This window comes from Rhinichthys klamathensis, unplaced genomic scaffold (genome assembly GCF_029890125.1).
Source record: "Rhinichthys klamathensis goyatoka isolate OS25496 unplaced genomic scaffold, OSU_Roscu_1.1 h1tg000461l_1, whole genome shotgun sequence".
NCBI classification, from domain to species: domain Eukaryota; kingdom Metazoa; phylum Chordata; class Actinopteri; order Cypriniformes; family Leuciscidae; genus Rhinichthys; species Rhinichthys klamathensis.
The window spans coordinates 187,430-475,787 of NW_026606950.1; the positions used below are offsets into that span (position 1 = coordinate 187,430).

The 288,358-nt window shown below is 40.0% G+C and overlaps 5 protein-coding genes across 13 annotated transcripts; 1 reads left to right on the plus strand and 4 right to left on the minus strand.

Moving 5' to 3' along the window:
* Nucleotides 1–52,557: 52,557 nt before the first annotated feature.
* Nucleotides 52,558–77,804, minus strand: hipk1b (homeodomain interacting protein kinase 1b). 5 transcript variants are annotated; one of them, XM_056236650.1, is made up of 16 exons: nt 77,484–77,804; nt 70,769–71,408; nt 69,053–69,426; nt 68,767–68,890; nt 65,242–65,361; nt 65,033–65,119; nt 64,761–64,945; nt 64,325–64,662; nt 62,684–62,802; nt 62,285–62,419; nt 60,016–60,176; nt 58,286–58,438; nt 57,965–58,096; nt 57,100–57,311; nt 56,858–56,988; nt 52,558–53,502 (listed from the first exon to the last, which is right to left on the minus strand). In XM_056236650.1, exons 2-16 carry the CDS (start codon nt 71,384–71,386, stop codon nt 53,104–53,106), a joined length of 3,288 nt encoding a protein of 1,095 aa, XP_056092625.1. In that variant the 5' UTR covers nt 71,387–71,408; nt 77,484–77,804; the 3' UTR covers nt 52,558–53,103. The 5 variants fall into 5 exon arrangements, with proteins under 5 accessions (XP_056092625.1, XP_056092624.1, XP_056092623.1 ...); XM_056236649.1 differs by having other exon boundaries at nt 60,016–60,173; nt 70,769–71,457; XM_056236648.1 differs by having other exon boundaries at nt 70,769–71,457; nt 77,484–77,803.
* Nucleotides 77,805–83,267: 5,463 nt separating this feature from the next.
* Nucleotides 83,268–188,532, minus strand: acap3b (ArfGAP with coiled-coil, ankyrin repeat and PH domains 3b). 3 transcript variants are annotated; one of them, XM_056236654.1, is made up of 26 exons: nt 188,369–188,532; nt 140,889–140,946; nt 137,788–137,907; nt 137,623–137,676; nt 121,378–121,436; nt 121,085–121,268; nt 117,744–117,788; nt 117,559–117,654; nt 115,110–115,184; nt 113,979–113,990; nt 102,114–102,226; nt 101,980–102,031; nt 100,377–100,477; nt 100,186–100,297; nt 98,590–98,798; nt 96,589–96,658; nt 95,379–95,473; nt 93,960–94,174; nt 93,739–93,828; nt 91,902–92,009; nt 91,598–91,818; nt 90,349–90,458; nt 88,832–88,942; nt 88,586–88,647; nt 85,408–85,457; nt 83,268–83,358 (listed from the first exon to the last, which is right to left on the minus strand). In XM_056236654.1, the coding sequence occupies exons 1-26, from the start codon at nt 188,413–188,415 to the stop codon at nt 83,290–83,292; spliced, it is 2,538 nt and encodes an 845-aa protein (XP_056092629.1). In that variant the 5' UTR covers nt 188,416–188,532; the 3' UTR covers nt 83,268–83,289. The 3 variants fall into 3 exon arrangements, with proteins under 3 accessions (XP_056092629.1, XP_056092630.1, XP_056092631.1); XM_056236655.1 differs by having other exon boundaries at nt 91,902–91,994; nt 93,733–93,828; XM_056236656.1 differs by lacking the exons at nt 83,268–83,358; nt 85,408–85,457 and having other exon boundaries at nt 88,403–88,647; nt 91,902–91,994; nt 93,733–93,828.
* Nucleotides 188,533–191,830: 3,298 nt separating this feature from the next.
* pusl1 (pseudouridine synthase like 1) lies at nt 191,831–245,344 on the plus strand. The gene is made up of 8 exons (XM_056236660.1): nt 191,831–192,078; nt 192,174–192,231; nt 193,033–193,220; nt 228,464–228,613; nt 233,181–233,351; nt 242,628–242,682; nt 243,869–244,031; nt 245,283–245,344. The coding sequence occupies exons 1-8, from the start codon at nt 192,014–192,016 to the stop codon at nt 245,315–245,317; spliced, it is 885 nt and encodes a 294-aa protein (XP_056092635.1). The 5' UTR covers nt 191,831–192,013; the 3' UTR covers nt 245,318–245,344.
* Nucleotides 245,345–257,271: 11,927 nt separating this feature from the next.
* LOC130071783 (THAP domain-containing protein 1-like) lies at nt 257,272–259,106 on the minus strand. Its single transcript, XM_056236663.1, has 2 exons — nt 258,781–259,106; nt 257,272–257,880 (listed from the first exon to the last, which is right to left on the minus strand). Exons 1-2 carry the CDS (start codon nt 258,846–258,848, stop codon nt 257,334–257,336), a joined length of 615 nt encoding a protein of 204 aa, XP_056092638.1. The 5' UTR covers nt 258,849–259,106; the 3' UTR covers nt 257,272–257,333.
* A 2,708-nt stretch (nt 259,107–261,814) lies between these two features.
* Nucleotides 261,815–281,168, minus strand: ddx19b (DEAD-box helicase 19b). 3 transcript variants are annotated; one of them, XM_056236658.1, is made up of 13 exons: nt 280,923–281,167; nt 280,461–280,515; nt 280,306–280,336; nt 280,247–280,263; nt 279,975–280,110; nt 273,417–273,509; nt 273,236–273,338; nt 273,039–273,153; nt 270,987–271,164; nt 266,768–267,005; nt 263,925–264,087; nt 262,739–262,930; nt 261,815–262,062 (listed from the first exon to the last, which is right to left on the minus strand). In XM_056236658.1, exons 1-13 carry the CDS (start codon nt 280,977–280,979, stop codon nt 262,001–262,003), a joined length of 1,440 nt encoding a protein of 479 aa, XP_056092633.1. In that variant the 5' UTR covers nt 280,980–281,167; the 3' UTR covers nt 261,815–262,000. The 3 variants fall into 3 exon arrangements, with proteins under 3 accessions (XP_056092633.1, XP_056092632.1, XP_056092634.1); XM_056236657.1 differs by having other exon boundaries at nt 280,247–280,336; nt 280,923–281,168; XM_056236659.1 differs by lacking the exons at nt 273,039–273,153; nt 273,236–273,338; nt 273,417–273,509; ... (3 more) ...; nt 280,461–280,515; nt 280,923–281,167 and adding an exon at nt 272,967–273,038 and having other exon boundaries at nt 261,817–262,062.
* Nucleotides 281,169–288,358: the final 7,190 nt, after the last annotated feature.

Genomic DNA, 288,358 nt, shown 5'->3' on the forward strand with positions numbered 1-288,358 from the left:
TAATCTTAAAATTATATTCTTAGTCTTAACATGATCATGTTTCACGCTGACACTTTCATCAGAAGAAGTGAGCTAGCTTCTAAGCGAATTCTGAACGGACCGCCACTGCAGACCTCTTTGCGTGATCACGAAGGTAAGCTAATGGCTGAATCGGAATTTATAAGCAAAATCACAGGAATCAATAGCCTAATACAGCCCAGTTGTGCTAAAATAAATATCACGAGACGTACATTAACAGATGAATGATATGGAAAAGTTAAGTTAGAGCCGCTAAAGCCAGTGCTACCCCCCAATGCGAACATGAACACTAGCTTTTCCCTCCAGAAATATAGCCTAAAACTTATATTTCGTTGTCACCCTGCCTCTCTAAATGCAAAACTGACATTAACAAAATGCAATAACAGCTGAAAAAGTACTTGGGTGTGTGTTTATTTTACATTTACCGTTCAATAATGCAATCGCTGCTGTCTGTCCCTTAAAAGAACATGACAGCCAGCGTATGTTTTGGAACTATTGGGGCTTACATGAACCACGTGACAGCCATCGCGGCGACATCAAAGAGTGTCGCAACTCTTTCTCTCTATGGCTCTGACTCAAGTGAGATGTTTTGAATACAAATGTAGCAAACCAGTTTCAGATTGCTGGACTAGCTCACCTCTGGCATGGGAAGGGCCAAAGACAGGAGGAAGCTTGACAGACTGCGGTCGACTGGAGATCGTGGACTTTTCCCTCATAATAATTCTGTTCTGGCGAGCGAACTCCTGTTGATGATAAATCAGAAGAAGAAAACACCTTAATACTATGCCCAACATATGAATGCAGCCTTAATATTAATAGTAACCGATGATGGATGAAAAAACACATTCAATACCGTGATAGCCTTCTCAATGCCTTCTGGGTGTCTTTGAGGCGGTGGTCGTGGTGTCAGTCTAGGCCTGACTGAAGCACACACAGGTTGTGCAGTCTGAGCAGGACTGACGCATGTCAGGGGCCTGAGCTTGCGAAATGTATTGCCATACATTCTCTGATCTAAAATAGTATGCTGATCCAAAATCCTACAATCAAATAAAATTTGATGATCTGAAAGCATATACAGATCAGACCGCTGTAATGTGCAATGTACACAAGTTCTGGAAATGAACACAGAACACAAACGGTTATAAAACGGCACACTGAACAAAAAGCGTACACTGAATAAAAATGCAGATTCACTGTCAGATGCCGAATCGTACACTTAGCTGATTCAAAATTGCACAGTAATCAAAAGCTGAAGACTGATGCAAGAATCGTATAGCAACACTAAAACGCATAAAGCAAAGGGTCGAAAGTGAGTTTCAGTGAGAACAGCCTTTTAAGCCTTCAGTGCAGTGACGTGTGGAATAGAATGCATTCCGATGACGTCACGCAGCAGCGCTTCAGTGCCGCAGAATATGATTATTGTTTTGATTTAAAAATCTTAATGACGTGTGTGTTCTGTTTATATGGTTTCCACAAGAAGTCCATGAGAGGAATAAAGATTAGGTTACTTATAATAATGCCGGATAATAGGATATTTTGTGTCTAGGCTACACAAAAATAGCCTACAATACACAGGGTTCTTAATTTATTTGTAAATAAATAATCACCGGACCATAAACAGGAATCAAAAGACGCCGTGACCGACACTGACTCATTTAAGGTTTTTCCCGCAACATGCAATGCACAACTGCAGACAGTGGGCCAAGTCCGTCTATCTCGTTTAGTTTTTGATTTGATAGTTGCCCAGCAGCTGTCTGGCTCATTTTTTTAATTTGGCTGTATGAATAATTCACAAAAAGATTACCGATGGCTATTAGGTTTAGTGACAACATGTTACAATGTTTACATGGTACAAATATGTTTTCATTTTATTTGTATGGCTTGACACAAATTTCACGATTTCAATTCAATTCTTGTGATTTGATTCAATATTGACTCATTTGGATAAATATCAGGTACACAAAATAGGCGTTAATTTTTCTGAAGAAAAAAAAATCTCACCTAATGCCGTAAACATACAGAGGTTAAAAATAACTCAAATTAAATATAATGCATTTTTATTATAATAACAACTTTATTTAATGATACAAGTAAAAATATAATAAAAATATGTAATATAGTATTTTAAATATGTGTTATAGTATAACACATATTTAAAATATTCTCTATAGCTCTTTTTTCTAGACAACTAACGTGCTGTAGCCTATATTAATTGTATGGCTTTCCTGAAGTAAATTTTATGTGGCAAAATTGTTCTCCAGCTGTTTTATTGACATCTTTCCGCGGTTGAAAAACACTGATTGAACGATATTAGCCTATGTATGAGAAATATACATTTCAGTACAATTGATGCATATGTGCAAACCTGCTCTTATTTATCTATTTGTCATCTTATCTTATATTTTATTTAACAATTCATCAGCAAATGTTCAAGACAGACCTAAATAAAACACATGAGTAACTAAATAAATAAAAAATAAAGGGTATAATTTATGATTGTTTAACATATAACTGACACATTTTCCGGCTTATTTGATATTTACAAATTTCGTAGATTCAAAAAAGGGCTGTTTTTAAATTAGAAAAAAACTTGCGAATGTATTGATTGACTATAGAGCTAAACTACAATCTGAACAAATGATTGAATGCCAAATAATTTAATAACATCAAATAAATAAAATAAAGCACTACTGACAATAATCGGCATGTAAAATATGCTTTTATTCTGGAATTAGGAAATGCTGGGTTATAAACTGGTATCCAGCAATGTTTGTCAGTTGTCATCATGGACTATCGAACGAAGATTGTCATTATCACCCTACTTTACATGCGAAGCAGACGGCGCCATAGGTTCTGGGTACACCCTATACGCCAGTACCGCAGATCACACAGCGAGTAAATGGTAAATGGTAAATGGACTGCATTTATATAGCGCTTTCACAGACCCAAAGGCCACCAAAGCGCTTTACAATTTGCCTCACATTCACCCATTCACTCACTCATTCATACACCGACGGGCGAGTAGGTCTACTACCGTTTGGTACAGCAGCTTCGTTTTGACGATGTCTTGTTTCAGCGTTATTTCAGACTGAACAAGACCGAGTTTGATAAGCTGCTGTTCTGACACTGCGGTCACGCCATCTGTGCTTCAGAAAAGCACGGTCACGCCATCTACGCTTAAAAATATATTGCGCGTCTACACGAGGTTGTAGGCTCCTAATAAGAACCGGAACAGCAATTCGTATTTCCATTTTTGGCGTGCTATCAACACGCATAATCGCTTTTCAGCGTGTTTATCAACGCCTTTGACTTAACGTTATATTACTGTATTATGTTTAAATAAATATATGACCTACCCCAACCCCGTCCCTAAACCTACCCGTCACTGGGGTTAATACCATTTATGAGTGTTCTCCTACCATCCTAGGAAAAGAAATATCGCTCCACAGATGTAGATATAGATTTTGCTTCGTTTCGCTCGGACATTTAACGGCGTACACATACACGCGGAATCACTCGGACATTTAATGGCGTAGACATACACGCAAAAGATTTCGGCGTGGACATATACGTGGATAGTTCAAAATGCGTATAGATAACACGCCACTTGAATTGAAAGTGGCGTGTATGTTTATGCAAAGTCATGATGTCATGTTGCGAACAGATACAATAGGTGCCTCCGCACCTTCGGTGCTTGGCCCCTAATAATAAGAACCGGAACAGATACAATAGGTGCCTCAGCACCTTCGGTGCTTGGCCCCTAAATATAGCTGCAAGCAGCAATCACCGGGGCCAAGCGCAAAAGCAGACGACAAGACAAGCCAACATGGCTGGGAGTTTCAGACCAACTGCAGCAAGGAGCATAGATGAATTTTGGCAAAATGGCTGAAAAATCATATACATTAACTAAAAATATGATTTAATGGACTATCACTATCGACCAATAGGTGGCGCAGTTACGAAATGTATGTGGTCTGGTCAGAGTGAGGTGACAATGTTCATTTTCTAAATGTCAAGGTATTGCAGAGATAAAACCTGTGTTAAACAGAGCTTGACAAGATATCGGCTAAAGACAGAGAATAAACATGCTTCACACAGGTTGCAGTGAGAACACAGTCAATCGTTTATTGGTACAGGTGCAGTTTAAATAGAACATCACATGGCATGGACACATGACAAACACCTGAGAGGAATCCACAATAATTGGGAGCATACTCATTAACCAATCAATCAATTAACACCCCCACTTGCTCACACGTTATTCACAATCATTCACATTCAATCACAAAAAAAAAAAAAAAAAAAAAAAAAAAAAACATCATGAAAACCAACTGAATTACATCTTGGCTATAACCCAAACAGGAACGTGGAAAAGGTAAGTAGCTTTAATTTTGTAGCTGGTTTAGTCATTAGGTCAGCAACCATCTGATCTGTTGGGCAATACTCCAAAAACACTTCACCATTGTTTACAGTTGATCTCACAAAATGATATTTAATATCAATATGCTTACATCTCTGTCTGCTAACAGGATTCTTTGCCAATGCAATTGTACCTTGGTTGTCTTCATAGATCATAGGTACACCATACTGATAATCATCAAGATGTTCAAGCAATTGTGTCAAGTACAAACACTCTTGTATAGTGGCAGCCAATGCCATGTACTCAGCCTCACATGTTGATAATGCTACAGTTGGCTGCTTTTTGGTCTTCCAAGAAATCAGAGGGCCATTCTTACATAGGCTAACACAATAACCAGATGTACTACGTCGGTCATTTGCATCACCTGCCCAATCTGCATCACTGTAAGTCACCAACTTTAACCCTTCATCACATTTCCTGTAACAGAGCATCTTGTCATTTGTACCTTTCAGATATTTCAGTACATGCTTTACAGTTGTCCACTGCTCTTCTGTTGGCTCACTGAAATACTGGGACAATTTGCTAACAACATAACTCAGATCAGGTCTAGTGCATGAGGTTAGGTATATTAGGCTACCCACTGCCTCTCTGTATTTCCTGGGGTCACTCAGCTTTTCATCACCATCAGTGTAATTCAACTTTGGTTCACAAGGTGTCGACCTGGGTTTACAATCTTGCATGTCAAACCTTTCCAGCAGTTTGCCAACATAACTCTGCTGTGACATAGTCACACCCCCATCACACTGATCAAAAGTGATACCTAGAAAATTCTTCAGTCTTCCCAAATCTTTCATCTGGAATTTCCTAGTAAGTATCTCTTTGACAGTTTTTAAAGCTCTCTCATCACTGGCAGCAATAACCAAGTCATCAACCCATATCAATATTATCACTTTCTCATGTTCTGTTTCTCTCTTGTAAACCCAATGATCAGCTGGGTTTTGTACAAAGATGTTTTCACACAAATAGTCATGTAACATTTTGTTCCAGTTTCGACCTGATTGCTTTAGCCCATACAATGATTTCTCCAGTTTACACACCATTTTCTCATTTGTCTGAGATTCTACATCATACCCCTCTGGCTGTTCCATGTAAATTTCATAATCAATCGGTGCATGTAGGTAGGCAGTTTTAACATCCATCTGACAGAGGATCAGATTCTCCTGAGCAGCTTTCTGCATTAACACTCTCACACTGGTAAGGTTGGCAGTAGGAGAAAAGGTTTCTCCATAATCTACACCCATCTCCTGACTATAACCCCTGGCGACATAGCGGGCCTTATACTTGTCAGATCCATCAGCATGGGTTTTGATAGCATACACCCATCTACCCCCCACTGCTTTCTTGCCCTCAGGTAGGGTGGTCAAAGTAAATGTGGTGTTATCCCTCAGTGACTTCATCTCCTCATCCATTGCATCTACCCACTCTCTTGAGTTGGATGAAGTCACAGCTTCTCTGAAAGTCTGAGGTACATTGGAAACCATCTTATAGCAATAATCAATGCTGATCTGCACCTGATCACTCTCCACCCCATAGAAATCTGGCCTCCTTCTCTCTCTACCAGGATATCTCCTCTCTCTACTCAGGGTATCTGGAGAATACGATTCTGGCTTGACCTCAGCTGATTGTAGACTTATCTGGCTTGGGCCTAGCCTAGTCTCTGGAATGTCACACTGTTTGGGTTTGTCAAGGTCAGGTCTGGTTGTTCTATACCGCACACCAACGTCATCGTCATCAGACACGTCATCAGTCTCCTGTCCCTCAATATTGGACATAAACCTCACCAGTCTGTGTTTCATCACCTTTCTACTGTCAGGATAGTAGACCATATAAGCTGGGCTGTTCTTATCATACCCAACGAAAATGCCTTTGTCAGACCTTGAGTCTGGCTTCTTCCTGTCCTGTCTATAAGTATAACACACAGTACCAAACTTCTGCATCCTGGACATATTGGGTTTCCTTCCTGTTAGCATAAAGTAAGGTGTCTGTTTGGTGCGGTTGTTGAAACATCTATTTCTCACCACCGCTGCTGTCTGGACTGCATACGGCAATAGCTCGTGGGGTAACTGACTTTCTAAGAGCATACATCTAGCCATATCAAAAAGGGTTCTCCAGTTGCGCTCAGCAGTGCCATTCTGGTGTGGGGAGTATGGTGCTGATGTCTCATGTCTGATTCGGTTCTTGCGAAGTAGTACTTGATAACCCTGACCAGTAAACTCAGCACCATTATCAGACCTGATACATGTAACATTCCCATATGGGGCTGTGTCAGCTAGGAACCTCTCTGTGGCGTCCACTGTGTCACTTTTGTGCTTCAGAAAGTAAACAAACACTGCACTTGAGTGGTCATCAGTAAAGGAAAGTGCGTACCTATACCCTTCTCTGGACTTTGGGTCAATGGGGCCTGCCAAGTCAGTATGTATCAACTCTAGAGCTGACTTGGCTCTCACATCAGGCTTTCTGTTCCTACTCTGAGTAAATTTACCTTGGACACACACATCACATTGCATAGATTTGGGTACTTTACCCTTGATTGACATACCATCCACAACATTCTCTAACTTCTGAACATCATTAAAATTGCAGTGTCCCAAAATCTCATGCCACTTCTGAATATCATGGCAACTCATACATTGATCAACACAGTCATTGTTCACTGGCACAGTAGGCAAATAGAACAGCCTGTTATGTTCATGAATAAGAAAACGTGTACCGTCTTTATACTGCAGGATGTCTTCACCCTCCTTAAAGATCACTGTTGCCCCGCTGGAAGTTGCAGCTCTCACAGAGAAGATGTCTTGGGGATAGGAGGGGATGTACAGTGCCTGCTTCAGTGTGGCACTGAGGTGCCGCCCCCTGCTATCGACCAGACACACCTCTGCTTCTCCTCTACGCTCCGCGACCCCCTTGCACCTTGTGCCATCGGCCAGCTCCACGCAGTGCGTTTCGGCCTGGAATCGGTCGTCGAAGCTCTTAAACCTGGCCAGGTCGGTGATGATATGCGATGTCGCACCGGTGTCCACCATCAACCCCTTTCTGGTGACACCACTCCCTGGCTGACGATCACTGGTCACCAACTTGAAAGCAAAAGTGTTGTCTGTCTCCTCGTACACCCCATGTGCGTCGTCGGTCTCCTCGTACACCCGATGTGCGTTGTCTTGCCGTTGCTGTTTCCATCCTCCTCGCCATGTGATACGCTTACCCTGGCTGTACCACTGTTGATCACGCTGACACCGTCTTGCCTTGTGTCCTCTCTGGCCACAACGGAAACACTCAATGTCCCCGCTCTCAGTGCTCCGCACCCTTACACCTGCCGGGGCACTGGCCTTCCTTAAATGCGCCCGAGCTCCCATGACATTGTCTTCGGCCACAGCTGTGCGCATACCTTCGGTGCTCTCGTAACTCCGCAACTTTGTCTTAAAATCTGCAAAAGAGAGAGTCTCATCCCTTTGAGTGACAAAAATGGAAAAAGGCTTAAATGATTCTGGCAGCCCCTTCAAAACCATTGCAACCAATAGTCCATCACTCAATACTTCTCCAGCATTCCTCAGCGCTGTGATTGAGGTCTCGGCACGTATGACATAGTCAGTCACACTCTCACCACTCAGCTTTTGCAGGGAAGTCAATTCTGTGTAGAGACTCACAATGCGGGGCTTACCCTTTCCAGCATAATAGTCCCGCAAAATCTTGAGTGCTCCACGCCCGTCATCCGCAGCCTCTCGCATGACCAGGGACAAACTTTTGTCATCAAGGAATTGGATCAGTTCAGCATATGCTTCAGCATTCTTTGCTGCATCCTCAGCCAGTGTGTCTGCATCCGCACCTACGGCAGGCCCATTCAAAATTGTATCCTTCAATTTCTGCAACCGTAGATGACCCAAAAACTTTGTCTCCCACAGTTCATAGTTCTTTTCGTCTCCGTCAAACACAAGACGAGACCAACGTGAACTTATCCTTTCACTCATGGTGCTGGCACTCTACTCACGCCGTATCTGCACAAACATCAACGCATCTGGGCCCATAACCTGTTAAACAGAGCTTGACAAGATATCGGCTAAAGACAGAGAATAAACATGCTTCACACAGGTTGCAGTGAGAACACAGTCAATCGTTTATTGGTACAGGTGCAGTTTAAATAGAACATCACATGGCATGGACACATGACAAACACCTGAGAGGAATCCACAATAATTGGGAGCATACTCATTAACCAATCAATCAATTAACAGCCTGAATGGTCATTATGGCAGCATGCCTCAAATTTGATGCTGCACTTTACGAAAACGGTTTCGTCTATCGACACGAAATCCATAACTTTTAGTCAGCGCGGTCTGGAGATGATACGATTCGATTTTGGTGAAAATTGGACAAACGGCCTTGGAGGAGTTAGAAAAAGTAGGTATTCAATGAAAATCAAGATGGCGGATAGGAAGTTCGTCCAAATACATCAAACCTGGTATCTATGTTCTCGGTACAACCCAAGAAATATATTAAGACCAGTGTCATTAAAATAGGCAGATGTATTCAAAAGTTATTAGCATTTTTGGAAATGTAATTTTAACTTTTGACCAACAGGTGGCGCTGTCTCGAAATCTTTTGAGTACCTTCAAGGCAAGGTGCTTGTAACAAATTCTGAGTTTCGTAATGTTACAGCAATGTGTTCATTAAGTATAGCATTTCACATCACAAAACTGCATTGAAATCAATGGGATTTTCATGTTTTGTTCTATTATAGCGCCACCAAGAGGCTCAGTCCTACAATTTTTTTCATGTGTCCTCAGAGTGAATATATTGCGCGTCTACACGAGGTTGTATATTGAGGAATATATTGTGTGTGTCAATTTTGGTTGACATCTGTGTGTCAATTTTGGTGAAGATATCTCAATATACTTCAGAGTTATAGACATTTATGTGAAAAAACACGTAAAAAATGACTGACACGTGACTTTGATTGAATTTTACGACCCCTTACTATCAATATTTTGGCATTTGGGCATTGGTGTTTAGCTATCGACCTATGTTTCCAAACTTCTGACAGTGGTTTCGTCTCGATCGGACTAGCGGTTTCGAAGATATCGGCAAATGTTTTTTAAGCGCTAAATCACAACGCTACACAAACCGTAAGTCGAAACCTAGCATATTTGGTATCTGTGGACTCGGCAAGGATTCAGGACCTCAACGAGATGACTCCCGTGAAAATAAGTCAACCACAGCCAGAGTTATAAGCATTTGAAAAATAAATTTTACCTCTAGGTGGCGCTGTTTCGAAACTTCTCAGGCTCCTTCAGGGCATCGTACTGATGACCCATACCGAGTTTCGTAACAATTTGTTAATGCGTTAAAAAAATACAGCATCTTAACACATAATTCAAAATGGCCGACAGCCAAAATGGCCGATCTGGGAAAATTGGATATCAGTCGACTCGGCATGACGCCCTGAATCTAACGATACTAATGTTATGAATTTTGGACAAACCGTTCAGAAGTTATGAGTGAAAATAGCCATTTTTCATATCTCCGGACCAGTAGGTGGCGCTGCGCCGAAATGCAGCATGTAGCCTCAGGTCATGCTTGTGATGACATGTACCAAGTTTTTTAAGCGCTAAATCACAACGCTACACAAACCGTAAGTCGAAACCTAGCATGTTTGGTATTTGTGGACTCGGCAAGGATTCAGGACCTCAACGAGATGACTCCCGTGAAAATAAATCAACCACAGCCAGAGTTATAAGCATTTGAAAAATACATTTTACCACTAGGCGCTGTTTCGAAACTTCTCAGGCTCCTTCAGGGCATCGTACTGATGACCCATACCGAGTTTCGTAACAATTCGTTAATGCGTTAAAAAAATACAGCATTTTAGCACATAATTCAAAATGGCCGACAGCCAAAATGGCCGATCTGGAAAAAATTGGATATCTGTCGACTCGGGATGACGCCCTGAATCTAACGAGACCACTTTTATGATTTTTGGACAAACCGTTCAGAAGTTATGAGCGAAAATAGCCATTTTTCATATCTCCGGACCAGTAGGTGGCGCTGCGCCGAAACGCAGCATGTAGCCTCAGGTCATGCTTGTGATGACATGTACCAAGTTTGGTCTGAATACGATTAAGTGTTGCGGAGATACAGCCTTACGTCTGTTTTTGCAAGCGCTACGTAAAATTAATTTGCGCGGTATTAGAAAACGGTTAAGCGAATCAACTTGAATTCCATAAATTTTTGTCAGCACTGCCTGGAGATGATCTGGTTAAATTTTGGTGCAAATCGGACAAACTGTCTAGGACGAGTTCGCAAAAATAGGTTTTTTGGACAATTCAAAATGGCGGTCATATTTCCATGACGGAAAATGACGTCATAGGGTGCAATCGAATCGTCTTGAGCCAAGGTATCATCATAGACAGTATAAGAAATGGACAGAGCCATCTCATTGGAACTCAGTTGAGAGAGTTGAAGCCCATTTTTAGCTATTTTTGAGCACTTCCGTTCCTGACGCGCAGACTCAAACCGACTCAAACTAAGCTTGATGACGTGAGCAATCTGTCTGACAGACGTTAATCTTCTAGTAGCTGTGCCAAGAGGAATCTGAATCATTCCCTTCCGAAACTTGCAGAGCCGGAGATCGTGAGTATTAGCTGTCCATGAGCTCGCAGCAGGAGCAACTTTACAACTCTCTATGGGCTTCTCTCTTTACTTTATGCATCCACGTCCCCCCGATTGCGCGCGAGTTTCTCCTCCTGTCTATACGGTAATTTTCTCTAGTGTGCGCCAGAGAGTCGCGTGTTATAACGCAATCGTTAGCCTATTTTTAAAAAAACGGCTTCTACGGGGCCATAACGTAAGATCCAAAGCAATGGAGCCTTTTATACATTGTCGTGTTTCTTTAGAAATAAATAATGGACAAATGGAGTCTTTAAACGCCTCAGATGTAAAGTTATTCGCTGTCAAAGTGACGCCAAAATGAATGGGAGTCAATGGAAATGCTAACGCAAGTGAAGTTCTGCTACAAGATGGCGGCACCCGGCCGGCTTCAACTTCCGGTCGATGGATTACCCCCTTGGGTATCATAGGCAAAAAGATTTTTGTTTCTAACCCTTATGGTTCCAAAGTTATTAGCATAAACATAAGTGAAAGTTTGGACAGTTGGTGGCGCTAGTGGGAATGAGTTAGAGTCTCCAAATTTGCTATGGTGACTTTTCAGACTGTCCTCTATCTGTGTGCCAAATTTCATAACTTTCCCGGAAGCGGTTCTATGGGCTGCCATAGACTCCCAGTCGGAAGAAGAAGAATAATAAGAACGCTAACGATTACAATAGGTGCCTCCGCACCTTCAGTGCTTGGCCCCTAATAAGAACCGGAACAGATACAATAGGTGCCTCCGCACCGAAGGTGCTTGGCCCCTAACTAGGGAATCACTAAACCGAGAGAATGATTCTCATTTTATTACATTTATTGTAAGTTGCGATCGATTGTGGATAATAAATGTATTACTGACGGTGAGGTTGCGCTGTTGACGCTGTCGCGCAGCCTCTCGAGGAGAAATCTACACACATGAGCGCGCAGCACACACACACTCAGTTAACAACATACTGCCTATAAAAAATCTATGGGAGTTTCTATATTTTAACATATGTGTTAAGCAACCTCAATTATTTTTCCTGAATACCATATCACGATTGAAAATGTGACATTGATTTCCTACAACAGTTCAATAAACAGTTAAAATTAAGTCACTTACATTTTAGATGCAATATTGGCTGTTTTTGTTCTGTTTCAGCAGCGAAAATAGTTCCAAACAAAAATCACAGCAGAACCACGGCGCATCTCACAGGAACACTCATCCTGTTTTCATTACTGAATGATTCAGCATTTTGACCGAATCGGTTGAGTCAAAGATTCAATGACCCATTCATTAACATTTTTTTATTTTTTTTATTAAACATTACAAAGCATTAAAGCAATACATACAAACATGGAAAAAAATAAAACAAAAATGACAACAATATACACAGACACAAATAAGTTGCCGGGGTAAAAACAAGAATGCAGTGCATTCACCTTAAGAGGACATAAAGGATGAATATAGAGATACAGTTTTCATTGCTTTGGGATTAACAGAGCTTTGGATAGTTTCCATGTATCTGTCTAGATCATCTTAGAATAGAGAAAAGAGAGGTTTAGAGCCAGTAAATGTTTGCTTATGTATGTGAAATTTAGCTATAAAGGAAACACAAATTAATTATGTAATATTGTCCTGTTTTCTCTTTTGAGTAGTCAAACAAACCAAAGAAAACATCTTTAAAACAGAAAGAAAAGTCACTTACAAAATAGGATTGGATAAAAATAAACAAATCTGACCAAAATTTCTCTGTGTGGGGACATTGCCAAAACAAGTGAATGACGTCTTCCTCGGGAGAGAGACAGAAACAGCAGTTCACTTCAGTTTCGGACTTATATCTCCTAAGAAAGGCTTTGGTTGGGTAACATTTGTGAATTAATTTAAATGTTATTTCTTTAACTTTATTGGTAAGCAGATACTTATGAGACAAAGACCATACTTTTTCCCAAGGTAAATTCTCAACAATAGCTAGGCTATTACATAAGGAATTGTTATTATCTCTTTCTGGAAGAGAGCTCTAATTTTGTAATTATTTTTTTGTTGCTCTACAGAAAAGCACACATTTCCGATCATTGTGTCAGTTGGGCTCAAAGAGTGAGTACATGGCCATGGAAATGTAGAACCTTGCAACAGAGAAGACTCTCCAGAGGGAATTGCATTGAAAACAGTGGCATATTCATTAGCAGTTATAGGGATTTTATATTTCTGTAAAAAATCTAAATAGTTGTAAAGTCTGCCCCGTGAATTAAAAAGCTGTCTAACTAAAAGAAGGTTGTTTTTGAACCAGTTGTCAAAAAAAGTGATTTATTCTTGTAGAGAATATCCTTATTGTTCCATAAGTAATATCTGTGTGGGGAAAAGTTGTGTTATTAGGGACCATACCAAGAGCATCTGCTTATGAAAGTTAGAGAGTTTGACAGGGATCTTTGTAACATTATTACAAAGTAAGAGAAAATTCAGGCCACCTACTTTTGAAAAAATATAATTGGGGATAATATTCCAAAGTGAAGAGGGATTATTAAGGACATTTTTAAGCCAATTAATTTTAAAAGTGTTGTTTAAGGTAGTAAAATCTGAAAAATCCATTCCCCCCTTTTTTTAATGAATTCATCAGTACTGATTTTCTAATGAAGTGGGTTTTATTTTTCCAAACAAAATTATTTAACATGCTATCAACCTTTTATAATGTTCCTTTATCAACCTCCAAGGAGAGAGCGGCATACGTTAGTCTGGACAATCCTTCAGCTTTATGGAGCAGAACTCTTCCTCGTATCGACAAGTCTCTCTGCAGCCAGGAGTTCAGTTTCCTTTGGGTTTTCATTATTAGAGGATCGAAATTTAGTTTACATCTTGTTTTTTGGTCTTTATTAATTACAATTCCTAAGTATGTAACTTGATCTTTCACAGGGATATTGCATATAGAGGGAACATTACAGCTTTTTATTGACATTAACTCGCATTTGTTAATATTTAGATACAGACCCGAAGCTCTGGAAAAGGAATCAATCAATCTTAAAGCTAAAGGGATTTGAGAGGCATCATTCAAAAATAAAGTGGTGTCATCAGCCAGCTGGCTAATGATAATTTGTCTATCGTCAATTGTTATAGGCCTACCTTGTAAATTACTATTGGAAATATGCAGAGCTAAAAATTGTGAGGCAAGCAAGAATAAATATGGAGATATAGGACAGCCTTGTCTTACTCCACGGCAGGCACGTGCACACATAGACATCAAAAGGGGCTTGAGCACCTGCCCTTTTTATTCCTGGAGAGAAAGTGCCCTTTTTTCTGGGGTGCTTTTTATTTTATTTTTGAAAAATAATATATATTCCTGTTTGCGCACAGCTTCCCTGTCAAACAAATATATTTATTGAATGGTGTATCTAAATATCAGGTCAGGAGTTGAAGTTCTGAAGCGCTCCCTCTCTGAAGCGCCGATCAGAGTAAACGCGTCTGCTCTAGTGAGCTCGCGCTGCGCTGCCGTTTGGACTTTGAGCCGAGCGGATAAACAGCCCGTGAGGCGCGTGCGGTTCAAATGAGTTTCGTTCCGCTTTTGGCACATAAACATTATCGAGCATTTATCGAACTCGATATTGATATCGAGTATTGACGATATTGACTCGAACTTGATATCGTTTTATCGAGAAAAATTATATCGCGATAATGAATGAATGAGCATATCAATTTAAGACGTGGCTAAATGTAATTTATGACCTTGTATGGAAAATCCGGACGTTTTTATGACTTTTTATGGCCTAAAATTCTTATTATTAAAGTTAATGACTTACATACATCAAGAGTCTTTCCCCCTGAAATGTAGAAATCTAAACTGGTGAATTTAGAAAAAATCTACAGATGCAAACAGATGGAGGATAGTAGGTTTAAAACAAACTCCATCTAAATGTGGATTTTGAAGGTTTTATTTGATGATGATGATGATGATGATGATACAGTCCTCCCTCAAATGTGAAACTAAGTCCATGTCACCATCAGGTGTATCAAATATACTTGATTGAAACTAGTAGCATAGAAAACATGCACATTGTGGCATGGTTTCCTTTGCTGCTCTATAAACCTATGAATACTAAGGAGACCATGGTTTCTGTGTGAACTGATTATTTTGTAGACATCTTTTGAAAATGAAACAATTGCGTGAGTTTGAGGAAGATAAAATTAATTAACTTTTTTAATACATTTTTTAAAAAGTCAGAGTTGTGTTAATAATATATATATAGGCCTACTTTTTTGTAAAAAAAAAAAAAAACGTAATTATGAGAAGTGCCCTTTTTTTCACTTGAGCCCCTGCCCCTCAAAATGTCTGTGCACGTCCCTGCTCCACGGGACACCCATTCATTAGCATCTGTCTCATTCTTGAATGAATCAACCGTTTAAACGAATCGTTTGAATTAATGAATCAATGACTCACTCATTAATACGGCCGCCTGCCGCCACCTATTGGCAGTTTAGTGTTATGTTTATAAGTAGCCTAGTATACTTCTTTCCAATGTTTCTTATTTGTACATTTAAATCAATTTCATAACATTATTTTATGCAATTGTAATTTTTCAGTGTAAATGATTTAATTTGATCAGCCCTACCTTGGGTAACAGTAGGCTATGCTTCATCTTTCATTTTAAATTCCTAAATTTGATCAATAAATTCAATTATTTAGAATAATAAGACACTATAGGGCATTTAATAAGATTGGGGGAGGCGATGCCCTTCAAAGGTGCAGATATTACAATATGCCGATTTAAATATCAAAGCTGATTGAACACTGATGAGAATATTGCTTCAGAATAAATAAATAAATAAATAAAAATCCGGACAAGAGCTTTTTATTCGGACAAGTGAATGACAGATTTACTTGTTCGGAGGGCAAGCACATGAAAAGGCTTAAGGTCGAGCCCTGAATAATTTCCTACCTATCCCTTGCTGCCACTGAAAAAAAAAAAAAAAAAAAGACCTCAACTGACAACCAACCGGAACCAAACTTTTTTTTTATGCCTTATCATGAGGATTGTAATGTTTAAAGCAGATGTCTTAACAAATGTCAGTAGACCGGGAAGATTTTAAAACAAGCCGTTCATTCAAAAATAGACCTACGTAAGATCGCTGAGACTGGAGGACAAAAGACAACGAGCGCAGCGCTGAAAGGGGGCGGGGCTACATAAGGTCTATTAATGTAATGTTTGGCATTTTTGGAAAGTTTAAATCACGCCAGCAGAAACTTTGTTTGTCCGCACAGCTTGCAACGGAGTAAAGATGGATTTCGACAAAACGAAATTTGAAAAGGATTTAAAAAAACAAATGGAATTGTAAGTGTATTTCATACATTATGTAGATAACGTATTACAGCGTAAACCGTGTTTTTGTGGGAAGCAAGCATTAGTGCTAATGTGCCTTGTTTTATGGCCGCTGAGATTCGGTTTCAGAGATTAACGGGTGCGTTTCCCAAAAGCAATTTCCACTATAGGCAGCTATACTCTATTGGTAAACTGTCACTGGGACGGTAAACTTTAAAATTGTTCTAATATGTACCGTTTAGGCACCAAAATGTACCTACCTTTTGAGGTATATATGCACTCTTTAGGTACAAAGGTGTACCTTTTTAAAGGGAACCAACCCAGTGACAGCTTGTGTTTTGTAGCTACCTTTTTTTTCTGTGAGCGTGTCATTGTAAAAACCTTTAGCAATTATCATTCGAAAAAAATGTAAACTATCAAATGCCTATACAGTTTAAAGTATAGGACTATCAATAATTACTAAAAACAGTTTAATGCATATATATTTAAAAAAAAAAACCTTAGCCTACTATCCTTTCAGATGATGCAAACTCTGCACCAATGCTACATTTTCTAAATGTCAAAATCATTTGTTAACAAACAAGTATTCATTACTTCAATGAGCTCATTGTTTCTGCATTAAATTATTACATTGTTTAAATTAGGCTAATAAACATCTCGCTGACTGTGATTTTGTATATGTACATTTCTGAAATGCGTAACAGTTACCTCTGATAACAGATCACTCTAATTGTAATGTGGCATTTTCTGTAAAGCTGCTTTGAAACAATGTGTATTGTGAAAAGCGCTATACAAATAAATGTGAATTGAATTGAATACCATCCCCTTATTAAGCCAAAACACTGAAAAGTAAGCGTCAAGACCTCCGAGTGAATTGAGTGTAACTAGATTGTTCATATTTTCAGATATAGGGAGGATTCGAGTAAGGATCTGGCAGATGAGAGGACAAACGCAATGTGGCTTTCAGATGAATACGAGGACTCTGATAGTGAGACCAGGGCACTGGATGCTCTGGAAAAGGTGGTAGTATATATATATATATATATATATATATAAATAATCACATTTTGGCTGTTCCAGTTTAAATGAGTGTAAAGTTCCCCACCTTGTGTGTGCTGTTGTCAGGAGTTGGATATGAGGGAAGAACGTCTGAAAGAAAGAGAGAAGAAGGTAGAACAAGTAGAGGAAAACATAAAGAGAGCAAAGGCGGCGCATGCTAAGATGTTGCAAGTAAGGCAACATTCTGAAACAACTCCATAGATAATGAATGGATAAAGTGCAAACGGACTTCAGTGTCATCAGTAACCCCCTTTTTGTCTTTCTCTCCAGGAAAAGGAGGCCATGAACCGTGACTTAGAAGCAGCAGCGTCTGACCGAGCACAGACTGAAATTAATAAACAAAAAATCAAAAAGCTACAAGCAGAATATGATGCCCTCATGGAGAAGAAAAAAGAACGGGAGGAGAGAGTGGCAAAAAAGTCTGGAAAGGTAGTCGTATAATAATAATAATAATAGTCCCACCTTACAATTACAAGAGCCAATCACATCGCAAGTTTAATCTTGTGAAAATATCTGCATAAAGGTATTGAGTCATATTTTTTATGTTTAAAGACAAAACAGGTGCATTTCTTGGAATTGTACATTACCCCCCTGTTTTTATATCTGAAGTACTCTATAGTAATGTTACCATTTTTCTCTCTCTTTCCCCCTTATTAACTGCCATTTGAACTGAAGAAAAGTAGGCTTCAGGCACTGCAGTCTTTGCAGAAGAGAATGCGAGAAGAGCATGCAGTGATGAGGAAAGCGAAGGAGCAGGAAAAACAGAAAGTGATAGAGGAAACAAAGCAATTAGAACTCGAATACCAGCAGTCACAAAACCAACTGGCCCAGCAAAGGACATTGCTTACGAGCTTATGTGCCGAAACAGAAAAACTGGTAAATACACACAAACACACATGCATTTATACACAAAAAGACACACTGATGTCACGGTGGCACATCTGTCTTCTGTACAGTTCTGTCTCATGAGATTACTGACTATTCATGTGTTCTACAGAAATTACAACTGGACGAAAGGCAAGCCAGTGACGTTAGAGAGAAGATCAGGGATTCTCAGATTACGGCCGGGATCCAGAACATATTTGACAGGGTCACAGGTCAGGATGAGAGTGTGTCCAATATTACAAACCCCATCCAGCAGTTGGACATGGTAAATAATGCTCAAATACTTCTGGCAATCTTGAAGGAGTCTGTATTTGTTGCTGATATGATTTTTAAAATGAAAATGTGGTACAGTAAAGATTTAAAGATGGTTTTGGTCAATCATTTTCTTTTCTTTTGTAATTTTCCCTCCAGATTCGGGACTTTCATCGACTTTCATCGGCAGCTGCATTCCAACATTCTGACAATGCCGAGTCGAACCAAGACGAAGGCCAACAAGATTAAGAGCCAGATGTGCCTATGAAAAATACAATAAATAAAAATCATCATTGACCCGCTTTTGGATCGTGCACTGGGGTGTGAGGGACAGCAGGGATACTGTATGGACATTAGAAGATGATCAAACAAAAGTTTTACTGGGGGCGATTTTTATTCAAACTAACATGTTTTAAATATTTGTTATGAAGGGCATATTAAAACATTAGTCAGCCTGAAAGTGTTTCTCGAAGAATAAGAGTAAACACAAAAGTAGGGCTGGATATTAGTTCGAATTCCCTCACCAATCAAACGCCAGAGTTTTGCCCAGTGCTGAGACTTTATGTAGGCTAAATAAGATATTTATTGTACAGTCATAACTTTATGAGATCGCAATTAATTAAGATGAGTGACAGCTTAGTGTTAGGGGTGAGCTAAGTGAGCTGTAATGCATAGATTTAAATATTGGGGGGGTTATATCCCCCCCATCCCCCCCACAAATTACGCCCCTGGGTGTAACGATACACAAACCTGACGGTTCGGTTCGTCCCACGGTTTTGAGGTCTCGGTTCGGTTCATTTCTGTGGGGTGGGGGGGGTTTAGAAAGCTAAAATTGCTTTTATTTTTTATTAAACAGTGCTTTAATGAACAAATTGTGTCCTTGTCTTTAAATTAATTCAATTACAAGTGAACGTTTCTCAAGGATAACAAAATTATCTGCTAATGCTGTAAACTATATAGAAGCCCTTACTTGCACATTACTATAACATTAAAGCTTAACAACAGAGCCTAGACTTTTAGCCTAAATGATATAATAATAATCAACACTCAAATAACAAATTGTATGAAAACATGTAAACTGCACATAAGGCAATTTTTGCATTAACATGTTTTTACTCTAATTTGTTATTGTTATATAATAATTTACACAGTTGCTGTTATTTTCATGACAACTATTTTAAACATACATTAAATAATCAAGATATCATAAACAGGTTAAGTAAAATATAATAGCTAATATATAGCATTTATTTAGTGAAAGAGTTAGCAAACCAGCAAGCTGTGGACACTGAATGACTTGCCTGAGGTAAATATAAAGCTATGTGAAAAACTAATGGTGTGTTCACACCGAACGCGAATAGAGCGTCAAATATGCGTCTATCGCGTCTAGTTAGACGCTTTAACATTCGCTCGAGTTCAAATTTTTCAACTTGCGCGGAAGACATTCGCGGCAAACGCGTCGCCCAATTCGCGTCATTCGCAACGCCCGGCGCGAATGATGCGTCTATTCGCGTCTTTGCATTGACTTTGTATGTAATCCACTCGCGCAAATAATTAAATTCGCGTTTGGTGTGAACACGCCATAAGCGTTTTATTGACGTATTTCCGCTGTTGAAACACTGATTGAGTGTTTACACGAGTTATGATGCCTTTCAGTAAGTATACTGTATCTTTCAACATACCTTCGGGTGTCCATTCATGTTTATTCTGTAACTGAGGAAGAGATGATCGCGCTCCGCGCTGCCGCAAGCATACAGTGATATCTGTCACGCCACATCTAAGAGCGCCAAAACGGCATTTATTGTTTGCATTTCGTGATCAAATAGACATAATTTGAAAGATTACACCTTGCTTATTATCAAAAGTAACAAAACACTGAGCTTATTGCGATTATATGTGGTTAATGGTGGTTAGGCAACAGCCCTGTATTCGTTGTGTACACATAACACATGAGGTGCAATGAGCCGGGGCTGGGCGGGGCAGCAGGGGGCGGGGCGTGTTCGGTTCGCCATGAGAGTATCGCGATACGTATCGTGGGTGGTGTATCGCGGTTTTTCGGTTCGGTTCAAATATCGTTACACCCCTAATATATATATGTATATTATATATAAAAAAGCTGGTGGAGGTGATTACTAGGCTGTAGATAAATTAAATATTTTATGGCCAGCAGAAATGAGCTCGTCCTAAAAATAAAAATAAATTAAACAAGCTTCCTTCTCTCTATTTTTTCACCTCCATCACGGGGCCTTCCATTTTTTCCCGATCTGCACAGCGAGCTGTCTAGATCATGGAAAAAGCCTTACTCAGTTTTCTTGTCAGCCCCCAAATTCATATATATTCAGATATTAGGGGGTTAAGAGAGTATGGCATGGGGCAATACCCCGGGTAGAACAGACGCTTGCAGGCTTTCTGTCTCCCGGTTCAGCATCGTCTCTGAAGGCGTCGGCTTCTCTCACTAAACCATTAAAGAAAAATATTTTTTAATCTAGTGGGAAAAGCATATACGGCAGTGGGTCTAGCATGAGCCTGCTTGCACACTATAGCAGTGTTACAAGCATTTCAGGCTGACCTGCTGGGGTTTTTGGACAGAAGTGAGAGAGTTTGGCCCTATGGCAGTGGTCTCAAACTCGCGGCCCGCGTGTGGCCCCCTACTTGACATTAAAGTTTAATGTTAGTGCGGCCCGTCGTTGTGTGTGCCGCGTTTTAGAAAAAATATTTTTTTTTATCCCTTATGGGCTACCATAGATAGTCTCGTGACCGCTTACGGTGGGTTTGTTGTCAATAGTTGTCATAGACAACCGCGAAGTACAAACATACTGCGCCTGGAAAAAATGAGCGCGTCGCTTCAATTATGAGCGCGCTTGCCGCGCGCCTACATTTGAAATAACGAACTTGAGAGCGCAAAATATGTGAGCGCGATATGTCAACAGGCCCCTTGGCGAGCTACCACCAATCAGGCCACGGGCTACTGGTAGCTCGCAAGCGACGTGTTGGAGACCCCTGCTCTAAAACAATGTGAGAATAATCATTTTGAGCTTGTAATATGCGTCCAACAGGTTGATATGAAGGTTTGCTTTGATTTGTGCAAAGTCAGTAATTTGAAACACTATACATGTGTAGAAAGAATTCAATAAGATGGGCAGACATGACTGCAAATATTTGTATTTCAAAAGCAATAATTGTTTTTCTAAGTATAATAAAAGGAAATGTGGCTTCCAAAAAAAAAAAAAAACATTCAATATCATTAATGTGTTGTATAAAGAAAATAAAAAGGACATAAGCAAATAAATATCACAAATATGTGTTATAGGGAAAAGACAAAAAAAGTTTGTAAAATGAACTTCAACTGTCAGAAGGACAGCTCATGAAGAACCAATCATGAACAGAAAGTAATGTTCAAATTCAGAGGAACAGTTCAGAAGAAACGTTAATAATAAAGATTGAGAAGATTGGATCAGTTGTGCTCCTTTTTTGGAATACTTGAATACTATTTTTTGTGGAATACTTGATGCGGCCCAGCCTGACCCAGACTCTACCTCCAGCGGCCCCCAGTTAAGTTGAGTTTGAGACCCCTGCCCTATGGGGTTCGAGAACTTCGTCGGGCCACAGATTTATCTCTCAGGGATACTAAGGAGACCACCTGAGCAATTGGGCGGTTTATGGCAGCCCTCGTGGTCACTGAGAGACACCTCTGGCTCATCATATTACAGTCAGAGGCGGTTTAAAAAATCTCTCCCTCGCTATGTCCAACCCCCTGGGGCTGCTGGGCGTGAGCAGCTCCAGCCGTCTAGTTTCTCATACGCAACACAGTAGCCAAAGCCTTCAAAGCAGAAGCCGGATCCGAGGACCGTTCTTCACGCTGAGAAGGCTTCGGCTCAAAAGAAAAGGTCTTGACGCCACCGGCGTCAGACCAGTGAGGGCAGCCCCACTCGGGGTGGAACGGTGTACACCTCATTATACGGTGCCCGTTCCATCTCGGTGCCCTCAGGGGACCGTTCTGCCAACCCCGCCACCCTTGGTGCTTCGGGGCACAGCGGTCTCCAGCGAAGCGCTGGTGCAATGTTGCGGCACTGCATCAGTCTCGCGCCCTCTGAGGGGGTTTCAAGGACGGTCAGTTCAGGTAGCCCTGCCGGTATGTTTCAGGCTCCCGAACTGGCTGTCCCTATAACACCAGAGACCAGCCTCGAGAGGCTGGTTCCCTTAGTAGATTTTCTGGCAGCGTGGAAACTTCTGCCAAATATATCTCGTTGGGTCCTGCAGATAGTAGAAAGAGGATACAGAATCCAGTTTGGTTCTCGTCCTCCACGCTACAACGGGGTGTTGCTCACAGTAGTGCATCCCGAGCAGGCTCTGGTAATGGAGCAAGAGGTAAAGGCCCTGTTAGCGAAGGAAGCTATAGAACAGGTGTACTCACCCGACATTACGTCGGGTCTTTACAGTCGTTATCTCATTGTTCCAAAAAAGGATGGAGAGCTGCGTCACATACTAGATCTTCGTCTGTTGGAGTGTTTGGTGCTGGAACTCAAGTCCAAGATGCTGACACTCAAACAGATCATGACTTAAATCAGATCCGAGGACTGGTTTGTCACGATAGATCTGAAAGATGCATACTTCCATATCTCCATCCTCCTTCAGCACAGGAGGTTCCTGTGGTTTTCTTTCAGGGGCAAAGAACACCAGTATCAGGCACTTCCTTTCGGTCTAGCTATCACCCCGCACATTCACGAAGCGCATAGATGCAGCTCTAGCCCCGCCAGGCTGCAGTGCATACGCATTCTGAATTGCATAGACGACTGGCTGATTCTGCGGAATCAGAACAGTTAGCGGTTCGGCATTGAGATGTCGTCCTCGCTCATATGCGAAGGTTGGGGTTGAGGCTCAATACCAAGAAGAGTGTGCTTTCTCCAGTACAGAGGACCACTTTTCTTGGAGTGGTTTGGGATTCAGTCACGATGCGAGCCGTTCTGTCGCCCGCTCGTGTAGCTGTTATCCTTACTGCCACAAAAGAGCTAAGGCTAGGCCAGCCACGCACTGTGAAACAGTCCGAGAGACTGTTAGGCCTCAGGGCAGCAGCGTCCAATGTGATACCCTTTGGCCTGCTGTACGTGAGACCTTTGCAGTGGTGGCTCAGGACCAGAGGGTTCTCCCCAAGGGGAAACCCACTCCGTATGATCAAGATCACGCGGCATTATCCCCACGCCTTGGTTATATGGAGGAAACACTGGTTCTTGTCCCAGGTTCCGGTTTTGGGAGCTCTTTGCCATCGAGTTGCTATCTCGACAGATGCTTCCCTCACCGGCTGGGGAGCGGTATTGGAAGGCCGCTCAGCTCAGGGCTTGTGGAGGAGTCATCATCTCTCTTGACATATGAATTGCCAAGAGATGATGGTCGTCTTCAATGCGTTGAGACATCTCCTCCCAGACCTGAGGGGCCATCATGTGTTGCTCTGAACAGACAACACGCTGGTGGCCTCTTATTTTTGGTCCCTCAGGAAAATACGCTCTCTGAGGGCAGTGTATATTCCAGTGGGCCAGAATATGGGAGCAGACACCCTGTCGAGGCAGGGGCTGAGGCCAGGGGACTGGAGACTCCACCCCGAGTGTGGAGCGGTGGAGCAAATATGGGAGATTTATTACCAGGCACAAGTGGATCGGTTTGCGTCTCAGTACATGACGCGCTGTCCACTTTGGTTCTCCCTCACTCAACCAGCCTGCTATGGTGCAGACGTGGCCGAGGCTGCGTCTGTACGCAATTTCCCCTGTTGCTCTGCTCCCAGGAGTTCTGGAGTTAATCCGCCAGGATGGAATAAGCCTACTGTTAGTAGCACCATGCTGGCCGAGCTGAATTTGGTTTGCGGACCTAATTCTTCTCCTCGACGGCCCTCCCTTGGAGATCCTGATCAGGAGAGACATTCCATCTCAGGCAGGGGGCACAATATCGCACCCCCGGCAGGGGATTTGGAAGCTGTGGGTTTGGTCCCTGAGGGGGCCCAACTCATAGAGAGTGGTCTCTCAACCGAGGTTGTTGAGACCATTCTAAGCTCCAGAGCTCCCACTACGAGGAAACTTTATGGACTAAAACGGAGAGTTTTCACTTCTTGGTGTCACCAGCGTCAGTGGGATCCAGTTAACTGTTCAGTGAACACAGTACTTGGGTTTCTGCAAGAGCGCTTTACGTCAGGTTTATGTCCATCCACGCTCAAGGTCTACGTGGCGGCCATAGCGGCTTTCCACGCCCTGGTGGGTGGTACATCGTTGGGTCGAGACCCCTGATCACTAATTTCCTTCGTGGCGCATTGAGGCTGAGGCCTGCAACTCGCACTAGGGTGCCGGCTTGGGACTTTGCAATAGTTTTAGAGGGCCTGTCTAGGGCTCCATTCGAGCCCTTAGATTCGGTTTCAGAGAAATGTCTTACTTTTAAGACCATGGGCCCTATTTTAACGATCTGAAACGCAAGTGTCAAAGCGCAAAGCGCAAGTAACTTTGTGGGCGGATCCCGGCGCTGTTGCTATTTTCCCGGCGGGATAAATGCCTCTTGCGCCTGCCGCAAATCTAAAAGGGGTTGGTCTGAAGTAGCTTCATTATTCATAGGTGTGGTTTGGGCGTAACGTGAAATAAACCAATCAGAGCGTCGTCCAACATACCCTTTAAGAGCAGGTGCGCATGTTGCATGGCGGATTGCTATTATAACGGCGGATTTACCAAGCGCGCGCCAGGAGCGGTTCACAGCCGAGGAGACCGACGTTCTTGTCAGGATCGTGAAAGACAGAGAAGTGACGTTGTATGGGGATGGGCGAAACCCACCCAAATCAGCGTCGCTTAAACAGGCGTGGGAGGAAAAAACTACATTTCTTTACATCTTCATGGACACCACAAGGATTTCCCTCATGGGTTAATATTTTTCCTTGTTATAATGTATGATTTGCAAAAATAAAAACTGCTGCATCTGTGTTGTTGAGAGAATCAAAATGTATGCGCGTTGTGCACCCGCTACATTATGGCCAAGCATGCGCGCTTAAAATAGCATTATGAACAACGCGCAACGCGCCACTGACTTTAGACTAGGTTTTTTCTGGTCAGTGGCGGAATTGTTTTCTGGAACTGCAAAATAGCACCAGGGAATGTTTGCGCCGAAACACGCCTCCTTTTTGCGCTGAACTGCCCAGGGAGCGCAAGTTCATTCCCTAGTTTGCCGGCGTGCGTCTATGGAGGGAAAAGTCCGCTTTGCGCGGGTGCAAAATACGAATTATACATGCGTCGGTGCACAAAGTCAATTGCGCTGAGTGCAAGATAGGGCCCCATATTTCTGCTAGCTATTTCGTCCCTCAAAAGAGTCGGAGACCTTCAGGCCCTTTCGGTTTCCCCCAATTGCCTTGAGTTTGCACCGGGGATGGTCAAGGCATTTTTATATCCAAAACAGGGTTACGTCCCTAAGGTGCCGACCATGATTCCGAGGCCTATTGTGCTGCAGGCTTTCTGTCCTCCTCCTTTTACCTCTTCGGACCAGGAAAAGCTGAACCTCTTGTGTCCAGTGCGAGCACTAGACACTTATGTTCATCGGACTTCTTCGTGGAGAAAATCCGACCAGCTATTTGTTTGCTTTGGATGACCCAAGAAGGGGCTGCGTTCCAAACCGCATACTTCCCTACTATTTAGTATGGGAAAAAGAGTAGGCGAGCAAAAAAGTATGTATGAATCCAAAAGAGTAGGCGAGAATTACCTGGGTGACGTACTAATTATCGCGAGATTCGGACTTAAGTGCGTTCGAATATGCCTACTTTCCTACTATAAAGTAGGCGAAAACAGTACATAATGTGACAAGATGGCGCCGAGTATGGCTGCTGCGTTGCGAGCTCCGTTACAACATTGTAGTTTTTTGTTTGTTCTGTTTACAGTCCTTTTGTTTTTTGTCTTGGATGTTGTCTGTCTTATTGAGTACGACATACAAACACTTTTGGACATTGGTTCGGCAATCGAATACCGAAAACCGGACTTTCATTTCTTCAATGATGCCCCGTTGTTTACAAACAAGACGGAGCCCTTTGTCTGGGCAGCTCGGCCGCGGAAACGCAGCCGGAGAAGGGGAAGAAGAGCCGGCGTTCTCGTTAGAGTAAGACGGCGTGCAAATCGACCCCCGCTTCCCAGTATCCTGCTAGCAAACGTTCAGTCTCTAGACAACAAGCTCTGTGAGCTGAGAGCGCGGATCTCTTACCAACGGGAGACGAGGGACTGCTGCATTATCTGCCTTACAGAAACTTGGATGTCTGCTGAGATTCCAGATTCGGCCATCGAAACCGCGGGGTTCTCCGTGCATCGAGCGGACAGAGCTAAAGACCTCTCAGGCAAAAGTAGAGGCGGGGGTGTATGTTTTATGATCAACAAATCCTGGTGTGATCAGAGGAACGTACATTCTATCAAGACTTTCTGCTCTCCTGATCTGGAATTTCTCATGCTTCTGTGTCGACCATTCTGGCTACCGAGGGAATTCACAGCGGTCATTATCGCTGCTGTGTACATCCCCCCACAAGCCGACACAGACCGGGCACTAAAGGAACTGTATGGGGTAATAAGCGAGCAGGAAACCGCGCACCCTGAGGCCGCGTTTATTGTGTCCGGGGACTTTAACAAAGCCAACTTCAAGAAAATAGCACCAAAATACCACCAACACATAAACTTTAACACACGAGGAGACCGGGTTCTGGATCATTGCTACTCCCCTTTCCGGGATGGCTACAAATCCCTCCCCCGCCCACCTTTTGGCAAATCGGATCACTCCTCCGTTCTCCTTCTGCCCGCCTACAGGCAGAAACTGAAACAGGAAACACCCGCCCTCAGAACGATCCAATGCTGGTCGGACCAATCAGACTCTATGCTACAGGACTGTTTTGATCACGCGGACTGGGAGATGTTCCGGTCGGCCTCTGACGAAGACATCGAGGCTTACGCTGATAGCGTAACATGTTTCATCAGGAAGTGCGTAGAAGACGTTGTTCCGACCAAAACAATACGGATTTACCCGAACCAGAAACCATGGATTAATAGCGATGTTCGTGCAGCTCTCAGGGTGCGGACCTCCGCTTTTAATTCCGGGTGTGCAGAGGGGCAAAAACAAGCAAGTTATGCCCTTCGAAAAACTATCAGAGCAGCAAAACGCCAGTACAGGGAAAAGATTGAAGGACAGTTCAACACCACCGACTCTAGAAGCATGTGGAAGGGAATTAACATCATTACGGACTACAAAGGAAACACAAACTCCATAGTGAACAACGCTGCCTCTCTCCCAGATAAGCTAAACACTTTTTATGCTCGTTTTGAGGGAACTAACACGCCCCTCGCGGAGAGAGCTCTCACGGCGGAAGCTACAGAGATTAGTTCACTCTCCGTCTCTGTAGCGGATGTAACCCGATCTTTCCGACGGGTGAACATCCGTAAAGCCGCGGGTCCAGACGGCATTCCGGGCCGCGTCATCAGAAAATGCGCGAATCAACTTGCTGGTGTTTTTACGGACATTTTCAATCGGTCCCTCTCCTTGTCTATAGTCCCCACTTGCTTCAAAACGTCCATCCTAGTACCTGTACCAAAGCAAACCAATATCACCTGCTTAAATGACTGGCGTCCTGTTGCTCTGACCCCCATCATCAGTAAATGCTTTGAGAGACTAGTCAGAGATTACATCTGCTCTGTTCTACCTCCCTCACTGGACCCACTGCAGTTTGCATACCGCAATAACCGATCCACTGATGATGCTATTGCATCTACAATACACACTGCTCTCTCCCACCTGGAAAAGAGGAACACATATGTGAGAATGCTGTTTGTAGACTACAGCTCAGCATTCAACACCATAGTGCCCTCCGTGCTTGATGTGAAACTCCGGGCTCTGGGCTTAAACAGCTTGCTGTGCAGCTGGATCCTGGATTTCCTGTCAAACAGACGCCAGGTGGTTAGAATTGGCAGCAACATCTCCTCATCACTGACCCTCAACACTGGAGCCCCACAGGGCTGTGTTCTCAGCCCACTCTTGTACTCCTTGTACACAAATGACTGCGTGGCAACTCACAGCTCCAATACCATCATTAAGTTTGCTGATGACACGACGGTGGTAGGTCTGATCACCGACAATGATGAAACGGCCTACAGAGAGGAGGTGCTCACTCTGACACACTGGTGCCAGGAGAACAACCTCTCCCTCAACATCAGCAAAACAAAGGAGCTAGTGGTCGACTTCAGGAGGAACGACAGATATCACAGCCCCATCACCATAAATGGAGCTCCGGTGGAGAGAGTCAGCAGTTTTAAGTTCCTCGGTGTCCACATCACAGAGGAACTCACATGGTCCGTCCACACTGAGGCCGTCGTGAAGAAGGCTCATCAGCGCCTCTTCTTCCTGAGACGGCTGAGGAAGTTTGGAATGAACCGCCACATCCTCACACAGTTCTACACCAGCACTGTCGAGAGTATCCTGACTGGCTGCATCACTGCCTGGTATGGCAGTACTACCAGCCGTAACCGCAAAGCCCTGCAAAGGGTGGTGCACACTGCCAGCCGTATCGTCGGAGGTGAGCTTCCCTCCCTCCAGGATATTTATGCCAGGCGGTGTGTGAAAAAAGCTCGGAAGATCATCAGAGACTCTAGCCACCCGAGCCATGGGCTGCTCTCACTGCTACCATCAGGCAGGCGGTTCCGTAGCATCAGGACACACACCAGCCGACTCCATGACAGCTTCTTCCCACAAGCAATTAGATTCCTAAACTCTTGATCCCTCATGATCAAAAACCATAAACAGTCTAACTGTCAACACAGCACAACATAACCTACCGCACATTACATATTCACTCACCGGCCACTTTATTAGGTACACCTGTCCAACTGCTCGTTAACACTTAATTTCTAAGCAGCCAATCACATGGCGGCAACTCAGTGCATTTAGGCATGTAGACATGGTCAAGACAATCTCCTGCAGTTCAAACCGAGCATCAGTATGGGGAAGAAAGGTGATTTGAGTGACTTTGAACGTGGCATGGTTGTTGGTGCCAGAAGGGCTGGTCTGAGTATTTCAGAAACTGCTAATCTACTGGGATTTTCACGTACAACCATCTCTAGGGTTTACAGAGAATGGTCCGAAAAAGAAAAAACATCCAGTGAGCGGCAGTTCTGTGGGCGGAAATGCCTTGTTGATGCCAGAGGTCAGAGGAGAATGGCCAGACTGGTTCGAGCTGATAGAAGGGCAACAGTGACTCAAATAACCACCCGTTACAACCAAGGTGGGCAGAAGAGCATCTCTGAACGCACAGTACGTCGAACTTTGAGGCAGATGGGCTACAGCAGCAGAAGACCCCACCGGGTGCCACTCCTTTCAGCTAAGAACAGGAAACTGAGGCTACAATTTGCACAAGCTCATCGAAATTGGACAATAGAAGATTGGAAAAACGTTGCCTGGTCTGATGAGTCTCGATTTCTGCTGCGACATTCGGATGGTAGGGTCAGAATTTGGCGTCTACAACATGAAAGCATGGATCCATCCTGCCTTGTATCAACGGTTAAGGCTGGTGGTGGTGGTGTCATGGTGTGGGGAATATTTTCTTGGCACTCTTTGGGCCCCTTGGTACCAATTGAGCATCGTTGCAACGCCACAGCCTACCTGAGTATTGTTGCTGACCATGTCCATCCCTTTATGACCACAATGTACCCAACTTCTGATGGCTACTTTCAGCAGGATAATGCGCCATGTCATAAAGCTGGAATCATCTCAGACTGGTTTCTTGAACATGACAATGAGTTCGCTGTACTCAAATGGCCTCCACAGTCACCAGATCTCAATCCAATAGAGCATCTTTGGGATGTGGTGGAACGGGAGATTCGCATCATGGATGTGCAGCCGACAAATCTGCGGCAACTGTGTGATGCCATCATGTCAATATGGACCAAACTCCCTGAGGAATGCTTCCAGCACCTTGTTGAATCTATGCCACGAAGAATTGAGGCAGTTCTGAAGGCAAAAGGGGGTCCAACCCGTTACTAGCATGGGGTACCTAATAAAGTGGCCGGTGAGTGTATATATATATATATATATATATATATATATATATTTCCACCTTACAGGTATCTATTGTATGTATAAATACCTCCCTTTGGATATTGTATATTGTTGTATATTGTACATTGTATATTATTGATTGTTTTGTTAGTGTATATGATACTGTGAGTAATTGTGCGCACATTAGATGTGTAATCTATGTAAATCTGATTGTTTGCTGTAATTGTTATACATCACATCGTGTCATGACTGCTATGTTGCTCGGAATTGCACCTAAGAATTTCACCACTGATGCTCTTGTGTATATGGTTGTGTGACAATAAAGGGATTTGATTTGATTTTGATTTGATACATGAAGGAAGGAGTACGTTCGAAACATCAGTATTCATAAAAGAGTAGAGGAGAAGTTCCCGGATGGCTTACTGCTTCCGGCCCGATTTTTGAGTGCTCAACCGACGGATACTCTTCTATCCCAGGAGGCCACGCGAGAGCATACGTCATTATCAAACATCACGGAGATCAGCGACGCCGGGGGTTTTCAAATGTGAGTAAACACGGGTCCTTGTGTGTTAAACTACTATAGAGTAAACGTTTTAACTGTTGAAGGTGTAAAGTAGTTAGACAGTATAGTATAGTTGTGATTTTGCTGTAAAAACATGTTTTGTATAGCTAGCTAACAGGGGAGCTTGCACGTGTAACGTCTCTAAAGTGGATTTACATAACCATATACATCTTAAACACGCTTATTTAAAATGTCTATTTACATCTGAAAGGAAAATATTGTAAGTATTGACATATTGCTGAAGAGCACATCACAACATGAAAAAGACATCTGAGTGATGTATGTGTGGCATTATTATAGGATAACGTTAATTCACTGTTGTCAACACTGTTGACATTAGACAAATGTGCTGTAAATAAGGTAAATAAACAAATCTATAAAGTAACTAAACATGTTTTTATTCAGACTGGTGTGAGCACTGAGGATGAGGAGCCCAGAGCTGAATCCTGGAAACGGTGCCATGGATGAGACGCTCCATCTCTCCATCTGCCCTTATCGCCTCAGATTGTGAAGCGCAGCGCAGCAACAAGATCCGACACGAAGGCACGGTCACCTCTGGTGAATTCATCAGAATAAAGCTGCAGAATGGGAACCGCTGTGTTGAGATGGCAGTAGGATGTGGGGTTCAGCGCCTGTAAATACATGCTTGTAGTTTGAATAAAGATTTGTTTCATGTGTTGTTGAATTGTATATGCATTTGTTTATTGTGATGGTTACTTTTATTTGTTCTTTTACTCATTTATTCATGTTTCTTATTGTTGTTGTCAGTATATAAAATATAATTATTTAATGTATGCATTAATTCATTGCTTGACTGACAATTGAGATGTTCACGTGTATTCATGCATAACTCATATGACAAAAAAAAATTACAACTTATAAACTTATTACATAAAGATCATGGAAAGATACCATAGTTGTATCTAGAACAATCATAATGACAAAACAGAAAACATAAAGATCATTGGAACCCGGGTCTTTCACACCAAAGGCATGTGTCTTATCCACTGCGCCATCCACTGCGCCATCACCACCCTCGAGTTCTTCATAATACATTAAAAATTGTTTTGTTGGACTTCCGGTTATGGCGTGGAGATAGGCGGTAACGTTATCTTGCGTCGCTTCCAGTTTCATCTAATTTCATCAATAATTGCTCTTGCATTACTAATAGAAAGTATTTACTGATATTTCATATATTCCTAACAAAAATGGCACCTAAATTGTCGAAAAACAAGGGAGGGAAAACGTCTAAATCAGATTCCGAAGACCACGAGGAGGCGAAGATAGTGGGTGTCACACAAAGTTCGGAGGCCGAGTTTTCAGACGCAGAGACATCGAAGGAAAGTAAGCCCGCAAACTTGGATAATATTCTTCAAGCAATCATCTCATTAAAGTCCGAATTTTCGGCAAAATTCGAATCGGTGTTAACCATTTTGACAAACGTTAAGAATCAAATAGTTGACTGCTCCGCTAGACTGACAGAAGCTGAGGAGAGAATATCTCAGACCGAGGACACTGTTAACAAACTGCAATCTACAGCTAAAATGTTGGAAGACAAAATAAAGTCGCTGTCTGCTAAAACAGAAGATCTGGAAAATCGCAGTCGGCGTTCCAACGTACGGCTAGTGGGGCTTCCGGAGAAAGCTGAAGGCAGAGACGCGTGTGGTTTTCTGGAAAATTGGCTTCCTGACGCACTGGGGATGGAACCTCTTCGCTTTCCGCTGATCAACGAACGAGCTCACAGAATCGCAAGTGTCAGATCAGACGACAAAGCACCGCCGAGGGCATTAATAATGAAGTTCCTCAATTACTAAGACAAAGTTCGGGTATTGAATGCGACCAGAGAAAAAAAAGAGATTCTGTACAAAGGCAAGCGAGTGATGCTCTTTCCTGATTTTTCAGCCGAGGTCAGCAAGAAACGCCAGCGCTACAATGAGGTCAAGAAAAAGCTTAGAGTAAAAGGTTTGGATTACAGATTCTTCTTCCCCTCACGGCTACAGGTGTCTTTCAATGGAACTTTATATACTTTCGAGAACCCTGGAGAAGTTGAAGCCTTTTTGGACAATCCACCAGAGTAGACGCATCCAATAGAAATAGGGTGAGTCACTGATGTAATGAACTGGATTTAAAATATAATGCCAGAGACTTTAGACTTTGATAATGCCCACTTTATACACTTGTTTTGATCTTTTTTATTATTAGGCTACTATTAGTCAATCATTCATTTATTTATTTTTTGCATGGGGTTGCGTCTGAAAGACTATAATCAGTTGGACAAAGTATGTTCATCTGTGTGGGGAAATTTATATTTTGCACTCCCCCCTCCATTTAAAAAAAAAAAAATTTATTTTTATTTTATTTTTACTGGTATATTTTCGCATAAACTATCAGTGTAAATAGTTTGCTACATACAAGAGCTTAAGTACGGAAGTGATGGCGTGAGTTGACATAAAGAGAACGGTTCCTCAGGGAGAGAGAGTCGGTGGACCCGTGTTGTTTCTAGTGAAGTTAAATTCAGGGAATAAGGGTGGTCGAAGAGACCTGGGAAATTTGTTTATTTAGTTGAATTTGTATTTTTAATTTTATTTTTATGTCTAATTGTTCAACTAGGGGCTGTTTTTCATTTTTGTTCTATAATTTCGCAAATATGTTCATTCTGGTGTATTTTGGAGACATTCAAGTGTTTAATAGAGAAAAAGGGTGCATTGCATATAATTAATAACAATGTCTAGAGAAGTAAAGCTTAAAAATACATCCTGGAACTGTAGGGGACTTAAAGGGCATATTGCAGGTTAGAGGACCCAACGAGTCAATGTATAGAAAAACAATGTAGTAATTAGATTTTCGTTAAAATATACTTATAAATACGTTACATTGGCTTCTGGAGTCGTTTTTGTGAGAGAATTTTACTTCCGCATCTGAAAATGGGCGTGACGGTCGTGACGTAACGGGCGGGAGAGCGGTCGATTCAAACCATTCAAACAACAGGAAAACAATGGATCGCAATGACATTTCGGACTTACTCGTATGACAGACCACGGACGACAGCCTTACAATTATGAGCCTGCTATGCTGCTGAGAGAGCAGGGACAGGCCAGGATTAATGTTAGACAGAACAACGGTCAGAGGAGACACACATTATTGCAAAAGTATTATTATTAAAAAATCTTGTGTGGAGTGAGTGTGCGCAGCCGCAGTTTATTGCATCACTTAATCGCGCGTATTTTTGATTAGCCTAGCTGTCAGATACTGAGTAAACATTAAAAGAACAGGCCTATTCAATCTTCCCTGGATGTTTTTTTAACGAAGAAATTAAATAATAGCAATCAGGAGAATGGAAGCAGCAATAAAAAAATGAGGACTGTAGTGCTGTCGGCAAAACATTATACCACTGCAATAAAAACTGCACTGCAACAAAAAGGTAAGGCATATGTGTTTTTATATTTAATGCTGTTCACTGTGAGTTTTAATTAATAGTGTAATAGAGTTAATAGTGCATCGTTCATTCTGTTTGGTAAAATGTGAGGTGTATATCGATTATTACCATCGTATATCAGTTAATAGCAAAGCTATTATTGTCCATCTAGGAGTATTGGAATTTACCAATAACAGAATAAACTATAAGCTTTGATCAGGCGCGTATGTCATGCTCATTATATCCGTCCAGACACGTTACGTGATATAACTTAGCGGTTTCTCATCGAGAGACAGATAGATATTTTTATTCCTGATATACACGTTTTTGTTCCTCCGATCTGGTGTAGCCTACGCTACACACGATCGCGTTTTTCGAAGCCGATGCGGAAGAGAAATCCTGTCTCTACAGCTGCACAAACCGCACACAGGCACGAAAGATATACAGCACCGTCCCTGGTTAGGAAACCTGTGGACTCGATGTCCTGACAGGCCGGAGTTTTTGCAACCTCCTCCACAAACACAATAATTTACCATGATGACGATGATAAATTAAAATACAAAAACTACCGAAAACACTGATTCACGACCGCTCTTACTGACTTTTTTTAAAATTCGATGCCACACGAACAAGAGGTAGCCTACATATTCACAATATCACATTAACATTAGCTGCCAGGAAATAAAAAAATACAAAAAAAGTTTTGAATAAAATCCAGTGCTTTCAAAGCATTACATGTTTTCATTGTTTTTTTGTTTTTGTTTGTTCCAAAAGATGTACATATAATGTGAAGTCATTTATAAAACGTGAAAAAAGCCCAATTCTTTTTATGTATATGGTATTTTCCTAATAAAACAAATAACTGTATAATATGTTGTTCTTTACATTCCAAATTGTCATTCTGAGTATAAAAAAGCTAATTTACCCGCCTGTACTGAATACAAACCTATCTGCGCTGCTGATGCTCCCTCCCTCTGGTGACATAAAATGACGCGATGTTGAAAAAAAACCGGTTTTTACGAGCAGTCAAAGAAACGCTCACTTTATCTACTAAATTTGTGCCCTTATGTCGTTTTAAAACATTTTAAATCCTGCATTACCTTTTCATATGGTATTTTCATACAAGGTTATATATTAATTTAGATTTTTTTTTAACCTGCAATATGCTCTTTAACAGTATAACAAAACTCAAGCAGGTTATGCTCCGACTCAAACAATTGCAGTGCAAGATTGTGTTCCTTCAAGAAACACATCTACGATCTGAAGATATAATAAGGGTTAGAAGGAGATGGCCTGGACAAGTTTTTTCTGCATCTTATAGTAGCCAAGCACGAGGGGTAATTATCTTGATTCACAAATCTATACTATTTCAGATGTCTGAGGTAAAATACGATACTATGGGGAGGTATGTCATTATAAAGGGAACCCTTTCATCAGAAACACTGAACTTAATTAACGTATACGGTCCCAATACAGATAATGCTGCATTCTTTACTAACCTATTCTTAACTGTTTCCTCACTTCATGGTCACTATATAATGGGAGGTGGTTTTAATTGCACCCTAGATCCGGGTAAAGATCGATCTTCTGGAGTCGATCAATCACATAATCAAACAAGAAAAGTGCTAAAATCTTTTATAAATGACTTAGATTTAATTGATGTATGGAGAAACCAAAAGCCCACAGATATTCAATTCTCCATGTTACTCAAGTACGCACAAGACTCACTCAAGAATTGACTATTTTCTCATATCAGCACCTCTCCTGTCAAAAATTCAGGACTGTTGGTATGATAGTATGGTACTATCAGATCATGCTTCCATATCTCTGATATACATGGATGCCAATTTAAGAAGTGACCCACCAAAATGGAGATTACATCCAAAGTGGCTAGGAAATTCAAAGTTTATTGAATATATGGAACAACAGATTGACCTATATTTCGATATGAATACTTCAGAAACATCAGCTAGTACTAGGTGGGAAGCATTTAAAGCCTTTATTAGAGGCCAGATAATTAGCTACACTAAAACACAATCAAAATTATGTAATCAAAAATTAAATCTTCTGGATTCTAAATTGAAAGACCTAGAAAAAAGACAATTTCAAAATCAAATTAATGATACTAAAATTGATCAAATTGGTCAGGAAATTTTATTTCTTAGAGCCCAGTATGAAGAGATGTCCGCCTCTAGAGTTGCAAGCAGTATGATGAAACTGAAACAAAGCTATTATGATCAAGGAGAAAAGCAGGGAAACTTTTAGCATGGAGAATCAAACAGTTGCAGTCCGAAAGCGCTATTAATTCTATTCAAGAAGAGGGGGGAGACATTACGACGGATCCTGTCAAAATAAATAATGCGTTTAAAGATTTGTTTAGCTCTTTATACAGCTCAGAATACACAGAAGATAGGAAACAACAAGAAACTTTTTTAAATGAGGTTAAAATTCCTAAGATCTCTAATGAGGTAAAATACAATCTTGAAGAAGATTTATCAGAAGAAGAAATTTTAAGTGCTATTGAGAATCTGAGAGGTGGTCGAACTCCTGGACCAGACGAAATTCCTATAGATTTTTATAAGAAGTTTAAGAAAAAATTAGCCTCTCCTATCTTAAATATGATTAAAGAGTCATACCAACAAGGTGTACTTCCACCATCTTTAAGAGGTGTACGGATTATGCTCCTTCTTAAACCCAACAAATTAAAAACAAAGTGTGAATCCTATCGTCCAATTTCATTACAAAACTCTGATACAAAGATACTTAGTAAGATATTGGCAAAAAGACTAGAAAATGTCTTACCAAATATAGTGGACCGTGATCAGAATGGATTTGTGAAAGGCCGTCAGGGATTTCACAATGTACGGATGTTGTTTCATATTTTACATCATAAAAAGGGTTCTCCAGATACAGCAATTTTATCTTTAGACGCAGAGAAGGCCTTTGATAGGGTGGAGTGGCCTTTCCTCTGGGAGGTTCTACAAAGGTTTGGTTTTGGGGAAGTATTTTGCTCATGGATTAAGTTATTGTATACACACCCTACAGCAGAGGTCCTGACCAATGGAATAATTTCAAGGCCTTTCAAAGTAAATAGAGGCACCCGGCAGGGATGTCCTCTGTCACCACTTTTGTTTCTCTTGGTAATCGAACCACTTGCTATTGCAGCACGAGATGAAAGCAACATTAGTGGAATTAGGATTGGCTCAATAACACACTGCATATCCCTATATGCAGATGATGTTTTATTATTTCTTACAGAGCTCAGCCAATCTATTCCAGCTTTACTCAACCTCATAAAAAGGTTTGGGAAATTTTCTGGCTATAAGATAAATCAGTCTAAATCCTCTATTTTATTTCTTAATCAAGAGGAAAAGTCAAAATTATCATACTTAACTTCCAGCCTTAACGTTACAGATTCATTTACATACTTAAGACTCCAGATTGTGGCAGATATAGAAAAAATAACCTCATTGAACTACAATGCCCTAACAAATTCAATTACTAAGTCTGTAGATAGATGGTCAGGTTTACCAATCTCATTAATTGGTCGCATTAATATATTAAAGATGAATACACTACCCAAAATAATTTATTATTTCCAAAATATCCCTTTGCCCCCCACTACCTCATTTTTCACCATTCTACGAAGAATTTTTATCCAGTTCATTTGGAATAATAAACACCCAAGAGTCCGGACATCTTTGCTTTACCTACCATACGATAGGGGAGGATTGAAGCTCCCAAATATTCAATCCTACTATTGGGCATCCCAGTTAAGAGCGATAATGTTTCATTTTTCTGCAAGTGCTCCTCCTAAATGGCTAGAAATAGAAAATTTATTTGTGAAATCGAAGATTCCTTTTAACTTGTATCTTTATTCAGCCAATATAAAAATATTACAGAAAAATCTTAGTGGAATATCATTTAATCCAATAGTACTGAACATGATTAATGTCTGGGGGAAAGTACGAATTCATCTAAAGGAAAAAGAGTCTTTATCTGTGTTTAGCCCAATATGGGGAAATGATAATTTTATACCTGGTCGAAGGGATTTAGGCTTTCGACTCTGGGCTCAGAATGGTTTGAGGAAAGTTAAGGATCTATACAAAGAGGGCGTTCTAATGTCATTTACTGATATTACTGACAAGTTCAAAATCCCTAAAAAACATTATTATAAATATTTGCAAATTAGGAATTTTATACGTACTGCCCGGGGGCAAGGACTTGCTGAGCCAGAGCTAACTAATCTGGAGAAATGTGTATCTAAACCAAGCCTTGGTGGAGGACACATATCTTGTTTATACAACATGTTATTGTTAGGTTCTCAGGAGTCATCTACATCCAGACTTGCCATGTGGGAACAAGACCTTGGATTGAAGATAGATAAGGAAAAATGGGAGCAAACATGTGCAAAATCCCAAATACAGACAATTAACAGCAGACTAAAACTGTTACAGTACAATTGGCTTATGCGTACCTATATAACTCCGGTGAAACTAAACAAAATTTATAGCAACATACCAGATACCTGTTTTAAATGTAACAGTGCAAAAGGCACATTAATTCATTGTATGTGGGAATGTGATAAAATAAAAGCTTTTTGGAAAGAAATTAATAATATGATTTGGCATATAGTCTCAGTAAGATTGCCACTGGATCCGGGGCTTTTCATTATTGGTATTCATCCTGATAACTGGAAAATTAATAAGGACACTCAAGTATTGATTGACATGTGTATTCTACATGCCAAACGGCTCATCGCCATTTATTGGAAAAAGATAGAAAGGCCTACTATAACTCGATGGTTAAGAGAAATATCTTCATGCATTGCAGTGGAAAAGATAACATATATTCTTAAGGGTAAAGAAGACCAATTTAAGAGGATTTGGAGTCCCCTTTTATTATTTATTGAGCATGGGGATATGAACAATATAATAGAGGAGGAACAAAATGCTTGATTAGGTATTATATCCATTTGAAAATATATTTTAATTTGCACTAACCCTATTTTATTTTATTTCTCTTATCTGTGACTATTATTGATTGCAGTGTATTGTTTACTCTGACTTCCAAAGTACATACTTTATTATCCAATGTTGGTTTGTGCTATTGCACTTTTCATGTAATATGAGCCCTGGTGTTTGTTTGTTTTTGTTTTTTTTGTTTGTTCTTTTGTTTTTGTACATTATATGTGATGTTACAGACATGTGATGTACACTGTTGTGTAAGTGTTTAAGAAAATGCAATAAAAACAGTATTACAAAAAAAAAAAAAATTGTTTTGTTGTTATAAGTCTGAGGGATGAAACGAGAGGTAAATTCATCAAGAAAAGAGGAAAACTTTTTGGGTATAAAATAAAGAAATTAACAACATATTCAAGAGATGACGATTTTGGGGTTTCTTAAAAAATATATATCGTTATAAGGATAAAACTGTGGGTCACATTAGTAGGGTTTAAAATATAACTTAAATCAACCCTAAATGTATTCACAAAATAAATTGGCAGCTGTTTCTTCAACAATACCACAAAATGAGCAAGTTTCATCAATATCAAGAAATTTACAGATAGATGAAATAAACGTGTCGTTCATCTTTTAAGTTGTTGCGCTTGTGATAACGCGTCGTAGGTCACATGATAAAGTCAACATGGCGGATGATGTCCGGATCGCATTCATACTCAACGAGATTTGGCTATAAAGTACCTACTCTTTTAGCGCTCGTTAAGTACTCATTGAAATTAAGTACCTACTCATTGAGTATGCGGTTTGGAACGCAGCCAAGGTCTTCCTGCTTCTAAGCAGACGGTCAGTAAGTGGATATGTCACGGGTGACAAAAACGCTCGGTGAGCGGAACCTTCTCTCGAGTGCCGAGTTCCTGGAGGGAAGCAATTGTGTGCGACACCTTCCATTCCGGTTCCGGGTGTGACAGAAACATGGTCCGAACTGATTAGCGCTAATACACTGCAGGTGCGAGAGAGAGAGGAGCAGCGCTCACACAGGCTTCCTGCTTCACAAGCCAAACATAAAAGGGTCGTTCAAACGTGGTTCAAGGTGTTCAAAGTAGGGTGTTCAAAGTAGGGCGTTCAAAGAGGTTCGTGGGTTAAAGCTGGTGGTCTCAGAGCAGTGTTGGACACAAGCTTCCTCGGGAAAATTGTCTGGGTGTGGAAGCCGCCCATTGAAGTTGCTGGATCAGAGTGATCGTCTGTGGGAAATCTACTGGACTGAGTTATCGATTGAACCTGCACTGTGAAGAGAGAGAGAGAGAGATAAGTGAATTGATTTCATCTTACGAACATTCAAACAGCTTGAAGAGGATGCAATGAGTGTGGATCTGACTGTTGGAGAAGCTATGTGTTTCAGAGTGTGTTGAGCAGGAACTGAAGATTTAATATCCCCCACGTGAGTGTAACAAAGGGATCGAGGCCTCTGAACAGCCTTATCGTGTGAGTGAATTGCAGTGCTTTTGCCTTATTGATACACATTGATTCATGGCTGTGGAATTGAAGTGAACATGAGTGTGGTGTGCTTTTGCTGTGAAGTGGCCCCAACCCATGCTTACACGTTTGTGGAAAAAGTTGTTACTATATCTGCTCTCCATCAGAAGCCTAGAGTACTTTGTACTGTGAAGATCCTTACCTGTTCTACTTACTGTCTGAGTCTGGAAGTATGCAGCATTGCTGGTGAAGTAAGCTTTTAAACCACTGTCTCACTATTGTGAACCGAAGAGAGTACTTTGTACTGTGAAGAATCCTTACCTGTTCTACTTACTGTCTGAGTCTGGAAGTATGCAGCATTGCTGGTGAAGTAAGCTTTTAAACCACTGTCTCACTATTGTGAACCGAAGAGAGTACTTTGTACTGTGAAGAATCCTTACCTGTTCCACTTACTGTCTGAGTCTGGAAGTATGCAGCATTGCTGGTGAAGTAAGCTTTTAAACCACCGTCTCACTATCGTGAACCGAAGAGAGTACTTTGTACTGTGAAGAATCCTTACCTGTTCCACTTACTGTCTGAGTCTGGAAGTATGCAGCATTGCTGGTGAAGTAAGCTTTTAAACCACTGTCTCACTATCGTGAACCGAAGAAAGTACTTTGTACTGTGAAGAATCCTTACCTGTTCCACTTACTGTCCGAGTCTGGAAGTGAAGAATCCTTACCTGTTCCACTTACTGTCCGAGTCTGGAAGTATGTAGCATCACTGGTGACGTAAGCTTTTAAACCACTGTCTCACTAACATGAACCGAAGAAAGTACTTTGTTCTGTGAAGAATCCTTACCTGTTTACTTACCTTCTGAGCCCCGAAGTGCGCAGCTATCGCTGGAAGAAGAGTGCTTACCTGTCTACTTACCTTCTGAGTTCCGAAGTGTGCAGTTATCGCTGGAAGAAGAGTGCTTACCTGTCTATCTACCTTCGGGGCCGTGGAGTGTGTAACATCCCGGGGAAGGAGTCCTCGATCTGCCAAGCTGCTCCGGGGAGAAGGCCCAGCGACCGTTACCATCCTGTTCTTTACTTCCATAAATACAGTGCTTAATAAAGATTGTTATTCCTTGAAATTTACCTTTGCCTCGGTCTGGTCCATTCCGTTGCGTACCTGTGGTGTCGGCTCCTCGCGGTGGTGCCTGGAGTCAGGGGCGGCTGGTCATACGAGTCCGCCCCGGCCTGCACCAGTGACAGATAGTCGAGGCTATTTCACTTGCGTATGAATACTCTGACCAGCCGTGTCCTTTGGCGGTCAGAGCTCATTCTACGAGGAGTATGGCGGCCTCTAAAGCCTTATTATTTGGGGTTTCTCTCCAAGACGTTTGTGATGCGGCGGGCTGGTCTTCACCGCTCACGTTCGTGAGGTTTTACAGCTTGGACCTGGATGCTGGTCCCAGGTGCTTAGTGTTTAGTTGACAACAGGCTGACACTCAGGTACTTGAAAGTTTGGCGTTTTGGGTATTCTCATTCCCAAAGCGTCATCGACGCATCGCGAGTTCCCTCGAAAGGGAACGTCTCAGGTTACGACTGTAATCATAGTTCCCTGAGATAGGGAACGAGACGATGTATCGCCCTGCCATACTTCCTGCATCCCTGCGATCGACTTGCTTCGGCAATTTTCGAAGCTAATGCCGGTTTGCACCGGATGCGCTTTATCTCTTCCTGGTCATGACGTCACCCGCCCGTGACGCTCATTCTTTCCATTGGACTAGTTGACATAGATGCTTCAGACGCATTCACGCTGGAGACGTTCCCAAAGCGTCATCGACGCATCGTCTCGTTCCCTATCTCAGGGAACTATGGTTACAGTCGTAACCTGAGACGTTCGCCTCAAAGTTTTTTATTTGTGTATTTATGGTATGTGGTATGTATTTCTTCCCCAAGCTCATAAAATAAATTTGGGTCGCACATAAATTGACAGGGTCGGTCGGAAACCGGAACCAAACTATTATTTTTTATGCCTAATGTCCGTTTACTTTACAACAAGTAAATCCACTTCACCAGCTAATTACTTAAAAATAAATTTCATAATTTCAAAATAAATTTCAAAATAAATCACATCAACAGCGCCATGATGGAGCAGGTCAAGGTCACGGAGTTGCTATAGTATCCACATCACAGAGATGACCCATCTTGATCTATCGACACCACCAACACAGAATCTGGCCAAGAAAAAAACTTCTGCACTTCCTCCCACAGTCGAGGAAGGCTCATCATCTCCCAAAATCCATCCTCTCAACTTTCTATAGGGGAATCATAGAGAGCCTCTTCCTTCCACCCCCACCCTCCAATTATTGCACAAATACACTGTTAGTTTACACTCTCATGCTGTTACACTTTTTTTTTCTTTTATTCTTAAATTTGCTGTGAACATTTGACTCCACTTACACACATATTGCACTGCCTTTTGCTACTTGTGCCCTTGTTTATTTATATTATGTCTAGTAATGTCATCCACTTGCACTGATATTCTACAGTGCTGTCTGTAATGTCGATGAATAACTGCTCGCCTACACTTCTCCATTGCAGTGTGCTGTAATGTATGTTTCTGAGACAATGAAGCACTTGCTCTATTTGACATGATGCATGAGATGCATAATGCACCAATACACACAGAGACTGAGTGTTGTGATCTATATGAAGAGCCTCTCTAGTGATAGAAATATCAATCCAGAACTGGTTGTGTTCAGATAGTGGAATGGAAGTAGTTGTACAACCTTTTCAATTGCACTGGTGTCACCGTTGTAATTAATGGGATCACCAGCTGAAGAATTCAGTTGATAGCTCGTGTGCACATGCTCAAAAGCAATCCCTCAGAATGGCACTCATGCATCAGAATGAAATGGGATAACTCCTACTAGATGACATTTGGGAATAGCCAAGTCCAGGGTTAGCCAGACCATAAGCCAAATTGGGGTAGAAACCTTAATTCTGATTGGCTGGAAACCTTAATTCTGGAGGCGTTTCTGGTGCAGCCAGGGGTATAAATTACAGAGAACAGCCACCGCTTGCTCAGATTTCATCGGGTTTCCAGCTGGACAACTACTAGTGAAAACTTCTAAAAAAAACAAATACTAAAAACAAAAGACTATACAAATAACAACAGTAACTACATTAAAAATGTAGAGATTAGTACAATAATCTCTATGGTTTGCAGGCTCACCCATTAGTGTGTACATTGCACAAACTTTGCCCAAACTTGTCTGGGAAAAGGGGGTTACAGGGCTTTTTACACTTGAAGCTAAGTGGATACAACACCTCTTTTTTACCTCAGTAGCACGAGCCGTTTGATACTTATAAGATGTATTGCATACATATTGTGTTGATGGGTTGGAATAGAAAGACAAAACGCTACATCTCACCACTGAAATTGAGGCTAGCCCATCGTAATCTGCTTTACAAGAGCAAGTTTTTCTGTACAAAATCTTAATATGCACTACATTTGTAATGATTATGGCAAAGTTTAATTCTCAAGAAGGCAGCTTCCTGATCACCGACAAAGATTTCTTTGGCTCCGCTCTAGAATCTTTGGTCATCATTTACTTTGGTTGTCAAGGAAACGGGAGGTTTTATAACGTTATGATTAGTAATCCTGTTTATTTGCCGGTTTAAAAAAGTAAGAGTTTGTAAGGACATTTTGCCTCCAATGTGCATACAACAAAGTTGGAAACAAACAATGTCTGTAGTAAATACGATTTGTTTTACATGACCTCAGCAAAAAAAAAAAGCGCACACAGCGGTGAGGTAAGTATTAACCCCTTCCTAATTTCGAGGTCCGGCCCACCGCCTACTGTAAGAGCATTGTTACAACTGTCTAGGGGTCAGCCGTAACAGGAAAAAGGAAGAGAGTCACACTACCAGAGAGATAACATAAGAAGAGCTTTATTTACCATGAAGGGTTTAGCGTCAGGGGTAGACAAGGCCAAAATAACAAACAAAACAATCTTCTTTTTAGAAACTAAATAACCTCAAACAAAATAAAGAAAACAAAAATACAGTTTCACTTACCTAACTCACTTAAACATAAACAAGGGGAAAAAGAGATACAAATAAATTGCCGTCAAACCCCCTACATCCCTTAGTCTGGTAAAAAAGTATATACAGGAATATTTACAGTTATTAACAAAATCTCAGGTCGACAAGTTAGACGAAACGAACAAAGGTCACAATGAGAAGCACAATCAAATAGAGACTACAAACGCGAAGCACAATGGCATAAAGCACAAAGTCAACGAGGCTCAAGGGCGTCCATTGAGTGTTTGGGGCGGTCCTTATATCCGGGTCAGGTGTATAGCGGGACCAATCACAGTCTTCCACAGGTTAAAAGGGTTAACGCCCATCTGAAACACAAACATGTCTACACAGAGAGATAGAGATATAGAGAGAGAATATACTCAAGGACAGTTGATATGAACACAAAATATCTCAGGGTCCTAACAGCATCGTTCTCAAGTTTCTGCACGGTCATAGGCGGAGGGCGAACCATAGCGTAAGGCTAGATGCGATTCCTCCTTAAAAACACATTTTTAGAATAGAATATCATGAAATAGTTACAAGTCGCCTATCAACAACCTACACTTCCCGACATAAACGCTCTTGTTATTAAAGTGGTTATGTTCACAAACCACAGGCAAGCATAGGCTATGATTTGTTCGAATAATAAATATGCTATAAGTTCGAATAATGAATATGCCTTAGCCTTACCTGATGCAGCAAAACACACGTTTTCTCCAAATTCCAAATGGATTATCGCATAGAAAGGGAGCATAAAAGCTCACCCCTAGCACTAAGCTGTCACTCATCTTAATTAATTGCAATCTCATAAAGTTATGACTGTACAATAAATATCTTATTTAGCCTACATAAAGTCTCAGCACTGGGCAAAACTCTGGCGTTTGAGTGGTGAGGGAATTCTAACTAATATCCAGCCCTACTTTTGTGTTTACTCTTATTCTTCGAGAAACACTTTCAGGCTAACTAATGTTTTAATATGCCCTTTATAACAAATATTTAAAACATGTTAGTTTTAATAAAAATCGCCCCCAGTAAAACTTTTGTTTGATCATCTTCTAATGTCCATACAGTATCCCTGCTGTCCCTCACACCCCAGTGCACGATCCAAAAGCGGGTCAATGATGATTTTTAATTATTGTATTTTTCATAGGCACATCTGGCTCTTAATCTTGTTGGCCTTCGTCTTGGTTCGACTCGGCATTGTCAGAATGTTGGAATGCAGCTGCCGATGAAAGTCGATGAAAGTCCCGAATCTGGAGGGAAAATTACAAAAGAAAAGAAAATGATTGACCAAAACCATCTTTAAATCTTTACTGTACCACATTTTCATTTTAAAAAATCATATCAGCAACAAATACAGATTCCTTCAAGATTGCCAGAAGTATTTGAGCATTATTTACCATGTCCAACTGCTGGATGGGATTTGTAATATTGGACACACTCTCATCCTGACCTGTGACCCTGTCAAATATGTTCTGGATCCCGGCCGTAATCTGAGAATCCCTGATCTTCTCTCTTACGTCACTGGCTTGCCTTTCGTCCAGTTGTAATTTCTGTAGAACACATGAATAGTCAGTAATCTCATGAGACAGAACTGTACAGAAGACAGATGTGCCACAGTGACATCATCAGTGTGTCTTTTTGTGTATAAATGCATGTGTGTTTGTGTGCATTTACCAGTTTTTCTGTTTCGGCACATAAGCTCGTAAGCAATGTCCTTTGCTGGGCCAGTTGGTTTTGTGACTGCTGGTATTCGAGTTCTAATTGCTTTGTTTCCTCTATCACTTTCTGTTTTTCCTGCTCCTTCGCTTTCCTCATCACTGCATGCTCTTCTCGCATTCTCTTCTGCAAAGACTGCAGTGCCTGAAGCCTACTTTTCTTCAGTTCAAATGGCATTAAATAAGAGGGAAAGAGAGAGAAAAATGGTAACATTACTATAGAGTACTTCAGATATAAAAACAGGGGGGTAATGTACAATTCCAAGAAATGCACCTGTTTTGTCTTTAAACATAAAAAATATGACTCAATACCTTTATGCAGATATTTTCTGCCTAATCATTCAGAAAACTGAAAATTGAACCACATCAAATAAGACCAAGCCAAACTTGCGATGTGATTGGCTCTTTTGATTGTAAGGTGGGACTATTATTATTATTATTATTATACGACTACCTTTCCAGACTTTTTTGCCACTCTCTCCTCCCGTTCTTTTTTCTTCTCCATGAGGGCATCATATTCTGCTTGTAGCTTTTTGATTTTTTGTTTATTAATTTCAGTCTGTGCTCGGTCAGACGCTGCTGCTTCTAAGTCACGGTTCATGGCCTCCTTTTCCTGGAGAGAAAGACAAAAAGGGGGTTACTGATGACACTGAAGTCCGTTTGCACTTTATCCATTCATTATCTATGGAGTTGTTTCAGAATGTTGCCTTACTTGCAACATCTTAGCATGCGCCGCCTTTGCTCTCTTTATGTTTTCCTCTACTTGTTCTACCTTCTTCTCTCTTTCTTTCAGACGTTCTTCCCTCATATCCAACTCCTGACAACAGCACACACAAGGTGGGGAACTTTACACTCATTTAAACTGGAACAGCCAAAATGTGATTATTTATATATATATATATATATATATATATACTACCACCTTTTCCAGAGCATCCAGTGCCCTGGTCTCACTATCAGAGTCCTCGTATTCATCTGAAAGCCACATTGCGTTTGTCCTCTCATCTGCCAGATCCTTACTCGAATCCTCCCTATATCTGAAAATATGAACAATCTAGTTACACTCAATTCACTCGGAGGGCTTGACACTTACTTTTCAGTGTTTTGGCTTAATAAGGGGATGGTATTCAATTCAATTCACATTTATTTGTATAGCGCTTTTCACAATACACATTGTTTCAAAGCAGCTTTACAGAAAATGCCACATTACAATTAGAGTGATCTGTTATCAGAGGTAACTGTTACGCATTTCAGAAATGTACAAAATCACAGTCAGCGAGATGTTTATTAGCCTAATTTAAACAATGTAATAATTTAATGCAGAAACAATGAGCTCATTGAAGTAATGAATTCTTGTTTGTTAACAAAATGATTTTGACATTTAGAAAATGTAGCATTGATTCATAGTTTGCAAGCATCATCTGAAAGGATAGTAACGTTAGCCTACGCTACACAAGTTTTTTTTTAAATATATATTTCTGCTTTAAACTGTTTTTAGTAATTATTGATAGTCCTATACTTTAAACTGTATATAGGCATTTGATAGTTTAAACATTTTTCGAATGATAATTGCTAAAGGTTTTTACAATGACACGCTCTCAGAAAAAAAAGGTAGCTACAAAACACAAGCTGTCACTGGGTTGGTTCCCTTTAAAAAGGTACACCTTTGTACCTAAAGAGTGCATGTATACCTCAAAAGGTAGGTACATTGTGGTACCTAAACGGTACATATTAGAACAATTTTAGAGTACAGTGGTAATTGCTTTTGGGAAACGCACCCGTTAATCTCTGAAACCGAATCTCAGCGGCCATAAAACAACGGCACATTAATGCTTGCTTCCCACAAAAACACGGTTTAGGCTGTAATACGTTATCTACATAATGTATAAAATACACTTACAATTCCATTTGTTTTTTTAAATCCTTTTCAAATTTTGTTTTGTCGAAATCCATCTTTACTCCCTTGCAAGCTGTGCGGACAAACAAACTTTCTGCTGGCGTGATTTAAACTTTCAAAAAATGCCAAACATTACATTAATAGACCTTATGTAGCCCCGCCCCCTTTCAGCGCTGCGCTCGTTGTCTTTTGTCCTTTTTTTATTTTATTTTTTTATTGAATTTTAAGAATTACAATTTCAGTCAGGGGTACAATGATTAAACTAAATAAACAAACATAAAAAGACAAACAAAGCAGTGACAAACCTAAAAGTTAAACAAAAATGTGAAAATGTTTACATATAGATGCGCACTTTGCAGCTTTCTTATTTTTCAAACCCAGTATTGTTTTTAGGTATTGTTGAATTTCTGCTCTCAAAATTACATACCTGCCAACTTTTGAGTTTTGCTCGGCGTGAGATTTGTTGACGGGGGGGGGGGGGAGACGAGTGATATTTGTTGACGGGGGGGGGGGGGGGGGGGGGGGGGGGGAGACGAGACGAGACGAGTGAGATTTGTTGACGGGGGGGGGCTCGCTCGCGCAAGGTCTCTCGCTCGCGCGCGCAAGGTCTCTCGCTCGCTCTACGCGGTTTGGAGCACAATCTCTGTCTCGCATGCACGCTCGCTCTAGATAACGGGAGATTTTTAACGAATTTGTGGTATAACTAGTCGATCACGAGTGGCTCAACAGAGGTAGATATATAGATAAACTCATCTTCCAGGCATTTGACCGACCGGGTTGACACTTCAGCGTGAGAAATCGGGAGTGTGGCGTGTGAGCACGGCCGCATTAACAATAGGGCTAGGCGGGGCTAAAGCCCCGGGGCCCGAGCAAGGAGGGGGCCCTTGATTGGCTGTGGAGCAGATACTACTAGCCATCTGATTGCCAAAGCCTTCCCACGCAACGCCCCCCACAAATTAGCCCTGTTATTTAGTAGCGCTTTGCCGAATATTCCATGCATTATCATGGAATCATTATCATTAATATTATAGTGACCGTTCGCAAAGACCCGCCTTTTTTAGTTACTGTGTGACAAGCCAGGCGGCTCTCACGAGTCACGCACATCATGTTCTCACTCACGCAGTGAAAAATACATCGCGGGGTAAAGACTAACGTTACACAATTGACTACGAGAGAGAGTTCAGAGCAGCTTACTGTTGATATGAAACAAAGTCTCAACTTTCAAATATTGTAATTTAAATAATTTAAACAATACCGTTTTAAAGTTCAAGTCCACCGACGTTCATCTACTGACAGCTTTGTTGTCGGACAAAATTGCATATTCGGCGTTATGATTGGCCAGGCCGCCTGTCAATCAAACCCCCGTGGGCAGCAGGACAGGGCATGGTGAAATGAAACGTCACGTTTATTTTAACATAATACATTTATTCTATATTTAACTTGTGAACGATCGACCTGCTGCTGCACATAGGCCTATAGATGGCTGCCTGGAGTGCCTGCGCCTTATTAGAATATAGCTATACGCATCAACCAATAAATCGCCTCCACCCTTCACTTCATTCTAGAGTCTAGACTATTTTTTAAAACACAGCGTCATCGTCGACCCCACAAATTTTCGGTAAGTTTGATTATTAACTTGATGGATGTTTGATCTTGCTTTTTGTGTTTGATCAAACTCTATATTCGCCTAAAGGGCTGGCGATAATATATCCGGTAGAAATATGTAAATTTTGCTAAGACATCATGATGTAAGTTTATAAATTAAACGCGTTTTTAATCATTGTGGTTTGGATACAAATTATTTTAAATGATGGTGAACTTGAGGCGGTTTTGCACAGCGCATTTGAGTTCCGACCCTGAGGTCTTAAAGTGACAGTAGCTGCTAATAAAGCTGCTGTCGCCTTTTGTGTCCATAATGTTAATCAAACATCAGAAAGAAAGTAATTTACTGCCCTTGAATGAATCACTTTTGTAAAATTAATAAGAATGAATGTTGAATTTATAGTGAAAACTATGTATTGTATATTTGATTACTTTATACAATATAATATTATTCAGTGCTTTAAGTTTTTCAAGGTCGATTTCTTATATGCCTTTGTTCTATTGTTAATTGTTGTTACTCTTGTCATCGGTAAGCTTGAGATTCTTTTCTTAAGTTACTATTATTTTTTGTGATATTGAAATTGGTCACAAGAATTATGAAATGTTAGTGCCATTAAATTTTGATATGATAAAAAATCGTTTTAAAAGTAATATAACTTAACTGTGAAGTATATCATAGATTGATAAAATGACTCGTATAATGATAGAACATTTAGCTCATGTAGTTGGTGACCTGTAGTGGTGGGGGGCCCTGCAGTAACCCATAGCCCCGGGGCCCAGTGAGCTCTTAATGCGGCCCTGCGTGTGAGCGTGTGAAACCAATCAAATGCGGGTGTCTCACGGCCAATGCGTGAGAGTTGGCAGCTATGAAATTAAAAACAAAGGCTTGTTTCCTCAAAATTTACATTTATGAATACTAAATTTAGCTAACAGAAGAAGCAGATTGTCCTCGATCGAGTCTGTATACAGCGATCTTATAGGCCTATTTATGAATGAACGGCTTGTTTTAAAATCTTCCCGGTCTACTGACATTTGTTAAGACATCTGCTTTAAACATTACAATACTCATGATAATGTCCGTTTACTTTACAAGAAGTAAATCCACTTCACCAGCTAATTACTCCTCGACAGCGATGCCATTGAACTTCCATTTTTCCGGTAGCTCTGTATATTTAAGACAATATTCTAAAGATGGCTGCGCGCTTAATCAGTGTAACCATAATAACGGTGAAAACATTATTAATATTACAAATTCAACTATTTTTTGTTGTATGGATCAGTATAGCCTACATAGGCATATCTGTTATGCAACATCTATTATTCAGATCGTGTCAAATGCACTTTGTTGTCTACATTTATATATATATAAAAAAATCGAATTAATTATTTAATACAGAAACAAAATGTGGCAAAAATGTGAAGGTGTGTGTGAAGGATAATGAAAAATGGACAGTTTCAGTTACACGAAAAACGCTAAGGAAAAACTTTTGTTTTTAGTACATAGTAGGCTATTGTGTAAAGGTACCCTAATCTAACAAGATATAGGCATTACACAAGCTAACAACTGAAAAAAAGTTCCCAGAAAACAAACACTAAAATTAAAAGCTTAAAAATGCAACCAGATAAAATTGAATTGATGTTTGTTTATTTGATGGCATTACAATGGAGGTGTTTTTTTTTTCTGTCATTGTTTGACATTACAAAATGTGTACAGTACTTTCTTGGTTGATGCTAAATGTTCTCTGAACTCAAAAACACAGCCAAACATGTTCGAGAGAATGTCAAGGCACGTCATGTTATTGAGACCAGAACAAGGAGGACCATAGAGGTCAGTCACAGTGTCACTTTGAGCAGAATTTCAAATATCACATTAGCTGTCCGTCACTAAGACCACAAACAGAGGTCAAGGGTCAGCAACATTTTTGGTGTACTCTAGTTTTAAAAGCAGACTACTCATAAATGCTGCAAAAAAACAAACAAAAAAAACAAACACAATGTCAAAAAAACCACTTGTTGGTGCGTGATTATGGTTTCCAATTTTCATTGGCTTTGACATCCCATCTCTTCAGCTAAATATCCTAACACTAATTTCTCCATGGAGAATTCATGAGCACTGACATGATTAAAGAATTTGAGCGTAATAAAAACAGGAAGTTGATGTTACTCCTTATTCATTTATATTCCTCACAACAATACACTGATTCTACAAGGACTGATTTGAATCACATAAAGAGCTAACTTAAATAATACGACCAGGGCACATTTTTTTTTCTCTCTCCTTCCATCCACTTGTTGGCCTCCCATAAAACTGGTTTAGAACCAGTCAGCTTCACAATCAAACATAATTTAAAACCCAAAGAGATCCTACGACAACAAAAACACAACACAGAATCAAAATAGAGTATAAAACAAGTCAAGGATTAGTGTAAGGATTTTAGTTGAACAGACAATATTACACCATCACGATCCCGTTCCTTTATGTCAGCATTATTCTGCTATTGCTTGCGAATTAAAAACACATCAGCGTTCCTTGAGCTAAGAAAATAAACTTACCTAACCAGACACTGGACACCAGACACAGACACCCAGTGTTCTGTTATTGGACTTCTGTGCTAGTTACAGCTTGTCCATAACGAACACCATGTTCAAGCATAAGGGTGTCCATCAGTGCACGTGGCACCAGGACACTGGCTTTCTCAAAATGCAAATATTATATTTCTAAATATTAACAACGTTCTAAAACATAAATAGGATAGCTAAAAACAGTTGCAGCAGTTGACGGCAGGTCTGTCGGTCATAAAAAGGTAAGACGTGGTCTGTGCGTCTCATATGTAGGGGTACTGAGGGACCCTCCGGGGACTGAGCTGAAAGCTGTTGTACGCCCCGCTTCCTCTAGTGGTGCTGGTGCTCGTGGTCACATAAGGGTGAGCGGGGTAATGTTGCTGGTAGTGGGCGGAGAGTCTGTGGACCACACCTCCAATGGAGTCCTTCGGGATAAGACTGGCTGCATAGTGACTGGTGGGCGGGGCATGAATGGAGGGGGAGGAGCCCTGGACGAGCAGGTGCTCCATGTGGGATGCGGGAGTGGGGTAGGTGTACAGGCTGGGGGTGCTGGTGAACGAGGGCGCCTCCTGGAGACAGTAATGAGAGGAGGCCGGTGGGTACGTGTGCTGTCGGCGCAGGGACGATGAGCCACCGGATGGTCCTTGGGATGAGACAGTGGTCTGGAAAAAGGAGGAAAAAAAGGAAATTGAAGCACATGTTCTTTACCATTCGCCTGGTTAAAACCAGAGCATTCTCAGTTGTAACTGAGTTATGTTCTGGCAAAGCGTCATAGACAAATCATTTCCAGAGGGGCGTCACCAACGGACGTCGCGGATAGACCTAAACCCAATCAGAGCGATGAAGGAGATGACGTATGCAGAGCGGCGGAGACACATCTCCGAGTGTTGTTCTTTGCTCGGTTTTTAACTAAAAGGAAATGTTCAAATGGCTTAAAACAGACGCGATAGCTGATTCGAACGAGTGATGTTCGACGGCGGCGTCCATCTTTGTAATGTAGGCTACAAAATCTGCTTCAAAATCCCAGCACTGTCGTCATCGTGTAAAGCCCGCCCCAACGCTTCTGATTGGTGCCGCGATTTCGGCGGATTGGAAATGGGCTTGAATGAGCTCTTTGCCAGACTAACTTTCAGAGCAAATCTAAATTTGCCGGAAGTTGTCTGGGTTTTCCCAGGCTACTTTACCATACATTTAGCGGCGAGATTTGATGTCGGCAAGTCGGACACTTTCTGTTTTTTACAGTGTTTGCGTATACTTTGACTACCGATGAAGTTGATTAGATGTAATATCTAATTGGGATGAGTTTTTGTCTGCGTTCGTGTGCTTTTTCTTTTTTTATTATGAGTGGAGCGGCAGTCAGATTGGTGTATATGCGGGGTGATCTTCTGGGGCTGAAAAGTTCAAGATGCGGGGTTAAACATCTGATACCAGCTGAGCTGTGGGAGAACCGGGGCCAAGCTAACACAAACGAAAAGCCAAGAAGTGGAGACAAAAGCCGTTTCTGCCATCAATACTTATTGGGAATGTTAATTCTTTGCCCAACAACGAACAGGAGGCTCTTGTGAGGAACCGTGACTGTGCCGTGAGTGTAGCCTTAAGCATTTTTTGGAGACCTGGCTAAACAACAACACGCCCGATGCATGTGTGGACTAGGGCTTTGACTTTTGCACAAAAATCATATTCGAAGTTCGTTTGTTTATTAATATTAGAATATATTCTAATATTTTGAACATTAAATGTCTTCAGTAAGACCTATATTAGTATCAAACTTAAGCTGTATATGTTCTGTCCACCAGAGGGCAGTGTATCAGTCAATGTCAATATGCAGGCAATGATGTTTTCAGAAGAAAGACTGTTTAAAAAAAAAATAATAAAAAAAAAAATAATAATAATCAGACCCTGGATTAAACACAAGCAGAATGCTTTCGACAGGTTTTATCCACTGTTCTTATCAAAAGATTATTCTTATCAGGCGTGGTTGTTGTAGGCATTAGCGCAGCCATTGTTTTGGTATTCAAAATAGGCGCTAACCAGGACGCTTCCGTCACCTTCAGGAGCACAGATGACCAATGATAGCTTTTCTAATGAGCTCGCCATTCACAACTTCACCAGCCGTGAAAAAGCCACGGAATCTGAATTGAAAACAATGTTCACAAGCAAACACATTTGCAAAAAATAATGGCCATAACAGGTTCGAATATTAAAGGATGCCTAATATTTGTTCGAATATCAGTATTTATTTGAATAACAAAGTTCAGAGTCAAAGCCCTAGTGTGGACATACCTGGCTTCTCTGTGGTACAGGAAGAGATGTAAAGGCCAGCAAGAAGAGTAAAGGTGGGGTCTGATTTTGTTTCTGAATAACAGATAGTGTAACCCTGGTCATATTATAGTAAAGGAGCGGATCTGCAGTCAGGATATTGAGCTCTTGGTCGCAGTCGGTCTTAGACCTTATTATGTGCCAGAGTTGAGCAGCGTTCGGGGCACCACAGGGAACTGACTGTCTTAGCTCCATTCTTGTTCACTCCATTTACATCAGACTTTAAACACAACTCGAGTCCTGCCATATGCAGAAATATTCTGATACAGCTATTGTGGGGGGTATCAGGGATGGACAGGAAGGGCACCTTCAGTGACTGGAGCAATAAGAACTGCCTCCTGAACTCCATAAAGACCGAGAAGGAGGTGGTGGACTTTTGTAGATCTAGGACACAATTGACCCTTTGCTAAGCCACGCCCGAAAACCGCAACTGGCCAATCGTGTCTTAGCAACCGTAACTAGGCGCGGGAGGTCTGGCAAGCTTTCGAGCGAGGAGCGTTGTGTGCGTATGGATTGTGCAAATCTGATACCCGGTATCCTAAAGTTTGGAATTGTTTTCCTTCCCGAAAAATCTAAAAGCCAAGGGGAGAAATAATGGGCGTGAATCAAGCAGTGTGGGAGACCCCGTTCACAACTACGTCGACAGGATTAACAAAAACACCTATTGCTTGGAAGTTGGAAATAATGACGGTTCTTTGTTCATAATGCATATATTTTAACGTAAAATAAGACGATTAAAGACAAGACGGAGGCTCACTGACAAACTTTAAAATATATTTAAGCATTTTGTTAATCGACGGCCTACTACCCCTGACTGAGTAACGTTAACTTTACACTAACTCCCGGTGTTAGTGTTATTCCACAAGATTTATGGACAAATCTGGATAAACTGTTTGATTTATAATTATTAGATTATTTTGACATTTCACTTACCCTGCTGTGCACGAACTGTTCCTCAATTTGTGTGTTTCTTATGTGAATGATCAGCGTATGAGGCGGTTGCTGTTTGCGCTGGGACTATAGGCTTTAGCTTAAATTTTTATGAAATTATTCTCTAATCGGTTGCATATGTCCTGGTGGATATATCCCTCGAATGCATACTGCAGTCCCTTTTGTCTTGCTCTCTCAGATATTTCACATGTTTGCCAAAAATGACTAATCATCTCATTGGGAATGTCTGACACCGGTGCATACACACTGTAATAGACGAGCCAGGCGCGAAAGCTTGACAGGCGTAGCAACAGTAACTAGGGAGGGCGGGGCGTAGCGAAGGGTCAATTGCAGCCTGTTTGTATACGTGGGGAGGCCATTAAGGTGGTGCAGTCCTAGAAGTATCTGGGTGTGTAACTAGATAATAAGACTGATCCCTAAATATGGATGCCCTCTACAAAAGGGGGCAGAGGTGCCTCTTTTGCCTCAGGTCTCTTGATATTTGTATTGTGCATGTTATCTGTCGGCTGTGGCTAGTGCCCTCTTCTATGCTGCAGGTTGTTGGGGAGGCAATATGACGGACAGGAACGACAGGCGGATGGACAAACTGGTGGATAAAGCCAGCTTGGTGCTTGGCAGGAGTGGTATTTGTGTGAGTGGAGAGATACATGAGGAGAAAATTGCAGGCAATACTGGACAAATACACAACACAAAAATACAGTGTTCAAAACGGTGCTTGCTGTGTTGTGCATTGACAGATGTGGTCACCTGACTGAGGTTAAGTGGTTGAGATCTGCTGGGGTCCTGTTGGGGGTCAGTGACTCTCTCTCCTGAGCTGCTCGGCTGCCTTGTGGCGGCAGCGGCTCTCTTAGGCTTCATGTAGTAATTCTGGGTAAGACCTAAAACAAACAGCCAATGTAGTTAATAAAAAAAAAGTATTTGTTTTATAAAAGTACACCAAATAGCTGTTGACCAAGCTACACTGAATTAAAAAAAAGGATGATACTTGCCTACAGCAAGTGGGATTTTGGCGGATATTGAGCTTTCCACAGGCTGCGCTTTCACAGACGGAGCCACCACTGCCATGGATTTGGACAGGCGTGAGGGCTGGAACCCCACATGACTGTTCTGGGGCTTGGGAGTTAGAGGACTGGCGGTGGAAGAGTCCGAATCATGAACGGTTAGACAGCTGATCACATTAGTCCTGTGGCTGGGGCCACAGCTGACAAAAAAAAAAAGATTTTTAAAAATCCATTGATTTCACATGAATGAAAGGAATAAAATAGATTACACATTTGGTTAAATGTGGCAAAACAAGCACTAAATTCTTACTGGTAACATTCATCACATTTGCTAAAATATTCAAACACTTCAGTGTGGTTTACTTAAGTTAGATTGAGCTATTTTGATTGTGAAAGACATTGTCAGTATTAAATGCATACAGTACCATTCAAAGGCTTGGAGTTGGGAAGCCTTCTGCTCACCAAGGCTGTATTTATTTGATCAAAAATACACTTAAACAGTAATGTGAATAACAATCTTTAAATAAGTTTTCTATTATAATACATTTTAAAATTGTATATATATTCCTGTTATGGCCAAGCTAAATTACTCCAGTCTTCAGTCACATGATCCTTCAAAAAAAAAAAATCATTCTAATATGCCTATTTGCTGCTCAAGAAACATTTCTAATAATTAAAGAATGTTATATTATAATAATAAAATAGAATAATAATCAAATCAAATTATATATGAAATATAAATATTTTGTCTTTACAATCAACTCTCCATCAATTTAACGTGTCCTTGGTGAATGGGAGTATAAGCTTCTCATTAAACTGGTTGTGTATGTATATTGCCAGGTAGTGACCTCACCTAACGGGGTGGAACTTCCTTTCGTCCTCATCGTCAGAGTCGCTGTGTATGGTGATGACACTGACAGCAGGACTCGGGGTGTCGGAGATGATGATGGGCTGAGTGAGAACAGCACTGTATGACTGAGCACTGCTGTGAACACACAAATGGTCAGACGGTATATTCTCTCCACATACAGGGACACTTACACTACATAAAGCATGGTTTATCAAATCACGTTTTTCTTCTAAATATAGCACAAGCTTTACAAACAAAATGAGAAAAACAATTACTGTTTTTATTTTTGAAATATCCGAGTGTCAAAAGTAAGTGGCCCAATACCTGCTGCCAGTGTCACAACAGATCCTGCTCCTCTTGTTCTGTGACCTTGTGACCGTCGAGGTTCCTCGATTAAGGGATTGAGTGGAATTGAGACTGCCAAGGATGTGTGGGTTCTGCTGGACAACGCCATTGTGCTGACCGCTCTGAGACACCCTGCAGGACACAACCAACCAATCAGCATTAACCCTTTTACGCGCATGTATGTTTTATTAAATCTAGCTGGGCCCCCAATGTGAATTTAAGGAGACCGTTATTTTAGAACGTATCGCTAGCCTGACTTCATCATACTCATATTCTAGTCAGAATGAGTCTGATGCTGCTCCATAGGGCTTTGATTATGAGGCGTATCTTAACCGAACCAGGAAAAAAAGAAACTTGCACTCAATTGGATAGACCTACAACCAATCAGAGCAACGCAGTAAGTGACGTATGTTGAGCTACGCATAGTTGTCAACAGAACTCAACTGCACACACGCTGGAAGAAGTAGTAAAATAATGAGTGTTGCTTCTTTTACTTGGTCCTCCATGAGCGCGACCAAAGGAGAAACCACAGCGACCTCAGGGCTTTCATTGCGTTCCCTCTTCTTAGCGACCATCGGAGCCAGCTGATAAATTAAACTTTTGCCGAATCCCGTAGGAAGGACGGCAAACACATCTTTCCGATCGGCAAATGCCTTGATTGCAGTTCTCGGTTCGTCTTTTAAAATGAATGCGCTGTCGATTTCTTTTACAACAGTCGCGATAGAGGAATCTCTACATCTCAGTTCTCCAGCTGCAGTGATCTCTGAGGGAAACCAGTTCAACCCAAGCGCTCTTTGATAACGTGATGATTACGCAACTGCAGATCATCTGTCCATCATCGTATAAAGCCCGCCCTGGCAATTTGATTGGCCCGACCATTTCTGAACCGATCATAATTACTCCTCAATGGATCGAGTCCAGACCGAACTTCCCGACCAAAAAATGTTGTGGGCGGGGTTCGGGCTGGCATCCAGGGTAACGTATCGCCTTACTTCCATGGTAATGTGAAATGCTTGTCACGTGATACACCGCAGCCACAATAAGACCTGTATGACTGATTTTATTTTTCATACAAAATATCCACAAACTTGTTAATGTCAAACTATCTGACATTACGATTCTCAGATATGTGTAAATTAATATGTTTGGTCATTTAAACACCTTTATATTAATCTTATCTGTCGATATATAACATTTGATGGGCTCTGCGATGTTAGTTTGCACTGCAATTCAGATTATCGGATCTATCTGAATTAGAACACAAATTAATTCCTGTTCCTGAAATACATGAAAGGATGTGGCCGTCGGGTTACACTATTTCGATAGTACACTTTAGACATTCTACAAACTATCAGTAACTTTTCAACTACATGTCAACTAACTCAGAGTATCGAAATAAAGTGTTATCGGCCGTTGAACTGGGAGAAAATTAAGAAAAGCGTAAATGTTCTGACTGCAGCCACTTTAATATTAATATTAAAAAAAAAATGTAATTAATGATTCAAAGATTTCACTTGTTTCCTTGCTGTATGAATCTGTTTTTGAACAAATATCTTCAATGAACGATTCAATGACAAATACATTTTTTTTTATTCACTTGTCGCCGCCTACTGGTGTAACTAGGTAATTGATACAATCTTTGAAGTGTTATTTTGATGGCTACAGTAGACATCAGTAGGTCTTTATTCATTATTATTGTGATGCTCTACCTCCAACTTGATGTTTGCTGTGTAGAGTTCTCGGACAGTAGGGCTTCCAGGGGTGATTCGGTCACTACGGGCTGGTGGCTGGAGTTGTGGATGGTCATGCCAGGAACCTGCTGCCATGCAGAGGGTATGAGGATCTGCTGGGTACCCGCCGGCCAGGCCTGCTGGAGGATCATAAAATATCGGCCTTAGTGACACTGGCACTTAAAAAAAACACTTGAACAAGTCATAGTGTACCACTGATTTTTAATCAAACTTAAAGGATTAGTTCACTTTTAAAAAAACCTTTGCTGATAATTTACTCACCCCCATGTCATCCAAGATGTCCATGTCTTTCTTTCTTCAGTCGAAAAGAAATGAAGGTTTTTGATGAAAACATTTCAGGATTTTTCTCCATATAATGGACTTCAATGGACCCCAACCGTTTCAAGGTCCAAATGACAGTTTCAGTGCAGCTTCAAAGGGCTTTAAACGACACCAGACGATGAATAATGGTCTTATCTAGCGAAACAATCGGTCATTTCAAAAATAAATAAAAAAGTTTACGTTTTATAAGCACAAATGCTGGCCTTGCTCTGTTCTGTGACTCTCCTGTTCGACCTCGTTCATCAAAATGAACAAATCTTTTTGAGTCATTTTGTTCGTTGAAGGCGAGCATTTGTGCTTATAAAACTTTAACTTTTTTATTTATTTTTGAAATGACCAATCGTTTCGCTAGATAAGACCCTTATTCATCGTCTGGTGTCGTTTAAAGCCCTTTGAAGCTGCACTGAAACTGTCATTTGGACCTTGAACCGTTTGGGTCCCATTGAAGTCCATTATACGGAGAAAAATCCTGGAATGTTTTCATCAAAAACCTTCATTTCTTTTCGACTGAAGAAAGAAAGACATGGACATCTTGGATGACATGGGGGTGAGTAAATTATCAGCAAAAGTTTTTTTTTTAAGTGAACTAATCCTTTAAACAAGTTTTACTGACAAATGAAAAGAGGGTAAAACAGCTATGACCAAGCTTTCACCACACAATGAGTGACATTAATGCATATATGGCCATTTAACTCTGAATTTATCCATCATTTGTGTCATGCTAGAATGGCGAAGAACCTCATCTAACATGCTGATGAAACTCAGTGACATCACTGCACTCAATTAAAGTGAACACCCCAATAAATAAATAAACGAACGAATGGAATAATCCATAAATGCACAAAAATTCTGCAATTCTCTCCCGGAGTATAAGGCAGCTTTAGATGTAGCACAGCCATTTCGTATGATTTTAAAAGCCAAGACAAGAACAGCATGCAACAACGATACACAAGCATTAAAAAATTAAGATGGGGGTGAAAGACAGTAATCCGGCAACCTGTTGGGAAGAACCGTGGCTGTTAAATAGTCGGAAAACAATGAGTGTTTCCACAGAGCAAAACTGCCCAAAAGATCTGCCATGCTGGTACGGGCAGCACTAGAGTACCTGCGGACAGACATGGCTATGAGAGGGAGAGGAACATGGCTGCAAATGTTTTTGAGCTGTAGACAAGGTCAGTCTCCTCCCCTGAGAGAAGACGGAGGGCCAAACAGACAGTGAGGCTGGGGAAGGAGGGGTGGGGGGTCAGAGAAGGGAACAATTCACACAACAAGAAGCTGCAAGCAAAGCACAGAAGAGTCAGCACATGCCTCCCATGCCTGTATCAGACCTGCACTGAGAAAGAATGATGCGGGAGTGACAGAGCGAAGAGAAAGGGAGAATGATCAGAAAGTAAGATTAGAAATACAGAAAAAAGGAGCAATTGGAAAGAAAAATAACAGTTTAGAAATAAATGCAGATATCAGGAGGAAAAAGTAAAAAATATAAAAATAAAAAAAGATCAGAAAAAAGATCAAAGAGAGATCAGAAAAACAGGTAAATAAAGATCAACAAGAGATCAGAGGATCCGTAAAGATCAAAGACAAGAGATCAGAAAAAAAGATCAAAGAAAGACGGGAAAATAGAGAGATTAGAAAAAAGATCAAAGCGATCGGTAAAGATCAACAAGAGATCAGAAAAGGCCCAGAATGATCAAAGAGAGATCAGAAAAATGAGGGGGAAAAAAATATATATACACACACAAGTAACAATGAAAGAAAGGTAAGATCAAAGAGTGTTAAAAAAAAACCCCACAGAGACCAGAAAGTAAGATCAGAAAGAAAGGAGGATGCATTTAAGGAGGATTTTGGAAAGAGGGGCATTGAGAAGTGATGTTAGTGGTAGAGCACTGGGTGGGTCTCTCTTTACCAGCACTGCGGCTGTCTGCTCCAGTAGGGCAGGCCGTCCTGCCCCACAGCCCAGTGCCAGGGGCAGCGGGTACTGGGACGCCACTCCCGCTGTGTGGGGGTGCAGTGTGGCCACCATCAGAGGCGTGCAGGAGCCCTACGGAGGAGGGGCACCATGGAGGGAAAGGGGCAAAAAGCATGGAAAGATTAGACAAAAGGTCAGACTCAGGTCAAGGGTACAAGGCTGTGATCTCACGTGCCATTTACTGGCACTTGCCAGCAGCAGAAGGGGTGTCCATGCAGACTTTAAGAACGGACGCTTCCTCTCCAACTCAACTGGATTCATTTGCATTTCATCAGTTAGATATTATGCCAGAGTTAGTTATTATACACAGAGGAACCGATGTGCTGCATGTCTTACCTGTGTCAGCATGCTGGGTTGAAGCTGAAGGGGTTGGGTGGACTGGTTCTGCTGGACAACAGGAACACCATTCTCCATCCTGACAGGATAGCTAGAGGTTTTATTAGAGGATGGAAGGCCTTTGGGAAAAATAAAAGAGCATCTTAAATTTTAGTACCATTACAACAAATAAAAATAAATGCCATAAAAAAGCCAAAAATGAATTGTTTGCAACATTTAACTAAGCAATGTGACTGAGACAGGGTATTCAACGAGAAAATGATGAAACAATGCTTTAGTTAGACCTAATGGTGTACTGAAGTCCCAGGTCGTTCGTCTTCAATTGGTTAAAAATGTTGCGGGCAAATTTCTTAAAGCAACACCAAGGAACTTTTCCTCAGCGGTCACCCTACAGGTTGGAAGCGGAATTGTCCATTACCGCTGTCGTAAATAATTTAGCCTACCGCAGCCTACTGTCGCACGCTCGCTGTTTATCAAGCACCGGCTTTGGAATCAACAATGGCAGACATCCCAACCTGCAAGAAGTCATTTCAGGGAGGTATATCTTGGTGACTGTATTGTTGATGGGGGGTGGTGGGTTAACTAGCTTTCGTGAGGCACATTCGCAAGGTCTCTCGCTCTCTCCCTCTCTGCCGTGCTCGCGCTATGCATGTTATGCGCGCAGTATGTTCTGTCTCGCATGCGCGCTCTAGATTCCGGCAGATTTGAACTAATTTGCGGGCATCAGGGAGACGCTATAGACTTGGGATGTCTGCATTGGCCATAGACAATTTGAGGAAGTGGTGGGGGAAGTTACGTATGCCGTAAAGCAGTCGAGTTTTGTAGTTCTTTTTGTGCTCGGGTTACTACCCGAAACCCGAAGTTACATAGTGCGAGTAAAAGCAATACAGACCACGTCAGGCTATGGCAGACGTGTCATTTAACCTATTGTGAGTCGATGTACCATCACAAGGGTCTTGGAAATATATTATGAAGGTTGAAAAGTTTCATAGTGTTGCTTTAAGAAAAGACGTAAATTCGATCATGCCACTCCCATTTTGCGAGCTCTCCATCGGCTCCCAGTCCAATCTAGGATTGACTATAAAATTCTCCTATTTGTGTACAAATGTTTGCATCACCTTGCTCCAAATTATCAGTCTGAACTACTACACTCATATTGCCCGTCCCGAGACCTAAGATCTGGCAACCTAAATCTACTTGCTGTCCCTTGCACTCGGCTAAAACGCAGAGGAGATAGTGGTGGGGCCTAGATTGTGGAACAGCTTGCCAGTACAACTTAGAGAAGCTCCTTCTATATCAGTTTCTATATCATCAGTTTTCCTTAGCTTTTAAAACTTGTTAATGTCTCTCCTCTGTCTTTTTTCATTTTTGATTTTGTCTATTTGAACTATTTGTTTTCAAATTTGTAAATGTAGTTTCTTAGTTGTTCTCTTTTCGACCCTTAGTTATTTGAGCTTGTACAGGACTTTGGTCAGTCCGGTGGCTGTTTTAAATGTGCTTTATAAATAAAAGAACTGCACTTGTGTGCAAACGCTGCCTGCAAAGTCATTGCCTGATAGGGCGGCGAGGCAACAAGTCAGTTGTCTAAGCTTTTCATAGAATCTGGCTTAGACCCCCATAATGCACCCTGCTCCAGCTCACCTTGGATAGTGGTGGGGGGGCAGACGATGAGGGTTTGCTGGAAAGGTTCAGTCTGAGCACACAGCTGTGTGGGGCGGGTCTGCATGGGGATGCTGGGTTGGGCCAGGCCTGGGATGTTTATGGTAGCCTGCTGGTAAAGGGCTGGCTGGTAGTTGAGGAGAGGAACAGCTCCAGCAGCAGACGGGACCTGGCTGTGCTGGTTAAGCTGGCTGCTGAAGGTCACGGTCAGGTTTCCAGCAGTTCCAGGAACAGCGTTTGCAGCAAACAGGGCCTTTCCACTGTCAAAGCTACTGTTCCTTCTCTTTGTAATATCCATGTTCTGGAAGCACGACTTCACACTACAAAAAAAAAAAATAATCATATGAGAACCAATTAAAAACATATCTCTCAAAATGAACAAAAGCTAGAATTCCATGTCTTCTTCAAAAGGACATACTGAGAGCTGTGTGGGAAGCTCAGCAAGTGGCTCATGGTCACAAACGGATGTGCCAGGGTTTTTGTGGGTGTGATTCTTTTATCAGCGTCCAGTCTCAACATCCTCTTCAGCAGGTCGATCAACTCCCGTCGGTCCGCCTTCTCCGCCAACATGTCCGTCCCTTCTAAATGAGTAGGCAGATTGACCTGGAAACCGATAAATAAAAAAAACAAGATTTAGTATTACACGTCTAGTATTGATGCGCTCCATCCTAGAGATCTATTTGTAATTACCTGCATCATGTCATCTAAACAATTGAAGATGTATTTTCTCGCTTCTTTTGACTTGATGCCCATTTCAGACTCGTGCTCAGATGGGGTCTAGAAAAATACAGAAGTGTCAGCCAAGTAAAATATTCACCAAAGAGTAACTGTTCTGTCATTCAGCGTTAGTTTTGTTTAAACCCCGCTAAAAATAAAAAACCTTAACGATGAGTACTGACTTTTAACCTCCACAAGGGATAGCTGGAGTCTGGTCCTCTGTTAAAGAAGCGGCTTGTCTTTGTGCCAGCACTCAAAAGATACTCCGGAGGCAATCCCTGTGTCTGAGAAATGTACCGAATCTGGAGAGGGAAAAAGGAAAGGTCAAGTCTAGTACAAAGACTAGGGAAGATTTCAACAAAGGACCCAGAAACCAATCAAAAAAGCCATCTTGAAGAACATCTCAATTCTTGCAACACGAGGCATGTATGAAAACCCGACACAAGTATGAATTCTCCTCCCCCTTCATATCTGTCACAATAATTTTAATTTACATTTTACCTCTGCAATTTTAATAAACCATACATCTAGAGTTCTAACTAGAACCAGGAAGTATGACCATATTAGCCCAGTTCTGTCAACACTGCATTGGCTCCCTATAAAACATCACATACATTTTAAAATCTTACTAATTTCTTACAAAACACCAAATGGTTTAGCTCCTCAGTACTTAAGCGAGCTCTTATGGTCCATCCAATTCTGGCCAATTGAAAATACCTAGAAATATCAAAATCAACTGCAGGTGGTAGATCCTTTTCCTATTTAGCACCCAAACCCTGGAATAGTCTTCCTAGCCCCGTTCAGTAAGCAGACACTCTTGTCAGTTTAACCTGGCATACACATAACACATGATCAATTTCTGTTATTCAAATCAGTTAAATGATTGTTAGGCTGCATAAATTAGGTCAACCGGAAACCAAGACACTTTCTATAACACCCAATGTACTTGTAACATCGCAAGAAGAATGACATCTACACTAATACTAGTCTGTCTGTCTCATCCTTATCCTGAGGTTACCGTAGTCAGCCGTATCCGGTCCGTATCCAGATCAGATGTGGACCTGCACCTAGACAACCAAAACGCAGCCCTGAATGTCAGCAGAGACCGTGTCTACAAGACAATCCCTCGCCGACACGACAGACATCAGCACAGATCCTCAGCAAAGACCACGAGAACAGACAGGTCCTCCACACAGACCCTATGGCCAGCTTTGGCTCCATACCGGCGTGATGAATCGATCTTCAAGCAGAAGGAACTGGATGAATATATTAATGCTACCGGTCCCGATCTGAATTCACACCTTGGAGCCTGGTTTCTCCCCCAAAAAAATTTCTCTATATTCAGTCACCGGATGGAGTTTGGGTCCCTTGCCACTGTCGCCTCTGGCTAGCTTAGTTTTGGACACTTAATATTCATCAATATTATTGATCTGACTGTGCTGATGGCACTATATGCAAACTGAGCTGGGCGATGGCATAGTTTATTTCATCTAGAAAGTAGTTCTGGAAAAAATTCTTTACAAATTGATGATCTTTACAACAGAGCTGAATCAATACTGAGTCAAGTAGCCTATACGCTTAGAGCCGGTTCATTTTTGTGACACGCTTTAGTTCACAGAGAACAAGATGTCACAAGCTCATTCTGTTTGTTTTCTTTATTTTACAAAAACACAACGTTTTGTTGTTACTGTGAGTTTGCACAAAAAAAAAGACGACCCTTTACAATTTCGAATGATCTATTACTCTTATCTGCATGACCAAAAATGTCAAAGTTTTTAAGTTGTTTCCGCTGTTATCAGAAAAAAAATGCAAGTGATCGCGCTAGCGCCTTCATGCAGTAAGCACGCTATACTTAAAGGGATACTCCACTTTTTTTGGAAATAGGATCATTTTACTACTCCCCCAGAGTTAAACTGTTGAGTTTTACCGTTTTTGAATCCATTCAGCCGATCTCCGGTTCTGGCGGTACCACTATTAGCATAGCTTAGCATACATCATTGAAGTGGACAAGACCATTAGCATTTCTCAAAAAAAAAATGACCAAAGAGTTGCGATATTTTTCCTATTTAAAACTTGACTCTTCTGTAGTTACATCGTGCACTAAGACCGACGGAAAATGTAAAGTTGGGATTTTCTAGACTGATTTGGCTAGGAACTATACTCTCATTCCTGCGTAATAATCAAGAAACTTCACTGCCATACCATGAGTGCAGCAGGCGTAATGATATGACAAACTTAGTCCCGGTCACGTTGGAAGTTACCGAGCTGGGGACTATTTTCAGGCGCTGCGTCCTATCATTACGCGTGCTGCACTCATGGTATGGCAGTGAAGTTTCTTGATTATTACGCAGGAATGAGAGTATAGTACCTAGCCATATCAGCCTAGAAAATCCCAACTTTACATTTTCCGTCTGTCTTATGCACGATGTAACTACAGAAGAGTCAAGTTTTAAATAGGAAAAATATCGCAACTCTTTGGTCATTTTTTTTTTGAGAAATGCTAATGGTCTTGTCCACTACAATGATGTATGCTAAGCTATGCTAAAAGTGGTACCACCAGAACCGAAGATCGGCTGAATGGATTCAAAAACGGTAAAACTGAACAGTTTACCTCTGGGGGAGTTGTAAAATGAGCCTATTTCCAAAAAAAGTGGAGTATCCCTTTAAAGGGGTCATCGCATGCCCATTTTCCACAAGTTGGTGTTCATGTAAAGTTTGTAACATACTTTGGTTAAAATTCCTCTATGGTTGTGTAAAACGACACCCTTTTTACCTCCTCAAAAACAGCTCTGTTCACAGCGACCCGTTTCGGTGCATGTCTCTTTAAATGATAATGAGCAACTGCTCACCCCACCTCTCTCTTCCATGGGGGGTGTTGAATGGCTGAGAGCAGAAATATGCTAATACGGGAGAGTCAGTCAGTGGTCGTGGGCGGAGCATGAGCATTATGACATCATAGTGCTCAGAAAATCCAAACAGCCTGATTATTGAGAGTGTTTAGACTGAGGATTAAAAAAAAAGGGGAGAATGGATTTTTTTCATTGTATGGTAGTTGTGTCCACACACTGCAAAGACGTGTGACAAAAAAAATGTTTTATATGCAAAAACCATATAAAAGTGAATTTTGCATCAGATGACCCTTCTACTCTTCCACACTCCGCACAAACACTTGCATATGTGCCATATAGCACACATTTATCTAGGTTAACATGTTTAAACGATATGCCATACAGTGTTTCCGCTACATTCATTCTGCCGTGGCGCGCCACCACACCTAAAATCATCCCGCCACGGCTGCAGCTTCTCGGTCCGATATTGTATGTGTTATTGTTAAGCCCCACTAAAGGCATACAAAACATTGTAAAGCACCATAAAGTTTTGGGATGTGCATAATCGCTTTGCCGCTCTTATTGGCGCCATTCATGTTATAAAGCTTAGGGGAGGTTTAAACACCTGGGATAAGGGGGCGTGGCCAATGGGAATATCACTCATGGGCCAGGTCCCCTCCCCCTGGCGAAATGGGCCTGCCACCACGGCTGGAAAAAATCCTAGAGGAAACACTGGCCATAATTGAGGTTGATGGATGATAGGCAAACATTTGGATTTTCTGCCTGATATGCTGTAATTGCCACAAGGACCCGCCGTTAACAATCTGTCCCTCACGGACTGCGTGACTTCACTACTGCCATTAACATAATATATGTGACCTGGTCATATTCGGATGCTCCTGGATACAGCGGCCAGCCCAGAAAGAGCTCTGCAATCACACAGCCCAGCGACCACATGTCAATGGCTTCACAGAATGGCAGACCCAGGATGATCTCGGGGGCTCTGTGAATAGAAAGTGGAAAAAAAATACCATTTTAATATCATAATCTATGCATATAGGCTGTATTTCTCTTTGATCAATCATTTAGGATTCCATCAGGTAATCTCTTCTACAGGGATGCCTGATTATTAAACATCTACAGATTACAGATAATCCCTTCTTACCTGTAGTAACGTGACTGGAGGTAAGTCGAGCAGACGGCTTTGGAGACGTGACTGGCTGATCCAAAGTCGATCACCTTTACCCTGTAGGGCTGTCTGATGGGGTCAACCAGCATGATGTTCTCAGGCTTCAGATCAGCGTGGATGAGACCCAGGCTCTTGAGCTTCATCAGGGCCGTGGCCACCTGCTGCAGGATGGGGCGGATGTGCCTCAGAGGCAGTGGGCTGAACTTGCTGTGCTTCAGGAAGTCATAAAGGTTCTGCTCCAGCATTTCAAACACCAAGCAAGTGTGGCCCTTGTGTTGGAAACACTCGTAGGAGCGCACAAAGTTGAACTCGTCAGCGTTCTCCGCACTGAGGCGATTCAAAATGCTCACCTAGAAGAGGATCAATGACGAAAAGTGTCCACAATTAATAAAAGGGGGAAAAATTACTTAAAAGGGGGCGCTAAGAAAATAATAAATCCAATATATTGCATGTTAAATTTTGATACCAGTATTTGAAATCGAATTGTTTTCGTTATTGATTTAGGCGATTTCACAATGGAAATAACCATTTTTAATCTGTTAATGACATTTATGCATCTGCCTACATCAAAAATATAAATGATTCAGCACGTAATTACATTTCTATGGAAGCTTGTTTCCGCCACAGAATGAAAAATTAAAAAGGTAATTGAGACTTTTTATCTCGCAATTCTGACTTTATTTCTCACAATTGCGAGATATAAAGTCAGAATTGCGAGATATAAAGTCAGAATTGATTGATATAAAATTGCGAGATATAAAGTCAGAAATGCATGATATAAAGTCGAAATTGCGTGTTGTAAAGTCAGAATTGTGAGATATAAACTATTCTGAGAGGAAAAAAGTTAGTCTTTTATTCTTCCTTAGAATTGGCCTGATAACTCGCAATTGCGACTTTATATCTCACAATTCTGAGAAAAGATGTCAGAATTTTGAGATATAAACTCACAATTACGTGTTATAAAGTCAGAATTGCGAGATGTAAACTCGCAATTGTGAGAAAAAAAGTCAGAATTGTGAGAAAAAGTCTAGCCTAAATTCTGTCTTTTTTTCTCGCAATTGCGGCTTTATTTCTCAGAATTGCGACTATATCTCGCAATTGTGACTTTATTTCTCACAATTCTGACTTCATATCTCGCAATTGTGAGTTAAAAAGTTGCAATTATTATTATTATTTTTTTTATTCAATGGCGGAAACAAGCTTCCATACATTTCACAACTAAAAAAGCAGCGTAAAGTATAGTCACCTTTGACTTTTTCATTATGCTGTTGGTAAGGTTGTTCTTTGTAAAACTGCTTAAAACAATATGTATTGTAAAAAAAAAAACACTAAAATGTGCAAACTGTCTTATTTAACAATTAATTTCTATATAAAAAAAAAAAGTCTAAAATACGAGGAAGGAAGGGATGGATATAAAAATGTGAAATGTACAGACTTGGAACTTGAAATATACATGATATTTAACAGTTTTTATTGCGATACTCGGCATTTAACCGCAAAATGTTTAAAATGACAATATTTTATTGTGGCTTAAGAATCGTGATAGCACTGCATCGTGGGCCCTCTGGTGGTTCCCACCCTTACCAGGGTCTTTGCAGTAAAATTAGGCTACAATGAAATCTTGAAAAGCGCTAACAACCCAAGATTGCAAACAATACCCACTACAGAAACACAGATACTATCATAACATACCTCGATCTGTCCCTGACGTGCATATGATGGATGGTTCTTCAGGATTTTGATGGCCATAATCTCATTAGTTCCCCTTTTCCAGCACTTGGCCACCTGCCCAAATGTGCCCCGACCGAGAAACTCAAGAACTTCGTAGCTGTTGGAGACGGAGCAGAGGATCTCGTGTTGGACCAGCTGGTAGTCCCCTTCCCCAGTGGAGCTGCTGCTTTTGGTGGTGGTGGCCGAGTGCGGGATGGACTGGGCGGTGGTTCCCGTTCCCCCCGTACGAGCAGAGAAGGCAGGAGCCGAGAGCTCCTCCAGAATCTGAACGCTGCCGCTACCACTTCCACCTCCTCCGGAAGTCTCCACTTCCTCATTCTTCCTCTTCACACCGTATCTGTGCCCACGGGAAGAGTGGGAATCCGAGTGATGGGTGTTGTGGGACGTCCTGCGACTGGACCCACGCGGGAGGCTCCCGGTGCTGTCTGCAGCACGGACCACCACCTGGCCCCGGGACACTGGGGGGAAGATCAGGCCGGAGGTGCTGAAAGGGAGGCCCGCTGCGGGGTTGAAGCTGTACTGGCCCACAGAACTATACGCTTCATTGGAAGCATCCCAAGCACAGCTCTCCACCTTCATCTTTTTCACCCTGCAGAAGGCACTGGAAGACACAGATGGAGGGGAGAAAAGCTGCAGCTGTGAAGCCATGCCTGCGAATATTAGATGAGATTTGACATTGTTGAAAACAGAAAGAACAAAAAGCACTTTTAAAGGGATACTTCACCCAAAAATAAAAAATTAAGTCATTAATTACTCACCCTCATGCTGTTCCAACCCCGTAAGACCTTCGTTCATCTTTGGAACACAAATGAAGATATTTCTGATTAAATCTGAGAGCTGGATCACTCCTCCATAGGCTTCTTAAGGGATCGAAACTGGCCGGCCCAAAAGTTATGAAAGACATCGTTAAAATAGTCCGAGTGACGACAGCGGCTCAACCTTAAGTTTATCAAGCGACGAGAATACTTTTTGTGCGGAAAAAACAAACAAAAATAACGACTTTATTCGACTATTCATTTCCTTCTCTGTGGGCCTGAGACGAGAGTTCAAGAGATTTCCACGACGCATGCGAGAACTGATAACCCACAAGGAAGAAAAGGAATAGTCGAATAAAGTCGTTATTTTTGTTTGTTTTTTTCCGCAAAAAAAGTATTCTCTTCGCTTGATAAACTTATAGTTGAGCCACTGTAGTCACTCGGACTATTTAAACATTTTCTTCAATGACTTTCCGGCCCGTCAAGTTTCTATCCCTTAAGAAGCCTATGGAGGAGTGATCCAGCTCTCAAATTTAATCACAAATATCTTCATTGGTGTTCCGAAGATGAACGAAAGTCTTATGGGGTTGGAACAGCATGAGGGTGAGTAATTAATGACTTAATTTTCATTTTTGGGTGAACTATCCCTTTAAATGGCAACACTGATATCAACACGAGTGAAGTCACAAGAGAAAATCTGTTAAATTTTTATTATAAATAGACACATCTAGGGCCCAGTTTACACCTGGTGTTAGGATGCTTTTTGGTTGATCGTATCAAAAGCAGACGAGGCAGACACCCGTTTACACCTGGGGCCTCATTTATAAACGTTGCGTACGCACAAAAGAAGGCGTACGCCGCTCTCTACGCAATAATTGGTATTTATAAAAAGCAAACTTGGCGGTAAAATGTGCGGTCCTTCACGCAAGCTCTGACCCAGGCGTACGCACAAAAACGGGTGAAATGAGAAATGGCGACACCGTCGGCAGATGGAAGAAACACGTGAAAGTGTGTGAAACTGTAGACCGTTGTGTAAAATAAATGGCAATACTGCCTCTCATAAATAACACGGAGACTTCACAAACCAAGTCTTACAATTAACAGCCTACACGAACACCCGCTTGATCGATCTGCAACAGAAATGCAAATTAACACATATTTGCAAAAAGAAAAGTGAAATATGTTCTGCAATAATATTGGCATGTTATACAATTCATCCTCATAAATAAGATGGTAAACAGAACGAAATAATGTACAAAACTGATATTCTCGCCAATGTGTCCGTCTGGCGGAGCAGATATAGCTAGATAGCTAGTCAGTCAGATAGATAGATAATTAGGGAGAGATAGATAGATAAATAGATAGATGTATTATTTGTCCACTGGGGAAAGTTGTTTTCATAGTAAAAATGTCTTCATCAGCTACGGAATCATGGTAGGCCTATTCATGCAGGTATTTCATACATATGCCTTTAGTTTGTTTTATTTTTGATAAAATAACGTATGACTTATGTCTCAACCATTCAGAAAGCTGCAAGAAATTACATTTGCGCTGAACTATTTCCCATTTCCAAGTAGATTATAACCGACATCTGTAGCTTGTCATTTCTTTTTTATTTCGGCCACAGTCCGAGGTTGTGAGGCTACAGCATACGGCGTCTGCAACCTTTTGCCACTCAAGTGCCTTTTTGGCATTAGTAATGCCCACACTGTGGCCTCCAAACAACATTTTTCTCCTCTTTTCCACCTCGCCAACGATAACTTCTACTTCACATTGAGTGAAGTTACGTTTTTTTGATTTCCTCTCTATGTTTGCCATGATTTCGCAATCGATAAATATTAACTTATGGGCGTTTCACGGACTATTTATGGGCAACTATGGGCGTGACATGAAGCCGCAAAAGCTGCGCTACATTTAGAATTGATTGTGATTTATTAAGGGAAAAATGCGTAGGATGTGCGTGCGCACGGTTTTATAAATCCGAATATTTCTGTGCGTACGCACGTCCTATGTTTCATCCGTACGCCACTTCTGACGCAAATCCTACGCAAAGTTTTATAAATGAGGCCCCAGGTGTTTAAATCCGTCTTCTATCCCCACTTACGACCACTTCTGCCCCGATTAATTTAAGGAGAGGGTCTATGGGCGAGTAAATGCATGTTTTTTTTCTAGATCTTTCGATCCAATAGACAAAATAAGCTTGCACAATTTACATATGAACGCGTCGGTGATGACGGAAAAACAGGTGGAGAGCATCAGCAGCTTTCGTTTCTGCTCTGACAGCCGCAAGATCACGCCGAACACCGAGTGTGAGGCCTTGGTACGTTTTTAATCTTCAAACCAAACTTGGATCTCCAGCCGCTTCCCATAATGTTTACGCATTAGGTCAGTAGACAGAGAGTAGACGGTCTTTTGTGGCTGTTTGAACACATTCGCCCACATGAGCGTTTACACCACGAAGGCATTCCGGTCAAATGCGTTTTCGACTACCTCTGAAAGTGGTCGAAAGTGGACAAGATCAACTTTTTAGATCTTGTTTAAACCTGTATTTAGTGCCGTCCACTTGTGATCCGATCGACCAAAACGCATCTTAATACCGACACCGGTTGAGCATGTGAACGCAACGACCAATCAGAAGGGTTCAAGTTAGTCAAAACCTGTTTAAAATCCTTTCATTACTACAAACAGTGTAAACACGATGTAATTAAGAGATTCATTGTGCAGTGTAGTAGACCGCTTTTTCGATTATACCAGCAGGCGCTGAACTGAAGGGATTGTAAACTGAACTGATGCGTTTATAACCCATATATAATTTTGATAAAAGTTTTGTTTTTCATGCTCCTCAGTACACAGCAAATTTTCTCGATTTCTCGTATTTAAAACATCAAACGGCAAACGAAATGAAAGTGAAACGAGACTGCGCTACTCGTTGCTGCACTGCGCAGACTACTGTTTATCAGCTCGGACCAATATTATGGTATAATGCGCTGACATGTTTCTACGGTGGCCCTAAACAGACAAGTGCGCTTCGTTACCATGTTGTTCTTCGTGCAAGGAAGCTAGCTAAAGTCAGCTAATAAAACACTGACACAATGATGAACAAGTAACAATATTCGCAATCTACATCCATTCCTGTCGGCCACCGTAACTTCTGTTGGTTGCAATTCACACTGCACCTTTATGTCTCATGAAAAACAAAAACTTTACACAGAAAGCAAAATCGCGCCGTTTATAATTACTGAAACTGTTGGCCAGTTCAGTATGATACTATAGAGCAGTGGTTCTCAAAGTGTGGGGCGCACGGATACTGCAGGAGGGGCGCGGGAGATCCGCAGGGGGAAAAACAGCCGTTGCAATGGCGTTCAACTGTGTGAATAGCGGTTAGCGCTCAGCCTTCATAAAGCGGCATCGAACGGGAATTACACTTAACCGTTCTTCTTCAGACCGTTGACTTGTCACCGTTGGAACAAGCCTAACATAGAAGTTGCTCGCCATAGAAAAGCACCTTTTCCTGTGATTGTTCCGGTGAGAAGATGAACAAGCTAAGCTCGCAAGGCGCTGTCAAAAGCTGTTATATTAGCGCTTTTGTATATTGTTCATCCAAAGCATCACTGAAAAAATGTTTTTGTTTATTTAAATTAAAAGTTAAGTCAAGTCACCTTCATTTATAAAGTGCTTTTAACAGTATGGATTGTTTCAAAGCAGCTTTACAGTTATAATAGAAATTACCGTAACAGATTGTTTAGGCTTTACAACAGCATTAGAATAAAGTTATTGTCCAGCTAAAGTTTTGATTGATTCACTTCCGTTGCGAAGATCATTGGTTATTAACTTGGGGCCGCTAACACGACACCGTTCTAACAGAAAAACTTAGCGTGCACCGGCCGCACAAAACAGTTCTGATCTATTATTCTCTTTTACTGCTATATGATTCGATGACATTACAAAGTTAAACTATTTCAGGTGTTTTTCATTGCATGTTTTTCAATTTTAATTTTTTTTGGGTGAAATTATTTGGTAGTCAGAGGTGTGTGTGGGGTTGGGGCGAGATTACTTTTAAAGGTTTAAAGGGGGTCGCAACCAAAAAAGTTCGAGAACCACTGCAATACAGCAACAATAACCTACATTTAATATGAGTAGAATATATAACTTTTCCCTATAAAAATTAAGTTTTTGCATGTTTGGTTAATAAAAGTACATTTTATCTGCATAATCAATTCAAGCTGAGTGATTTACTGTTAAATTTCCAATACACAAACATGTCATATTATTAGTAACTGCACTTATTAATGCAAAACAATAGTAATCTTATGATTAAATTAACATGATGATAAATTTCCCCCCAGTGCTACCAAATGCCTGAGATATTGTTTTGTGTATTCGAAGCGCTGCAGTTTTGACGTCTGACGCTTTAAAAACTCAAGCATTATGGATTCTGAATGGCTGTCAATGTTCTTATCAGCTGGAAAAAAATATTCTGAAAGTTATTGCAACAATATCGCTTCTATGTGCCGTTATAGTTGTGGACTCAACTCATTTAATTTTATTATTTTCAAAGAGTTTTATGCTGCAAGTTTTATGGTACCGAAATTGGTACAGACAGAGAACCATGAAATTTTACTTGTATTGGTACCGACTACTGGAATTTTACTGCAACAACCCTGGCAATTATCAAATATCCATATTTTAACATTAAATTGAGTGGTCATATTTTGTTTTGCTTTTTCTGGTGTTGCTGGTTACTACAGGGACGTACTTAAGATACACCTAAAAACTGCAAACAATTTCTTTATAATATGTGACAGTAGGTAGGCACAAAAAAATTATGCACAAATTACAAAAAAACAGAGCCTGTGAAGTTGTTAATATTTTAGATTTCATAAATATATGAAAACTCATATGTAGGGACATATGTGAAACCTAAATGTGCAGGATTTCCTTTATGATTCTTTCTTTTTTCTCAAGTTTAATGTATATTTTTATTCAGTACCAGGCTGTTGTCTCAAAGCAAGTAGTTTTGGGGTGAGTGAATAAAAATATAAAAGAAAAATCTGTGACAGGCGCCAAATAATTATAAAGAGATGTTGTTTCTTGAAAAAATATTAGGAAAATTGTAAACCACGTCTAATCCCATATCCGTGTAATCCCTACATCCAGGGGTTTCAACGACAAAAAACAACAACAGTAATAATAATATTATTTTTATTAAATTATTAGTTAGCTGGCTTGCCAAGGCTTTGGATTGAGGGTCTATCTCTTTCTCTCTGTAAAGGCTGAAATCCCCTGATTCACACAAGCACATTTACACAGAGCAGAGCAGGCAGAGGAGCGTCGAAACTAAACATTTAAATCAAATAAAATACACCAAAACAGAACTGAAATATCAAAGATGACCAAAGAGCTGCACAAATTGTCTATTAAACGAGTTTTACAGTGAAACCAAACCGATGTATGCGTTTACAACCACCGACCGACTCCACCCTTTTCGAGAAAACTGCGCTATTGTCGCGAAGCAACAAAAAAGAAAGAAAAAAATACTAAATTAACTCAAAAGCACTGAGCTTGTTCCTTGATATGTCAACATTAAATATCGCAGTCGTTGAATTTAGTGACATTGTTGCCGAGATCCTCGAATCTGCAGACGTTATAAGTTCGCAACATTGTATCATCTGATGGCTGACAAGCAACCAATCGTAGTGTTACAATATAACATATTACATGCAAAACTAAAATTAAAGTGCCACAATAACTCACAATACATGAAAAAAATCATTGGGGAAATTACCAGAGTTCAACAAATCCAATCCCCTTCAACAAAAGCATGTTCAGACGCATTATGTCTACATTAGTGTCATTAAAGACATTGAGGATATATATATATATGTATATTATGGATGCTTGTTGGTAAGTTATATTAATACCTGAGCGCGTCGTTGATCCTGGTGTGTGGAACAGACGAGAGCTTTAAATCCCTCGGATCTGGATTCTAGGCCTTCATTGTTTCAGAGCTACTCCTCCGGCCCAACAGTTAACTCGAAAATAAACAGCGATCGGTAGAAAAATACAGCTCCATCAGTCACCGTGAATCGTGACCAGTGCCACTGCTCATGAAATCGTCGATTTCTGTCCTTGTACTAAAAATAAAACGGATTAAAACCCAGGCAGAAAGAGGCTGTCGAGCTCCCGGTACATCCGAAGCCTGATTATCAGCTGCTTCAGTCAGACTCAGGCTTCCTGTCCACGGGCGCAGCACTGCGCATGCGCACACGGCTTTACACGTTTTATAACACGCACTGAGATTAGCAATTGTGCAACTGTTGATGATGGGAAAATACCATGGCACTGCTCACCATGTTTCCCGTATACTGAAAACTCGTCATTGACGTACACGGACCATTTCACGTCAACTATAACGGAAGATATTAGAAAACCATGTAGGCTATTTTTTATAACGTAGCCTACCATTAATGCAGTTAACATTCATTAGGCTATTAGGGCAAATACACTTGCGATCAACTAAGAATTTTCAAAAGCTCAAACTTTTCTAATCCAGATCCAGAGTGGTTAAAAAAAGTACATATATAACACGTTAAGCATATTACAAGCGTTAATGCCAATTTGTTATGTAACATTTTGGGTAACACTTTATTTTAGTGCCCTTGTTACATATGTTACATGTATATGTTACATGTACTAGTAAATTGTGCATAATTACATGCAACTAACCCTCAACCAAATCCTAATCCTACTCCAAACCCTATAGTAAACATGTTGTTAATTAGTTGCATATATCATTACACTGTAACAAGGGCACCTTAAAATAAAGTGTAACCCATTTTTGTTATAAACATTTTGTTTTATAACACAGCTATGTCACAGTTATTCAACCCCTATTCAACACTTTTGCTTTTAAAACACTTACTAGTATAGAATTGTGTATTAAGCCTCTGTAACTCTATAACAATACTTAATTAGCTTTAGACACAGATGACATCATTGTGAGTTTAAAATCCATACCATAGCAAAACATCCAGGGCATGGAAGAAAAAGTAAAATTACATCAAGGGAAATAAGATGTCGACAAACGCCACTCTCGAACAAGAGAACATAAAAGGCTGACTATACGGTTACCCACCTTTCCAAAGGTTTGATGACTTAAACGGATAGTTCACCCAAAAATGAAAATGGTCATGATTTACTCACCTTCATGTTGTTCCAAACCTATATGACTTTCTCTTTTCTGTGAAACATAAAAGAAAATATTTTGAAGAATGTTGGTAACCAAACAGTTTTGGTTCCCATTGACTTCCATTGTATTTGTTGACCATATAACAGAAGTCAATAGAAAACGAAACTGTTCATTAGTTTTACTATCTCTTTATAAACTTTTTGAAGAGTCAAACAAAGTGGTAGTTGCGTAGCTGTCAATGCGGGACAGAAAGCTCTCAGATTTCATCAAAGATCTTCATTTGTGTTCTGAAGATGAACGAAGGTCTTACAGGTTTGGAACGCATTGATGGCCTAAGACACGAAACGAGCGGTTTGTGTGAGAAAACAAAGAGTACAGGTCCTTCTAAAAAAAATAGCATATTGTGATAGAGTTCATTATTTTCCATAATGTAATGATAAAAATTTAACTTTCATATATTTTAGATTCATTGCACACCAACTGAAATATTTCAGGTCTTTTATTGTTTTAATACTGATCATTTTGGCATACAGCTCATGAAAACCCAAAATTCCTGTCTCAATAAATTAGCATATCATGAAAAGGGTCTCTAAACAAGCTATTAACCTAATCATCTGAATCAACTAATTAACTCTAAACACCTGCAAAAGATTCCTGAGGCTTTTAAAAACTCCCAGCCTGTTTCATTACTCAAAACCGCAATCATGGGTAAGACTGCTGACCTGACTGCTGTCCAGAAGGCCATCTTTGACACCCTCAAGCAAGAGGGTAAGACAGTAGGAAATTTCTGAACAAATAGGCTGTTCCCAGAGTGCTGTATCAAGGCACCTCAGTGGGAAGTCTGTGGGAAGGAAAAAGTGTGGCAAAAAACGCTGCAACTCTCCTGACCTGAAAAACGGCCTGCCAACTCTCCTGACCTGAACCCCATAGAGAATCTGTGGGATATTGTGAAGAGAAAGTTGAGAGACGCAAGACCCAACACTCTGGATGAGCTTAAGGCCGCTATCGAAGCATCCTGGGCCTCCATAACACCTCAGCAGTACCACAGGCTGATTGCCTCCATGCCACGCCGCATTGAAGCAGTCATTTCTGCAAAAGGATTCCCTACCAAGTATTGACTATTGAGTGCATAACTGGACATAATTATTTGAAGTTTGACTTTTTTTTTTTTGTATTCAAAACTCTTCTTTTATTGGTCGGATGAAATATGCTAATTTTTTGAGACAGGAATTTTGGGTTTTCATGAGCTGTATGCCAAAATCATCAGTATTAAAACAATAAAAGACCTGACATATTTCAGTTGGTGTGCAATGAATCTAAAATATATGAAAGTTTAATTTTTATCATTACATTATGGAAAATAATGAACTTTATCACAATATGCTAATTTTTTGAGAAGGACCTGTATTTATATCGTTTTTACCTCTTGTAACGCACAGACCGAAGCGCCGGCGCCCTCAGATCACTTGGACGTGGCTGTGTTTACAAGAGGTAAAAACGATATAAATACTGTTTGTTTTCTCACACAAACCGCTCGTTTCGTGTCTTAGGCCATCAATGTGTACTTACATTTACGAGTCATTAAATCATGTTTAATTTGGACTTCTCTGTGCATGCTCTTTGAGGTGGTGACCATAGACCTGCATTATATGACTGACAGACAAGAACGGTTTGACCTAAAAATATCAAAATTGAAACTACTGTGGAAACAAAGACACCTACATCTTGGATGCCCTTGAGGTAAGCTAAAACATACCAAAAATTCATTTCAAAGTGAACTATCCCTTTAACAGTTTAAATTTGGAATAAGAAAATTAATACATACTTTAATAGATCTTCACATGGACTTAAATAGAAAGATAAACAGCAGGGTTAAAATCAAATTAACGAAGAAAAAAACAACAACCTTTTTTCCATTAACCAAAACCGTAAGTGTTGAGAAAATTTTTTGAAAGCGGAATTTAGCATGGCATGACCCATGAGATGAGCTTATGAGTGTTATGAGCAAAGAGCTGAAAGGAAAAACAGCACAAGGACGAGGAAAATCTGTCACAGATAAACAGAAGTGCTGTTGACCAATTTCATTCTTCCATCCAACTGGTCTGTATTGGACAGTTCAGTCAAGAACATAATAAAAGCTGGTATTTATTCTCTTTCATCACATCAGAGAAGACACTGTTTGTTTCATTTTGAAGTGGATTCACCCAAAGCCTAATTGAACTTCAGAAAAAACACATTCTTTCGGTGCATTACCCAAGGTTGTGTCAAGTAGATAGTGTTCTGAAGAGAAGCTCAATTTGATTAAAAGTAAAAGTGATTCTGTTCACACTTGTAGTTCCATTCCCTTGGTACGGACCAACGCCCGGTGGTTGGTTCGGTGTTAAAAAGCTAATGTGAACGCTAAGCAGACCAGGACTAAAGTTTTCTTGTTTTGTTTTTGGTCTGAACCAAACAAACCAAGTGAACGGAACTACAAGTGTGAACACAGCCTTAGAAAGAGCTTTCAGGTTATGTCTGTAATCTGTTTTTAGTCCTAGCCTATATTGTGTATCACAAACCTGACTGTGTAGACACAGACAACAAAGCCAGCTATAACACACAAGTTTATAAGTGCTCCCCCGAGGTTTCGCTTTGGCTGGCGGTGTGCAGGAGCTTGATGGGGAGCACCAAAGAGGTCTTCATCTCTATTAGACCTCACGTCTGGAATATACAGAGGTTGAAGTCGCACACTTACGTCTCTCAGAGTGCTCTGCTTCATCTTGATCTCCTGTAAAACAATAGTATGTAACACTAAATGAACACACATTTCATTCACAAGCTTATTTCCGAGTCAGGTTTACCTCCACAACCTCAGGAATCAGCTCACAGAAAACCCTGTCCTTCAGGTTGTATGGCAAGCTCTGCGCAGATAGCTGTCTTTTCTGACAGACCAATTTAAAAAACAATAAAATAATGAATGATAACCAATTAGGTAAAAAAAATAAAACATTTTTTTAACCACAATCTGAAAGCATGAATATTACCAATACAATCTCGTGACTATTCACAACTATTTCAAGTGATGCTCACTGAAGAGCCAAATGGGTGGAGCTTGATCTAGATCTTCAGGCCATTTCATGGGGTCTTTGAAAATGGCCATAGAAAGATTCTTTGCAAACAAACTGGATTATTAATGCAGGACTGAATGTAGGCTAATTGTTAAATAACCTAGTGATAATAATGTATCATTAGCCTACTGCTATAGCTAAAAATGGACAATTCAGCATTTAAAGCATGCCAGAAGGTAGGGTTGGGCAATAGTCAATTGCCAAAGAAATCTGAATTTTTGGGCTAAATGTGATGTATGCTATAATCTCAGTATTTACATTTTTTGGTAACGCTTCCTTTTACAGTCCTGTTACCCATGTACTTACAATAGTAATTATAATTACTGGGTAATAACTAGGTACTAACCCTGAACCTACCCCTAACCCACTTACCTTATATTAGCCAGTACTTTCTAGGTAAGTACACTGTAAGTACACGTAAGTACTGTACTGTAAAAGGAAGCGTTACCCATTTTTTTCTCTTTGAATAAAAAAAATCTGTATTTAATAAAAAAAAAAAAATTCATATCCTGATCAAAATTGTCCAACAAACAATGTTCATATTGAAGGCTATGAAAACAAACATAGTGAAAGTAAACTAATCTAGACGTTCAATGTGATTGAACAAGTCCCTTTCACACTTTGGTGGTGCGTCGCCCAATCGACTGCTGTGATACATCTCGCTATATTGTTCCCCGCTTTTGGACAGTCGTGGAAATGCTATGAAGGATTTTTCTTTTGCTATCGGAGCAAATGGGAATACAAAAATTATATTTGCTGTTGTCTTATCCCTTTCACTGCTTTTAGAAGTTTACTAATGATTTCATTTTTAATCATATAAATTAAATGGTACAAATTTTGTTTTAGAATATTTTGGATGTTTTTTTAATACAGTTTGATGGTTAAAATCTCAAAATGTTGCAGGCGGTAACATTTCTAAAACCAAAAGCCTTATTAATGTATATTCCAAACCATTAAATGAAAATCTAAGTTACCCCTAAAGCATAAACAAGGAACATAATAAATAATGCTCAATTACAATACTATTTCATACATTCTTCTGTAGCATGTGATCACCAGGTGTCACTGTCTTAATAGATATATTACAGAATGGTTACATGTGAATTAGAAATGTTATTTACACAGTTAACCACACAAAACACAAATATAAGGATAAATCTCCCTTTAATTATTATGGGAATCGAAGCTGCTCAAGTCTGCTCAGACCACACCAGGGATGCGCACTTTAAAAATAACACAAAAAACCCTACAAAATAAAACCATAAAAGCTTAAAATACAGAGCCTTAGGAGAAGACCAAATCTAAAAACAAATCAATCCATGTTATTAAAACCGATCACCCAAGCTCTTATTTCAACATTTTCATATATTGTTCTTTGAGATGAGTAAAATCTTGAAGACACCCTTCATCATAGGCCTCAGTGACTGCTGGTTAGTGTTTTGGAGGAGTGTTAAGCCATGTGCGGAAACTCCCGAAAGATGACAGTGCACGTGGAGACGTCTGCAAAAGGAAACAAGTTAGCATTCTCCAATCATACTGTACTAAGTCCCTGCTCTGTTTCTATTCACCTGCAGGAAACCAACTGTAATAATATATCATAGCTAAAAGATTATTAGGAACACCATACTAATACTGTGTTTGACCCCCTTTCGCCTTCAGAACTGCCTTAATTCTACGTGGCATTGATTCAACAAGGTGCTGAAAGCATTCTTTAGAAATGTTGGCCCATATTGATAGGATAGCATCTTGCAGTTGATGGAGATTTGTGGGATGCACATCCAGGACACGAAGCTCCCGTTCCACCACATCCCAAAGATGCTCTATTGGGTTGAGATCTGGTGACTGTGGGGGCCATTTTAGTACAGTGAACTCATTGTCATGTTCAAGAAACCAATTTGAAATGATTCGAGCTTTGTGACATGGTGCATTATCCTGCTGGAAGTAGCCATCAGAGGATGGGTACATGGTGGCCATAAAGGGATGGACATGGTCAGAAACAATGCTCAGGTAGGCCGTGGCATTTAAACGATGCCCAATTGGCACTAAGGGGCCTAAAGTGTGCCAAGAAAACATCCCCCACACCATTACACCACCACCACCAGCCTGCACAGTGGTAACAAGGCATGATGGATCCATGTTCTCATTCTGTTTACGCCAAATTCTGACTCTAACATCTGAATGTCTCAACAGAAATCGAGACTCATCAGACCAGGCAACATTTTTCCAGTCTTCAACTGTCCAATTTTGGTGAGCTCTTGCAAATTGTAGCCTCTTTTTCCTATTTGTAGTGGAGATGAGTGGTACCCGGTGGGGTCTTCTGCTGTTGTAGCCCATCCGCCTCAAGGTTGTGCGTGTTGTGGCTTCACAAATGCTTTGCTGCATACCTCGGTTGTAACGAGTGGTTATTTCAGTCAAAGTTGCTCTTCTATCAGCTTGAATCAGTCGACCCATTCTCCTCTGACCTCTAGCATCAACAAGGCATTTTTGCCCACAGGACTGCTGCATACTGGATGTTTTTCCCTTTTCACACCATTCTTTGTAAACCCTAGAAATGGTTGTGAGTGAAAATCCCAGTAACTGAGCAGATTGTGAAATACTCAGACCGGCCCGTCTGGCACCAACAACCATGCCACGCTCAAAATGGCTTAAATCACCTTTCTTTCCCATTCTGACATTCAGTTTGGAGGTCAGGAGATTGTCTTGACCAGGACCACACCCCTAAATGCATTGAAGCAACTGCCACGTGATTGGTTGATTAGATAATTGCATTCATGAGAAATTGAACGGGTGTTCCTAATAATCCTTTAGGTGAGTGTATATACTGTGAAAGGTGATTAAACATGGTGAAGAATTCAAAGAAATCGTAACCAGTAACAGAATATAACATTTAGCTTGCACAATAATAATACATGTAATATTAACAATGAATGCAATATGTAATACTGTAACTACCATACTACTATATACATAAACTACCGTTTAAAGGTGTGGGGTCAGATTAATACTTTCATTCAGCATGAATGCATTAAATTGATCAAATAAAATATTGAAACAAATATCTAAGCAGCAAATCAGCATATTAAAATTCAGCTTTGATCAGATAAATAAAATACACTTTAATATATTTTCAAACAGAAAACAGCTTAGTAATAATTCAATATATATATTTTTTACTGTATTTTTAAACTTTTTTTTTACCGACCCCAGACATTTAATAGGCACTGTAAATACACACATACAATCTAAATGTGAAACTAAAATCTTTGTGTTGAATAAAAAAATAAGGAAATTGATCAACTAACCCATGTGATTTTTTTAAAGCACCAGTGTGATTTGTGTGAAGAGAACATGTAACAAAAACAGGGTTATTGTTTTCAGGAAGAGAGCTCAGAGATCATACTGACGACGAGCAGCGTTTTCAAGATATATTTATGATGTTCTTGAGTCAGTAGCACACAAGTATAATCCCAGAACCCTTTTAAATGAGGTAAGAGACCCATAAAGTGAAAGACCCAAACCCAGTAGTGAACAGTCTGTAACATCACTCACTCGTAAACTCTTGCGCGTTACCCTCAGTGGACTCACAGGTATACTGGCTTCTAAAAGAGGAATAATACCTGGTAAGACAATGTTACCATCACAATATAAATTACAGCAGAAACACAGAAAATACGCCTTGCATGGGAAAATTGCATTATAAAAAAAATCCCCACCCCAACACCTCACTGTCTGCAAAAGCCTTCGTAAGGACCGGCAAGCTGATGCAGAACGTGTCGTAAGAGAGAAAGAGCAGAGCAGAAATATGAGCTCAAGACTTTGCCTGTTTTATTGTTTGTCAGTGTTTCAAAAGACAAGCTTCTTTTTATAGACTTCTGTCATACAAACAATAACAAACAATTGTACAAACAATACAAGAATGTCTCCAAACACAGAACGTCATCTAACAGTGTGAAAACAGATTGCACCGAATGTTGCAAGAGAAAACGAGTTAAAGGTCCGAACGCAAGAACCACAGTTCAATAAAGAGAGACAGAGAGAGAGAGAGAGCAAGCAGTTGAAAAGAGTTCAAAGGTCAAAGCATATTCACAGCACAGTAGTTACGTACTTTTTCAGCTAAACGTTTGTTTAAAACACATCCAGACACAATGACTGAACTGGTCCCTTCTTGGCGAATTACTATTCTATACACGGTCTCTATTTTCAGATGATAAAAACTCAATTTCAGTTCATCGATTGTTTCTTTAAAACAAAAACTTAAAATGTACAATTACATTTTCCTTTCTTCAAGCTACTTCCATTGAGATGTTTTGTTTTCCGATTAATTTCCGTCTTTTGCACTTGCTTAATAGCCTACCTGTATAAAGGTGAAGTGTGTCATTATTCAATGTGTTTCTATGTCAGAAACTATGAGTAAACCATAGGCCGAGTCCCCTTAAAGGCACACTGTGGAATTTTTGGCCACTAGGGTGCGCTCGACCTGTAATTTTCACGTCTAGTGCCCCTAGAGGCCACAAGCGCCGCAGCATTGTCGCAAAAGTCAACAAACAGTCAACCGGTCAGCCTCCCGTGTCTTTATGTGTGTGCAGACGGCATTTGATTTGTATGTTGGAGAAAGTTAATCGATTCACTACTGACCAAAATAATAATATAAATATAAGATTAATAATATAAATCCTATAAAGAAAACAAATTGAATAAAAGTAGCATACGCAGAAAACAATGTCTGATCAGGTAAGTCGCATTGACAAGGGTTGCCCAATCCTGCTCCTGCTGATCGTCTGTCCTGCACAGTTCATCTCCAACCCTAATCAAACACACCTGAAGCAAACAATTAACGTCTTCAGGATCTCTTTGCAATGGGTTGGAGATGAAATCGAGTAGTCGGGAAATCGTGTAACAAAACTGATATAACTCACTACATATTTCCGTTATTTGTAGTCTTCAGTTTGTTTTTCCTTTTACACAAATACAAACATATATGAGCTGAAAGGAAAAAAAAAAACATTTACATTTGTATACGGCAGTATGTTGTGACTTATATCAGTTTTGTTACACGAATTCGCAGTAAATATTACATTATATATACACTTTTATGCCGGTTTATTTTAAACTCTCCCTTTTCTTTTTTTGGTCTCCTCTGACAAAATCTTTGCTTTCTTCGCTTTCTTCCGAGTAGCTGTTGATTCAGCCATGACGACAACATACAGACGCCGGCAATCAAACGCGAGTTGAGCTCTCACGTTAGAATTTGAGGAAGTTGGGGTGGTGGGGGAAGTGACGTATGCCATAAAGCGGTCGAATTTTGTAGTTCTTTTTGTGCTCGGGTTCCTATTTAACTATTTGTTTGTTGACCAATGGCAGATTGAGAGAATGTTCAGTTTGAACAGTCCAATTTTTTTTTTTACACACTTCACCTTTACTTGTAAAAATCCAGTCATGAATGCCAGAGCGTCACACAGAATCCTATCCCACTACACCACAAATCAATTTGTTTCATTCACAACACTGAATGTTTTTTCATTTATCTTATTCACAGTGTATTTATTCTTAATCATTAAAATGTCAAAGCTAAAATTTGTTAGATTTTATTTGATAAAATTTGTCTTAGTTAGCAAGCTAACAGCTTAGCATATTGCTAACTGCTTAAGATAAGCTGTTTAAATTAGCTACGTTTGTAGTGTTGATAGGATTCTGATGGCGTATTCTTAAAACTGGGATAATCTGAACCAAACGTGGTCAAAAAATGGACAACACAGCGCAGATGTCATCTGCAGTCATGCATTTTTACATAATGACAGCTTCAGGTGGCTAAAATAAGGAACCATGCTTGCTAATGCAGACAGGCAGATTTGCCTTGGTATGCGAGCGAGTAAACGCATGCAAATACTGACTGCTTTCACAGACAGACTGCTCCTAGACAAGCATTTCTCATTAAAAATCACATGACAGTCATTTGGGAGCTTGGCAATACAAGTACAAATATATAAAACAGACGGCTGCGATACGTTTTATAAATAATTTCGAATAGCTGACATCTTTTTAAAACTTTAAAGGGGTCAAACACCCGTTTTGTTAGCATTTGAGGGGTTCTGATGTGTTTTTGAAATGCGAAAGACGAAAAAGGTCTAGTTAGGCAAACGTAAATGCCCATACATATTTCCATATTCTAGTTATAATTGCACTAATCCTCAGGACGGAACATAAATAAAAAGCACATCATTTACATGAGGCAAAATAACATAAAAAGAAAAGAACTCTGTTGTAAAAAACAAAAAAATACTGTCGGTAGGAAAAGTGCGCACGGTCATATTTTGCACGTAATGACTCAATAACACTCAAGAAATGCTGTTTTTGAATTACAAATGAATTCTAATTCAGTAAGACAAGGCCGTTAACCCATCAATTTATTATTACATCGCGATTAACGTCACGTTTGAATGACGGCTCTAGCTGTCATGTATACTGTAAATAGCCGTTCCGTTACAATATTTTGTGTTAACCACATACATACGAACACAACGTGTAAACTATACTTGGTCAGGTGAGGATATCACTCGATCCTTGCTAAAGCTATTCCTGTTACGGGCTACAAACTGAGTACGTGGTCCTCCTCACAAGCTGCCAGCGCTCAAGAGCGCCCCCTAGCATTCGTCAATCGTGAGGCAGATAAACTCCTGAATACACTTTTTGTACTGTTGCTCTGTGGGACTGCTGCTGGGATATTGACCTGGCTGTCCGAAGGGCCCGTCCGCTTCCCGCATCTCTTCATTCATCCGAGCTAACCGCAATCTAACCGAGACAGAGAGAACAAAAACATGGGTTTCGTGTGCAGTGGCTTCCCAGACAGCAACATAGTGTCGGCCCAGATCCGGGGTACATGTGGATTCCACATGTGGGCCGTATCTGGGCCGACACTATGTTGCTGTACGAGTCTCTGGGAGAATCTACAAGGGAAGTGAAGTACTCGACTTACAATGTGACGATGTCTGCATTGGCTGCCTGAACAGCGATACTGAGAGGGTCCTGCCCGTCTCCGTCCACCTCCATCTGAGAGGCTCCTCGCTTCAGGAACAAACACACCTGTCTGTGGACACAAACAAACAACACACAAAGGGTTAAGTAAAACTTCACTGTGTAACTTCACAAAATGTATGCACCTCTTGACGGAAATAACATCACAACATTGATTTCCATCAAGAGGTGCATCAGTTTTTGGTCCAGATCTTGTATTGAGTCCAGCACTCTGTAAAGTCTCCTCCAGCACATCCCAAACACTTTGGATGAATTTAAGCTCTGGACTCGGAGGAGCCGATTCATGTGTGAAAACTATTCTTCATTCTCCTCCCAACCATTCTTTCACAATTTAAATCTGATGATAATCTTGATCCTGGAATATGGCCATGATGTGTCTTTCTACATGGTTGTTTAAGAAATGAAAAGCTATACACTCCATCGATTAGGGTTAGAAGAACTGTTGCCAATCATATAGCATGCTAGAAACATAATAATCACTGCAATAATCATCCAACCATAGACTCTTAAGCATTTGCATATTTAAATCCAAACAGCGCCTTTTATGGACAGGCAAGGTGTATATACAGTATATAGCACTATATATGGGATGTCTGACCGCGACTGACTGGAAAGAAGAAATGAACCGGCGAAAAGGGGATGAAAGACGGAGCCCCAGGGAACACCTACCTATTAAATAATCGCCACGGACCAATGATAGTGCGAAGGTATTTTCCGGAAAGTTAGCTTTGCCAAGATATTTCGAACCCTTGAAACCAACTCAAAATAAACTTTGTTTTGGCCTGATTTCAATTGAAATGATTCATTCCTTAATTTCATGTGAAGTATATCAGTGCATATCTACACCCTAGCAAACCTCTCGCAGTTCTCTAGCATTGTGGAGGTGAGCTTTGCTTTCCTACTGTTTGAACAACCTTGGCGCTAAGCTTGTGAATTTTGGTACCAAACTGTCCCGGTAAGCAGATCTATGGAAACTTACAGAATAAAACATTTTAACTTTTTATCTCACAATTGCGAGTTTATATCTCGTAATTCAGACATCTTTTCTCAGAATTGCATGTTTATATCTCACAATTCTGGCTTGACACGCAATTGGGACTTTATATCATGCAATTCTGACTTTATATCTCCCAATTGCATGTTATAAAGTCAGAATTGCAAGATATAAACATGCTATTCTGAGAAAAAGTCAGAATTGCAAGTTTATTTCTCGCAATTGCGAATTTGTATTTCACAATTCTAACTTTATTACATGAAATTGGGACTTTATATCACGCAATTCTTACTTTATAACACACAATTGCGACTTTATATCACGCAATTCTGATAAAAAGATAAAAAGTCGCAATTACCTTTTTATTTTTTATTCTGTGGCGGAAACAAGTTTCCATACAGATCACTAGATTTCCTAAACAAAACTTTTATGCAAGGTTGTCACAGTCTTGAGTGATTTCTTACCCCGTGTAACCCAGGCACGTGGCGTGGTGGAGAGGTGCCCGTCCTCGTCCGTCCCTCTGATTGACATCTGCTCCATTCTGCAGCAGGAACTCACAGGCGATCAGAGAGCCCTATGAGAGGGATATCAAACATTAGGAGAAACATTGAGTAAAGTAAACACCGATAATTTACACTATTAGCTGTACAGGGAGTATACACTGAAAAAAAAGTGTAAAATAATTAGTGCTGTCAAACGATTAAAATATTTAATTGCGATTAATCGCATTAAATGTCATAGTTAACTCGCGATTAATTGCAATTAATCGCACATTTTTATTTATTCTAAATGTCTCTTGATTTCTTTTTGTCCCATCATTGTTTCTTATTTTAATGCTCTTTTCAACATGGAAAAGTGGATCGGCTTGCTTTGTGCAAATGTTTTTTATTGAAAACAACATTGGCATATGCAGTGTTCAATTTCACACTAACATTCTCACTTGGAGCAAATAATCTCTCACACAATGTGACACTGTCCCTCAATAAAAGGGTGAAAGAAATACTGACGAGGTCCTGATTTTGACGAGGGGCGGAGAATTCGCATCAGCTGTGTGTGTGTGTGTGTGTGTGCTTGGCCATCATCAAGTGGTATTTCAGACGGGACGTGCTGCGATGATGATAGCTCAGTTCACAACGACAAAACACACAGATCACTTTGGTCTTGTCAATGGAACCATTTGGCAACTTTTTAAAAGTAAACTTTCCATTCAGAATCTTATTGGCATCCATTTCCGCAACGCAAGTGTGTGCGGCGTGCCTGTTGTTTTGTTTCCGGTCTAGCTAGATCCGCTTGCGCTTTGGTCGACGAAGCAACAGAACGTCCTCGCGCGGCTCAAGCCATTGAAATGAATGGGTTTCATAGCGCAGCGCCGCGTCCTGTTGCAAAAGCATGTGAAAAAAACGACAAAGTTTGCTAGGCCAAAAAGACCGTTAATCGCACGATAAAAAAATTGACGCCGTTAAATTGGGTTTGCGTTAACGCCGTTAATAACGCGTTTAACGGACAGCCCTAAAAATAATACAATTTGTACTATTGTAATATAACACAAAATACTATTTTGGTCTTTCTACTTCAAACCTTCAGGTTTCATTTAATGTTTTATCTCCGATTTCTCTGTAATTATTTTTGAAATTTACTAGCAATTTATGAGTATAAATGGTTTCAAAATAAATCCTACACCAATTTTCTTTTCCAGTACAGAAAGCGTCTCACCCCTGTGACGGCTTGTATTAATGCACTCTTGCTTTCGTCCTCCTCGTTGACTGAGTTGACATCTGCACCGTGTGCGAGTGCTTCCGCCATGACCGGGAGGTTCCTGGCCCGTGACGCCTTGTGAAGCAGAGCGCTCGGGTCAAGCTCCCGCCCGTCTTCTGGATCCGACGCTTCCTGCTCGATATCAACCTCTCCGCTGGATTCATCAGAGTCCTCACACTCTGCAATAAAACAGAAAGACATGGAAGATAAAGATGGAGATACGCACAACAGATAGATATACTAATATAGGACATCTTCTCACCTTCTTCAGTGACACTGTCCACCACTGAGCCGAAAACGAGTATGTCCGTGCTGCCGTCCGTACTGCCGCCAAGCCCGCTGTCACTGCTGAGACCTGCGGGGCCAACGGGTGCCAAGCGAGGGACAAGTTACTCACACCGTGACCTCCTCAAACATCCTGTGCTAAACTCCTCCTCACACAGTACATCATAAAATTAATCTGAAACAGGCTACATGTTCCTGTAGCCATTCTCTATAAAAATCAACAGTGTTGGGGGTAACGCATTACAAGTAACGCAAGTTACGTAATCAGATTACCTTGTAAGTAACTACACTGAACAAAATTATAAACGCAACACTTGTTTTTGCCCCCATTTTTCATGAGCTGAACTCAAAGATCTAAGACTTTTTCTATGTACACAAAAGACCTATTTCTCTCAAATATTGTTCACAAATCTGTCTAAATCTGTGTTAGTGAGCACTTCTCCTTTGCCGAGATAATCCATCCACCTCACCGGTGTGGCATATCAAGATGCTGATTAGACAGTATGATTATTGCACAGGTGTGCCTTAGGGCTGTCCACAATAAAAGGCCACTCTAAAATAGATAAAATAGATAGACAACTTTATTGTCACTGTCACATGTACAACGAAAAGAGGTTAAAGTGCTGACCAGCCAGTGCATCATTCCTAATATAACTTTAAAAATATATATATTAATAAATAAATAGTATCTAAAAAAAGCAGCCCGAACAGGCATTCATATACACATACAAAATGTGCAGTGTATTGGGGGGGGGGGGGGGGGGGGGTTGTCCGAACACCAGTCAGTATCTGGTGTGGCCACCATTTGCCTCACGCAGTGCAACACATCTCCTTCGCATAGAGTTGATCAGGTTGTTGATTGTGGCCTGTGGGATTTTGGTCCACTCCTCTTCACTACCATAGTACGATGCATTGTTGAAGAAATCAACTAGCTAAGTCACGACTGTTTCCCGAAACCATATTGTCGCAAAGTGGTCGTTCAACCACGTTGGTTTATGACGTCACGCACGTGGAGGAGTAATAACTTCTTTTAATGAAACTGTTTGAGATAGAATTAACGCTAGATGTTTTTATATAAATTACAGACATGACATCTGAGGACTATTTCTCATTTTTCTAGAATCAATCATAGGCTCGTTCTTACATAATAGAGCACATTCGCACATGCAAATCTCTTGACAAACTAAAAGACGTAAATGACATTTGTTTGTTTTCTAAATGAAAGACACAGGTTGTACTGAATGTCAACTTGCTTATTTGGCTCAAGATAAGGATTTATTGAGTCCACATGTCATACAAACAATACACTCTGCTTCTAACCACAGGTCGAGAGCTGTCGTTCCAACCACACCACTGTGCGATGGTTTCGGGAAACACTGACTCGTTAAACTATCCTGATAACGATGGAACTTAGCGAACATAGTTGGCTAACGATGCTTTCGGGAAACGCACCAGAACGGCAACGCAGCTGAAAGCTTTTTTTAAACAGCGCCCTCTACTGTACCGGTGTGAATTTGCATTCCCTTCAGTCTGAGACTTATTCATTTCAATTTTGGTGTGAAAGGGACTTTACATTTGCCAAAAATAGAACTTTTTTGTTATTAAAAAACAAAAGTAACCTAAAAAAAAGTAAAAGTAATGTAACATAACTTTCCATAAAAAGTAACTAGGTACCACAAAAAGCTACTTTTTAGGGAGTAATGCAATGTTGTAAGTAACTTTCCCTTAGCACTGACAGCAGGAGATATATGTGATAGACATGGTTGTCTCAGGGTCATTTAGAAGATAAAGTCTCATAAGAAACTTACTGCGAGGCCCTGAGCCTGTGTCAAAGTAAGAGAAGAGTGAATCAAGCTCATCGGGACAAAACAAAGATTCTCTCCGAAACTTGGCGGCTGCTGCAGCTGAGGGTGACAAACAGAGAAGGACATCATGTCAATTTGAGATGATTTGACATGAGAACTGGAGACCAATTCTCACTTTGTCCAACTCAGATGAGTAGAACAAACATGTTCAGAAATGACCAAGCCATTACCAGCGGAGAGATTGCCTGGCGACATGATCCCGGCGTCGTGCCTGTATTTCCGGCGTGTTTTAGGGGCTCTGATGGAGCTGTTGTGTCTCCTGCACTTCTTCACGCTCCAGTGACGTGATTTCCTGCTGCCCTCCACCAGGGCTTCGGACCCACACATCTTCTTCAGAAACTTCCTCTCCACGTATTTCGCTTTGATCCACGCTTCTTTCTCCTGCCTAAATAAAACATCAGAAGCAGAAACGGGAGCTTCTATTAATGAAACATTCAATATATAAAAATATAATGACATCAAAAGGAAAAAACATATTATCTAAGTTAGGGATGCACCGATATGAAAATTGTTTATATTTGAAAGCCGATATATTTAGCCTGGTTAAAACCAGAGCATTCTCAGTTGTAACTGAGTTATGGTCTGGCAAAGCGTCATAGACAAATCATTTCCAGAGGGGCGTCACCAACGGACGTCGCGGATAGACCTAAACCCAATCAGAGCGATGAAGGAGATGACGTATGCAGAGCGGCGGAGAAACATCCGAGTGTTGTTCTTTGCTCGGTTTTTAACAAAAAGGAAACGTTCAAATGGCTTAAAACAGACGCGATAGCTGATTGGAACGAGTGATGTTCGACGGCGGCGTCCATCTCTGTAATGTAGGCTACAAAATCATGTTCAAAATCCCAGCGCTGTCGTCATCGTGTAAAGCCCGCCCCAAAGCTTCTGATTGGTGCCTCGATTTCGGCGGATTTGAAATGGGCTTGAATGAGCTCTTTGCCAGACTAACTTTCAGAGCAAATCTAAATTTGCCGGAAGTTGTCTGGGTTTTCCCAGGCTACGATATATTGGCCGATAAATCGAAATCCAAATTTTTATATAATTTTTGAGAGCCTGATTACAAAAACAAGTCTCACTATTCAAAAGCCATGTCCCAAGCACACAATTATAATGTTCTCATTATAATTTTACCTAGCCTATATGGCATACTTGTTGCACTTGACTGTATTTTCCTTTTTTAAATGATTTCAATCATATTTCAATCAATTCAAAACCATCATGTTGAACAGTGCACATCTGAAGTGTCTCAGATGAAGGAAAAAATCCATTATTTACCAATTTTTGTTATCAGGTCGATAACGATAACATTAAAAATTAACATATTTCGTCCGATACCGATACGGTATCCCTAATTTAAGTTATAGATTATGGTAATTAATACAATGCAATGGCAGAGATTTGGCCACCGTATCGGTATCGGACGAAATATGTTAATTTTTAATATTATCGTTATCAGGCCGATAACATTAAAAATTAACATATTTCGCCCGATACCGATACGGTGACCGATATATCGTGCATCCCTAATTTAAGTTATAAATTATGGTAATTAATACAATGCAATGGCAGAGATTTGGCCACACACTGACCTCGAGCTGTTGGGACCGGGTTTCTTTAGTCCTTGTTCCTCACATGCACCTTCATAAATATGGTTGATTACAGTGTTGCCAAGCTCACACATTAGCTAGAGAGAAAGCAGTCATAAAGCATTATTCAATCAATAAAAGTCAAAAATATTATAACCAAGACCATGTAATAAGCATATCTAAGATTAAATGAAAGCATAGGAAACTATAGTGTAGGAAGTATAGGATTTTAGGAAACTATACTAGGTGCAGTGTTGGGGAAAGTTACTTTTGAAAAAGTAGATCATCGAGGGACAGCAGCAAAGACATTGGTTAATAAAGTAAGATTAAATACATAAAGTATATTTGTGTTATTTAACATTTAATGCAGTTTTTTTGTTTGTATTTGACAGTTTTTATTTATTTTGAGGAATACTGAATCTGTTTTTGTGCTAGTGGGATAAGTAAATGTATGTTTACATTTAGTCTCGAACTACAATACCCATCATGTTCACACACATCGCCTCTGCACTTACTCACGATTTCCCTCAACATGGAGACAGGAGAGCTGTCAGTCAATAAATGGGAAAATAAAGTAACTTGGATTACTTATTTGAAAAAGTAACTCAGATATTTTATTGTAGATTTAAAAGTAATGCGTTTCTTTACTCGTACTTGCAAAAAAAAGAAATCTGATTATGTAACTCACGTTACTTGTAATGCGTTACCCCCAACACTGTTTGGGTGAATGTATAAAGAAAAGTTTATTGAAGTCTATTTTCATAATTAACCATCCCCCATAACGCTTATTATTTTTTAGTTGTAATTCTCATTATTATTGTTATTATAAAACTGAATTTTATGCAGTTCATTTGCATGTAAACTTCTTTATTTATAAAAAAAATGCATTATGTATTTTTTTCCATTTATTTAAATCAGCCAAAATTAAAGATCATAAAACAAATACTACAATGATCCATGCATACTTCACAATTTAAATAATACATCTTTATCTGCATTATAGTAATGAGAATGAAGTTTTGAAAAAGGTAATGGATATTTTGGGGGGAACATGTGCTTAATATTAGATTATAATTATAATTTGTATAATTAAATAAAGTTTCTTCATTTTATTTTCTTCACCAAAATATATGTATATTTTCTTTGATATCTTTTTGTTTGGGGTGAAATGAGATTCACCCTTTCAGATCTCACTTCATCACTCAGGTCTTACCTTCATAAGCTCTGGCTCCCACGTGTCGAGTGTTAAAGAGCGAACTTTAGAGCAGTGGACACCTAAACTCCTGCAGACATAGAATAGAGATCATAAAAATGACCCTATAGGGCGGCTATTCAAGAATCTTCAATATGGAATTATTCTGATTTAGGCACACATACATTTTATACATTCAGTTATATTTTGCCGTGACATAAGCGGATTAAAAATACATTTTTCACTTATACTAGTCAAACTGGAACAATGGCAGCACACATTTGTGTCAGCCTCCTGTAGAAACCCATCAGAATCTGTCAGATCTCCATCTGCAGCCCCTGTTGTATCTGAGCAAATCAAATCTAATGCCTCTGTGTATTATGAGTGCAGTCTTTGAGGAGGTAAGAGAGACGTAATCTGATTATCAGGCTGGCGCCGGTAATCTGCAGAGGAACTGATGAAGCAGAAAAGGTGCTTCACCCTGAGGGAATGACGCAGTGTGTACACGAGCATCATAGGGACGAGGGCCTGCCTTCACGTAAAGCCATTCTGCTGATGGGTTCAATCTGTCATGGGAGATGTAGTCGGGATAAACGCACTGACGCAGGTGGCTTTAAGACCTGTCAATCTTCAGTCAAAACAATATAGAAACAGATGGCTTCTCAGATGTTTAGATAGTATGTGGGCACATTATAATTGGAAGTGAGCATCCCTTTGCCCCGCTCACTCTGAAGGGCCCAAAAATACAACAAAAATAACGTAATTTCCTCATTATTTTCACCTGGAACGTTACCAGGACAATGCAGAATGGTTTCCATCATCCCATTAGCTGCTATTACAATTTAAGAATTTAATAGATGCAAATAAATATATATTGTACAGTTAAATGCTTTATATATGTGTGCGCACGGCATAAAATGAACACTCGCCAAGCGACAAATAAGAGTAAAGATCGGCATTGGCGAGTATATATAAACGGTGTCACTCGCCAGTTGGCCCGTAACATTTTTATGAATTACAACAACGATGAATGACGCTGCTCTTGACTGAATAACCTTTGCAACTTTAATAAGGATTAATTAATGAGGATGTTTAATCTATACAGTGAAGACTATAGTGTTATTTTACATTTGCGTACTTTATTAAATTTCTGTGCCTGTAAACTACTCAGACCTACCTGAAAAACATTGTTTATTTCATTTGTATATTTGTTATATTGTATTTATTTGTGCTTTCGCTTGTAATTTGATTATTTGTTCTTATTTTATTACTGACTGTTTACTTGTCTTTAATAATGTTTTAAATTTATATTAGTAAGGCTAGTAATTTTAGCTATGGTATCAAAATTGGAATAGCTAGAGAATTGTGAATTTTCACTGGTATCTAAAATTTGGTGTCATTACTGTCTGTTTTTGCATGCCTGTTTCATGGCCGGTACAAAATTGTTTATGGCTGGTACATTTTACATTTACAGGTGTGGCAAAACGTTAGTTTTAGGCCCTGTGTGTGTAAGTTCCCTCTTTGAAACTTGCCTTCTCATTTTTGGACACAGAAGGCGTTCACATTTACCTAATGTATCTAACACAATTACTACCTATGAAAACCATTTAAACTGCATAACTGCAAACTGAAATGCATAACAAACATATTTGTAATCACAAATATGTGTAATATAACACACATACAAAACAACCTGAATTATTGCTTATACGTTAACTCGACCTCTCCCACCTTCTAGCTTTAAAATGAATCCACCCTGGGTCACATGACCATATATGATACAATTCTTTGATAAATTTTAAAAATGTAATATGATAAAATGTATTATGCTAACGGCCATGAAGGGATTCAGTTTTTCACTTTCATTCGGTACGTTCCTTCAAATGTTTCCTTCAAGGGTGTAAAATCACCATTTGGAATTCGCCCAGTATGTCGGCTGTAAGATGTCTGAACTACCAATGACCGGTTTTATATTGCTTTGTGATATAACTTATAACATCCAAAAAGGAAGCGAGCTCTCACCTGTGAATCCCAGAGCACTCGATACAGAGCAGAATGCCGAGGTTGATGCTGGCCCAGCGCGGGTCGGCCTGGCCACAGTCGCAGCAGATCTCGTTTCCCGGCAGACACTGCACACGCTGTAAGATGCTCTCTCCTCTAACGATACGCTCCCGCGGCTCGCTGGCAGAGTCGATACTGCTCGTGGAGGGAGAAGCGGTCCTGTCCAGACGCTGGCGAACAGTACAAAGAGTTTATACTGATACGTACTCTATGTCAAATACAAAACTATGTAAAATGCAATTTATGTAATAGGGTCCATGGCATGGTATGCTATTCATACGTAGACTGAGGAATTCATTCTTTTTGATCATTTATTCGGGGGGGTGTTTCATTATGCTTAATTATGCTTAATAATAATTTATACAAAGTTGTCCTGTCATGTGGTGCAACCAACGTACAAAAAAAGTCAGGAAATGACATCAAAGAGAGAAAACCCTCATGACTGTGTCTCAAGGACAGTAAGCCTCTTATAATAATTAGATATTTTTATGACAAGGCAAGGTTAGTTCAGATCGTATAATGCCATGTGGTGCAACTCCCCCAAATGTAATATTATATGAATTAATTAATTATTTATAATACTTGTCTGAATATCTATCTTCAAAATATATTTTCAAACTTTTTGGAAAATACTTAAGACGTGTACACTCACGTATTTTTAAGTGTTTCACTGCTAATTAATATTCAACAAACCTTTGTTCTGTCATATGGTGCGACTAAAAATCATAAAACAGGAAATTACATCACAGAAAGGACCTGTGAAGATCCTCATAACTGTATGTCAAGGTCAATAAACCTCTTAAAATATCTGATAATTAGATTTTTTTTATGAAAAGGCAAAATTAGTGCAGATTATAAAATGCCTCAATTCCCACCCAAATCTAATGATATTTATCAATTATTAGTTTATGATATGTGAAAAAATTACTTTCAAAAGTATATTTTTTGGAAAATAATTAACACATGTATGCTCACATGTATTTTTTTTTTGGGGGGGGGGGGTCATAAGTGCTTCACTGCTTATTAATATTTTTGTAAAATATTAATATATTTTGTCCTGTCATGTGGTGCAAAAAAAACAACGACCATAAAACAGGAAATGACATCACATCTGATAATTTGACCTTTTTATAAAAAGACAAATTAGTTCCGATTGTAAAAGACTGTTCTGATTTAATAATTTATGATATTTACCTCGTACACATAATAATCATACATTTTCAAAAAGTTTTCAAATATGTTTCATTCAAGTTTATTCAATGTGTAAGGAAGATTATAATTTTACTTTATTATACCACATGGCATTTTTAAAGTCAGTCAATTTATACTTTGCTTGAAATGGTATGGAAAAAAAATCTAATTTAAATTCGATTTTTAAAAGATTTTTCTTATTCTTTATTTTAGACACTCCTATTTGTCACTGACCCAATTCCAAACTTTAATCTGAACTTTGAAATGACTTTTCACCAGTTTTACAGTTTGTGTTAGTTGTGTTACAGCTAGTGTGACACTCACACATTATATACAGCTTCTCAGAGCAGAGTTAGAAAGACTAACCTCTATGTAATAGTTTTCAGAAATCTCTCTGTAGGCAGAAGCAATGCTGGCCTGAACCGCCTGAATCCAAGCTTGACGGAGCTTCTCCGATTCAGCCTGCAGCATACAGCTCCTGATGGGGGTTGATTCGCATATTAGATACCGCACATACCCAAACACACACACACACACACACACGACACAGTACTCACTTTGTAGGTGACACCACTTCAAAACAGAACCTTCTCTCAATGTCCTCACATGGTTTCACAGAGCAAAGCCGCAGGTCCTCCACAACCACAGTCAAAACGTCCTACGACACACAGCAGATTGGCAATGTCAGGTCACAATAGTCATTTGTAGCACTTGAAAGCAGTAAAAGCAAAGAGTATAGAAGAACAAGAGGCGAAACTCTGATGCTTTTTTGGAAACCGCCACTAGGTGGCGCTTCGGTGGCGCGGCCGCCATTTTGGGGTGAATATTCCAACTGGAGTTACTGGACAAACTCCCTGTTGCGCAACCAAAATCAGAGAATCTTCCAGCCACATCAGAAGCGCAATAGAAAATTTCTTAAATTAAGCCATCAGTAAATTTTGTTCACTTGGTACACCTACAGTAAATGCTGTATTGTCTTGTATATGTTTTGTTTTTTTATCAGTTGTGGAATCCAATCATTAAATACATGAGGTAGTTTTTTCTTGCTTTATTGAGTATTTCCATTTTATGCAACTTTACACATTTACTACTATTATTAGTTACCAACTCCACTAGGCCTGAAATATATTTTGTACGTTTTAATCCCCTGGATCATGCTACAAACATGATGATCTTATGGAACATGATGCATTGCTGTGTCTGTTATCCTAAAATTGCCACTTTTGGACAGTGGCTGCGTTTTTGTTTTTTTGTTTACATAGTCTTGCTTTAACGCTCATTAATATAAGATAGTACTGCAAAAAAACAACAACAAAAAAACCAGTTTACTGTAAAGCTATTCTATTGCTGTTATATAGGCTATTTATTGTCCAACATTCCCAATTATCTGATATAGCATGTCCTTTACTTAATTTTATATGTTGGTATTAATTAAATTCAGTGTTTATAATGCTAATACTAAAGGTTTTGTGGGGAAAAAGTAGAAGACTTGTCTTAGTCTGTGAAATAAACTGTTAAAAGGGATTTAATGATCACTAGTGATTGTACGTTATGCACCAGAGAAACGAGGGCACCGCCATCTTTAGAATATTGTCTTTGAACTTCCGTTTTTGCGGTCGCTCTGTATATTTCTATGGCATCGCTGTCCAGGAGTAATTAACTGGTGAAGTTGATTTACTTATTGTAGAGTTAATGAAAGTTATCATGAGCATTGTAATGTTTATGATAAGCATTGTAAAGCATATGTCTTAACAAATGGACCTTGGGAATTTTTTTAACGACCCGTTCATTCATAACTACGCAAGATCGCTGTGAAAATACAGACCGGAAGTCAAAAGACAATGAGTTCAGCGTGGAAAAGGGGCGTGGCTACATAAGGTCTATGTAGAACCCTAGCATTCTTGACTCAAAAAGGTTCTATATAAGGAGAAATGTCTTAAATGATTGCACAATACTTAAAACGAATGTTTTTTTTATAAGTGATAAAGTATGTTTATGAGCTGTTCCATAAAATGTTATCAACAACAAAAAAAATCCATAAAATGAACACTTAAAAAATTCTAATATATGAAGCTCCTGACAGAACTCTTTATGGCTCTATAGGGTTCGATATAGTTTAAGAGGTGCTGTATAGAAGAATAGCAAAGTTGAACCACTTACTTTTAGTCTCTTCTGATACACTAGTTGACTGTTCTGTATCGAAAACCATCGCCTGGTACGAGAGGAAAACAAAATATTAGATTTTCTCCACACAATGCATGGAAAGTCGTACATATAGAGCCTGTTCTTCTTACCTGTTCCATGTCTTGAAAGCATTGCTCGCCCTCTTGAACAGGTATCCCTCCATCACGACACCATTGGGAGCATCCATGTTGAATTCTGCCTTGGAGTCATCGTAAGCAAAATCCTGTCACGCAAAACAGAGCAGCTCTACGTGATTCAGGCAGAGCAGTAGCACACACAGAAACCAGACCTTATCAGTCAGTACCGAGGACCCTTATTGTTCTGTTAAGTCTTCTGCGAGACAGACAAAAGACAAAACTTAATCCCTATCAGTCAAAACATAATCCCCATGACCATAGCAGCCATATCTAATCCCTCTTATTTCAATCAATAATGACCGGCAGCCACTTAATGGCTTTCCTGACTTTGAGGTATTGAGATATCTATAAACCAACTGTGTTGCTATTGAGATGTTAGCGATGTTTTCTAAAATGCTCAATGAATGATTTCTCCTCCAACATCAATGACACTGACCTTCCAATGGATGTTTCAAGTTTTGTGCTCTGACCACACACACACACACACACACACACACACACACACACACACACACGTTTGTTACATTATATTAGTAAGGAGATTGCATAGGTTTCCATTGATTTTATATCCGGCTAATGGCCTGAACCAACGATTACAGAAACACGTGTAAAAAACAAGAATTACATGTACATTATATAATAACATGTCAATATCAGACAACTGATATCTTTATGCATTTTATGCAAGTCTGTTATACAAAGATCTCATACTGATTCATATTACAAGCTTTCAGAATTTCATCTTCTTTGTTTTGGAAAAATGGTTTCTGAATATTTTTTTTCCTCCTTAGTAATCAGCTCCATTTTCTCCTATCATATATATATATATATATATATGAGCCATAAAAGCCTGATGTATCAAATATGATACTCAAATTCAAGTATATATATGCAAACCTTTTTAAACGATTTTTTAAAAATGTTTTGTCTAAAGGTCCAATAAATTGTTCAATTTCATAATATCAGCATGTTATTTCATTTACAGGGTTAATATGGTTCAATAAGAGTGTTTTAGGTTATATTTCAAATGCAACACTCAGTTTTATAGTTATAGTCCCTGCTTCATCTCTCTCTCTCCACTTGGCCTGAAAAAGGTCGAAGGCATCTGTACTAAATAAAGTAAAATACTAAATAGACACTAACTAAAAAATACATGACATATACTGACTACTCAGGAAAATATTAAAGTTAAATACAGTAATAAAATGTGTATACAGTACGTGTAACAAATAATATCTCAACAGTTTATATTGATATAAAGCACATATCATTTATTCTAACTCACCAGGGTATACTTCAACCTCCCGAATATCTTCATCTTTAAAAAATGTTTATCCAGAAGCATCAGTAATTAATTAAGCAACAAGCAATTTCCCTAAGAGCTCAGTCTTGTTTCCCTACAGTGAAGCCATCACACGTCAAAGTCAAAGGCACGCGCTTCATTGCCCTCGTGCGCACTCCTCACTCAAGCGCGAGCGACACGCGAATGCCAGCGGCGAGCCTGCGCATCAGCCATCTACGGCTCAGTATTCACATGATTAGCATACAGCTGTCGATTTATGTGCCCTGCTCTTCGCTTTGCCCCCTGACCTCAGTCAGAGAGCCGACCGCAAACATTATTTCACAGGCACAGCCATGCACAGAAGCACCGCGTCATTCGCGGATTTATGAGCGCGAGGTGCTCAAGCGCGCTCCCCACTCGCGAGAGTCGCGTTTTAAAATGCCCCGTCCATCTGTCTGACAGTGCGCAGGACCATTGCTGTTTAATCAAGCAAGCGTTATTGCCCCCTAAACCCCTCCTGAGTCCTGAGAAGCTGTTTCTTCCAGCTCTCACACTCTCTAACAAGTGGATGGATTCCATGAGATATTCCACTTGTTAAGGATTTCTTTTTTTTCCCTTCTTTTTTAAAATCAAACTCGTTTTAAAATTTAAAATAAAACAAATTAAGATCAAATGCCCTTTTTGTTTCTACCATGACAAGTTACTCCACCTAAACTGGATGAACCTTAATTAGTGCCATAAGATCAATTTATATTAATAGTGTTAAAAAAATATTTTGCCATTTAATTTCTTATAACATTAGTAGAGCATTTAATTTAGAAAACAATGTATTACGAAATATTACAAATAAATTGTAAAATTATATATAATAACATGTTTGTAATAAATATTATATAATATTAATAACTAATATATTTGTGTGTGTATAAAACATTTATTACAAAATATTACAAATTGATTGTAGATTGAGTCCACCAAATTCAATTCAGTTTGGTGTAACCAATATGCAAATGTTCATTTTTGTGTGTGTGTTTGTGACAAGAAAACAATGAAACAGAAAATATGAACTTTTTATGTCGAGGTCAAAAAGTTGGATAATATGATATTTTAATCTTTTTACGTCAAATGCAGTAACTCCATTTTTTTTGCGAAAAAACAACATTTTAAATTAATAATAATAAAATAATAGTAAATAGTAAAATAAAAGTAATGATAAATGGAAAATATTTAATTTTTTTCTTGATATTACGTTATTAAATTTTTGTTGAAAATAGAATAAACCTTTTTTGTATAAATGCATGAAACATTTTTCACAAGATTACATTTCTAAGAAATTGCCACGTGTTTTCAAGTAGATTTAGAAAAGATTTCTCCTTTTCATTCTCAAACATGGTTTGAAGTAAAAGTGAAACTGCACATATTGCAAGTAAAATTATTTGCCAAATCCTTCAACACAAAGAAACAAACTTGCTTATGTTCCCATATAGCTCGTGAAATAATTGTGAAATAAACAAATGCACAGTCCTTTATTCACCACGTTTCGTGTTCTATGTCAGCACCGCATGCTCATACACACACCTAGTGCAGCGGAGTCTGCCAAACAGCGGAACTCTGTGAGACTGAGAAAGAGAAAGCCCAAGGGTGCCACAAGCACGTTACATGTGAATAAAAGAGTGAGTTAGTGTGTGTGCATGTGTAGTGACAGATGCAACACGAGGAGGTAGTAAAACAGTGAGGTGGTGGGACGGCCAGAGAGATCATAACTCTTCACACTGAAGAGACACTGTTCAGGCATCTCTGCAGACAAATCATCTGATAAATCAACAGGATGCTTCCGCCCACCGCTTCGCTCAGGAATCGCAGCTGGTCTGCTCTCATATGTTATTTAGAAAGAAAATGTTTTGTATATATAGTTCTTGGAACTTTACATTTTCTGAAGATTTTGTCTATGCAAAACTCACTGAGACAATGGCAGGATGCTGCTTATGATTGTCAGATGTTATGGTGCTCTGATTGGTTTTTAGCGTGTCGCTATGCATTGCTAGTTGCTACTGGGCATTATAGCACACGTCTTGGGCTCGGAGGGGTCTGTGCAGGCTTTCGCCAAGGGGGGGCATTCAGGAACAGAGCAAAAAGCGCGTTTCTGTATTCGGTTGCGTTGTGAGTATTTGGTTGCGTTGTGAGTATTTGCAGCGCTTTTCTGTATTTGGTTGCGTTGTGAGTATTTGCAGCGCTTTTCTGTATTTGGTTGCGTTGTGAGTATTTGCAGCGCTTTTCCGTATTTGGTTGCGTTGTGAGTATTTGCAGCGCTTTTCCGTATTTGGTTGCGTTGTGAGTATTTGCAGCGCTTTTCCGTATTTGGTTGCGTTGTGAGTATTTGCAGCGCTTTTCCGTATTTGGTTGCGTTGTGAGTATTTGCAGCGCTTTTCCGTATTTGGTTGTGTTGTGAGTATTTGCAGCGCTTTTCCGTATTTGGTTGCGTTGTGAGTATTTGCAGCGCTTTTCCGTATTTGGTTGTGTTGTGAGTATTTGCAGCGCTTTTCCGTATTTGGTTGCGTTGTGAGTATTTGCAGCGCTTTTCCGTATTTGGTTGCGTTGTGAGTATTTGCAGCGCTTTTCCGTATTTGGTTGCGTTGTGAGTATTTGCAGCGCTTTTCCGTATTTGTTTGCGTTGTGAGTATTTGCAGCGCTTTTCCGTATTTGGTTGCGTTGTGAGTATTTGCAGCGCTTTTCCGTATTTGGTTGTGTTGTGAGTATTTGCAGCGCTTTTCCGTATTTGGTTGTGTTGTGAGTATTTGCAATGCGTTTCTGTATTTGGTTGCGTTGTGAGTATTTGCAGCGCTTTTCCGTATTTGGTTGTGTTGTGAGTATTTGCAGTGTGTTTCTGTATTTGGTTGCGTTGTGAGTATTTGCAGCGCTTTTCTGTATTTGGTTGTGTTGTGAGTATTTGCAGTGTGTTTCTGTATTTGGTTGCGTTGTGAGTATTTGCAGCGCTTTTCCGTATTTGGTTGTGTTGTGAGTATTTGCAGTGTGTTTCTGTATTTGGTTGTGTTGTGAGTATTTGCAGCGCTTTTCCGTATTTGGTTGTGTTGTGAGTATTTGCAGTGTGTTTCTGTATTTGGTTGCGTTGTGAGTATTTGCAGCGCTTTTCTGTATTTGGTTGCGTTGCGAGTATTTGCAGCGCTTTTCTGTATTTGGTTGCGTTGTGAGTATTTGCAGCGCTTTTCCGTATTTGGTTGTGTTGTGAGTATTTGCAGCGCTTTTCCGTATTTGGTTGCGTTGTGAGTATTTGCAGCGCTTTTCCGTATTTGGTTGTGTTGTGAGTATTTGCAGCGCTTTTCCGTATTTGGTTGCGTTGTGAGTATTTGCAGCGCTTTTCCGTATTTGGTTGCGTTGTGAGTATTTGCAGCGCTTTTCCGTATTTGGTTGTGTTGTGAGTATTTGCAGCGCTTTTCCGTATTTGGTTGTGTTGTGAGTATTTGCAATGCGTTTCTGTATTTGGTTGCGTTGTGAGTATTTGCAGCGCTTTTCCGTATTTGGTTGTGTTGTGAGTATTTGCAGTGTGTTTCTGTATTTGGTTGTGTTGTGAGTATTTGCAGCGCTTTTCCGTATTTGGTTGTGTTGTGAGTATTTGCAGTGTGTTTCTGTATTTGGTTGCGTTGTGAGTATTTGCAGCGCTTTTCTGTATTTGGTTGCGTTGCGAGTATTTGCAGCGCTTTTCTGTATTTGGTTGCGTTGTGAGTATTTGCAGCGCTTTTCCGTATTTGGTTGTGTTGTGAGTATTTGCAGTGTGTTTCTGTATTTGGTTGCGTTGTGAGTATTTGCAATGCGTTTCTGTATTTGGTTGCGTTGTGAGTATTTGCAGCGCTTTTCCGTATTTGGTTGTGTTGTGAGTATTTGCAGTGTGTTTCTGTATTTGGTTGCGTTGTGAGTATTTGCAGCGCTTTTCTGTATTTGGTTGCGTTGTGAGTATTTGCAGCGCTTTTCCGTATTTGGTTGTGTTGTGAGTATTTGCAATGTGTTTCTGTATTTGGTTGCGTTGTGAGTATTTACAGCGCTTTTCCGTATTTTGTTGTATTGTATTTGCAGTGCTTTTCCGTATTCAGTTGCGTTGTGAGTATTTGCAGTGCTTTTCTGTATTCGGTTGCGTTGTGAGTATTCGGTTGCGTTGTGAGTTTTTGGTTGTGTTGTGAGTATTTGGTTGCGTTGTGAGTATTTGCAGCGCTTTTCTGTATTCGGTTGCGTTGTGAATATTTGCAGTGCTTTTCTGTATTCGGTTGTGTTGTAAGTATTCGGTTGCGTTGTGAGTATTTGGTTGCGTTGTGAGTATTTGTAGAGCTTTTCTGTATTCGGTTGCGTTGTGAGTATTCGGTTGCGTTGTGAGTATTTGGTTGCGTTGTGAGTATTTGCAGTGCTTTTCTGTATTCGGTTGCGTTGTGAGTATTCGGTTGCGTTGTGAGTATTCGGTTGCGTTGTGAGTTTTTGCAGTGCTTTTCTGTATTCGGTTGCGTTGTGAGTATTCGGTTGCGTTGTGAGTATTCGGTTGCGTTGTGAGTTTTTGGTTGTGTTGTGAGTTTTTGCAGCGCTTTTCTGTATTCGGTTGCGTTGTGAGTTTTTGGTTGTGTTGTGAGTATTTGCAGTGCTTTTCTGTATTTGGTTGCGTTGTGAGTATTTGGTTGTGTTGTGAGTATTTGCAGCGCTTTTCTGTATTCGGTTGTGTTGTGAGTATTTGGTTGTGTTGTGAGTATTTGCAGCGCTTTTCTGTATTTGGTTGTGTTGTGAGTATTTGCAGCGCTTTTCTGTATTTGGTTGCGTTGTGAGTATTTGGTTGCGTTGTGAGTATTTGGTTGCGTTGTGAGTATTTGCAGCGCTTTTTCCGTATTTGGTTGTGTTGTGACCAAGCGTGCCACACAAGCCCTCAAAAGTGAAGCCAAAACGTTTCTATCACGTAATTTCAAGAGTTTGTTTTTAAAATAAGTTTGTTTTTAGTTAGTTATTTGATGCTATAAAAACGGTGCTGTGACATCATGATTGACAGCTGTGATTGACAGGTTCTCTGTGCGAAGTAGTCACTGAAGCACCAACGGACTTTTTTTCATAATGTTGACTATGTGGTTTAGTTGTATTTACCTTATTTAAACGAGGTACTGCAATCAGCAGACATCATTGGAGAGGAACGGAGCAGACAAAGGCCACTTAAGAAAAGTGTAGGGCGTGTGCTTGCGATTGATTCAGCGAGAGTGGGGGCGGGGCCTTGATTTCGCGGCTTTACTTCCTGCTCACGACTGCGCATGACTGGTCCCGAAAACGCTACTGCGCAAACTCAAATTCCAATATGTCAGTGCCATATCGGGACACTGGCGGCTTCAGTTCTCTCCAATGGAAAGAGCGAAGGGGCGTCGTCCTTCTTTTTTTACAGTCTATGGTTGTGACATGCAACTTTATGCAGTGACTATTTCAAGGAAATCTATTTAAATGCGTTTTTAAAGGGGAAGCGCATCTCCTTATCCTCACACTTGAGTTAGTTCACCCTCCACCTAAATTCATATTTAATGCATTACAACACAAAACGGAACTTGAAACATAGGCAGCGTTTACAATGGCACAAAAAAAAAATCAAATTTTTTACTCGCATCGGAATTTGTTGCACACGTGTAAAACACAAAAATCACCACAAGATCCAATTTTAATGCATCTGTTCTGAGCCACTTCCAAATTAGTTTTTTAATCAGATGTATAGCCGATATCTGGACATCTGACCTGCATCTAAGTAAGGGATAATGTACATCTCAGAATAAACCCTGACAGAGTGATCAGGACCCAGACGTGAAACAAAACATACTGTATATAATAGTATCTCAATGGCACTAACATAACACTCTGTGATTAACATTTTCTCACAGGCTGTGTGACTGAACTTGGTAGAGATGTTCCTCACCCCTCGGGGTCAACAGGTCACCGGACAACATGCTGTTTTGTGGAAGTGTGTAGAACATACCGGACGAGACGTACTGAATGCCATGCTGCACACTTTAAGCTTATTACTGACTTTACAGCTGTTCTCTTTCTCCCAAATTAGTTTCTCACTCTCTTTCATCCGCAGGCCAAATGTTCCTCGCTCTTTTCTTTAGCTGTTTGGCAACCTACTTTTCTTTGTAATTCAAATTTCCTTTTTTGTTACACAATTATTTTTGTCCCAGTACTCTGGCTGTCTCTAACATCTGCTTTTGCTTTTATCTCGTAACTTTGAAAACCATTATTACACATAAACTAATGTACTAAAGAACGGGGGTGGTAAGAGTTTAAAAAATGTTTATGTTCATTTGATGTCACTCTTAAAGAGACAGTTCACCAAAAAATTAAGTTCGATGCAGAAATTATGTCATGACTGGTCACAAAACATTAAAAAAAAATTGTTTGATGAAAAAGATTTGATAGCTTGGACAGAGGGGAAAATGAATAAGAACTTTTATTATGCTTTTATGCCATTAATACAAAGCTATTCAAGTCTTGTCCCCACACAAAGAAGTCCAAATGAGTCTATATTACTGGCAAAAAAAAAAAAGCCTGGATGTGGACAAAAACAGGATGGCACATCAAATTGCTCTGCTGAGGCTCCTAACAGATTTTGTCATGTAAATGTTTACCTCAAGTTGGCCTCTAAAATCTTCTTGTTGTTGTTGTTACAGAAACAGGAGGTTCAATCCATCTGCAAGTCATGTTCTAGATTACAGCCTTGCCCTGCAGACAATCACAGTCACACGTGTGCACTTGAGTGTGCAGCGCTCTTGAATCAAGCTCCCTCTGTTCGGGACAGTTGGTGGCACTAATTTGTCCATGTTTTTGGCGCGCCAACTCTTGCCCTCTCTAAGCATCGGGTCTCTGCCATCTGCTATGTTTAGCGGTGTTGGCCAGGGCAGAAGTAGGCAAAGTGCCCACTGAGACACTTCCAGACCTCGGCTGACTCCAGAGTCTCAACACACACACACCTGGAGCTGCATGTTAGTTGCACCGCATGAATTTAATATGAACATTTTTAATATATAAATTGCCAATACAAGATTATGTCAAGCAATTTAAGAGTTTTCTTGTCAAGAATTGTATTCTTTTAAAACCCCATAATGCATTCAGATCAATTTTGACACGGAAGGCATACAGTTGTGGTCAGCATAAAAAAAAGTACTATTTTTAAATTTGTATAAGAAATATATATTTTTCCAAAACAGGTTTTACTCTAAAACTGTGAGAAAATCAAAGCCATACATCTAAAGAAGTTGTGTTCCAAATTTCTCAAAAAATGAGCTTTCAGTAAGAATTTGTTTGGATGAAGTATTCAAACGTTTCCACTAGACGAAATTCGTCTCCTATTCATTTCCAATTTGCTAATTTTTGACAACGAGGAGCACAAGTGTGACTTATTTTCAAGACCATTTAACCTTTTCGAATCAGGTCCATGATTTTTGTTTGTGTTCACATAGCAAGTGCCAAAACTTTTATCAAGTTTCTTACCATTCTGATGAAGTAATAAAAAAAAAATTTAAAAAACAAAACAAATTTTTCAGTCAAAAATGACAAAACAGCACTAGAGGGTAAAAAAAGAGTGTAGTAATATGGTAACATTTAAAAACTTGAGATTTTTTTGCACATTCGGTCATTAATGAGAAGTTATTGATCAGATACGATATGGTTTTAGTTGAAAATATACTGTTTTATAAGCTTACATTCCACCGGGTCCAAACGGACATGGGAATGCAAAAATCGTATGCAGATTTCCAAGCCATTATTGTGGTAATGAAGCTTTTTTCTTTATGATATCTAGTCAGTGGTACCACTTGACTTTATGCCCCCCAAAAGTTTAAATTCTAAAAAAATTCCTCGTAGAATAGATCATCAAGTCATTGCATGTATGAACTACATTTTAATGCAGTTTTTAAGCAATTTACGATTTTTTTTTTTTTTTTTTTTTTTTTTTTTCAACAGGGACAATGTGCAAAAAAACATTAATTAAAGATGCTTTGCACCAGATTTAGCTTAAGCTAGTTTCCATCTGCAGTCCCCGAGCAGGTAAGTTGCAATACAAAATATACAATATAAAATGTAATAATTAATCACTCAAATACAGCTATTAGTTAATGCATTCAACCATTCCCCATGACAATCATCAGTCTAACTAAATCATACCAATATTACTACAATAAAACCTCACTAAAAAATCATGTCTTTTATCCACAAACCAACTCTTTTAAATTTGTAAATGTATGTTAAAATACTTCTTCCTATCCTAGTTTCTATCCTTAACAAATCAACAACACAGCTCTATGAGAACAGCAAACACAAAGAGTGAACGTGTTTGCACTGATTCATTCGGAATATGAGTCTAGACTGAGAGAGAGAGATCAACATTTTGTGATATTTACATTTTTGCAGACTTGTTTCATTATCTTCTGCTTGTAATAAAATATGAGTTTACTAAGATTTTAAGTGGTATAAACATGAATATGAGTTGAATAGCCTTGGTTCCACATATAAAAGAGGAGGAAATCCACAGAAAAATCAATTTTGGGATTTCATTAGAGCTTCATAAGCTCCTTAGAGCTCTGCCGAGATGAAATTCCCAAGTGTCCTAGACAGTGACGCAAAAGCTCGCGGGTGAGGAGGAAGGTCGGCCTCACGTGGCTCTGACAGCCTCAAAACACACGGAAATCAATTTCTAGTTCCAGCATTTTGTCAAAAGACTTATTTTCGACAATACTTACTCTCTAAAAACTATGTAATTTACAATGCTGCTGTAGAAACATCTGAAACATACATCAAATAGACACCTGCTGCTCTGAAAATGTCTTTTCCAGGGAAAGTAATTGTATGACTGTAACTAGGAGCACAAATGTTGTACTGTCCATGTAATTCTGTGATGTCAGCATCTCTCACACTCACGACGATTACAGCAAACAGGGCACGTGACTGCCATAAAGCAATTCTTTATAGATTATGAATCAATTCATCCCTAAGGCTGACTGAACTACCTCGTAAAAACACATTCGTTGAGAAACAACTGAAACCCGAGAAGGAAAACATCATGTGTTCCTGTAGCCGGAAGAGCCGGACGCGAGCACGGTCACGGGGTTTGATATCTGGGAAAATTTATAATCTAAATGTACTGAAATAAAATTTATAAAAGCATTAACAAAATGCACAATGTAACATGTTACTTCAACACAAAATTAATTTCCTAACTAAGCATATAAGTAGCCTCATATTTTTTATTAGCAACAACCGATAAATGAGAGATGTTAAACATTTTCTATTTTGTTTAAATAAAATGTATAGTATTTTTGTCTAAAATATTCTAAAATATAACTAAAATCAATCATTTTAGTGCTACAGCTGAATTTAGATCAAGCCACAGCATAATATACCGTATGAAATAAAGAGTATTCATTTTAAAATTCGATTAAGTGAACGTTTAAACGACAATGTTGTTTTGGGGGCCTGAAAAGCAAACTTTAAAAAACGGGTTTCAAAGTGCAAGTTTTTAAAAACTATACCATTATCGTCTCTATGTAAACTACAAAAAAAAAAGAAAGAAAAGAAAACGTGAATTTGTGCGCGTAGTGTTTCTTTACAAAGTGACATCGCCATCTACTGGTCTCGCTGCAGAATGCAGTGTTTTTAATAGTGTTTAATAGTGTTTTTAATAGTGTTTAATAGTGTTTTTAATAGTGTTTAATAGTGTTTTTAATGGTGTTTAATAGTGTTTAATAGTGTTTTTAATAGTGTTTGATAGTGTTTTTAATAGTGTTTAATAGTGTTTTTAATAGTGTTTAATAGTGTTTTTAATAGTTTTTGCAGATCCGTGTGAACAGGATAATTTGGACAGTTTTTTCATCTATACACGAACAACAAAAAAGGAAAAACGTTATAATTTTTAGTACATCGTTGTGGTGAAAACACCCTAAGATTACATTTAATAGTTTTATTAAATTATTACTGTCACAAGATTATAATATTCAGTATTGAAAAAAGAAAAAAATATATGTTTTTTAGATTAAATTTAATAATATTTTTTAATCATTAGTGATAACTTATTTAGCAACTAGAGAGAACCAATAAATGACAGATAAACTTTATTCTATTTTGTTTATATAAAACCTAAAATATTTTGTCTAAAATGCAAATATAACACTAAAAACTAAAATTAGTTAAGTGAATTAAGGCGTCACAACATAATATATGGTATGGGAAAAAAAGATTGCATTAAGATTGCATTTAGCCGTGTTATTAAACTTCTAGTGTTTTTAAAGATTATCTTTCATTTGAGGGACAATGACTAGATCTGTTTGTAAAAAAAAAAAACAGCTATATAATTCCTTAAAAAAAAATAAAAAATTTTTTTTTAAATAATCATCCAAAATACAGTTTCGTGGTAGGCACGGTATATTAGTGGCTGGTAGATTTCCTTAATTTAATGACCATTGGTTAGACATTTTTTCCTTTTGGACTCTTTTCGTCTGTCTATGCCAGGGTGAGAAATCATCAATTAGGAAAAATGGACTCACCTGTATCAAAGTCTGGAAGTGGGTGGCACAACGAGATCAGACAGTGAGGGAAAAGAGAAAGAAAATTAGTCTCTTATTGTTCAGATTTGATCATTTTTCCAATTCGCTGCATGCATGCATTCATAAACAACTGTGCACAGTTCTTAATAAACCACATCCATTATCTTGGTAATGGACATTAGCTCATTAACGGAGGCAAACTGCCACGTCCAGATCCCAGTGATCAATGCACAAAATCATGATTGATGATCTATCACTGTGAGGTGTTTAGATCGATTTTAGAATTGGTTTCTGCCTTCACACACACACAACAACTCAGATCTTTTGTCTAGAAATGTGCTCATCTGTTATCAATACTGGTATCTGTGCAAAGACGAGCTGAGACAAAGATTCAGGGGCGCATGGAAAAGTCAGAGTTTCTGGCTCGGGTCTGTTGGCAGCGATGCCCTGCTGGCTAGCAGTGTGCTAGCAGATGGACGTTAGCGAGTGTGTGTGTGTGTGTCTTGAGGGCTAAATTCCCGCAGAGATCTGGACAGGGCAGGACATCATCCTTTATTGATATGGTGATGAAGCACTTTGAACAAAGGTACAAACAAACAGATGTGAACATGAAGCACAAACACACACAAACACATGCAGGCCGAGTCTTTCTTCTTGCGTTATCGCTAGCGTCCGAGTTCCTCAGACACGCTGACGGTTATGCGAACTGTCAGATAAGCACGAATGTGACAGCAAAGGGCTTGAGTGAGAGGACAATATTATGACAGGAAGTGTGTCACCGCTTCAGAGGAAATAACTTTACCTGACACCTGATTCTCAGCAGAAAAACACTTTTTTTATTTTAGGATTAATAATTCAGAAGTCACCTAGATCTGTCTAGTCAAATTAAACTGAGGATCTGAGGCGGGAAGATTGCATATAGGATGTGGGTTTGTGAAATAGTTGTTTTGTTCGTTTGATGTCTTGAAATAACGTCATATCAGCCATTATGGAAAGAGGCAGTTAGAAGAAGAGGAGAAAGAGACAGAATGAAGAATTAAAAGAAAGAGTGAGAAGGTACCAGGCGGACAACAAAGATGGAGAGATATGGAAAATGAGGAAGGACACAGGAGAGACAGCAGATGTTCTCACTCTTTGCTGTATGGTGGCGTGTTTGTGCTCCATCTCTCTCTTCTCCATAGCAGAATCTATGACCAGCTGATCCAACTGAAGCACAAACACAAAGCACATTGGGTTATAAAGTCGATTTGTTTTAGATCTATGACACTCCTTTTACGATAGAGAATATATACACACAGTAAATATATATATATGCTTTATTTTAGTTTTATAATACGTTTACCATAATTAATCATGTGAACAATGTGCAAAGCTCAATACCAGTATTTTATGATATTGATAATGCGTCCAATAACTAAAATGCAGAACTTATTTGAATTGTTATTGCCCTTTGACAGAGTAAATGCAAATTAAACTTATTATATACTATTATTCATACTTTTATTTTCATTATAATTTCGTCTATTATTATTATTTTACATTTTAATTAATAATAACAACAATAATGATAATCCAAAAATAGATTAATAAATTGCTTTACTTGGGAATACCACTGCTGAGTGCAGTTCTTCAGAGACTCACTAAAGTGTCATTTTTCAGCTGATATTCTGTCTTTCTCTATTCAAGACAACATCAAACTACATTAGTAACACATTTAACCTTGATAACGTAACATGGCAATGTATTTAAATATATACAGTATATATATAATATTATAATGGCCTTGATTACATCACCAAAAATGCTGAGAAAGCTACTAAAGTCTGATAAAACAATTATAATGAGGCTTTATTGCTTCAGAATAACATCCACTGATAAATAATGCACAGTAAGACATTTAATATATTAAAGGGATAGTTCACTTTGAAATACATTTTTGGTGTGTTTTAGCTTACCTCGAGGGCATCCAAGATGTGTCTTTGTTTCCGCAGTAGTTTCAATTTTGATATTTTTAGGTCAAACCGTTCTTGTCTGTCAGTCATATAATGCAGGTCTATGGTCACCACCTCAAAGAGCATGCACAGAGAAGTCCAAATTAAACATGATTTAATGACTCGTAAATGTAAGTACACATTGATGGCCTAAGACACGAAACGAGCGGTTTGTGTGAGAAAACCAACAGTATTTATATCGTTTTTACCTCTTGTAAACACAGCCACGTCCAAGTGATCTGAGGGCGCGGGCGCTTCGGTCTTTTACGGAAAGCACCGGAAGTGATCTCTCGCGCGTGTACGTCACTCATTGTTTACACAGAACAGAGATTGTAGGTAAGACGGCTAATTAAAATGGTACTAATTTGCGCTTATCCGGGATGTTTAAACCGTCGTAAAAGAAAACAATTAAAAAAAATAAAAAATAAAACAATTGTATGAGTGTCGTACACGCGCGAGAGATCACTTGGACGTGGCTGTGTTTACAAGAGGTAAAAACGATATAAATACTGTTGGTTTTCTCACACAAACCGCTCGTTTCGTGTCTTAGGCCATCAATGTGTACTTACATTTACGAGTCATTAAATCATGTTTAATTTGGACTTCTCTGTGCATGCTCTTTGAGGTGGTGACCATAGACCTGCATTATATGACTGACAGACAAGAACGGTTTGACCTAAAAATATCAAAATTGAAACTACTGCGGAAACAAAGACACCTACATCTTGGATGCCCTCGAGGTAAGCTAAAACATACCAAAAATTTATTTCAAAGTGAACTATCCCTTTGAGTAAATAGGGTGAATTTGAATTTCAGCTTGTCTTTAATGCTGCTACATTTCAGTAATCCTATGAGATCTTTACAAATCACACTGTGCGACATGGATATAATAACCTTGGGTACGACATGCATGTACGACTGTACGATAATGACACCTAATGAATTGTAGTATAGTGACTGAAAAGTCAGTATAGAAATATAAAATGTCAAACAAATAGAGCAAGATGAAATGCACTTTGGCAATTGCGGTTTTGGCAATTTTATGTGCGCTGAAAAAAGTGGAGAGCGAAAGAGGAGAGTATGGACACGGTCATGGCCAGGGAAAACCGGTGAACTTGGCATGCCAATGTTGCAAATGGAGCATAAGGAAAGTTTTAAGTTTTAGAGCCATGTCGCGTTGATCAATACGCTCATGATACATTTTAGATGGTTGTAGCAGCAAACACACTGTGAGATGATCATGCTAAATTCCTAACACTGTCAGAAACCTATCGCAGGCTATCTTTGGTCTCAAGACTGAGACAACGGCCGTCCACTATTTAAATCGCCACGATTGGTCATCTTTCATCTGGGACAACCCAAAATCGTACAATGTGTACTGGGCATGAGCCTGTCTTAGACAGATGCATTGTGCCCGCCGTCACCCTCAAGGATCGACATTATCCCTCATTTTCACTCATTAGGCCTGAGTTAATGTGGAGCCTGGGGCCCGTCAGCACATGTCCAGCATTAGGCGCAGGTGTCCCGGGACAGCAGGTGCACAGGGGCCTAATGAGCACGAGTTAATGAGATGTGTAGATGCATCTCACCTCGGCAGCCAGCTTCTTCATGTAGGGGTCGATCTCGTCCAGGAGGTTGAAGCCCTGCTGGAACAGACTGTACTGAGCGTGCATGAACGACAGCATCTGTGGAGGACAGAGAAAACCACAGTCAATACACAAACTATGGAGAGGGGGAATGCTGGTTTAATGTGGTGTTTATTTAACCCACTCACCGAATCCAAAATCTCAAATTTCTTTTTGGCTTGAAGAACATTGATCTGAGAAAGATATCAAGAGAAGCACATGTTAGTTAGCAGATTCAAACTTACAACCTTTGGTTGCCAGCCCACTAAGCCATTTTGGTTCAAACTAGCCATTTTTGGCATGATTATTGTCCCATGAGGCAAGAGGACCCTGGTGAAGACTTTTGGGGGCCCTGGCACCGGCACACAATCCATTCTGGCACATTTTTAGCCTTGTTCATTCATTTTATGTGATTACACATGATCCTGCTCCACACAGTGGCCATTAGAAACACTACAGACAATTTTTGTCCTGTATTGGACATATTAAAGGGTTAGTAAGGGTTAAAGGGTTAAAGGGTAAAGGGTTAGTACCAAAAAATGAAAATTCTGTCAGTAATTACTCTTCCTCATGTTGTTCAACCCCGTAAGACTTTCGTTCATCTTCAGAACACAAATTAAGATATTTTTGATTAAATCTGAGAGCTGGATCACTCCTCCATAGGCAAAACACAAACAAAAATAACGACTTTATTCAACTCTTCATTTCCTTCTCTGTGGGCCGTGAGATTTCACGTAGTGTAACAGCGCAGCGCTTCTGTGTTGCACGTCACACACAGGCTCACTATTGGCCGACGCTGGTCATGTGTGTGATGCTGTGACGTACAACCAGGGTTCTCAAGTTTTATCAAAAGCTTGGAGTGAGATCACATGCGGTTAGGGGAGGAGCCTAAATGGAGCCCCGCCCCCGCCTAGCCCCGCCCCCAATTTTACCCATTGTTCATAATTAACCAGCAAAAATTGAAATTATAACAATTGGTAAATCTGATAAATGACAGAGCAATTCATCACATCAAATATAGGCCTATTCTTTAATGTTATATTTCAAAATTAGGCTACAAATATATAACAAATTGCTCCAAAATGTTTGGAAAAAAAATATTTTTGCATTTTTCCCTGACATCTTTGAAAAATACAAATGCAATGGCAATGATTAGGCTAATGTATGTTTTGACAGGATATACAATATTACCAAGAACACTCTGCTTTAGCCTTAATGTAACTAGAAATACTATTAATACAGTATAATATAGAATTTAAAATAAACTGAAGAAATACATCTTAATTCCTTCCCATACCCAATAACATTTCCTTAGCCAAACTGAGCCAAAGCTTCTGGCCTGGTTGCAAAGCAGTTGTAGAGTTTTTGACTGGGCTATATATTAAATGTTCTAGAACTTCTAGTCTAAAAATGTTAGGCGACCTTTCTTCCAACTTACTTTCTCCATCAGGACGTGTGTTCGCGCGCTGTCGCGGTGGCCGAACTTCCGTGTGTGTTCGCGGACTTCGCGCGTCTATAAGTTGCCTAGTAACGAACGCAATCTGGCCGAGATGCGGACGCGCTGGCGGCAGGAAACTTATCTTTGTGTGCATGCGCCTCGTATACAACGTTATATATAAAGCTTACAGGACAACTTGGTTGGCATTGCCTTTTCAGCGTGAGAAATACACGGTGTGGCGTGTGAGCGTGTGAACTGGTTGAATTGCGTGTGTCTCACGGCCAATGCGTGAGACTTGAGAACCCTGCGTACAACCCAGAAGCGCTGCACTGTTTCAAAACATGAAATCTCACGGCCCACAGAGAAGGAAATGAATAGTTGAATAAAGTCGTTATTTTTGTTTGTTTTTTGCGCACAAAAAGTATTCTCGTCGCTTGATAAACTTAAGGTTGAGCCACTGTAGTCACTCGGACTATTTTAACGATGTCTTTCATAACTTTTGGGCCGGCCAGTTTCGATCCCTTAAGAAGCCCCTAATGGAGGAGTGATCCAGCTCTCAGATTTAATCAAAAATATCTTAATTTGTGTTCTGAAGATGAACGAAAGTCTTACGGGGTTGAACAACATGAGGGCGAGTAATTACTGACAGAGTTTACATTCTGGGGTGAACTATCCCTTTAAACATATTTAACATCCTTATAAAACAGAAACATATCAGATATAATGGTCATGGCTGACCATTTCTCTATTGCAGTGTTTCCCAAACCTATTACTGGAGGCACACCAAGGGTCCATTTACACGACACCGTTTTCCAACTATGAAATGTGGATGTGTTTTTGCCATTTATTTATACGACAACAGCGTTTTGGGGCCTGAAAACGCAAACTCGTGAAAATGGGATTCAAAGTGAAAGAATCCGAAAATGATACCGTTATCATCTCCGTGTAAACTACAAAAACACACATTTGTGAAAACGGTAACAGTGGGTTTTTTTGGGGGGGGGGGGGGGGGGGGGGGAATCATGCGCATGCGTATTACGTGTTCAGTCTATAGGCGGGTAGTGTTTCTTTAAAAAGTGACATCGCCAACTACAGAATACAGCGTTTTTAGTCGTTTCCGTGGATCCACGTGAACGGGATCGTTTTGACAACGTGGTCATCTGTGCTTGAAAAATGCAAAGGAAAAACATTTCTGTTTTTATTATATCGTTTTGATGTAAACTTACCCGACCACTACATATTTTCAACGCATCCTGATCAAACGCAACTCCTCAGCTCATTAGTAGAGACTCCAAGACCTGAAATATACGGGTCAGACAAGGGAGGCATCCAAAATGTGCACTGTTGGTGTGTCTCCAGGAACAGGGATGGGAAACACTGCTCTATAGTAAATGCAAAACACACTAACATCTATTTCTTTTACCAAAACACCTTTGGGTCACTTAACCAAAATAGAACAGCCATTACAGCAATCTTTGTCAACCAACCGAGTTCACTAAAAACAGAACATGGATGGTAACTAAAAGGAAAAACCATAAAATCACAGCCTTCACAGGACACAAAGCCTGGAGAGTACAAAGTAGGTTGCGTTATGTTATGAAATGAGAGCTAATGATGGCCGAGTAAAGATGGGAAGAAGCGGTCAGGTCCGATCCGTCAGACCGCCGCCGCGAGGACTGGAGGCTGGCGGCCATTTCCAAGCAAAAATAGCATTCAAGACTGCCCAGAAACTGGCATCGCTTTTATGGAGACGGAAAATTAAATGTTTGTGGGCTTGTAAATTGTTTGTAAATGGACTTTTTAAAGTTTTTTTTTTTTCATACAATGAAAGTCAATGGGGTCCAAAAAACATTGGACCCCATTGAATTTCATTACATAGACAAAAACAGTTTAAACATTCTCCAAAAGGTTTGGAATGACATGAGGGGGAGTAAATGATGACCGAAGTTTTCATTTTTAGGTAAACCATCCCTTTAACATTTCCTTGTTTTCATCATTTTGGGGATTTACAATTTTAGATTTTGAATCCAATGCTATTGATTTGTGAAAGACCTGAAGCACGTAGTCGAGGGCGAGGTGTCGGAAGCACTTGCGGGTCGTGACGAGGGTGCTGGTGGCCTCCTCCACCTCATGCGGTTTGTTGCGAGGCGCCTGTGCGTTCTTCACCTGGGCGATTTCCATATCCTCCCGAACCTTATCGAACTGCTTCTTAGTCTCTTTAAACCTTCGAACATCCCTGCGCGGACACAAATGACAGGGTAAGACGCACACATCACAGAGGACGGGGGGAGTGGAAATGCAATAGAAATCAGAAACAAGAGCAGGAAAGAGAAGAAAGAACTCACTCCTTCACAAAATTGTGCAACTGTTGCTTTACGGATCTTTGGGCCTGGTCGAACAGGATCTGTGAAAGAATAAAAAATAAATAAAAATGTATCAGGATCTAACAGAAAAATATTGAGCGGGTTGAACAGTACTTTTTGCATTAAACAGGAGTCGGCAGAAAAGGGTGCCAGATGTTCTTGAAGTGTTTGATATGATGTGTTGTGTTGTTTGTCATTTTTTTCTCCACTTTTTAAGTGAATGAATCGTTCCTTTTCCTTTCACTAAAGCTTCCCCCTTTACTAAATTAGACTTAAAATTTCACTTGTGAACAAACTGTATCGACTGAAGCATTTTGTTTGTGAATAAATCAACTGGGACATCTCATCGGTGAACAAAACGAATTACAGTATCATTCAGCTGTTCAATTCAGCATGTGATTCAAACTGGTTTACATTTCAAACTTGTGAACGACTCAATGACTCATTTAAAACACTTGCTTGTCACCTCCCACTGGAATATGTGCAATATAACATGCAGAAAAAGTCACTGGGATCAGTCAAAATCACCACCAGAACTATTAATGTGCTATATATATATATATATATTAGGGCTGTCAAATGATTAATCACGATTAATCACATCCAAAATAAAAGTTTTTTTTACTTAATATATGTGGGTGCATTGTGTATAATTATTTTATATAAATACACACACATGCTTGTATATATTTAAGAAATATTTTCATGTATATACTGTATATAGATTTATATATAATTTATATTATATATAAATATAAATATTTTATATATAAATTATATTTTTTTCTTAAATATACATGCATGTGTGTGTATTTATATATATACAAAATAATTATACACAGTGCACCCACATATATTATGTAAAAAAAAACTTATTTTGGATGTGATTAATCGTGATTAATCATTTGACAGCCCTAATATATATATATATATATTTAAACACTGCCATCTGACATCAGTAAGATATATAAATTTTTTTGTTGTTGATGAAATAATAAATTTATTCAGCAATGACACGTTAAATTGATGACGCTGTTCTTTTGAACTTTCTGTTCATTACAGAATAATGAAAAAAATGTATCAGTTTCCACCCAAAAACTTAGCAGTACAACTGTTTTCATCATCGATAATAAGAATAAATGTTTCTTGAGCATGAAATCATCATATTAGAGTGATTTCTGAAGGATCATGTGACACTGAAGACTGGAGTAATGATGCTGAAAACTCAGCTTTGATCACAGGGATAAATTACATTTTAATACATACGTATAAAATAGAAAACAACATTACTGTTTTACAGCATTTTTGATCAAATTATTACAAATATGTCAACAAAAAACATCCGTTAGAAGGAGACCGTTTTGTGCCGTTTATTTAGCAACATTGGACACTAAAGGGCTTTTAAACACATTAGGAAGGTAATTTTATAAGGGATCAATCAATAAAATTGGCTGTAGGTCAGCAGATCTTCAATCTTGCTCCGACTGTTTATTTCCAACCTGCTTCAGCTCGCCTGCCGGAGACTTTTCAAGTGATCCTGAAGACTTTGATAGCGGGTTGAAGTGTGTTTGCTATAGAATATAAAGGGTGCACTACTCTCATATCACCAGCAGATGGCAGAGCAGTTGCAGATCTGTGTCTGTAAACCCGAATACTGCAGCAGAGCCCAACACCATCTCACACTCTCTCTCGCGGTGGGTGACTGCAGGTCAAGGGTTGAATAGGTCACAGATGCGTCGCAAAGTCACCCAGGCAAACACAGTGCCACGCGTACGAGAATACAATCTGCACATGGAATCAAACCCCGGGGGTCCTGCGAGGAAACCTCTGATGGAAGGTTGTAAGAATGAAGGCATGTCAGTGCCGGGGTCTGTCAGTGTGGATCATACATCAGCAGAACGGGGCTAGAGGAAAAGCTTTACGCTGCAATCATCTCGATTCCGGTCACAAGCGCTCAGCTTTACGGCAGAGATAAGCTGCAACGAGAGAACATGTGACCGAGCGTGTCACATGGACCAGGAGGGCAACATGTCTTGAGGGTAAAGCTGGCATGTGAGAGAGGAAGAGAGAGAGCGGGTGAAAGGGGAAGCAGACAAGCTTAGACATTTGCATTTTGTACAGTTCTGTCAAATCCCAGCCTTTGCATTTTATAAAGGACTAGATTCAGCATTTTCTATTCATCCGCCTCAAATGTCCCGATTCTTTCATTAGTGATGCTTGGCTACTACTGCTCATACTTTGGACCCAGTTAGTATACTCCAGTTTTTATGTGTACACTAGGGGTTTGCATTACGGTAAATTAATCATCAGCCCAGCATGCACACATGTACACACTAGAGCTGCACGATTACGTGAAAATTTTTATTTTTGTGATTTAAAATTCAATCCAAAAAAAGGTTTGTTGTGCTTTGTCATGACAGAGGTCACACTTAATAAATATTTCATTTGAATTGTTCTAGTTTTTTTTTTGTATGCGAAATTGATATTTCGTTTGCTTTGAGGGATCAATGTTTTTTTTTTTTATCTGCTTGTTTATACATTTCTATGTATTTATTTTGTGTCTTTAATATTATTTACCCCAAAACATTTGAATTAGAGGTGCGCGTTGTCTCTTTATGCTCGCATTAAAGATCAAAGAGCGACATCGCCAGTAATTCATTACTAGAGTATAGTAAAGATATGGGTTTAACATTTTTATTTAATTTTGTTTTGAATGATTGTGCATCTTGCCCATCGTTCCGCAGGGATCATGACTGAAGCTTGGAATAAAGGCTTGTTATTAAAAGGCCGTGGCATTACCTGATCTTTTGCCGGGAATTATGGGAAATGTAGGTTTTGGGAGAATATGTGTTCGAGTCATTTTTTAATTTGAATGTGTGTATAAAGTATACTTATGTGTTTCAGTTTATTTTCATTATTGCTTTATGGTGAATGTGATTTCATATGTTTACAGAGTTTATTTGTGAGTATATTTAAAATTTTTTTCTTTAAGTTTCATGCACTGAATTTTGAATTGAGATCTTCTATTGAATTGAGATCCCTGTAATTATAAAATGGTTTGGTCTGTTTTGTTAAAAGGGCTTCGTTTTCAATGGCTGAGTTAATTTTGGTGAGGGATCCCTGAGAAACATCTGAGACCCAGAGTCAGTAATGTGCTAAAGTTACAGTTTCTTTAGTTTTGCTTCAGATGATATTAGTTAAAGTCTATTTAAAGAGTTCAGAGAGTGTTGAACACTGTTCAGCAGGGTAATTAACCAGCATGCTTTACTGAGCCATTAATGACTCTACACTGCGGCCACATCTCTAGACATTAGCATTGCGACTTCTCTTTCGCATTCTCACTTCCTTTTCACTGTGTGAGATCCCTCTTTAATTGCCTTTCAGTTCATCCTCTATCCTTGTTTTAGCTCAGATTGTCTCTAGCGAGCGTGGAAGACCATGATAGCATCACCTCGGGTGACACTCTAAGAAAGACATCAAGAGAACGTCAAGACTCGAGATGAGTGAATGTAGGCGGAGAGAGAAACTGGGGAAGATTTGAAAGAGCCTGAGCGAGTGTGTGTGAGACGAGGTTTAATCGTGGCCTGCAGCCCGGCCGTACATGTGTGCTAGCGCCCTTGAGAAAGCACAGGCCCTTTATGTAGCGCCAGACGCTAGCGCAGAGAGCTCCAGAGTCAGTGAAGCGTCACAGTCACAGAGATGGAGAAGAGAGAAGATTCTGCAGCCCTTCAGCAGTCGATCAAAAAAGGAGGATGAGTGAACGAGAGGGAAAAAGACAAAGCGATGAATGGGTGGTTCTTCAACGTCAGGCACTTTTATGTACCAGGGGTTGATTTTTATTAAACAGACAGATTTTTCTTTGTTATGAAGGCCACGTTAACTTAATACATCATGCCTTTGTTATTTTTGCTACTTTCCAAATCGTTTTTATGGGCTTTTAGAAATAAAATATAAAAATTCCATCTTATAACTATGAATTTAATTTAAAAATTCATGTTATCTTTCACAAGCTAAGTAGCCCGGGAAAACCCAGACAAGTTCCGGCAAATTTAGATTTGCTCTGAAAGTTAGTCTGGCAAAGAGCTCATTCAAGCCCATTTCCAATCCGCCGAAATCGAGGCACCAATCAGAAGCGTTGGGGCGGGCTTTACACGATGACGACAGCGCTGGGATTTTGAAGCAGATTTTGTAGCCTACATTACAAAGATGGATGCCGCCGTCGCACATCACTCGTTCCAATCAGCTATCGCGTCTGTTTTAAGCCATTTGAACGTTTCCTTTTAGTTAAAAACCGAGCAAAGAACAACACTCGGAGATGTTTCTCCGCCGTTCTGCATACGTCATCTCCTTCATCGCTCTGATTGGGTTTAGGTCTATCCGCGACGTCCGTTGGTGACGCCCCTCTGGAAATGATTTGTCTATGACGCTTTGCCAGACCATAACTCAGTTACAACTGAGAATGCTCTGGTTTTAACCAGGCTACAAGCTAAGCAAAGAGTGAAATAAACAAAAACCTTTTTATATTTCACGGTTAATCTGAAATTGATTATTTTATTATATGAAAATGATTTATCTCTCTTTATCATTTCCACCCCTGCACACAATTAGTCACCTGTCCCTTTCACACAATAGCCTACAGTCTTTACTGGTTAATTATCGGTAAATTACCGTTAATTAAAGAGATTTAAAAAATACCGGTACATCAGTTCTGGCAATTTCCTGGTATAAGAAGTTGTAACATTACCAGTAAATTAATCGGTATGATGCGGTGTGTGAACCAAAGACTCAAGATTACCGGTATGATGGTGCGTTCAAGTCCTCCTGGGAAGTCGAGTTTACGACGACAGGTGTGTTCAAGTCACTTTCGGCGGAGTAAGATGGCGGTGTACTTTCTCTTAATTAATACACAAAAATAGCTACAGCAAGGTTCTTAAACTGTAGTTCTAGAAAATGAAGAACAAAGGTTTGCATAAGGTGTGCTTTGCTTTTTTATGTTTTTAGTTAATTTATGAAGCCACTGCAGTTATTTTATAATATATATAATATCATATTACATTGTTATTTTATAATGCTATCATTTTCTGTGCAGGCAATTAGCTTACTGCGCTGTAAATAGAAAAGCCTGACAAACAATATCACAGCTAAAAACCTTGAAGTATAGTGGTATTTCGCCATGTTTCTCACTGACACGCCCCCAACTCGTAAAGATCGGGACTTAAAGAAAATCCCGAGCTCCCCACTCGCATTTATGACATTGTGGCATTGTGGTGGCGTTCATGTGCGATACGATCTAGCTACGAGATGACTTGAACGCACCATTAGCACAAATGCGCTGACGTATGAAGTTTGCTTTCGGACAATCATAAAGCGCTGTCGGAGCCGCTGCATAACCTTTTTTCTATGCAAACATGCGCTGATGTGACCCAAAAATGGAGGACCCCAAAAAAGTAAACATGCTAGTTTTTCTGCCAGGACGCCGTAAAGCGTTGCAGACACACTATATGAGATTAAACCAAAGATCCTTGCGTTTTACTGTGAATCCATGCTATTATGCAAACTGTAATTTTGTCAAATCATGTCAAAGTTGTGCAAATATTAATTGTGTGTAAAATGGTGGCTTTGAAATAGCAAGACAAATATTATTAAAAAAAAAGAAAAAAAAAAGGCTGAATGCTTGTTCATCCACGTCTTTGGACATTGTTAGTAAATGAAGTATACTAAAGAAAGAGAGAAAAGTTTGTTTTAAAAACTAATTTTCTCAAAAAATAAATACACTTAAATCCTTTAAGCAAATTTAATCACCAAGCTTTTGGTCAAAAGACCATCCTCAGGGCATACAGACAATAAATGTAACAATCAATTTAAAGTCCCCATGAATTCAAAATTGACCATACTTACTTTGTTTGCCTAAATTGATCGTTTTGTGGTGAACAATTCATCCATGCAAGTCAATCCACACAAAAAATTTTTTTGGCTTCGTAATCTTTAATCAAAATCTGACATTTCCCCTCCCCTCTGCGTTGGAGGACCTCGCCTGATGACGTAGGTTTCACGGTTTGGGCGTCTTCTTAACATCCGTAATCACGCCCCTCCAACTGACAGTAGACAGGCTGAATGAAAACACCTACTTTTCTAGATCCAATCAGGTGCTAGTTGGGAAAAAAGCCACGCCCACCATTTTGCCTCATTAGTATTCCGTTTCTCTCGGAAATACGTCACAACACTGGAGAAAAGTCGTTTGCAACTTCCGGTTCACGGGGACTTTAACTGTGTTCAAACACATCAGGACAATCAACAGTGATTACCAGCACCTGTGAAAGCCAGGTAGGAGAGTTGTAGTCCAATAGTGGGAGTTGTAGTTTTTCTTTAACCTACCCAATATACCGAGTTATCTAGGTAATTTACACATTTAGTCCCCATAGTGAAAATCCCCAATACAAGAAACAAATATATATACACATATACAAAAATATGTGATATGCGCCTGTATTTTTGTATAATTTTTGTATATGTGTAAATTACCTAGATAACTCGGTATATTGGGTAGGTTAAAGAAAAACTATAACTCTCCTACCTGGCTTTCACAGGTGCTGGTAATCACTGTTGATTGTCCTGATGTGTTTGAACACAGTTAAATTGATTGTTACATTTATTGTCTGTATACCATGAGGATGGTCTTTTGACCGAAAGCTTGGTGATTAAATTTGCTTAAAGATCCCGTTCTTCGCGATTCCATTTTTCAAACTTTAATTAGCGTGTAATGTTGCTGTTAGAGCATAAATAATACCTGTAAAATTATAAAGCTCAAAGTTCAATGCCTAGCGAGATATTTTATTTAACAGAAGTCCCCTTTCAAAGCAGCGAACGGCCGGTTTGGACTCCATCCCTCTACTTCCTTTTTTAATGACGTAACTAGAACAGTTTTTTGACTAATCTCCGCCCACAGGAATACACCAAAAAAGGGGGCGTGGTCTTGTTGCGCTCCCAGGGAGAAGAAGTGGGCATCTCCAATTTATGGTAAGAGGCGTGACCTTTCCGGGCAACGTGCGATAAGCTGCCGTCGAATCACAACACAGGAACCGCTGGCACAATCAGAACTCGTTACGTATCTCTGGAGGGACTTCATAGAACAAGGAAGTCATCAGGCCGTTTTTTGCACAGTGAAAACAGCGGTATACAGATAAGTAAATTGTGTGAAAAATACTGTGTTTTTTTACACGCGAAACATGAACACATGTTATATTGCACACTGTAAACACAATCAAAGCGTCAAAAAAACATGAAGAACGGGACCTTTAAAGGATTTAAGTGTGCGGACAGTTTATTTATTTTTTGAGATCTTTAGTCTTGTTTGTCTGGCACCTTGATGATCGTGAGTGCTAGAGTTGGGTATCGGTTGGGTTTTATCCGATACCAGTACCTACTCGGTATTTTTTAAACGGTTCCGGTGCTTAAACGGTTCTTGAAACGGTAGTTAAGAAAACGAAACCGCACACACTTTATCAAAAAATAATACCCCTTTATTTACAGGGCCAAACTGGACACAATATTAACTTACAAGTAAATAAAATACAAGTAACATATGGTAATAAATACAAGTAATATATGGTAATAATAAATAAACCAATATAAAATAAAATAAAATAAAAATTCACATTACATAATATCAAATAAAACAATATTGTATCAAACAATGTAATAATACTGGAGATTAACAGAGATTACTACCTGGGTAATCTAATATCGACATGGCTACAGGTTCCCATGTTTTGTCTGCTTGAACCAGTCATGTAAGTTATCTGGTCATTGTACTAGTTATGCAGCGCTTACCTTGGCAAGTTTGGTATTTCGTTCCCACTGCGTCTTAGCTACACAGCTTTAAGTAAACTTATGAAAGAGAACGTCTCTGGTTACTGGTGTAACCCATGTTCTCTGAATAGGGAACGAGACGCTGCGTTCACTGCCAAACTCCTCGCGCTGCCGACAAGCTTCCTTTTTCGGCAGAGAACTCTGAGGAGCAGATGATGTGCGCGCTAATATAATACGATGACGTGAGCGTCAAGGCGGCGGCCGCGCCATCAGCCAATGGATTGGAGTGAATCGTGATTCTATATGGGCTTCAGACAATCGTTCTGACGCGTAATTTTAAACGTGAAATGCAGCCAAACCTTGGAGCGTTTTGTCTTCGGCATCTTCAATAATCCCCTCGCTATCAGCAGACGTTCCGGGAGTCTCCTGCATATTGATAACGGCTCCCTGATGCCCGCAAATTAGTTGAAATCTCCCGGAACGCTTGAGCGAGCGAGCAAAAGCGCGCATGTGAGACAGAACAGACAGTGCTCCGATAAACCGTATAGTGCGTGCACGGCGGAGAGAGAGAGGGAGAGAGCGAGAGACTTTGCGTGTGTGCGCCTTATGCCACAGAGACTCAGGCACCGACATTTTCGTTCTTATTCGGTCTGGTTACTACCGTTTACGTCAGAACCGGTTCCCTATTGGCACCGCGTTTCGGTACCCAACCCGGTGTAACTCCTTCAAAAACTAATTTTCTAAAAGTCTACAACAAAAGGCCCATCACTGAAAAAAAAACCCACCCAAATACAATAAAGGCGACAGAGAATGGCTGCCCACAGAAAGCCAAACAGTCGCAACCAAATGTTCCAAACTGGCACGAGGAACATCCGATGGAAACCTCCTCTTCTTTGGAGCAGTGACACGCTTTAGAGAACGACAGCATGTTCAGCTGCAAGCTGTTGAAAAAGGTCCGTATGCGAATGAACTGCATGCTCAGCTTTTGACTTCCTGCATTAAAAAAAACTGCTCCATACGAGACCACTTTACAGAGCCCAGCTGCCAAACGACTGGGCCATTCGTGAACTGTACAGTTGAATTAGTTTAATTGGAAAAATGTGTTGGAGAAAGCATGCTGGGACATCACAGGAAGAGAACGAGATCAATAACGCCGGTCAAAGGGTTCTGTGTTGCTTTCAAGTGGAAATAAAGTAGGGCTAAACTGGGTTTCAGACCCTCAGTTGTGGTGAAGCAAAAATGAAAATCTTGAAACAATAAAAGAGTATTACCCGATTCTTACTTCTGGAAATGGGCATGTTACATAATACAGCAAAAGAGGGGGTTTTGGAGAGTTTAGCAGGAAGGAAAATGCAAAGTTGCTCTCACAAGAAACTAGGAATGACAGTTAAAGTTGTATTACAGCTGGAACTGGTAACTTTGACTGACTGCATCTTCACATTCTTCAACCAGATACTTTAAAGAAATGTTCATAATAAGTTTGAAATACTTCATAACAGTTATAAAAGCTTCTAAGGCCCTGTTTACACCTGGTATTAAGATGCGTTTTGGTCGACCGGATCACAAGTGGACGAGGGAGACACGTTCTTGTTTACACCTGGTGTTTTAATCCGTCTCTTTTGTCCACTTTCAACCACTTCTGTCCTGATTTCTTCGAGGGGAGGGTCTATGGGCGGGTAAATGTATGGGCTTTTTATAGATCTTTCGATCTAATGGATGAAATAAGTTCAGCTTTAGTTTCTGCTCTGACAGCCAGGAGACCACGCCGAACGCTGTGAGTGTGTGTTAGAAATCAGGAATGATAGAGAACATTGTGCTTGGTAAAAATTTTTTGTCTTCAAACCAAACTCAGGTCTCCAGCCAACAATCTTTAATTCCCATAATGTTTACGCATTAGGGTCAGAATATAGGCAGAGTCTTTTGTGGCTGTTCGAACACATTCGATCGCAATCCCTACCTTCAAACCGAAGCATTGAGAACTTTGTCAGTGTCCAGACAGTTTAATAAGAAAATATTTTATACATACAGTCAACTTCGCGTATACAGGCAGGAGCCATCTTTGAAAAACAGTCTCTACCAGTCGATCTACGAACGCCGATCCAAGTGCGCTGGTGAGATGTGAACGAGCTATAAGTTGTGATAAGGTGAGCGCGAACAGCAGGCTTGGATCGGCGTTTCGTAGATCGACTGGTAGAGACTGTTTTTCAAAGATGGCTTCTGCCTGTATACGCGAAGTTGACTGTATGTATAAAATATCTTCTTATTAAACTGTCTGTACACTGACAAAGTTCTCAATGCTTCGGTTTGAAGGTAGGGACCCTCATTATGCAACCGTGTTCGTGTGGGGCTATTTTGAGCCTTGTTAGTGGTATTAACAAGCGATTTTTATTTGTCATTACTCTATGCCCAATATACTAGCGTTATACTAGCGTTATAGGCTAAACTGTTTTTAGAGATAAAACTGTTTACATTCGATAATCATGAAAACAAATCTCAGATAACGGTTGACTAGGTAACAATGTGTAATTAGACCAAAGGTTCATTTTGTGCCGGAGTTCTCCTTTAGCCTAGTTCACACTACATGATTTTAAGCCCGATTTGCAAATCGTTGAGCTCGCCGACAGGTCAGGGTGTTTTCGCGTGCAAGTCGCGGCGGGATTAGCGGGCGATGAACGCTCGCCAATCTGTTAGTATGAAAGAGCCAACAACGCATCAAAGACGCTCGCAGACGCCTCGCCGAGCCCAGAAAAATATCTCGCATGCTAGATATCCAGAGCTGTCGCACGACTCAACCTCAGTGATGTCATGAGCTACAGCCAATCAGAGCAAGGCAGGGGTTGAGGTCACCGGGTATTGGCACGCGTGCTGTTTCGCGTCATTTCCGGTTCGTTTTATCGCAAGATTTTTCGTGACAAAACGTGGTTTGTAGACAAGATAGAATCGTTGGGTGACAGAGTTGTTGTCAACTCGTGTAGTGCGTTACCCCCTGTTGCGGATCAATCACGTTGTGTCGTGTGGTGTGAACAGCTCAACAACTTGAACACTGCTGATTTCACAGAGAGCAAGTCATGTAGTGTGAACCGCACAGTTCAGCCCGACGTTTTAAAATCATGTAGTGTGAACTAGGCTTTAAGGTGATAATACACAGGGCAACATTTTGAGCAATGTTGCTGGGCAATGTTGCCGTCAACGGGCAACCAGATGAGACACAGGGCCCACGACCGATCTGAATTATCCAGATAGAAATGTATTGCCCATTTTCAATGGGAAAGTGCCCAAGCAACAATCGCTCGGCAAGATTGCCCAGCAACATTGCTCAAAAAGTTGCCCTGTGTATCATCACCTTTAGCGTCGTCCACTTGTGATCCAATCGACCAAAACTCATCTTCATACCAGGTGTAAACCGGGACTAAAAGTGTTTGCATCCAGAGATGGTATTATTATTATTATTATTATTATTATAGGGAGATACGAGGGTCCGTGACTCCGTTGGAAAACACGTAACGGCTAACTTGGATCACGTGTACCTTGATAACCAATCACATTACAGCCTTGACGTCACTATTCCTAGTTGTGCAACACTCAATCACTGTTTGCGGATAATTTTGAAATGAATGAGAAGTGCCATAAACTGAATCGTACCGGTCGCACAGTTGTTCAAGACGTCTCTTATAAAACAGCACTTTTTCGGTGTAAACTCTAAAAATAGATCAATCCAAAATGAATGTTTAAGAGCAAACATGTTGAAGAGCCGATGGGCTGTCGATTCGTTAAATGATAAGCTATTTTCTCATTTAAAAAAACCTCTTGTCTCCTTCCCTGCGTACCAGAGTTAACAGGCGTTATGCTTTTTTCTGTTGCAGGCTTGCCTTCAAGATAATAATCTATCATTAGGAACTTTTACTAAAAACTTAAGGCGTTTCTCATTACCAAGTACTGCAAGTTTGGTCTTGCATCCTTGATAGTTTGGGCTTGGCAAGATAGACTCGCGCGAGGGGGAGGGGAGATGGTACGAACGTTTGATTGACGCACTTACTGTCCAATGATTCTAGGTGTTCTTGGAAATGATTGGCTGTTTGGAGTTTTTTCGAGTCCTGCCCGTTCCACAGATGATTAAATTGCTTAATTTTCATTTCAGTGCTTCTAACTCAGTGGCTGCAAGTGGGTTAGGAATAGGATTACAAGTGATTTTGAAAAAATGGTCAAAAAAAGAAAATCACATACCCCACCTTTAATATTACAGTGAACAGAACTCACAAAACCTAACAAACTTGGTGCAATGCGTCTTGAGGCATCAAATGTGATGTGCGCATATTCAAAAAGTGTCTGACATAAAGGAATCTGTTGGGCTATCAGTATAACAGCACAGCTTCTGCACGCGTGTGTCAACTCTCCTGTTATCACCTCTAAAATCCCAGAAAACACATCACGTTCTCTCATTACTTCTCTTTCTATGACCTCTTTTATACTGTCCCCTGCCAAATAGATAATATCAGTAATTACACTCAGTCGGGAGGTAGTGAGGCGTCACTTCGACAAGTTAGTTCAATTTATGACTGTTTGGATTCTAACAACTCAATAAGCTGTAAAAGAGGGACATATTAACACTACCTAAAGAAAAGACACACTGGCTTTCAGTCAATTACTGTAATTACTATAGATTTACTGTACTTCTCCCAAACAATGTATTGCTACACTACAAGTGCACCAATGTATCTTCTTTGCTTTAAAGTTCATACTGTGAAATTAAGCTTTAATGGTGTTCGCAATTCTGCATGAGCACTATGACAATAAAAGTAGAAAAATGGCAAAGCTAATATAATATACCAATTTTATTGGTAAGCAATGGCTGTTGGAGAACAAGAGACAAAAACAGAAAGTGTTAATGAACCTCGTTTAAAAGAAAAACTGCTTTTCCAAAAAGAAAAAGAAAAAAAAGCTAGAGACAGTGACTTGGCAGCGATGGGCGTCCTGGATTTATGAGACAGACAGATTATCTACATCCCAGAGTAAAATGGCCAGACTTCAGATTTATAGAGTGACAGGTTAACTGCTTTGACCCTGGTAAAACAGGAGAGAGCGGGAACAAGAGGAGTGAATTAAAGTAATATTGTTTTCAGCACACAGGCTTTATCTGTCAATCCTCCCATAGACGGACACCTTTTCTGGGTGGCAGAAGGATAAACAGGAGAACCACTTCCTGTGCCGAGACATAAACATCTCAAGCAAGAACGTCCCTTTCCCGCCGGAAACATCATATCAACATATCACACACACAATATACAATACATACAACATATCACACACACAATATACAATACATACAACATATCACACACACAATATACAATACATACATAAGTTCTAAACCAACTAAATTACACACTGCCCATTGTGCAACCCACTATAATAAAGTTTTTTTTTTTAAATAACAAACACCAAATTTAATAGATGAAGCTGCGAAAACACGAGTAAAACAAACGATTATCAGTTTAAACTAAAGGTTGGACTCGATATAGTGTTCCTTACAACTTATCAAAGACCCAGTGATCCATGGATATTGACATGCAGCAGGAATCGTGTTTCCTGACATCATTTATATGTGCCGGATTTCGATGCCGGGGAAATACATAAAGCAAATTTGCCTGTGAACGCTTTATATAAATACAATATAGGTAGGTCTGAATCCATGTGATCACTTACATCAATGTTATACATATCGTCATATCGTCCAGCCTTAAAACTTGAATCGTTTTTTTGTAAAAACTATTTAATTAAAACTATTTAATTGGTGAGTTGTCAATACAATATACAACAATACAATATATAAGGTATGATTTTACCCCTAAATTCAGCATATTGACACCAAATGATATCTGTAAATCCAGCTTTCTCTGCCTGGATCCAGTTGTTTCTATGAATTGCAGCGATCTATCTGCTTCTCTGTTCTGTAGCTTTCGGCAGTCTGTAAAAATATACCTCAGATTTCTTGTCAAATCTAGTTGTACAGTCACTCGCAAAGCTCTTTCCCGTTTTAGATGCGTTTTGTGTGTTTTTCGCGGAATTCACGCTGAAAACAAATGCTGTCGCTCAGTCTTTTTCCCACTCTATTTATAACCTCTATAATGGTTTTTTTTTTTTTTTTTTTTTTTTTTTAAGTGTATGGAATTCAAACAGTATGCAGTTTTTCATTCATAAATGCAAGAGGCTATAGGTAGTGGAATGAAAAAAGTAATGCAAGGTGGTCTGGAGATGCTTTTTAAAAAACCTGAACTTCTATTAACTATGGCCGTTTTTACACCTGAAAGTCCGCACCAAGGTCCGAACCAAAGTTCACATTTTGATACATTTTATACTTTCAGAAAGTTTTGGTTTGGTTTCACACTGCAATTATGCGAGCGCACTAAAGATCTTTACGTGACATATGTGTGTCCTGTCGTCATCATCTACGTATGTGGGCTGCATCTTGACATTGATTGGTTTGTAAATGGACGTGCGTCTGACGTCAGCGTGTTGTCAATTCGCCGGGTAACTTTGACAACATGAATGAACAGACGCATATCGTTGCAACTATATAGTTATTTTTATGGCATAATTACCTGCAGCACCAACTATACACAAGGCTAGTTCAAATTCGCCAAATGAACGTCCTCATCGTGCGAACATTTTATCGAGGGGAAGACTGCAAGTTGACTTCTTATTATGTCATCAGACCACACTTCGATTAAAAACCTCGTCTCCTCCTCTCCCCATGTGACACGGCTCATTTTTCCTGCCACCTTCTGTTTTTCGGCTATGCGGGAACCACCGGAACTTCCTGTAAAAGGTCTGAAAGTCAGAACCATACAGAAATGCTTTCACACTAGAAACGAACCAAACCTTTGTTCAGTTTGATTCCGGACCGAGACTACCTCTTTTCGTCAGACCAAATTTCATCTGTTTGGTCCGGACCGAGACTACCTCTTTTCGTCGGACCAAATTTCATCTGTTTGGTCCAGGGTAGCTTTCACACCTGTAATTTTGATTCGGACCAAACTGAAAAGTCCGAAAGTCCGGACCAAACAAGGTAGGTGTGAAAGGGCCCTTATACTTAGAAGGCTGTGTCAAGCTTGAGATGCTGCAAAACACATGAGCGCAACAGATGAACTTGAGCAAAAACGTGTTCTGTGTGAAGTATAATGTCCATACTCCCAAAACTGATGAGTCACTGGTGAGCTTTTGTACTTTGTACTGATAATTTCATACACCATCAATCATACATGTAATAATCATCCACCGTCGGTGTATGAATGAGTGAATGAATGGGTGAATGTGAGGCAATATGTAAAGCGCTTTGGTGGCCATGGGTCTGTTGAAAGCGCTATTTAAATGCAGTCCATTTACCATTTTTACCATAATTTGTGATCTTGCATACAAGCACTTTTTTTTTTGATTATTTGCCGGTCGGTTTGTAATGCCAATTGAGTGAAGCGACAAAAGTTTCCACCAAATTTTTGTAAACATGTTCTTTTGAGGGTTTGACCTAGATGTGTTTCTGGTAAAGTCCAGGAATTCAGTGTTCACCACAGTCACGTCTCACAAAAACGGTTTATCACAAGAATAAACCCGTCTAATTAACCATAAAAGCAGGGAGAACCGAGGAAACATCCGACTGTTCAGATACTGCTGATGCTACGAGCAGGAAGGGATCAGCCGTCGTCGGGCTGACAATTAAAAAGCTGCAAGTCCTTTATACCACAGCCCTGGTATTTCCTCTTTCTTTAAAAGTGAAGGTGGCTGTGGTAACAGGAGACATGTAGGGCTTTACACGCTGATTGCAACTCTCTCTGTTTTCAATTACACGATCCTCAAGAACAGGAAAACACCCAAAAAGTCTTGAGTGATGAGGTACTCTTTCTCAGATTAACCAATAAATGTGATTAGCCACTTGCTGGAATGAACGAGACATGGTTTCAAATGTACAAACCATTTTACATTGAGCTGTGGTGCTCATGCGACCAATGCAAGTTCAAATCCGGCTTGCAACATTTCCAATTCCCATTTCACCTTAAAGGTTCCTGAACATTTCCTGTCCTTATTATACTCTCTTCTTAATAAAAGTGGTAAAAATTTCAATACGCAATACAAACCTGTGAAGCAGAAGGCCCTTTATGACTCCGCAGATGGCTTTTGGGTGGCATGTGGAAAAAATCAGCCACATATGATGTGAAACACACCGTGTAAAGAGATCCACGTTCTCTGGTTTGAGTTACGCCCCACGGCACACGTAATATGGTTTCATAATAAAAACACCCATGAGAGAGCCAGGTTATGGCAACATATGATGAATCATTATGGGCCCTGACTGAAATGTGTACGTGTGCGTTTTATTATGGGACATGTGGCCATGCCGAGCGAGCCTGGGGAAATGTGTCTTACCATGTGATAGTTGACGATTTCCTGAAGGCTCTCTCCACACTTTTCAAGACATTCCTGAAATGAAGCAAATAACCGAAAAATCAACACAGCTCATGAGGGTCTGACTATTACCTGAGTCATTTGACTCGGATCATTTAGAAATAAATACTTGTCTGGGAAACTTACTGAGATCATCTCCTCCTTTTTGCAGTGGTGAGACAAGTCTCGAATGCCATTGACGAAGAGTTTATTAGCACTGACGTACACACGACCCGCTTCGATCATACCACTGCATAACTTCACCAGCTGATGGACAGAAACAGAAAACAGAAAACACTGTTTATAGTTGTCAAAAAATTTATTTCGCTGCCAAAACTTTGGCCATGACTGTAGAACACACATTTTTCTAACTTTGCGTACGTACTCTGTATGCTCAGATCACACATGTGCTTATTGCTAAGTGTTTGTGCCATTTCTTTATTTCTTCAACAATCAAAAAACTGGAGGGCGTGAATTGATTTTATCATTCGGGAATCGGCTTCATTGTGATAAGTGGTCATTTGGGTCTATTCTTTTAATGCCAACACATAATTGCTTTAGCTATCAAACAAAAACACTAACACGTTTTTATATATAAGGTTGAAATGAAGTTAATATAGTATCATCATGGTTCGTCACTGATTCGGTTTTGGGATGATACCATTGAATACAAACAGTTAAAGCTCCCCTGTGGTGAAAATAAAGCTTTTAATGTTGTTTATATGTCTATGTGGTGTTTTTAATATGCTTTAAGACAAACCATGTGCAAATTCATAAGTCGACAGCATTGCTGAGTATTTTCTCTTTAAAACTGCAGTGAATCAAAGACAGTCTCAAAAACGCAGTTTGAAATCGCTGGTGTTTCTGATGTCACACACTACCTTGTACATTTCTTAAATCATATTAAATACCTTATCTGACCGTTATCAGTTTGTAGCAGTAAATGAAGAGATGTCTTATTGATCACAAGTTCAGTATGGCGTACCACAAGGCTCAGTACTAGGACCGCTGCTGTTCACTCTGTACATGCTACCATTAGGAGATATAATTAGGAAACATGGAATTAACTTTCACTGTTATGCCGAAGATACTCAGCTGTATATTTACTCATAAAAGTTGTGTTCATCTGTGATAATTATCTTGATGGACAAAGCGTGCAAGTATCATAAACTTTTGTTGATCACACAGCTTGTTTTTAGCGATAATCCAAAAGCCTATGGAAAATCCTTATGGGTTTGTGTCGAGGCAACCAGTGTGATGCTAACAGACGTTTGGCCTACAAAGTGACGTCATAACTGCACCGTACTCTATTCTCTCCTCCATATTCTTCTTTTTCACAGACAACTTGGATCGCAAGCTTTCTGAGGGCTACAATTTTTAACAAGGAGAAATCCAGTCTTGGATGATCTACTCAACTGCATCACTTATCACGTGTGTTTGGTTGTAAAACATGTAGACCAGACAGAGTTGTCTGCGATGCTTCCTCTTAAAATATTGTGCAATGTGTGACCCCGTCGCCGATACGTTGTGTAACGTGCACACAACAGCAACTAAATGCTACCCCAGGCAGTCGTGTAGAGTCAGGAGAACAGCGATACGACAACTTTGAAAATAATGCAGTGTGTTCCCGGCATTAGCATGCTAAAAGTCTCACAGTGATTGTTAGCATGCTAAGATGCTTTGAGAAGATTCAGCCATCAAAACAGCTCTTTTGTAATAGGCGAAATGAAAGGCCTTCAACAATGCTATTCTATATTGTCAATAAAATGTTATTTAGCCTGTTTATTTGTTGAATATTTGTCTGTCGTAGGGCTGTGTGATCTTGCATTTAGTTTGCATTACATTTAATAGTGTATGTACACACACAGACTAGCCTCTTTGGTCTAGCTTTTATTTGAGCATCTTACACACTTAATTCAAACTCTGGAGCTTATCATATTGCAAAAAACTTGCAATAATAAGCAGACGTTGCCCTTGTATGCAGATTTGGACGCTTCTAATAATACCCTGAAGCAGTCGAGAGCCACAAGAATGCAGTTTCCTGATGCAAATGTTCAGCATCCTAATGCTAAATAGGTTTCTTTCTCAATCTCCATTAATCCTGTATGGCGTACGAGCTGGGATTTAGCTCGGCGCACATTTGTTATTCTGTTTTATCCATGCACTAATGCGCTAGTCCTTCGTTAGCCAGGCCTCAAACCAACATCTCAATTAAATGAAGCAAAGACGCTGATCAAATGAAATGGAAGTTGAATGACAAACTATACACTATGCACTTAACCATCTAGTGTACTATGTGATATTTTTATGGTTATTTTGTCATCTGCAACAGTTGAGTGCATGAAGCGTTCAAAATGCCACACTTTGATTTTCGGGTTAAATAAGAGCATCGTCCAGGTATTTGAATTACAAATACCAGGGATTTTCAATGTGAACACAGTACATGCTCACACCATTTATACATCAAAATGGCACAGAATAGTGTATAAGTATGCGAATTGGGATACATCTGAACTTAATCTTTTTTTTTTTTAATCATGTTTTGAGAAATGATTGAGAAAGCAAGAAAGAGTATTGTAACGTGCATCAGAACTCTAGAGACATAAAGAGGCAGAACAACAAAAAATATAACATTAAAGAAATCCAATATAAATATGCAGTAAAAGTAAGATATATATATAAATCATAGAGTACATTCAGTCCAGTTCTTCAGCGACCATGTTCTCCACAAAACTTAAAAAAGGCTGCCAAATGGTAAAAAAAATAATCTCCAAGCTGATCCTTTCATAGAATATCAGATTGTTTGCAACTGTACATCATACATGACATCCTTAATACAAGGTCCATATGTTGGAGGGAAAGAGTCTTTCCATTTATACAAAATTAGCCTTCTGGCAAGAAGTGAACAAAAAATGATAACATCAGACTGGGATTTTCTAAATGTAATCCTGACTAATTAATCCATTGCAGTCGATATTGTTGGAGCAACACATTGATCAAACATTTTAGATCAAACCCCAGTAATTCAATATCTTCGGACATGACCAGAACATATGGAACAGAGTTGCTGGTGATTGATCTTGATTTCTTTCCCAATCTATCCTTAGACCAATTTTGAACTGGATAACCGCATGCCTGAGACTAACAGAGGATGAATGTATTCTTTGGATTGATTCATGCCATGTATCATCTGACATTTGTTCTTCCATTTCGTTTTCACACCAAGTTATTTCAAAAAGATTGCATACCTTATCTAGCTTGGCTTCTATTTCCACAACATCGGTCTCAACTTCATCGATATTCGCCCTGCAAAGACACAAGAAAAACACATTATTCATTAGATGATAGACTTATCACAGTCGTTTCTGATTGGTGATATCAAAGGACAGACAAAAAGTTTGGGGGGGATTCACGCTGACATTTTTACAACCTGAACTAACTAGCATGTCATAAAAAGACCTTATTTAAAAGTTGTTGTTTTTTCAAAGAAATTGTTTGCAGTAGTTTTGTTGAATTGTTTTGATTAATCGTTAAAAGATTGCGATCTCGATTCAGACACCCACCCGGGATAAAAGTTTATAGTTTGGATATAAACACTGATGTCTACGGTATTGATCAAAATGGAGCAAATCACCTTTTGAAAGTAACTTTGCGCTTCAAATAACGATTGTATCGATTACATCGTTGTGACTGTTCAAATATATTTGTCATTAAATCATTCATTCAAAAGATTAGTTCAAAAACGCTGATTCATCCAGTAATGAAACAAATATTTATGAGTCAGTCAATAAAACATTCATTCAAACCAATTTTTTAAAATATTAATTCTAATTATTTTTTTTTAAAATAGGCTGCAGCAATTAATATTTTGTCAGAACCTCTAGTAATTTAAGTTATTTTATTTAATTGTCTGTTAAGAATTGTAGGAGAATCATGAATCTCGCAGCTGTAGTTTGCAGTGAATTTCATAAATTTTTCTAACCACTATCAAAAGTCAAACTCAAAAACATAAATGTGTATATTCTAGTCTTAAAAAGGAGGATCTGTGAGGAGCGTGTGAAAAAACAATAGGATATTCACACCACATAACTATTTTGATGTATACATTTACATTTCAGTAAGTTGTGCTTTACTATTCCAATATTGGCATTACAATACAACTCTATTAATCCATAGTTTTTGAGTCACACATGACATTTTACAACCTGAACTAGAACTAACCTTGCAATAATGTAATAAAAAAAAAAAGAAAAATGTTACATTAAAAGATGATGCCAAGACATTTTTTAAAATTAAATTAAAATTAAAAATTAAATACATTTTTAAAGAAATATTTTTTGCTCATGATACCAGGACAGTTTTTACTTTTTGCCACCCAATATATAGCTAAATAAACTGTCTGACTGCACATTATTCTGCTGTTGCCCCTTTGACTTCAATGACCTACAGTTGATCCCCTATTTCTTCTCAATACAGACTGACAATAGAAAGACTTATCAATTCACGTCTTCACACTGCAGCGAGAATGCTCTGGGATTAGGTTACAACTTTATGAACATTAATTTCATAAATGCATGAAGACATATATCTAATCGCATGCTCACTAAAAGCATCCTAATCCAGTTTAGATTGCAGCTAAAAGCTATTGCTCTTAGTCAGCTCAGCTCAGTTGGTGAATATTTGAAGAAACACTGTTGAGGTTTTCATGAGAGTCCCTCCGCAGCTCATCCTCACACACAGCATGCTCTGTTACTTAGATTTATCACATCAGCAACTCAAGCAGGGCCGAGAGGAGTCCAAGCATGAAACATATGTGTGGCTCTGCATGCAACCTTGCACATATATCCGTGACATCCCACCTGATAATCGTTCTAGACTATGGTATATATATCAAAGCATCATGGTATTACAGGCACTGTACTGCAGTGCTTTTTTGTAATAAATTTCACCCATTTATTAGGAAAAATCTATTTAACCACTGCTAAAACTTGTCATCAAAAACACACAAAAAACAAACATATTTTAAGTATATTTTAATCTAAAAATGTAGGATCTTTGAGGAAGTATAAACAAAACTTTGCTTTACTATTCTACTTTTGCATAACAACAAATTTTGATTTGATCGAGCTTATTCTACCGTAACCAGCTCTCAGAAGGTCAGCTTTCATTGGCCAAGGACCGCCCAGACTGACATGTAAAGCAACCAATCACAGTTCGTTTTGTTACACGTCGTCATGTTTAGGGGCGTGAAAATATAAAAGGCCATGTCCCTACAATAGAGAGCCTAAGCCCCTCCCCTTCCGGTCGACCACCATGGGACCTTATTTCGGAAAAATATTGTATGGTAGTCAATGGCGAGAGACAACAAATATTTTGATCTCGTTTGAATTGTGGCCTGAATTACACACATGATGTTTGTCAATTTAAAAGATACATTTTAAAGTCAAGAAAGTCGCAGTTTGATGTAAAACTGTTGAGGTATAAGACTGCGGAAATACGTAATTACGAAGACTACAAACCCAGAAGGCACACATTTCCTCTCAATGAATGAAGCTAACTTTACTGAAGCTAACTTTACTGAAGCTAACTTTACTGAAGCTAACTTTACTGATGCTAACTTTACTGAAGCTAACTTTACTGAAGCTAACTTTACTGAAGCTAACTTTACTGAAGCTAACTTTACTGATGCTAACTTTACTGAAGCTAACTTTACTGAAGCTAACTTTACTGAAGCTAACTTTACTGATGCTAACTTTACTGAAGCTAACTTTACTGATGCTAACTTTACTGATGCTAACTTTACTGAAGCTAACTTTACTGAAGCTAACTTTACCGAAGCTAACTTTACTGAAGCTAGGGGTTTAGTTACCCTTTAACAGCAGAATTCGTGGTTTAAAAAAAACTACATTATCCATGATGCTGTACGGAAAATTCCACCAACCAGAGAGTAGAAAAAAACAAAACACAAATGGTGAATAATTTGAACATCTGTGACACTTATCAGCCGCTTAACTTTCCACCACTTTCTACCATACAAATCATAGTAAAGCAAGTCACGGTTTATTGCTTCATTACATATAACAGCCTGAACAAAAACTAAACAAAAACACCCATTTGTCTGGATATGCCTCTTCTGGGTATTTTGATTATCTTCTGCTTTGGAAGATATTGTCACTTTGTACACCTTGGAAAAAACGTGATGCCAGCCTCTAACCGTTTATGCCATCTCTGGCCACAGGACAGTTTCTGTCCCTAATGCAGCCCGGCTTCCAGGGACCACACAACCATTAGACAAAAACACACCCACACGCTGAACAAACACTTAAAAAAATGAAGGACCAGAGACATAAAGGTCAGTTGTCATGGCAACCGCTAAGTGGGATACAGAGGTCGCAGTGGGGGACATCTGCTCTGCTTGTGTTGGGGGTCCTAACAAGACATATTGTTATAGGGTTATGAGCAATCAATACCACGCACACACACACCGTCATCTCGGATGCAGTCATTAGCCTTCTGGGACAGAGTGTTGACCAGTTTTAAGTTATTTTAAACTAAAGACTTTAAACAGGAAAGGTCAGCTCTAACTGGTTGAGACCAGTCCTGGAATGGACTGACAACTGTGACACAATGCAAATGTTTTGTTTCTACTGAGGAGAGAATTGGGGTCAATGACAGAAGCAGGATCTTTATTTTTAATATTTTTAAATACAATCAAAATAAAACACTTTTGTTACTTGAAATAAAACACATAAAATAACATTTTATAAAATTAAATAACTAAAAACTGAAACAAAATGAATAAATATTATATTAAGTTGAACTATTAACTATATATTTACTATATATATTAACTCATTAGGTCCTCGTTTGGTCTTGTATACATTCTCCCTGTGTTCCTGAGTTCATATGTCCTGTCTACGTCTACACTGAAGTGTTGTGAAGTCGGTTTAGTGAGTGAGTTTGGATTAAAGACTGATTTATTCATCTTCGTGAGCTTTATACCAATACAACACGTGACATTTGGTGCGAATTACTGTCACGGTTCATGGATTCATGGACTCTCTCTCGCTATGTGTGTGCGTGCTGTGTGAATGGGCGTGGCTCGTCAGCTGGCTCGTTCCACTGATGAGCCGATCAGCGCCAGCTGTTCTGAATGAGGATGTCCTATATATTGTTTGCTCACTCGTCTTGTCTCTGTCAGATGGTTGTGGAGGTTCTCCTGGGTCTGAGCCTGTTCCCCTGTTCCTGTCCTGCTTCTTCGACGCTTCCATAGGATCTTCTCCACGTTGGATCTGCATTCCGCCCGCTGAGTCCCTGCGTTGCCTAGTCTGCCCGAGCGTGTTCTGTGTTCACCTGAGGATTCTGCCACTTCATTCCCTGAGTCTGCCGAGGATCATCGATCACCTCCATTCTGAGTTTGTCTATATGAGAACTGTAACCTATTCGTTCAGTACGATCCTTGTGGATGCTACCTGTCGAATTGAGTCTCTTGTCTTCTCTTTTGACAAATAAATACTTGTTCACTCGCATCTGAATCCTTGACTATCTTTCAGTGATCCATGACAGAACCATCTGACCACCATCTCATGGATTCAGCGAGTGACCCCGGGATCGAACAGATGTTCGCCGGAAGCCACGCCCGGATGGATCGCCAGGACGAGCAGATCGGAGCTTCGGGACGGGCGATACAGGCTTTGGTAACGCAGGTGTCCGAGCTCACCTCTCAAATTCAACGCCTGAGAGTTCCCACTGCGCCGGCACCGCCCCCGCCTGTTCCCCAAGGGATTTTCCAGCAACCAGAGCCGCGTGCCCTCGCACCAGAACCGCGCATCCCAGCACCTGAGAGGTATTCGGGCGAGCCCAATCTGTGCAGAACGTTCCTGACTAAGTGCTCTATTTTTTTCTCACTTCAGCCAATGACATTTGCGTCTGAGGAGTCGAAGGTAGCCCTGGTGATGACACTACTTTCTGGCCGCGCGGCTCAGTGGGGAACAGCGGTGTGGCAGAACAGACATCAGTGCTGCTCCTCGTTCCAGGCACTCGAGCTAGAGATGACACGAGTGTTTGACCGCGCCGTCGCTGGACGCGAGGCTGCCCGCCAACTCGCTGACCTTCGCCAGAACCAACTGTCAGTCTCTGACTATTCCATAGAGTTCCGGACATTGGCGGCCGAGTGCAAGTGGAACGAGGAGGCGCAGTGGGACATGTTCCTGCATGGGCTGGCTGACCGCGTTCAGAGGGAGATTTATACCCTGGAGCTGCCCAAGACACTGGATGGACTAATCGAGTTAGCATTACGAGTCGATGCTCGCCTTCAACAGCAGGAGAGCCGACCATACCGGATGCCTGCGGCCGAATTCACCACGAGTTCCAGTGCCCGGAGCTTGAGCGCGGTCAGTCCCCTGAACGATCCTGAGCCCATGCAGGTAGGTCGAGCTCGGCTTTCCCGGGAGGAGAGAGAACACCGTCGCTCGAGGGGTTTATGTCTTTACTGCGGGGAGGCCGGCCATTTCGTCAACACCTGTCCTTTAAAAGGCCAAGCCCGGCGGTAGGACGGCGGCTACTGTCGGGCGGGCTCTCCATGACTGGACCCTCGAGCGCCACTCTCCTCCCGGTTAGACTCCAGTGGGCGGAACACTCCTTCAGCTGTCAAGCGCTGGTGGATTCGGGAGCAGAGGGAAACCTTATGGACTTTTCACTGGCACGCAAGCTTCGCCTCCCCATCACTACGTTAGAGAGAACGATCACTATCAACGCACTCAATGGGCAAGAACTCCCGGGTATCACTCACTCCACCGGACTTATTACACTCATTACCTCGGGAAACCACACTGAAAAGACTTCACTCTACCTCACTCAGTCACCTCACGCTCCTATTGTCCTGGGTCACCCGTGGTTGGTTCAGCACGGACCTCGGATAGAGTGGGGCCAAAACTCTGTTTCCGCGTGGAGTAATGATTGTTATGCCTCATGTCTTTTGTCTGCCGTCCCGTCTGTTTCTCGTTCTGTGTTGCAGGAGGAGTCGGTGAATCTGTCTAACGTGCCACCGGAGTACCGCGACCTGAAGGAGGTGTTCAGTAAGTCTCGGGCTGCTTCTCTTCCTCCTCATCGTCCCTATGACTGTGCCATAGAGTTACTGCCAGGTACGTCTCCGCCCAAGGGCAAGTTATATTCACTTTCTGCTCCAGAAAGGGAGGCTATGGAGAAATATATTTCTGATTCTCTAGCCACCAGGTTCATCCGCCCTTCCTCTTCTCCAGCGGGGGCGGGATTCTTTTTTGTGGGGAAGAAGGATGGATCTCTGCGACCTTGTATTGATTACCGGGGGTTGAACAACATCACGGTTAAGAATACTTATCCTTTGCCGTTGATGTCTTCAGCTTTCGAGAGGTTGCAGGGAGCATCTATCTTCACAAAATTGGATTTACGTAATGCATATCATTTGGTTCGCATCAGGAAGGGGGATGAGTGGAAGACCGCGTTTAACACCCCCAGGGGGCACTTTGAATACTTGGTTATGCCGTTCGGGCTTTCCAACTCCCCTGCAGTCTTCCAGGCACTCGTCAATGATGTGTTGAGAGACATGGTAGATCAGTTCATATATGTTTACCTGGATGACATATTGATTTTTTCTTCGTCTCTCCAGGAGCACGTTCAACACGTCAGACGAGTGCTCCAGAGGTTGCTAGAGAATGGGCTTTTTGTCAAGGCGGAGAAATGCGCTTTTCATGCACAGTCTGTTCCTTTCCTAGGGTACATCATTTCGTCTGAGGGAGTACGCATGGATCTTGAGAAGGTTAAGGCTGTGGTGGAGTGGCCAAGTCCAGATTCCCGTAAGGCCCTACAGAGGTTTCTGGGGTTCGCCAATTTCTATCGGCGGTTTATTCGCAATTTCAGCCAACTAGCCGCGCCGTTGACTGCCTTGACCTCCCCCCGAACTGCGTTCAGGTGGTCAGACACAGCTGAGGCTGTGTTTGCCAAACTGAAAGGCTGCTTTGTTTCAGCTCCCATCTTGATAGCCCCTGATTCTTCACGTCAGTTCGTGGTGGAGGTCGACGCATCAGAGGTGGGGGTAGGAGCAGTTCTTTCCCAGCGTTCTCTCACGGATGACAAGATGCATCCCTGCGCGTTTTTGTCTCGTCGTTTATCGCCTGCCGAACGTAACTATGACATTGGTAACAGAGAGTTGTTGGCAGTAAAGTTAGCGTTGGAGGAATGGCGTCATTGGTTGGAAGGGTCGGGGGTACCTTTTATTGTCTGGACCGATCACAAGAACCTGGAATATATCAGAACCGCCAAAAGACTGAACTCCAGGCAGGCTCGGTGGGCACTTTTTTTCGGACGTTTTGATTTTTCTCTCTCGTACTGCCCGGGTTCCAAAAACATCAAACCCGATTCTTTATCGCGTATTTTTGACCGTTCCGAACGCCCGTCTACTCCCGAGTGCATTTTACCCGAGACCCTATTTGTCTCCACACTCACATGGGAGGTCGAATCGAAGGTCAAGACGGCCTTAGAAGGGGTAACGCCTCCGCCCGGCTGCCCACCGAATCGTTTATTTGTGCCGGAGGGATTACGGTCAGACGTCATTAAGTGGGGGCATTGTTCCAACGTAGCTTGCCATCCAGGAGTTAATCGCACCAGTTTTTTGGTCAAGCAACGATTCTGGTGGCCACTTATGGCACGCGACATTCACAGTTTTGTTTTGGCTTGCTCGGTATGTGCCACTGGTAAGACTTCCAATCGACCCCCAGATGGGTTACTCCAACCGCTGCCTGTCCCTTCGAGACCCTGGTCCCACATCGCGCTAGATTTTATCACCGCCCTCCCACCCTCTCAAGGGTACACGGTAGTTTTGACCGTGGTGGACCGATTCTCGAAGGCGGCTCATTTTATTCCCTTGCCCAAACTACCCTCAGCCAAGGAGACAGCGGTGATTGTTGTAGATCACGTCTTTCGCTTACATGGCCTTCCGATTGACGTGGTTTCTGACAGAGGACCCCAATTTGTGTCCAAATTTTGGCGAGAGTTTTGTAAATCACTGGGAGCGACCGTTAGTCTGTCCTCAGGGTTTCACCCCCAGAGCAATGGCCAGACCGAGAGAGCCAACCAGGATTTGGAAAGAGTATTGCGTTGTTTGGCCGCCAGGAATCCTTCCTCTTGGAGCCAACATATCTCTATGGTGGAGTACGCCCACAATACATTACCAGTGTCATCCACGGGCCTATCTCCGTTTGAATGTAGTTTAGGTTACCAGCCACCAATTTTTCCCAGTCTGGAATCCGAAGTCGCGGTCCCCTCCGCTCACGCGTTCGTCCAGAGGTGTCACCGCACATGGACCAGAGCCCGTGAGACTCTGCTCCAAGTGGGGGCGCGCACCAAGGCTAAGGCCGATCGCCACCGGTCGAGGCCACCCGTATACGTCGCTGGTCAAAGAGTGTGGCTTTCTACGAAGAATATTCCTCTCCGTTCCGTCTCAAATAAATTAGCTCCTAAATTCATTGGCCCGTTCACTATCACCAAGATTATTAGTCCGGTGACAGTCCGCCTCAAATTGCCTCTAGCGTACAAGAGAATTCATCCCGCGTTTCATGTCTCCAAAATTAAACCCGTTTTTCGGTCACATCTTAATCCGCCTGCTCCGGTTCCCCCCCCGCCGCGACTCGTAGATGGGGAGCCTACTTTTTCGGTTAACCGTATTCTGGACTCGAGACGGAGGGGACGCGGGTTCCAGTACTTGGTGGACTGGGAAGGTTACGGTCCGGAGGAGAGAAGTTGGGTTCCTGCCAGAGACATTCTGGATCACTCCCTTATCGATGATTACAATCGACAGGTAAGGGTGTCTGGGAACGCCAGGCGGCGTTCCTAGGAGGAGGGGTACTGTCACGGTTCATGGATTCATGGACTCTCTCTCGCTATGTGTGTGCGTGCTGTGTGAATGGGCGTGGCTCGTCAGCTGGCTCGTTCCACTGATGAGCCGATCAGCGCCAGCTGTTCTGAATGAGGATGTCCTATATATTGTTTGCTCACTCGTCTTGTCTCTGTCAGATGGTTGTGGAGGTTCTCCTGGGTCTGAGCCTGTTCCCCTGTTCCTGTCCTGCTTCTTCGACGCTTCCATAGGATCTTCTCCACGTTGGATCTGCATTCCGCCCGCTGAGTCCCTGCGTTGCCTAGTCTGCCCGAGCGTGTTCTGTGTTCACCTGAGGATTCTGCCACTTCATTCCCTGAGTCTGCCGAGGATCATCGATCACCTCCATTCTGAGTTTGTCTATATGAGAACTGTAACCTATTCGTTCAGTACGATCCTTGTGGATGCTACCTGTCGAATTGAGTCTCTTGTCTTCTCTTTTGACAAATAAATACTTGTTCACTCGCATCTGAATCCTTGACTATCTTTCAGTGATCCATGACAATTACGAACAATTAACAACATTAAAACAATGATACTGATGTAAATTATGATTAAGATTCACATGTATTCAAGGTTTAAGGAAATTATACCATTTTATAAAGGGGGGGGGGGGGGGGGGGGTATGTAAGCTGGTGCCCTCTTACGTCACAGGGCACCACAACTTCCAATAGGAAAGTTCAACTGCAGTAGCCACAGTTCAACCTGAAGAGGGCAGCACTCAGACGTTTTTACACCATATATTGTAGAATTAAAACACTTTATACCCAAATGTCAAAAAAATTACTTGAATCAAAGAACAGCATTAATAAAGCCCAAGTCTTACAGATCATTTACTAAAAAAAGTTGTTTTGGGGTTTAGTTACCCTTTAACGCTTTACCGCCATTTTCCGAATTTTCTTGCAATCCACGTTTTTGCTGTTACACGGTAGGGGGCGCTATTACACCTCTCCTGAAAGAATCTCTGGATCAAAACACAAGCGAAGAAGCAGATACAAGCAACAGAAGCATTGCTTACGCACATGTAAAATAATGCGATCATCAATATTAAACAGCAAATAAATCAAAACTGCCCAATGTTACAGAATGAAACATCGCCCCAGGACGAGGTACAGGACTGTGAAGCTTCAGGGGTGTTCATGGACTCGATCTACTCCATCTGTGTTTTGATCATCATTTCGGATGTAGTCTACGAAAAATGTGAAAAAAATTCTTAGCTTTTTGTTCAAAATGTTGCTTTTTTTGTGTTGATAAAGTGTTGATAAAAAAAGCAGAGGCTTTGTTCTTTCTTTTGATACATTGCATGTTCAGATATTCATACAACAAAATATTCTGGTGGCCATGAAACATTTGTGAGAATGATAAAAAAAATGATGGCGGTGGCTGTCAACTTTTAAAAACAACGCTGACGGGGTTTAGCAGAGTTTAGCAATTTTTTTTTTTTTTAATGGTATAAAAGTTTAACAAAGCCATATGGAACCATCCTTCATTTTTTCCCCTAAGAACTTGTTTTACACATTTTCAACTAGATTTTCACAAACAATTCATTTTCTTTATCTTGGACACTCTAATCGATCATCGCTCTGACAGAGGACCTTATAAGAGGCGAGACGCAGAGATCTGACGTTTCTCTCAGGGGAGAGGGAGCGATCGGGACAACAGAGCCAAACTTCAGTCCAGAACAGCTCTTAAAGAAGGTGTGGACCATCTCTTGGACTCATCACTGCTACACGATTGTGCAATAACTCGTCAAAACAATCCCAATGTGCATTTGTAATGCAGGAACATCCTTGTTTTCATCCTAGGGGCGAGAGAGGTCACGCTTTGTTGTTCAGCCTTAGCTTGTAACCAGACACACGATGACTGGACGGCATGTCAACTGTGATGAGCTGTGAGGATGCCACATTCCCGGGATCTATTGTTAGGAGGATCCTCGATCCTGAGCATCTACAAAACAGCTGCTGGTCCTTCAGGTTCCCCAGTATGTGGGCTTTTCCAGCGAGTTTAGGCACTGACTGTCAAAAACACCATGGTAGCTGTGGCTCATCATCAACCACTGGAATAAATGTGCTAACAGCGAGATGTCACGGAATTTTTTTCTTTCTTAGCTTTTTAGTCACATTGTTCTTGCAAAGCCCCCTCCACACAGACCATTCACATGAAAGAAAAGCACAGAGCGTGAACAGTGTCATGGTTATGACGTCACATCCACAAGCAAATTGCACGACTGTCCAAATATACAATTTGAATTATACTGATGATGATAAGAGGTAGTCAAGATTAAACAAAAATGTGATAATATTGTAAATGACACTGATTTAATTTATTACGTCCTTCAAATAATGCAAGTGCACTATAACTTGGAAACAGAGATGGATATAATAGGCTTTATGCCGAGCGTCACGTGACCAAACCGGAAAACAGGTCTCATTGCATCCGCTTGTCAGAGAAAGTGTTAACGGCCGTAAGAACTAACTACGATATCTATGGATTTTTAAGGTAATCAGCTAACCTACTAAGTTCACTTTGTTATTGGTGTTTTATGCTATTTAAATATCTAAACGTTAGTGTGAAGAAGAAAAATTAAAAAACCTTTAAATATCAATCTGCACATGCGAGGGACATTGGTTATGCTCATTTTTGCGTGCTCCTTTTAAGTTATCTTGAGTAAAACCGCAAAAAAATTCATGAAGCACATACAAAAGACCTGAATCGGAAGCGAAGTGATCTGTTTTCCGGCTTGGTCACGTGACGCTCGGCATATAATACAGGGTGTGTATAGGCCTGTCTCGATTATTGATTAATCATCTGACTGTGGTTATTTGTTCTAATCGCAATTATTTGAGATATAACCGCAATAACTGTGCAGTTTAAATTTCGATCACATTTTACCATTCAAATAGGATAAATTTAAGCATTCAAAGAAATGAAGGCTTGTGGGTTTAATCAGACTGCATTAAATTATGTTTCATATTATATTATGTTACTTTATATTATATTTAAATCATTCATTATATAACATTGATTATTAATGAATAATGAATAATTCATTTTCATATCACTGAAATTCACTGAAAAAAACAATAAGTAAAACGTAAGTTTTTGCATGCAGATTTTTTAAAGTAAATTTCACATATGGAATTAAAGGGATAGTTCACCCGAAAATGTAAACTCTGTCAGTAATGACTCTCCCTCATGTTGTTCAACACCGTAAGACTTTCGTTCATCTTCGGAACACAAATGAAGATATTTTTGATTAAATCTGAGAGCTGGATCACTCCTCCATAGGCTTCTATGTTATTGAAACTTGCCGGCCCAGAAAAGTTAGTAAAGACATCGTTAAAATAGTCCGAGTGACGACAGCGGCTCAACCTTAAGTTTATCAAGCGACGAGAATACTTTTTGTGCGCAAAAAAACACACAAAAATAACGACTAAAAATGTAAATATCAGCATTATAAAATTAATGCAGAGATTTCCTTCTCTGTGGGCCTCGAGTGGGTTGCACGTCACACACACCACACACATGACCAGCGTCGGCCAATAGTGAGCCTGCGTTCTGATGCCCACAGAGAAGGAAATGAATAGTTGAATAAAGAATAGTTGAACAGAAAGTTAAGTAGGTTTTACTTAATTTTATAATGCTGATATTTACACTAATTCCTACAAGCTTAAATTGAGTCCTAATACAGAATGTACTTTAAATTCTTGCCTGAATTTACTTATTCAGGTAGAAATTACATTTGTTTTTTATGAACTATTTACTTCATAGAATATTTTTTAAACAATATGAGCCTATTACATAGGTTTTTTAAAATAATATATACGATTTGCAAAATAAAACATAAAAAATAATGTATTTTGCTTTCACCGTTTCACAGGCCTACGTGCGTGTCCTGAATCCTTATCTATTCTTAATGTCGAATCCACTAGATCACAGAGACACTAACTTCACTGAGATGAGGGATAGATGGATGCCTAGACTACAGCTGTGTTTGCATGCATGTGTCTGTTGACTTAAGCACTATCTAGGGTGTCAGATTGTCCCGTTCACTCGAGTGAGTGGACACTGATGTGATGGTGCCGACGGGGGAGGGTCTCACGTGTGTCTCATCTTAAGCTCGGCCGCGCAGCCTCCCATCCATCTAGAAGCTATTCTTAGCCCCGCGCGCGCAGGCATGGATATGTGCGCGCATGTGTGTCTGCATCACATGAATCTATGCTCATAACTCCCAGCCTGACATTTCAGATCAGCCCTGAGGTGAGACGCAGAGGCCTGGAGGTTTCCTCATCAAAAGAGCACTGGACAATCTCAACACACAACATATCTTTCAGCCTCGGGAAACTATGATCTAAAGACAAATATATAACAAACAAGCATTCATAACATTGTAACACTGATCAATGTGCAGACGGGTTCAAATCAGCACAACATTTTAAAGACAACATGAAATCACCCAAGAATTAACCCATCTTACTTTTTTTGAAGTTAAAGTCATGTTTTTTAAAAATATTTTATTTTATTCCAATATAATATGCAGATTGATTTACTTGAAAAGTGTAACACTAGTCCTGTAGGCAACCGTACAATTATTTGTTTATATTAGTGGTGTCTACATGCACGCACACGCACGCACGCGCACACACACACACACACACACACACACACACACACACACACACACACACAGTACTGGTCAAAAGTCTGAAATCATTAAGGATTTTTAATGATTTTGAAAGTCGTCTCTTAATCTCACCAAGGCTGCATTTATTTGATCAGAAATACAGTAAAAACAGTATTATTGTGAAATATTATTACAATTTAAATGAACTGGTTTCTGTTGTAATATATTTTAAAATGTAATTTATTTCTGTGATTAAATTCTGTGATTCTTCTCAGAAGAAATTAATACTTTTATTTAGCAAAGGCACATTAACTTGATCAAAAAAGACAGTAAAGACATATCTTTTTTTATATATATATATAAGATATGCTGTTCTTTTGAACTTTCTATTTATCAAGGAATCCTGATTTTTTTTTTTTTTTTACAGTTTCCACAAAAATATTAACCAGCACAACTGTGTTTAACATATATAATAACCAGAAATGTTTCTTGAGTTTCTACTGCCACAACAGTATCAAGTCAGTAAATTATAATAATTTCTTAAGGATCATGCGAGTAAAGATGCTTTGATCACATTACATTTTAAAATCTATTCAAATAGAAAACAGTACTTTTAAATTGTAATAATATTTCACAATATTACTGTTTTAACTGCATTTTGCTCAAATAAATGCAGCCTTGGTGAACATAATGTAAAATCGTATTATTATACACATATACAATTACACACATATGGTTGTGAAAATATATTTTGTCCTGCCCTGAATGATGATTTGAATTATATTGGTAAGCGTTTTAAATTTATTTTAAATATAAATTACATGTATGTATTTAATTTTTTATTACTATTAATAATGCAGTATAATACTTATAATAATAATATCAAAATTGAAATATATAAACAGTAAAAATGGTGGCACATGTAGGCTACTTCTGGTTATGACCCCTGGCTTAACATTTTCCTTGTTTTCCTGACATGTCAAATCCTATAAAATAAAATAAAATAAAATAAAATCAAGTTCCCTCAGCTAAATTCGACATGTAAAGTGAGAATGACAACAATAAAAATAAAATTAAAAAAACAATCAAAATTGTGGGTCTCATTTTTTCTAGTGCAGATGATGTCCTGTAGTTTCATTGCTGGAATTTCCTCGCTCGGCTGTAAACATCCTCGATTTCACAGACTGTTAAACTGATGCGGTGGTATTTGCAGGTTTAATGATTTGCTGAGAGAGAAACCGTAAACTTTATGTGCTCCATTTGATGGCCAAGATAAGCAATTTTGAGGAGAAAAAAAGGTTACATTTTTATGATAATAATATGACTGTTGCAAAATGGCATTTTAGTCATCTTATTGCTTGTTTGTCTTTCTTTAATTATCTCCCAAAGACCTAACAGACATTAACCACCTTCAATCTGTCTTTTACTCTGATAAAATCAGAGAGAGTGCTTTGTTTTCACTCAGTTTGAATGATCCTGATTCTCCCTGTAAAAACACAAGCTCACTGTGAGCAACATCTCTAGGAGAGTGACACAGCCAAACAGCTGCAATGCAGCTATAGATCTTCTATATATGAAGGGGAATTATAAAGACACCTGCGAGTCTACTAAAATGCCATGCTGTCTTCGGAGTCGCGAAGCACATTCCCTGAGCTGTTTCCGCTCACAAAGCCTGGACTGTTAGCAAACAAACTCAATAGGGCAACACAGGGGCTGTTTTCATCCGCTGAATGACTGGGGCCTTCAGGGCCCATAGCAAACGGATCACTGAATATCAATCTGTGTCCACATGTGTCCGCTATTTACAGGCTTTACTTTATTAGCAACCAAAACAACAAATGTGAGGCGCTTTATCAGGGGAAACTGAAAGAACAAAGACGTTTTTCGAGTCGGAGACACAAGACAAATTAGTTTGGTTTCACAACAAGAGGGAAGACTGGTTGGTTCGGGAGCACAACGCCTTCAGCAAAATGGAGGACTATATGCATGCGTTCACATTCTTAACATTTGTTCTTGACGTTACCAAAATATTTTGTCAATTTATGAGGATATTTGATTCACTGAACATGCATAACTGAATAAGCAAGCTCTTTAAGGTAAACAGACATTTAAATGGCAATGCAATATGTGACCAGTTATCAGGGGCGGCCTTACCTATGTTTCACCCGTTTCAATTGAAACGGGCCCCGCCCTCCAAGGGGGCCCCAACAGACCAGCAAAATCCCATTCATTTTCTCCGTAGGATATTGATTTTCAGCCATAATGTCTAAACCATTCAAGGTAGATTGACCACGAGCTACGAGGTTGTCAAATGAAAGTTTCTGCTCCTTTAAAAGCCACAAGCTACGAAATCAACCTTGTTATTTGCAAAACACTGACGTCTGATTGGTCGAACTCGCGGTTACCATGGCGACGTTTACCACGCGAACGGCTTAAGCCATCTGAATAATATCGGTAGTTTATGTATTTATACCTTTGCCTTTTTTGCCGTTAGGTTAAAATGTTATTTTGAGCAGAAAAATAATTTTAAGAGGAATTGAAACTGAAAAACGAAAGATATCGGACAACAAAAGAAAAGCTTTATTCAGTCTACCAAAAGTGAAGTTACCCTGCGTGAAAGGGCGAGGCTTATTCCATGATATATAAGTGTATATAGTTTTGATCAAATAAAGTTGGATTATTTCTATGTTGAGCTGCCTGTTCATGAAGCTGAAAGTGCACGTAATAAAATAATATACCATTGATGCAAACCAACAGGAATCCTTGCTTTTTCTGCTCTATTATGTTTATGTTTTATGTAGGGCCCCATATTAGTTATTGAAACGGGCCCCCAGATGCTTAGGCCGCCACTGCCAGTTATACATTTTTAGTAGGGCTGGGTAAAAAATATCGATTTCTCGATATTAATCGATTCTCATTTTTACGAACCGATATCGATTCTTAAATCTCAAGAATCGATTAGTCATCCTGTTTTCATTTGATGAATGAATGGAACATTATAGCGCGCATCCCATCCAATAAATCGCAATAATCTCTGTGCTTGTTTACTATTGATACTGAATAAAGTCTCAAATTTCAAATTACGTCCATTTTCTTACGAAATTCAAAAACATAAATACCGTTTTGGCGCTGTGGCGTGAGATCGCTCTGGCTCAGCTCAGCTCAGCTCAAGAGAAGCACATGATCTCCTCTTCTGCCTTAATTAATACCAGTTACAGCGCGAAATAAACATGAATGTACTCTATCTTTTAACACACTTTCAGACGTTCAACTTATCGAAATCCGTATCATGTCACATGGAATCGCTCAATCAGTGTTTCAACCGTGGAAAGACGTCAGTAAAACAACTTGTAAACAATGTCATGTAACGTCACTTTTACCTCAGAAAAACCATGTGACCATAAACTCGTTAGTCAGCTAGAAAAATTAACTCTAAAGAAGAGCATTTTGCTAAATATATGCACCATATTACATATTCATTATAATTTTTAATGTTCTTCGATATTTAATGCATGTTTGAATAAATCTGGCAAGTTTTTATGACAGGCACCATTTAAATGTTTATATTTCATATAACTTTATTATTATAAAAATAAATAAGTGTAATTTAAGTGTTTGTATAGCTACAAATCAGTTAATTTTTACCTTCAATATTATAGTAGGCTAATGAAGCCTAGTAGGCTACAACTGACTCCCATAGTTTACAGCATTAGTTAAGAGATTTGTTTTCCTTGAGAAAATTTGCCATGCATTGTACCTGATATCCAAAATAATCAATATTGAATCGAAATCGAATTGCAAGCTTGTGAATCGAAATCGAATCGAATTGTGAAATTTGTGTCAATACCCAGCCCTAATTTTTAGTGACATGTATCTTTTGAAAAGCCTTTTCACAGAGAGCCTTAGGTTAAGTTTACACGACAACGATGTACTAACAGTTGTGCTTTTGAAAGTTTCGCGTGCAGACGACAACATTGTCAAAACGATCCTCATTCACGCGGATCCGCGAAAACGATTAAAAAAACGCTGTATTCTGCTGCCAGGCCAGTAGTTGGCGATGTCACTTTGTAAGAAACACTACACGGCTATAGACTGAACACATAATATGCATGACGTCACCATTTTCACAAAATTGAGATTTTTTATTTCACACGGAGACAACGGTAGTATTGTTTTAAAAAACGTACACACTGGGTTTTGGAACTAAACTGTTGATTGTGTACCAAGCTTACTGTGCATGCAGCTTTATTTTGAGAAAGCTGTACTCTTAACCCCTTTTATACTTGATATTTTTTTTTACAAAAACCCTATAAGGCGTTTTAAATGTATTACACAGCTCTCTATAATGCTTGATTCTGATTGGTCAGTCGCAACATACCGAAGGTCAGATATTCCCTTATAATGATCGTCGTCAATAGCAATGCTGGATAATGAGTGCTCACCTGGGTATTTGAGGTCGCCGCTTCTTTCTTGTCTCTCATATCACACTCTCTCGTTTAAATCAAATGCAGCTCATGCCATTTTGAGTCTCAATTATCAACTGTATTTACTGTGAAATGAAACTAGAGGACTTCAGTATTGATATTACACCTACGGTAATATTGTGGAAAATGTTCATCTCTTTGCTAGAATGGTTGTTTTGTACACTGTAATGGATTATAAGATAATAAACCGGTACGATTTCTTCTCAAATCAATTTTTCATGTTCCTGTTATTATTAATGTGGTGAAAAGCTGTGTGATAAGTGATACGACTGTACATTATCCCCTAACATGTTTGTCTTGTTTGAACTTGTCCGTTCATCTAGGCTTCTTACTAGACTGCTTTTCTTCATGAAAGCTTTGCTTTAAATGAGCTAATAAATATTTCAACTCAAATCAATATTGGACAATGGTAGGAAGACTATTCCAAAGTTTTGGTGCTAAATAGGAAAAGGATCTACCGCCAGCAGTCGATTTTGATATTCTAGGTATTATCAACTGGCCGGAATTTTGAGATCGCAACAGACGTGAAGGACTATAATGCGTTAAAAGTTCACTCAAGTACTGCGGAGCTAAGCCATTTAGTGCTTTGTAAGTAATCAACAATATTTTAAAATTTATATGATGTTTAATAGGCAGCCAATGCAGTGTTGACAGAACCGGGCTAATATAGCATAACCTTAAGGGTTATACAAGACCCCTCCGCATTGCGTCCTCATAGTTTGCGATAACAACCGGCTGGATGTTCATTATCCCTTGCGTATATAGGGTTAGTGAGCCAAAACGCCATGACTTGATGCGTCACATTGTGCGTGAGATCAAGGAATCTGCGGGTGGCCATGTAAACTCACTAGCATTAACTTCCACACACACTGGAGTTTGTTTGATCACCCTGACATTACGCCGCCTTCTAAATCAGAGAGCGGTGTTGAGAGATAATGACAAGGATCTCACCCTCTAAACCCACAGAGAGCGTGAGAGCCTCCCAGATCATGGTGTCGTACGTCAACATGTTAACTGTAACATTGAGGTATGACCCCGTTTATCACCCCTTTCACTGGTCACACTGGGAGAAGCACGTTTGTTAATGGTGTTATAATGACTTTCAGATGGTGCAGAGGAAGAGTCGGCCGTTGCACTGGATGACAGGATCAGATGCCGCCCATCAGCTGTGCAGCATCTGTTAGCGAGGGAGTGTAGCCGTCGTGTTTAATGGAGTGAGCCGTTCCCCAATTCCCAAATCTTGGAACATGGGAAAACGGGCCACAGGAGTTGGAGAGAATCCAGAGTTGAGAAGAAACGACAGTTGCCAGATGTTCCCATCTGTCTTGAGCGATATCTTCTGTAGTCCAAGGTTCATGAGGGTGTCTCTTGTGAGAAGTATCACCCTCGTCCACTTTGAGATCCAAATGTCTGAACGGGAGAATGACCAGATGAGAAGGTGACAGAACCCTAAGGTGTTTTACCAAACAGCTCCCTCAGGAGCGGGACTGATTGCTTAAGCGACGGTTCAGAGAAAAACCAACCCAAGTGCAAAGACCTAATTTGTGGTGAGAGAAAAACAAGTACTAAAAGTGTTGGCCAGGCGAGGTTTACTTTGGCCCTTAATCTTTCCTCTGCAAACTGCAGGGGAGCAAATAGCACCTTTTCCCTAAGTTAGCTAAAGACCTACGCCAAGTATTAGGCAACACTACGAGGCTTAAAACCGTTATACATCTGCACAGAATACACGATCTGTTCTGAAGTAAAAACACAAGCTTTCTTGTTTATACAGCACTACATTTGTACTGTTTAATGATCCTCCATTGCTGTTCCTGAATGTTCAAATATTACATCAGTGTTTCACTGCCCATGCTGTGTACAGAGTATGTGTTGAACAAATAAGCATCAGGCTTGTTCGCTCTGTCAAAACAAATTTTACCTCATAAAATCAATTTAAGTTAAATCATGTTGTAACACCAAGATACAGTCTTTACGCACAACATGTGTTGACCAGAATATGGTCAGTTACAAATAAAAGTGTCCAAGAAAAAGAAAAGGAAATATCTTTTTAAACCTTTTTTTTTTTTAGAAATGTTATTTTTGCATTCATTTTGGTTTCACATGGTTTTGAAAAACTTTTGAAAAAGTTTAAACGTGATTACTCAAAAAATGTCACTGTGTAACTACCAAGTGAAAAGTTATAACATTTTCCTTACACCTTGAATGCATGCGTGTACACATCTTAATCATTATTCTCCAAAAAGGAGTCTTCACCACGTAACATGACTTTTTACAAACTGAACAAACCTTGTCTTGTTATAAAAAGCGCAAATTATGATAAGATTTCCATTTCTTTTCTGCAAATTGGTTGCACCTTATGACTTTGTTGGTTGCACCACATGACTTTGTTGGTTGCACCACATGACTTTGTTGGTTGCACCACATGACTTTGTTGGTTGCACCACATGACTTTGTTGGTTGCACCACATGACTTTGTTGGTTGCACCACATGACTTTGTTGGTTGCACCACATGACTTTGTCAAATATTAATAAACATTAATATGGCAAACTACTTATGGTTTCTATGAAAGAACATCATTTGCCTTAACCAACATGCTACTTATAACCTTGGTCCTCTAGTGAGGAATTACAGAGCAGCGCTGAAGTTTCGACTCATCACATCCTCCACCGCTAATGGAGTCTTTCACAGCCTCATCTGCAGGGCGAATAATCAAGCTTCTCCCGTAACGGCTACTGCCTTACATGGGAATCGCTTTTGAGAAATTGTGTTTTTACTGGCTTGTTTTAACAACCATACTCTGGGACTAAGTGAGATCAAACTAAAAACCAGGCATGTTTTCTACCACTGAAAACACTAACGTGTCATATCATATCTGATGGAACCCCAACTTTGGTAGAAGCTTTCTAGCCACTTTAAACCCAATATGCAATCTTATTTTCAATTGCTTGCTTTAGGTCTGCTGATGTGGAGAACCACAAACCAATAATTACACCTGATCATAAGTCATAAATGTACTTTCGATGCAATTTACGGTGCTTAACAATATGCATGGCAGATCAGCATGCCGACAGAAAGCATTGACGTCTAAGAGTTCTCAGGCCCACCCATGCAGCATGTTCACCAGCCAGACGATTCAAACTCCTGCCAGAACGACTGTGGTTTGATTTCTCTCCAGAAACCTCAAATATCTCAGAGAGGGAGACTGAAAAAATCTAGACTCAAAAACACCCTCTGCTTAAAGCAATCCAGTAGCCTACGGTCATTAACCGCTATTTAAAATTACCAAAGGACACATTGGGTCTCATTCATGAAACACGAGCAGAACAAATTTTTGTGTAAATCGTGTTTAAAGTGCTTCTGGCGTAAATTTTCGGATTCATTAAAATGTTCGTATTTTCCAAATGTTCGTTGGTACGAAAGAAATCTACACCTGCTCCCAGCCACGCGTAAATAGTGCGCTTAACACCCGAACGTTTTGCTCATTAATAACTAAGGCTGCATTTTAATTCACCTTAATCGGGTACATATTTACACAGCATTTTGAAAAAAATATTATATATAGTAATTACATACGGTCTTTCTTTTTACTTCTGGGACTGTTTGATTAACAGATGAAACTCCAGTAACTGCATCTGTAATATGCTGCCAAGCTTGCTTTTTTTAGGACCTGATACGCCACTATGTAGCCTACACTTGAAAATAAAATGTGGTGTTTTGAATGAACTTCTGATAATAAAACTTCGATTTCTGCATCTGAGAAATTTTTCTTTTTCATTCGCTTTTGAGAAGACATGTTCAAATCCTTCGTTCGATGTCATATGATGCCCATATATAGTTGTCAGTCGGATTTAATGGGCGGGATTTATGGTAATTGAGAATGAGCGTGCACGCGCGTCCCATTTACGACTGATTGGAATTCATTAACACACACACACACATTTCACTATCACATCTGACGTTTACGAAGTATTTGTGAATCAGGAGATGATTTTTTAGGAAGGTCTCTTTACGCGCAAATCACTATTTACTCAGATATTTACGAATGTTTCATGAATGAGACCCATTATTTGTAAAAAGCGCATCAACATTTCATAAATCCAGCTGCAGTATGTTTTTGCCATCTGGGTTGAGAATTCCTTGGCATCGCCACCTACAGATGATCAATTCTACAAAAATCCTTTCTTGGGTTAAAGGGATACTCCACTTTTTTTGGAAATAGGCTCATTTTACAACTCCCCCAGAGTTAAACTGTTGAGTTTTACCGTTTTTGAATCCATTCAGCCGATCTCCGGTTCTGGCGGTACCACTTTTAGCATACATCATTGAACTGGACAAGACCATTAGCATTTCTAAAAAAAAAAAAAATGACCAAAGCGTTTCGATATTTTTCCTATTTAAAACTTGACTCTTCTGTAGTTACATCGTGCACTAAGACCGACGGAAAATGTAAAGTTGCGATTTTCTAGGCTGATATGGCTAGGAACTATACTCTCATTCCTGCGTAATATCGAAACTCTTTGGTCATTTTTTTTTTTAGAAATGCTAACGGTCTTGTCCACTTCAATGATGTATGCTAAGCTATGCTAAAAGTGGTACCGCCAGAACCGGAGATCGGCTGAATGGATTCAAAAACGGTAAAACTCAACAGTTTAACTCTGGGGGAGTTGTAAAATGAGCCTATTTCCAAAAAAAGTGGAGTATCCCTTTAAGCTGTGCAAGCCTTTCAGAAGAAACTGGCAACTTGTTTCTGGCTAGAAAAAGTATGCCTTCTCATAATCCTGTTCTGATTAAGAGACAACAGGCATACTTTTTACTAGCTATGGGTCACAATAGACGACTAGTCGCAGATTATAGGTCAACTAGTCTATATAGATTTCTTCGTATGTATATTTTTGGTGTTGATATTTTTACCTGCAATGTTTTAATTAGCATGCAAACAGCTATTATGCTTTATCTAGTTTATAGTTTACATAGAGAAACTCTCCCACAACAGTTGCATCATTAAATTCATCATTTTTAAATCACCATCGCTGCAGTCACCAAATTTCTAAACAGTCACTTAATAGAAAACCTATTCTTTCACCCAATAAAATCACTTTGGGGTCCTCGGTTGTCCCAACAAGTGTTGTGTTTATAAAGGCCGGGACACACCAAGCCGACTATTGGCTTTCGGGGAATGTTGGGCCGTTTTTTAGCATCGGTTGGGTTATTTTTTTGGTGTGTTCTGCACCATTGGCTCTAGTTGGACACCGTCTGGGTATTTTGGGCCAATGCATCACGCCGGTGAGAGAGAGAACTCTGATTTGACAGCTTTGCGAATGAGTCAGTGCATGAGAATATAAGCAAGCAAAGAAGTCAAGACGGTTCAGACAGGAGGCTGTTAAAATTTTACATCACTTCTCAAACAGCAATTCAGCATGCTCAATTGGCGAATTGACAAAACAACACAGATAGGGGTAAAACACTGATCTGACAAAACCAGACAAAGTGTTTGTTGCCATCTGTCGTGCAGTGTGAATCGGCCTTTAGATGGCTTTCCTGCATTGTTTCATTCTGTTGTGCTCCATCTAGGACATTGGACCATCTACGCATCTTCTGTATCTGCAAAGGTACACATGTGTTCTGGTCTGGTGAATTTAAAACCTCCCTAATTACACAGACAGATTAGTTAACTAGTCGTTCAAACAACCCACTAACTAGTTAATTCTGAAAACATACAGTTTTACACATTTAACACAGCACATTCCTGCGCCGCAGTCGAGCAGCAGAGATGAGCGCATTACCCAAGCCGTGAAGAATGCCTGAAAGTATGCGCACGTCGAGCGTTAGGTCTTAATCCTGAGAAACAGCGACTGATCTGAGCTTTGGAAGACATATCCGGTCTAAAAAATGAGAAAAGAGCCTGAAGAACAATTCCTTCACAAACAAAACCAAACATCAGTTTCAGTCCATTGGCAATAGATGGCTCTCAGGGGACAGACAGACAGACAACTCTCAGGAAGTTCAGAGAGAAGCACTGGCCAGCATGTAACTTTTCTGACTGGACAGTGCCAGAACTCCGGCGCGAGAGACTAATTCTCTTAGCGGGGTGTTGTGTTTGGCACGGGGACCTGGAGCAGACGGATAAGCCTTGACACGTTGCTCCTCGCTGTGAGAGCTGCCCCGAGAGGAAGCAATCTTTAGCACTGTCCAATACAGCCAAAGAGAGAAAGTGAGAGAAGCGATATAGATGGTGAGTGAGCAATATGGGGGTTTCAAACATTTTTAAATCCACTTGATAACCTGAAACTGTTCACTTGAGCAAAGCACTTGCGAATGACAAACAACTCATTCTCTAATATATTGTATTTTATACTCAGTCAGTATTTTATATTGTATAACTGTTGCTGATTAGATCATACAAGTGGTAGTTTATTTTTATTTCAAATAAAATGTTGGGTCGCACTTCATATTAGGTGTTTTTAACTACTATGTACATACATAAAAAAATGTTAGGCACAATGTACTTATTGTGTTGTTGAATTGGAAAACACTTGCTGCTATTGAGTCGGGATACAGGTGTGGTTAGGGAGAGTATGGTTGGGTTTAAGGGTGGGTAAGGGGTGTAGGAAACTCAGAAGCGAAGACCAGGAGACTCAGTTGTCTCTTCAAGAGGATTCTTCATTGAGAACACGAGCTGTTGATAGCAACAGTCATCAAGTCTAACTAAGGCAATGATAAATTGTAGTTTATAGATTTTTAGTGGGCAAATGAAGTATCCAGGTATAGTAACCCGTCTCAGGCTCCCAGAGTGTTACCAGTCCTAATCCAATCAGCATAACTATTCAAAGAATGGGACAGTGGCTCCAAGAGCGATTCGAGATAAAAGGTAAAGAGAACAGGACTGGCAGGAACCTCTTGCTAAAATCTTTTCTTAACAGAATCATTCCTCTGATGTCATAATCTTTATCTTAAATGCTAAATATAATATACTTCCTCTTAGTTTTTTAATGTGATGTTATGTAAGGATCAGCAGATCTTAAACAGATTCTTCAATTTGTAATCCCACAGGTGTAAGGGAAGAGTGAATAATAGATGTAATTACAGAAATTAATTCCAGCTTTAATTACATGCAGGTATTTTTTAAAATCTTTAGTACAATATAAAAACATGTATGTGCACGTAACCTGCTTCATTATACACACCGATTAGTTAACTAGTCATTCAAACCACCCACAAACTAGTTAATTTTGAAAATATACATTTTACACATTAACACAGCACATTTTTTTAAATAAGTAGTACAATGTAAAATCATGTATGTGCACAATAAGTGATTCATTTAAAATGTACATTAGTAGTAAATAGGGATGTATTCGAGTACTCGGACATGACAGCGACGATCAATCATGAAAACGATGATTGCCGTAACTTAAAAAAAAAAAAAAAAAATTCTGATTGGTTATTGCGGCATTTTGGGCGGTACCTGTGTTCTGATTGGTTAGTGCGAGGACAGCATGCCTTCCAGACTGGTGAAATAAAGTGAAACTATCACTTTGATCATGAAAATACAGTTAAAGGATAATTCCGGTATTTAACACTGAGTCTATTTTCTAGTTTGTTTTGGATGAACTAGAGTGGTGGACTTAGAAATGTTGACGATGGGTCCTGTCTCGACTTTTAGACTATTTTAGAATCGCCTCTGAGTGCTTTGTAGTGGCTGTCTATGGGCATGCTCAAACATGTCCTTAAAACAACCCTTAACGTTCGTTTTCAAAGCTGTGCAACTCACTGAGTGGTTAGTGGTGTTTGTTGATGATTAAAAACAAATATATCAGCGCAATGTATTCTTTCAATCCGTGGTATTTGCTATAGTGGAACTATTTTTTCAGATACCTCACAACCGCGTATAAACTTCCGCTCGATATTTGAGTCTGAAGCGTTAGCACACTCCCGACCACTTGATGGCGACAACCACTTTGCCGCAGTTGCTCAGCTCACGCTAGCCTTCTGAGAGACGGAGAACCGAGCGAAAAGACTACAACCAAATGTAAACAGACCCCTTTCCATTTCCGGTAGCGCAGTAATATCAACGAGCACTGAGTCCTCCAGCAGACATCAATGCGATTTTAACAAATGGCAAATAAAACACGACAGAAACTGTATTTCGCTACGCTACTTGTTTTGGAACATCGACGAAAACCACTAACCACTCGGTGAGTTGCACAGTTTTGAAAACGAACGTTAAGGGTTGTTTTAAAGGGGTCATATAATGATACATGCACTTTTTCAAGTTGATTGTACTGAAATGTGTGTTGGCAGTGCCTGTACACAACCATCATTTAATGATAAAAATCCATCCAGTGTTTTTGTTTTAATCTCCTTATATGTTTTCCCCTGCCTCAAATCAAGCCGTTCGACCGTGTGATGTCACACGGTCGGAAGCCCCTCCCACGATTGTTGATTGACAGCCACGTTTCAACTCAGACCCGCCCTCGCTTGTGAGCCAGCTGTCAATCATAGTCTGCGCGGACCGGCGCGCTCATTGTTGATATGCTGGAGCACTGTCTATGAGCAGAATGGCGTCTAAGCGATTGTGGTGTTCTGTTCTTGGGTGTAAAAACGAACACAGTCATTTTAATGTTCCTAAATCCAAACCGCTGAAGACGCAGTGGCTGAGTTTGTTTTCGAAGGGAATATTCCCCACGAGCAACGTCAATGCTCTCATGTTTGCGCGAATCATTTCACACACCAGACTGCTTTATAAACGAGGGTCAGTATAAAGCTGGATTTGCTAAGAAGCTGCTCCTGAATAAAGGATCGGTACCAGATATTCGTTTTCCTGCTGAACCTCTAGAACAACTGAAGTGAGTGTAACGTTTTATGAACCTTTATATTAATATTTATATCTTTGCAAATCGCTAGCTGCACGCTTCACGATGAATGCGTCGGTTTACACTCAGGGTACATTACGGCATGTTTTCTATGTACGACGTTCTCAATATAATTCATAATCCCACGTTTATAATGAACAACGCGTTATGGTTATTGTGTTATTGTGTTACAAACAGTGTACACACAGAACAGAGAGGCGGGGTGAGCAAAGCTCATGATCATTTAAAGGCATATACACTGAAACGGCGTGCTGAAAACAGAGCTGTTTTTGACCAGGTAAAATAACTGTTTTCTTACAATACTAATGAGAATTTTTAATTAAAGTATATTACAAACTTTTAATTTAGACCCTAAAGAATCATATTAGCTTGTAAAAAAATGGCATTATATGACCCCTTTAAGGACATGTTTGAGCATGCCCATAGACAGCCACTCTGAAGCGCTCAGAGGCAATTCTAAAATACTAAAAAAGTCGAGACAGGACCCATCGTCAACATTTCTAAGTCCACCACTCTAGTTCATCCAAAACAAACTAGAAAATAGACTCAAAGTGTTAAATACCGGAATTATCCATTAAGTGCGAGATGTGTGACGCCAATCTGCCATATTTTGTTTAGTTGTCTGTTCAGAATCGTGGAAGAATGGTTATCTCTGTTTGAAAAAAAGAAAAGTCGTGATTCTCAATTCATCCAGAATCGTGCAGCTCTATTTGGTACCTAAATGTTTGACTTGTTTTTTTTACCACATTGGAATCAAAACTGGGAATCTGGTGTGATGCTCTTCACATTAAATGTGAACACACATAAAATAAGCTGTCGAGCTGTATAAAATCAAGTTTTCCAGTAGAAAGGGAAATGCTATAAGAGATGGATTGGGTTCTTATGAGCCAGAAATGAGGGAACACGTGTTCGTCCTCTTTTCGCGAAGGTTTACATAAACTCTGAGGGTGGTCTGTCGTCTCTGGAAGAACACATAAACCTGATATGACAGTGTATGTGCGTGATTGTGATGCACATGTATGCATGTTCTTCCACAGGGACAGAACAACAGTGCGTATCTGTCTTTAGGAGCTAAAGGGAAAATATGTGTCACAGTCTGTTTGCGTATTTCAGGGCCAAAGCCTCAATTGGTTGCGTTTCAATCCCAGTAAACATCGGATGCTCTCGGATGGAGTTCAAGGCATGCTCTCACCATTCATAAGGCTAGGAATGGTAAACCTTAGCAATTCTGTTTAAGTTATTTTCAATAGCATGTTATTCAGGAAGATGTGTTTTCTCTGAGCTCAGCATATTATCTTCATGGTACTGGCGTCAGAACCGTGAGACCGGAAAGATATGATAGTCGATGTTTACATATTAATGTCTGTTAGTATTCAGAAACTTAGCCCAAACCTTGATTAACGATGTCACCGTTATGTGGAGATTAGCCAAACATAAGAGGACATTTACATATAGAGGTCTTAAAGGTATAGTAGCAAAACAGCCTGTTCATTAAAGGGTTAATGAAATGACAATGAAAAAGGGAAAAAGCATTCTTAGAAGTATACCCTTTATATTCATGTTGGCTTCATCTGGATTGAAAAACTTTTATACTAAACAAAAGTTTCAATTTAATGAATGCCATTTGCTGTAACCATCGAGAAACAAATAATATTTTCTATATTTTCCTTACACCTTGAAGACATGCGAGTGTACATCTCAAATTTTTAAATATATATATTTTTCAAGGTATTTAAAAAAATATATATTATGCGTTATTTATTAATATCATCCAGTTTTGGAGGAGTTGCACCGCATGACATTTTACAGCCTGCACTAACCATGCCTTTCCATTAAAAGGTCAGACGATCTCAAATTTTAAAATAAGATCATTTATCATCTTATTTTCATGGTCATTGTAACACATGACTTTAGTTTATAAGACACTTTTTTATGAAATAAATATAAAGATTATGCCAAAAACATACTCATCATTGAAGGTGTATTGGGGTCAATTTATGCATGAATTGCATTTTTAATGCATTTATGAATAAATTAACAGATCCAAGGGGGAAAAAAAGTCTTTGGACCAAAAAAAACTACGAATTTTTTGGGGGGTACAAAAAAACCTTGACTACCAGTAAGTGGACTTCAGGGAACACATAAAAATGGTTTTAAGTATTTCAGAAGCTTGACTACGAAATTCTGGCTGCCAATTTTCACTTTAGTAACTCATTTCTTTCCTCAATAAACACACTCACTTTTTCTTTCTCTCTCTCTTCCTGCCAAGGTCAAGATATAATCAAGCTGTGTCGTCCACTGTTACATAGCGGGTCCAGTCCAGTTTCTCTAAGGATACATGAGCTGGTTCTGAACTGAGGCATCGAGCATGCAGTATATCGAGCGTTTTCTTCCTTCCCACCAGCGAGACCATCCATTATAGAAGAACGACAATATTTCAGCTGTTCTAATTTTCCACCGTTGGTCTGCCAGGACCTGCTCTTAAACCATGTTGTCTAAAACTGACAGCCCTGGAAGCTCTGGAAAATGTGCTACTATTGCGCAGCTTAACATCCTTTTGGTCTTGTCAAATTCCCACAGTAGAGGTTCATACTGTGTTAAACTTTTCTTTTTTCTTTTTTTTTTTGGGGTCTGGGTAAGTCATCGGTGGCGTATTCAGCCTGATAACAGTAATCTACCATATAAATAAATTCAAATGACATTTGATTTGGCTATTAAAAGGCTATTATGATCGATCACTCTATAAGATATTTCAGAGCAAATGCATAAATACTGCGATTGAAGAGAATACTGAGGTTGAGAGAAAAACTATACATCTCCCAGATTTTTAAACACAAAAACAGCTTTGGCAGCCAATAGCTGAAGGAAAACTTGGATCATTAATAGAAGTCTAACAGACAGCCTGACAATCACTGAATATAGCATTGCTGAGAAAACGCCTAAACAGGCCAGTAACCATAACCAACCTCCATCGCTTGTTGATATTATTAAATGTGGAGGAGTTGCTATTTGAAGATGATGAAACAGATCACTATAGGGAAAATCATAACAACCTTGCATCATAGTCGTGGAATTTCCTGGTCCACTTTTCCTATATCAAAACATCTAAACACTCAGGTTGTGAAATGACATCCCCAATCCCGTCATTCGTAGCTCTTCTGCTGCAAAAGTGCAATATGTAACATTCATACAAGATTGGTATTGATAAGATATTGCTCAGGACTATATCTGCTTGAGAATGAAATATTGGCCTGTTCATAACCACCAGACAAACTCTCAATATGGCATCAGACGTACCGAGAAGAGATATCACTCTCTTCTCCTCCTACGTTTAGGTGATTCGTTTGTGGCCGAAAACAACAACAATCAATAATGTACCAGCTGCATTTTTGAAAGCTACAGACAGTGTGGGTTTGATATCAAACAGCATCACATGTGGTCATGTGCAACGGTTTCGAAATGCTAAATAACTGCAGTGGGAACCATGTGACAAGCAAAACCAGTTGTTTTGGTTTGAAGCCCTGAAAGTGTACAGTCGCTTTCCACATGGCTTCCTTTTCTGCATAATACAGGATGATCTCATTGTAAATAATGAAGTTCTGCTTAAAAGTTTTGCATTTTTAGTATCATTTACATACTAGTATAGTATTTTATATTTATAATAAGCTTTTATTTATTATTTTTATTTTTAATTTTAGTTTAAGTTTTAGTCGTTTTGCTATGCATTTTTGTTTCTTTTAAATATTTCTATTTAGCTTTAATTTATTTTTATTATTTTATTTAAATTAACAAAAAACATTTTAAATAGTTTTAGCTAACAATAACAACGACCTGACTGAACTCGCTCACTAACTCACTGACTATTTTTCATTTCATTTAAATATTTCTTAGTTTTAATTAATTTTTAGTAATTAATAATGATTATTTCAATTAACAAAAACGAATTGATGCTATTTTAAAAGTTCCTTATTTAGTGTATTGGGTGTAATAGAATAGGTTAACATGCTTTAATGTTCAAAATATACTGTAAATCATTGCATATCATCTATTCCCAGTCTGTCTGAAACACTCTGAACTTTTCAGAAGGAGGGGCTTTGTAGAAATCAGAGTGCTCTGATTGGCCAGCTGACCCAGTGCGTTGTGATTGGCCAAGCACCTCAAGCTTGTGTGCGAAATGTAACACCCTTTACCATAATTGCAAGTTTCAGCTTCCAAGTCTTTAAAAAATAGTAAACACAGTTAACTCTTTCCGCACCAATGGCACTTCCCCGCCATTGACAGAATTTTCCAGCAATCCATGTTTTCACTGTTATACGGTAGGGGGCACTATTACGCATCTTCTCAAAGAATCTCTGGATCAAAACACAGGAGAAGAAGAAGCAGAAAGCATTGCTTACATGTTAAATAACATAATAATCAAACATTAAACACTATATGAATCAAAACTGCATAACATTACCGAATAAAATGTCAACCCAGGAAGAGGTTTAGAACGTGCAAGCTTTGCTATGCGGTTGCTTGCAGGTCTATGGGATATTTCTGTTGTTAACCCTCTGGGGTCCTTCGGCCCAAATGGACCCGAAGCATTTAAATACTTTTTTTTTTTTTTAAATCATAGCTTTATCGGAATGGTCCGAAATTTGTTGACTTTGTTGGTACTTGGTATATGAACACCCAAAAAAATTGGGGACAGGATTTAAATAGTCTAAGTGGTTGTAAAAAAAATAGTCACACTCAGGACCTTCGGGTCCAAATGGACCCGCATAGGAAATGAATGGGAAATTGGCAAAAATGTGAAAATACAGAGTTTTTTTGTGCGTAGAATCTACAAATCAGCCACGATCCAGAAAAAAAGCACACAACAGTGAAGGGGTGAATCTATAAAACATCAAGAGTGCAAAACAGACACATCCACACACACACACACATAAACACACTTTTATACACACACACACTAATAAATTCAGATTTCATTTGGGTTTTGAATTTTTAAAATGCTCAGTTTGTCCAACAGATGGCATCCATCTCATTTAAAAAATTGCTTTCATGAGGCCTAGGCTTGACTCTAAAATGAAATACAGCTTTAAAAAAAAATTAAAAAAAACCTTTTTTATTTTTTTAATTTTCTATTATATTCAATGGGGAAAAAATAGGTCATAATTATTGCATTATTATTAATTATAAATCATTTTTATTTTTGAAATTATCTCAAAACAATCCCACCCACAATTAATCCCACCCTTCCGGCCCATTTGGACCCGAAGGTCCTGAGTGTGACTCTGAAATGAAGGACCCCAGAGGGTTAATGTCGTTTAAGTGAATACTGCATGATTTGAGGTATCGTACATCCCTAAATGAATATCGGTTGACCACTAATCTGAGCAACATGGTGTGGTAAGGGTTAGTTTTACACTCATGATTAGATATTGGTTTAAAAAATTAACCCAAATATGAGCAAAAGTAGTAGTGATGCGGGTCTTAGCTATCCAGTTTAAAAAATAAATAATAATAAGCAGAGGGGTGGGAAATTCAATTATTCATCAGTATCCTTCACAGTGATCTGGAGACACACACACAGAGCAAAGAGCCCAGATGCAGCGCTTGATCTGGGAAGTAATCAGAGGTTGTATACACAAACATGTTTTCATAAAGTGCTCAAGAGGGACACACAATCCAGTGACCCAGAAATGAATCTGTCACAAGCCTATAAATAAAACAGATCAGAAGCAACAATCAAAAAAGATACAACTGGCAAGAGCTGCAAAAAGAAGAGGAAAACCCAGACACAGATGGCTGTTTAATATCACCAGAACCACTTAAAAATGATATAAAGCAGGAATTCAAATTCCTCCTGTCCACAAACAGGACACTCAAAAACTAGTACTTCCAGGGTTCTCGTGGGACAGATAAGCGAGTTATGTGTACTTTTGTCATTGGTTTGTGGGAAATAATCGGCCATAATAGAGTTGCTTGGTGACCTGGAATTTTAAACCATTGAAAACTACTAAGCCTGCTTTCCAGTAGTAGGACTTTATAGTTCAATTAGGACATTTAAGCAGCTTTAATAAACGTACCTTAGAAAAAAACATTACTGGTGTGCATCAAAACAAATGGCACTGACATATTTTAAGATATATCAGAGCAAGTTGCATTCAATTTAAAAAGCTCAAACATGCATTTTAGTCTGGGACTACAGGCTTAAAACTTGTCTGTGAAATCTAAGTCAAAACTAACAGCATTAATGCAGCAATAACAGCACATGCTCATGCATATTCCAGGAATATTAGTCAATATGCATTCCCAACTTATGCCGGGTTCAGACCAGTGGCGTAGCCACGAGGGGGCCTGGGTGGGCCTAGGCCCCCTCATTTACATGTCCGGCCCCTCAGATTTCTGATTGCTTAAAAAAAAAAAAAAAAAAAAAAAACTTTAGGGACCTAAAATATTTTTTTAGTGATTATGTGAATTACACTGCGCAAACCAAAGTAATAGGCCTACTACCCACCGGATGAAGAAGGGTTTCCTCTCAGTCTCCACAGTAGCCTACATAAAATATTCATTTTATTTTATTTTATTTTATTTTTCCTGTTCGCATTTATGAGGAAAAAACAATGTTACGGACGTGTTCTCCGTTACATGGATGTGAGCGCTCTGAAAGCGGCACTAAAAGATGCTTTAAAACTTTCACAGAGACATCAAACAGAAAGCACAAACCATTTCTTTAACCTGAATTTCGTTTTGTATTAATTGTATCTTAATTTTAATGAATGTTTCATCAACCAATTGCCTGGATTTAATAAATAAGAAGTAGCCTAAATATAGCAGACGATAGATAATCAGAAACCGAGGCGCCGGTGCGTGAACTGGAGCTCGGAACTCAGCGTATAAGATAGGCCTACTTGCCTCACATGTCTACTTTTAAACAGAACAATTCAAAACGAAAGAAAACAGACTACAGACTGCTCTCTGCTTATGTAATCCTTATGAAATGTGCATTTCTCTCTGGCACGTTCACTACTGAAGATCGCGATTCACTCAGCATCGTCAACTTCATCTTAGCTGACAAAGAAAACACTTGTTTATTAATAAACAATTAAAATATCTCCTTGAAATATTTTACATATTCATAATCATTACTTTTGCCGGTTCTTTGTGACAGCTTTTAGGTGCTTTATTGGCAGCGCCACCCTTACATGTTACATTAGTCGCCACCGCACCCACCAGAATAGGTATATAAAATTCAGGGCTATATATATATATATATATATATATATATATATACACTCACCGGCCACTTTATTAGGTACCCCATGCTAGTAACGGGTTGGACCCCCTTTTGCCTTCAGAACTGCCTCAATTCTTTGTGGCATAGATTCAACAAGGTGCTGGAAGCATTCCTCAGGGAGTTTGGTCCATATTGACATGATGGCATCACACAGTTGCCGCAGATTTGTCGGCTGCACATCCCAAAGATGCTCTTTTGGGTTGAGATCTGGTGACTGTGGAGGCCATTTTAGTACAGTGAACTCATTGTCATGTTCAAGAAACCAATTTGAAATGATTAGAGCTTTGTGACATGGTGGAAGTAGCCATCAGAGGATGGGTACATGGTGGCCATAAAGGGATGGACATGGTCAGAAACAATGCTCAGGTAGGCCGTGGCATTTAAACGATGCCCAATTGGCACTAAGGGGCCTAAAGTGTGCCAGGAAAACATCCCCCACACCATTACACCACCACCACCAGCCTGCACAGTGGTAACAAGGCATGATGGTTCCATGTTCTCATTCTGTTTATGCCAAATTCTGACTCTAACATCTGAATGTCTCAACAGAAATCGACTCATCAGACCAGGCAACATTTTTCCAGTCTTCAACTGTTCAATTTTGGTGAGCTCTTGCAAATTGTAGCCTCTTTTTCCTATTTGTAGTGGAGATGAGTGGTACCCGGTGGAGTCTTCTGCTGTTGTAGCCCATCCGCCTCAAGGTTGTGCGTGTTGTGGCTTCACAAATGCTTTGCTGCATACCTCGGTTGTAACGAGTGGTTATTTCAGTCACTGTTGCCCTTCTATCAGCTCGAACCAGTCTGGCCATTCTCCTCTGACCTCTGGCATCAACAAGGCATTTCCGCCCACAGAACTGCCGCTCACTGGATGTTTTTTCTTTTTCGGACCATTCTCTGTAAACCCTAGACATGGTTGTGCGTGAAAATCCGTGGGCCGTGAGATTTCACGTAGTGAAACTACGCAAAGCTTCTAGGTTGTACGTCACGCATCACACACACATGATCAGCTTCGGCCAATAGTGAGCCTGCGTGTGACGTACAACACAGAAGCGCTGCGCTGTTACACTACGTGAAATCTCACGGCCCACAGAGAAGGAAATGAATAGTTGAATAAAGTCGTTATTTTTGTTTGTTTTTTGCACACAAAAAGTATTCTCGTCGCTTGATAAACTTAAGGTTGAGCCACTGTCGTCACTCGGACTATTTTAACGATGTCTTTCATAACTTTTGGGCCGGCCAGTTTCGATCCCTTAAGAAGCCTATGGAGGAGTGATCCAGCTCTCAGATTTAATCAAAAATATCTTAATTTGTGTTCCGAAGATGAACGAAAGTCGTACGGGGTTGAACAACATGAGGCAGAGTAATAATTACTGACAGAATTTAAATTTTTGGGTGAACTATCCCTTTAATGCTAATTCCAGTACTCACGGGTTGCTGAAGCATCAGCATTTATGTTTTTTCACTCTGTCGTGGTCGTCCCTCGAGGAAACATCATAAGGGTAGGAGTATTGTTGCCATAGCTATACAAACCTCTCCTCCTTTGCATAATTACACCTAGCAGCACCAATGCCATAGTCATTCTTTCGTTTCACCATGTTTAAAAGCTGTGTATAGAAGAGTTTCTGTGCTCCTATTGGTGAATGTCGTAGATGTGACGGAATCCATCTTAGAGGACCGAAAAAAATTAAACATGCTTGTCTTTCTGTCGGGACATCCCGGGATTAACTCAACTTCTCCAAGAGCACTAACCCAGACAAGCTGCAGGGGTTGATACTGTACTGAACCCGGCACTAGTTTACTTCAGTAAGGTGATGTGTCCCTGATCGAAAGGGGATATACAACAGCAAAAACAAATGCAGGACTAGTCAGGAGTTGGATGAGCTACAATGAGCCCTTTATAGTAGAGATATGGGTATACAACCAAGATTAACAAGGTTCTGTCAACAGACATCACTGTCATTAGTCACTAGATTCATATGATGGGAACGTGCCTTTGGCATTGTGTAGGACCGGATAAGGAGTCTCCTGCCAAAACAGCGACAATGTACACCTTCATAGTGTCAATAGATTGCGAAGAGACAGGAGATGATAGATCTCACCGTCTTCAGTATCTGACCATACTGGTTTCTGTTATATCTTTGGTTGTGTTCTTCTATGGAACACAACAGAAGATATTTGGAAGAATGATTCAACCGTTTGTGTGCATATAATGAAAGTCAATGGGGTCCAAAACAACATCGGAACTCATTAAGTTCCGTTGTACGGACTGAGACATTTAGCAAAATACCTTCCGTGTTCCACAAAACTAAGAAATTACATACAGGTTTGGAATGACATGAGGGTGAGTGAATTATGACCCAACTTATTTTATGTGAACTCAGGACTAGCTGACTCATTGAGCTTGAACTGAAGTCAATAACAGATCAACAGACAGGTATCTCTCTCTAAAGACTAAAGAGATAACAACAATCTAAACGTGGTGCAATGAAAAAATGCATTTATCTGTCTGCATGTTTCACTAATCTCCAAAATGTGTTCTGCGAGACGCAGCATGTAGACAGTTCAAGAAATGGGTAATCCATTTGGAATGAAGTACAAATTGCCCAACATGTTTATTCTGAATGAGGCAGGACTACGCCAATGGACATTGGCCTTATTGTGGAGATCAATGACCACTAAACTCTATTTGGAGACATGCGTAGATGATGAAAATGTGTTGGACATTTTGTACGTCACCGTTCTGAAAAATATTTCATGAGTTCTAGATCATTACACCAATCATAATTACAAAGCCGGACAAAAATACATAAACACTCTACGTTTATTTCGCTAACTACCACTAAATATTTCAGACGGCAGAGCATGCAGAGTGACATCTCATTTTCTCACGCTGCTTTGAAGTTCTTCGGTGGCACTCTCGTGATCTTGACATGAAAGAGGACGTCCTGGTATTCCCAGCATGTGCTTGAAGCAGAGTGGAACAGTTTTCCCAAGAAAAACAGATCTTTGAGTTGTAACTTTATTACAAGTCTTTCTTCCTCTTGGGTTTGATTTATGGTGAACGCTTGGGTATACTGACTGATGTTGGAAACCTGAATGTTGGCTTGTGTAATGACTTTATGAAACAAAAATATGGATGGCCAATACGAGTCGATGACATGATGTTCGTGTTTGTCCTATTCTTTTATTCAGAAACTCAATAAAATACAATTGGAAGAGAAAATGACTCCTATGATGAGCATGGCATTATTTTCTGAATTAAACTTTATTCTAAAATGTTTGTCAGGATGGTATAACTGTTCTGATCACTAACGGACAAAAGCTTTATTAAATGAATGAAATTCTTGAAAAGACAACCTACTTAAGCGTAGTTTGACACGATCTTCAATTATAATTTTTTAGGGGGGAAAAATGGTTTTAAAGAAACTAATTTAATATTATGAAGTCTGCCAAACCGTAGTCATGTGGTGTATGACCAACATGCAGAAGAAAAACAAACAGCAAAGTGCGGTCAAATATTTCAGCAAAGGTCAAGATTTCAGATCAGATGATTTGACATTTTTATAACAAGGCACAAGTTAGTTCAGGTTGTAAAATGTCATGTGGTGCAACTCCCCAAAAAGGCAGTAATATTTGTGAAATTTATAATACATTTATATATATATATGTGGTTCTGGTTCTCGATTCTGATTGGCTGAGAGCCTTTTCCAGCCATGCGATATTCTACCAGCATCACTCCGCTCACGGCATTTCTCACAGAGATTATCATGGCGGACGAGCAAACAACCATAATTTTACAAATACTACTGTTGTTGTGGTCACAGAATGTAGTTTTAAGTGTTTTTTGGTGAGAATGTTGTTACATACATAATGTAAACATACTCGATCTCTCTCACATAATACTCTACATAATACAATAAGCTTCAATGAAGAAAAAAGTAACAAACATGAATACAAAGAGTATATTTCTAAGGACTTGCCAGGTGTTTAAAACTAGTTTTTTCCTTAATCATGGACACTCTGATATGTCACGGACCCATATATGCAACTATATGTACGAACGAGTTGCATTATGAACTCAGAAGAACAAATGCAACAGAATTCCCCACAGTGTTTGTTTGTTTGCTTTCTATTACTATCAGATCTACATATATTATTTCCTTGACCTGATGCAAACATACCTACTCTGAAAACCTGTTTTCATAGGATAAATCCGTTGGGATTAAAGGGTTTCCAACAAGATATAGAGCATTAAGGCCCAGAATGCAATCATAATTCAATTCACTGAGTACTTTTTTTTCAAACATTAGGGAATCAGATTTATGTTGGGTAATAGCGATCCATTTTGTTCTGACCTTTCTAATGAAATAATGTTATGGGATTTAATAAATCAAATCAAGAGATTGACGTGTGCAAATCACAAAGGTCGCTGGGATATGTGGAGTGAATTTTTCATTTATCTTCTGTGGATTATGACTGTTCATCAGTGTGTGATGTGGAATAGGTAAAGGCCACTCCTGTGAAATACACAGTCATCCGCCTACATCCAAAAAGCCTGTTGCCATGGCGGCCAGTCACTGCCGATGACATCAGCTCGTATTGACTTATACATAATGAAGCAGAGGAGGTATTCATAATTCTCAAATGGTGATGCTGGAGACAATGGATTACATCCAGTTGACATTTGTGGTACAATAATGAGGTTATATAATTATAAAAGCAGAGTGTAATGAAGATAATCATCCATCCATAGAAATAATAGATTTAGACTTGCTAATTGGAATACTAGAATGTGATCAATCAATAACAATACAGTAATATATATATATATATATATATACACTCACCGGCCACTTTATTAGGTACACCTGTCCAACTGCTCGTTAACACTTAATTTCTAAGCAGCCAATCACATGGCGGCAACTCAGTGCATTTAGGCATGTAGACATGGTCAAGACAATCTCCTGCAGTTCAAACCGAGCATCAGTATGGGGAAGAAAGTTGATTTGAGTGACTTTGAACGTGGCATGATTGTTGGTGCCAGAAGGGCTGGTCTGAGTATTTCAGAAACTGCTAATCTACTGGGATTTTCACGCACAACCATCTCTAGGGTTTACAGAGAATGGTCCGAAAAAGAAAAAACATCCAGTGAGCGGCAGTTCTGTGGGCGGAAATGCCTTGTTGATGCCAGAGGTCAGAGGAGAATGGCCAGACTGGTTCGAGCTGATAGAAGGGCAACAGTGACTGAAATAACCACTCGTTACAACCGAGGTATGCAGCAGAGCATTTGTGAAGCCACAACACGCACAACCTTGAGGCGGATGGGCTACAACAGCAGAAGACTCCACCGGGTACCACTCATCTCCACTACAAATAGGAAAAAGAGGCTACAATTTGCTAGAGCTCACCAAAATTGAACAGTTGAAGACTGGAAAAATGTTGCCTGGTCTGATGAGTCTCGATTTCTGTTGAGACATTCAGATGTTAGAGTCAGAATTTGGCGTAAACAGAATGAGAACATGGAACCATCATGCCTTGTTACCACTGTGCAGGCTGGTGGTGGTGGTGTAATGGTGTGGGGGATGTTTTCCTGGCACACTTTAGGCCCCTTAGTGCCAATTGGGCATCGTTTAAATGCCACGGCCTACCTGAGCATTGTTTCTGACCATGTCCATCCCTTTATGGCCACCATGTACCCATCCTCTGATGGCTACTTCCACCATGTCACAAAGCTCTAATCATTTCAAATTGGTTTCTTGAACATGACAATGAGTTCACTGTACTAAAATGGCCTCCACAGTCACCAGATCTCAACCCAATAGAGCATCTTTGGGATGTGGTGGAACGGGAGATTCGCATCATGGATGTGCAGCCGACAAATCTGCGGCAACTGTGTGATGCCATCATGTCAATATGGACCAAACTCCCTGAGGAATGCTTCCAGCACCTTGTTGAATCTATGCCACGAAGAATTGAGGCAGTTCTGAAGGCAAAAGGGGGTCCAACCCGTTACTAGCATGGGGTACCTAATAAAGTGGCCGGTGAGTGTATATATATATATATATATATATATATTACTCACCTGCTACTCTGTATCATTAATGTGAGTCAAACAAAAGAGAAAATAACTTTATAACTTTTTTTCAAATAAAAATAGATGTATACATATTTACATACATTTAATTTATACACTGAACTGAAGACTAAGCAATATTTTATTTTTTACATATGATTATTACATTTATGTACTAATTCTAACTGCATGTTAAATAAACCTATTGTACCTGAAACACTTAATTTGTTTAATTCATATTTTTGTTATATTGTATTTGTCCCATTGTTTGTAATTTGCTTCTTTTTTTCTTGTTTTTAATAACAGAAATGAGATCAAATAACAAAAAAATAACTATATCGCGAATCGCGATATATTATCGTGAAATAAAATTTCTCATATGGTGAAATAAGAATTGGGTCATATCGCCCACCCCTATATATACAAATATAAAAGTATTAATAAATGTAACTTTTATTGAGATTTACTGGGTCATTTGCATATTGTTTCTGCAAATTTAGAAACATTTTGTTGTGCCTTCATGGCTTTCCCCCCACACTTTATACTATATATCTATACATTACATTATTTTTATACTGTAATACGTGCACTACAGACAGAAGTGTGATAAAGGACTGTTTTCAGCATTATGGCAAATGTTCTCTGGTTCAGTTCCTTGTCATCTTAAACCATACATTCTTCTCATGCATTCCAGTCAGCCGATTAAGGAAGCCCATCCATTAGAAACACATGCTGAGTTCTAGGGTCACGACCCCATATCTGTCTGTTTCCTTCCATGTAGGATCCAGGAGAAAAGTGGTAGTTTCCTGTAACTATAGTGACCAAACTGAAAATACACTGTTGTGCCACTATTGAGAGACTGTATAAAAGGCCATCCCTTGTTCTGCATGTTCAGAGCTTGTTTTGACACAGCGCTGAATGAACTGTCGGGTGAAACAACAGCGTGAATTCAGTTTGTCAGAACTGTTTACTCAAGTCTCCCTCTTTGACATCTTGAGGCAAAACTGATTTAGTTGTTTGACGGCTATGTCTTAATCCAGAGAGGAAGTAATGAGGCTTAATGTAAACCGACTACACACATCAGAGTGAAACCTTGACCTATAGGCTAATGTAAATGTGCACATTTCTGTGAAAGGGAGGTGTGACAGGAGTTGTCACATGCCGGTTCTACTGCATTGTCAAAGAAGAGGCCGCTGGCGGTCGTGGGTTAAGAATGAATGAAGGGTATTGTGACAGGTGTGCGATTGATTTTACCTTTGTGTTTGTGAAAAGTCTGCGGTACAAAACAGTTTGCCACATGCTGTCATTCACCAACAATGCTTTCTTGAAAACACATGCACAAAAGCAGACTTCACAACAGAGGGCTAGTCACTTTTAAACGGTCAAATGTGTATCGCAAGTTGTACTGTTATATAGCCTGGTTAAAACCAGAGCATTCTCAGTTGTAACTGAGTTATGGTCTGGCGAAGCGTCATAGACAAATCATTTCCAGAGGGGCGTCACCAACGGACGTCGCGGATAGACCTAAACCCAATCAGAGCGATGAAGGAGATGACGTATGCAGAGCGGCGGAGACACATCTCCGAGTGTTGTTCTTTGCTCGGTTTTTAACAAAAAGGAAACGTTCAAATCGCTTAAAACAGACGCGATAGCTGATTGGAACGAGTGATGTTCGACGGCGGCGTCCATCTTTGTAATGTAGGCTACAAAATCTGCTTCAAAATCCCAGCGCTGTCGTCATCGTGTAAAGCCCGCCCCAACGCTTCTGATTGGTGCCTCGATTTCGGCGGATTGGAAATGGGCTTGAATGAGCTCTTTGCCAGACTAACTTTCAGAGCAAATCTAAATTTGCCGGAAGTTGTCTGGGTTTTCCCAGGCTAACTGTTATAGCTATTCTAGCTATTTTCTAAAGAAAATAATTGGAACGACATGAGAATGAGTAAACAATTTTCAGAATTAAAATTTTTAGGCGAACTATCGTCATATAGGAAGAAAATGTAAAGTTAGCAAAATTAATGCAAAATTTCACAGGTGAAAAAGGTCCACGTCAATAACGTAGCAATACATGAAGCACATCACCTCAAAAGTCAGTTTCAAATCCGAGTGACAAACTTGTGAAATACGCATCGGAAAATTTCAAACATATGCAAAATTCCTGATAGTGTGTGGATTCCTTTCGAAATGACTGGATTTTGCCACATTAAACAGTAAATGTGACCGTGCTATTGATACACAGAAAGTTGTTCCTCATGGTTAAATTGTACTTGTTTAACAACACCAGCGTGAACTATTTTTGTGCTTGTTTGTTTTACCATGCCTCAGGTAAAAAATTAAATCATAAGACCAATGGCAACGTGTCAAATGTATTTTGTACGGAAATGCATTTATACTACACACCTACACAACGCACTCCATCAACGGTCTAGACGAGGGTTTTTCCATCTAATTCAGGACATACTATAAAAGTACAGGAATTCGGGTGCAACACTGTCCCACCTAGATGCCTGTAGCCTGTTTCACTCAACTGATTGTGACTTCTTCAGTGCAGTATGTACCGCAGCCACACCTGATCTCTCTCAATACTGCACTGAAGTTTCCGGGCTGCAGGTTGAAGCATGTAGAAACCAGCAAGTCTACGGCAGCTCCACCTTTCCTAAAGCTGACAGCCTGCTTGGATGACTGGGAAGATCATTCTGGTTCCTGCCTCCTACTCTCCATGTCCCAGTTTCACCGTGTTACACAACAGCAGCCGGCTGTCCGTCAGCAGGTCCACATATACACTGTGGTGCCCGCCAATTTTGTTCTGTTCACTTTTTGGCTGGAGTGACTCAGTGGAAGAACATGTTTAGTGTGAAAGTGTCCTCAAGGAGTCGATCGTTTCTGTAGATGCTCCAGTTACTTTCTAACTGGAGATTGAGGAAACTAGACAGAAATTACTTTCTGTGTCTTGTAGTCTACAGTGTAAAATATAAAGGGATAGTTCACCCAAAAATAAAGATTCAGCCATCATTTACTCACCCTCACGTCGTTCCAAACCCGCAAGACTTTCCTTCATCTTCAGAACAGAAATGAAGATCTTTGATGAAATCTGGGAGCTTTCTGTCCCTCCATTGACGGCTACGCAACTACCACTTTGACAACAAAAAATTCATAAGAGACCGTAAAACTAAAACATCTGAATTGAGCGGTTTAGTCCAAAGTTTTCTGAAGAGACTCGATTGCTTTATATGATGAAAATATTTAATTTAGGCTTTTATTCACATATAAACATTCATCAACGCACACATCCCTTGTGGTAAACAGAAGCTCAAGCATGTTCGCTTGACGTGCGACAACCAATGAGGTTCATTCTTGTGTTCCGCAGCACGTTTGCGCTTCTGCAAGAACCAATGAGGTTTGTTCTTGCATTAAGCAGGTTCGGTTGAGCTTCTGTTTATGTTCGCTGATCAATGTTTAATGTGAATAAAAGTCTAAATTCATTCTGTTCATCATATAAAGCGATCGTGACTCTTCAGAAAATTTGGACTAAACCGCTCAATTCATATGGATTAGTTTTACGATCTCTTTATAAACTTTCTGAAGTGTCTAAGTGGTAGTTGCGTAGCTGTCAATGGAGGGACAGAAAGCTCTCAGATTTCATCAAAGATCTTCATTTTTGTTCCGAAGATGAACGAAAGTCTTACGGGTTTTGGAACGACATGAGGGCGAGTAAATGATGGCTGAATTTTTATTTTTGGGTGAACTCTCCCTTTAATTAAGACCCAGAAATATGAGTAACTTTACTGTAAGAGACAAACCTAAAACTAAATCGTATTGAGAAAACTGAGTTATTGGCGTCACAAGTAGAAATTATGGTTTCAAAGGCTGTGACACACCAAGTTGAAGGTTGTCCATCTTTGAGCCATATCTGAGCCATATTTGAGCCATATTTGAGCCATATTAGAGCCACCTTTGAGCCATCTTTGAGCCATATTAGAGCCATCTTTGAGCCATCTTTGAGCCGTATTTGAGCCGTATTTGAGCCATATTGAAGCCATCTTTGAGCCGTATCTGAGCCATATTTGAGCCATATTTGAGCCGTATTTGAGCCATCTTTGAGCCATCTTTGAGCCATCTTTGAGCCATCATTGAGCCATCTTTGAGCCATCTTTGAGCCGTATTTGAGCCGTATTTGAGCCAACTTTGATGAGCCATCATTGAGCCATCTTTGAGCCATCTTTGAGCCATCATTGAGCCATCTTTGAGCATCTGTCAGCTCAGTTTGTCCAATGCGTTTCACTAGACAGATACTGTCAGCAGCTTTTTGGCCAATTGAGCATGTTGAATTGGTGTCGGTCAGTCAGTGATACAAATCCCTCTGATTAGCTTTTCAGCTAGTATCCAGTACACGAGAAGAGAAGTAAAAAGTGATGAAAGCAAGCAAACAGGGAAGTCAAGTTGTATTCACATAAAAATTGATCAGTAAACAAATGTATTTATTTTACATTCTCTTCATGACCATTTTGAACCGTCAAGAGTTTCGGGTGAAAAGACTTTCAATGGAGGGACAGAAATCTTTCAGATTTCATAAAAAAAAAAAAAATTGCGTTACGAAGATGAACGAAAGTTTTACGGGGTTGGAACCACATGAGGGTGAGAAATTAATGATAACTATATTAATGAAATAATTGTCATTTTTGGGTGAACTAACCCTTAACACTTGGGCCAAATACCACAAATACGTCTTGAAAGTAGACAAGTGGTCAAATACAAAAACTGCAAGCGTGTGTATTCGGACAGGTCAATACTTTGGAAAATGTGTTAGTCATGTGACCTTGTACTCAAAATGGCAGCCAACATGACGGTGGTCGACTCTTTTGTAGAAAATTGCAACTTTTCTAGGCCTCTAAAAGTACTAATAATTTCTTTAAAAAATATAAGTGTAAAAAGTACATACACTGGATCTTTTCCTTCAATAGACTATTTGAAAATGGCAGAGGGTGACAAAACAAACAAGTGTGTCTGAATGTGCCAAATGTAAAGAACACTACAAGATAAATCCATCCATTCATTCTCCAAATCGCTTGTCCTATAGGATCATGGGGATAAACCATCATTTTTCCCAGAAATCTGCAGTCTGGCTCTTCATGTATGGTCCCTAGAGAGTGTTAGTGAGTGAAGCTGGGAATACTGGATGTCTGCCCAGAACATCAACTCCCTTGCCGAGACTCCACATCTCCATGACCCTGATGCCTGCCTTTCAAAAGTCCTTGAAGCCTCAGAGACACACAGAGGGCAGAGCTCGGAGCATCACAGACAGTGTGCTGGATAAATGTCTATGTGCATGATGGATGTTGATCCAGGAACATGTTGTACTTGGTGAAATCACATTCACCGCATAGTATTTAACATCACTGCTGTAGAATGACGTTCATGATGCCTCAATGTCTGACAAAGAAGATAAAAGATTAACTGAACAGATGGAGAACAAGTTCAGCATCTTCTGTGTCCTTCATGTATGATGGCAATCACAGACCCATGACTGTCAAAAGCTGTGATTCACCTCATTAGAATTCATCTGAAGTGAATCTGCCCATGCTGAAAGCTGCACGTGTGCTGACTAAACTACTGAAACTAAGACTTTCGCTGTGCAGGGAACAAGGACAGAACTAAAAATTGTATTGGTTTATATAGCCGTAATTCCTGCAACGTTAGACACCAGGTTAGAAAATAAAAGGAATCGTTCATCAAAAAGCAAAAATTCAGTTTCAAACCAATACGAATCTTTTTTTAAATGTCCTGTTAAAACGTAATAAAAGGAGTCCAAACAACTATATTCCAGCCTTTTGGAATTATAAGATGCATAGACTGAAAATCTACATTCATTAATTCAATGGCAACTGGACGATTGAGTCAATGAACTGAAATATAATAAAACATAAGTCGGATTTATGAATCAATCAGATCAGTTTTTTTGTTGAGTCAACAGTCTCATGGAAAAAACTCTACACAAACAGATGGGACATTACTACTTTTCTCATGTATGCTATAGAGAAGATTTGAATAAAAAAATATTAAATTTCAGTCACACTAAGCTACTGCATACTCCTGAGGACTTTTGAAACAATGTATGAACCATTTTAATTAAACTTTTATGATTTTATGTGATTTTAAGCACTTTAGCTCCTGTTAATTGTAATTAAATGGAAAAGAGCAATCAGGATATTCTTCAGATTTTCTCAGGTTTTAAACATTTGTTTGCATGTTCCCTTGCTGTTTTTAAAATGCATATTCATTCTTTGGCATTTTGGGCATTTTTTTATGCATTTGTGTTTTTATATAATGCTCATGATTATATTTATATGTAGGGATGTCATGCATTTTATATTATATTGTGTTGTAATTCACTTTGTTCAGCATCGTTGTTTTTTTTTACCTACTTGGTAAATAACGACAATTTTCATTAGGGTGAACTATCCCTTTAAGTCAGTGGTTCTCAACCTTTTTGACTCCAACTTAAACATCTGCTAACAATATTTAGCTAGTTTATTTATTGCAGTTGAATCAATGGCCCTGAAAAAAAGCAATATTATGTTTTTATAAAGTCTATTGATGACTGTTATAATTAATTGTGACGAATGACGATGACTACTAAATGACTGTCTCTGGTAAAAGGATTAATGACTATATAATTCTTCTGTAGCATTATGCATTATACATGCAAGCCTTATTACTGTGATAATGAATGCTACTGTAACAGATGAGTGTATATTCAAGAAAGCTGTGCAGTTGTGCATGTAAATGGCCAGTGTTTCTGCATTAGTAATCCTGATACTTGGCGTGTAGAGCACAGCAACGCCCCCCTTCATGAATTCATCTGAACATCATCGCTGCATTGGGTTTAATGCGATACTTTCGCATTAGGCTGGACCGATTCATCTAATTTATATCAGTAAACGATTCAGCATAGCATCCACCGACCAACATCTGTAACACAACTATGCAAGAATCAAGCGAAACTGAGCTATTGCAGCTAGAGATCCGTGTCCTTAAAAAGCCCTCATTCATTCAACTGGTCCCTCAAGAACACGGCGAATGTCCTCATAACCTAGTAAGATGATGATGACGAGCGAGACAGCCTTTTTGGGCGCCTATGATGCCCAATGTAGCACGCGCCAGTGATGCCCTAAAAACATACCTATGTATGTTTTGAGCCACAACAAGTGTACATGTTTAAAATCACATTGTTATAAACGAAGCATAAAAGCCAGACCTGTTTTTAAGACTCGTCGTTTTTTAACATAAACCCACAACCTCACACAAAAATCTTTTGTATTTTACATTTAACCCCCAATTGACCATAAACGCACAGAGAAACCCATTAGAGAAGAACCGCCAACGCTGTTAAAATAATAACTGTGTGTGTTGTTCATCGAGAATATTCATGAACATTCACATGCAAACAGGCGTCAGCTGTGGATCATGAGTGTGTTCTTCTTACCTGAAACGGGGAGAATCTTTAATACATTCCTCAAAATCCACCGTCATTTTTGCAGTTATTCCTTCTTTCAGTTAAAAATGTAACACAGCATTGCCGGTGGTTGTAATACGCCTGAATGTAAAACGCAAGTGTATCCCTTTCCCCGGTAAAACAGTGACACACTGTGACACGCTGTTACAGATCTCTATGTGGATCAGTTTCAGCGCTGTGAGAGCTAAGGGACCGTCGTCAAAGATGCGGCAAACGATGATAAGGGAGCGTCCTTCAAATATCCCACATTTTTACTGTGTGTGTAATATTTTGGTTTAACTGTGGCTTCGCCCCCTATACCCTCATTCACCATTCCCTACATTACTCCATTAATATAGTCTGCTTAAAGGAGAACGAGTGAGTGAATTCAGACACTTAAGCCCCGTACACACCGGGAAGAATATCGGCGCGTTATTCGTCAGCGTTTTTTGTGTTCACACCCAAGCGATTTTCGCTGACGATGAGCCGAGTGAACATGCAAATTCATTCCCTGATATTAGATGGCGCTTAATGTAAAACAGAAATACCCCGGTACACAAAGTGGCGCTGCACAACTTTACGCTTCTTAAGCCCCGTTCACACTACACGCGACTTTGTCGCTGCAAGTCGCCAGGCGCTGGCGATGAGGTCGCTAGTGGGCGTTCCCACTACTGGTTGACTAGTATGACATCCAAAAGACAGCGAATCAGCTTTCTTGCCATCCATCACTGCAGGCCCAGGGGCTGAGGAGAAGGATCACGTGCGCTCCACTCCTATTGGTTGTCGCTCGCGAAAATCGCTCTTCATTTGCATAAAGTTAAAAATTTCTCAACTTTGTCGCGTCGCTAGACACGCCCCATCTAATCGCCAACGGTCGCTGTCGCGCGTGTCGCCGGAAGTCGCCGCTCGCCATTGAAATGAATGGTATCGCGTCGCTTGGTCGCGTGTAGTGTGAACGGGGCTTGACACTCGCTTGTCACTCAGAAGAAGAGAGCAAGTTTGTAGCGTTTGTCATATAGTTCTTTATGTTCCGACACCAACGAGACCAGCAGCTCTACATTCATCTTGCCTTGCATCTTCCTCGTCTTATTTCTGTAGACACTACTTGGCGTATATCTTCTTCGCCGTTACATGTGTGCTCGGCAAGACCGTTTTGTGTTTGAGCGCCCCAAAGTTTTGTTTTACTGTAACTTCAGAAGCTCCAGACACGTGAGCAAAAGCACCAATCTCATTGGTTGGACCCGAGGCGTTTTTTGAAAAACGCTTTTCCGCGTGGCGTTTTCCGCGTCGGTGTGCACACTCACATTGGCGCCCTTTGTTTAGTTACGAGGCGTTAAACGTCGGCGAATATCGCACGCGAAATTCGTCCCGGTGTGAACAGGCCTTTAGTGTGCCGGAACTTGGAAGGGCTGCATAGTTTGTGCTTGCTGTTTAATAACCATTTGAAACTTAGCAAACTGGCAGCTTCAGTAGTAATGAAAAGATTTATCTTGAACACTGTCATGGAAACTAGCATGTATAAACCTTAATTAAACCAATTAAAAAGGCACAACCCTCACAGTGCATTATGGGTATTATCTAGCCGTTGAGCAAATAGATATCCATAATAAAGGCTAGATGTCTTACGGCGGAGTCTCTATCGTCATCACCGGCGGCCATCTTGTCACAGGCAAGCTTTCTGGCGGGCTCTGTGGTGCCTGATGTAAGATGAGTGATCAGCATGAACACAAATCTCGTTGAAATCTTGACGGATTTACAAACGGTTTGGTTTCTTACAAACGTTATAAACGTGGCTATAATTTCTGGTTGATTATTTATTTATACACTTATTATTCATAAGTATGCAGTGTCATAACTACATCTCTGAAGTTTGTAACAAACCAAAGCGTTTGAAAATCGGTAGAAAATTGAGCAAGTTATGGTTATTTAAAAAGTACATGCACCATTAAACCACAATGTTACGAGTGAGCGAGCTGCCTGTGACAAGATGGCCGCCAGGTGCGGACGTCGACCTCCATTGGCCAGTAGCGCGGACGAGACATCTAGCCTTTATTATGGATATCTATGGTTGAGCATATGTCATTATTGCGGTGCATTATGGGATTGAATGAGTGCACTTGATAACTTTCACTATGGTTTTGGACACCACTACAAATGGCTGTCCCCTCATATAATATATCATACCTACCTCGCCCCCTTTACCCTATTTAAGGTATAAGGGGCGATTTCAAACACAGCCAAACACACAAATTTTTTATAAAAATGTCCCGCTCCAGCTCGTCCACATAGTGGCAGTGAATAGCAGGGTTTAGTGAAAACAAACCAAAATGTAATGTATTTAACGTAATTCTTGACCTTGGCCGTTGGGCTTCTCTGCACGATGAACACATTCGTGAGACTCCATTAGCACCGCAGTTCACTCCGTGTCGCTCTGGAAAAGCATACAAGTTGTGAGAAATCAAGATGAACCAAAACACGACATGAAATACAAAGCCTAGAAATCTGTGTGCTTTCTTCACTGAGTTAAATATCTCTGGACCGGAACTTCTTGTCTGATAACAGTCAGAATGACAGTTGACAGATGTGAATGTGAAAACTTCTTGTTACGCTGAACACAATGGATATATTCATCTCAGAGAAGAAGGTACATCATGTTACATAAATAGTATTTTTTAAATATAAAAAAGTATTTACCGGTAATATCCATAGAACAACACCAGGGTGAGTAAATTATTTTCATTTTAGAGTGTGCTATCATTTTAACTTTCCTTATAAGGTCATCCTTCAAATATTTTTTTTACACCAGTAAAAATATTTTAATTATTTTTCTTTCAGCAACACTTTAGGCTACAATAAGGTCCCATTAGGTAACATTAGTTAATGAACTAACAATAAGCAATATCTACATTTTACAGTATTTTATTAATGGTACACTGTAAGTTTTGATGCTGTTAATAAATAATATTATGAATCACCCTTTTCACCTAAAAATCTTCCATGATTTCATTCCAAAATATTCTACAACAAATGCAGTTGAAACAAATAAACGAACAACAGTCTGCTTCTACATTCCACAAAACTCACATTTAGTATCCATCTCTATATAAAATCTTTAAAAAAAAAAAAAAGCTTTACCAATGTACACCAGAGCTTTAAGTTCGCCCCCCTCTGTCAATCACCATTACGTCAATGTCTACGTCAGGTTTGTCCCTGCTCCCGCGGATTTTTTTTTGAAAGGTGTTTATGTCGTCCTCCAATTCCGCCTTTAAATTTCCAACATTTAGAAAATAAATATTGTCAAATAAAGCCAAACATGGTATAAAAATAAATACTCTTGTAAGGTAAACACGTCTCAAGGCTGAAAAGATGTGTGTTTTAAGTAATTTGGCAGTTCAACGCCTTTTTTTTAAACAGGCATCGCTTCGGCTTCTAAACGTCAGACAGCAGCTGTGTTTTCCTTTGTGGCGCTCACACATGCCTCTGATTTTCAACATGACTTGTAACGTGTGTGGTACGGTATTATTTGGGGTATACGACGTCTAATGGCTACTTATTTGTTGGCCGTACACGTCCACTGCTTTTTCAATCCTGTTAACTTCTCGTTCTGACAAACTTCAAACGAATATACCGGGAAACATGCTAACTTTACACTCCACCGCCCGTTATTTAATCTTTTTCCAATACGCAGGGACCAAATACAGGTCTGTCTCCATGTCAAGCACAGTCACGCTTCTTCCTTATTGAGCTGTTATAAGTTATTATAACACCACATGTCTGCTTGTCCTTCTGTCCTCAGTGGCGTGATGAGAACACCAGCCGATCAAGCTGTACAGGGGGTTGAGAATCATTTAGAGGTCAGTCTCTGCCTGACAATCAAAAACAGTTGACTATCTCAAATAGCTTTTCCTCATGACTGATGCCAATTTGTTTTGTTTGTTTGTTTGATACTTGTTTCGGTAAGAAAATGTTTAAAATGTCCGTTGAAACTGACACGATCCAGTTCTCTATTTTACTGCATTCAAATTCTCTGTTTCTGGTGCTTGTCTCAAAACATGTCACCTGACCTCTTTAATTTAAAGCAATATGTCTGCTCCTTAAACTGCATTTCTTTTGGAAATGTAATATAAATGTTTTCCTGTGTGATGTATTTCTGTTGGCAAGACAGTTAGTTGCTCTTGCATGGATTGGATTGTGTCTGTGATTGGATTTGTTGCACAAAAAAGTAATGAAACACTAATTTGTCAAGGATAACACGAAGTTAAAAACTTGTTTCCATTGCGGTCCTTGATGTTATCCACAAACTTCACTCCTAGCAACAGGTGCATTGCTATTGTATAGCATTATAAATACAAAATTACAATACGTTTCACATTTACAAAATTTACAATCACAGTTAAACACATACACACCATATACTAATAGAAATTCATCACTAAAACAACCTAACAACCAACTTTTAACTTTAATACTAAAACTAGCCGTATTTAAAATACTTTTTAATTTGCACGTCGCATCGTCAGTGGATCAGAGGCAGAACTTTCTGCGCTTTTTTGGAATTGCACTCTCACGCTAATTTGATGTAGTAAATCTGATTCTGGCCCTACGTGTCTGGATACCATTCATTTCATTGCTGTTGTTTGTTTGCTTCTGTGTAGAGTGCAGTGCGAAAACTAAAGCCGGTCAATGAGGTGTCAGTGTCCATCTCCAGTAGAACTGACAGTGGTGTGCATGCCTTGTGTAACTCTGCACATGTGGATATCCAGCGGAGAGCAGACAAACCCCCACTGCTGGAGCAAACCCTGGTGGAGGCCTTAAACTTCCACTTGAAAGCAGAACCTATAAGGTGGGAGTCTTTTGAGTGTCACCCCCTTTTTTTTGAATATACATGAAAATGCACATTTCAAACTTAAGTGGTTGTAATTCAAGAATGCTTTGGAATATAGACGTAAGATTGGTCTCGTTTTAAAGAAGACTTTTGGCAGATTTTTGTAGAAGTGAAACGGAAAAAAAGTTATAGAAGTTTGAGTTTATGAAAATGTACAATGTAAAAAATTTAATTATTCATATTTTATAGAAAATTTATATTTTCAAAACCTGGGCGACTCTAAAACTGAAAAAAAAAAAAAAATCAAAGTAAAAAATCTGAACAAGTTGTGTTTCAAATTTTAGGTTGATATCTCAAAAAATGAGCTTTCAGTAAGATTTTGTTTGTGCGCAGTACCAAACTTTTTCAGTAGATGACAACCAGACTCCATTACTGCCCATATAAGGGCGCCTCCATTTCCATATGTGTTTTGAGTGATATGAACCATTATTTCCACAATTTTCATACAATTTATGAAGTAGACATCCTATTCAGAAGTAATATGAGAAGTTTGGCAGATTTTGATATGAATTCAACCTCTAAGAAACATAAAAAGAACAAGTATGTGCGTTATAGCTTCCTGCCACATCACAAATGGTGAATCTATAATTTTTTCTTTATATTTAAAAAAAAATCAGACCTTTTTTTCTAAAATAATTGAATGGATGCTATCTTTTGAACTCTTGGCATGAAAACAAACTGAGGTTTCTACCCTTCTTTCATGATTTTTCATGTTCATCACTATTTTAAAATAAAGGTCTAAACACGCCTTAGGAGTATGAAAATATTCTTGTTGCAAATTGATAAATTATGGCTCCTCTGTAATTCATTTTGAAAATCAATCACCAAATATGGAAACTAGAGATTGTAAGCTTTCAAATGATATATAGTTTGTCAAGATTAGTTTAGTATAGGATATTACTGTTTTAAAAATGTAATGGATTTGGGCCCACCGGTGGGCCGGTGACACTTAAGGGAGTTAAAAAGCTGTATGTATTTTATAGAAGCTTGTTTCCACCACTTAATAAAATATTAAGGTAATTGACTTTTTATCTCACAAATCTGACTTTTTCTCTGACTTTTTCTCTGCATAAACTCGAATTGCAAATTATAAAGTCAGAGACAAAAACTCACAATTTTCTGACTTTTTTCTCGCAATTGTGATTTTTTTCCACCCTTCACAATTCTGACTTTATATCACGCAATTCTGACTTTGTAACTCGCAATTGTGAGGAAAAATGTCAGAATTGTGAGATAAAAAGTCGCATTTAGCTTTTTTTATTTTTTATTCTGTGGTGGAAACAAGCTTCCATTGTTTTTGAACCACATTTTTTATATAAAATATTGTTTAACAGTTTGGAGTCAGTAAGATTTTTTTTTTTTTTTTAAAGAAATTACTATTACTTTTATGAAACAAGAATTCCTTAAATTGATCAAAACTGACATTAAAATCTTTTACATTGTTACAACACAATTATATTTCAAATAAATGCTGTTCTTTTTAACATTCTATTGATCATAGAATCCTGGGGGGAAAAAAATATCACAGTTTCAACTAAAATATTAAGCAGCACAACTGTTTTAAATATTGATAACAATAAGGAATATTTCTTGAGCATCAAATCAGCATATTAGAATGATTTCTGACCTGTAGACACATATTATCAGGGCAAATGAACCACATTAACAGAGCAATCGCAACAGTTCGTTTCAACCGAACCAAGTGTGAACACACCATTAAACATTAAAAACATGACCCTCATATAGCATTAACTCAAAGGTTTTCTTTTTAAAGTCAAACAATGTCTCACACTGTGTAGTGTCCGTGTCAGAGAGGTTAAAACATGGCTAATTCAGATCTGCTGCAGTCTTTGGAGGTTACTTAGTTGTGAAAGATCAGGGCCAGTTATCTGGAGATTCAAACCCCTGAAGGGGGGATTCATGGGAATTACTAGGACCCCCAGTTGCTCCAGGCAGACCTTCCTTGTATTAAATGCTCTGTAAATTGCTTTTACAAAGTCACCTTGACACATCTTCTTTAGTGTGCTGGTGTGGTGTTTTGCTGTTAGTGACCAAGTGAATCATTTTGTGCTGATAAGAAAGTACGGTAGTATGAAACGTCAAAGTGGTAGTTGCGTAGACTGTCAATGGCGGGACAGAAATCTCTCAGATTTCATTTAAAAGATCTTTGTATTTCAAAGATGAACGAAAGTCTTACCGGTTTGGAAAGATATCAGGGTGAGTAAATGATGACAGAATTTTAATTTCTCTTTAAATTCATATTTTTTCTTTGTTTGTTATTTCAATCCAAATCGTATAAGTTTGTGTAGTTGGGTGGTGGGACGAGCAGTGATGAATATTTTAGTGGTTGTGGGTTGGGGAACCTCAGGTCTGATTGAGGTCACAGGAACCATTCACAATTCACATCAAGAATCGATGTCACTAATGCTCATCTTGCACAGACGCCTGGGATTCTCTTTTAATGCTTTAGTAACTGTTTCATTGCCATTTTCATTTTACATTTGCCTTATGTCACAAAAACTCTTTAAAACTGAGGGCACACAGTGCTCATGTCTGGTCTGTTTGTGTTTTATTCCATGTTCCTGTTAGCAGCGATTAGCGCCTGCTGGTAAATCATTAATACCCACTGACAGACTCCTCTGGGAGCCTGAGCATGTCATCTTCTGTATTTGCTGTTGTGAGTGGAGGAGCAAACTGGTGGAAATTGCCCCTGAAATGCCCCAGCGACCCTGCAGAGTCTAATGGTGCCTTTATCTGGAGATGCTGCTGTCAGATGCGCTCTTTTCTTCACTATGTTTAGATCTCACTGCCCACTGAAGACGGTCTCATGCACTAATGAAAATAGTATAACTGAAGGAGATTCTTAGATGCTTTTTTAAAAGATCACTGTTTGAAGAAGTCTCTTCTCAGCAGCATTTATTTGATCCAGATACAGTTTAAAAGTAATATTTTGAAACAATATTGCAATTTAAAATAACTGCTTTTACAGTATTTTAAAAAGTAAATTATTCCTGTGATGAAAGCTGGATTTTCAGCATCATTACTCCAGTCTTCAGTGTCACATGATCCTTCAGAAATCACTCTAATATGATGATTTGCTGCTCAAGAAATGTTTCTGATTATTATCAATGTTAAAAACAGCTGTGCTGCTTCATATTTTTGTGGAAACCGTGATGTAATTTTTTTTCTCATGATTCTTTGATGAATAGAAAGTTCAAAAGAACTGCATTTATTTGAAATAGAAAGCTTTTGAAACATTATAAATGTATTTACTGTCACTTTTGATCAATTTAATGTGTCCTTGCTGATAAAAGTATTAATTTCTTTCTTTCTTTCAAAAAAATACTGAAACTTCTGAACGGTAGTGTATTTGAACGATTTATTATATATTTTATGTATTTCAAAAACTGTAAAAAGTTTAAGTTTATCTTACTTACTTACTCTAGTTTAAATTGTTTTGATGCCTGATTTGATGCCTGAAATTATTTAAAGCACATCATTTCACAAAAATGCCACAATTAATTAAATATGCTCTCACAAAGCTAAAATATGCATCTGAAAATCAATTCTGTTATAGGAAATATCACCTTATAAATATCACACCTTTTGATACTGATGTAATTTTTGTTTAAAATATTTCTTTCTTTTTGTATTTACAGATAGTTATATTTTGGGGCATCCTTAGTATAATTATGTTATATATAACATTGTTAGCAGAACATTGGCAGTTTATCTGTGGACGGCTCTTTGTAAATGTCCCCTTTCTGTTAACATAACGTAACATAAACCCTCTTCATTTGACTCGTATGACCTCATCACAGTAAGTGTGTTGAATGTCAACAGGATCCGTGACTTTTGAACTTGATTTTTTTTGTCGATTTGTCACGTTACCATTAAACTCAGGAGTATATTCACAGAATATCCATACTGTCCTCACATGATTATTAATGAAGCGCTCTGTCATGTGCTTTAGGGAGCGTCTGACGGTGATAGACTGGTCCTCTCAAAAGGCCTCATGGGACTGTATTGCATGAATGTTTAATGACGAGTTGAAGCTTTTTGTGAGACAACATAGAACTCATGGGGTTTCAAGACCACCAGTTTAATCCATAAGCGCACTTAGTCAGATGAAGAGCACCATCACAGCAGGTGACAGTGTTTGGAGCGGCATATCTAGCGTCGCAAAAACCTTACAGATGATGTAAATACTGTTGTAAGTTTCACTGTTATTCAACTATAATATACAATATACTTTTTACAATTTGAAATACTACACACATATATATATATTAGGGGTGGAACGGTACACAGAAGTCACGGTTCGGTTCATACCTCGGTTCAGACATCACGGTACGATTTCGGTACAATGGAGGGAAAAGCAAAACAAAAATGCAGAAGGCATTGTATTTTGTAAATAAGTTTTTTTTAATAAAGGCATAGAACCAGTTTTTTTGTAGTGCACTGACAATAGTTTTATATAATTAGTTTAATAATTAAATTAATAAAAAGACAAAAAGACCTTGTGATATGTTTGGTAATTGTACCTGAATTAATTTAAAATTATTTTGCTATATCTCAGATTAAAATATTTGTTTTTCCTTAATTTTAATTAACATTATTAATTGACAATGTAACATTATTCTCTTCTGAATTATAAATAATTGATTTCTGTATAAAATAATACTACCATTAAAAACACATTCGATTTTCTTTTTTTAATCAATGTAGAATGTGTAAGATTAGCGCTCCGAGGACAAGAAATGGAAACCAATGCAATATGACGAATGTCCAAAAGATGGAACCCACAGACTGTTTTGAAATGGAGTTGGATAAATATGTTTTGCTTTTAAAACAGTGTGTGATATTTTGGTTGGGTGACAGTTGTAGGTTACAGTTTGACAAGAGTTTACAGTGTGACAAAAGCACAGTGTGTTGTGTTTTATTGCGAGTGTATACCAATATAAGTAAACACTTTGCAGGTTTAATGATCTGAACAAAATGACAGAGTATGTTTTTTACGTTTCCTCTCTCTCTCTCACACACACACACACACACACACACACACACACACACACACACACACACACACACACACACACACACACACACACACACTCCAGCATTGCAATCTTGACATCGCTGCCTGTTCATTATGCGGTCGCGGTCACACCAAACGCGAATAGAGCGTCAAATTCGCGTCTAGTTCGACGCTAGTCCAGAGTGAATAGGACGCGCATATAAAGCCAACGTTTGAAGTGAACGCGCATTCAGAGCTAAGCCGATGGTACAGATTATGTGTCCCTAAAGAACCCGCGTATAACAGTAGTTCCGCATTACATTAATTAATTTGCACGCGAGTTTTATTTATTTGTATACCGTGTATTCTCCGTGTAAATTCGTGCACCAAACCGTGACGCCCGTACCGTTTCGGTTCGATACGAATACATGTACCGTTCCACCCCTAATATATATATATATATTGGGGCCGGGACTTTAACGCGTTAATTAAGATTAATTAATTACACACTTTAACGCGTTAATTAATTACACAAAAAAATATTTTTAATCGCACTTATTTTTGCACCGCGGAATGTTTCTCACTGGATGAGTTTCGGCGGACCGATTATACTGGCGCACCAACTAGCGTTCATGACAAAGAAGCTGACGAGATCGCTTTGATTGGCCGGTGGCTGGGAAATGTTGTTACAAAAAACGAACGGATGGAAGCGTCGATAAGAGCATGGTTGTGTGCAAGCTATGCAACAAGGAATTCGCTATTGCTATTAGTGTAGTGTAGCAATATGCTATTGCTACACTTAATGGCAAAAATTGCACTGGTCTGCTGGACTTGGTTGAACAAAAATAAACAATATTTTGTTGCTTAAAGGGATACTCCACTTTTTTTGGAAATAGGCTCATTTTACAACTCCCCCAGAGTTAAACTGTTGAGTTTTACCGTTTTTGAATCCATTCAGCCGATCTCCGGTTCTGGCGGTACCACTTTTAGCATAGCTTAGCATACATCACTGAAGTGGACAAGACCATTAGCATTTCTCATTAAAAAATGACCAAAGTGTTTCGATATTTTTCCTATTTAAAACTTGACTCTTCTGTAGTTACATCGTGCACTAAGACCGACGGAAAATGTAAAGTTGCGATTTTCTAGGCTGATATGGCTAAGAACTATACTCTCATTCCTGCGTAATAATCAAGAAACTTTACTGCCGTACCATGAGAGCAGCAGGCGTAATGATATGACGCAGCGCCTGAAAATAGTTCCGTTGTGTTGACGGAAGGTGGCCTATTTTCAGGCGCTGCGTCATATCATTACGCCTGCTGCTCTCATGGTACGGCAGTGAAGTTTCTTGATTATTACGCAGGAATGAGAGTATAGTTCCTAGCCATATCAGCCTAGAAAATCGCAACTTTACATTTTCCGTCGGTCTTAGTGCACGATGTAACTACAGAAGAGTCAAGTTTTAAATAGGAAAAATATCGAAACACTTTGGTCATTTTTTAATGAGAAATGCTAATGGTCTTGTCCACTTCAATGATGTATGCTAAGCTATGCTAAAAGTGGTACCGCCAGAACCGGAGATCGGCTGAATGGATTCAAAAACGGTAAAACTCAACAGTTTAACTCTGGGGGAGTTGTAAAATGAGCCTATTTCCAAAAAAAGTGGAGTATCCCTTTAAGCTTATGTATGCAGTCATTATTCAATGGTATACTAAAAATCCATGTGAAAAAAATTACTTCTCACTGTTCTCAGGTCAAATATTTATGCGATTAAAATGCGATTAATTTCGATTAATTAATTACAAAGCCTCTAATTAATTAGATTAATTTTTTTAATCGAGTCCCGGCCCTAATATATATAAATGTGTGTGTGTAGTATTTCAAATTGTAAAAAGGACTCGATTTTAATGTGTTCTGAATAAATGGGGTGTGTGGCTGTTCAAAACTCGCTGTCCTCCTACTAGGTTGTTGCTATTGGTGGTTCCCGGACCGGTTGTGTGGTTTCTGAAGGTGTTCTGCCAGGTTTTTAGTGCATGATTGCCAAGTGGTTGCAGTGATAATCAGGTTTCTAGAAATGGTTTGGTTCTTTCTTCAGTGTATGTCTATGGCAGTGGTTCTCAATGAAGGGGGTCGGGACCAACTAGGGGCCGCAAAATGCAATTATCTAATCAACCAATCACATGGCAGTTGCTTCAATGCATTTAGGGGTGTGGTCCTGGTCAAGACAATCTCCTGAACTCCAAACTGAATGTCAGAATGGGAAAGAAAGGTGATTTAAGCAATTTTGAGCGAGGCATGGTTGTTGGTGCCAGACGGGCCGGTCTGAGTATTTCACAATCTGCTCAGTTACTGGGATTTCCACGACAACCATTTCTAGGGTTTACAAAGAATGGTGTGAAAAGGGAAAAACATCCAGTATGCGGCAGTCCTGTGGGCGAAAATGCCTTGTTGATGCTAGAGGTCAGAGGAGAATGGGCCGACTGATTCAAGCTGATAGAAGAGCAACTTTGACTGAAATAACCACTCGTTACAACCGAGGTATGCAGCAAAGCATTTGTGAAGCCACAACACGCACAACCTTGAGGCGGATGGGCTACAACAGCAGAAGACCTCCCCGGGTACCACTCATCTCCACTACAAATAGGAAAAAGAGGCTACAATTTGCAAGAGCTCACCAAAATTGGACAGTTGAAGACTGGAAAAATGTTGCCTGGTCTGATGAGTCTCGATTTCTGTTGAGACTTTCAGATGGTAGAGTCAGAATTTGGCGTAAACAGAATGAGAACATGGATCCATCATGCCTTGTTACCACTGTGCAGGCTGGTGGTGGTGGTGTAATGGTGTGGGGGATGTTTTCTTGGCACACTTTAGGCCCCTTTGTGCCAATTGGGCATTGTTTAAATGCCACGGCCTACCTGAGCATTGTTTCTGACCATGTCCATCCCTTTATGGCCACCATGTACCCATCGCAATGCACCATGTCACAAAGCTCGAATCATTTCAAATTGGTTTCTTGAACATGACAATGAGTTCACTGTACTAAAATGGCCCCCACAGTCACCAGGGGCCTCATTTATAAACGTTGTGTACGCACAAAAGAAGGCGTACGCCGCTCTCTACGCAATAATTGGTATTTATAAAAAGCAAAATTGACGGTAAAATGTGCGGTCCTTCACGCAAGCTCTGACCCAGGCGTACGCACAAAAACGGGTGAAATGAGAAATGGCGACACCGTCGGCAGATGGAAGAAACACGTGAAAGTGTGTGAAACTGTGTGAAACTGTAGACCGTTGTGTAAAATAAATGGCAATACTGCCTCTCATAAATAACACGGAGACTTCACAAACCAAGTCTTACAATTAACAGCTTACACGAACACCCGTTTGATCGATCTGCAACAGAAATGCAAATTACTGTAACACATATTTGCAAAAAGAAAAGTGAAATATGTTCTGCAATAATATTGGCATGTTATACAATTCATCCTCATAAATAAGATGGTAAACAGAACGAAATAATGTACAAAACTGATATTCTCGCCAATGTGTCCGTCAGGCGGAGCAGATATGCAATTATAGATAGTCAGATGGATAGATGGATAGATAGATAGATAGATAGATAGATAGATAGATAGATAGATAGATAGATAGATAGATAGATAGATAGATAGATAGATAGATAGATAGATAGATAGATAGATTATTTGTCCACTGGGGAAAGTTGTTTTCATAGTAAAAATGTCTTCATCAAGTCAAGTCAAGTCAAGTCACCTTTATTTATATAGCGCTTTTTACAATACAGATTGTATCAAAGCGCTTCACAGTGATAACATGAAAACAATATAACAAAAACAATATAACAATATAACAAAGTTTGTTTCTAAAAGAAATTGCGTCAACGTCCACCTTAAGTAAGGCAGATCAATAATATTATTGAATATTAAATGTTAAATGTCCCCAACTAAGCAAGCCAAAAGCCAAGGCAACAGTGGCAAGGAACCAAAACTCCATCAGGTGACAGAATGGAGAAAAAAACCTTGGGAGAAACCAGACTCAGTCGGGGGGCCAGTTCTCCTCTGGCCAACGGAGGAACAGTGCATGATTCGGGCAGCATTACAAGTCAGATTGGATCGGAACATTTAGAGTATTTTTTGGAAGTCCAAGTATGCACGCCGGTCTTAAGACGAGTTGTTGAGGATCAGTGCCGTCCACCATAGAGAGTCCATATCGCCCGTGTTGAGTCGTCACTTCATAGGCTTTGTGATTGGAGCATCTGAAGTCTCCGTGAGAGGCTGGATACAAACTGGAGCTGACGAACGCCATTTTCTCGGGACTCGCGTCCCGAGATAACAGCAGAAAAGCAAAGGGAAAATAATTAGCGTAGCTGCTGTTCATAATGATGATTTCCATAACACAGGCGTAAAAGACAAAACATGAAGACAGTGACTCTTGCGTCCCAAAATCACCCCCCTCCGTCCCCCACTCAACTCAGCCCAGCTTACTGACCTCTACGTCCCTCCTGCTGCTGAGACCTAACCACAATCTCACAATCTCTCCGCAACCCAACCATACGCGCCAACCCGTTGACTAAGGCTGTCGAGCCCCACTGGTGCGTGAATAGGCAGTTTCAGTGGACAACGGTTCCGTATGGCATACTACCTACCGCAACACAATATCTGCCCAACCACCCGTCATTCACGCAATATACACAGGAACGTAATGACTGCAAATACTATGCAACCTATACAGATAACCTACAGTCTCTTCAAGTTTTATAGTATTAAATGCATTTGATCTGATTCAGCAGTATAATAAAAGGTAAGCATTATGTAAATGCTTGGCTAAAAAGATGCGTCTTTAATCTAGTTTTAAACTGGGACAGCGAGTCAGAGCCTCGAACAATATCAGGAAGGCTATTCCAGAGTTTAGGAGCTAAATGTGAGAACGCCCTCCCTCCTTTAGTGGACTTAGATATCCTAGGAATGACTAGAAGCCTCGAATTTAGTGATCTTAAAGAACGCGATGGATTGTAGGGCGATAGAAGGTCCATTAAATACACAGGAGCTAAACCATTTAGGGCTTTATAGGTCAGTAATAGTACTTTGTAATTGATACGGAACTTGATAGGTAACCAGTGTAGAGATGATAAAATTGGTGTTATATGATCATATTTTCTTGACCTAGTAAGAACTCTAGCGGCTGCATTTTGCACTAACTGTAGCTTGTTTATTGAGGATGCAGGACAACCGGCTAATAAAGCATTACAGTAATCTAGTCTCGAGGTCATGAATGCATGAACTAACTTTTCTGCATCGGAAACAGATAGCATGTTACGTAATTTAGCAATGTTTCTAAGATGGAAAAAGGCCGTTCTTGTAACATATGAAATATGATTTTCGAAAGACAAGTTGTGGTCTAGTATAACTCCCAGGTCTTTTACCGTAGAGGATAAAGTAACAGGACATCCTTCTATATTAAAGTTGTATTGTAAGTGGTTTTGTGGATAGTTTTTTGGACCAACAAGTAATACCTCCGTTTTATCTGGATTTAGTAGCAGGAAATTATGCATCATCCAGCATTTTATATCTTTAAGACACTCTGTCAATTTTGATGAGTTAGTGTTTTCATCTGGCCGTGATGAAATATATAATTGAGTGTCATCGGCATAACAGTGGAAATTAATTCCATGTTTTCTTATAATATTACCAAGTGGCAGCATATATATTGAGAATAGCAGAGGGCCTAACACTGATCCTTGCGGCACTCCATAGTCTACTGACGTTATCTTCGATTTTTCCCCATTTAAACAAACAAAATGGTAACGGTCTGATAAATACGATCTGAACCAGCTTAATGCCTGTCCCTGAACACCAGTGTAGTTTTGTAGTCGATCCAAGAGTATTTTATGATCGATAGTGTCAAACGCAGCACTAAGATCGAGTAGAACTAGTATTGAGATACAGCCTTGGTCAGAAGCTAAAAGTAAATCATTTGTAATTTTAACTAGCGCAGTTTCTGTGCTATGATGCGGTCTGAATCCTGACTGAAATTTTTCATATATCTCATTTTCTTGCATGAAAGAGCACAATTGAGCGGACACAGTCTTTTCTAGTATTTTAGACATAAATGGAAGATTTGAAATCGGTCTGTAATTTGCTAAGTTATTTGGATCTAATTGCGGTTTCTTAATGAGAGGTTTTATTACTGCCAGCTTGAATATTTTTGGAACATGACCTAAAGATAAAGACGAGTTAATAATATTAAGAAGAGGCTCTTCCACTACAGGTAACACTTCTTTCAGAAATTTAGTTGGTATTGGATCTAATAAACATGTTGTTGGTTTAGATGCAATGATAAGTTTATTTAGCTCTTCCTGTCCTATAGTTGTAAAGCGGTGTAGTTGTTCTTGAGGGGCGATAATTGAGGCTGAATCATAAGACACCATAGAGGATTGTACATTTACAATTGTGTTTCGGATGCTTTCTATTTTCGCATTGAAGTAGTTCATAAAATCATTACAGCTATACTGTAACGGAATATTTTGCTCTGGCGATGTCTGTTTATTTGTTAGTCTAGCCACAGTGTTAAATAAAAACCTTGGATTATTAGGGCCCAAGCCCAAAGGGCGAAGGCCCTATTGTTTTCCTTAGGATTATTTATTATTATTATTATTAGGGCCCAAGCCCAAAGGGCGAAGGCCCTATTGTTTTCCTTAGGATTATTTATTATTCTTCTTATTATTTTTCTGCTACCTTTTGGACACTTTTGGAGGCCTTAACATGCTCAAAAACTCCTGAAACTTTGCACACATGTCAGAACCCGCGGCCATCAGGGCCGGGCTGAAGATGGTACCCGGGCGTGGCAGGGGGGCTCGACAGCGCCCCCTGGAACGGGGTCCGAAAACATGGTCCATAAATCAAACACGCTTGCATGTAATAATTTGAAACTTGGTACACATGTAGATCTCCTCGTTTCATATATACTTCACACTCTTACTTTTTACCCCAGCCCAACAGGAAGTCGGCTATTTAGGGTTGTTGGTAAAACACACGCAATGGAATGTGAAATACTCCTCCTAGAGAATTCAAACAAACGGCACGAAACTCGGTCAGCATGAAGTCAAGACATTGAGGATGAAAGTTTGCGAGGGGATTTTTGATATCTCGAACGGTTTGGCCGTGGCGAGGAAACAAAATTATGGCGAGAAACGTGAAACAGGAAGTGTGTCATAACTACTGCATACATTAACTGATCTTGATGAAACTTCAACAGTGTGTTCGTTGTAAGAGCCCGATCACATGGATGTGACTATTGTGAGTCAAAGTTATAGCGCCACCAACTGGCAGCAGGAAGTGTGTCACTTCCTAAATGCTTTGAAATCACCCTCTTATTTTTACCCGATTTGCTTCAAACTTTATGTGTATAATGTAAACACACGGCAGATGTAGACCTGTGAAAGGATTATTGATATCTTAGATACTGTTGCCGTGGCAACACATCAAACTTTAATATTCTTGTTTGATGCTTTTGAGACTCTTAGCATGCTTGAAATTGCATGAAACTCGACAGACACAGGTATGCATATGGTTCAGATCAAGCCGGACAACTTTCTAATTAACTGTCATTAGCTCAGACCAAGAGGAAGTTAGATATTTTGGTTTGAATGTGGATGTTTCTGAGAATTTTCTCTCCCTCTCCCTCTGACAGAGAGAATGCACCCTGCCATTCGTGTGTGTCTGTGTCTGTGTGGGGAGGGGGGGAGGGGCTCTTTTAGTTTAAACACAAAATTATACATAGGGCCATACTGCCCTCTTGTGTCCAAAATTATATTTATATATACATTATACATATATTTGGTATGTGACTGAGGACCGAGAGCTTTTAAATACGGGACATTGATAATGGCCACGTGCAGAGCGCTCGAGGGAATTCCTATGGAAGTAGGAATGAACTAAAAAACGTTCGCTCTGTTCTGCTCGCTCGTCGCCATGGACGCGCACCATTATGAATGCCAGTGCAGCCGCATACTTTTTAGTGTCACTTTAAAATTAGTGCAATAACGGGGCCGATTGCTTGAATTGTGAGTTCAATAGTCTATTATTTTTCACGGAAAACACAACAACAAAAGAGTACAATGATAGATTCGCTTAAATAGGGGCTTTTACATAAAATAGCCTATTCCGTCATCATCTTTTCAGTCAGCTCTTCACTCTCGTGATTAATGAAATTTGACTCCTGTTGCTGATATTTGCTGCAACTTTCGTTCCGCTCACAATTTAGTAAGCGAACACGCTTAAAATGTGTTTTTATTTTATTTTTGTGTATATATATGTGTGTGTATATATATGTGTGTATATATATATATATATATATATAGCTTATGTTTCAAATATGAGTTAATTAACAATCGTTGGAAAGAATGATACTTTTAATATCACTAAACCGTCATTAGGTGTCGCCAGGCGACCGTCTTAATGAGCGAGTCATTGATTCATTCGTTCAAACGATTCGTTCGAACGGCTGAGTCATTCATGAATGAGACAGATTATGGATTGGTCGTTGAATCTTTGAGTCAACCGATTCGTTCAAAATGCTGAATCATTCAGTAATGAGAACGCGTTGCTGTGAGATGCTCGATGGTTCTGCTGTGATCTTTGTTTAACTATTTTCGCTGCTGAAACAGAAAAAAAAGTCAATATTGCATCTAAAATGTAAGTGATTTGACGTGTGTGTGTGTGTGTGTGTGTGTGTGTGTGTGTGATTGTGTCTGTTACAGTGATTGTTTAACCCTTGTTAAAGTTTAGGCCTTGTCTTTTTGGATATATATCTTTTTATATAAAAAAAAATAGCATACAACCCATGTATTTTAAATGTATTGTTTGCTTTAAATTACATTGAGATTTGTATGTTTGGTAATTGAACCTGAATGAATTATAAATGAATGTGCTATATTTCAGATCATATATTTGTTTTCCTTAAAATTTGAACTAACACTAACTTTATTCTCATCTGAATGATAGATTATTTATTTCTGTATAAAATAAAAACACATTTGATTTTTCTTTTTTAATCAATGTAGAATGTGTAACTGAAAAAATAAACAGATTAGGGCTCTGATCGAGGACAATAATGTCAAAAAAAGAATCAGGGCATGTCTCATATCTTTCTAAAATGTAATTATACACCATTTATTTTTATATAAAATTATACAAATATTAGAACTAAACCCATTTTATTCCTTTTTTTCAATTTAAGAATTATTTTTAAGTTTAAAAACAGCCAGAATGGTTGTTTAGTCAAAAATAATAATAATCCAAATCATATATAGTGCTATACTGCCCTCTTGTGTTCAAAATCAGGTAGGCCTATTGAATTTATATATATTTATATATTAGGGATGTTACTATGGGAATATTTTCCCACCGGTTAATCAACGTGTGATTGTGTAAACAAATTGTGTAAACCTCCCGCTGGGGGGTTTAAAAACACTAACTTGAAAGCGAAAGTATAATATGGACGTCCGCACGGACATTGAAATGGTGGCGCTCGAATGAATTCCTATGGAAGTAGAAATTAACTAAACGTTCGCTCTGTTCTGCTCGCTCGTCGCCATGGACGCGCACCGTTATGAATGCCAGTGCAGCCGCATACTTTTTAGTGTCACTAAAATTAGTGCAATTTCGGGGGCCGATTGCTTGAATTCTGAGTTCAATAGTCTATTATTTTTCACGGAAAACACAACAATAAAAGAGTACAATGACAGATTCGCTTAAATAGGCGTTTTTACATAAAATAGCCTATTCCGTCATCATCTTTTCAGTCAGCTCTTCACTCTCGTGATTAATGAAATTTGACTCCTGTTGCTGATATTTGCTGCAACTTTCGTTCAGCTCACAATTTAGTAAGAAAACACGTTTCAAATGTGTTTTTATTTTATTTTTGTGTATGTGTGTGTATATGTATGTATATATATAAATATAGCTTATGTTTCAAATATGAGTTAATTAACAATCGTTGGAAAGAATGATACTTTTAAACATAACACTAAACCGTCATTAGGTGTCGCCAGGCGACCGTCTTAATGAGCGAGTCATTGATTCATTCGTTTGAACGACTGAGTCATTCATGAATGAGATAGATGTTTATGGATTGATTGGTCATTGAATCTTTGAGTCAACCGATTCGTTCAAAATGCTGAATCATTCAGTAATGAGAACGCGTTGCTGTGAGATGCGCGATGGTTCTGCTGTGATCTTTGTTTAACTATTTTCGCTGCTGAAACAGAAAAAAAGTCAATATTGCATGTAAAATGTAAGTGATTTGACTTGTGTGTGTGTGTGTGTGTGATTGTGTGTGTGATTGTGTCTGTTACAGTGATAAGAGTTTAACCCTTGTTAAACTTTAGGCCTTGTCTTTTTGGATATATATCTTTTTATATTAAAAAATAGTCATACAACCCATATATTTTAAATGTATTGTTTGCTTTAAATTACATTAAGATTGTATGTTTGGTAATTGAACCTGAATGAATTTTAAATGAATGTGCTATATTTCAGATCATATATTTGTTTTCCTTAAAATTTGAACTAACACTAACTTTATTCTCATCTGGATGATAGATTATTTATTTCTGTATAAAATAAAAACACATTTGATTTTTCTTTTTTAATCAATGTAGAATGTGTAACTGAAAAAATAAACAGATTAGGGCTCTGTTTGATGACAAGAAATGAAAACCAATGCGATATGATGAATGTCCAAAAGATGGCTCCCACAGACTGTTTTTAAATAGGATTGTTTGATATTTTTTGCTTTTAAACTGTGTGTGTGTGTGTGTGTGTGTAAGAGATTTTGGTTGGGTGACAGTTGTAGTTTACAGTTTGACAAGAGTTTATAGCTTGACAAAAGCACAATGTTGTGTTTTATTGCAAGTGTACACAAATATAAGTAAACACTTTGCAGTTTGAATAATGTCCTGTATGAACAAAAGGACGGAGTATGTTTTTATGTCTACATTGTTCAATTACGCCACACACACACACACACACACAAACACACACACACACACACACACACACACACACACACACACACACACACACACAAACACTATTTTTCTAATCAGATCAGGCAAGTAATATTCTGTCTTGTCTCTTAAAAAAACAATATATATATATTTATGTATATATATATATATATATATATATATATGTGTGTGTGTGTGTGTGTGTGTTTGTGTGTGTATATATATAAATATAGCTGCGAGCAGCGATGAAAGGGCCAAAGCCGGCGGCACCGCCACCCCGGTTATAGCGCCACCAACTGGCAGCAGGAAGTCTGTCACTTTCAAAAAGCTTTGAAATCACCTGATTGCTTCAAACTTCACTACTATGATGTAAACACACGGCAGATGTAGACCTGGATGTAGACCTGACCTTTCAGAAGGTTGCTCTCGCATACTTTGTGGTTGATATGTGCCCTCAATGCACACTTTTGCAGAGCCCACACTGATACAAGCTCTACAGCACACTTCTTTTCGACAGTCAAAGCAGGGTTACGTTTTTGCACGTCGTGCACAATAACCCTAAAGGCACCAGGGTGGCGGTGCCACCGGCTTTATATATATATATATATATATATATATATATATAAATATAGCTGCGAGCAGCGATGAAGGGCCAAAGCCGGTGGTACCGCCACCCCGGTGCCTTTAGGTAACTAAAGGCACCGGGGTTGCGGTGCCACCGGCTTGGGCCCGTAATCGCTGCTCGCAGCTATATTTATTATTATTATTATTATTATTATTAGGGCCCAAGCCCAAAGGGCGAAGGCCCTATTGTTTTCCTTAGGATTATTTATTATTCTTCTTATTATTTTTCTGCTACCTTTTGGACACTTTTGGAGGCCTTAACATGCTCAAAAACTCCTGAAACTTTGCACACATGTCAGAACCCGCGGCCATCAGGGCCGGGCTGAAGATGGTACCCGGGCGTGGCAGGGGGGCTCGACAGCGCCCCCTGGAACGGGGTCCGAAAACATGGTCCATAAATCAAACACGCTTGCATGTAATAATATGAAACTCGGTACACATGTAGATCTCCTCGTTTCATATATACTTCACACTCTTACTTTTTACCCCAGCCCAACAGGAAGTCGGCTATTTAGGGTTGTTGGTAAAACACACGCAATGGAATGTGAAATACTCCTCCTAGAGAATTCAAACAAACGGCACGAAACTCGGTCAGCATGAAGTCAAGACATTGAGGATGAAAGTTTGCGAGGGGATTTTTGATATCTCGAACGGTTTGGCCGTGGCGAGGAAACAAAATTATGGCGAGAAACGTGAAACAGGAAGTGTGTCATAACTACTGCATACATTAACTGATCTTGATGAAACTTCAACAGTGTGTTCGTTGTAAGAGGCCGATCACATGGATGTGACTATTGTGAGTCAAAATTATAGCGCCACCAACTGGCAGCAGGAAGTGTGTCACTTCCTAAATGCTTTGAAATCACCCTCTTATTTTTACCCGATTTGCTTCAAACTTTATGTGTATAATGTAAACACACGCCAGATGTAGACCTGTGAAAGGATTATTGATATCTTAGATACTGTTGCCGTGGCAACACATCAAACTTTAATATTCTTGTTTGATGCTTTTGAGACTCTTAGCATGCTTGAAATTGCATGAAACTCGACAGACACAGGTATGCATATGGTTCAGATCAAGCCGGACAACTTTCTAATTAACTGTCATTAGCTCAGACCAAGAGGAAGTCAGATATTTTGGTTTGAATGTGGATGTTTCTGAGAATTTTCTCTCCCTCTCCCTCTGACAGAGAGAATGCACCCTGCCATTCGTGTGTGTCTGTGTGGGGAGGGGGGGAGGGGCTCTTTTAGTTTAAACACAAAATTATACATAGGGCCATACTGCCCTCTTGTGTCCAAAATTATATTTATATATACATTATACATATATTTGGTATGTGACTGAGGACCGAGAGCTTTTAAATACGGGACATTGATAATGGCCACGTGCAGAGCGCTCGAGGGAATTCCTATGGAAGTAGGAATGAACTAAAAAACGTTCGCTCTGTTCTGCTCGCTCGTCGCCATGGACGCGCACCATTATGAATGCCAGTGCAGCCGCATACTTTTTAGTGTCACTTTAAAATTAGTGCAATAACGGGGCCGATTGCTTGAATTGTGAGTTCAATAGTCTATTATTTTTCACGGAAAACACAACAACAAAAGAGTACAAGGATAGATTCGCTGAAATAGGGGCTTTTACATAAAATAGCCTATTCCGTCATCATCTTTTCAGTCAGCTCTTCACTCTCGTGATTAATGAAATTTGACTCCTGTTGCTGATATTTGCTGCAACTTTCGTTCCGCTCACAATTTAGTAAGCAAACACGCTTCAAATGTGTTTTTATTTTATTTTTGTGTATATATATGTGTGTGTATATATATGTGTGTATATATATATATATATATATATATATATATATATATATATATATATATATATATATAGCTTATGTTTCAAATATGAGTTAATTAACAATCGTTGGAAAGAATGATACTTTTAATATCACTAAACCGTCATTAGGTGTCGCCAGGCGACCGTCTTAATGAGCGAGTCATTGATTCATTCGTTCAAACGATTCGTTCGAACGGCTGAGTCATTCATGAATGAGACAGATTATGGATTGGTCGTTGAATCTTTGAGTCAACCGATTCGTTCAAAATGCTGAATCATTCAGTAATGAGAACGCGTTGCTGTGAGATGCTCGATGGTTCTGCTGTGATCTTTGTTTAACTATTTTCGCTGCTGAAACAGAAAAAAAAGTCAATATTGCATCTAAAATGTAAGTGATTTGACGTGTGTGTGTGTGTGTGTGTGTGTGGGTGTGTGTGTGTGTGTGTGTGTGTGTGTGTGTATATATATGTGTGTATATATATATATATATATATATATATATAGCTTATGTTTCAAATATGAGTTAATTAACAATCGTTGGAAAGAATGATACTTAATATCACTAAACCGTCATTAGGTGTCGCCAGGCGACCGTCTTAATGAGCGAGTCATTGATTCATTCGTTCAAACGATTCGTTCGAACGGCTGAGTCATTCATGAATGAGACAGATTATGGATTGGTCGTTGAATCTTTGAGTCAACCGATTCGTTCAAAATGCTGAATCATTCAGTAATGAGAACGCGTTGCTGTGAGATGCTCGATGGTTCTGCTGTGATCTTTGTTTAACTATTTTCGCTGCTGAAACAGAAAAAAAAGTCAATATTGCATCTAAAATGTAAGTGATTTGACGTGTGTGTGTGTGTGTGTGTGTGTGGGTGTGTGTGTGTGTGTGTGTGTGTGTGTGTGTGTGTGTGTGTGTGTGTGTGTGTGTGTGTGTGTGTGTGTGTGATTGTGTCTGTTACAGTGATTGTTTAACCCTTGTTAAAGTTTAGGCCTTGTCTTTTTGGATATATATCTTTTTATATAAAAAAAAATAGCATACAACCCATGTATTTTAAATGTATTGTTTGCTTTAAATTACATTGAGATTTGTATGTTTGGTAATTGAACCTGAATGAATTATAAATGAATGTGCTATATTTCAGATCATATATTTGTTTTCCTTAAAATTTGAACTAACACTAACTTTATTCTCATCTGAATGATAGATTATTTATTTCTGTATAAAATAAAAACACATTTGATTTTTCTTTTTTAATCAATGTAGAATGTGTAACTGAAAAAATAAACAGATTAGGGCTCTGATCGAGGACAATAATGTCAAAAAAAGAATCAGGGCATGTCTCATATCTTTCTAAAATGTAATTATACACCATTTATTTTTATATAAAATTATACAAATATTAGAACTAAACCCATTTTATTCCTTTTTTTCAATTTAAGAATTATTTTTAAGTTTAAAAACAGCCAGAATGGTTGTTTAGTCAAAAATAATAATAATCCAAATCATATATAGTGCTATACTGCCCTCTTGTGTTCAAAATCAGGTAGGCCTATTGAATTTATATATATTTATATATTAGGGATGTTACTATGGGAATATTTTCCCACCGGTTAATCAACGTGTGATTGTGTAAACAAATTGTGTAAACCTCCCGCTGGGGGGTTTAAAAACACTAACTTGAAAGCGAAAGTATAATATGGACGTCCGCACGGACATTGAAATGGTGGCGCTCGAATGAATTCCTATGGAAGTAGAAATTAACTAAACGTTCGCTCTGTTCTGCTCGCTCGTCGCCATGGACGCGCACCATTATGAATGCCAGTGCAGCCGCATACTTTTTAGTGTCACTAAAATTAGTGCAATTTCGGGGGCCGATTGCTTGAATTCTGAGTTCAATAGTCTATTATTTTTCACGGAAAACACAACAATAAAAGAGTACAATGACAGATTCGCTTAAATAGGCGTTTTTACATAAAATAGCCTATTCCGTCATCATCTTTTCAGTCAGCTCTTCACTCTCGTGATTAATGAAATTTGACTCCTGTTGCTGATATTTGCTGCAACTTTCGTTCAGCTCACAATTTAGTAAGAAAACACGTTTCAAATGTGTTTTTATTTTATTTTTGTGTATGTGTGTGTATATGTATGTATATATATAAATATAGCTTATGTTTCAAATATGAGTTAATTAACAATCGTTGGAAAGAATGATACTTTTAAACATAACACTAAACCGTCATTAGGTGTCGCCAGGCGACCGTCTTAATGAGCGAGTCATTGATTCATTCGTTTGAACGACTGAGTCATTCATGAATGAGATAGATGTTTATGGATTGATTGGTCATTGAATCTTTGAGTCAACCGATTCGTTCAAAATGCTGAATCATTCAGTAATGAGAACGCGTTGCTGTGAGATGCGCGATGGTTCTGCTGTGATCTTTGTTTAACTATTTTCGCTGCTGAAACAGAAAAAAAGTCAATATTGCATGTAAAATGTAAGTGATTTGACTTGTGTGTGTGTGTGATTGTGTGTGTGATTGTGTCTGTTACAGTGATAAGAGTTTAACCCTTGTTAAACTTTAGGCCTTGTCTTTTTGGATATATATCTTTTTATATTAAAAAATAGTCATACAACCCATATATTTTAAACGTATTGTTTGCTTTAAATTACATTAAGATTGTATGTTTGGTAATTGAACCTGAATGAATTTTAAATGAATGTGCTATATTTCAGATCATATATTTGTTTTCCTTAAAATTTGAACTAACACTAACTTTATTCTCATCTGGATGATAGATTATTTATTTCTGTATAAAATAAAAACACATTTGATTTTTCTTTTTTAATCAATGTAGAATGTGTAACTGAAAAAATAAACAGATTAGGGCTCTTTTTGATGACAAGAAATGAAAACCAATGCGATATGATGAATGTCCAAAAGATGGCTCCCACAGACTGTTTTTAAATAGGATTGTTTGATATTTTTTGCTTTTAAACTGTGTGTGTGTGTGTGTGTAAGAGATTTTGGTTGGGTGACAGTTGTAGTTTACAGTTTGACAAGAGTTTATAGTTTGACAAAAGCACAATGTTGTGTTTTATTGCGAGTGTACACAAATATAAGTAAACACTTTGCAGTTTGAATAATGTCCTGTATGAACAAAAGGACGGAGTATGTCTTTATGTCTACATTGTTCAATTACGCCACACACACACACACACACACACACACACACACACACACACACACACACACACACACACACACACACAAACACTATTTTTCTAATCAGATCAGGCAAGTAATTTTCTGTCTTGTCTCTTAAAAAAACAATATATATATATGTATATATATATATATATATATATATATATATATATATATGTGTGTGTGTGTATATATATAAATATAGCTGCGAGCAGCGATGAAAGGGCCAAAGCCGGCGGCACCGCCACCCCGGTTATAGTGCCACCAACTGGCAGCAGGAAGTCTGTCACTTTCAAAAAGCTTTGAAATCAGCTGATTGCTTCAAACTTCACTACTATGATGTAAACACACGGCAGATGTAGACCTGGATGTAGACCTGACCTTTCAGAAGGTTGCTCTCGCATACTTTGTGGTTGACATGTGCCCTCAATGCACACTTTTGCAGAGCCCACACTGATACAAGCTCTACAGCACACTTCTTTTCGACAGTCAAAGCAGGGTTACGTTTTTGCACGTCGTGCACAATAACCCTAAAGGCACCAGGGTGGCGGTGCCACCGGCTTTATATATATATATATATATATATATATATATATATATATATATATATATATATATATATATATATAAATATAGCTGCGAGCAGCGATGAAGGGCCAAAGCCGGTGGTACCGCCACCCCGGTGCCTTTAGGTAACTAAAGGCACCGGGGTTGCGGTGCCACCGGCTTGGGCCCGTAATCGCTGCTCGCAGCTATATTTATTATTATTATTATTTTTCTGCTACCTTTTGGACACTTTTGGAGGCCTTAACATGCTCAAAAACTCCTGAAACTTTGCACACATGTCAGAACCCGCGGCCATCAGGGCCGGTCTGAAGATAGTACCCGGGCGTGGCAGGGGGGCTCGACAGCGCCCCCTGGAACGGGGTCCGAAAACATGGTCCATAAATCAAACACGCTTGCATGTAATAATATGAAACTCGGTACACATGTAGATCTCCTCGTTTCATATATACTTCACACTCTTACTTTTTACCCCAGCCCAACAGGAAGTCGGCTATTTAGGGTTGTTGGTAAAACACACGCAATGGAATGTGAAATACTCCTCCTAGAGAATTCAAACAAACGGCACGAAACTCGGTCAGCATGAAGTCAAGACATTGAGGATGAAAGTTTGCGAGGGGATTTTTGATATCTCGAACGGTTTGGCCGTGGCGAGGAAACGAATTTATGGCGAGAAACAACAAACAAGAAGTGCGTTATAACTTCTGCATACATTAACTGATCTTGATGAAACTTCAGCAGTGTGATCGCTGTAAGAGGCCGATCACATGGATGTGACTATTGTGAGTCAAAGTTATAGCGCCACCAACTGGCAGCAGGAAGTGTGTCACTTTCTAAATGCTTTTGACAAAAGTGGGGGGGTTAGTTTTATCTACAGTAACAAAACTCGATATGTATATTGTACTCTTCGAGCCGGACAACTTTCTAATTTACCGTAATTAGCTACGACCAACAGGAAGTCAGATATTTTGGTTTGAATGTGGATTTCAGATTCTGAGTTTTTAGCTACTCCTCCTAAGTAGTTTATTTTATTCATGCCAAACTTTTTCAACATGATGAAAATACATTGAAGATGCTAAATTGTGAACAGATATTGAATATCTCAAACGGTTTTGCTATGGTTGAGGGATTCAAGTAATGTCAAAAAAAGAATCAGGGCATGTCTCATATCTTTCTAAAATGTAATTATACACCATTTATTTTTATATAAAATTATACAAATATTAGAACTAAACCCATTTTATTCCTTTTTTTCAATTTAAGAATTATTTTTAAGTTTAAAAACAGCCAGAATGGTTGTTTAGTCAAAAATAATAATAATCCAAATCATATATAGTGCTATACTGCCCTCTTGTGTTCAAAATCAGGTAGGCCTATTGAATTTATAAATATTTATATATTAGGGATGTTACTATGGGAATATTTTCCCACCGGTTAATCAACGTGTGATTGTGTAAACCAATTGTGTAAACCTCCCGCTGGGGGGTTTAAAAACACTAACTTGAAAGCGAAAGTATAATATGGACGTCCGCACAGACATTGAAATGGTGGCGCTCGAATGAATTCCTATGGAAGTAGAAATTAACTAAACGTTCGCTCTGTTCTGCTCGCTCGTCGCCATGGACGCGCACCATTATGAATGCCAGTGCAGCCGCATACTTTTTAGTGTCACTAAAATTAGTGCAATTTCGGGGGCCGATTGCTTGAATTGTGAGTTCAATAGTCTATTATTTTTCACGGAAAACACAACAATAAAAGAGTACAATGACAGATTCGCTTAAATAGGCGTTTTTACATAAAATAGCCTATTCCATCATCATCTTTTCAGTCAGCTCTTCACTCTCGTGATTAATGAAATTTGACTCCTGTTGCTGATATTTGCTGCAACTTTCGTTCAGCTCACAATTTAGTAAGCAAACACGTTTCAAATGTGTTTTTATTTTATTTTTGTGTATGTGTGTGTATATGTATGTATATATATAAATATAGCTTATGTTTCAAATATGAGTTAATTAACAATCGTTGGAAAGAATGATACTTTTAAACATAACACTAAACCGTCATTAGGTGTCGCCAGGCGACCGTCTTAATGAGCGAGTCATTGATTCATTCGTTTGAACGACTGAGTCATTCATGAATGAGATAAGCCGCGTTTCCACCGCAGGAACTTTACCCAGGAACTAGGAACTTTGGCCTGGTACTCGGTGTGTTTACACCGCAGGAACCAGGGTCTAAATGAAGTTCCGGGTAGATATTTCCCCCTCCGAAAGTCCCTGCTCGCGAGGTAGTACTTTTTCAAAGTTCAGGAACTTTCGCGGGTGGGGCTTGTGCGCTGAACATGCTGATTGGTTGTGTTCACGCCGCATTATGATTGGATAACTCCGCGCAGCATTTTATTTTAACCGGAATTTTTAGAATCTATTGCAGTTCGTGGCTTCATGCAGTAATGAAGTTCCATGCAGTAAGAGTTGTCTGTCTGCAAATATGGAATTTAATAAAAATAAAAAAGGCAGCTGGACCGACGACGAGATTCAGGCTTTATTAAGCGTATTTGCGGAAGAGAAATTTTCTGCGCGTTCGTCCCAGCCTTCTCACGGTCAATGTCCGCAATAGCTGATAACATACGCTGTCTAATTTTAGATCTAACGTTAGCATTACGAGCTTTCTGAACACGCTTTAGTATCAGTGCTCGTCTCTTTTCTGCCGTTTTGTTAATTACCTGGTTAGTAAACCAATACATCTCAAACAACTGCAGCACAGTGTGAATCTCTTCCATATTTATTATAAATGTGGCGCTCAAAACTGATTACTGTCTTTTACAGTCTACTGTCCGTCACAAGCAAGCAATGAGCAGTCGCGCGCAGTTTACCCGGTACTTTAGACCGCGATGTAAACGCAGAAAGCTACCGGTCTGGGGCAAAAAAAGTTCCTGGGAAAAAAGTTCCTGGGACAAATTGTTCCGGGCAATTGCGGTGGAAACGCGGCTATAGATGTTTATGGATTGATTGGTCATTGAATCTTTGAGTCAACCGATTCGTTCAAAATGCTGAATCATTCAGTAATGAGAACGCGTTGCTGTGAGATGCGCGATGGTTCTGCTGTGATCTTTGTTTAACTATTTTCGCTGCTGAAACAGAAAAAAAGTCAATATTGCATGTAAAATGTAAGTGATTTGACTTGTGTGTGTGTGTGTGTGTGATTGTGTGTGTGATTGTGTCTGTTACAGTGATAAGAGTTTAACCCTTGTTAAACTTTAGGCCTTGTCTTTTTGGATATATATCTTTTTATATTAAAAAATAGTCATACAACCCATATATTTTAAATGTATTGTTTGCTTTAAATTACATTAAGATTGTATGTTTGGTAATTGAACCTGAATGAATTTTAAATGAATGTGCTATATTTCAGATCATATATTTGTTTTCCTTAAAATTTCAGGGTATCCGCGGGGTCTTGAAAAGTATTAAAAGGTGATAAATCAATTTTGGGAAAATTAAGACCCTTAAAAAGTATTAAAAAGTCTTATCACGGCTTTATAAAGTCTTAAATTTTGAAAGTATTTTTTCTAGGGATGCACCGAATAATAGGCCGCCGAAAATAGCCCAAAAGTGCATTTTCGGTTTTCGGCCGAAAGACTTTTATCACCGAAACAATACGGCCGAAATGTTGTGATGACGCAAACAGAAACCGCGACCTGCACGTGCTTGTCTGAAGCAACATGTCTGCGATGTGGACGTATTTCAGTATATCTGAACCCGCGAGGAGACGGAAGCCTTGTTTATACTTTCGCCTGCCTCTGCAGCGCGAGTCTCCACAGACAGCGCGCGCACCGCTCCAAACGGTCGAGGCGTTTATACTTGACGCGCTCGCTGTTGTACTATTCTTTGAAACGACAGGGAGCTACTCAAGTAACTGTCCTCTAACCATCAGGAATCGGTGAGAAGAAGAAAGATAAACACGTGACAATGTTTATTTTTTAGTATGGTACAGCTAGTTAAACAATTGTGACAGTGGCGGGGTAGGTTGTAACACGTGTTTTGAAAGTGTTATTGTGTTAGTGTATAAGTCCATTGTGACTTAAAATGCATTTCATTTGTTTGTTCTTGTCACCATTTGACGTAAAATGCATTTCATTTGTTTGTTCTTGTCACCATTGTGACTTAAAATGCATTTCATTTCTTTGTTCTTTTTCACCATTGTGACTTAAAAATGCATTTCATTTGTTTGTTCTTGTCACCATTGTTTACACATGCACAAACACGAAATATGCACATACACCCCCCATATTCACACATATTTTATTGTTGCAGCCATTCATTTAAAATAAAAATGATGTTGTGGCATATCACTTGGAATACCCTTAGTTTTTGTGCATTTTGTCTACCTGTTACAACTTACCCCAGTATGTGTTACAACCTACCCTAGTAGTGGGGTAGGTTGTAACAAAGGACCACCTTGTATTCATGATCATCTCACAAAGTCTGTGATATATTTTGAAGAAATTTAAATTGTTGCCATTTGTAGTAGACAAATATGGGTACTTTGCCTAAAAGTTTCAGACGTGTAGCTAAAAAAAAAAGGTCGTTTTAGGTGCTGAAGAAAAAAGTGTTACAACCGTCCCCGGTCTCCCCTACCACCACCAATAGAAAAATAATCATGTAAAACCCAGTAAACCCTGAGATTATTACTTGTGACGTTACAACAAAATATGTATAGGAATATGTATTAAATTAACGCTCTCTTAAATATTTTCAAATTTCACTAAACATATTTCATTAAGTTTCGTGTACATTTGTATTAAACATGGACCTTTGTCCATTAAAATGGCTTTTTATGCTAGTGTATGCTCATTTTTAAAATGTAATCAACTAATTTAGACGTGCAAACTGGGTGCTGGTGTGATGAGAAGTTCGTGCTCGGCTTTGTTTTTATGAGAGAACATTTCATTTTAAAACCTTTCTGCAGGCCAGCAGATTATTATTTAATGTACACATGAGTGGGGTCAAGTTAAACATTTTAGTTTGAATTTTATTTTATACTGTGCATTGTGCTAAATAAATATTTGCATAATTTGTAATTGATTTATTCTTTGAAAATGTTAATTTATGCAATTACAATGCCTTGATTTTAGTAAAGTTTGTACACAGTCATAACCACAAATGCAATGGTACTAATAATTGGCATAATTTCTTTCGGTGTTTCGGTTTTCGTTTTTTCTGCCTTGGGTTCCTCTTTTTCGGTTTTCGGCCAAGAATTTTCATTTCGGTGCATCCCTAATTTTTTCTGAATTAGCTGTCCAACATTTTGAGTCCCAAAAACATCGTAAAAGTGTGTAAATTTAGTCTTTTTTATTTTTTTTTTAAACGAAGAACTGAGGCACATGTCAGCATGATTGTTGTTGAGGGTGGAGCAAAGTTTTGTTTTGTTTTTTAATAAACTTTGCTTTGATTTACTATACCAGCCTATTTGATTTTTAATTTTTTTTATCAGAGTGGTCTATAGTCTTTATCACAAACTAAAACTGTTAAGTTAAAAGTATCACTAATGTAAATGGTTACAGCTTGAAGTGGCGGTGAGGTATTAAAAAATATTGAGAAGGTCTTGAAAAAGTCTTGAAAAGGTATTAAAATTAACTTCAAGATTCCTGCATATACCCTGAATTTGAACTAACACTAACTTTATTCTCATCTGAATGATAGATTATTTATTTCTGTATAAAATAAAAACACATTTGATTTTTCTTTTTTAATCAATGTAGAATGTGTAACTGAAAAAATAAACAGATTAGGGCTCTGTTTGATGACAAGAAATGAAAACCAATGCGATATGATGAATGTCCAAAAGATGGCTCCCACAGACTGTTTTTAAATAGGATTGTTTGATATTTTTTGCTTTTAAACTGTGTGTGTGTGTGTGTGTGTAAGAGATTTTGGTTGGGTGACAGTTGTAGTTTACAGTTTGACAAGAGTTTATAGCTTGACAAAAGCACAATGTTGTGTTTTATTGCAAGTGTACACAAATATAAGTAAACACTTTGCAGTTTGAATAATGTCCTGTATGAACAAAAGGACGGAGTATGTTTTTATGTCTACATTGTTCAATTACGCCACACACACACACACACACACAAACACACACACACACACACACACACACACACACACACACAAACACTATTTTTCTAATCAGATCAGGCAAGTAATATTCTGTCTTGTCTCTTAAAAAAACAATATATATATATTTATGTATATATATATATATATATATATATATATATATATATATATGTGTGTGTGTGTGTGTGTGTGTGTTTGTGTGTGTATATATATAAATATAGCTGCGAGCAGCGATGAAAGGGCCAAAGCCGGCGGCACCGCCACCCCGGTTATAGCGCCACCAACTGGCAGCAGGAAGTCTGTCACTTTCAAAAAGCTTTGAAATCACCTGATTGCTTCAAACTTCACTACTATGATGTAAACACACGGCAGATGTAGACCTGGATGTAGACCTGACCTTTCAGAAGGTTGCTCTCGCATACTTTGTGGTTGATATGTGCCCTCAATGCACACTTTTGCAGAGCCCACACTGATACAAGCTCTACAGCACACTTCTTTTCGACAGTCAAAGCAGGGTTACGTTTTTGCACGTCGTGCACAATAACCCTAAAGGCACCAGGGTGGCGGTGCCACCGGCTTTATATATATATATATATATATATATATATATAAATATAGCTGCGAGCAGCGATGAAGGGCCAAAGCCGGTGGTACCGCCACCCCGGTGCCTTTAGGTAACTAAAGGCACCGGGGTTGCGGTGCCACCGGCTTGGGCCCGTAATCGCTGCTCGCAGCTATATTTTTGGTTATTTTCTATTAGTTTGCGGAGATGCTCAGCCCTGGCTGCTTTTAGAGCTTTTTTATAACGAGACATACTGTCTTTCCACGCGATTCTAAAGACCTCTAAATTAGTTTGTTTCCATTTACGCTCTAGGTTACGAGTTTCTCTCTTGATAGCATGCGTAGCACTGTTGTACCATGGTGCTTTAGTTTTCTCTCTAACCTTTTTTGATCTAATTGGTGCAACAATATCTAATGTACTAGAGAAAATGGTGCTCAAACTGCTAGTCATTTCCTCTAGTTCATCTGTTTGTTTGGGTTCACTGAGCAGCTGAGATAGATCAGGTAAGCTATTTGAGAATCTATCTATAGTGGTCGGAAGGATTGTTCTGCCTGGTTTATAACGTGGCGCAACATGACAAATTTCAGCAGTGCGTATTATACAAGTTACCATGTGATGATCGGTGAGATCGTCACTTTGCGGTATAATATCTATATCGGTTGGATTGGTTCCGTATGATATAATTAAATCTAGTGTATGATTTAGACGATGAGTGGGACCACTGACATTCTGCTTGACCCCAAAGGAGTTTAATAAATCTGTAAACGCAGTCCCTAACGCATCGTTTGTGTTATCTACGTGTATGTTAAAATCTCCAACAATTATTGCTTTATCGGCATTGACCAATAGATCTGAGAGAAAGTCTGCAAACTCTTTTAGGAAATCAGCATATGGTCCTGGAGGTCTATATACAGTAGCCAAGGCTAGAGATAATAGGGATTTATTTCTTACATCTAAGAGCGCAACGTTTAGCACCAGTACTTCAAACGAATTAAACCTGTGACCTGTTTTCTGAGTTACATTAAGAATATCTCTATAGATTGTTGCAACACCGCCGCCACGACCGATCAGACGGGGCTCATGTTTATAACAGTATCCTGGTGGGGTAGACTCATTTAGACCGAAATACTCGTTTGGTTTAAGCCAGGTTTCAGTAAGGCAAAGTACATCGAAGCTATTATCTGTGACCATTTCATTTACAATAACCGCCTTAGGTGTGAGCGATCTAATGTTTAGAAGACCTAGTTTTAGAAATTGTTTTTGTTCACTGATATTTAGATTTTCAGGTTTAATTACAATAAGATTTTTCCTAGATCCTACAGTGGATTTATTATTTGGCCTCACTAAACGAGGAATAGACACAGTTTCTATATAATATTCTACACTACTTATATCAATTAAATTGGCACAGCAAAGACTGTGATTTGGAATTTGATTTTCTAGTCATACGGTGTGTAACGTCTTGGAGATGTTGTCCGACAGAACAGCCGCTCCGATTCTGCTGGGGTGCAGGCCATCAGCACGGTAGAGCCTAGGTCGCTCCCAGAACAGATTCCAATTATTTACAAAGAGCAGTTTTTGTTCATTACACAATGACATTAACCATTCATTAAGTGCAAATAATCTACTGAACCTTTCCTGTCCTTGTCGGTACGTGGGAAGCGGTCCAGACACGATGATCGTTGCCTCAGGCGCTGTGCTGCGTACCGCCTCGATCAGGCTCCTGTAGTCCTTCTTCAGAACCTCCGTCTGCCGCAGCCTGATATCGTTTGTTCCAGCGTGAAGCACCACAGCTCCGACGCGCTCTTCACCGTTCAGGATCTCGGGAACCTGTGCGGCGACATCAAGTACACGAGCACCAGGAAGGCAGTGAGTGCGCACCTTACCCTTACCTGAGGTAGCACGGACATGACGGACCATGGAAGTGCCGATGATCACGGCGTCGTCGCGTTCCGACTCGCGAAGAGGGGAGAAGCGGTTCCGGGTGGAGATCTCGAAGACCGGGAGGGGCGGAGAGGTTCTTGCTCTGGTCCTGGCTCGTGTCTTCCGCTGTGGGATCACCCAGGGTCCATGGTGTTGGGTTGGTGCCGGAGTGAATGATGCCAGAGATGATCGCGTCCTCCTGGGCAGAGAAACGCACGGAGTGGACGAAGTCGGAGTCAAAAAGTTACTAACCACTGACTTGTGTGCATCGGCGCGTGACGTTTCAAGCGCTGATCGCCGATCCCGCAGCTCGGCTTGCCTCTCTAGCAGACCACGGATCTGTTTCTCCACCGATTCAAGCTCCAATCGTACCGAAATGAGTTCGAATGTGTCCTCACCTGCACTCAGAGGTAACGTTAGACACACATCTGATATGTTCGCCATAACAGATGAACAGTAGATTAGTAGTGATACTACCAATATCACTAGTAATTTAGGACTGAAATGCTGGATATAACCTGTATCCTTTCAGTGAAACGGGTGTAAAATCAGACGGTCAATAGGCGCGAGGCCACGCGTGAAATGCTAGCGGACTAAAGGCTAGTAGCCGAGATTCGCAAAGTTGGGTCTAAGTAGCGATATCAAAGCAATCCGATTGTTTTTTATAAGGAATAGTATCGAGGATAAGTTCCCATGATATAAAAATAGAAAGTGCTTGTTTATAAATTAGTGGTAAAAAAGAAAATCAAGGATTAATGAATTGATTCGACGGAGCTTTCAAACACAAACACCGACTCAGCTACGGAATCATGGTATTCATGCATATGCCTTTAGTTTGTTTTATTTTTGATAAAATAACGTGTGACGTAGACCTATGTCTCAATCATTCAGAAAGCTGCAAGAAATTACATTTGCGCTGAACTATTTCCCATTTCCAAGTAGATTATAACCGACATCTGTAGCTTGTCATTTCTTTTTTATTTCGGCCACAGTCCGAGGTTGTGAGGCTACAGCATATACAGTAGGCCTGTAGCGGCGCGTCGATGACGTCGACGTCATATTTTTTTGTCGACGCTTCTTTATTTATTTATGTATTTATTTTTTTGCACCGTTCCCGGCGGTACAGCTCGCCACACACACGTGGGAGACCGAAACATTGCAGAATCGAGGACGAAACAGCAACCTCTTCACAGAATTCACAACAAAGCCATGCAAAAGTCCCAACAAAAGAAAAAGTCCTAAAAAAACCCAGCTCGCACTAAATCATCGAAGGTATGACACACAAGATGGCGCTGGGGAGGAATGTGACGTCATTGGAAACCCATCTATACTTCAAATTTAGTCCCAAACGTAAAGGTGTCGTTATTTGCGCTCTTTGTCAAATGGAGTTGACATCCCAAGTCTCCTGCATAGTGATAGCGGCTCCCTGATGACCGCAAATTAGTTAAAATCTCCCCGAATCTAGAGCTCGCGAGCTCCAAACCGTGTAGCGCGCGCAGCGAGGGAGAGAGCGAGAGACCTTGCGCGTGTGTGTGCAAATGTGCGTGTGTGCCTTATGAAGCGCATGTAAACCCCACCCCCGTCAACAAAACCGAAAAATCAGTCCGGATGTTTTTTATGAGCACTGAAAACATTAAAATGAGCACCACATCCAAGTGTGATAGGGCTCATTTGAGTAGCCTACCAAACATTTTACAGTGTAGATACTCTGTAAGAACCAGATCAAAATTGTTGTGCATTGAATGTGCACTCCTGCAATTTCCATGTTACAAAAAAGAATCGTTCAATTAGTCGTTAGATTAGTCGACTAATCGATAAAATAATCGACAGACTAATCGTTTAATTAATAATCGTTTACCCCAGCCCTAATTTACAGCGTCTGCAACCTTTTGCCACTCAAGTGCCTTTTTGGCATTAGTAATGCCCACACTGTGGCCTCCAAACAACATTTTTCTCCTCTTTTCCACCTCGCCAACGATAACTTCTACTTCACATTGAGTGAAGTTAAGTTTTTTTGATTTCCTCTCTATGTTTGCCATGATTTCGCAATCGATGAATATTAACTTATGGGCGTTTCACGGACTATTTATGGGCAACTATGGGTGTGACATGAAGCCGCAAAAGCTGCGCTACATTTAGAATTGATTGTGATTTATTAAGGGAAAAATGCGTAGGATGCACGGTTTTATAAATCCGAATATTTCTGTGCGTACGCACGTCCTATGTTTCGTCCGTACGCCACTTCTGACGCAAATCCTACGCAAAGTTTTATAAATGAGGCCCCTGATCTCAACCCAATAGAGCATCTTTGGGATGTGGTGGAACGGGAGCTTCGTGCCCTGGATGTGCATCCCACAAATCTCCATCAACTGCAAGATGCTATCCTATCAATATGGGCCAACATTTCTAAAGAATGCTTTCAGCACCTTGTTGAATCAATGCCACGTAGAATTAAGGCAGTTCTGAAGGAGAAAGGGGGTCAAACACAGTATTAGTATGGTGTTCCTAATAATCCTTTAGGTGAGTGTATATCTCAGTATAAGTCTCAGTACCTTTGATGATTGAAAGTTCAAATTAACAGCATTTATTTGCATTTATTACATTTATTTACTTTTGTATCAATATAAATGTCTTCAGTGTCACTTTTGATCAATGTAATGCATCCTTGCTTAAAAGTATGCATTTCTGTTTTGTTAATCTTACAACTAATTTTTGAATGGTTTCACTGTTTCCACAAAAATGTTAAGCAGCATAAACCGTTTTCAACATTGATAATAATAAAATGAAAATATGATTTGATTAAATAAATGCATGAGCAGGTGAGCAGAAGAGACTTCTTTCAAAAACATAAAAAAAAGTATGTTTCCAAACTTTTAAAACTGTTATTAACATAATTAAAAAATATATTTATTTTTTGGTTTATGGAATTTAATTATTAATATCATTATTTTATTAATTATTTTAACACATTTCCAATCCTAGCCCTTAACTGTCACCGTCCCACAGGTGGGACGTTTGCCATTATATTTTTAAAACAATAATATCTTAGTAAAAACCTTAAGTAATATTGACAAACTATATATCATTTGAAAGCGTACAATCTCTAGTTTCCATATTTGGTGATTGATTTTCAAAATAAATTACAGAGGAGCCGTAATTTATCAATTTGCAACAAGAATATTTTCATACTCCTAAGGCGTGTTCAGACCTTTATTTTGAAATAGCAATGAACATGAAAAATCATGCAAAAAAATTGTAGAAACCTAGTTTGTTTTCATGCCAAGAGTTCAAAAGATAGCATCCATTCAATTATTTTAGAAAAAAAGGTCTGAAAATGTTTTAAATATAAAGAAAAAAATAATAAATTCACCATTTGTGATGTGGCAGCGAGCTATGACGCACATGCGTGTTCTTTGTATGTGTTTATTAGAGGTTGAATTCATATCAAAATCTGCCAAACTTCCCATACTACTTCTGAATAGGATCTCTACTTCATAAATTGTATGAAAATTGTGGAAATAATGGTTCATATCACTCAAAACACACATGGAAATGGTGGCGCCCTTATATGGGCAGTAATGGAGTCTGGTTGTCATCTACTGAAAAAGTTTGGTACTGCGCCCAAACAAAATCTTACTGAAAGCTCATTTTTTGAGATATCAACCTAAAATTTGAAACACAACTTGTTCAGATTTTTGGCTTTGATTTTTCTGCAGTTTTAGAGTAGCCCAGGTTTTGAAAATATATATTTTATATAAAATATGAATAATTAATTTTTTTACATTGTACATTTCCATAAACTCAAACTTCTATAACTTTTTTTCTGTTTCACTTTCTTAATTTATTTCACTTCTACATAAATCTGCCAAATGTCTTCTTTAAAACAAGACCAATCTTACATCTATATTCCAAAGCATTCTTGAATTACAACCATTTATGTTCGAAATGTGCATTTTCATGTCTATTAAAAAAAAGGGGGGTGACAGTTAACAGGTTAAAAAAAAAGTTTAAAAATACGCTATGTTAACATTGTAGCAGAAGTGGCTGAAATGTCAGATAAAGGAACATATTTCCGTGTCGCGCGCACCACTTCGCTTAACCAGATTTGTTTGTTATTACATCAAGATGCATTTGAATTTTGAGTGACTATTGTTTTTCTTTCATGAGAACCAGTGTTATGATATTTCCTCCAGTGTCTTGATTACTCTGGACTAACTTGAACCTTTTTTTAGTGGAAATTGGCGGGGGAGTTTGCAAAACAAACACATGAGCATGTGCATTACCAGATTTGAATCAGTGTCTGCTTTTCTGTCTTTTCCCCCCAGAATCACCAGGGCTTACCGTGTCCACAGCGACTTCCACGCACGCTATCAGGCCATATCACGGACATATGTGTACCGCTTTGCTTCAGGTCTCAGACATCACACAGAAATGCCAGTAACGGAGAGGGATCTATGCTGGGCATTACGAGACACGTGAGTGCCACCCCCGCTCTTCTGCACGTGCTCAGAGCGCTTCTGTCTGAAACCGCATCACTACGCCTGTGTCACAGAAGCTAAATCCTCTCAGAGAGGAATAGGAACAAGCACTGGAAAAAGCTGCACATGAATTATACACACTCACAAACAAGACCCATCGCAAGGGCAAGCAAATGATTATCTAGGCCAACATTGAAACCAAAGAACGCAGATGAGGAAAGCATGCATTGTTTCGGCAGTGCCTCAGATGTCTTTTTGAAGCCCACGACGGAGCGAGAGGCTCGTCTCCAAGGTGACGAGTGAACATTAATGCTATTTTTTCCACTGTCTTCATATTTAGTGAGAAAGTAGGCCAAGATAAGCTTCAGGCTCGTAGTGACGCAGAACAACACCCACTGTCGTCTTATGTCTGGTCCATGAACACACACATTCCATCTGGCTTTCCATCTCATTCATAAGAACTGCTATTCCCCACACATCAACTGGATTAAGCCCTTTAAAAATGGATGTTTGTCGAGGTTGTGCTCATCTCAATGTTCCTTGACCTGTGTGTCTTTTAAGTTAGAATTAATCATTAATCAATTTTAATAATTTAAAGCATGCAATGAAAAATTATTAATATATATATATATTAATTATGATTATTGATATAATATATATACACTCACCGGCCACTTTATTAGGTACACCTGTCCAACTGCTCATTAACACTTAATTTCTAAGCAGCCAATCACATGGCGGCAACTCAGTGCATTTAGGCATGTAGACATGGTCAAGACAATCTCCTGCAGTTCAAACCGAGCATCAGTATGGGGAAGAAAGGTGATTTGAGTGACTTTGAACGTGGCATGATTGTTGGTGCCAGAAGGGCTGGTCTGAGTATTTCAGAAACTGCTAATCTACTGGGATTTTCACGCACAACCATCTCTAGGGTTTACAGAGAATGGTCCGAAAAAGAAAAAACATCCAGTGAGCGGCAGTTCTGTGGGCGGAAATGCCTTGTTGATGCCAGAGGTCAGAGGAGAATGGCCAGACTGGTTCGAGCTGATAGAAGGGCAACAGTGACTGAAATAACCACTCGTTACAACTGAGGTATGCAGCAAAGCATTTGTGAAGCCACAACACGCACAACCTTGAGGCGGATGGGCTACAACAGCAGAAGACTCCACCGGGTACCACTCATCTCCACTACAAATAGGAAAAAGAGGCTACAATTTGCAAGAGCTCACCAAAATTGAACAGTTGAAGACTGGAAAAATGTTGCCTGGTCTGATGAGTCTCGATTTCTGTTGAGACATTCAGATGTTAAGAGTCAGAATTTGGCGTAAACAGAATGAGAACATGGAACCATCATGCCTTGTTACCACTGTGCAGGCTGGTGGTGGTGGTGTAATGGTGTGGGGGATGTTTTCCTGGCACACTTTAGGCCCCTTAGTGCCAATTGGGCATCGTTTAAATGCCACGGCCTACCTGAGCATTGTTTCTGACCATGTCCATCCCTTTATGGCCACCATGTACCCATCCTCTGATGGCTACTTCCACCATGTCACAAAGCTCTAATCATTTCAAATTGGTTTCTTGAACATGACAATGAGTTCACTGTACTAAAATGGCCTCCACAGTCACCAGATCTCAACCCAATAGAGCATCTTTGGGATGTGGTGGAACGGGAGATTCGCATCATGGATGTGCAGCCGACAAATCTGCGGCAACTGTGTGATGCCATCATGTCAATATGGACCAAACTCCCTGAGGAATGCTTCCAGCACCTTGTTGAATCTATGCCACGAAGAATTGAGGCAGTTCTGAAGGCAAAAGGGGGTCCAACCCGTTACTAGCATGGGGTACCTAATAAAGTGGCCGGTGAGTGTATATATATATATATATTAGGGCTGTCAGTTAAACGCGTTATTAACGGCGTTAACGCAAACCCATTTTATTGGTGTAAATTTTTTTATTGTGTGATTACCGGCCTTTTTGGCCTAGCAAACTTTGTCGTTTTTTTCACATGCTTCTGCAACAGGACGCGGCGCTGCGCTATGAAACCCATTCATTTCAATGGCTTGTGCCGCGCGAGGACGTTTTGTTGCTTCGTCGACCAAAGCGCAAGCGGATCTAGCTAGACCGGAAACAAAACAACAGGCACGCCGCACACACTTGTTTAGGCTTGCGATCCGGCCAAATAGTAGGTTAACGTTACGTTTTGAGTGGTTGACGAGCGCGAGACGCCGAAATGGATGCCAATAAGATTCTGAATTGAAAGTTTATTTTTAAAAAGTTGCCAAATGGTTCCATTGACGAGACCAAAGTGATCTGTGTGTTTTGTCGTTGTGAACTGAGCTATCATCATCGCAGCACGTCCAGTCTGAAATACCACTTGATGATGGCCAAGCACACACACACACACACACACACACACAGCTGATGCGAATTCTCCGCCCCCTCGTCAATATCAGGACCTCGTCAGCATTTCTTTCACCCTTTTATTGATGGACAGTGTTACATTGTGTGAGAGATTATTTGCTCCAAGTGAGAATGTTAGTGTGAAATTGAACACAGTATATGCCAGTGTTGTTTTCAATAAAAAACATTTGCACAAAGCAAGCCGATCCACTTTTCCATGTTGATAAGAGCATTAAAATGAGAAAAAAATAATGGGACAAAAAGAAATCGAGACATTTAGAATAGATAAAAATGTGCGATTAATTGCGATTAATCGCGAGTTAACTATGACATTAATGCGATTAATCGCGATTTAAATAGTTTAATCGTTTGACAGCACTAATATATATATATATATATATATATATATATAGGGCTGTTAAGTGGTATTATGAAATAATTCAACTTAATAATAGTAAAAACTTAATAATAAACCTGTCAATAGAGAAAGACGCTGAACAGACACAGGTACACCCCCCCCCCCCTCTCTCTCTCAATAATGAATAAAATAAATGCTATAATTCATTAATTAAAATAAATGTAATCTTACTCACTACTTTATCTCTGTGTCTGATTCCACGTGGGCAGAATGCTAGATCTACAAGCTGTAACTGATGAAAATAACCATCAGTTTGACCCTTTTGGTCATGACCATGGTGTAAGCGTGATAATCCACGGCTAGCTGTGCATTGGACGATTTTAATCCACTTCGCGGAGGCAAAGTTTGGCTGATAAATTACCCCCCAAAAATAATTTTAAGCCATTATTATCACCAAAATATAAAATAATTTTTTTAATGAAATGATACGCTAAAAAAGATACCAACACTGTAGGTGGCGGTACATGTCTAAATGAGTAAGTTATTGAGTCATTCATTCGATTCGTTCAAATGGCTGATTCATCCAGGAATTAAGTAAATGGTTGGCTGCATCCAAAATCGCTAACTTCCCTATTATATAGTAGGCGAAAAACAGCATGTGACAAAAGAAGTATGTCCGAATTCACAGTACTTCATAAAAGAGCAGGCATAAAGAAACCGGATGAACTACTACTTCCAGCGAGAAAAATATGAAGTAGCAGAACTGTTTACAACATTGATAATAATAAAAAATGTTTCTTGAGCAGAAAATCAGCATATAGACCCCTTTTCAGTTGGTAAACATGGTGACGTTTGTTTGTGGGCGGAGCTTAGGTGGAGGCAGAACGATCCCTCTGGCCGCTTCACTAACGTTAGTTTGCCAGCTTTGTTAGCTTGTTTTTTAACAATGACTGGAGAAAATCCGATTTTATCTTAATGTGCAAGGTCACTCAGTGTCCAGGACCGCGATTGTTATTTGCAAAAGTTAATTTCAACGGACTGAACCAGATTGGCTGACCCGTACACACTCACTCAATGATGGACGATCTGACAGGATTAACGCTAACGCTACCTCCGGTCGAGTGGCCTGACTTCTACACCTACCCGAGCGTAAAGAGAAACTGAGGGCATATAAATCTCTAGATGCCTATAACTATGTGCTGAATGGTCATGTAAAGACTTGTGTGTACGATCCGCAGTTCTGCCGAGCCAGCGCCGAGAAGACGACAGTGTAAAGAGTGACATTACGGTGCAATTTTAATGATGTGAATATTTTCTAAAAATTAAAAGTCCAGATACAGCATATTAATTTTTCATTGATTCTTGCACCAAACAACACAACAAGATGACATTTAATAATAATAATAATAATAATTTAAGCTCCTTATTATGTAGCCGAATCTGTGCTGGTTTGTATTAGCCGCCTCCAGTTTCCATTTGTTTTGCCTCCAGCTAGCGCCGTGACGTAACTGTGACGTCGGCGCAAAAGGGGTCTATTAGAGTGATTTCTGAAGGATCATGTGACACTGAAGACTGGAGTAATGATGCTGAAAATTCAGCTTTGATCACAGGAATAAATTACCTTTTAAAATATATCAAAATAGAAAACAGTAATAGTAAACTTAATTTAAATAATATTACTGTTTTACTATATTATATCCTAAAGTAATTAAATGCAGTATTAAAATACTGTTGATCGCAGTCACCACACAGTCCGAAAGAAAACAGAGTTTGATGCTGTCCAATACTTTATTCTCCCCACAGAAGGCTAAATATCAATGCAATGCAAGAGGCTACTGCACTGCTGACAGGAACCCATGACTTCAGCACCTTCCGGGCCTTGAACTCAGAGACGCCCTTTAAGAACCCAGTGAAGTCCCTAGAGTCGGCCCGGCTGGAGCCTGGGGTCTCATTCAGTCAGAGACACTTTCACAGGTACGACTCTCTTCTGTCCAGGTAAAAAGCTACAGCACCAAAGATTGGAGGAAGCTTGGTTTAATTAGTGTCGTGATGATACCAACAATATTGGTTGACATGATTTTCAATAACAATAAGTTCCAAACTGAAAGACTTTGTTGCATGGAACACAAAATGAGAAGTTTAGCAGAATGTTCACGCTGCTATTTTCCATGCAATGCTGCTGAAAAAAGGCACCATAATAAAATGCCCAAATACCTTGTGCACAATATCTCTTATAGTCTTCTGAATTTTAAGTCATTATTCACTGACAGTCTTGCCTTTTAATCATATTTATTTTACTCGATATTTACCAAAAAATATATATTACACGACTTTCGTTTCATTTGACATTACATGTTTTTCATAAGGAACAAAATTTAGTTGCACCGGGAAGAATGTGCAAGATTTTTGCATTAAAATATCCAAAAAAACGCTAGTACCGTGTTATTTGTTTTATGTACTTGTGTACTTACATTATCCCAAATGTTTACAACAATATCCAGAGAAATTCGCAGTTTTAATCAGTGTGACGTCCCCCCTCATTGCGTCATCTGTCAATGAGGTCATGTCCGCTTTATCCTCGGTTTCCACTTTTACTGCCGTAGAATTCATGCCAACACAGTGAGTCTCATGAAAAAAGAGAAATAAAATGAGGATCAATATCAGTGTGGCATTTCTTAACACTTTAACAAGCCAATGGCAGTGGAATTATATACAGTATGTGTTATACATAAATAGTAAGTCAGCCTGTGGGTACATTCAAATGTTGAACACGTAAAACTGCACTGTGTTACCCCACCATTTAATTAGACAAATAAAGTGACATATATGAGTAGTCATTTAGAATTAAACATACGTTACTTGCGGCTTATTCATAAGAATGAAATAAAATCATGTGATCAAACGTAACTGTTATAAAACTTTATTTCATTACCTCATCCATGAACATGATTTGTGAGTCCCGTCGGATGGATTTTCATTGGCTGTGGAGGTGAAGACGACAACTCCCATCATTCCACGCTCCTTCACAGCGTCATCAAGCTACGCCGAAAATTACATACTGTGCCTTTAAGCCTTTAAGTGCAGCTTTCTTCGAAATTTGCCAGATTTAATTCTGTCATTTGGGAAATGCAGTTGAAATCTTGCCGTTTTATTTTAAGAGCCACTTCTCAACAGTATGTGTAGAGGGATTAAATGTGCAGATGTGTCATTTGGCACAGAATCATATAAATAGCTTCTGATTTCCTAGAAAGATAATATGGCTGAACATCAAGGCCAAAGGTCATCTAATCCATGAATAGTGGATCAGAAATTACAACATGCTGTCAATACTCGCTAATGCAAATTCATTCTACAGCTATAGTACATTTGTGCATCAATAATTATGATTTTTTTATGGTCAGTAACATGTTCAACCACTGGTCATTATCGGCTCCCAAGCTAAAGCAATGTGTACATTGTTTAATATCATGTAGAAATGTCATAAATGCTTAACACACAGTATGAAAGGCAAAACTGCTTTATACAACAGAGGATGGCCAGTCTTTGAGGCTGTTCTTTCATCAGTCGGCTCTTGAGTTGGGCATGTGCGATGAGACTGTTGCTAGGCAACAGATGTTGGACTAAAGCACGATGCTGACAAAAGCGGGTTGGCTGCTTACTCTTGCTGTAATGAGCTGAGGGACAGACACTGACTCTATAGCCTGTCAGATACAGTGAAGAATGGCCATTTTTATACTATCCTTTCCATACTCCTTCAGCTCAGTTCAGTGTACTGAAGAAAACATTTTAGTAACAAAACTATTTTGGGCAAATACCAAAAGAGGCATTCAGTATTTGATTATGTGCCTTGCTCCTCAGTTGTGGGTAATGGGAGTGGAAGAGAGCGCTGTTAATTCTCTCCCCCACCTACATTTCCTACTAGTCCGACTCTAACCATTTGGCCACAACTGCCCGCTCTATATCTATCTATATATATACACACTCACCTAAAGGAATATTAGGAACACCATACTAATACTGTGTTTGACCCCCTTTCGCCTTCAGAACTGCCTTAATTCTACGTGGCATTGATTCAACAAGGTGCTGAAAGCATTCTTTAGGAATGTTGGCCCATATTGATAGGATAGCATCTTGCAGTTGATGGAGATTTGTGGGATGCACATCCAGGGCACGAAGCTCCCGTTCCACCACATCCCAAAGATGCTCTATTGGGTTGAGATCTGGTGACTGTGGGGGCCATTTTAGTACAGTGAACTCATTGTCATGTTCAAGAAACCAATTTGAAATGATTCGAGCTTTGTGACATGGTGCATTATCCTGCTGGAAGTAGCCATCAGAGGATGGGTACATGGTGGCCATAAAGGGATGGACATGGTCAGAAACAATGCTCAGGTAGGCCGTGGCATTTAAACGATGCCCAATTGGCACTAAGGGGCCTAAAGTGTCCCAAGAAAACATCCCCCACACCATTACACCACCACCACCAGCCTGCACAGTGGTAACAAGGCATGATGGATCCATGTTCTCATTCTGTTTACGCCAAATTCTGACTCTACCATCTGAATGTCTCAACAGAAATCGAGACTCATCAGACCAGGCAACATTTTTCCAGTCTTCAACTGTCCAATTTTGGTGAGCTCTTGCAAATTGTAGCCTCTTTTTCCTATTTGTAGTGGAGATGAGTGGTACCCGGTGGGGTCTTCTGCTGTTGTAGCCCATCCGCCTCAAGGTTGTGCATGTTGTGGCTTCACAAATGCTTTGCTGCATACCTCGGTTGTAACGAGTGGTTATTTCAGTCAAAGTTGCTCTTCTATCAGCTTGAATCAGTCGGCCCTTTCTCCTCTGACCTCTAGCATCAACAAGGCATTTTCGCCCACAGGACTGCCGCATACTGGATGCTTTTCCCTTTTCACACCATTCTTTGTAAACCCTAGAAATGGTTGTGCGTGAAAATCCCAGTAACTGAGCAGATTGTGAAATACTCAGACCGGCCCGTCTGGCACCAACAAACATGCCTCGCTCAAAATTGCTTAAATCACCTTTCTTTCCCATTCTGACATTCAGTTTGCAGTTCAGGAGATTGTCTTGACCAGGACCACACCCCTAAATGCATTGAAGCAACTGCCATGTGATTGGTTGATTAGATAATTGCATTTCTGTCAGGTCCATTAAGTCAAGAACACACAGACAAAATAATTTAGAATTTAATTGAATAGATTGCAAACAGATTGATGTTCCTGAATTGAAATTTGGCGGTATGGCTCTGTTCAGGGAGTCCTCTGACCTTTCATGAGCACCATGAAATAGCAGAGAGTCAGAGGACAGCAGCAGCAGCATTAGGGAACGCTCACACAGTTTTAGACTGTGAGAGCTAAAATATCCCCCCAAACAAAACCACACCTGGCAATCCTCTGTGATACAGAGGATGATTTATTTGACTACATGAGCTATTCCCCCCAAAACAAAATTGAGTGTCTCGAACGGTGTCGACTGAGCCGCCCTAATTTAGCGATTTATAATAGTAAAAATATTAATTACTGAAATGACTAATCAAGACCGCAATAGCTAAAACATGCTGTTACCTAGATTATCTTTCTTTAAACTGTTTGACAGTCTACAGTGTAAGCTCTATGGATAGATGACTAATCCACCTCTGAGAATGAGCTAGATGAATAAATTAACAGCTGATAGCGCATTCAGGGGCGTTAACTGAGCAGAGCGCGAGCAAAATAATGATCAAATGTGTTTTATAAACTAAACAAATTAGAGACTTGAGCTCATGGCTTCCTGGGCGTCAAGAATATCCCGAACATCGGTATCGTTCGTAAGCAGCAGAAACCACCGCCCCATAGCCTAAAGGGTTAAACCGGCGCGAGTGTCGCCGCCGTAGTTGCTGCACAATGCGTAAGAATGAGCTGTATACGGTCCGGAGGCAGTCCGCAGAAGTTAATACCTATCACAGCAAGCTGCTTGAATCTGCGCTGCATAGTGGTAAAAGCCAGCGTGAACAACGCGATCAGTTGCCAATGACAACAATAGTAACGCACATAGCCAATATGATCGCATAGCATTTTTACGAAAACGACTATTAGATAAGCCCAAATGCCACACCGATAGCATTAACAACAAGCATGTTGCCAACACACCGATGCTTTTAGCAATGAATATTAAAAGGAACTTAGCTTCGTGAAAACTTCAGAGATGAATGGAGAACGAATCACGTCGAATCCTGTGTCAATATTGCAGCAGAAGCGAGCAGCGAGCCAGCAGAGCGAGCAGCAAGCATGTATGAGCAAGGTGAATGAGCTTTAAATAGGGCGCCTTGTTTGAGCTTTGGCCATTGAGCAGCGAGGGGAGTTAATCAGCTAATGCGGCTCAGCTGGAGCAGATCAGCTGACGGGACAGTGTTGATAGCAAATAGCATAAGCAGCGGCTTGACTACCTGGCCTGCCAGAACTGACGCTGACGCTCAATTAATGAGAAATTTAACAGGTGTTCCTAATAATCCTTTAGGTGAGTGTATATATCCCTTGTGCTGTGTTGAGAACCCCATAACACTTGTGGTGTTCCCGGTCAAAAATGATCGGCCTGTAAAAAATTGCTTAGAAATCTCTCGTTAGCAATATCATCACCAAATATTGGATTCAATCTTTTTGTCAACTTGTTTTCTTTCAATTAGGTTTTGTATTTATTTTTGAACTGATCGATCATAGGCCTTTTTTATCCGAGCTTACGTACCTCAGTTTTTGAGTGAAAAAAGCGTTATTTGTGGATAATTTTGTCAATTTTACATAATATATATATATATATAAAATGTGGACTGTTTATCACACTAGTGTGCTTTAATGTTTAACCAGGAAATTTGTTGTGGAATGTTTTTTTTGTCGTTGTACAAAATGGCAGTCAACAAAAAATAGCTTATAAATCCCTCGTTACGCTATTAAACTTGCATTGAGGGGCATATGTTTAAAACCAGCTCACACTGGGATCCCTTCAGCGGGTCATCTCAGCTGGTAGAGAGCAGTCAGGACACACACACACACCATCTGCTCTGTTTCACACTAATATCAAGATCTGCAGGGGATCATCAGCCACTTTTATCATCTACACACACTCATAGCATGTCACTATGTAACTGAATGTCTGCATCAAAACCAGATCAAGGCATTTTGCTTCACAGCCCAAGAAATTCACACAGAAGTTTTGTTTTCTCTTGAAAGGTGGACCAGTTCCTCAAAAAAGGACGAAAACTTTGTCTTAGTATGCCATCTGTCGTTAACAGCAGTGTGAACATTGAACGTTTTCCTTTTCCTTTAGTGTATTGGATCTGTTTGTGCATGTATAAGATCTGCAAAGTTACGAAGTCTCCCACAAAAGTGATTTATTCTATCTAACAGAGAACACTGTTTCAGACCTGCCTAAAATGCCTTGATCAAAGTCTATATATTACTTCACAAACGTCTGTCACAATGTGAAGCTGAAGCTCACGATTATTCCGACACACTCTTGAGGTGTTTGGCCAATCACAACGCACTGGGTTAGCTGGCCAATCAGAGCACTCTGGGCTTCTCGAAAGTAGGAAACTAAAACCTAATCAGAGCATTTCAGACAGCCTAGGAAGAGAGGTACTGCAATAATGTACATTATGTAAAAAAAAAAGTGTTGTTTTGAACATGAAATTATGTTAACATGTTGGTCCTATCTCCTTTTTGGTCCTAAGTAATATGAGTTTGCTAAAACAAAAATGATGTTAATGATGACAGAAGTTTGACTTGTCGATGAATTTTCCCTTTAAAAGTTTTATTAAGCGCTTATGAAAGCCTCCTCATTTCTCTGTGTGTGTGTGTGTGTGTGTGTGTGTGAGAGAGAGAGATAATGTCTATTAATATTTCAGTTTGATCACAACTCAAGAAACATTCAGAATCAGGTCATTCTCCTGACAGCTAGAGCCTAAATTAAACCCTGTGTGTTTTAAATAAATACACAGTAACTTTAAAGTGATGCAGTTAAACTATACATTTATTATTGACTTGGATTCAAACAACAAGTTATCCAATATCCAAACAAGGTTTTATACTACAGAAGTTAAGTAGTTAATTTAATGCCATATCCATCTGTATCATAATTAATTGAGATCGAGGACTTCACCCAGGAGGAGCATCATGAATATAGAAACATCATGAATATTACCCCATGTGGTCGTCAGATACATCTGTTATGTCATACAAAGATGAATTAATTACTAAATGAATAGCAAATAAGCTTAGATGTCCGGGTTTTTTATTGAAAATAACACTGAAGTGTTTGTACAATCACTAAGTTAATGAGATCAGAAGTTATTTCTACAATAGGGCCATATTCATGCAATGGTATTAAAAGAATCTCATAGACATTGAAAGTAGATTCATTGTGCAGATTGAATATGAGGCAAAGACCATAAGCTAATAAGGTAACCTAAATGTTTATTGTTTGTAAAACAAGATATGTTTAAATGTTCAATTAAAATCAAGGGGTCAAGGTCTGGCTAGTTCACATGGGCCAGTTAACTTAAATGATATTAAAGTGCCCCCATTATGCTATTTTAAAAGTTCCTTATTTTATTTTGGAGTCTCCTACAATAGGTTTACATTTATCCAAGATAAACAAAAAAACACTTTAATTTTGTCATAAAGTCCATTGCAGCATCAGCTCTTTCGGTTTCTCTAAACCCCTCCTTGTGATTGGTCTACTCTGCTCTGATTGGTCAGATGGCCCAGTCTGTTGTGATTTGTCTACTCTGATCTGATTGGTCAGATGACCCAGTCTGTTGTGATTGGTCTACTCTGCTCTGATTGGTCAGATGACCCAGTCTGTTGTGATTGGTCTACTCTGCTCTGATTGGTCAGATGACCCAGTCTGTTGTGATTGGTCTACTCTGCTCTGATTGGTCAGACGGCCCAGTCTGTTGCGATTGGTCTACTCTGCTCTGATTGGTCAGATGACCCAGTCTGTTGTGATTGGTCTACTCTGATTGGTCAGATGGCCCAGTCTGTTGTGATTGGTCTACTCTGCTCTGATTGGTCAGATGGCCCAGTCTGTTGTGATTGGTCTACTCTGCTCTGATTGGTCAGATGGCCCAGTCTGTTGTGATTGGTCTACTCTGCTCTGATTGGTCAGATGGCCCAGTCTGTTGTGATTGGCCATTGAAGAGCATAGATTGGCATTATGCAAATATGTTACAAACCTACACAGCTTCGAGCAGGAAGTGAGAATAACAATAACTCCATTTATCTGCACTTTGATCTTTTTTAAATCTCGGAAAATCTGGAAATATCTGCAAATTTAAAAAGTGTGATTTCTAGATATGGAACCATGGACATTCTTAAAAAAAAAAGAAATGTTTAACATTGGATACTGTTTGACATGCATATTTTTAAATTTAGTGCAGTACAGTAAGCAGTTTATTCTATTATTATTACAGTAAGCTATTATTACAGTAAGCTATTATTCTATTGAGCACAGCTCTTGTTCTGGAAATGCATGCTTATATTAGACTCACATGTTCGTCCTTTGAGGTTTTATTGCATTGGTGTTGTATGCTTATCTCTGTTCATGTAACGCACACTGCCTGTTTGTTCGTTCAAAGCCATGATTACAGTAAATGAGAGCCAGACGATCTCATTCAGCGCTTCTATGAAGTCATTCCAAAGAAATCCCATAATGAATTTTCTGCCATCTTTTTTTTTTTCCTGTTGAAAAAGCCAGTATGACCCGTCTAACCTCTCCGGCAGTAAACATTGTCTGCTCTGCTTGAGATGTTATCTAGCCTGACCGCTCCAGTGCTCCTGCTGCATCTCCAGTTGTTTATTTGATGCAGGAAACTTGGCAAAATAGCTGTCACATTTAGTTTTAATGGGAGAAACACTGTAACAACTAGGCAGAATTAATATGTTGAGTGAGTGAGGGAGACAACACAAAAGAGGTCACATCTAACTGTTGATCATTGACTGCCCACATGGAAATGTGTTCATGTTGTGGTTGGCATCATCAACATTGGAGCTAATATGTAAAGTGGTTTAAAAAAGCTTAAAGATATACCCTTTTACTATTTTTATATTGTTGCATCACCTCTCTTCCTAGTCTGCCTTGAGCTTACGATGCTTCTGTTTTCAAAAAGCATCATAAGCTCAAGTAGATCGTAGAGACCATTGATGGTAACGGTTCTACGATCTACTTACGATGCTCTTACGATGCTTTTGAGAAACGCAGCCCTGTTTAGTTCTGGTCTCTGTGAAGCTCCTCCTTCCGAAAAGCACAATGCGCTCTGATTTGCCAGCTGGATCAGTGTGTTGTGATTGGTCAACCGTTTTGAGCGTGTTTCAGCACACTACTTAAGCAACTCAATCAGGCACCGCCCCTTTTTTGCATAATATGCCTTGGACGGTAATTATTTAAATGAGGAATATTGTTTGTGAAGAGTTCGTTTTTCGTAAGAAAACTCAAGACTTCAACTAGAGATGGTCTTATTAGGCTAAATTTTCTATATATCCTAGTAATTTTCTTAACAACATGTATTCATTTCTTCAATGAGCTCATTGTTTCTGCCTTAAATTAATATATTGTTAGCTAACTGTTTTTTATATGTACATTTCTGAAATACAAAACTTGGACAATGTCACCACTGGTAACAGATCACTCTAAATTGTAATGTTGACATGCATTTTCTGTAATAAATGTTAATTGAAATTAATTGAATTATTATTGGGAGATATGGAAAACGTGTAATGGCTAACTTGGATGCCTTGATAACCAATCAAATTACAGCCTTGACATCATTGAATTTCGTTCAGAGTTGTGCAACAGTTTACGGATACCATAGAAATGAATGAGAAGTGCGTAAAATTAATCATACCTGACACAAAGTCCGTGACTTCTCTTGTAAAATAGCATTTTTTTGGTGTAAACTAAAAATCGATAAATCCAAAACAAATGTTTAAGGGGAAACATGTTGAAGATTAGCCGATGGGCTGTCGATGCATTCAATTATAAGCTATTTCCTCACCGTTTATTCAGCGTAGTAAAGCCTCTCCTCAATTAACATAAAAATGAATAAAAAAAGGCCTCTTGTCTCCTTTAGCTTAGGTTGCATATATATATATATGGAGTACTTTGTAACTTTGCAGAGCTTTTTCATGCACACTAAAGAAAGTTGAAAATGCAAAGCACAATAGGTCCTCTTTAATTTTTGTATTTGTGTCTGTTTTCTTTCAGAGATATTCAGTTCTGGGAACTCACTTTTAAAAGTAGGTCTTTTTTATACAGACAAGTAAGTACAGGCTTTGTTTCCCTATAAACATGATCATATTTGTTGTTGGAGACAATAAATGTGCCATATGTGGAATTTTAAACCTACAAGTATGTTTTTATGAAAGTGAGCATTATAATGGGGTAATCAAATGCAGGCTAATATAATTAGTTTGTGCTTTTATATTGTAATGTTACAATGTTAGAATGTAATATGATTTTAACAACCTTTTTGCACATAATATATTGCATAGCCTACATTACATTCCCTATATTTGTTTCCATATCCTTCAATATCAATATTGTTTGGATATCATTGAGCAGGATGTGAAATAACTTTTTTTTTAAAATAAATACAGATTTTCTTTATCCAAATAGAAAAACGTAGAAAGTACCGAGATATATATCGTATATCGCCATTTAACCAAAAAATACAGAGATATGATTTTTTTGGCCATATCACCCAGTCCTAATTCCTAGTGTCATGGAAAACACAGTACACCTGGGTGGAGAAAGGCGATGAGGGCATGTACTGTTTCGTTTGCCGGAAATTTCCAACAAAAGCCGACCAAAATGCATAACCGGCCTGCCGACGGGCTATCTAAAGTGTAATCAAATTCCCTCCTAAACTTCTGCCTAGCCCCCCTAAAAATGTGTGATTAAGTGTAAGCTACACAAATTTGTGTTCGCTTCAGTCTTGTTATAATCAGATTCAGCACGTTCTTCATTTTTTCTTCATTGACAGTTTTTTAGGTCATAAATGTTAAACGAATGACAAAAATAATCAGGCAAACTAATATACTTTAGTCTAATTTCGCCATTTTGAAGTGAAAATACCTCTTTGTAATATTACTCATCACTCATGTAATGTAATAATTAGTTTACTGTCATTGTGAGGGGACAAGACAAATTAATCCTAATGTATACAATAAATACAGTTTAATGGAAAAGTGCTTTTCCTTATATTTCTTTCAGGGCCAGTAAAAATATAGAAGGGTCCAGTAAAACTCTGATCTACTGGGCCAGTGGGGATTTTTTTTTATGTTGAGCCCTGATGATGGTTATGTTGCATTATCGGATGTCTGCCTCCTAGTGTTAAATGTGCGACTCTGCACTGTTTTATTTCACTGGTTTGAAAGAACGTGTCTGGTGGTGAGAAGCGGCTGATGTTATATAACAGCACTAGTGTGTGATGTTTCCCCTCACAGGTGCGGAGGATGACTGGGGCGCTGGTTGCTGTTGGTCAGGGTAGACTGTCTGTTAGTCAGATCCAGGAGCTACTAGAGGCACGGGATTCATTGGCATTCCCAAATAACCTGACCGCCCCAGCCCACGGCCTGTTTCTGACCAAAGTGCAGTACAGAGATGCAGGTGAGAACTGGCAGCTTGGGTCAGAATGTTCTCATTCTCTATGCAGAACAACATATCCCACAAAGCAAAGCTCTTGAATTGGCCCGAGTGCAACAGTCGAGTTCCGGAAAACTCCATAGGGAAATTCATTTTTATAGACACCTTATAAACCATTAGAGACAGACCTACTGTGAGCTAGGAGGTTGATAATGAATGATATTCCCTTCTGTTGAAGCCATCAGCCTGCATTATTTGAGCTTATTTTTAAAACAATCGTGTTTAACATGGATTTGTGGTGAACAACTATATTAGCCATCCACCTATCAGAGAATCACAAAATTGTAAATTGTGCTCTTTGTCAGACTCATAGCTGATTGCATCGTTTCATCGCTTATTAACAAAGACTTTTTTTAAAATCCCTATTGGAAAAAATGAATGGGGAAAAAAAATCAAAACAAGTGCTGCTAAAAAGGTGGATGGGCACTAATGCACTGTAATCATTTTATATATATATATATATATATATATATATATATATATATATATATATATATATATATATATATATATATATATATATATATATATATATATATATATATATATATATATATATATTTTGTTTGTGAATCATGATTTGATCAAAATGTTAAATAGATATTTTTACACAAAATTGGATTAAAATGTTAACATTTATAACGTTTTTATTCAATTCTGAAAAGTATGTGGACTGCACTCACTAAATTAAACATGCTGCATGATGAGGTCATGTGATCAGTGTAGCATACTGTTGTATAATGCATGCTGTTTTATATACTATATTTAAATAGTAGTATACTATATTTGAAGAGTTCAGATGCAAAAGCCTCTAAATGCCATTTGAAATTTTCTTCTAGAATGATAATTTTTATCAAGCTTGTACATTTAAGTTCAGTAATTTCACTTAAATGACAATTAATAGGTAATCTTCATTGCCATTTAAGTGAAATTACTGAACTTAAATATACAAGTTTGATAAAAATTATCATTCTAGAAGAAAATTTCAAATGGCATTTAGAGGCTTTTGCATCTGAACTCTTCATTTATATATATATATATATCTAGTACTATATTTAAACAGTGCATAGTGTGCAGTATGCAGTACACACTCATTCTCTACAAGTATCCATGTCCTCCGCAAGATCCTGCACTGTACAGTGGGTAATATGTTGTCCTGCTAAGGACAGCAAAGTACATCAATATTAAATGTGTATACTTTTTTTTTTCTTACAGATCTTGGCTGTCTGGACACTGATATAATTATTTAAATGATTATTTAAAAAATAAATAAAAAATGTATGTATGAAAGTATTGTTTTTATTATTTTTCTCCAACACCTGCCTGTTTAAAACCTGTGGTAAAGTTCTACATACACACATATTTATACATTTCTGGATACTTATTTTTCAATACAGTATTTTAGCTAAATGGAATGAGGTGAAACACAAATATATATATATATGGCCAAAGTATACTTCACTTTATGCATAAACAGACTGGAACGCAAGCATGCAGTGACAATATAGGCCTATATAGACGAGAGATTGTGCGAAGCGGTTAGAAAGTACTCTCACAAACAAATAGGGCTGTGAGACAAACTCAAGCTCCTCTGGCATTTCTCTTTAAAAATTCTCATTTTAGAATTAATTCATGAGCTGTGTTTTGTTTTGCTCTAATCTCTGCGCTTCCACGTTTGTCAATACGTCATGCTTCGGGTCAGAGGTCACTCTTTCGCCATAAATTGATGCTTACGGCCTGTCGGAAGCTAATTATTTTAGTTTAGTTTTTAAAGTTTTAAAGTGGTGGTTGATTATGATTTCACATTTTAACTTTAGTTAGTGTGTAATGTTGCTGTTTGAGCATAAACAACATCTGCAAATTTACAACTCTCTTAAGTTCAAAGCAAAGGAAGACATTTGCTTTTAAAGAAATCGTTTAGTGACATCCTAACCCGAAAGTTGACATAAGCCCCGCCCCCGGGAACACGCAGTCCATGTTGAGAAGAGGAAGGGTTGTTGTAGTCGAGCACATTTGTGAGTCTGCTCAAGCTATCGCATCCTTCTTTTCACGTGCAATACAGTACGAAACACAAATGCAATCGCGTGTCACTCTGTAAGCATATTGCAACAGTTCACACAAGAGCGAATTTATAGATTATCATGACAGAATATGCTATTTAAAGACTTGAGGATAGTTAACTCCACATCAGCTGCATAAATTCATCAACTAACCATTCAGAAATGGCCTGTTGCATTCTACAAGATGTCACTTCTGCTCGAGTCTCTCCATCATTGTCCGACTCCAGTTTAAACATAAAAGGCAGAACAGTTTCTCACACACACACACACACACACACACACACAAGCTCTTGAAGCTCCGCCCTCTGTGCCGGGAGCACCAGCTCATTTGCATTTAAAGGGACACACACGAAACGACGTGTTTTTACTGACCCTCAAAAAGGGACAATTTTAACATGCTGTAAAACTTTATCTTTGGGGTATTTTAAGCTAAAAACCTCACATAGGGACATCAGAGACTTGTTTTAGATATCGTAAAAGGGGGCATTATACCACCCCTTTAAATATGGATATTTTTCTTACACAAATGCATTGCTTTCCTATAGAAGGCCTTTATTAACCCCCTAAGTCGTATGGATTACTTTTATGATGGATGGATTCACTTTTATGGGCTTCAAAATTTTGGCCCCCATTCACTATCATTATAAAGCTTGGAAGAGCCAGGATATTACACCTCCGATTGTATTTGTCTGAAAGAAGAAAGTCATATACACCTAGGATAGCTTGAGGGTGAGTGCATGTTTGGGTGAACTATCCCTTTAATTGACCGTTCGCAAAGACCCTTAAAGGGATACTCCACCAGTTTTTCTTATTAAACTATGTTATTCCCTTAACTAAGACGAGTTGATACATACCTCTCTCGTCTCAGTGCGTGCACTATATCGCTCTGTATTGCCGCAAAACTATGTTAGCACTTAGCTTAGCCCATGCATTAAATATGGGCCAAGCAGAGAAGCGACCAAACACTTCCACGTTTTCCCTATGTAAACACAGTTACTCGAGTAGTGTAACTTGACCTGGGCTGGTGACACAAAATAGACCGTTGCGCTTTTCTAAGCGTTTAAAATTGATGACTATATTGTATGGCGGAATACCATAACAAGTGCTTTTGAGCACTTCGACTTGGCGCAATAATATCTTCACTTGTGAAAAGTCCTCTTACCGGCTCCCGCTTCCTCTCCCCCTCCCTCTGACATTTCCGTCAATACAACCAACGTGACTTTTACTACCTGTGCTATTAGCAAACTGCAGATCATTTGCAATGGCGGACTTTGTAGATGATTATGACTTCTTTGTAGAAGACCCAGGCCAGAGCCATATCTGTTTGAACCCGAGTACACGGAGGAGGAATTAGCTCTTATGGACCGTGAGAGGCAAGAAAGATATGATCCAGAACAGACCGGAGCTGGCGAAAGACCACGGGCTTTCTGTAAGTGATCTGAATATTGTTGGTGTAGCCTCATCCTTTAGGCGTGTTCCTGTGCAGGTATAGTCCTCCTTTGTGAAATGTTCGGAGCAAACACGCCACTTCTTCAGAGTCATCAATGGTGTTTTGGGATTCTTGTTCAAAGCAGCTAACCAAGCTCTCCGCTGTATGTGGTGTGTTGGAATTCGGTGAAAAATGACAGCACTACATTCTCCTTATTTTCACAACCCTTTACGATGCACGCTTTAACCATTATTGTACACAAACTAGCTTCCAACAACCTGTTACTTCGTCAACTCCGCTCGAACTACTACTACCGGCGCATGTCACGTTGGTTGTATTGACGGAAATGTCAGAGGGAGGGGGAGAGGAAGCGGGAGCCGGTAAGGACTTTTCACAAGTGAAGATATTATTGCGCCAAGTCGAAGTGCTCAAAAGCACTTGTTATGGTATTCCGCCATACAATATAGTCATCAATTTTAAACGCTTAGAAAAGCGCAACGGTTTATTTTGTGTCACCAGCCCAGGTCAAGTTACACTACTCGAGTAACTGTGTTTACATAGGGAAAACGTGGAAGTGTTTGGTCGCTTCTCTGCTTGGCCCATATTTAATGCATGGGCTAAGCTAAGTGCTAACATAGTTTTGCGGCAATACAGAGCGATATAGTGCACGCACTGAGACGAGAGAGGTATGTATCAACTCGTCTTAGTTAAGGGAATAACATAGTTTAATAAGAAAAACTGGTGGAGTATCCCTTTAAGTTACCGTTATGTCCGACAAGCCCATAGACAATAAAGAAATGGACACAGCGACCCCATAGACTTCAACGGAGAAAAGTTAAGTCAATTAGAAGCACTCTCTTCCTGATGGCGGAGCGACTGCGCCGGCTCACACTGAGCTTGACGACGGAGATGTGACGTGAGAAACCTTGTCTGACAGCTGTACGTCTTCTAGTCGCTGTGCCAAGAGGAATCTGAATCACCGAATCTTGCAGAGACGGAGAGCGTGAGCAGAAGCAACTTTTGGTTAGTATTCTGATGAATTGTCATTTTGCATATTTATTTATTTTAAAATTAAACGGCAGTACGCCATATTAAAGGTGCAAAACGCAAGTCTCTGAGTTTTTGCAGAACTACGCCCCCTCTGGCGACAAGCGAAACTGCAACCAGAGTTGTGCACGCTCATGGACCACACGCATCTTTTATTGGATATGTTTTATGTTTCATGTTGTACTATTCTTCCGAACACAATTCCTAGTTTATGAAACTGTTCACTAACAATGGTAGTAAAACCAATTCTGATTGTATATGTATCTAGCTTACGCTAAAGCATTAAACATTTTACGCATCGTCATTTGTTGTCATACATAGATTGGCCGTATCAGACATTAGAGACTGGGCTATATCTTACCGTTTTATCAAGAAAAAAGTCAACTGAGGATCCCGTTTGAGACCAAGAGCAGACCGGAGATCTCTCCATTTGTTGAATGCCTTCCCGAGGTTGACTCTCGTCTTACTCCGACGCCTGTCTGACTCCAATTTGGACCTTTTGGTGGCACTAGACAAAATTTTTCTTTTCTTTACTTTACGTGGAGTTTGCGTTGGGGTTTGGAATGGACTACAAGCCGTTCTCTTTGAATCCATCTTCTACCTTTGACGCACGAGTTGTCTTCGCTGATGCGGAGAATGGCGGCGCCGGCGAATACACAAACCTGCGAGACATAGCCTGGTGAGCGTGAACGCGCATGACGTCACGCCCAGTCTCAAATTCGAGCCCGAATCCCTCTTATATATTTTACCGTACAGGATTATAGAGGCAATCTCAGTGCGCAGAGAAGGGCTCATTCAGCCCATCAGGCAGTTCTTTAAGCATGTATAGGATAGAAAAACAGGTATTTTTAACATGAAAAGTTGCGCAATGCACCTTTAAGTTAATGCATAATATTAAGAAGTTATGTAAAATGACATTCAAGAACTTGAGATATGAATTGATACCCAATGGGTATATGTAAGGACATAACATACCCACAGGCTAATTATTGCTAAGTAAATGCTAGTTAATATTAGCAATTAAACTTAAACAGCTAATGTAAGTCGAATGTAAGTTAAATGAGTCATATTTATTTAACCGCCCAGGAAACGCATATTTTAAATATCATTTAAGCACGATGAAATTAGGCATTGGTAAAGATAACATGCTTGCTGGCCACATAATTGACCCTTCGCTAAGCCACGCCCGAAAACCGCCACTGGCCAATCGTGGCTTAGCAACCGTAACTAGGCGCGGAAGGTCTGTCAAGCTTTCGATAGAGGGAAACATGCCGACGCGTTGTGCGTATGGATTGTGCAAATCTGATACCCGGTATTCTAAAAGTTTGGACGGTGGGGTGGCATTTTTTCTCTTCCCGAAACCTAAAAGCCAAAGGGGAGAAATCCCGGGCGTGGATCAAGCAGTGTGGAGACCCATTCACAACTAAATGTCGACAGGATTAACAAAAAAAACCCCGCCTATTGCTTGGAAATAATGGCGGTTCTTTGTTCATAATGCATATATTTGAACGTAAAATAAGACGATTAAAGGCAAGACGGAGGCTCACTGACATACTTTAAAACAGTGGCGTAGACAGGGGAGGGGCCATGGGGGCACTGGCCCCTCCTGAAAACTGATTGGCCCCCCAGTGTGCCCCCACCCTTCTACTTGTCTGTAACTCAAAAATTCAAATCATAATCTTTCAGTTTGTAGTAGAATAATTCATGATTCCGCGTCGCGATGCTTCTCAATGAGGACCAAGAATAGCGAGCTAGAGTTTTTCTATTTCTTTTTCATTTTTTTTGACCCAGCGCCAATATTTCCGCCCGTGTTCTCTGATTTGTTACTTAGACTTGAGTGAACTAACATTCAGCCAATCACAGCGGGAAGCATCTATTGCGCGCGTCTGCCATGTGCTTCAAATCTCTTGTTGCTCTTGCGAATTTTCGAGTTCGTTTAGTTGCAGTTTGGCCGTCTAATGATTCCATGCATGCACCCCAGAAAAAAAGCAGAGGACGATTACATCATTTTTTTGACACACACTGTAAGTATAATGTGTTACAGTATGTCGCGATGACATGAATCACACATAAAGTTTCCTTGTTATGATTTAACCTACTGTGAAAGACGTGTAAGACAACAGAACCCGTATGGACCTCGTCGCGCAGGATTGTGTCGAGTGTGTGTTAAATGCTCTCTTACTTGTTGCTTTGGATAAAAGCGTCTGTTAAATGAGACATAACAGATTATTCCCAGCAGGCACACAACGTCATAAGACGTTGATATTTGGTTAAATTTTAGTTGCGACGTCGGGTGACCAAAATTCAATGTAAATTCAACATCTAATGTCAATGTTAAATTGATGTCCAATACCGAATACATTGATTGATTTAGGTTTTATTGATATATTTTTTATAAAATTACTGTTGTTGGCTAGATGTAATCTGTATACTAAATTACTCATTGAACACTTTTTTTGTCCAACTGTTAAGAAGTAGCCTAACGTTAAGATAAAAGTTATTGTTCAAGTGTAGTTTAACTGAAATATTGTAAATATCATAAAATATCTTTATTTCATAAAAATAAAGTATAGATGTCCACAGTTGTCTGAAAGTCCCAAGTCCTGCAATATTTTTTTTATTTCGAGTATGATTTCACAAAAATAGGTTGCTGTAAACTATCATGGCATGTTCCCAAAATTGGCACTAGGGTGCTGTAAAATGCCCATTGCTATTCCATCTAGAATTTATTATTATGAACATCACCTTTCAGTCCCTCCAGAAAAACGCGATTATGCGATCGCATGATTCAATGCATAATCAGCCAAAGTCTGCATATTTATGCGGGGGCATTTTTCAAATACGCCGCACTTTTGCCGTATAAATTGCCGATTTCCACGCAAAATATGCGGGGCTTGTATGATTTCATAATCCCCGCATTTTTGTTGCAAAAAAGAAAGTCACATATATCTTGGCAGAAAGTTGAAAAATGTTGCGTTTGCTTCACACAAGAGCCGTTTCCCCCTGTTGCCATGGGAACGTTATGAAATGACGTAATTAGGCGACATGAACATCATTGAAAAGCTGTAAAACAGGAAACATTTTTTCATATTTTATTTATTCATTTTTACAGAAGTTGTAGCATATTCCTTTTGTAAAGCTACAGAACTTGTTTGACTCATCAATGTTTTGTAAGTTTGAGCCATGTGTTTATTAAGGTCTGAAATAAAACAAAATGAATTATTCCAGCACTTTCTGTGATGTAGTATGCTGCTTATCATATGAAGTAATAAGAAATAGGGTAACACTTTACTTGAAGGGGTGTACATAAGACTGACATGACACCTTCATAACCATGACATGACTTATGTCATGAATATGAAGTAGGGTTTATGCATGTTTATGACAACTGTCATTAAGTGTCTTTGGCTCAATAATGACATTTTGAATGCAAATATGACATTGTTTAAGATGTCTTTGTTATGACATCTTGACATAAACCATAACATCATAACCTGTCAGTGTCTTTGTCATGACAACTTGACATTAAATTAAGTTAAACTGTCATGTGGTTGGTTTTGACATTGGCTGTCATCAGTACATTATAACTGTGTCATGAATATTTTTCGTGACCTCAACTACAGTGGTACAAATTGAATTTGTCATTAAACAGTTATAATGGCTTCATGACAGCCAATGTCAAAACCAACCACCTGACAGTTTAATGTAATGTTAACCAATAAAGCTAAGTGGTTTCTTAAAGGAGAACTCCGGCGCAAAATGAACCTTTGGTCTAATTACACATTGTTACCTAGTCAACCGTTATCTGAGATTTGTTTTCATGATTATCGAATGTAAAGAGTTTTATCTCTAAAAACAGTTTAGCCTATAAAGCTAGTATAACGCTAGTATATTGGGCATAGTGTAATGACAAATAAAAATCGCTTGTTAATACCACTAAAAAGGCTGAAAATAGCCCCACACTAACACGGCAGCATAATGAGGGTCCCTACCTTCAAACCGAAGCATTGAGAACTTTGTCAGTGTCCAGACAGTTTAATAAGAAGATATTTTAAACATACAGTCAACTTCGCGTATACAGGCAGAAGCCATCTTTGAAATACAGTCTCTACCAGTCGATCTACGAACGCCGATCCAAGTGCGCTGGTGAGATGTGAACGAGCTATAAGTTGTGATAAGGTGAGCGCGAACAGCAGGCTTGGATCGGCGTTCGTAGATCGACTGGTAAAGACTGTTTTTCAAAGATGGCTCCTGTCTGTATACGCGAAGTTGACTGTATGTTTAAAATATCTTCTTATTAAACTGTCTGGACACTGACAAAGTTCTCAATGCTTCGGTTTGAAGGTAGGGACCCTCATTATGCAACCGTGTTAGTGTGGGGCTATTTTGAGCCTTGTTAAGCAATTTTTATTTGTCATTACACTATGCCCAATATACTAGCGTTATACTAGCTTTATAGGCTAAACTGTTTTTAGAGATAAAACTATTTACATTCGATAATCATGAAAACAAATCTCAGATAACGGTTGACTAGGTAACAATGTGTAATTAGACCAAAGGTTCATTTTGCGCCGGAGTTCTCCTTTAAGTTTGATAGTTAATCTGCTATGTCATGTTTATGACAGGTTGTGTTGTCTTAGTAATGTCAAGTTGTCATGACAAAGACACTGACAGGTTATGATGTATTGGTTTATGTCAAGGTGTCATAACAAAGACATCTCAAACAATGTCATATTTGCATTAAAAATGTCATAATTGAGTGAATGACACTTAATGACAGTTGTCACAAACATGCATAAAACTTCCTTCATATTCATAACATGTGTCATGTCATGATTATGAAGGTGTCATGTTAGTCTTATGCACACCCCTTCAAGTAAAGTGTTACCAGAAATAGCTCTTTACATTAAGATAGTAGCCTAGTGAGAAAAGGGTGTTGGGGGAATCACTTTTTCTCTCTTTTTCATCAAACCGCAGTTTTTGCAAGTTCCCGCAATTTCATCACATAAAATTGCATAAATATCCTGCATATTCCATCGCCGCATAATCAAGGATTTAAAAAAGATTTATTATATACAATTTTATTACAGTTATATGAATTCATTAATTGTGTATTATATGAATGATTAATATAATTATGCATTTATATAAATAAGGCTGTTCTATTATTATTTGTGAGTTGTACACTAATACGATTATTTTATTTATTACAGTTTTTCTTTCACTTTTGTAAAGTGAAAAGTTAATATAAATTTTATTTTATTGTTTTGATTTTGAGCAGTGAATAACTGCTATTAAAAGATAATAGGGTATCACTGTTTATTGCTGATTTTAAAGCTTACTGAACTTGAAATGATTTGGATATCTACAGTTCTACATAAAAACACAACATAAGAATGGCCCCTCTGTAATAATTGTGGCCCCTCTTGTGCCCCCCAGTTGAAAAAATCCTAGAATCGCCCCTGCTTTAAAATATGTTTCAGCATTGTGTTAATCGACGGCGGACGGCCTACTAACGTTAACTTTACCCCTGTAACTTTACCCCAATCCGAACGCGGCTCTCCCGGTGTTAGATTGATGGATAAGCTGTTTGATTTAAATTGATTTGATATTAGATTATTTTCACATTTCACTTACTCTGCTGTGCATGAACATAGCTGTTCAATTTGTGTTTCCCATGTGAATGGTCTGCTAAGGAGGCGGCTGCTGCTTGCGCTGGGACCTAACGTTATATGCTTTAGCTTCAATTTTGATTAAATTATTCTCTAATCGGTTGCATATGTCGTGGATATATCCCTCGAATGCATACTGCAGTCCCTTTTGTCTTGCTCTCTCAGATATTTCACTTGTTTGCCAAAAATGACTAAATATCTCCTTGGGAATGTCTGACACCGGTGCATTCACACTGTAATAGACGTGGCAGCCGCGAAAGCTTGACAGGCGTAGCAACAGTAACTAGGGAGGGCGGGGCTTAGCGAAGGGTCAATTAACAAGGTTAACTGATGCACATGATGTTGTATAACGTTAATGGTCGCGGAATATAACCACAAAATGGCGTTAACTGTTATCTACATCGCAAGAGAAATGGACGAGTCAGTCATATAAAAAAGCTATCAAGCAAATCGCTTTGGACAAAACCGTCTGCTTTGGCCTGTTAAATAACATATAGATAAAAGAGGGACAAAAACAAATGTCACCAATGATATCTATAACTAATGGTTGCCCTTTTCATTTTTCTTTCCTCATAGGTTCAAATACTAACGTTTTAGCACTAAAGCTAACAAAGGTAAACCATGTAGCTATAGTATAATTTAGATTAAAGTCAAATATGACACTATACAACACATTGACCGTAAGAGAGAATAAAATAATAAATGAACCTTGTGTAATACCTATATTGTCATTATTTCAATGAACAGATAACAGCAATTCATTTGTGTTTTATTGTATAGAATGAATAAATCAATGGACCGAGACAATTTACTTGTGCGTGTTAAAATATGTTTACTGACAAAACAATGTTCTGATTGTAATTGCTGTTTGCTATTAACAGGTCCAGTGATTTGGATCATGGGCAGCAGTTCCATGCGTCGTGGGGAAGAGAGACCATAGGGGCCAATCGTGGCCCAGGTTCACTGGTTTGGACTTCGATGGCACGGACTCCTTCCTTTCTTCTACCGGTCCCTTAGAGGAAGAGAAGTCCCGGATGTCCTGCTGATTCACTGCGGCGGGAACGATTTGGGATTGGGATGCAGGAAGAGCATCGATCTCGTCGCAGCAATGAAGCAGGATCTGCAACATCTCTATCGGCGCGTCCCTCAGAGGATCATCTGACATCACCCAGAGACGTCGCTGGAGATCGGGCCTTCTGGGGAAAATTGACCAGTCCCGTAAATGGATGAACAGTGTGATGGCTACCTTTGTGTTGGGAATGCAGGGGGGTATCGTGCATCACCCTCCTTGTTGCCCCTGTCAAAGCAGCCCCATGGACGCGGTTCAGCTCATCAGGCACAGGCTAGGGGTGTAAATATTAATCGATTCGTATCGATCCATCGATTATACAGCCGACGATTCAATGCGTCCGCAAGAGTATCGATTAATGTGTTTATTTTGCCGCCTGTCTATTTTCAGCATCAGCTCTGACATATGCGTACAACCTATTCCTAAGCTGCGGGTGGCGCTAACCTCATTATTATCTTCTACTTCACACGCGTTACTTACGTTTCACAGTCTATCTATGTTCACACACATTTTTGAGTCTGACTTTCAAGAGCGATGGAACCGTCAGAGCGAGCTGGCAATGAAAGTGAAAAGTTACACACACACATGTTGGGTGCGGACCAAACAACCGAACCGAGACCCAGCTGAAGAGGTGGTCTCGGTACGGTTCCAAACGAACTCTGGTACGGTTCGTTTACGGTGTGAACATGAACCGACCCAACTGCAAGAAAGCACTGCGCCTTTGAGTTAACAGGCTTCCGTAGTCGGAGATTTTGGCATAATGGTTTGTGTTATTGTTGTTCAAGTGCGAAAGAGAATTCCATTCCGGCGCGCTGTCTGGCCACACGATACTGTTGCGCGTCTTTCTGCGCGCCGTGTGTGTGCATCATTGGAATGGAATGAATGAGTGTGTGCATCAGGACATTCACATACAGAGCGTTCTCTTTAGTCTAATCGCGCATAGATGCAAAAAAAGCTTTTGCAGTTCATATAATGTAATGATAGTTACAATACAAGGATGACGCTGCGTTAAACTGGACAAACTTAATCGCAAGCGTTAACATTGACAGCACTTGTTAGCAGTATATAGAATAAGAATCTCATTATTTGAATGTGTGAACATAGCCCCTCTCTATGAATAAAAACTTTATACCTTATCCGTCTTCTGCGCAGTTTCTTCATATTGCGTTTGTACAGAATAACACAAAATTAGTAAAATAACAAATATTGCAGTACGAAATATCTCCATGCTGAGCCTTTTGTGTACTTCCTGATTTCCCTACTTGAGAATCCTTGTCCAATGACTGGACGACCTTAGCACACGTGTGGTTTTGTTTACAAATTTTGGTTCACTTGCAAAAAGAGCAGTGTGAAGCGAACCGTACCAAAAAAAAAAAAAAAAAAGATTTGGTCCAGACCAAAGCAAGTGAACTATCGGACTTTCCTGGTGTGAATACACCCTTAATGAACGTCTCCTGTGAGACGCACCGGTCTCGCATCTCTCACGGAGGAACGGAAGCATAAAAAGAGGAGCGACGACGCTGAAGACCGAGAGACCGGTGCGTCTCACAGGTGACGTTCATTAACCCTCACGCCACCGGCCTTTTTTTTATTTGAAACTTAATAGATATCATGTAAAAATATCTAGTATTGAATTGTATCGAAGGAAATTATCGAAAATAATCGACTCGTTGGCTTAAGAAATCGGTATTGTATCGAATCGTCATTAAGGCTCCGATTTACACCCCTAGCACAGGCAAGGAGGTGTCGTGGGCTGAACCTGCTGGTCCGGGTGCATAGAGACCTGTTACGCATCCTGGGGGGGAATGGGGTGAACAGTCTGGTTGAGGTGAGATCAGTTTTTGGTGATGCTGTGCGCCTTAAGCATCGCTTGCCCTGGATGGCCTTGATGGTGGGGTGTGAGGAAGCAGTGATGCGTTGGGCAGTTTTCGCAACACCGCTAAAGGAAGCCTCCAGCATATCAGCTGGTGGAAACAAGCAGCTTCTCTTTCAGATCAGTGACAACTGAAGAGAGAGAGACTTCACTTTCTGCTTCAGTCTTCGGACTCTCTGCTCTTGAAGCTTCAATTTTTTCTTGCAAGAACGCAAGCTACTTTGAGCATATGATAACTTCCTCTTTAGCGGACTGAGGGAATCTTTCAGTGTATATGCACCATGATCTGCAGAATGGCTATGGCTGCAGCTGCTTACACTCATCTCGGCTGTCTGTGGTTCACTGCGAGTGCCACTGTTGTAATCATGGTCATGACTGAAGTTCCTGCGTATACCAGCTTTTGTGTCAGAGTCATTCTCTCTAACCGTTGTGTTCTTACTGACTCTTACTCTGGTGTGCCTCACCTCGACCTTCACCTGGCAATGGGGGTAGAAGATGGTTGGCACCGCGTCTGGTTTAAGTCTGTTTCGTTCCTGGGCAGTGATGATACAGTCCGGTGTGAAGTGAAGGGAGCAGAGGCGAGAATGCTTGTTTGGTGTCCAGCCCTTTCTCTTCACATTGTGGATCCACTTCTGCAACCTGTCTTTATCATTGAGGGGGAACCTGCAAAGAAAAAAAGCATATCACATTGTTCACATTGTTCAAGAAAATGAATTAAATAAATCAATTGCAGTGACGATGCACAAGCTGATCGGTCACTCACTAAAATGTGGGTGTGGTGGTATAGGCCTATTAAAATTGGTAGAAAGCATTCAACTGGGCACTATAGGCTGTTGTATGACACACACCCATGTGAATGTGCATGTACAGACATGCACACACAAACGCACATATGTGCATGCACATACACTATATTCACAAATATTTTATTGTTGCAGCCATTCACTTAAAATAAACCTGTTGTTGTGGCATATCACTTGGAGTACCCTTAGTTTTTGTGCTTGGTTTCTCTGCAGCTGCTGATGAGGCTAAAACCAGCACATCCGATGCAAGTAGACTTTGACTAGTTAATTTTAATTAACACTATTTATTTTATATATTCTCTATATTGACAAGGCCTTTTTGAAGGATGTTGGTTTACTTCTAGCCTTTTTGTGCACTTGAGCTTAACTGAGAGTTTGTAGACGTTTAAGGCTGTTGTGTCGACCTTGATTTATTGCAATATTAAGGTGTTCAGCTTTATTTTGATTTGAGAAAATAAACATGATTTCTCATCTTACAAATGAATTGTTTCGTTCGCCTGCATGTCTCTCAGCTGTCGAGGTCTACCAGCATTTTTTTTTAGCCACATTCAGTACGAGTAAAATTCTTAAATACTGTTGAAATCAGATACTCTAAGACTTTTACTCAAGTTGTATTGGAATTGGTGACTTTTTCTAATTGATTATTTTTTTACTGTAAGGTATCTGTACTTTTACTCAAGTATGGTTTTCGGGTAACGTTACTCTTTACACCTCTGCTTAGGCCTATATGATTCAAATATGATGGAGACACTGGACTTACCTGAAAAAGCTTAACGCGGAAGAAGAGACTTGTCTCTTAGAACATTTGTATGCTACACAGCAAGACATGTTCGCACAAAGGGAGTTATCCAGCACCCGGAAAGCGTACCATGCAGGCCGCCATTGGCTAGCAAGCCATCAAATACTGTTAGCATTCCATTGACTTCCATTCATTTTGGCGTCACTTTGACAGCGAATAAGTTTACATCTGAGGCTTTTAAAGACTCCATTTGTCCATTGTTTATTTCTAAAGAAACACGACAATGTATAAAAGTCTCCGTTACCGTGTATCTTACGTTATGGTCCCGTAGAAGCCGTTTTTTGTAAAAATAGGCTAACGATTGCGTCATAGCCACGCGACTCTCTGTCGCACAGTAGAGAAATTACCGTACAGACAGGAGGAGAAGCTCGCAGGCAACCGGGGGGACGTGGAGGCATAAAGTCAAGGGAGAAGCCAATAGAGTCCATAAAAGCAACGGGGCAATTTCAACCGTTAATACACTGCACATATCCTTACTGTAAACCATACCACTAGGTTAACTGTATACTACTGTCTACACTGCACTAAGTCATTTACTGTAAGTGTTACACTACCTGTCTATACTGTATTTTGCACTTCTGGTTAGACACTACCTGCATTGAATTGTCTCTGTACTTGTAGGCTGCTCTACACATTGACAATAAAGATAAATCTAATTTAAAGGTGTCTTGACCATAGACTGTAAAGACCGACTGGTCTTGACAACTCCCTTATCAATATTCACTGTAGGCCACTGACTTTGAATATGTATCATTATGAAGTTGAAGTGTACTTGAAGTGTCTACTGTGTGTTTCGATAATAAATATTGAATCATTTGGTTAATAAATATCTTTTACTGTCTATGGGCGGATTATGATTGGTCACATCACCTGTCAATCAAACTCCCTGCGAAGTGTCAATTGGTATTTAAATATTTTATTTATTTATTATTGCAGCTCAGAGATGGCATGAATGCATTTACACTACAATAAGAATGCCATGCGATTAATGGGTTTCAATTGGGAATTAAAGGGATAGTTCACCCAAAAAGATAACTCTCCCTCATGTTTTTAAACCTGTATGATTTCTTTCTTCTATGGAACATAAAAGATGATCTGAGAAATGTCTCTGTATTTTTTTGTTCATACTAAGTCGATGGTAAACAAAACAGTTTGATTGACAACATTCTTCAATATATCTTTATGGCTATATTTTAACAAATGTTATCCTTAATATTTAAATATGTATAGCCTAAAGTACATTTTATAGATACTATATAGATTAGAAAAAAATAAAACAAATGACAAAGATACTTAGATTCATAGTTTTATTCTACCACACATCATTCAGGCATCAATATGAGCACAAATGCAGCAAACCTGAGGTGCTGGATCTGTTCGTTTTATCGAGATCTGCACAAACACTCCTCATCCTGTAACATCCAGACAGACACTGATCAGCTCCAAACACACTGAGTCTGTCATAACACAACTTACAAAGCGATACACACTTTTTTTGTCATCAACATTAAGTTGAGGTGAAATATGGAAATCATTAATAATTTCAAATGGCTGATTTGTCATCTGTAAGTGCATGTTTGTTGAAAACCAAAACATATCTTTTGCATGTAATAGACAGTGATAAACGGTTACAAAAGCATCTTCATTGAGGTGAACATGAGACTCATCACTGTGACCAGCCTCGTGGTGCAAAGTGGAAACATCAATGACTTCTCCTCGAGCATTATGGTTATTTCAGTAACATAAGTAAAAAAAATAAAATAAAAAAAAAAGGTGTAGCAATGATTATGCAGGAATGTGTTTGATAATAGACGACTCCATTTATTATCTGATGCAACACCAGACCAATTGTTACTTTCTAGACAGTCCTTTCATTTATCATAGACTTAACATTTGTTGTTCACAAGAAAAAATGCCAAAAAAATAAAACCCTCGATTTAATATGTCAAATATGATTGACAGCTTGAACCAAACTAAGACAAATGAACAAGGCATCAGAAGATGTATTGATCAATGTAGTATTTCATCATCAAAAAGTCTTCCCTTCAAATATGCGACTGACACACTTTACCCCAACCTCATACCAATGAATAAAACACACGTATATAATGGAGCCGAGTGCAGTGTCGGTTGAGTTTAGAGTGGCTCAATTAAAACATTCCATGATATATAATCATTTGCTATGTCTACCCTGAAGTATGCAGTGAGATTGTAGATGCGTTCACCTCTGCCTTTGACATTAAGGCGGCTGTAAATGGGAAAGTGGCACAGCCTTCTGCGGTTACAAATTCAGTTGCATTTGTGTACTTAAACCTGATCGCTCACAATTCAATGCAGATGGGGATCACACATAATGCTTCTGCCATGACACATCTGCTTTCATTACACTGCATCTGTTGAATATACTATTTCACTCTTTGTACTTATTAAACATACATGACAAGATTTCATTACAATAGACCAGTTTGCATTATTCCATGTTAAATCGAGTCAATGGAGGCACAAATCTTTGGCTTTTTCATGATTTTAGACTAACAAAAGGACTTTGGCATTTTTTTTCTTCTTTTAATTCAAAGCCAATAACAGCCAGCATCCTTTCAGTAGAAATGTTTTACTTTGTGAGGTATCGAGTATTGATGAACAATACAATAACAGCAATGTCTCATGATTAAATAAACCCTGCATTTGACTCCGGGTTTGGAGTGTCACAAAATCAAATGTAGCTGCACCCAGTTTCAAACAACACAAATATACTTGACCAAAAATGCTAATTTTTCAAGACATATAGAACCATGCATACTTTAATAAAAAAAAAATAAATAAAAAAATCCATCAGCAAAATGAGTCCATGGTTTGGAATCCCATATTAAAAATCAATATAACAGTCAATGTAATTTCTTCCACACTTTGTTTAAAAGTCAATTTAAAAGGTGCATGATGCAATCGTTAATATTGAAAGGCATAATCCTTGTGTCAGTCTCCCAGACGCATTCTCCTACAAGTGTTGTTCAGACTACACATTCAAAATTTATTAACAAGTACAAAGAGTGAAACGTGATTAAAAACACCATCTGAGATAAAACTGCTGCACGTGTAAACATCCTCTCTGGCACAGCCCTTCCAGCCTCCGAATTAAAATGTAGCGTGAGCACAGTCCTATTTGAAGAACAAAGACGGACGCTCAGTTAGCGATTTTCTCAATTTCATCCAAATCATCTGTGTCCAGCTTCTCGATTTTCTTATCTGTAAAAGACAGACAATTCAATTAACCCACATTCAGAACATGGGAATATATAAAAGTGCAGATATAAATATATGAACAGAATGGACCTGGATAAAACGTTATATGAATACACTTTTTTATTTTAACGTGTTGTAAAATGCATTTTATTCCTGTGATGGTAAATTTCGGGCTCAAAAGAACAGCGTTTATTTGAAATACAAATCTTTCATAATACTATAAATTATCACTTTTGATCAACGTAATGCGTCTAAATGTCCTTGCAAAACAGCTTCTTAAAAAAATTAAAACAACAACTCTGTCTCAAAACTGTTTAAAAAAAAAAAAGTAAAACTGAGCTTTGCGGCTCATTTTTGTTCATTGATACTATTATATTAATAATATGAAAAGCTTACGTTTCATAAAGAACATATTTGGGATTTAACATTGGGTTGTTAAGTGACTACCTTGTGTTATTGCGCATGTTTCTATCCTTTGACTATACTTTCAAAAGCACGTATTTTAATCATTTATTCCATTGACCCATACACAATTGGACTAACCCATTATGAATTATTATAAACACGATTTTTGCATTAAATTGAGGGACGTCAACAGAATGTCCCAGTCTTGCCGGTTACGCTTAATCCTGGACATTTCTTTAATTTGTTAAATATGGGAAACGAAGGTTCAACTTACTGAAGTGCTCCTGGATGCGGTTGAGGATGTTCATGCTAAATCTGCTGTCCACCATGTTGATCGCCAACCCTCTCTTGCCGAACCTCCCAGTGCGCCCGATTCTGTGCAAATACGTCTCATTGTCAGGGTTGCCATCCTTATCCACTGGCAGATCGAAGTTGATGACCACTGAAACTTGCTCCACATCAATACCTAGGAGAAAAAACGTTTGTAGAAGCAGCAATTAGGCCAAATCTGCTAAACCTGAACTAAAGAAGAGTCCCACGGGGTCATATTTTGTGGCCCCCTACTTGACATTAAAGTTTAATGTTAGTGCGGCCCGTTGTTGCGTGTGCCGCGTTTTTTTATTTTTTTTTATCCCTTATGGGCTACCATAGATAGTCTCGTGACAGCTCACGGTGGGTTTGTTGTCAATAGTTGTCATAGACAACCGCGAAGTACAAACATACTGCGCCTGGAAAAAATGAGCGCGTCGCTTCAATTATGAGCTCGCTCGCCGCGCGCCTACATTTGAAATAACGAACCTGAACGCGCAAGATATGTGAACAGGCCCCTGGCGAGCGACCACCAATCAGGCCACGAGCGACGTGTTGGAGACTCCTGCCTAAAACAATGTGAGAATAATCATGTTGAGCTTGTAATATGTGTCCAACAGGTTGATAAGAAGGTTCACTTTGATTTGTGCAAAGTCAGTAGTTTGCCTGAGACACTATACATGTGTAGAGAGAATTCAATAAGACGGGCAGACATGACTGCAAATATTTGTATTTCCAAAGCAATAATTGTTTTTCTAAGTATAATAAAAGGAAATGTGCCTTCCACAAAAACATTCAATATTATATTGAAAATAAAAAGGACATGAGCAAATATAAGTATCACAAAGATGTGTTATAAGGAAAAGACAAAGAAAGTTTGTAAAATGAACTTCAACTGTCAGAAGGACGGCTCATGAAGAACCAATCATGCACAGAAAGGAATGCTCAAATTCAGAAGAACAGTTCAAAAGAAACGTTAATAATAAAGATCGAGAAGATTGGATCAGTTGTGCTCCTTTTTTGGAATACTTGAATACTATTTTTTTTTGGAATACCCATCCTGACCCAGACTCTCCCTCCAGCGGCCCCCAGTTAAGCTGAGTTGGAGACCCCTGCTTTAGGTGCTGTATAACAGGTAAAATGACATTCACCTCTAGCACAGACATTAGTGGTAACAAGGACTTTCTCCTTGCCGTCACGGAAGCGCTCGATGACCGCTGCCCTCTGTTCCACCTGCATCTCTCCGCTGAGCAGCGCCACCTGGTGGCCTTCTCTGGACAGCTCTCCTGCCAGCCAGCCGGCCGTTTTCCTGGTCTGAGGTGGAAAATCATAGCCTTAAACTTAGAAATATGTATGCATTACTTTAGTTAGGCCAATAAAGGTAATTAAATAACTAGGGATGCACCGAATATTCGGCCACCGAAAATTTTCGGCCGAAATGTTGTGATGACGCAAACAGAAACCGCGACCTGCACGTGCTTGTCTGAAGCAACATGTCTGCGGTGTAGGGGTGTCCCCGACTAAGGATTTTCATAGTCGAATTAGATTCGTCAAGTCCTGCCTATAGTCGACTAATAGTCGAATCATGTGTGTGGTGTTGGGGAGGGGGCGGGGCTTTAACATTTTAAAGCCGCGATGTACAGAACATCACACAACGATATAGAAATAACAAATAACTGCAGAAACGCCACACTGCAGATAGGATTTGCATTTCACATGCAAATCAAATTAAATCGGCTGAATTGCCTGTACGAGCAGACTCTAAGTAGGCCTACAGCGCAACATCGATGCACTGAAAAATAATCAACAATTAAGAACACAATATACATTTATAATAAATAAAAATACAAAACGAAATAAGTCACAATCAAGTTACAAGATGCAGAACAAATGTGTGCAAAATGCCTAAAGTGCAGGGGAACAAATATTCAAAACACAAGTCACAAATAGTTAAATTAGATCACCCTGAGTGATCAATTAATAAAATAAAAATAAAGAAATTATTAAAATAACGAAAGTATAGCCAGGATTGTCAACTTTGTCTTTTTAACTGCAGAAACAACAATAGACGCTAAACTGGAGCGGCAGTCTTTTTAGCTAAACGTGTTCACAGTATCCAAAAATCAAATTAGAACCGGCTGAAATGTTTTGAAATCACTTGTACCTGATCGAAAAAACAAAATCCAGTCTTTCACTCGGCCTGTGTCCGTTTGAGTCTTTTCAAATTGTGTGCGCGGATAAAATACATTCTAAAACGCTTAACGTGAAAAACGCTTAACGGCTTTGTCCTAAAACTGTTACTGTTATATTAAAAGATCAAATTCTGTACACACCTTATTAATAAAGCATACTATATACCCTACAGAAAAGCAGATGAGCCCAGAATATGAACGCAGCGCGTTTTATTATAGGCTACGTTAAGCATTTTCCTCCCATAGAAAACCGTTAAAGAAAAAGCTTTACGTGACTTTCTATAGGAGAAACGAGTTGCGTTCATATTCTGGGTTCATCATCTGCACATAGAATGGTTTCTTAAGGTGTGTAGCCTACTGTGAACATACATTAAGCACGTAAAAGTGCCATTTAAGCGTTTTAAAAGCTTTTTTCACGTTAAGCGTTTTAGAACGTCCCGAGGAAAACCAACCTGTTAACGTTGGCCGGCAGAAGTGCGATCATGGTTTTCCTGATGCTAAATCCAGCCTTGGAGAATATCCTCTCTGATGGTGTGCATCTTTAGATTTTCTTATCCCAGACATTTTTAAAGATTTAAATCCCTGCCGACAAGACGCTCCTCTGTCGGTCACGGATCGAAAGTAAAACTTAAATCTGTCACGGGGTGTTTGGATTTATTCACGCTGCACGCACGTTAAAAAATATTTATTAAAAGCTTCTTTCTTTGCACATTTTTATTGACAGCATTATCATAATAGGCTGTATATTAACGTATTGACAGAAAACCAGTAGTTCTATGTGAAATCAGACATTGAGCACACTCATATAGCCAACATGACATAATCCTCGTTTAATAACACATCTGCGAAGATTCGACCGTGAGATTGGTAGTCGAATCAGGCTCCTCCTATCGAAGCATCGAATCTTCGACTATTCAGGGTCACCCCTACTGCGGTGTGGACGTATTTCAGTATATCTGAACCCGCGAGGAGACGGAAGCCTTGTTTATACTTTCGCGAGTCTCCACAGACTCCAAACGGTCGAGGCGTTTATACCTGACGCGCTCGCCGTTGTACTATTCTTTGAAACGACAGGGAGCGACTCGAGTAACTGTCCTCTATCAGGAATCGGTGAGAAGAAAGATAAACACGTGACAATGTTTATTTTTTAGTATACCAACACCAATACAAAAATAATCATGCAACACCCAGTAAACCCTGAGATTATTACTTGTATACATGCATATTCCCATATACATATTTTTTTGTAATGTCACAACTAAATTAACGCTCTCTTAAATAATTTCTAATTTCACTAAACATATTTCATTAAGTTTCGTGTACATTTGTATTAAACATGGACCTTTGTTCATTAAAAAGGCTTTTTATGCTATTGTATGCTCATTTTTGTAAACGTAAGCAACTAATTTAGACGTGCGAACTGGGTGCTGGTGTGATGAGAAGGTTGTGCTCGGCTTTGTTTTTATGAGAGAACATTTAATTTTAAAAGCTTTCTGCAGGCCAGATTATTATTTAATGTACACATGAGTGGGGTCAAGTTAAACATTTTAGTTTGAATTATATTTTATACTGTGCTTTGTGCCAAATAAATATTTGCCTAATTTGTAAATGATTTATTCTTTGAAAATTTTATATTAATTTATGCAATTGCAATGCCTTGATTTTAGTAAAGTTTGTACACAGTCATAGCCAAAAATGCAATGGTACTAATAATTAGCATAATTTCTTTCGGTTTTCGGCCAAGAATTTTCATTTCGGTGCATCCCTATAAATAACTCCTCAATGAATGATATTGTACTGACGTGGCAGAAGATCATGGCCTGTGCGATAGTAATGGCTCCATAGATGTTGCACAAAGCCTGGAACTTCTCCTCCTTGCTGTTGCAGATGACATAATACTGCTTGATGGTGTCCAGAGTCTCCTCCTCACGCTTCAGTTTAATAATGTTGGGGTCAGGAACGATCCTCTTCGCAAAGTTCCACACAGTTTCTTCAAATGTGGCAGAGAACAGGAGCATCTGGCAAGTTTTAGGAAGCATCCTATAAAAAAAACAAGGTCATACTTAATGCATTTCAAAAGACATTAAATCAATTAATGCTGTTTTTTTTTAAATACATTCTCTTAACCCAGTTTATTGTTGACTATGATTAGTATGCCATTCATTGGTTTATCTTCCCTTAAAGTGTAAACATTGAGTCTCCCAGGCAGCATCTACACATCGAGAGCCGTTCGCTCGGATCTGTCAGTCTCTTTCCAGCTCAGCCAATAGCGAGAGTTTGAGGCGTGGCGACTGTAGCAGGCGGAGCCAGAGGGTGTTTCGTGGACCATGACTGACGCGGTACATGTAGGGTTGGGTTAACCTGGCCCTAGCCAGATGAATTTCGCTCCGCCTAGCTTCACTCATCCATCTCGAACCGATCCATTGAAATGGCGTTTCAGAAGGCTGGGCCTTATCAAAAATCCTTGCATATGATTGGATAAACCACTTGTCTGTCATCTTTATCGACGTGCTATTTCAACCACTCACACCGAAGTCACTCCGGTCGGTAGAAGGGCGAAAACATCGTTTCCACCAACAAAAGCCTTAAGAGCCGTTCTCTGATGTTCTTTTAATGTAACAATATTAGGTAGATTGGACAACACGGATGAAATAGCAGCATCAATGTTAACGCTTGTTTCCTCGATGCGAGCCGCCATTGTTGTCTGAATCAAAACAGTCTCACGGTCGCTTCTCCACTACGTCACATCTATGAAACTCCCGCCCTGCGTCCTGATTGGCTAAACCATAAAGTTGGTTGGAGAAATCACTCTCAATGGAAGAGGTTCCAGATGGATGTGAGTAAAGCTAGGCGGAGCGAAATTCATCTGGCTAGGGCCAGGTTAGGGTTGGGTATCAAGAACCAAAAACAATTTTCCAAAAAACGTGGATTTGATAATACGCAAGCATTTCGATTCCGCTGATCGATTCCTGACTTTGGGGCCGTTCACATGTCGCGGTTTTTGCGCGTGCAAATTCGTTATTTCAAATGTAGGCGCGCGGCAAGCTCAAGGTCAAGGTTACTTTATTGTCCCCGAGGGGCAATTATTTGTACAGCCAGCAGATAAACACAAGGCACAACACACAACACTACCACAAGGTATAAAACACACAATCTCTAAAAATACATAGAAAATAAGTTAGTTATTAAGTACATTAAAACAGTTCTGGCAATTTGTTTAATATCGAGATCGAAGTCGGGATAAGAGAGTTTCTGTATCTATTTGACCTGCATCTGGGCATGGAGTACCTCGCTCATAATAGAAGCTTTTCCAGGCGCACACGTGCCTCGGCGAGATGAAAACATCTGAACTTTTCAGAATGCCGCAAGCGCACCGCAGGTCATGTGACATAAACCAACCGACCTTTCCGTAACATGGGCCCTATGAAATCCGTTTTATTTTTTTCCAAATTCCTTTTTTTTTCCTTTTAATTTTTGGGAATTAATTTTTTTTTACCCTTTACTGTTATTTTAGTCATAAAAAGAGTGTGCTTTTAAAGTTAACGATTAAAATGTATACAAATAAAATAGGAATGACCTTAAATTACAGACATTTACTGAGTAGCCTTTTCAGGACAAATACTGCATGATGCCACATGGCACTGCAGTCTTCAAGTAACAACAAAATATGGTTATGAGCTTTAAACTGTCCAGTAAAATAAATTATATTAGTTTATATAAGTTTAAATAAAATTCACACTCTGTCTCTCTCTCGCCCGGTGTCGCTCGCGGAGTTCGCTTCGCTTTTGTCCAGTCCGGCGCCTCATAGACAGACGCGGTGTGTAGCCCCGTTCACACTACACGCGACTTTGTCGCTGCAAGTCGCCAGGCGCTGGCGATGAGGTCGCTAGTGGGCGTTCCCACTACTGGTTGACTAGTATGACATCCAAAAGACAGCGAATCAGCTTTCTTGCCATCCATCACTGCAGGCCCAGGGGCTGAGGAGAAGGATCACGTGCGCTCCACTCCTATTGGTTGTCGCTCGCGAAAATCGCTCTTCATTTGCATAAAGTTAAAAATTTCTCAACTTTGTCGCGTCGCTAGACACGCCCCATCTAGTCGCCAACGGTCGCTGTCGCGCGTGTCGCCGGAAGTCGCCCGCTCACCATTGAAATGAATGGTATCGCGTCGCTTGGTCGCGTGTAGTGTGAACGGGGCTTGTGTGTGTGTGTGAGAGAGACGCGTGAGTGATAGAGAGACGGAGGGAGAGCGGGGAAAGGAAACACAACGGAAAGAATACGCTGCGTGTTTTAAATAGCGTAAAAAAAAATGAACGAAACGCAATGTGGCGGCCAGAGTTGATTTTGTGGCCGCGAATTAGTCTATGTGTGGGAAACACTGCATAAAAGTCCCGTGCGAACTGCTCGGCTCGGCACTGAGGGCTTATAGCGTCGAGTTTCTTAACTTTTTCGCCGAGGAAAGCAGAGCCGTGGAGAGCCGCTTCTTCGCCATGCTTTCATTGTTTTGATGCCGTCATTGGAGCTGAAATGACGGGAGGGGTTGCGTCGCCAGATTTGCTTCCCGCGGTCTGCATTTTCACCAGACATACGTTCTTCTCCCAAACAAAAACAGAAATTCAATCCAAATATGTAAAATTCCACATTAACACTAGATTCCGCGTTAATTTGCCAATTCCGTAATTCCATCCGCGATTCCGTGATCGCGGAAATTATAGGGCCCTACGTACCATGGAAAGCCGAGCCGGACAGCTGATCATAGCTGTACAGGGCGGGCTTTTATTTCTCATCTCCATAAATATATCTAGCAGTAAAGCTAATGCAAGGGCTAGAAATCAATTAACCCTGCTGACACTTCCTCGTCATCATGGAGAGTGTTCCTCAGTTCATGGTTTCATGTGGAAAGGAGAAAGCGGCGCGGCCACGCTTTCCACGCGATGTGAACGGCCCCTAATTCAGGATAAACTGAGAATCTATTTGGTTTACAATCATTTTTGTTTCGTTTAAAATAGAGATTACGAATAGACAACTACACAGAATAACATGTTCCATTCTATAAAAAAAACAAAATTAAAAAAAACATTTGATTCATTAATTCAAACACGTTTAAAACTAATTCAGTGTCTCATTTATAAATATCCGTTTAATTAATGGATGATTCACCGCTTTTGAATGAATCTCTCGAGTGTTCTTGAATAAACGATTCAATGAAAACAATTAAATAAAAATAGCAGTCGATTTGCCACCTACTGGAGTAACAATGTAATCAACAATCTTTATTTGAAGAGACTCCTTTCACTTTAGCCATTTTATTGGTTATTGCTTAAAATGGGCAAGAATAAAAAGGCAAAAATATTTATTCTTCAAGAATTTGCCCTTTTTTCCCCCTCTCCAAAAAATATTGGAATCGGAAACAAGAATCGATAAGCAGAATCGCTAAAATTGAACAGATACCCAACCCTAACTACATGAGAAAAGACTCCGGGTTTACTGAAGTCCAAGCCAAAATTCACTGCATTTAGACCTTCAAAGATTATACATCATGAACGCGTCAAAGCGAACCTGGCATTGTGATGCGACGCACTACAATGGACGTTTCAATACCATACAGCAGGGGTGTCCTAACTCTGCCCTGAAGAGCTCACACCTCAACACCTGCCTGGAAGTTTATAGTACGCCTAGTAAGACCTTGATTAGCTGCTTCATGTGGGTTTAATTGGGGTTGGAGCAGGATTGGACACCCCTGCTCTACAGCATCAACATGCACCTATTCAGAAAGACAAATATACCCGTTTATAGGGTTTACTTTGATGTGTCCAGTGTAGACAGCCTCAAACAGTTGTCAAAAAATGCTTATTATAAGAGAAATGCTCATGTTCGCTCTATACAGAGTTACTCAGTTACTTATGACACATTGCAACAGCTAAAACTATTGCTAATATATTTGGCCTATTGAAAGTAGCCTGTTGATGTGAGGTCTTAGGCCACTGTAGACATTTAGCAAACTGTGAGGGAAATCACGTACCTCTGGATGCGAATACTCTGGTCTTGATGGCCCTGTGTAGCGATCATGACATCAGCCTCGTCCAGCACAAACACTTTGATCTTCTTGGGGTCGATGAATTTGAGCTTTTGGCACCAATCCAAAACAGTTCCCGGAGTGCCAATCACGACCTGCTCCTGTAGTCTTGTTCCCCGCTCCACTGGACCAAACCAGACACACGGCTCAATAACATGCACAATTATACAGTCACACCAGCCAATATCAACTATTGCATGCTAATCCGAAGTAATAAATATGTAATAATCCTTTGACGGTGACATCACGGCTGCACGATATTGGAAAAAACTTAGCATTGATATTTTGTTTTTCTGCAATATTAAAAGATCACAGGACTTTTCAGCAGATGACTAACTATATTTGGATAGAATTAATCATTCTAAAGTTAATGGGATTTTGTGGAGGAAAACATCTGCATACAACTTATTTGTTTAAACGGAAATATTACTTTTGCACTGAGGACTTTGATTGCTAAATTGTTGTAGACCTGAATGATTTGGGAAAAACTTGTTTATATTTGTGTTTGCTTTTTCCAATAACCATCTAAAACCTCTTTAAAGTAACCAATTTTTTCATTCTCTTTTCACTTGAGTTCATAGGCCACATTCCTGCTGTTTTTAACCAATTCAATATAAATTGATTTTATTGAGATTGTTACATAAAAATATTAAACCAAATAAGAAACATAATGTAATATTATTGTACTGTGTAAAAAAATAAATAAAAATTTGTCAAATTAAAATGCTAATATTTACATCTTAATTTTATTTTAATTTTAGAATGAAGCGTGGCACGGTGGTCATTTACACGAATGAAGTCTGAAATGGGTAGCGCATCATTTTAATTCAATCGTACCCAGCACGATTTGACAAGCGCACTAAACCATATCACAACACTGTCAAGCTAGCACTATCACGATATCAAGCCTATGCGATTATATGACGCAAAATACTGCGATTTTATATGAAATAAACAAATTATCTGTTATTTTTTGTCATCCTTTGGCTAGTGTTACATGATCCCGCTCTTATTCATGCAAATCCTTTAAACCATTCAGCGAGACAAGTTAAAAGAGCGCGCTGCCTGTGCATGTCCTGACTGAAAGACGCGCGCCACTATCATGCGCATGCACAGACCGCGCGCCAGAATACAGTTCTCTTTCCCCCTGAAGTGAACGAACAACAACACACACAATTAAGCCAAAATATCATTTGTCGAGTGTCTTCATAACATAAGAGCAGTCTTATGATGGTCGTAAAGAGCTGTGAGAGAATAAGGCGCGTGTGAGATCAGCAACTCTTAAAGGGCCAGCATCCTATAATGCTTTCTGTCAGTAAAGTTAATCAAAGAACAAAGGGAACAGAGAAAAACACTCACTGCTCTTGTGTAGCTTTAAATAGGATTTTAGTCCATATAATTTATGCAGCGCAGACTGTTTGATAACTTTATTCAATTTCTGTATATGTCCTATAGACAGGAAGAGCACAGGTAAATATGACATTTATTATGGGTTTATGTGAGGATTGTTTGAAGTTCACTTAAATTAAAATTAAATTAATTTTTATCCAGACATCAATGGTTTATTGATCATTATAGGTGTTATCAATCATTTAGTTGTTGTTGCTAGTTTGAGTTGAGAAATACACATTTCAGAATGATCACTAATCTGTGTGTGCATTTTGCTTTAGAACCAAGCAAGTTGACTCATGAAACCATTTGTTTATTATATCGCAATCGCATATCGCAATATTGACCTCAATAATCGCAATATGACATTTTCCCCAAATCGTGCAGCCCTACTATATATATATATATATATATATATAGCACAGCCCTAAAAAGGGGTCAACAACAAATTCAAAAAATGAAGAAAATATGCAGTAGATAATGTGTTGCTAAAGAGTTATGAGGTAAACCTTAATTCCAAAATATAAAAGCACTCACATTTGTTTCCTCTGATGGCATACACTAGTTGGACTTCAGGGTAAAACTTCCCCATCTGCTCAAAGCACTCACATTTGTTTCCTCTGATGGCATACACTAGTTGGACTTCAGGGTAAAACTTCCCCATCTGCTCAATGACCTTGCCTGTCTGCAGAGCCAGCTCATACGTGGGAGACACACACAGACACTGGGCAAAGAGAGAGAGTCACTTTAACACTAAAGCATTATTTTACATGCATTTCATCCACTGATTCTCATGCGTTGCATACCTGAGGCCATTTGTTTTCAGGGTCCACATGACTTAACATGGCCAGCACAAAGGCAGCCGTTTTACCCGTGCCTGACTGAGACTGAGCGATGAGATTCTGTGGACTGGAGGGGAAGAAGGTGTTGTGTTCAAACTCTGCTCTCATCAGGATGGAAGGAAAATAGATTAAATAAAGAACTTACGGTTCTGCGAGCATCATGGGCAATGCAGTCTCCTGGATTTTGGAGGGCCTGTTGAAACCCATGGCGTACACTCCTTGCAACAGCTGAGGTTTTCTGGGAAACAAAGGAAAAAAAATTCAATGTAAAAGTTAACACACACACACACAACAAAAGCGTAAACGCTGCCATCTGAACCCTGGTGTGCCCCAAAAAAGCAGACCGAGAACTGAAAAGGTGGTTCTCTGTCCACTTCCAAACAAACTCTAGTGAGGTTTGACAGAAAAATGATTGCAACGGATCAAAGACAAACCAAAAACAGGACATGTCACAAGATGTGACCCTAAAAAGGACAAAATTCTCAAGCATACATGTTTTTTCTCATCATAGGAGATATGTTGCCCATTATGTGCCAGGCTCAGTAATGGTGAGGTTGTGACGTAGTTCTTTGGGGGTGTTTAGGGCAGCGCTGCGGGGCTACTGGAAACAAAACATGATTCTGGCCTCTGTGCTTGAGGTCCGAGGCCCATCACGCTGTTAGCCCTGGCTCGCACTGGTTTGACAGAAAAAGCGGCTATTTTCTTTTTCTGGCCCGAGCCAAAAGAACCAAGAGAAGTGAACTAGTGAATACACACCCTTAGAGAAGATCTGTGTTCTTCCAAGTATATCTTAGTTGATCAATACAAATATCATGAAATTACATATAGTTATTACTAGGGCTGTCAGTTAAACGCGTTATTAACGGCGTTAACGCAAACCCATTTTAATGGTGTTCATTTATCGCGCGATTAACGGTCTTTTTGGCCTAGCAAACTTTGTAGTTTTTTTTACATGCGGCATGCGCGGCTGCGCTATGAAACCCATTAATTTCAATGGCTTGCGCCGCGCGAGGTCGTTTTGTTGCTTCGTCGACCAAAGCGCAAGCGGATCTAGCTAGACCGGAAACAAGACAACAGGCACGCCACACACACTTGTTTAGGCTTGCGAGCCGGCCAAATAGTAGGTTAACGTTACGTTTTGAGTGGATGACGAGCGCGAGACGCCGAAATAGATGCCAATAAGATTCTGAATGGAAAGTTTACTTTTAAAAAGTTGCCAAATGGTTCCATTGATGAGACCAAAGTGATCTGTGTGTTTTGCCGTTGTGAACTGAGCTATCATCATCGCTGCGCGTCCAGTCTGAAACACCACTTGATGATGGCCAAGCACACACACACACACACACACACAGCTGATGCGAATCCTCCGACCCCTCGTCAATATCAGGACCTCGTCAGTATTTCTTTCACACTTTTATTGATGGACAGTGTTACATTGTGTGAGAGATTATTTGCTCCAAGTGAGAATGTTAGTGTGAAATTGAACACAGTATCGTATTTTCCGCACTATAAGGCGCACTTAAAAGCCTTTAATTTTCTCAAAAAACGACAGTGCACCTTATAATCCGGAGTGCCTTATATATGGATCAATTGGTTAATTGGATCAATTGGTTAATAACGCTCCGTGTTATTAAATTCGCCCGCGAACTCGCGCTCGTGTCCATCTTATGCCCGCTCTGTCACACGGCCAGTTCAACCTCGTATAAATCAGGTTATGTGTGTAAGTCACGTGCCCGCTCACGAGCGCTCACTCTTACTAACAGACACACGAACGAACAGACACACGAACGAACAGACACACGAACGAACGGACACACGAACGAACGGACACACGGACGAACGGACACACGGACGAACGGACACACGGACGAACGGACGAACGGACACACGGACGAACGGACACACGGACGAACGGACACACGGACGAACGGACACACGGACGAACGGACACACGGACGAACGGACACACGGACGAACGGACACACGGACGAACGGACACACGGACGAACGGACACACGGACGAACGGACACACGGACGAACGGACACACGGACGAACGGACACACGGACGAACGGACACACGGACGAACGGACACACGGACGAACGGACACACGGACGAACGGACACACGACGAACAGACACACGGACGAACGGACACACGGACGAACGGACACACGGACGAACGGACACACGGACGAACGGACACACGGACGAACGGACACACGGACGAACGGACACACGGACGAACGGACACACGGACGAACGGACACACGGACGAACGGACACACGGACGAACGGACACACGGACGAACGGACACACGGACGAACGGACACACGGACGAACGGACACACGGACAAACCGACACACGGACGAACGGACACACGGACGAACGGACACACGGACGAACGGACACACGGACGAACGGACACACGGACGAACAGACACACGAACGAACAGACACACGGACGAACCGACACACGGACGAACAGACACACGGACGAACAGACACACGGACGAACGGACACACGGACGAACGGACACACGGACGAACGGACACACGGACGAACGGACACACGGACGAACGGACACACGGACGAACGGACACACGAACGAACGGACACACGGACGAACGGACACACGGACGAACGGACACACGGACGAACGGACACACGGACGAACGGACACACGGACGAACGGACACACGGACGAACGGACACACGGACGAACGGACACACGGACGAACAGACACACGGACGAACAGACACACGGACGAACAGACACACGGACGAACAGACACACGGACGAACAGACACACGGACGAACAGACACACGGACGAACAGACACACGGACGAACAGACACACGGACGAACAGACACACGGACGAACAGACACACGGACGAACAGACACACGGACGAACAGACACACGGACGAACAGACACACGGACGAACAGACACACGGACGAACAGACACACGGACGAACAGACACACGGACGAACAGACACACGGACGAACAGACACACGGACGAACAGACACACGGACGAACAGACACACGGACGAACAGACACACGGACGAACAGACACACGGACGAACAGACACACGGACGAACAGACACACGGACGAACAGACACACGGACGAACAGACACACGGACGAACAGACACACGGACGAACAGACACACGGACGAACAGACACACGGACGAACAGACACACGGACGAACAGACACACGGACGAACAGACACACGGACGAACAGACACACGGACGAACAGACACACGGACGAACAGACACACGGACGAACAGACACACGGACGAACAGACACACGGACGAACAGACACACGGACGAACAGACACACGGACGAACAGACACACGGACGAACAGACACACGGACGAACAGACACACGGACGAACAGACACACGGACGAACAGACACACGGACGAACAGGCACACGGAGGAACAGGCACACGGACGAACAGACACACGGACGAACAGACACACGGACGAACAGACACACGGACGAACAGACACACGGACGAACAGACACACGGACGAACAGACACACGGACGAACAGGCACACGGACGAACAGGCACACGGACGAACAGGCACACGGACGAACAGGCACACGGACGAACAGGCACACGGACGAACAGGCACACGGACGAACAGGCACACGGACGAACAGGCACACGGACGAACAGACACACGGACGAACAGACACACGGACGAACAGACACACGGACGAACAGACACACGGACGAACAGACACACGGACGAACAGACACACGGACGAACAGACACACGGACGAACAGACACACGGACGAACAGACACACGGACGAACAGACACACGGACGAACAGACACACGGACGAACAGACACACGGACGAACAGACACACGGACGAACAGGCACACGGACGAACAGGCACACGGACGAACAGGCACACGGACGAACAGACACACGGACGAACAGACACACGGACGAACAGGCACACGGACGAACAGACACACGGACGAACAGACACACGGACGAACAGACACACGGACGAACAGACACACGGACGAACAGGCACACGGACGAACAGACACACGAACGAACAGGCACACGGACGAACAGGCACACGGACGAACAGGCACACGGACGAACAGGCACACGGACGAACAGGCACACGGACGAACAGGCACACGGACGAACAGGCACACGGACGAACAGGCACACGGACGAACAGGCACACGGACGAACAGGCACACGGACGAACAGGCACACGGACGAACAGACACACGGACGAACAGACACACGAACGAACAGACACACGGACGAACAGACACACGGACGAACAGACACACGGACGAACAGACACACGGACGAACAGGCACACGGACGAACAGGCACACGGACGAACAGACACACGGACGAACAGACACACGGACGAACAGGCACACGGACGAACAGACACACGGACGAACAGACACACGGACGAACAGGCACACGGACGAACAGACACACGGACGAACAGACACACGGACGAACAGACACACGGACGAACAGGCACACGGACGAACAGGCACACGGACGAACAGGCACACGGACGAACAGACACACGGACGAACAGGCACACGGACGAACATGTATATTCCCTTCAAAAAAACATATTTGAACATATCGTCGTGCATTTGGTCAATGACGCGCATTACGTCAATAACAGGACAAATTAATACAAAGAGACATAACTACTAGTATTAAGTAGCTTATTTGAGTTTAAACATATTTGACAACGTATTACTACAAAAAAAACGAGTAAATCAACTAATGGCCAAGACCGCAGAGCTCACTCTGGCTCGCCCGGACTCGCAGGCGCTCTCTCTCTCTCTCTCGCCCTCACGCTCTCCGCGCATACCGGTTTAAATGAACAACAACAAACAAATGTTGAGTGCTGATCAAGAGTTTTGTGCAAGCAATTTAAGGTATACAGCAGGCTTCATTCAGTGATTGAAACAAATACATTAATTGAAGTTTCACAGTACATAGAACCGACACTGAGCGCTCCGAGCGAGCTGTGCTGTGGTAACGTTAGTCTGCTACCGCGGGCGTGTTTTTCCACATTCGAATATTAATTTTCACCTTCAAAATTCAGTTTTTTGAAACTATTCGAATATATATTCGTATTTAGAATATTCATTGACAGCCCTAATGCATACTGATCGGATAGCCTACAGCTATTTGCAGCTCCCTAAATACAATGGCAAGCAAGCAGTTTTATAGACGAGTCATTCGCGATTTCCATTTGGACCCACAAACTTGCTTAGCTATATAGTTGCAACCACATAACAGTTATAGAGCAACGTGTTTCCATTTTCAAAGTGTTTGACAATATTTCAGCAGTCAAACAGTTAAAAGATGCTTTGAAAGTTTAAAAGTTACCGTTATCTTGAAGCGCAGGTTGCACTCTGCTAGTGGGGGAGGGGCAGTGCAGGGTCTGCACGTGAACTGCAGCGTCTCCAGCAGCACAGAGCTGCCTGTGGACGCCTGTCTATAAATAATGCCGGGAAAAAACTATCGGCGAACGCAGCAGCCGCGTATCGGCCGATTCCGATACACGTAAAAACCGCAAATATCGGCCCGATATATCGGCTGGCCGATATATCGGTCGATCACTAGAACAGACACACGGACGAACAGACACACGGACGAACAGACACACGGACGAACAGACACACGGACGAACAGACACACGGACGAACAGACACACGGACGAACAGACACACGGACGAACAGACACACGGACGAACAGACACACGGACGAACAGACACACGGACGAACAGACACACGAACGAACAGACACACGGACGAACAGACACACGGACGAACAGACACACGGACGAACAGACACACGGACGAACAGACACACGGACGAACAGACACACGGACGAACAGACACACGGACGAACAGACACACGGACGAACAGACACACGGACGAACAGACACACGGACGAACAGACACACGGACGAACAGACACACTGCCCCCGGCGCTGCTCGCGCGTCACAGAATGTTCATGGCACGTTCCCCGTTCACAGTAACCGGGTCGTCTCGTTCAAAACAGCCAGCTGTTGCTGTCAGCGAGCCGCCGCACATGAATACTAATATGAGTCAGGCTGCGAATGTAAGTTACGTGCCCACCCCAGCGCGCTCACGCTTACTAATAAACGCCTCGCCTCCGGCGCCGCTCACTCGCTACATTCCCTTTAGCACATCTAGTGGATGCATAACGCAAACCCAGTCAAACGTTTGACTGCAGTATCTCATGCGCCTTATAATCCGGTGCGCCCTATATATGAAAAATTTTCTAAAATAGGTCATTCATTGAAGGTGCGCCTTATAATCCGGTGCGCCTTATAGTGCGGAAAATACGGTATATGCCAATGTTGTTTTCAATAAAAAACATTTGCACAAAGCAAGCCGATCCACTTTTCCATGTTGAAGAGCATTAAAATGAGAATAAATAATGGGACAAAAAGAAATCAAGAGACATTTAGAATAGATAAAAATGTGCGATTAATCACAAGTTAACTATGACATTAATGTGATTAATCACGATTAAATATTTTAATTGTTTGGCAGCACTACTTATTACATTAGTCTGCACACATTAAAGCTGCAATGCAATCAGGAAGGTGTAAAAACAGTCAAACTCACAATCGCAGCTCTTCAAATGACTTGACCGAGTACAGTGGAGAGCTCGGATCCCTCTGGAGGACTTCAACTTGATTGGTCGTGTTCACTAGATTACTGCGGATCAGTTTATTCAACAGTGACTGTGCTGCCTTGTCGTCTGCAATTTAGATACGTTTTAGTCAACTCCCATGAAGAGAATATACACACATATACTCAAACCAAATTGAACTTCAATACGAGAAGAAAACAGGCTGTGACTATGTGATGATCCTGCAGTCTATACCATAAATCACCTTTATCATCTTCCTCGGTTTTACTGCCATTTCCTTCTGTCTTATTGCCATTTCCTTCTGTTTTATTGCCATTTCCTTCTGTCTTTGCTCCTTATTAATAAAGGGAAGGGAAAGGAAGAAAAATCAACAACCTCATTCATCATTGGAATCCACAAGCTCAAAACACAATCACACTTAGCAATGCAATCAAGTATTGAGGAACGGGCATTCTTACCATTTGCTTCAGCTTTCGGCTTGTCATCTTTTTCATTTATTTGCAAGGTGCTTATCTGTTAATTAAAGTGAAATGACTTTTACGATTGCATGTATGTATGTATGCATGCACAGCTTTAAAAGGGTATTATTAGCAATTTGTCGAGGATATGCAATACAAGTTACAGAAGAGCAACTAAAATATTAGTGCAGTAATATTACACTATTAATTATTATACAGTATCTCTCTCACACACACACACACACACACACACACACACACACACGAGCGCGTTGTAGGCAATTTGTTTAAAAAGCCCAAACTGATCTGAACCCAAGTTAGCATGCTTTGTGTTGTTACTGCGACAACAGCTTTAAAGTTGATTGATTAAAAATACCTAAGTGAATTATTGTTTTGTAAAATCTTTGATTAAATTATTCAGTTTCATATAATTATTGTGTTCAGTTTGAGGTTTCAACCCACCGATTCCGCAGCGGCTTCTTGTTCATCGACAGCCTGGGCCCACGAATCTGTTGCCATGTCCTTACTTGTAAATAAAACGTTTTTCCTTAAAATCGGGAGTCGATGATTTAACAGTGGACTGTTAAATCTAACTGTGCATAAATTCTTAATAAAATTAAACGAAAAAGACTTGCAACAAATTCATACAATGGCGTGTGGCGGTCCTTGCTTCTTAAGGGCTGCGACACTCACACCTCCGGGCGGAAACATGCTCGTGTGTACATGGTTCCTATTAAACGTTCCGCTGTAAGGTCAAAGCTGGTTAAAGTCACCATGAAATCAAAATGGACAATTATTTTATTTTATTTATTTATTTAAAATTAAATTTAGCTGTATTTATAATACACTTTTAATGATTTATTGTAATTTGTTATTTTTCTCCATGTGCCCTCGTAACCTTTAATCAAAAAAACTTCCCCTCCCTCTTGTATCATGCTTGTATCCTTGTATCTCATCTTTTCTGCTCTGACGATGTGTTTACTGGCACGAGGGGCAACCTGTCACTCAAATGAGATCGACCACAACCATCCAATTATTGTTTTTATTATAATGCATCAAACAATAAACAGATAAATAATAAAAAAAAAGATAGAACAGATAGAACCTCGGCAGAAATGAAATGTAAAGTTTCACAAAAAAAAGAAAGAAAAGAAAAGTTTAAACACATAAAACATATTATGCATCAGTGGCATTACCAAAAAAGTTGTAGTTTTTCGGTCCACACAAAAAATCAACCTAAGATACTTAAGAAATGCGTTTTTTTTCTTGTTCGAGAAGCCATTTCACTCGGATAGGCTACGTCACAATAAGAAAAGACTATCATGCCGACTTTAACTAAAATACTTCTGTTTTTAAAACTGTACGTGTTTCTCTGGGACGGCTCATTTGTCATGAACAAGTCTTTTGGTATTGTGTGGGTACAGCATATATCAATATTGTTGTGATGTCTGTCTGTGTTCCCCCTGTCTTTGTGCACTTGGTTCAGTCCTGTTCCCTGTTTTCCCGCTCCCCGTTATCTCTATTAGTCTTCCCAGGTGTTTCCCGTTAACCACGCCCCCTTGTTATCCTGTTTAGATCGTTTGCCCTTGTATTTAAGCCCTGTGTTTCAGTCCAGTCCTTGTGAGTTCTTGATGTTGTAACATGGATGTTGGTTGTTCTGTCCCTGAGTCCTATTTCCTGCTGTGAGTTTGTATAGTTTGTAGTTTAGTTAATAAAGTGTGCTGCATTTGGATCCTGCTTCCTCCCTTGCTTCAACCACCTTCATGACAGAAGAACTCACCGAAATGAGTCCAGCAGCCACAAGCAACCAGGCCCTGAAGAAGTTCCTTTCCTCAATGTTCCAAGATAGCCAGGGCATTGAAAGGTATGTGAAGGATTTCTGGGCGTGCTGCCATTTAGCATCTTTGGATGATGCCCAGCTCATGGATCTGTTCCGGAGCGGGCTGGACGAGAAGATCGCTCAGATGATGCCGGAGGTCTATACCGGCTGGACGCTAAAAAGGTATATCAACCTGGCCCTTTTCCTGAGCGATTCTTCATTTACTGTGGCCGTGGAGGAGGAGCTCCGTGAGCCTGCAGTATTCCCTCAGCCTGTCCTTCTCGTTACGTCAGCCTTTAAGCTTGCCAACACGTCGGTCTATGGGCGTCCAGGACTGATGTCCACCATGGCACAGCCGCCGCTGATGTCAGTGCGGAGGGCCAGAGACCGTCCAGCCAGAGACCGTCCAGCCAGAGACCGTCCAGCCAGAGACCGTCCAGCCAGAGACCGTCCAGCCAGAGACCGTCCAGCCAGAGACCGTCCAGCCAGAGACCGTCCAGCCAGAGACCGTCCAGCCAGAGACCGTCCAGCCAGAGACCGTCCAGCCAGAGACCGTCCAGCCAGAGACCGTCCAGCCAGAGACCGTCCAGCCAGAGACCGTCCAGCCAGAGACCGTCCAGCCAGAGACCGTCCAGCCAGAGACCGTCCAGCCAGAGACCGTCCAGCCAGAGACCGTCCAGCCAGAGACCGTCCAGCCAGAGACCGTCCAGCCAGAGACCGTCCAGCCAGAGACCGTCCAGCCAGAGACCGTCCAGCCAGAGACCGTCCAGCCAGAGACCGTCCAGCCAGAGACCGTCCAGCCAGAGACCGTCCAGCCAGAGACCGTCCAGCCAGAGACCGTCCAGCCAGAGACCGTCCAGCCAGAGACCGTCCAGCCAGAGACCGTCCAGCCAGAGACCGTCCAGCCAGAGACCGTCCAGCCAGAGACCGTCCAGCCAGAGACCGTCCAGCCAGAGACCGTCCAGCCAGAGACCGTCCAGCCAGAGACCGTCCAGCCAGAGACCGTCCAGCCAGAGACCGTCCAGCCAGAGACCGTCCAGCCAGAGACCGTCCAGCCAGAGACCGTCCAGCCAGAGACCGTCCAGCCAGAGACCGTCCAGCCAGAGACCGTCCAGCCAGAGACCGTCCAGCCAGAGACCGTCCAGCCAGAGACCGTCCAGCCAGAGACCGTCCAGCCAGAGACCGTCCAGCCAGAGACCGTCCAGCCAGAGACCGTCCAGCCAGAGACCGTCCAGCCAGAGACCGTCCAGCCAGAGACCGTCCAGCCAGAGACCGTCCAGCCAGAGACCGTCCAGCCAGAGACCGTCCAGCCAGAGACCGTCCAGCCAGAGACCGTCCAGCCAGAGACCGTCCAGCCAGAGACCGTCCAGCCAGAGACCGTCCAGCCAGAGACCGTCCAGCCAGAGACCGTCCAGCCAGAGACCGTCCAGCCAGAGACCGTCCAGCCAGAGACCGTCCAGCCAGAGACCGTCCAGCCAGAGACCGTCCAGCCAGAGACCGTCCAGCCAGAGACCGTCCAGCCAGAGACCGTCCAGCCAGAGACCGTCCAGCCAGAGACCGTCCAGCCAGAGACCGTCCAGCCAGAGACCGTCCAGCCAGAGACCGTCCAGCCAGAGACCGTCCAGCCAGAGACCGTCCAGCCAGAGACCGTCCAGCCAGAGACCGTCCAGCCAGAGACCGTCCAGCCAGAGACCGTCCAGCCAGAGACCGTCCAGCCAGAGACCGTCCAGCCAGAGACCGTCCAGCCAGAGACCGTCCAGCCAGAGACCGTCCAGCCAGAGACCGTCCAGCCAGAGACCGTCCAGCCAGAGACCGTCCAGCCAGAGACCGTCCAGCCAGAGACCGTCCAGCCAGAGACCGTCCAGCCAGAGACCGTCCAGCCAGAGACCGTCCAGCCAGAGACCGTCCAGCCAGAGACCGTCCACGTCACGTCTGCCCAGCCAGAGACCGATCACGTCACGCATGCGCCGCCTGAGCCCTCAGTGACCGCAACACTGGCCATTATGGCCACAACCATGTGGTGTGTGTGGGCTACGCACACACTTGAGCCGGTGCCCGCTGATCCTGCGCCAGAGCCCGCTGATCCTGCGCCAGAGCCCGCTGATCCTGCGCCAGAGCCCGCTGATCCTGCGCCAGAGCCCGCTGATCCTGCGCCAGAGCCCGCTGATCCTGCGCCAGAGCCCGCTGATCCTGCGCCAGAGCCCACTGATCCTGCGCCAGAGCCCGCTGATCCTGCTGATGACCCCATGGCTGCCCCTAAGAAAATTTTGGGGGGGGGCAGTAGGACCCTGGATGGGACTGTGAAGGCCGCACCGCCATGGCCGCCCGAAGGGTCTTCTCCGCCATGGCCGGCCGAAGGGTCTTCACCGCCGTGGCCGCCCGAAGGGTCTTCACCGCCGTGGCCGCCCGAAGGGTCTTCACCGCCGTGGCCGCCCGAAGGGTCTTCACCGCCGTGGCCGCCCGAAGGGTCTTCACCGCCGTGGCCGCCCGAAGGGTCTTCACCGCCCGAAGGGTCTTCACCGCCGTGGCCGCCCGAAGGGTCTTCACCGCCGTGGCCGCCCGAAGGGTCTTCACCGCCGTGGCCGCCCGAAGGGTCTTCACCGCCGTGGCCGCCCGAAGGGTCTTCACCGCCGTGGCCGCCCGAGGGGTCTTCACCGCCGTGGCCGCCCGAGGGGTCTTCACCGCCGTGGCCGCCCGAGGGGTCTTCACCGCCGTGGCCGCCCGAGGGGTCTTCACCGCCGTGGCCGCCCGAGGGGTCTTCTCCGCCGTGGCCGCCCGAAGGGTCTTCACCGCCGTGGCCGCCCGAGGGGTCTTATCCACTCTGGAAGCCTGAGGGTCCGACAGCTCCGCCCTGGATGCCCGAGGGTCCACAGCCTGCTCCGCCCTGGTCACGCCCACAGCCTGCTCCGCCGTTGCCTCGCCCTCAGCCTGCTCCGTCGTGGAAACGCCCACAGCCTGCTCCGCCCTGGCAGTCTGTTCGTCCTGCTCCGCCCACGTTCCATGGCTCATGCCCGTCATTGCAAGGCCCTGGTCCCGTTCCCTGCGCGGACCTGGCCCTCCATCCCTCCCCCGGGACCGCCTCCGCTCCACCACCCTCCCGAACTGTCTAGTTTCCTGTTTTGTTGGGCGTCGGGAGCCGCCCATAGAGGGGGGGCTATGTTGTGATGTCTGTCTGTGTTCCCCCTGTCTTTGTGCACTTGGTTCAGTCCTGTTCCCTGTTTTCCCGCTCCCCGTTATCTCTATTAGTCTTCCCAGGTGTTTCCCGTTAACCACGCCCCCTTGTTATCCTGTTTAGATCGTTTGCCCTTGTATTTAAGCCCTGTGTTTCAGTCCAGTCCTTGTGAGTTCTTGATGTTGTAACATGGATGTTGGTTGTTCTGTCCCTGAGTCCTATTTCCTGCTGTGAGTTTGTATAGTTTGTAGTTTAGTTAATAAAGTGTGCTGCATTTGGATCCTGCTTCCTCCCTTGCTTCAACCACCTTCATGACAAATATGTTTGATTTGTATCACATATCAATATTAGTGCACGCTCCTCCTCTCAGCACATTTATTGAATAAGGAAAGGCAAGTAGTTTTTAACATTGACCAAACTTTAGCCTATACTTTTGTTTGCAATTATAAGCAATTGTTTTTCTTATAATTTGTGTGTTTTTACTGTGATCGTGTGCGGGCTATTATGGAGGAATACACGTGGATCGATTGAACAAGTTCAGATTTACTTGGTTAAGCGTTCTGTAATGTTAATACATGACACACATTCTCAAACGTTTCTGAAACCATTAACAGTATCAAAAATAAGATGGAGATTTTTGAGTGCTCAAACATTTGTCCTTTCTGGCATCTCCTTCAGTTCTCAAAGTCTCTTTATCTCCACGAATGTAATACAAAATGTATTGTGTAAATGTGATTATATAATTGTACATCCTAAAGCTATCTGAACAAATCCATGAGTGCCAAATGAAAATTCACTATTTTAATATATTTAAATGTCTCTTTTATATATTGCTGTAGGCTATACTACGCAAAGACCTGTATAACTCTCTTCACACATTCTTCTTTGCACATAACAGCAATCTTAGTGTTTGTATTTTTAATTTTTCTAAATCACAGCATATTTGTTAAAACTCAGAAGTCTTTAAATGACAGAATGCTCTTTATATAGGCTACAAGAGCAAGTTTTGACATGAGTAATTCTCTGCGTTGCCTGTAGATGCTGCCCAACACTTCTGGATCATTCTCTCAGACATGCGGATCTCAATGACAGATCACAGAATTGGCTGGAAGAATGAGACATTGTATATTTAAACAGGGGGAAACCGTCTATTGATCTGCTCTGTCTGTTAGACGTTCTTCTGTAGAGCACAAAAGAAGAGCAACTAGAATATCAATTCAAGTCATACATGCTAATTATGTGTTCAAACATTTCACAAAATACAAAAATATAGGCTATGTTTATTCAGTTAATTTATTGTATTCACACATTTATTGCTAACATTGTTGTAAATTATTTCTAAAAAGAACAAAACCCAATATTTAAGTTATTTAAAATTTAAGATGTTATTTACTCAAATAAATAAATAGTAATGCGGCACATAGCATAGATCAGAGGTTTCTGACTCAATTTTAAAAATAGCAGACCATGGTTTTATTTATATATTTAGATCTACATTTTATTATAAGCTCTCGTTTTGTTTGCTGTTTGATTGAGTATTTCAGTGTTTCACTATCAAGATTGCTGGTCTGGCTCTCTTGTTAATTTAATAAGGAATTGATTCTGGTTTGTTCTCTTGTTGAATAGTGTCGCTCTGCTTGTGTCTGAAGATTACATCAGTTTGTGTTGAGAGGCGTCTTTTTCTTCCCAAAAGTATTTGTAACTGGGGGAAAGAGGGAAAACCTATTCTTTTCATCTTTGCTATTCATAATGACGAACTTCGCAAGTGTCCATGGCAACTAAAGATAGAAAGATTACGAAATGCACCTTCACTACAGACAGACGAAAGCACACGACGAAAGGAATATCCATGGAAAGTCTTTAATCAAAATCCAAGGAAAACATGAGAATCACAAGGAGAAAAGATACACAACCACATAAACATCAAGGATACCGGCAGTGCCTGTCCTAGGCTTCTGGGGGCCCTAAGCAAAACCTTTAAGGGAAATCTGTGCGTTCATAAAACCCCCAAAATGACCTTCAAGCCTCAAACCCTTAATCTGTTCTTTCAGAGCTGTTTCACAGTCAACAAACAACAGTGAGTTGAAACAGTAATACAATAAAAATGAATTACAAGCAATTGGACAATTACAATAGAAAAAGTTAGAAAATAATTAAATAGACATCAATTCTTCCCTAAGTTACTAAAGTTATTCAGTGAAGAGCAGTTAATGATTCTCTTGTTTTCTTTAGTTGTTTGATTCACATTAATTGAGAGACAGCAGCAGGTTTATTAGGCTACTGTCACTTTAAAACCAAATGCACAGTTTTGTTTATGTTCACTTAAGACATAACTGAATGTGTTTAAGTGAAAACTCCCAGAGACGGACATTCTGACATATCTTTGTGCGTATTTTTCCGTTTAAGCGCACACCAGAAGCCCTCCACGCACAGAAAGCCACTTTTCGCAGTTCAATACGCTTTTAAAGGGTTAGTTCACCCAAAAATGAAAATGATGTCATTAATGATTCCCCCTCATGTCGCTCCAAGCCCGTAAGACCTCCGTTCATCTTCAGAACACAGTTTAAGATATTTTAGATTTAGTCCGAGAGCTTTCTGTCCCTCCATTGTAAATGTATGTACGGTATACTGTCCTTGTCCAGAAAGGAAATAAAGACATCATCAAAGTAGTCCATGTGACATCAGTGGGTTAGTTAGAGTGTGTTGAAGCACCGAAAATACATTTTGGTCCAAAAATAACAAAAACTAGGCCTTTATTCAGCATTGTATTGTCTTCCGGTTCTGTTGTGGATCCGCGTTCAGTGCCGCCGCTGACGTAAGACGCTGCTGACGTGTGTCTGGTGTGTGTGTGTGTGTGTGTGTGTGTGTGTGTATTCTGGTTCTGTTGTGGATCCGCGTTCAGTGCCG

Excerpts from the sequence above, each read along its gene's own strand:
- hipk1b (XM_056236648.1), bottom strand. The coding sequence starts at position 71,455 with ATGGCTTCACAGCTGCAGCTTTTCTCCCCTCCATCTGTGTCTTCCAGT. Across the intron at positions 62,420-62,683 it reads AACCCAGCATGCTGACACAG|GGCTCCTGCACGCCTCTGAT; the intron begins GTAAGACATGCA and ends CCTCCTCCGTAG. Across the intron at positions 58,439-60,015 it reads CAGCAAACATCAAGTTGGAG|GGTGTCTCAGAGCGGTCAGC; the intron begins GTAGAGCATCAC and ends TGTGTCCTGCAG.
- acap3b (XM_056236654.1), bottom strand. The coding sequence starts at position 188,415 with ATGACGGTGGATTTTGAGGAATGTATTAAAGATTCTCCCCGTTTCAG. Across the intron at positions 137,908-140,888 it reads TAGAAGCCAAGCTAGATAAG|CTGGTGAAGTTATGCAGTGG; the intron begins GTATGCAATCTT and ends TCTGTCCATCAG. Across the intron at positions 93,829-93,959 it reads GCCAGGCAATCTCTCCGCTG|CTGCAGCAGCCGCCAAGTTT; the intron begins GTAATGGCTTGG and ends TGTCACCCTCAG.
- pusl1 (XM_056236660.1), top strand. The coding sequence starts at position 192,014 with ATGCTAACTTTACACTCCACCGCCCGTTATTTAATCTTTTTCCAATAC. Across the intron at positions 193,221-228,463 it reads TTGAAAGCAGAACCTATAAG|AATCACCAGGGCTTACCGTG; the intron begins GTGGGAGTCTTT and ends TTTTCCCCCCAG. Across the intron at positions 228,614-233,180 it reads TGCTGGGCATTACGAGACAC|AAGGCTAAATATCAATGCAA; the intron begins GTGAGTGCCACC and ends TTCTCCCCACAG.
- LOC130071783 (XM_056236663.1), bottom strand. The coding sequence starts at position 258,848 with ATGTCTTGCTGTGTAGCATACAAATGTTCTAAGAGACAAGTCTCTTCT. Across the intron at positions 257,881-258,780 it reads TCCGCGTTAAGCTTTTTCAG|GTTCCCCCTCAATGATAAAG; the intron begins GTAAGTCCAGTG and ends TTTTCTTTGCAG.
- ddx19b (XM_056236657.1), bottom strand. The coding sequence starts at position 280,979 with ATGGCAACAGATTCGTGGGCCCAGGCTGTCGATGAACAAGAAGCCGCT. Across the intron at positions 273,339-273,416 it reads CCCATGATGCTCGCAGAACC|TCCACAGAATCTCATCGCTC; the intron begins GTAAGTTCTTTA and ends CTTCCCCTCCAG. Across the intron at positions 262,063-262,738 it reads CCGCATCCAGGAGCACTTCA|ATAAGAAAATCGAGAAGCTG; the intron begins GTAAGTTGAACC and ends TGTCTTTTACAG.